The following is a 288,358-nucleotide window of genomic DNA, read 5'->3' as shown; positions in this document are numbered from 1 at the left end:
CACTCAGACCACATCTCATCCAGACAGAGAGAAAATATAGCATCAATCAGAGAAGGGCCTTCTACAGGCCAAGCTGAGACTGTAAAAATGGCAGAATGATTAAGAAATGCATGCATCCGTTTCCCCAGTGGTGTGCCTCATTTTACAATGATACTATATTCTCCATGCTGGGTCCGAGCATGGAACACAGTACACACACGCACGCAAACACACACAATACTTCTTCTGCTGTGGCGGCTGGCTCTCTTAGTATGGCGTCAGGTTGGAGCCTTTTATATGGCTGATGATTTATGACTATTATCGCCCCAGCGACACCAGAGTTACGACATGTCTGAGGCAGCAGGACTTATGGCAGCTGGCAGGGGTCAATCCACGGGTCAATTGATGGACAGTAGACGCAAATAATATGGAACAATCCTGTATGCTTAAAGCTCTCTGGACATAAATATCTGGTGACACGTCATAATTCTTCTTTGTCAGTATTGACAGACGGAACCGGGGGATGAGATTGGTTGGCTCGCCCTGACGACCGTCACTGGGCGCTCAGACAACACGACTGATAGGTTACAACGCCAGACAGAGACATTTTGAAGGAAAGATTCTACTCGATTCTTGAGGTTTTATTTGACGTACCTGAGAGGTAAAAAATTGGATTCTTTGGCACAGATTCACCAAGGGAATTCTAAACTGAGTCAAATAAAAGCAATATTTTTCTGTATTTGGTTGTGAGGTTTTCCTCCGTCTTCTCTATTAAAAGCCTTCATATTCTCTGTAATCTAATCAAGAGGGAGGAGTGTCTCCCAGTCTCTTTTCATAACTTGCAAATCATTTGCATGAGAGAGCGACCAATTTACATTCCTAATTTGTGTGTGTGTGTGTTTGTGTGTGAAAAAACATTTTCTCCTGGTTCTACTTGATAGTGGTATAAGAAACAAAGGACTGTCTCTCTCCTCTCTCCAACTACTACCCGAGGTGAGTACACCCTCTTCTATGTATTGCTGGCTTCCTACTACAACTGTGTGCTGAGATCTAATGTCGTTCTATGGCACCAGATGTGCCATGACTTAATTGAGCTCTCCTTCTACAGGTCAAAGGTCAGAGGGAGAGGCAGCCCAAATGGCACCATATTCCCTACAAAGTGCACTACTTTTGGTCCTGGTCAAAAGTAATGCAATACAGTGTGTTCGGAAAGTATTCAGACCCCTTCCCTTTTTCCACATTTTGTTATGTTACAGACTTACTTAAAAATAAATGTGTTTTGTCATTAATGTACACACAATACCCAATAATGACAAATCAAAAACAGGTTTTTAAAAATGTTTACAAATGTATGAAACATAAAAAACATAAATACCTTATTTACATAAGTATTCAGACCCTTTGCTATGAGAATCGAAAATTGAGCTCAGGTGCATCCAGTTTCCATTGATCATCCTTGAGATGTTTCTACAACTTGATTGGGGTTCACCTGTGGTAAATTAAATTGATTGGACATGATTTTGAAAGGCACACACCTCTCTATATAAGGTCCCACAGTTGACAGTGCATGTCAGATCAAAAACCAAGCCATGAGGTTGAAGGAATTGTCCGTAGAGCTCCGAGACAGGATTGTGTCGAGGCACAGATCTGCTGCATTGAAGGTCCCCAAGAATACAGTGACCTCCATCATTCTTAAATGGAAGAAGTTTGGAACCCCCAAGACTCTTCCCCCAAGACTCTTCCTAGAGCTGGCTGCCCGGCCAAACTGAGGAGTCAGGGAGGTGACCAAGAACCCAATGACCCAAAAACCCTCTGACAGAGCTCCAGAGTTCCTCTGTGGAGATAAGAGAACCTTCCAGAAGGACAACCATCTCTGCAGCACTCCACCAATCAGGTCTTTATGGTAGAGTGGCCAGACGGAAGCCACTCCTCAGTAAAAGGCATATGACAGCCCGCTTGGAGTTTGCCAAAAGGCACCTAAAGGCCTCTCAGACCATGAGAAACAAGATTCTCTGGTCTGATGAAACCAAGATTTAACTCTTTGGCCTGAATGCCAAGCGTCACATCTGGAGGAAACCAGGCACTGCTCCTCACCTGGCCAACACCATCCCTACGGTGAAGCATGGTGTTGGCAGCATCATGCTGTGGGGATGTTTTTCAGCAGCAGGGACTGGGAGACTAGTCAGGATCGAGGGAAAGAAGAACAGAGCAACGTACAGAGAGATCCTTGATGAAAACCTGCTCCAGAGCACTCAGGACCTCAGACTGGGGCAAAGGTTCATCTTCCAACAGGACAACGACCCTTAGCACACAGCCAAGACTACGCAGGAATGGCTTCGGGACAAGTCTCTGAATGTCCTTGAGTGGCGAAGCCAGAGCCCTGACTTGAACCCGATCAAACATCTCTGGAGAGACCTGAAAGTAGCTGTGCAGCGACGCTCTCCATCCAACCTGACAGAGCTTGAGAGGATCTGCAGAGAAGAATGGGAGAAACTCCCCAAATACAGGTGTGCCAAGCTTGTAGCATCGTACCCAAGAAGACTCAAGGCTGTAATCACTGCCAAAGTATCTTCAACAAAGTACTGGGTCTGAATACTTCTGTAAATGTGATATTTCAGTTATAAAACCCTGTTATTGCTTTGTCATTATAGGGTATTGTGTTTGATGAGGGAAATTGTGTTTGATGAGGAAACAAACAATTGAATCCATTTTAGAATAAGGCTGTAATGTAACAAAATCTGGAAAAAATGAAGGGGTCTGAATACTTTCTGAATGCACCGTATATAGGGAATAGGGTGCCATTTGGGATGCGCAATAGAATGCAGTGCAGAGTGTGTTGATGTTGCTATGCAGGATATTACCATACCCAGTGTTTTGTTGTCATGAGGCTTTTTCACTGGTATCTGTGGGGTAATATCATCTAGGCCTATCTGTCTAGTGTGTTATCATACCCACTACCTACTGCAGGCTGAATATTCACCTGCTGCATTGGTAAATGTTCTAAGTGTCTGTTTTCAAATGTGTGCATTTTCTCTTGTTTATTATTGCCTCTCCCCTCAGCCATCGCCTGAGGCGTTCTTTCTCTCTCTTTAATAATGCAATGGAATGAATGTAAGGCCATTATGTTGCAGCTGCATTGTGTTTAGCCTTTGCGGCATAGTCTTCTCATCTCTCTATCCCTTGTGTCCGTTTAAATATGTGGAGCGAAGGCTATGTACCGGACCTGCAATGGTTTGTGTGTGTGTGTGTGTGTGTGTGTGTGTGTGTGTGTGTGTGTGTGTGTGTGTGTGTGTGTGTGTGTGTGTGTGTGTGTGTGTGTGTGTGTGTGTGTGTTTAACTATACATGTGGGGACCAGAAGTCCCCACAAGACTAGTAAAAAAAAAAACATTTGACTAACTGTGTGTGTGTCTGTGTGTGGGCCTGGGTGTGTGTGCCTGGGTGTGTGTGGTGTTTGTATGTGTCCTTTGTAAGTAATTTCAAACCGTTTATCTGTGTCGATACGCATTGGTAGCATTTGTGCTCATGTTGGGTGTTAAATCAAAACACTGCCAAGTCCCTACAGTATGCTTTGCATGAGTAGTGGCAGCCCAGCATCCTTGCATCTAGCATGATCCATGAGGTGAATTAATTGAGTGAATCAAATTTGAATATATAATTTCTAGTCAGGGGATCTGTACAGGTGCTAAAAGTGGTAATGTTAGCTGTAAATACAGGTAATCTAGTAATATGTATTATTAATAATAGTAAATAGAGATGGACTGACTAGTTGTGATAGTAGATGTTGTTGCCTAATGACCGGTGATGTAGTGGTAAAACAAATAGGTGGGTAAACTCTGATCACCATTCCTAACTACACTCTTAGAAAAAAAAGGGTTCTAAAAGGGTTATTTTGGCTGTCCCCATAGGAGAACCACTTTTGGGTTCAATGTAGAACGCTCTGTGGGAAGAGTTCTACATGGAACTCAAAAGGGTTCTTCTACCTGGAACCAAAAAGTGTTCTTCAAAGGGTTGTACTACAGGGACAGCCGAAGAGCCCTTTTAGGTTTTATATAACACCTAACGTTAGTATATATTTTCAAAGTAATTTTTCAGCAAAAGGTGGGTCAAAAGGTGGGTCAAAAGGTGGGCCCCCTCCACAAAAAAGTTGGTTAGCTGTGTTTACTTGCATTTACCCTTCACTACACCACTGCTTATGACAGTCACTAAATGACCCCCTACATTCCAATCTCAGGGTGTACACTCTAAACACGAGGCCACTGAGTTGGTATGCAAAGTGGTATTTCTGAACAGTATAGGCTGTGTATGAAAATACACCAAGGTCCTGCAGACTTACCTGTTGTATTGCATTATATAAGTATCTTCCTAATCGATGAAGAACAGTCAATTTCAATTACCTCAACTAGAGCAAACAAGGGGTTCAGTACAACAACAGAGAGCAGGATTTAACCCCTTACATTCCCCCAGTATACCCATGCACACTCACATTAATTGAGGCCATGTTTTTTTTTTTTAAGTGCCTTATGGATTTTTTGTGTGGACGTGAGGCGACACATTGTGCGGAGAAGAGACTTGGCCTTGCAGCACTTCAAATCTGAATGATTATGTGACTCGCTCATTCCACCATGAACCATCTCAAAAGTCACTCTTACCTCAAACCTTCTCCTTCCTTCTGTCTATGCCCTCACCATCTCTCTCCTTCCCTCTCTCTCGCTCTCTGCACCTCTCATTCTCTCTCTCTATCTATCTGCCCCTCCTCTCTCCTTTCCACTCCTTACTTTTCCAGTAGGAGAGAGAGCTTTCTGCATGCCTTTTCTTTGTTTCATTTGTGTGCTGTTTGTTTGTCTCCCTGAATGACTTTGCCTCATAAAGAATTATTTGTTATTCAGCTCTGTGTCATTCTGAATGCCTTCAGAATGAAACATCCTTTCATATAACAACGAGCAGAGCCTGGTGCTGCTGGGTCTGTGATGCGAGACCCACAGGGATCAATAGGGGGCAGTAAAGAGCTGTGCTCTGAGTGGAACTCTGCCCATTTCATTCTTTTGTCTGCTTTGTATGAGAATCATACTAGAAGATAATGCTTATATAATTTTTCCAGGTATCTTTAAGATTGGTGAACATTTTTTAGCCTCACACAAATAGTTTTTGTAGAGTTAGGCTGAAGCTTGCGTGTTTGTGTGTGACATTTACTTAAGGGGAATTCATCGAAATTAAGTCCCCAGATCTTGATTTTTTTATTTACTCACCTAAGACTAAAGGGTCGGTGTATAATGTAACAATCATTTATATGTGCTACTGATTTTCAAAACAGTGAATATTACACTGAAAATTATTAGATCATTTAAATCAATGGGAAAGCTTTAAGTACATGAAAAGTTGTCTTTGAGAGAAGATTTAGAACAGTGCCACATCAAAAGTACTTTTCCATTGATCAGCTTGAGTGTTTACAGATCTTATCTTCGATCACCAGGGAATCATCTCTGATCAGACAATTACCAAGAAAAAAAATCCCTCTTCAAATCATTTTAGGCCCTCGTAATTGAAATTCAAAAGGCAGCGCCATTGCGGGAAGTTAAAAGGATTGTTGGCGTTAAGACAACCTTACATCAGTCTGAAAGAAATGAGGTGTGTTTGTTTTTTCTCTCTTTTATTCCAGGGAAATGCATTGGCCTTGCGGTCCGTCTCTTTCTCGTTTTCTCTCTGTCTTTTCTCCCCTGTCTCTCTCTCTCTCTCTCTCTCTCTCTCATAAGATCGAACGACTCGTCATCACACTGAGGACGTCTCTAATACTTTCCTTTCCTCTTCAGCTGATGACAGTAACACACATTTGACTTATCTACCCAGAAGGAAATGAAATTAGAATCTTTACAACTCAAAGAGAAATGACCTTCTTTTCATCCCTCTCTTTTTTTAAATTTCAAACAACACATGCTGGTGATCAGGGATGGAGAAGGAAAGAACACAGTACATAGAACCATTTTCATGGTGGTATTTTTTCAGCTCATTGTACTAACAGCGGTCCCCAGGGGGTTACATGGCCCCTCGTGCACCCCCTACCCCCGTTTGGGAACCAGTCAACGTGGGGCCCATAGAGCGTGCAGCATGTCAGATGTCCCTCAATTAATCCACCATTAGGTGCCTGAGATCCGCGACCCACCACGACTTACTGCCTGCCTCCTGGAACCATATGTGAAGCTCAAATCTAATTATTCTCTCCTTTCCCTTCCTCTGAGCAGGAGAGAGGATCCAATGTCAATCCACAGACTTGTAGCTGTGGGTTTGCTGCGATTTCTCCCCTCTCTCTATCTCCCTCCTCCTTTCTCTCCCTCTCTAACCCCACCTCTCCTTCCACTCCCTCCTCTTTCTACCTCTCTCTCCTCCTTTCTCTCTCACACACACATCACACCACTCGCACACTCTCTCAGTCTCTCCTCTCTCTGTCACTCTCTCTCCCATCCCTCTCTCTTTCCCATCTCTCTGTCTCTCTCTGTCTCTCTCTGCCTCTCGCTCTCTAGCTGTAAGTTCATTCGCTGTGGCGAGCAACAACTGTGCAAAGAGGAGGTTTGATCCTGTTGTTGAGCATCGTCCCTCCCTGAGAGGCTGCTGCTGCTGATGCTGCTGCTACTGCAGCATCATCCACCTGCACAACCCCATGGCTGGCTGGCTGGCTGGCTGACTGGCTGGCTGACACGTTAGGCGCTACTGCTACACGCTGGGACTGCGAGGGGGCTGCCTGCGCATGGGGAACACCTGCCTGTGAACAAACGCTGCTGGTCGACGCGCAGGCTACTAACCCCATTGCAATCCACCGCTCTCCACTGTGGACAACACAAAAACAAGGTGATATACCTTACAATCACGGCATGTCTTCTCTGAGGCAGGGGATCAGACACCAGCCTGGCTAGTATCTCTGTGGAAGGCTGTGCCTGGACCAACACTCACAGGGTAAGAGCTTCAACACAAGTGGATATGCCACAATTCCCTCTTCTTCTTTTTTCATCCCAAAAAGAAGTAAAAATTGTGATCAATTTTTATTTTCTTGTTTTTTTTTGGTGCAGAAATGTTTTTTTTCTCTGCTGTATACTGACCAACAGTGTACAAAATTGATGTACATACAAAAGGAGTTTGGTGTTCATTTTTCTTGGTGTTTGTTTTTTTTGTGATTTGTCGTCCCGTTGTGTGTATTGGTGTGTTTGACTGTCTGGTGCCTTTCTTTTTTTCATTGGATTCGTCTCGTGTGGTGTGAGGTATTACCATATTCATGGGACTCCCGCAATTAAATTGCAATCAGAAAAAGGGTCCAGCAAGTAAGGGGGGTTTCATCTGGCGGAGGCGCGAGGCAAGAGCCTCTCAGACCGAAGAGGACAAGGAGGAGGGAGGTGTGGAGGAGTGAGGAAGAGAATACAGATTCATCCAGAGATACTCCGGCCGACCACAGCAGAAAAAAATCATCTGCACAGATTTTCACTCTTCTTCTCCCTCTGTTCCTCCTACTCATCTTTTCATCTCTGCCTCCAACGTATGGTGGTCTAAGTACAGTGGTATAAATCTGTGAGTATTGAAATAAATCAGCTGAAAAATGTGATTCAAGCCAAAGATACCTGGCAGAACTTTGAATAATGTGTGAAAAAAAGCACAGAATATCCATCTGTTAGTGAAAATGTATCTTAGAACTATTCATTGATGAGCATCATTTCTACGTAAAGACACTCTTGGTTCGAGTTTCTATAGGTGAATCAATGATCCTGGTAAGTTTATTCTGTGTATATCTAAGATGGGTGGAAACACCCATAGGGCTGGAGGGTGGATTGATGGGGGTGGATGGATGGGGTTATCCACCCGGATATGGGCTTGTGTGTGGGGGGAGGGGGGGTACAAAGGCTAGTGTGTGGGGGTATGTCCCAGCTCTCAACAGCACGGGGGGGGTCTTTCAGGCTGCTTTAGAGACCAGAGAGAAGTGGTCCAGCCTAAGAGGAGAGAGGAGAAGCTGGAGAGCTGCTATTGTTGTGCCCCGTGCCTCAGCTTCCTAGTCTAACTGCTGGGTAGAAGAGAGAATGAGAGACACTGAAGGATATGCACCTCTTTCCCCCTCTTTCTTATTTTTGTTTTGTCTTTTATTTTTTCTTTCATTCTTTCTTTCTCTGTCTGTTTGTCTCCATCACCCTGTTTTCCTCAGTGTGGGGGCGAAATTGTGGTTTAGGTAAGCTGAACAAATTGCTGCATGGTTTTCCCTGTGTCATCCTGTTAGTTTTGTCCAGGATTTATTTTGTCTTGGAATAGTAGCTATAGCTGTAGGATGATTTAGCTAAGTACTGTAGGGTGATTTCCCAATTTCAGTTTTTTTGTATCTTTTTAGGGCGTTTTCTTTCAGGTCCAACCAAGAGTGTATTGTAAAATATCTATTTTTTTTATCTTCAAATTGGTTGCTTTGATTATTTCAGTGGTTAACTGTCTAAATGCTTTCCTTTTTCCATCGTTAGTTCTGGTATGACATCCAGGCAGTCATGCATAATGTAATTCACAGACATACACATTTTTTAAGGTTTGAACGGTGAAGTCGGGAATAACAGTTTCTTAATATGTATCTGGAGGTTGTGGAGATGCAGATGAAGTCTTTTTCTTTTACAAAACGATTAATGAAGTAATTGTAGATCTTGATTCAAAAAGATTTTTTTTTTACATCGAATCAATGGAATGATTTTGGATAGGCTTAGTTGGAGCCTGCTATTTGCATTCATGTGAGCAAATCAATTAGTCGGTTGGAATGAAATTGCTTTGACTTATCATACATTATTTATGTCTTCATAGCGGCATTTAATTATTACTTTAATTTGGAAAATGATCTTCAAAAATTCAGGGCCTTTGGTGAATTAACATTTCACAATAACACACCTCACATTTTATATCAACAACACATTTCAAAATGTATTTTATTCAGAATATTTTAAAGAATGATATTATTTCGATTCTGGTAAATTTGTGCAGATTACATTTTCCAATACAAAGATTTAATTTAATTTATTATATTAAATATAGGAATAGTTGGTGTATGTTTTGGAATAAAATCTCAAGTGACCCCTGTTGTCTCTGACATTCAGGACAAAATAATCTTCAAATAGTCCATGTTTTATACCTGCCTCCTGGCATTCTCTCAGTTTGTTTGATTTGACCAGATTCTTTAGGAGGAGGGGGTTGGGTTGACCGTGGGATGTTAATGGGATGTACTAGGGCTATGGTATTTTGGATGGTTTAAAAGGCCATGGGTGGTTGTGGGTGTGACCCTTAACCTCTACATCTCTGTGTTTCCAGGAGGTTTCATTATGTGTGGATATGCTGGTGTGGAGTGAGAGCGAAAGAGAGAGAGCAGGACAGGGCTAAAATGGGCATCTCTTCCTCCTTATGGATCGCTCCTGGAGGACAGGACCACCAGGACTTCCAAGGAGGGCAGGGCTTCAGACCACCTCTGGCCCAGGTAAGAGCATGCTGAGGGGGCAAACGTCCCCACATACCACCCCTTTACCTCTCCTCTCTTATGGAACTCCATTTATTTGACCACTGGCGTGTGTGAGAGAGAGAGATGCAGACTCTTGGAAGAGAAGATTGTTTACACCACTTTGTTCTTTTGGCTTTGGATTGAAAAATGCACTGTTAATTTCTATTTGCAGAAAAACCTTTGATGGGGCCTTGTGTTGTGCTTCAAGGCGTCTTCAATCAATTATGTTGATACAGTGTCTTTCTCTGTGTTGCTTGCCATTGGGACCGACTGAGGAATTTGATGCGGTCACGCTTGCTTGTGATTCCCATTATTGCCTCTCTGTGTTTAAGATTCTCTTCGGTGACGGGTATTCTTGGGTGTATAATACGGATCACGTTGTTATTGCTTAAGAATACGCGTAGTCGAGGAGAGTCCTCTTCTTCTTCTTCGTCTGTCTTCGTCTGCAGCTGAGGACTATTGATCAGATCGAAGCAGCTCAAAGTACCCCCCTACCTGTTTCCTTTTAATACTGAGGAGTTGGCACACAGAAACACAAACCGTAGAGACTGACTGACATCCAGGCCCATTTATCAAGCAAGGAGACAGAGCACTGCCGGCTGCCTATCTGTTTCAGTGATGATTGTGCTGTCCAGTCTTGAGATAGCGTCGACCAACCACTCTCGTCTGCAGGTTTTTTTTTTTAAACCGTCCCCCCCCCACCCTTTTTCATAATATATATACTGTGCTGTTGTCGTTTTGTCACAGATGTTTCAGATTTCACATGTTTATTTGACCATTATCATGTCCAGAATATGAAAGTGTATTTGCATATATTCATGCTGCATTATGTATTTGTATTGTGTGGTAGATATGCTACAGTGAGTGTATATTTCATAGGCTTCTGATACAACAGGATAGTGTTGTTGTGCAGTTATAGCAGAGGTTAGACAGCATGGCCCTGGTCCTCTCTCATGCAAATCTCTCGAGTCTATTTATTATCAGTCGTCCAGACCAAGCATTCTTTTCCTCCTTCTCCTTTTTTATGCAAATTGATTTTGAAATGACATTTATCGCGTTGGGTTTTCCACACGAAAGAGCTGCCACACCGGAGCCCAGACAACAAAATGTCCACCGCTCTAGCGAGAGCTCAATTTATGCATTGGAGGAGAGTGGGTCTCGATAACAATTACCACAGGCTCAAATGGACCATAACCGGGTTTTCCGTGTTATCATATGTATAGTATATGCCATGAATATGTATCAGAAAGTCCCCCTGGTTGGATGCAGGGTGCATTCTGAACCCTAACACCCATGTCAAATCCATTTAAACACCATATAGGAACAACTTAACTTATAGAGCCACACTCAAGATTCCCCTCCCCCCCAAAAAAAGTATATTAAATGTCATAAAAAACAAAATGTATGGTATTTATATTTTTTTTACAAGCATTCTTTGTCTTTTAAGAATAATGAAAAAATCTAGCTATACTAATACCATTTCAGATATTTAAAAGAACACAATTATATGTTAACTGCTTGGCTCGCTTGATAAGTATTACTCTATTTATAATGATAGAAATCCCACTGAATCTGTGTTTGAATGGGTAGGAAAATGAAAGAAACACCAGAAGCTTGGTTGGCCCCATATTTCACCACTATGGAAAGTACAGAGCTGATAAAGATCATATCAGAATGTACTTTGTACATCACCTTCTGTAGTGGATCTAAATTATTTCAGAAAATACATCTACATGGAGAAAGAGAGGGGGTTAGACATATGTCTGATATGTGCTTCAATGAATCTCTGTATTTTCTGTTTTGAAACAAACCAGGCCCTTGCTGCTGACACAATCTTTACCTAACCATGATCACGTGGTGTGGTCCTGATCTCTTCAGCTGCTGAACCATTCTTTACCTATGCCTGCTTTTTGGATTTTCTCTTGTCACGTTTACATTATATTACTAGTAGACAATGTCTATTATCCTGATAGACAGTAAGAATGTCATAGCCAACAGTCAAATGTATAGATTCAGTGAATTGAGCATGACCTTTATTGAACACATCTTCATTTACAAGAATAGTATTATAAATTGATCCATTTTATTTTTCATATATTCTAGCAATGTTCTGCTTTCCTACAAAGTATACTTGCATACATATATGACGTTATACATTTTTTAGAATTACTGCATTCGTTATTATAACAAATTATGAACATCTTTTAAATTCACTAAATATGTCACAGTAATATACATTGGAAATCCAATGACATTAAACCCGATATCTATCTGATAGTTGACATTATTTCCTTTTTAATTTAGGTGTGTTTAATTCATAGCATATCATTATTTTAGTGATAATGTATTACACAAACACAGCTGCAATGTAAACTACAATGCCAATGACCCATGTATTGTAAAAGTGCCTTATTTTATAAATAAAATTTCACAAAAGATACACAACATTGTTCATGTACATTCTTGACATCACATCAACCCAGGGCTGTCTTGCAGTCCTTCAGACAGAGCCTATCTCTGCTCCCTGTTCAGTGATAGCTGATCTACTGTTGGCTGCTATTCTGTTTAGATCCTCTTATCATCCTTCACCAGATTACCTTATTACATCCTATTTCATTTCTGCACCCAGCCGCAGGGCATCTTAGTATGTTTTATCTGTTGTAATCCTGTTAAAGCAGGGTAATTGGAGTACACACCTTACATTAGAGCCAAACGCGTAATGCTTTCTAGGGCCCTAACCAGTATACACCTCACATTAGAGCCAAACGCTTAATACTTTCTAGGGCCTTAACCAGTACACACCTTACACTAGGGCCAAATGCTTAATGCTTTCTAGGGCCCAACCAGTACACACCTTACACCAGAAAGGGAAAGGGGCCAAACGCTTAATTCTTTCTAGGGCCCTAACCATTAGAACCCTTCCTTTATGGTCTTACATGCAAAATACCCAAAGATAGATTTGAAGGTATGATCAGGGATGTATTATATTATGATCAGGGATTTATTATATTATGAACAGGGATGTATTGTATTATGGTCAGGGATGTATTATATTATGATCAGGGATGTATTATATTATGATCAGGGATGTATTATATTATGAACAGGGATGTATTGTATTATGATCAGGGATGTATTATATTATGAACAGGGATGTATTATATTATGAACAGGGATGTATTATATTATGATCAGGGATGTATTGTATTATGGTCAGGGATATATTATATTATGATCAGGGATGTATTATATTATGAACAGGGATGTATTATATTATGATCAGGGATGTATTATATTATGATCAGGGATTTATTATATTATGATCAGGGATGTATTATATTATGATCAGGGATGTATTATATTATGAACAGGGATGTATTATATTATGAACAGGGATGTATTATATTATGATCAGGGATGTATTGTATTATGGTCAGGGATATATTATATTATGATCAGGGATGTATTATATTATGAACAGGGATGTATTATATTATGATCAGGGATGTATTGTATTATGGTCAGGGATATATTATATTATGATCAGGGATGTATTATATTATGAACAGGGATGTATTATATTATGATCAGGGATGTATTGTATTATGGTCAGGGATATATTATATTATGAACAGGGATGTATTATATTATGAACAGGGATGTATTATATTATGAACAGGGATGTATTATATTATGAACAGGGATGCATTATATTATGGTCAGGGATGTATTATATTATGAACAGGGATGGATTATATTATGAACAGGGATGTATTATATTATGAACAGGGATGTATTATATTATGGTCAGGGATGTATTATATTATGATCAGGGATGTATTATATTATGAACAGGGATGTATTATATTATGATCAGGGATGTATTATATTATGAACAGGGATGTATTGTATTATGAACAGGGATGTCTTGTATTATGAACAGGGATGTTATTGTATTATGAACAGGGATGTATTATATTATGAACAGGGATGCATTGTATTATGGTAAGGGATGTATTGTACAGGGATATATTATATTACCATTGCACATTAACTATTGGAATTGCGTTGTCAGATACATATGTACAGAACATGATTAAATTCATGGAACAAACATTAGTGTTTTAGGTAAGTATGAGATCTAGTTCATTTGGATGCTAAATAATGGGAACTGTATTGATTTTCTCTGTCTCTAAAAGTCCTGTCCATACTATTTCTGCAGAGTTGGCGGTTTGACGATGGGACCCACCTAGGTATTAGTCAGGCCTGTTTTCAGCCAGGCCTCCCTCTCTCTCTCTCTCTCTCTCTCTCTCTCTCTCTCTCTCTCTCTCTCTCTCTCTCTCTCTCTCTCTCTCTCTCTCACTCATTATTTATTTAACACGCTATTAAGGATATGGACTTTAATGACAGGAAACAGTGGTGGTTCATCTGAACAAGGGTTCCCTCTAATTAAATATGCATTTTCATTACAGGTGGATATACTGTATAAGACTGAGGACCTCTAGTCATTTCATTGGATTGTCTAAAATTGGTATGGCTCTAAAGGCAGAGGCAATACTTAATGGATTATATAAGATACGAAAATAATGATGGTCATTGTATAATCATATCCTGAAAAGGATCTTTAGACATCTTTTTCTTCTTTCCTTTTTTCTCCCTCCGGTCTAGTGCATTATGGTAACGACTCCCCATCCTCTTTCCTCCCCTCCCTTCCTCCAGGAACATAATGTGGTTTCCTCAAACAAGATCTGCAGTATTAATCAATTAGAAATGTGCTGCAATAGGAAATGTGCTGCATTTCCGTTTGCCTGCCTGTGCCTCTCACAGAGATGGAGACAGCGAGTACAGGCATATATTCAGATATTATCCTGAGGTCTATTTACTCTAATAAAATACAGAGCTGAGCTTATAGACCAAATACCATTAGATTAATAACTCATACTCTTCTCAGACACACTTTTCTCTCTGAACATTTTGAAGTGTATTTTATTTTATTTTATTTACGTGACGGTAATATTCCCCCTTTTATTTCATGGGGATTCATTTCAGGTGTCAAGAGGAGCAACAGAACAAGTAGTCTTACTTACCAGTATCTTTAATAATGGGGCACTATCAAATTCACTGCAGCTCGTTTAAATACAAGCGACATGAAATGTATCCACATCAGTGGCTCCCCGATAGGAGCTAAGCAATCTATTTAAAAAGCAATTTATTTCTCAGTGTAGCCTATTGGAGATTGCACAGATTGAATGGGGGAGTCCGATCCTCAGTGGACACCCCTTCATCCCATTCCTGAAACGCAATTGCGCTCTCTCAAGTTCTTTATCGCACCCCACTTCACAAACTCTTGTGACTAATATTCTTCGGAGAGCAGCTCAAATAAAAAACCTTTCTCGCCGCATTCAATTCAAATAAATAATCCAAAAGACGATTAAAAACAAAGGCAATAACTCTCATAAACCCAACATTAATAATGCTTCAATCTTGTATAAGATGTCATTAATATACATTTACGGTTAATGCATTCGTCCGTTTATTACAATTTCAATCTTTTAAAAAAGGAAGAAAGATATATTAGTTACATATAAAATGTGTAAACCCAGGGCCCGTAGGTCAAATGCTGAGATGCTTGGCTACTCTGTGGAAGAGGTGGAGTAGACCAGTGGGTGTTAATTGCCAGTTTCAGCAATCATCTCCCGTGATGACAACAGAGCGGGGAGAACCTGCATCACTCTGGACGCATGGCTAACAAGGAGGAGGTGGTCTAATGTCTAGCATCAACCCCCACTCTTCTAACACAGTGGAGCGAAGGAAGGCGCAGAAGAGAGGAGGAGGGGAAGAGGGGAGGACCAGCGGCATGACGGGGTTGTCTCAGGGAAAGTAGAGGGAGGTAGAAAAGATGGAAGCAGTTGATGGCGAATTTGATATTCAACACGCCACTTTTTTTCTCCTGAGAGAATCTTTCAGTGTAGAGCAAAGTTCTTAGCCCTTGTTCCCAATTGGTTCAGAGTGCTCCATCATGGTAAAACCACCGTTGTCACTAAAAACAAACATTCTGTGGTAGCTACATGGGGTTACACTTAGCTACACATAGCCCTCCTTGCTTGGTGACACATTTGTATCTGAAGTGGCAATTTTGGTATCTGATTAGTGTAATGTTTTGCATCTCATAACAAGTCATCATCTTACCACTCACACTACCTGTGGTGTTGCTGAGATGTTTTCCCCAATCATTTCTATTTGAATTAGGTTGTATCATTTTGCACTCTTTTTCCATCACAATAAATTATGTCATGGGGTGAACATAGTCATTCCTATTAATCCTGTGAAAAGAAGGAAATATTTTTAAGCTGGTCTGCTAGAGTGTGTTAACTGGTCTGGTCGAAGTACATACATTTGCATGTGTGCCTCAAATCTGATAGTTGAAATTAGATATTACTTGGTGTTGATCTAACGTTAGATTAATGAACAGAGTTGGTGAGTCAATGTAGGTTGGCTTGTGCATCAGCTTTGGTGCTTTGTTTTGTTAGGTTTGCTTTAAGTTGGTTCCTTTTGCAACGGGACTTGGCCTTAGAGAAGCCATCTGTAAAGTCCCTAGACACCAGCCAGGCCACTTGGCCTTAGAGAAGCCATCTGTAAAGTCCCTAGACACCAGCCAGGCCACTTGGCCTTAGAGAAGCCATCTGTAAAGTCCCTAGACACCAGCCAGGCCACTTGGCCTTAGAGAAGCCATCTGTAAAGTCCCTAGACACCAGCCAGGCCACTTGGCCTTAGAGAAGCCATCTGTAAAGTCCCTAGACACCAGCCAGGCCACTTGGCCTTAGAGAAGCCATCTGTAAAGTCCCTAGACACCAGCCAGGCCACTTGGCCTTAGAGAAGCCATCTGTAAAGTCCCTAGACACCAGCCAGGCCACTTGGCCTTAGAGAAGCCACATACACTCTTAGAAAAAAGACACCATCTAGAACCATAGGAGAACTCTTCGAAAAGCCCTTTTATGTTTCATGTAGACCCCTTTCCACAGATTGTTCTACAAGGAACACAAAAAGGTTCTACCTGGAACCAAAAGGGGTTTTCCTATGGGGACAGCCAAATATTATTTTTTTTCTAAGAGTGTATAGAATCCCTAGACACAACGCCAGGCCACTCACTGGAGGTGTGAACATACACTACATTACCAAAAGTTGCTCGTCGAACATCTCATTCTAAAATCATGGGCATTAATATGAAATTGGTCCCTCCTTTGCTGCTATAACAGCCTCCACGCTTCTGGGAAGGCTTTCCACGAGATGTTGGAACCTTCTTCCTGCGGGGACTTTCTTGCATTCAGCCACAAGAGCATTAGTGAGGTTGGGCACTGATGTTGGGCGATTTGGTCTGGCTCACAGTCGGCGTTCCAATTCATCCCAAAGGTGTTCGATGGGGTTGAGGTCAGGGCCCTGTGCAAGCCTGTCAAGTTCTTCCAAATCGATCTTGACAACCATTTCTGTATGGCCCTCGCTTTGTGCACAGGGGCATTGTCATGCTGAAACAGTAAAGGGCCTTCCCCAAACGGTTGCCACAAAGTTGGAAGCACAGAATCGTTTAGAATGTCATTGTTTGCAGTAACGTTAAGATTTCCTTTCACTGGAATTAAGGGGCCTAGCCTGAACAATGAAAATCAGCCCTAGACCATTTTTTCTCATCCACCAAACTTTACAGTTGGCTCTGTGCATTGGGGCAGGTAGCATTCTCCTGGCGTCCGCCAAACCCAGATTAGTCCGTCGGACTGCCAGATGGTGAAGCGTGATTTGTCACTCCAGAGAACGCGTTTCCCCTGCTCCAGAGTCTAATGGTGGCGAGCTTTACACCACTACAGTAGTTGCTTGGCATTGCACATGGTGATCTTAAGCTTTTGTGAGGCTGCTTGACCATGGAAACCCATTTCATGAAGATCCCGACTAACAATTCTTGTGCTGATGTTGCTTCCAGAGGCAGTTTGGAACTCGGTAGTGAGTGTTGCTTTTCAGTCAGGCCATTCTACTGATCATTTTGCCAATGGAGATTGCATGGCTGTGTGCTCGATTTTATACACCTGTCAGCGATGGGTATGGCTGAAATAGCCGAATCCACTAATTTGAAGGGGTGTCCACATACTTTTGTGTATATAGTGTAACTGTCATCTGCTACCACCAAACCCCTCACTGAATTTTGTGTTCAGAAATCACGCTAATCATTTAAGGAAATGTCAGCATTAATATTGCATTTTTGTACGGAAAGCATGACAAATATGTTGATGGATGAGACTCTTGTATCCTCTTCACTTGGTGTGTTTTTGTTTTGTTCAGTTGGTGTTTGTTTTCTATCTGTTAATGAATTGTACTGTGTTAGTTTTGCGTGGTCTGATTGAAATGTTTCTGTAAAATTATTATTTTTATTATTACATTTGTTGAGTCTATTACTGTATTTGGAACATTAAACGTTATTAATAAACATGTCATTCAAAGAATACCGCAGCAACCTATGTTTATATTTTTTTGCTGGGTGTGAGCTCTGCTGAAGCATAAATCAGACATTGACATTCTGCTCCATTTCTGATACACAGAGTTCTGATATAGTGCATACTTAGAATGTATGCGTTTTTTATTTTATTTGACAGAATTTATTTGACAGAGGTTATTCTCCTGTGTATCGCCTGCACCACTCAGACATAATGATTATCTCTGTAATTCAACCAACCCACTCTCTGGACACATGGCACATTAGCTATATGACTCAAGTGTAGCTTGTCCCTTTGACCCTACTCATGTATTGAGTAGGGTGAGCTACTCTCCTGTAGTGGATGGACTGGTCTACTGTACTTCCTAAGCACCGGGAGTCACCAACAACCCTCTAAACACTACTAGTGTGTAAACTTACACACTGCACCTCCCCACTGCAGTCTACAGTACAGCACCACTCAGACTCTCGTGGCTATGGCTACGTCTCAATTGGTGTCCTATTCCCTATGGGCCCTGGTAAAAAAAAAAAGGAGTGCACTACATAGGGAATAGGGTGCACATTTGGGATGCAGCCTGTCTTTGAATGGGGTTTCACTGCAGTACCGAGTGCTCCGGGTGTCATGTAATGTGTGAGCATTTTCTGGATCAAGGAGTGACTCATTGAGCTGACCTGGAGGAGGAATTCAGTGGGAGGGATTTAATGAGACGTCTCCTCTGATGGCGCGTGCATTGACAAGGAGAGGGATGATCTATTCTACAAACATATCAGATTGGTTTGAGTCCCTGTTGACACAGTCACTAATACTGATACGACTGTCCAGGCAGGTATTAGAGGGAACATATGCCCACTCCAATCAATCGTAGGTAAAGAAAAACTGCTATTTGTTAGTCATGAACGTGATCGTGCGAAAGATCCGCCTGCACTGTTGGTTGAGGGACGAGCCTCGTGCACGAGTGACGCCACCTGTCGGAAGACAATGGTTCACACCTGTTAACAAGTGCCTACTCGTCATCCTGCTGGTGGCTACAGAAAAAGAACTGAGTATTGTTCTTTATCAAATCTATCAAAAGAAAAAGGATAACGCCTCACATCGACATAAAGGTTTCTGCTTCCCTCTTGTTGCATACATAAGTGTTAATTAAAGCCACACACCGTCGGTCATAATGGGACCGCAGCCGAGCAGCACAGCTCTCACTAGCAGGTTAAATACAAACAGATGGAGTGTGTGTGTGTGTGTGTGTGTGTGTGTGTGTGTGTGTGTGTGTGTGTGTGTGTGTGTGTGTGACCACACGCTTTTTTCCCAAGCTGGCAAATGAATAAGCAGTTATGGCAGCTGACACACGTTTCACACTGACCTGCAATTAACAATAATACTTCATTTTGGAGTAGGTACAGGAGCTAGGCTGGGCTATACCCTTCTTCGCAGGCGCAGCGGAGCTACAGTTGAGCTACTTGTGTTTAATGAATATTATCTTGGTCAGTGTTTTGGAGGTGTTGTGTGGTCTGCCAGTCCAGTGTGCACGTGGAATCTGAGAAGCTTGTGAAATGATGGAGATGGAAGACAGATTGAGCAAAGGGTTGTTACTTCTAACATGTATGTGACACATACTCTGTGATGTCAGAGGACAATATCGCTAACATGAAGATGGCTTTCCTATATTCAACTACGACAGTGGAGAAAAGGGCAAAAGACATGTTTGACATACACACACACACACACACACACACACACACACACACACACACACACACACACACACACACACACACACACACACACACACACACACACACACACACACACACACACACACACACACACAGAGAGAGAGAGAGAGAGACTCACACACACAGTGTCCTAATGTGCAATGTTGCAGGTTATTTCTGTAATGTTTCATCATGGCACTTGAGTGTGTGTAGATCTGTTATGGCGGATTGCTTCTGTTTGCACAGGGAACACTTCCAAAATTGAACATTGAAATCCCACACTGTAAGGTTTGGTGTTTCCACAAGTGGTATTTCTGTTTGTCTTTACTTTCCAGCAATGAATTGAATTTTTTATTTTTTTCCCATTGCTTATACCAGCAATTTAGCCTAGATTTAGGCTTACAATTCTTTCATAGTTTTCATATGTACTTTTGTTAAAACCCGCAACACTGCTCTCGTTCTCCCAAGGCACTCCAACCGTCACATGGCAAAGGGGATCCCAGAAAAGTAACCTTTTATACACTGGGCAACATCAAGCCACACCCTTAATGATCAATTATCGGAACCTCGACAGAGGCACAAGGCTGCAATCACAAAACAGCAAAAGTCCCCCCCACCCCCTTTATATGCTAATGTATTAATAAATGCAACATGCTATATATATATAAGCTTAATTAAAAGAACATCAAACAGACATTTCCTTCTCTTTATTATTTAGAATAAAGCAACTTGAGTGTCCAGTTGCATGTTTCATGGCTATGCAAAGCACTGCAACATATTATTATTGTATGTGATTTTATAGGTGTATACGTAACGTACTGCACAGTATATTCAAGTTGAGATATATCTATCCCTAGCTGTAATAACACTGATTTGATTTGAGGTTGGGGCTCATTTGTATAGACAGTTATTAACTATTCACTGGTGGGAAACAATATGGTGGGGATATTACATTTCTACACCACACAATTATAGTGCGTTTGTTAAATTGATCTGCCAAAAAATCTTGTTTAGCCATGTGCTGAAAGTGATCCTTCTTCAAATAGTATGACAGACTGTTGCCTAAAACTGTCATTGAATGGTTATCATATTTGAATCTAAATAGGAAAAAAAACAGATTATTGAGGTGATTGTGTGTGATTTCAGTTGAATGTAAAGAAATAAAGAAATATTAGGTTTATACTTTCGAATACTATTTATCTATTAGAAATAAAGTCGTAGAAAGCTACTATGGACCTAGCCTATGTGTTCCTTCACTGTAATCTAAAATTCACAACACAACTTTCCTGAAATTCCAGCAATTATCTTTAGTAGGCTATATGTAGATTACATCCTACAGTACATCCTGTTGTTCATCAGGAGAGGCTGAAATGAAAAAAGAAGTGCATTTTATTAACTATGTAGTTAGCAAGCGAGTAATGTGACACTTCTTTCTAAGTATATACAGTACCAGTCAAAAGTTTGGACACACCTACACTTTATTTTTACTATGTTCTAAATTATAGAATAATAGTTAAGACATCAAAACTATTAAATAACACAAAAAAAGTGTTAACAAATCAAAATATATTTTAGATTTTAGATTCTTCAAAGTAGCCACCCTTTGCATTGATGACAGCTTTGCACACTCTTGGTATTCTCTCAACCAGCTTCACCTGGAATGCTTTTCCAACAGTCTTGAAGGAGTTCCCGCATATGCTGAGCACTTGTTGGCTGCTTTTCCTTCCATCTGCGGTCCAACTCATCCCAAACCATTTCAATTGAGTTGAGATCAGGCAATTGTGGAGGCCAGGTCATCTGATGCAGCACTCCATCACTCTCCTTCTTGGTCAATAGCCCTTACACAGCCTGGAGGTGTGTTGGGTCATTGTCCTGTTGAAAAACAAACGATAGTCCCACTAAGCGCAAACCAGATGGCATGGTGTATCGCTGCAGAATGCTGTGGTAGCCATGCTGGTTAAGTGTGCCTTGAATTCCAAATAAATCACAGACAGTGTCACCAGCAAAGCACCCCCACAACATCACACATCCTCCTCCATGCTTCACGGTGGGAACCACACATGCAGAGATCATCCGTTCACCTACTCTGTGTCTCACAAAGACATGGTGGTTGGAACCAAAAATCTCAAATTTGGACTCTTCTTATTGGTGTCCTTTAGTAGGGGTTTATTTGCAGCAAGTTGACCATGAAGGCCTGATTCACTCAGTCTCCTCTGAACAGTTGATGTTGAAATGTGTCTGTAACTTTTATTTGGGCTGTAATATCTGAGGCTGGTAACTCTAATGAGGTAACGCTGGGTCTTCCTTTCCTGTGGCGGTGCTTATGAGAGCCAGTTTAATCTTTCATCTTAGCGCTTGATGGACCTTCATGTCTTAAAGTAATGATGGACTGTTGTTTCTCTTCGCTTATTTGAGCTGTTCTTGCCATAATATAGACTTGGTCTTTTACCAAATAGGGCTATGTTCTGTATAACACCCCTTCACAACACAACTGATTGGTTCAAACACATTAAGAAGGAAAGAAATTCCACAAATTAACTTTTAACAATTAATTAACTTTTAACAGTTAATTGAAATGCATTCCAGGTGACCATCTCACGGAGCTTGTTGAGAGAATGCCAAGAGTGTGCAAAGCTGTCATCAAGGCAAAGGGTGGCTACTTTTTTGGTTACTGCATGATTCCATATGTGTTATTTCATAGTTTTGATGTCGTCACTATTATTCTACAATGTAGAAAATAGTAAAAATAAAGAAAAACCCTTGAATGAGTAGGTGTGTCCAAACTTTTGACTGGTACTGTATGTGTACTGTGCTTCCCTTTGACACTATAATGAGCATAAGAATCTAAACATCTCATACATTGTGGACCACCACCAACCATTACATGACAATGTAAATGATGACAGTATGCTACACAAAATTGAGGCATCAGTGATTTACTAGTAGCCTCTCTCATCCCAGACCAGGCCAGTACCTGATCATAGGTATTGACGAGGCTCCTATATGAAACACCAGCCACCATGGAGGTGAGTATTGATCCATACAGTCGGATCCAGGACCCAGCAGTGGTACATAGAAGACATATAGCTCTGGGTCTCAGAGTAGGTGCTGATATATGATCAGTTTAGCATTTTAGATCATAATGAATAAGATTACATGGACAAGCACGGACCTGAACCTTGATCAGCACACCTACTCTGAGACGCTTTGTGGCTACAGGGCCCTGGCCTATAGAAATCCAGGTAATTGTGATTGACTGAGGGACAGGGAGGGTCGATGAGTGATTACTTTCTGAGACCCAACATCTGTTCCGTGGCAGGCAGAGGGGAGATCGCTGTGATAACATTTAATCTTGTAAAGGGTCGCACAACCAATTATATTATGTCTCAGTAACCACAGAGCAAGAGATGGATAAGTTAGGATAAAAAAAATATTGATTTGTGAGGAAGAAAATCACAATGTTAGTGGTAACGATGAGGATTAAAAAAATAAACCAAACAAGCTAATTGGAGTTTCTTTATTAGCATATCAGATTTTTTTTATTGTATGCAATATTTTGGATATTAATATATTTGGCTTTGCTCCATGATTACAGTATGTTTACTTTGTAAACACTATAAGACATAGCCATGGTCTGTGATTTATCTTGGAAATATATTAGATAATACAGTCAAAGCTCCAAGGACAACTAATTACAAAATCAATGAAGGAACTGGTGCATGTATCAGCAATTCAAACATTGTATCAAGAAACTGTTAGGTTATATTACAAAGATCAAATTAATTCCTTAAGTAAAGTCAATATCAAGACACTATTGGGTAAAACGCTTTGAGGCACTGTATGACCTCCTCTCCATACTCTATCACTGGGCTATAGTGTATGCAACTACATATTCTATTATATTGCTATATATTCAATCTGTTTCAAGAATGATTCTCTTCTTCAAGGTCACCATGTGCCTTTAGGCTTCTGTTTAGACACACAGATATGTACTTGAGAGGAAGAACAAAAGTATGTGTGTGTGTGTGTGTGTGTGTGTGTGTGTGTGTGTGTGTGTGTGTGCGTGTGCGTATGCGTGTGTGTGTTCATGCATGGGCGTGCTCTGTGTGTGTGTGTGTGTGCGTGTGTGTGTGTGTGTGTGTGTGTGTGCGCGTGCGTGCGTGCGTGCGTGCGTGCGTGCGTGCGTGTGTGCGTGTGTGTGTGTGTGCGTGTGTGTGTATGTGTGAGGTAAGGTGTCTCTTCTCTTTGTGTTCTGAACAGGGAACGGAGGGGGGAGAGCAGTGAACTGAGCTGAGAGGGCCCAGAAGGACCCAGGGCCTGGGGCTAAGACACCACCCAGGTGGCCTAGGATAAAGCATGTCGTGGAGGAGCCGAGGAAGGGGTCTGGGGCCGAGCCTTAGAGCCCCTCACCTGCTGGGCTGAGAGCCAGGAAATGAGCTTCTGAGATGGGCAGAGATCTGATAGACCTGACCAGAGTGTCAGGAAACCACATGACGGACAGAAAGGAGAGAGGAACAAAAAGAGGGAGAGTAAGTTGATGATGACAGTTCCCTGTAGAGATGAAACTTCTGAAAAGTGTCTGGAAGAGAGATGACACTTCATCCCACATCGCTTGATGGTTTTCAGGGCAGGTTATGGATCCTGTCACACACACACAGGCTGTGTGTGTGTGTGTGTGTGTGTGTGTGTGTGTGTGTGTGTGTGTGTGTGCGTGTGTGTGTGTGTGTGTGTGATGAAGTGGGAAGACAGACAACTCCCTGAACACGTTTCTACCCCTCTAGACTCTACCCCTCACCAACCAGTAAATACCATCTATTATTGATTAGACTTATGTTCACTGCTATTAGTAGGCCTATCTCAGATTTTCTAAAGAACCGTAGACATTCAGATGGCTTCAGTGACATGTCTTTGAACTCCTAATGTTCTTTACACCAGCCAAATTAATTTCAGAATGAGATCAAACAGTCAATCAAATGTATTTATTAAGCCCATTTTACATACAGTAAATTGTTGTCAAATGTGCCTTCCAGTAATAAGATGACCCAGCCTGATCCCAAAGAGCAAGCAGTGGTAATTCAGACGGAACTGTTGAAAGGCATTTGCCATGGATTATCATCAATACCTTTCACCTATCGACCAATCAGTATCCAGGACCTAAACTACCCATTTTATAAATGGAGTGGCTGTGGTTCCCTCTTCCTGATAGCTAAAGATCTGAAGCTTCTGCGTATGTGCCAGATTCTCTACTTTACACACAGTCTCTGTTCAACTCCTTCGGCTGCCCAGAGAACAGGCTACTCCTGCGAATTTCACTGGTGAATGGAGAATGGTGCTTTTTAATTAAGTTTGATTAAAGCTGAATCAATGTCTGCAAGATCACATAGATAGTATTGTACATAACAGAACCAAATATAATAGCATAGTATATCTAACATTATAAACTAGGTGGTTCGAGCCCTGAATGCTGATTGGCTGACAGCTGTGGTATAGCAGACCGTATACCATGGGTATGATAAACATTTATTTTTACTGCTCTAATTACGTTGGTAACTAGTTTATAATAGCAAGGAGGTACCTCGGGGGTTTGTGGTATATGGCCAATATACCAAAGCTAAGGGCTGTGTCCAGTCACTCTGTGTCCAGTCACTCTGTGTCCAGTCACTCTGTGTCCAGTCGCATCGTGCATAAGAACAGACCTTAGCCGTGGTATATTGGCCATATACCACACCTCCCCGGGCCTTATTGCTTAATTACTACAAGACAAAAAACACCACCACATTTCTGATGAGATTTTAGGATGATTGTTTGACTGGTTGCATTTTTTTCTCATGTGGCCAAAACTCAACAGCGCGCGCCACTCAGTGGTGGAAAAAGTACCCAATTGTTATACTTGAGTAAAAGTAAAGATACCTTACTAGAAAATTAAGGGAAAGTTACCCAGTAAAATACTACTTGAGTAAAAGTCTAAAAGTATTTGGTTTTAAATATACTTAAGTATCAGAAGTAAATGTAATTGCTAAAATATACTTAAGTATCAAAAGTAAAAGTAATTTCAAATTCCTTATATTAAGCAAACCAGACAGCACAATTTTCTTGTTTTTTTAAATGTATGGATAGCCAGGGGCACACTCCAACACTCAGACATAATTTACAAACAAAACATTTGTGTTTAGTGAGTCCGCCAGATAAGAGGCAGTAGGGATGACCAGGGATTCTTATCTTGATAAGTCTGTGAATTGGACCATTTTCTGTCCTGCTAAGCACTTAAAATGTAATAAGTACTTTTGGGTGTAAGGGAAAATGTGGAATAAAAGTAAAAGTTTTCAAAAATAGAAATAGTAAAGTACAGATACCCCCAAAAAACTACTTAAATAGTACTTTAAAGTATTTTTATTGAGTACTTTACACCACTGGCATCACTAGGCAAAACATGTGCTTTGATTGAAACAAAACACAGGTATCCGGAAAAAATATATATAATTAAGGCTTGACACTGAGAAATGTGAAGGGAGGGTTACCACAAAAATGTGTGCGTAATGTCGAGGTAAAGAAACAAGCGCACAGAACACAGATTTTTTGCTCTGGGGAAGAACTTCCAGGGGGTTGAAGGGGGCTGTTACCTTCAGAACCGCAGCTTCTGCCTTTTATAAATTACAATATGTACCATGAAACAAAATGCTATGCAGCCTAGGGGAGGCCAAGAACATCACATCCCATCCCAGTACATTCAACAGCTACAGCTTCTGTTAGGCTTCAATCACCCATTTCAAAGACATATGGAAGACCTTGTTGTGCTTTCACAGCCTAGTTCAAAGACACTGTTCCCTCTCTGTACACTTCTACTGCACAGTTTACCCCCTAACAAGCACTGACACCTCCAACAACCAGCAGAACAACCACCATGGGCATAATGACTGAGAAAAAATGCTTTGTGTCAGCACGGGGCACACAGACTCTAATCTGGCTGCTTGTGATGATGATGATGTGTGTGTGTGTGTAGTCTGCTTGTAAGACTAGTGTCCCGATCCCCCATCCTACAGATTTATGCTTATTTCTAGTTTCTACCCTTTGATGGAAGACATTTATCATCTAGAGAGGGTGGTGCACTCCCTCTCTCGCTGCTCTAACTATGGAGTTCCACTTCCTGCACTGCATTAACCATTCAAACAGGGTATTTGCCCAGCGTGCTTTATTGTAGTTTGCAGATGTATCACTACCCATATGGAAAGAAAATACATTTAAAAATGTCCTGTTATACAAAATGTATTCCAAATAGATTGACTTCTTTTTCCAAATGTATATCAGGCATTAATCTTTTCAAATCAAATAAAATTAAATTGTATTGGTCACATACATGTTAATGCGAGTGTAGCGAAATGGTGGTGCTTCTAGTTCTGACAGTGCAGTAATATCTAACAAGTAATCTAACAATTACCCAACAACTACCTAATACACACAAATCTTAAGGGGTGAATGAGAATATGTACATACAAATATATAGATGAGTGATGGCAGAGCGGCATAGGCAAGGTGCAATAGATGGTATAAAATACTGTATATACACTACCGTTCAAAAGTTTGGGGTCACTTAGAAATGTCCTTGTATTTCAAAGAATAGCAAATGTTTTGTCCATTCAAATAACATCAAATTGATCTGAAATACAGTGTGCACATAGTTCATGTTGTAAAGGACTATTGTAGCTGGAAACGGCAGATTTTTTATGGAATATCTACATAGGCGTACAGAGGCCCATTATCAGCAACCATCACTCCGGTGTTCCAATGGCATGTTGTGTTAGCTAATCCAAGTTCATCATTTTAAAAGGCTAATTGATCATTAGAAAACCCTTTTGCAATTATGTTAGCACAGCTGAAAACTGTTTTTCTGATTAAAGAAGCAATAAAACTGGCCTTCATTAGACTAGTTGACTATCTGGAGCATCAGCATTTGTGGCTTCGATTACAGGCTCAAAATGTCCGGAAACAAATAACTTTCTTCTGAAACTCGTCAGTCTATTCTTGTTCTGAGAAATTAAGGCTATTCCATGCGAGAAATTGCCAAGAAACTGAAGATCTCGTACAACGCTGTGTACTACTTCCTTCACAGAACAGCGCAAACTGGCTCTAACCAGAATAGAAAGAGGACAACTGAGCAAGAGGACAAGTACATTAGAGTGTCTAGTTTGAGAAACAAATGCCTCACAAGTCCTCAACTGGCAGCTTCCTTAAATAGTACCCGCAAAACACCATCGTCAACAGTGAAGAGGTGACTCCGGGATGCTGGCCTTCTGTCACGCCCTGACCTGAGAGAGCCATTTTTCTCTGTTTGGTTAGGTCAGGGTGTGACATAGGGTGGGCATTCTATGTGTGATATTTCTATGCATCAGGCCTCCAGTGCGCCTTCCCAGTCCAGAGCTTCTGGCGACAGTTCCCATCCAGAGCCCCCGGCAATGTCCCCCAGTCCGGAGCCTCCAGCGATGTTCCCCAGTCCGATGAGACCTGTTCCAGCTCCACGTAAAAAGCTTCCAGTGATGACCCATGGTCCGAAGCCTCCAGTGATGATCCATGGCACGAAGCCTCCAGTGATGATCCATGGCCCGGAGCCTGTAGTGATGATCCATGGCCCAGAGCCTGTAGTGATGATCCATGGCCCGGAGCCTGTAGTGATGATCCATGGCCCGGAGCCTGTAGGGATGATCCATGGCACGAAGCCTCCAGTGATAATCCATGGTCCGGAGCCTCCAGTGATGATCCATGGCAAAAAGCCTCCAGTGGTGATCCATGGCGCGGAGCCTGTAATGATGATCCATGGCATGAAGCCTGTAGCGACAGTCCCCAGTCCGGAACCTCCTGAGACGGCCTACAGTCCGGAACCTCCTGAGACGGCCTACAGTCCGGAACCTCCTGAGACGGCCCACAGTCCGGAACCTCCTGAGACAGTCCGCAGTCCGGAACCTTCAACGGCGGTCTGCAGTCCAGAGTCTTCAGCCACGGTCTGCAGTCCAGAGTCTTCAGCGACGGTCTGCAGTCCAGAGTCTTCAGCGGCAGTCTGCAGTCCAGAGTCTTCAGCGGCAGTCTGCAGTCCAGAGTCTTCAGCGGCGGTCTGCAGTCCAGAGTCTCCAGCGGCGGTCTGCAGTCCAGAGTCTCCAGCGGCGGTCTGCAGTCCAGAACCTCTGGCGATGATCTACAGTCCGGTTCATCCGGCGATGATCCACGGTTTGGAGCTTCTGGCGATGATCCACGGTTTGGTTCCTCTGGCGACACAAGAGCGAAGGGATCAGCGGGCGGAGTGGGGGCTACGCCCCGTAGAGGAGCCGCCACCATGAGTAGATGCCCACCCGGACCCTCCCCTATAGGTTCAGGTTTGCGGTCGGGAGTCCGCACCTTTTGGGGGGGGGTACTGTCACGCCCTGACCTGAGAGAGCCGTTTTTCTCTGTTTGGTTAGGTCGGGGTGTGACATGGGGTGGGCATTCTATGTGTGATATTTCTATGTTGTTTTTTCCGTTGATTGGCCTAGTATGGTTTCCAATCAGAGGCAGCTGTCTATCGTTGTCTCTGATTGGGAATCATACTTAGGCAGCTCTTTTTCACTCTTTCTGTGTGGGATCTTGTTTTTGTACAGGTCAGTATAGCCTGCAGAACGTGACGTTCGTTTTCCGTTGTTTATTGTTTTGTTTTAGTGTTCTGAGTTAAAATAAAGAAATATCATGAGCACTTACCACGCTGCACCTTGGTCTCCTCATTACGACGGTCGTCACACCTTCTGTTTCTCAAACAGCTAGCTGGTAATGTGTTGCATTCACGTGCTATCAATTGAGCAACCCTCCAAGTCAGAATTAGAAGAGGGAAACTCTGAGATAATGTTGTTGCCCGAGTTGCTTAGTTGTGACGTTTCACAACTGACCTTTTACCTTTTCAACCAAAAGATGACAACACATCCATTTTTGACAACTACAATATGGGTAATGAAGCTTGTTTGACCATATTGTCAATGTTAAGCAAGCTAGCTAACTTTATTATTATAAACAACTTTATTTATTATAAGCAATGTTAGCTAGCTTATCAAGCTAAAATCTTAGAGGTTGAAGAATTGTTACAACCAAAAAGTACATTAATGAAACAAAGTTGTATTTCTGACATCACAACTAGGAAATAGGAAGCTCCGACGAGCATGTGAACGCAGCAATAGTCAAAGTGAAAACATCAAGGATTTTGTCTTGAGGTTGGACAGCGGACACTACTGGGGTGTTCACATGTTATCGGAGTTATCGGAAGTTCATAGTTCTGACTGTGAAGTTTCACTTGAACGACACTCCAAGTTGGAATTACAAGTGGGAAATGTTATTACCCAAGTTGCCGAGTTGTGACGTTTCACCCCTGACCTTTAACCTTTTAAACCAAACGATGACAATAAATCCGTATTTGACAATTATAAACGTAGCTGTCAATATGAATAATGTAGCTAGTTTGACCATATTGTCAAAGTTAATCAAGCTAGCTAACTTTATTATTAGCAATGTATGCTAGCTTATCAAGCTAACTAATATATTTCTCGTTGAATAATAGTTCTGACTTCAAAAGCACTTGAACACAATCATGTTGGATTTATAACTTCCCACTACACAGTTTCCCACTTCCCACGACCATGTGGATTCCCCATAATGGTATCTGGCTAGCTAGGTAAAAGTAGAGCCATTTAATGCACTCTATGGTAAACTAAGGTGACCAGATGTCCCCGATTTTGGTGGCCTGTCGCTGGCTAGAGCTGTCTGCAAAAATGTCCCTGATTAGCCCTCAAAATGAAAAAAAGCTACTCTGAAGATAAATTGAGGCTGATATTTCAATAGTCAAATGCTGTGTCCAATTAGATGTGCATGTAAAAAATGTGTAAATCCCTGTACCAAACTCATTTATGAGAATGTTTGATCAGTGATAGCACCACATGAACAACCATGCCCATGGCCAGCAAGTGCATCCAACAGCATAGACTACCAAACTTCGGGGATCCTAAAATGACAAGATATGCTAAGATTAAGAACGCTGTGGAGCAGTGATCTATTTATGTGTTATAATTAATACAATTATTGAATTGGGGGCATCAACAATCATCAACCCTGGGCAAAGGGTACAAGTCCGACTTAGTAACGGCATTGAGTTTGTGAAGATCGGAACAAAACCCCAGAGACCCATCTGCCTTAAGTACTAATATACAGAGCAAACTCCACTGACTTTTGCCATGTTGTGCAATGCCGTGCTCAAGCATGAACTCCACCTCACTGCTGAGTTTCTCTCTCTTTTCATGATTCACTCGATAGGCATGTTGTTTGATTGGGGCAGAGTCACCAATGTCAATGTCATGCTCTAGTGCGTCTGAGTTGGCACATCTGAGGATAAACCCTGATATTCTAAAAGTAGCGCAACGATATCACCTTTTATCTCCGGAGGTAGGTGTGCCACAAAGACATCAAGGATTTTTTAAATCTCTGAGTTACTCAGCCGTCCCACAGACACAGGGTGTATTGGGCTTTCCTCGTGCTATTGAGGAAGATTATAGTCAACGGTGATGGCAGAGGCCACAGGAAGAACATCACTATCGGTTTCCACCGACTTCTCCACCCGTTCATAGCGGGTGAAGTATGGTTTCAACATGTTCCAGCCAGGGTTTTTTCCTACGCTCCGGTGTGGCTATGATGTAAGGGCCTGAAAAACAAGCTTGTGACCCCAGAACAGGCAACAAATCCAGTACGTGTGTCACCCACATCGAAAGTGCGACTTTGGGCCTGTTGATTGTACCAAACTTTCATTTGCGCCTTCTCCAGATTCTTTCTGGAAAACTCACAGGCTCCATGCAATCTGTATCGAAAAGCAGGAACTCTGGCATGATGTCCAAACACGAGCTCATTCGGACTAAATCCATTCCAGCTGACTACTGACTACCTCATGACTACCTATGGGCCCTGGTCAGGGAATGGCACCCTATGGGCCCTGGTCAGGAAATGGCACCCCATGGGCCCTGGTCAGGAAATGGCACCCTTTGGGCCCTGGTCAGGAAATGGCACCCTTTGGGCCCTGGTCAGGAAATGGCAACCTTTGGGCCCTGGTCAGGAAATGGCACCCTTTGGGCCCTGGTCAGGAAATGACACCCTATGGGCCCTGGTTAGGAAATGGCACCCTTTGGGCCCTGGTCAGGAAATGGCACCCTATGGGCCCTGGTCAGGAAATGACACCCTATGGGCCCTGGTTAGTAAATGGCACCCTTTGGGCCCTGGTCAGGAAATGGCACCCTATGGGCCCTGGTCAGGAAATGACACCCTATGGGCCCTGGTTAGGAAATGGCACCCTTTGGGCCCTGGTCAGGAAATGGCACCCTATGGGCCCTGGTCAGGAAATGGCACTCTATGGGCCCTGGTCAAAAGTAGTACACTATAGAGAGGGTGCCACTTGGATTGCACACCATGACCCTCTCATGAGAGGGTATAACATATAGACAGTAATATTTGTAATATAATATTCAGATCATTGTTCTCTAGCTTGTTGTGCGCTCACACACTGAGCCACCTCTCAACCTTATAGAAGGAGTGTCATCCCATCTCAAGCAGAACTTCAGCTGAGTCATCAGAAACAGCATGCCGTGATTGGAAAGCCATGTTGGTGAGTGGGTGGGTCAGAATCAGCAGAGGAGGTTGTGTGTGTGTGTGTGTGTGTGTGGTGTGTCTGTGTGTGTGTCTCTGTGTTTGTGTACGTGTGTTTGAGTGAGAGAGAGAGAGAGAGAGCATGTGTGAGTATGTGTGTGGGGATTAATAAATATGCATAATCAATTCCTGACCTTCCTTTTGAACTTGAATAGGAAAGAATACATGTTATTCTGGTCTTGCAGCTATCCTCTCAGAAGCAACTTACTACATGTTTCAGTCAAAATAAAACTGAGTGAACAGTAAGGCCGCTTACTGTATTGAAAATGCATTATTTTTCAACTGCAGACAGTATGCATCGCTGTCAGTCAGTGAGTAAGCCTAAGCAACGTATGCTATAAAGTCCTATACAAAAAGCTTTTTATCGATTCCTGTAATGAGAGAAAATAAACGCTTGCAAATGGTCAGCCTGAATTATCTGCCCAGTCGAATGGTCCCCCAAACAATCAGCTCAGATATAAGTGTAGGTTAACTGCTTCAATGACACCTCATCCATTATTTGTTCACTTTATACATGAGCAGGGTGATGGGTAGGCACGGAAATGAACAGCCTTAGCGGCTTGCATTAAAACATCGGCCTTACAAATAAAACAGTATTGGACTCAGGGATGTTTCTGTCACAAAGAGATCTATAAGCAATGTGTTTGGTGTGCTGGACCATACACACACTGCCATGTTCCATCTAATGTGTTCTGCATTGTGTTTGTCAAAGAAACATGAGTTTGCAAAAAACAGGTTATCACTTCAGTGTGTGTGTGTTTCCTTCCAATGCAGTTTTGCAGAGAGGATATACTGTAGCTACAGTACATGGTCAACATAACTGCATGTTGAAAGTAAAGGTACATTTATTTAACATTTATAACGGACACACCACTGGAGGAACACAATGCAGCTGAATGTGAACTCAACATACAGTAGAAGTACAGTAGGTGATACTCCCTCCAATGTAGTAGCACTGGTTATTAAACACATAACATCATGATATAAATTATTTGCAAAGATTACACTGCAGTATTACATTTGCTACATTGATGTCAGAAGTTGGATGGTGCCCAATGGGTGCCATTCTACTACTTCTGACCACAATGTAGCAAATATTATATGCATAGTGGGGAAACAAATACAAACAGAAAGCATTTAAATGGACCCTGCTGACCAATATTATGAGCTTTGAATTTGACAGTTAGGCCTATTGACCTGATATAGCACTTCTAGTCCAGCACTGCAACAAGTGAGCATCCTGAAATGCTTTACATATTGTACCAGAGGAAAAAAGGAGACAGACGGGTTTGCACCTCTTTAAAATCCATTGGGTTGGTGCCTCCCAAGTGGCACAGCGGTCTAAGGCACTGCAATGCTTGAGGCATCTCTACGGATCCAGGTTTGATCCCGGGCTGTGTCACTGCTGGCCGTGACCAGGAGACCGATGAGGAGACACACAATTGGCCCAGCGTCGTCCGGGTTAGGGGAGGGTTTGGCTGGCCGGGAGGTCCTTGTATCATCGTGCTCTAGCAACTCCTGTGGCGGGCCAGGCACATGCACGCTGACACAGTCACCAGATGCACAGTGTTTTCTCTGACACATTGGTACGGCTGGCTTCCGGGTTAAGCAAGCAGTGTGTCAAGAAGCAGTTCGGCTTGGCAGAGTCGTGTTTTGGAGGACGCATGGCTTTCGACCTTCGCCTCTCCCGAGTCCGTACGGGAGATGGGACAAGACTGTAACTACCAATTGGATATCACGAAATTGGGTAGAAAAAGGAACTATATTTTATGACTTCTATTTTAGCATCGTACTCTTCTCATAGAAGGCATAACAACAGCCCAACATCAATGTAGATAATGTCTAAAATAAAATATATGATGAAGAGCATCTGGCTGGACATAAACTAATACTAACATATAAAATAATAGTTCTCAATTTCACTCTAATGCATCTATGTGTTAGTAGGCTAAGGTACAGTCAAGCGCTTTGCTACAATGTAACTTATACACTGTCAAATGCCTGACTACAATGTAACTGACCCTGCCTTGACTTGTTCATCACTTGCTGCACCCCTCCCCTAGTCAAATATCAACCATGCACTAGTCGAGTGTCACACCCTCTCTTCCATCCTCACCCCTCCCCTAGTCAAATATCAATCCTGCACTAGTCGAGTGTCACACCCTCTCCTCCATCCTCACCCCTCCCCTAGTCAAATATCAACCCTGCACTAGTCAAGTGTCACACCCTCTCCTCAAGCCTCACCCCTCCCCTAGTCAAGTATCAACCTTGCACTAGTCAAGTGTCACCCTCTCCTCCACCCTCACCCCTCCCCTAGTCAAGTATCAATCTTGCACTAGTCGAGTGTCACACCCTCTCCTCAAGCCTCACCCCTCCCCTAGTCAAGTATGAACCCTGCACTAGTCAAGTGTCACACCCTCTCCTCAACCCTCACCCCCCCAGTCAAGTATCAACCCTGCACTAGCCAAGTGTCACACCCTCTCCTCAACCCTCACCCCCCCCCAGTCAAGTATCAACCCTGCACTAGCCAAGTGTCACACCTCCTCCTCATACCTCACTCCTCACCCCTCCCCTAGTCAAATATCAAAACTGCATTAATCAAGAGGCACCTTCTCCTCAACACCCAAAATCTACAAAGAAATGGTTCATTTACCAAAAAAAAACTACTTTTTGCAATGGCAATCTCAGTCTCTGGACTTAACCCCATTGAAACCCTGTGATTTGAATTGAAGAAGGCAGTCCATAATTGCAGATGAAGGATATCAAGGATCTAGAAAGATTCTGTATGGAGGAATGGTTTAACATCCCTCCCAAAGTGTTCTCCAACCACATAAAACATTTAATAAAAATGCTCAGTGTCGAACAGGTGATCCAATACTTTTGACCCCTAACTTTTAGAGAATTTTTGTTATTACTTGTGAAACGAAATCTCTTTCTCTGAGTAAGTTTATTTGTGTATAGCTTAATATAGCTAAGTATTTGTCATATTTTTTTATAGTATTTTTTGGTCATCTTTATCAAGGGATCCAATTATTCTGGACCCCGCAAGCTCCTTGCATTTGTAGTTACCAGCCATGGAAGGGGGTGAAAAGACTGCATCTACAGCTGTCAGAAAAGGGAGACAGTAGGCTACAGGATAGGACAGGTCATTTTGTGGGAGGACTTTATGAAAAGATTATCCAGTTGTCTCTAATAAAGACAACTATTAGGACAGAGAGATAATAGCAACATCATTTTCAGTGTGTCACGTTCTGACCAGTATGAGGGTTATTTTGTTAGTGTAGGCTGGTCAGGACGTGGCAGAGGGTATTTGGTTTATGTGGTTCGGGGTGTGTGTATTATGTAGAGGGTAGTTGATTTATGTATTCCGGGGTTTTTTGGTCACTGCTCTATGTTAGTCTATTTCTATGTTCTTTCTAGTTAGTCTGTTTCTATGTTTAGTTAATTGGGGTGTGGACTCTCAACTGAAGGCAGGTGTTGTCTAGTTGCCTTTGATTGAGAGTCCTATATATTAGGGTGTGTTTGTAAATTGTGGGAGGTTGTCTCTTGAATTGCTGTCTTTAGCCTTCAAGTCTGTATTCGTCATCCATCATTTTGTTTTGTTTGTATAAGTGTTTTCATTAAAGTTAATTATGAGCACTCAACCCGCTGCGCCTTGGTCCATTCCAGACGACAACCGTTACAGAACCTCCCACCAAATCCGGACCAAGCAGCGGAGGAAGGAGCAACAGGTGGACTTTGAGGAGCAAAGGGAATTTGAGTTGGACCAACGGGAGAAATGGACATGGGAACAGATTATGGCCGGAGAGGGCCCATGGAGAAAATGGAGCGAAGACCGGGAACACTACAGGGGAACACGACTGGCATTTAAGCTGGAGAGGCAGCCCCAATAATTTTTTGGGGGGCACACGGGTAGTTTGGCAGGGCCAGGATTGAGCCGCAAGCCAAATCCCTGTGCTTATTGGGGGCAGCCTATTTTTAGTCAGGTCCCGTGCGTTGGAGTGCTGTGCACGGCGTCGAGGCCTAGTATTCACAGGCCGGTGTGCGCAGTACCTGCGCCCCGCATTTGTCAGGGGAAAGCGGGTATCCAGCCAGGAAGGGTGGAGCCAGTGCGCCTTCACGGTCCAATATATCCTGTTCCCGCTCCTCGCACTAGCCGTGAGGTGTGTGTGTTTCCAGGCTGGCATATCCAGTACCAGCACCAGGCTTCCAGTGCGTCAGCCCAGTCCAACCCGTCCTGTTCCCGCTCCACGCACTAGCCCTAAGGTGTGTGTTTCCAGTCTGGCATATCCAGCACCACGCACCAGGCTTCCAGTGCGTCAGCCCAGTCCGACTCGTCCTGTTCCCGCTCCCCGCACTAGCCCTGAGGTGCGTGTCCCCAGGCTGATACCTCCAGTACCAGCACCACGCATCAGGCTTCCAGTGCGTCAACCCAGTCCGACTCGGCCTGTTCCCGCTCCCCGCACTAGCCCTGAGGTGCGTGTCCCCAGGCTGATACCTCCAGTACCAGCACAACGCATCAGGCTTCCAGTGCGTCAACCCAGTCCGACTCGGCCTGTTCCCGCTCCCCGCACTAGCCCTGAGGTGCGTGTCCCCAGACTGGCAAATCCAGTACCAGTACCACGCATCAGGCTTCCAGTGCGTCAGCCCAGCCTCGAGAGTTCGGCAACAGTATGCAGTCCAGAGTATCCGGCAACAGTATGCAGTCCAGAGTATCCGGCAACAGTGTGCAGTCCAGAGTATCCGGCAACAGTGTGCAGTCCAGAGTATCCGGCAACAGTGTGCAGTCCAGAGTATCCGGCAACAGTGTGCAGTCCAGAGTATCCGGCACCAGTGTGCAGTCCAGAGTATCCGGCACCAGTGTGCAGTCCAGAGTATCCGGCACCAGTGTGCAGTCCAGAGTATCCGGCACCAGTGTGCAGTCCAGAGTATCCGGCACCAGTGTGCAGTCCAGAGTATCCGGCACCAGTGTGCAGTCCAGAGTATCCGGCACCAGTGTGCAGTCCGGAACCGAGGGGGTCTGCCTGCGACCCGGAACCGAGGGGGTCTGCCTGCGACCCGGAACTGAGTAAGCCTGACGATTTGGAATTAAATATGATTAACTGTATAACGAATGAGTCTGCCTTCAGCATGGAACGGAAGAGGTCTGCCGATGATCCGGAACGAGGGGAGTCTGCCTACGCCCCGAAACTGATCAAGTTCTGCATTCTGGAGGACAGTAGGCCGGAGCCAAAGCCACCTCCAGTATAGGTGGGTTGGGGAGGGGGGGTGTAGCACAGGTGCCGTCGTTGACGCCAGCCACCCTCCCTTCCCTCCCTTTTAGTATAGGGGTAATTTTCTTTTGTTGTTTTTTTGTGTGTGAGGTGCATCCGGGGTCTGCACCTTTTGGGGGGGGGGTAGTAATGTCACGTTCTGACCAGTATGAGGGTTATTTTGTTAGTGTAGGCTGGTCAGGATGTGGCAGAGGGTATTTGGTTTATGTGGTTCGGGGTGTGTGTATTATGTAGAGGGTAGTTGATTTATGTATTCCAGGGTTTTTTGGTCACTGCTCTGTTAGTCTATTTCTATGTTCTTTCTAGTTAGTCTGTTACTATGTTTAGTTAATTGGGGTGTGGACTCTCAATTGAAGGCAGGTGTTGTCTAGTTGCCTTTGATTGAGAGTCCTATATATTAGGCTGTTCGTGTTTGTAAATTGTGGGAGGTTGTCTCTTGAATTGCTGTCTTTAGCCTTCAAGTCTGTATTTGTCGTCCATTGTTTTGTTTTGTTTGTATAAGTGTTTTCATTAAAGTTAATTATGAGCACTCAACCCGCTGCGCCTTGGTCCATTCCTGACGACCGCCGTTACACAGTGCTGTCAAATGTTTATATAATGTAGCCTGTTTCTTTGATGTTTTCTGTCCTCAGACACAGTGGGCCGTAAAAGCCTGTCCAGAGACAAAAAGGTCCCAATGAGTGTCCCAAGATAATATTTTAATTTTATTTATTTAACTAGGCAAGTCAGTTAAGAACAAACTATTATTTACAATGACAGCCTCGGAACAGTGGGATAACTGCCTTGTTCAGGGGCAGAACAACAGATTTTTACTTTGTCAGCTCAGGGATTTGCACTCAAGCAACCTTTTGGTTACTGGCCCAGCACTCTAACCACTAGGCTACGGATTATATGTGTACCTATGTTAGCAAATGTTGTATACAGCTAAAAGTCACACACAATGTATAACCCTATCACAATTGTAGCAGGCCAACCCTGCTGCTGGAGGTCTGTAGGCTTCTGTTCAAGCCCTGCACTGACACATCTGATTCAACGTATCAAACCTAATGAGTTGACAATCAAGTGTGCTATTACTGGGCTGGAATAGAACATTTTGAAATGTTATGAAATAAAGTGTTGATTCTTTGAAGTGAAGTGTTTAAACTTGTTTTAATTGTTGAATCACAGATCACAATCCTGCAATGAAGAGGGGAAGGGGATCTGTCCCTAATTTTGTCTGTGTTGTATTCTAAAATGAGCATTGCCTTATTGTCCAGTTATATGCTCTCCAATCTGTTTTATCAAAACATCAGCCATGTGTACCCATTTTGCAGCTTGTCACATGGCATGCAACGCCAACGCAGCCATAGGCTTACAGCATGTCGGCATTACTGGCCTTATGGGCATGTGCAATGCACCCCTTATCATTGTACATCTGAAGCAGAGAAAAGCTAAACTCACACGTTTACACATACTTGAGTATATGTTGTCAATTTAAAATGATACAGGTAGAAAATATTTATGAGGCTAACCATACCAGATTCTTTCTGGTAATCATGTGGTCCTAGCAGTACCACAGGTTTTTTGACTGAGACTATGGTCCTGTGTTAACTGAAACAATGAAAATGAGTTTAAACCAATAAAACCTATTGACATACAGTACTGTCATTAAAAATACGATGGGAAAAAAACATGACTGTAAAGAATGAATTGTAATAACAAAGGAATTATATTTATATTATTTATTCAAATGTGCTTTTTCCCTGCCAACCAGTTTTGTTTTCTTTGAAAGTTTGTCTATGGCAGCTAGCCTCCCTCAAGGTCTTCCCCTCCACCCCGCGATGCAGACACATTACTTTCTCAGAAAAATATAAGTAAAGGGAGTATATAGATATGGGTTCATACACAGATGGAATTTCATGACTTTTCCATGACTTCTCCATTACATTTAACCAAATTTCCATGACCAAGTATACATGAAAAAGTAAGAATGAATGTGCTGCTCTCTGATTTCATGTACCATCTCCTGCAATTGTACCCTTGAGCAAGGTACTTAACCCTCCACAAAGTAGAATAACTGCACTGTAAGGTTACTGTATAAAGCACATGTAGTCAACCCTCCATCTGGAGAGCTACTGGGTGTGCAGGCTTTTGATAAAGCCCTGAAACACTCCCGAGTCTGCTTACCAAGGTCCTTGTGAGCAGCTAAGTTTTAGAATGTGTTGTGCTAGAATGATGCTGGAACAAAAGCCTGCACACCTAGTAGCTCTCCTGGAGGATGGTTGGCCACCCTTGATATAAAACATTGCAACATTACAACCAATACGACAACAGATCATCGAGTAGTAACAAAGGTTATTATTACTAAAGCATCATTTCAGGTTAAAAAAAATCCATACCAGCATTTGCCAACCTTGATACACTGATCCCTGATCTACTGGGTGAGCAGACTTCCATTCCAGCCCAGCTATCGCACACTTGATTATCAAGTGTTCTATTTGAAACATTGAATCAGGTGTGTTAGTGCTGGTCTGGAACAGAAGCCTGCACACCCAACAGACCACCAGGAGCAGGGTTGGCCTGCCCAGTTGTAATAGGGTCATACATTGTCTGTGACTTTTAACTGTATACAACATTTGCTAACATAGGTACACATATAACTCAAGGTATACAGGATATACCCTCAGTCTGAAGCGATATTCATTGGGACCACTTCATCTGCGGACAGGCTTTCACAGCTCTCCATATCTGTGGACAGAGAACATCACATAGAAGCAGGCTTCATTATAAAAAAAATTGACAGCACTAAATATTATGTTGCTATTATCTCTCTGTTCTATTAGTTTTCCTTACTAGGGACTGGAACTGGAGAATCTTTTCATAATGTCCTCCCACAAAAGGATGGAAGCAAAAGTAATTCCGCTACCTAAGAATAGTAAAGCCCCCTTTACTGGCTCAAATAGCTGACCAACCAGCCTGTTACCAACCCTTAGTAAAGCTTTGGAAAAAATGGTGATTGACATGATACAATGCTATTTTACAGTAAACAAATAGACAACAGACTTTCAGCACGCTTATAGGGAAGGACATTCAACAAACACAGCACTTACACAAATGACTGATGATTGGCTGAGAGAAATTGATGATAAAAATATTGTGGGAGCTGTTTTGTTAGACTTCAGTGCGGCTTTTGACATCATTGATCATAGTCTGCTGCTGGAAAAACATATATGTTATGGCTTTACATCCCCTGCTATATTGTGGATAAAGAGTTACCTGACTAACAGAACACAGAGGGTGTTCTTTAATGGAAGCCTCGCCAAAATAATCCAGGTAAAATCAGGAATTCCCCAGAGCAGATGTCTAGGCCCCTTACTTTTTCAATCTTTACTAACTGTCACACCCTGATCTGTTTCAGGTTTCCACCAGGTGTTTCCTATTTCCCCCCCATTATCCCCTGTGATATTTATATCTGCCTTTTCTGATTTTCTGTTGCCAGTTCATCTTGTTATGTCAGGTCTTACCAGCATTTTTCCCATTTCTCCCATTCTCAAGTTTTGTTTTCTAGTCTTCCCGGTTTTGACCATTCTGCCCAGTTTTTGAACCTGAGTCCGCCTGCTGCTTTGTCCCTGATTGACTTTGCCTTGGATTACGAACCTTTGCCTGCCCTTGACCTGCCCTTTGCCCACTCCTTTGTAATAGTAAAAATCCAGAGAATCGTACTATCCGCCTCCTGTGTCTGCATCTGGGACATATCCTGAGTTGTGATGCTAACGACATGCCTTTGAGTATAGCCAGTGTGTCTATGTATGCGGATGACTCAACACTATACACGTCAGCTACTACTGCGACTGAAATGACTGCAACACTTAAGAGGTGCAGTTCGTTTCAGAATGGGTGGCAAGGAGTAAGTTAGTCCTAAATATTTCAAAAACTAAAAGAATTGTATTTGGGACAAATAATTCAAATAACACTAATAATGTGGAAATTGAGCACGTTGGGGTGACTAAACTGCTTGGAGTAACCCTGGATTGTAAACTGTCATTTTCAAAACATATTGATTCAATAGTAGCTAAGATGGGGAGAAGTATGCACTATCAACAAGCCTGGTCCTACGGGCTTTAGTTTTGTCACACCTGGACTACTGTGCAGTCGTGTGGTCAGGTGCCACAAAGACGGACTCAGGAAAATTGCAATTGGCTCAGAACGGGGCAGTACGGCTGGTCCTTGAATGTACACAGAGAGCAAACAACAATAATATGCATGTCAATCTCTCCTGGCTCAAAGTGGAGGAGAGATTGAATTCATCAGTACTTGTATTTGTGAGAGGTATTGACATGTTGAAAGCACTGAGCTGTCTGTTTAAACGTCTAGCACTCAGCTTAAACACCCATGCAGAGGGGGCATGTCTTTTGGCGCCGGAGGGGATGGCTGACCTTTTACGTGCTCCTAACCAACTGTGGTATTTTGTTCGTTTTTTTGCATTGTTTGTAACTTTTTTTTTTTACTTATTTTGTAAATAATGTTGCTGCTAACGTGCCTTACGACCAAAAATAACTTCTGGATATCAGAACAGCGATTACTCACCTCGAACTGGAAGAATAATTAGCTAGCGTAGGCTAATGCGATTAGCATTAGGTTGTAAGTAGCAAGAACATTTCCCAGGCCATAGACATATCTGATACTGGCAGAAAGCTTAAATTCTTGTTAATCTAACTGCACTATCCAATTTACTATTAACTATTACAGTGAAAGGATACCATGCTATTGTTTGAGGAGAGTGCACAGTTATTAATAAACAAATTAGGCACATTTTGGCAGTCTTGATACAACATTTTGAACGGAAGAATTTCTCTCCCCATGTTCAAGAATGGCCTTTTTCCCTTTATTCAGATTACAATCGCTCACTTTTGGTTATTTGAAATGAAATCAACTCCAAAATATAGTTATTTTTTAAACAAGCCATAGAAAGTTGGTAGTCATTTCTGTAAATAAAAAAAACTTCTCTGTCGGCCCTGCGTTAAAAAACAATATTGGTTTTAAAGAAAATTGTGATAAATAAAAATATAAACCACCATCTCTTGCGCATGTCATTTTCCTTTCCTAATGCAACCTTATTTACAAAGCGATTATTATTGAGTTTATGTTGTTCCAGCTTGGCACAGAAACGTAGATTCTGCTTACGTTAAGTTTTTACATGTCTAACAGTTAGCCTTATATTGGTCCAGCTTTATACATTCACATGCATCCAGCCTACGTTATGCTTACACATATCTGATGATTAACCCCATATTGATAATGCTCTCTACTTCTGTGAAAACAATATAGATACTGGAAAATCCCCATTATGTCATAGATTTTCTCCTACATCAACAGCCATCACTCCTGTGTTCCAACCAATGGCATGTTGTGTTAGCTAATCCAAGTTTATAATTTTAAAATTGATAATTAGAAAACCCTTTTGCAATTATGGAAGCACAGCTGAAACTGTTGTTCTGATTAAAGAAGCAATAAAACTGGCCTTCTTTAAACTAGTTGAGTATCTGGAGCATCAGCATTTGTGGGTTCGATTACAGGCTCAAAATGGCCAGAAACAAATAACTTTCTTCTGAAACTCATCAGTCTATTCTTGTTCTGAGAAATGAAAGCTATTCCATGTGAGAAATTGCCAAGAAACTGAAGGTCTCGTACAATGCTGTGTACTACTCCCTTCACAGAACAGCACAAACTGTCTCTAACCAGAATAGAAAGAGGAGTGGGAGGCCCCCGGTGCACAACTGAGCAAGAGGACAAGTACATTAGAGTGTCTAGTTTGAGAAACAGACGCCTCACAAGTCCTCAACTGGCAGCTTCATTAAATAGTACCCGCAAAACACCAGTCTCAATGTCGACAGTGAAGAGGCGACTCCTGGATGCTGGCCTTCTTGGCAGAATTGCAAAGAAAAGCCATATCTCAGACTGGCCAATAAAAATAAAAGATTAAGATGGGCAAAAGAACACAGACACTGGACAGGGGAACTCTGCCTAGAAGTCCAACATCGCCTCTTCACTGTTGACGTTGAGACTGGTGTTTTGCGGGTACTATTTAATAAAGCTGCCAGTATATCTAAAAATATTTTTTTTATTATTGTGCCTGCATCTCGTTCCTCGCCCTCTTCAACTCCGCAAATGCTGCCTGACTCCACGCCAATGACGTGACTCTCCGACAATAATTACATTTAGAGGATTGGAGGATTCTAAATTAATATCCAAGGGGCATTTTTCGTTAGTGCAAATCTGGTCTGTGAGACTATCTAAGGGGCTTTTATATAATTATAATGCAGTCCTGCCTCAGCAATAGAAGCACCAAGTCGGTCTCTCCAAATTTGAAACAAACTAAAAGATATTGGGAGCTTTTGAATTCAATAAATGCATGCATGAATGTTAAGGAAAAAGCTTTGGGGGTTACAATAGTTAAAGACTAAGTAAAAATATTTGTGTGGGCATTGTGGATTGGGAGTCGTTTGCTTCATTGGTGTCGGGTTGCTCAGTTGGGTGGGGCCGTTCACTTGCTCTGTTCAAGTGGTTCATTTGACCCGCATGATTGGCATGTTTGAGTCGGGATTGTTTTGTCTGATTCTGTTCTGCCGGATTTTTCTGTTCAGAATCTGTCTGCGTTTGTGCGCAAACACGGCCCATTCAGCTTGATCAGTCAGTCCGAGTTAGGTGTGTCATTCAGTTCATCCTGCTCGCCGGACCGCTCATGTGGAGAAATTGTTCAATCTGGTTCGGTGCATCTGTTTGCCCTGGCTGGCTGGTTTGTTTGGTTCGGTTTGGGGTGGCAACTGTCTGTCCGCATGGTCAAACACAAATTAATAGGAAAATCCTATGATAACGCTCTGACTCGATTTAGTGGAGGTCTGAATGGGTAGGTCACTCGCGATACTGCTTCGACTCGATTTAACCTTTTAGGGCTAGGGGGCAGTATTTACACGGCCGGATAAAAAACGTACCCGATTTAATCTGGTTATTACTACTGCCCAAAAACTAGAATATGCATATAATTATTTTTCCCGGGTTCTGAGAGCCTATGGGAGCCGTAGGAAGTGTCACGTTACAGCAAAGATCCTCAGTTTTCAATAAACAGAGCCAAGAAGCTCAAGGAATGGTCAGAGAGGGCACTTCCTGTATAGAATCTTCTCAGGTTTTGGCCTGCCATATGAGTTCTGTTATACTCACAGACACCATTCAAACAGTTTTAGAAACTTTAGGGTGTTTTCTATCCAAATCAAAAAAGTATATGCATATTCTCGTTTCTGGGCAGGAGTAATAACCACATTAAATCGGGTACATTTTTTATCCGGCCGTGAAAATACTGCCCCCTATCCTAAACAGGTTAAAAGCATATGTGAAACAACTAACTGAGATACACTAAGCTCCAGGAACCGAAGCAGGTGCCTGAACCAGGACCGGAGGGTCCTTGTCCAGTGATACCAGGGGATTTGGTCTACATCCGAGTGTTCCAGAGGAAGTGGAACCAGCCGAGGAGAGAAGGTCCCTATGAGGTGGCCCGAGCAACGCCAACAACCGTCCAGGTGAAAGGAAGCAACACGTGGTACCATCTAAACCACTGCACCAGAGTCCCGGTGAGGAGAAGGGGGCAACCACCAGGCCATGAGGAAGCAGAGGATGCTGATACACCAGACGGGTGTCCAGAGGGAATGGGGGCAGATGATGTCGATATGCCAGGCAGGGGCCAAGACATCGATGCGCCAGGCAGGAGCCAAGACGTCCATGCGCCAGGCAGGAGCCAGGATGCTGATGCGCCCAGCGGGAACCAGAAGGAAGCAGAGGACGAAGCAGGTGCAAAAACCTGCAGACAATGGATATTCTCTTCTGAGGGGCCAGTGAGTCCAGGGATGGGGGGGTGACATGCCTGTTACTCCTGTTTTTATACCTACTATGGCAGATACCCCTGACGGAAGCCCTTTCCAATGGGACAGAGAAATGCCAGCAGAAGAATGGGAAATACTCTTCCCTGAAATCGATGCTTTCTCTGACAGAAGCCCGTTCCAATTGGAGGGAAGAATACCGCCGGAAGAAGGGGAAGGAGATTTCCCTGCAATCGACTTCTCAGCCCTTGAATGGACCTCTGCACAGACAAGTGAAACCAGACCAGCTGAATGACAAAGGAATGCCCTGGACAGCAACATTGACGAACTTAGAAGAAACGGTAACTGACCCACCTACAGCCATACAGCATGCCAAACGTAGAATAAGAAAGCAGGTTTCCTCTGAATCTCCTTTGGAAAAGAGTAGGATTAGTGTTCTCATCTCAGCCCAAATAATGACAGGAATTGGAATTAGGAAATTGTTTACAATCAGGAGAAGCAAACCTTTACCAGAAAGAGCACTATGTGGATGGAACCATCATCCAGTGGTAGGTGACATAATTTGAAGTATTGAAGGGTGTAACTTCAAAAGTAAATAGAGGAATAGATTGACTGATAAATTACTATGAATGACATTAATCAACAGGAAGGGGAAGAATGCGTTATGAGAATAATTAATGAGAGACCAGAAGGAAACAATGTAATGATTATTCTGATAAACCCTAACCCAGAGCCCCTGACAAGACCAAAAAGAGCTACAGCATCAGTAAAACTAATGATAACTATCCAAACAACCCTTACTAGTGTTAGTATAACAACTAGGACAATGGCAGTGCCACAAGAAAGGGACACAAAGAAATTGGACTTCTGTTACCAAAAAGAATGGTCAAAATGAAAAAATCACCTTAGAATTAACCTTTTCACACTTACCAACACACAGGTGTGATCATTCTACAGTGGTCCCTGTAGCATACGATCAAACCGGTGTGATTAGAACGCTTATTTAGAAGGCTTATTTAGAACACTTATTTAAACGGCCAGTTTCGAATGACGCAACAATCAGCATTTGAGCTGGCCACACTTTTTTCAGAAACATTTTGCACAAACACAGTGCTTACAAAGTTATGTCCAAAATGTGAGCAATTTATTTTTGGATGCAAAGTACAGACATTCACAGAAGTGTCTACAGCATAACACAATCATCCAAACCTGAAAAATGTAGGCTACATTTGTCCTAGCACTAACTGAGGAAAGATTGACATAACACAAGCGGTCATTTTTGTATAACTCTCTGTGACAAACTACAATATGAATTAGCTAATATAAATTACTGTTTATAATTAATCACATCACGGGTGAGCTCACCATTGATCAAAATAATTGCGTAAAACACTCTAGAAATCGAAAGTAATCCGACGATGGGTAGTTTCTGCACGCTGCCATGCTTTTATTCCCTCACAGAAACCAAAGATTATGAAAGGAGAAAAGATGAGTTTGGTCTCTTAATAGTATGCATGTTCAAGGCAGGGTGTCGTCCACCATCGTTCACATCCCACCATTCATTTCCGGACGTCCTCAAAAAATGAGTGAACCCTTACTCACCTCATTTTGTTATAACATCTTTGGTCCAACAGATGATTACGTGAAACCCAGAATGCATTGTATGTCAACAAACATGGCTACACACAGCTGGAATTAGCTTAGCTCATCATAATCAGTACAACCTTCAAAAAAGTATTTTACACACATAATATGTGCCCATTACAATCTATGCAAGAATCGGAATGCATGAAAACAATTGGGAAGTGCTTGGGGAATTTTGTCCGGGTCAGAAATGTCCCAAAAATGTATTGTCCGCAAAAGTAAAAATGCCTATTTTTATGTGAATGAATGAGGAGGCGTAACACACCTCAATTCAAACTGTTCTTAGAAAATAAAACTTGTTAGAAAATCATTTGAAATTGAAGTTGAAACAGCCTATAAATAAAAACAGGCTAAGTGCCTTGGTTTGAGGGCAGCGCGGATTAAATGTACTGTTGAGTAACAATCACATTCTGGAACGGAGAGAACGTTCTAACATCACGTGCATAAGAAAACTCACGCTGGGGCGACCGTTACATGGAACCCCCACATCAAAGGCGATCACGACACGCAGGTTAAAATATTTTAGCAAGCTTGCTGTTGCTAGCTAATTTGTCCTGGGATATAAACATTGAGTTGTTATTTTACCTGAAATGCACAAGGTCCTCTGGTCCGCCAATTAATCCACACATAAAACGGTCAACCGAATCATTTCTGGTCATCTCCCTTCCTTCCAGGCTTTTTCTTCTCTTGACTTTATCCTGTTGGGGCTAGGGGACAGTATTTTCACGGCTGGATGAAAAACGTACCCAATTTGAACAGGTTACTACTCTGGCGCAGAAACTAGAATATGCATATTATGTAGATTTGGATAGAAAACACTCTGAAGTTTCTAAAACTGTTTGAATGGTGTCTGTGAGTATAACAGAATTCATAGGGCAGGCAAAAACCTGAGAAAAAGTCAAGCAGGAAGTGAAAAATCTGAGGTTGTAGTTTTTTGACTGTATACAGTGACTTAGGGTTCATTTTGCACTTCCTAAAGCTTCCACTAGATGTCAACAGTCTTTAGAATGGTGTTTGAAGATTCTATGGTGAATTTGATGGGAATAACAGCACAAGGAAGTAGGTGTCCCATTATAAGGCATGGGCTCAGTCACACGCAAGGACTTGGGAGCGAGCTGAGTTCATATTCACTCTTAAAGAGAACGGATAGGTCCGGTTGGAATTTTATTCAAGATATATGATAAAAACAACCTAAAGATTGATTCTATTCATCGTTTGACATGTTTCTACAAACTGTAGTATAACTTTTTTGACTTTTCGTCTGGACTAAGTAAGCATGCGTGTTGTGGATTTGGATAGTGAACCTAATGCGCGAACAAAATTGATTATTTGGACATAAATATGAACTTTATCGAACATTTATTGTGGAGCTGGGGTTCCTGGGAGTGCCTTCTGATGAAGATAATCAAAGGTAAGTGAATATTTATAATGTCATTTCTTAGTTTTATTGACTCCAAGATGGTGGGTTTCTGTTTGCTTGTTATTGGTGTCTTCTGGGCTGTACTCAGATTATTGCAAATTGTCCTTTCGCCGTGAACCTTTTTTGAAATCTGACAACGCGGTTACATTTAGGAGAAGTGTATCTATAATTCTGTGCATAACACTTCTATATTGATCATTGTGCTCGTTCACCGGCTGTTTTGGAGGGAAAACATTTCTCAACATTACGCGCCAATGTAAAATGCTGTTTTTGGATATAAATATGAACTTTATCGAGCAAAACATACATGTATTGTGTAACATAATGTCCTAGGAGTGTCATCTGATGAAGATCGTCAAAGGTTAGTGCATAATTCTAGCTGAATTTCTGGTATTTGTGACGCCTGTCCTTGCTAGGAAAATGGCTGTGTGGTTTTTCTTGTGTTGGAACTGTCCTAACATAATCTAATTTTATGCTTTCACCCTAAAGCCTTTTTGAAATCGAACAATGTGGTTGGATTAACGAGAAGTTTATCTTTAAAATGGTGTAAAATAGTTCATTGTTTGAGAAAATGGAATTATGAGATTTTAGCTGTTTTGAATTTGGCGCTCTGATTTTCCACTGGCTGTAGTCAAAATCAATCCCGTTAACGGGATAAGAACGGGAAGAGGTCCCCTAGAGGTTCATTTGCGATTGGCCACTTTCATAAATTAGGTGCATTACCGCCACTGACCTCGTTCGTCTTTCAGTCAATAACCAGGAATAACCAATGAGGAGACGGCACGTGGGTACCTGCTTCTATAAACCAATGAGGAGATGGGAGAGGCAGGACTTGCAGCGCGATCTGCGTCAGAAATAGAACGGATTTCTATTTTATCCCTTGGCAACGCAGACGCTTGTTGGTGCGTGCGAGCAGTGTGGGTGCAATAATTGAATAACATAGATTTCTACATTTATTTCGCAACGCTCGTGTACGCGACGTGAGCGGTGTAGTCAGCCTGTTAGAGATATTTGGAACTCACGCATGAAAGGGTTAAACATTGACCCAGAGTTTAGGAAAGCATCACAAAATGACTGGTATGAGTGGGCTCAGTACACGGCACAGAAACATAGAATGGATAATTGCATCATATGTAGCAAATCTCCTATGTCAGATCTACTAATAGTACCTGAACCTGCGGCGTTTGAAGAATGTAAAATGTTTTAAAATTATCGATGTAATAACAGAAAATACTACAATCCTTGGTGTAATACAGAATGCAGAAAAGCACTAGGTAGCGCTAAAGGAAATATGGTAATAAATAAAACTTGTGAGGGAGAAAGTGAATGTGCTGTTTACGACATCAGAACAAAATGGGATGGACCTCAAAATGATAGACATACTGTGGTAAATGGAAAATATGAATGCTTCTACAGTTCTCAAGATAAAGGGATAGATTTAGGGAATACAACAGTAGAGTGTCACACCATTTGGGTATTAGAAACCGCAGGGGTTCGAAAATTTGGTGAGAAAGGCTTAATCACATATGTGAGAGGGTCATGCGGAAGAATAACTAATGTAAGTCCATCTTTATCAATGCTAAAAAAACAAGACATAGGCATAGCGGATAGTTTTTGGATGTGTGGGAAAAATAAACTGTTGAATGTTTTACCAGCAAAATGGACAGGACTTTGTACATTTGTTAGCGCAATACAGCAGGTTACCATTACTGATTCACAACAACAGAACAGTCCAGAACAGACTATGAGAGGCACACAGTACTACATTGAGCCATGACTACATGGAACTCTACTCCACATCAGGTAACTGATGCAAGCAGTAAATAAATAAAAAACAGATAAAAATGCACCTTATGGAACAGCGGGGACTGTGAAGCAACACAATCATAGGCACAGACACATGCATACGCACATGATAACATACGCACTATGCACACACGTACACATGGATTTTGTGTTGTAGATATGTGGTAGTGGAGTAGGGGCCTTAGGGCACACAGTGTGTTGTGAAATCTGTTATGAATGTATTGTAATGTCTTTCAAATTGTATAACTGCCTTAATTTTGCTGGACCCCAGTAAGAGTAGCTGCTGCCTTGGAAGCAGCTAATGGGGTCCATAATAAATACAAATATCTGTCCTATCCAGTTGTCTACTCTCTCACTTCTCCGTCAACTGGAGCTGCAGTCCTTTCACCCCCTTCTATGGCTACAAATGTATGGGGCCTGTGCTTTTAATTTGCAATGATACATACATCAAGTAAGCTAGCTAATAGGAAGTTATATCTAGCTAATGATATTTGATTCACTTAGCTATAGAGTAAAGTTATCTAGCAAGCATCTTATACACAGTGGCCTACTAAGTGTAGGTAGCTAGTTAATGTATTTACATGAATAGGTTCTCCCACTGCCTCAGTTTTTTGGGGTCCTTAGAAAAATGAAATAATCTGCTTTTAGCTTGTATTTCGGCCAATTGTGAATAAAAGAGTGCAAGGGTGAGGGGTAAGGAGAACTGTGGCTTGACTAGAACAGTGGTGATAAGTGACCAATGCTAGGGTGAGGGTTGAAGAGGAGGGGTTGACTTTGACTAGTCTCTAGTGTGTTGATATTTGATTAAGGGAGGCTTGAGGAGGGAGAGTGACACTTGACTTGCGCAGGATGAGACGTTTGAGAAGGAGGAATGAGAGTTCCTAATATGTATTCCATACATCAACTTCCGCACGCTGCACGTGGTGGAACTTCGAACGTAGGCAAAAACTGCTTCTCCAATATAAATCCCCGATCACACTTGAGGTGATGTCATGGTGACGTTGGCTTATGCCGCGTTCAAAACAACTTGGAACTCGGAAATCTCCGACTTCAGTACATTCAAGACATCTGGGAACCGTTTTGAAAGGTCATCCAACTCGGAATTCGAACTCGGGCCTCTTTCTAAAGGTCGACTTTCTGACCTAGATTACTGAAGTCATGATTTCAAAGTTCCCGGTTGTCTTGAACACAACATAGCTAAACGCACGTCGTCAAATCAAAGGCAGATATAAAATGTTTTTTTAACGAAAATTAAAACGTGTCCGTTTTTGACTTTCACGGGGTTCGAGTAATAACATGTTCAACTACTTAAGACATTGGCTCGAATCTAAGTTGTGCCTTTAGATTTCTAGAAAACTAATAACAAAGGAAGATTGTTCACTTCTCTCATTGACTTCTCAAAAAACGGCCTAGTCAGTTTGGTCTGTTTCGCAAGCGTTCCCAGAAGTCTCCCCTCTGGTTTAGAAACCAGTGGAAACTCCGTGTTCCAAGTTTCGCTTCTGATTTTTTTTGATTCCTCAATTCCGTATGGTCCTAAACGAAGCAAGAATAACAACAACCAGTCAGTATCATTTCGAAACTAACGTTATCCATATCAAGCTTAGGCTATACATCGCCAAAAGAAACGCCAATGACTTGGTAACACATACTTTAGAAAATATAGAATTAAGACAGATACTAGTCAGGTAGGAGATCCCTAGATAACGTTAGCTGCGCTCGGCTGTTCTGCTCCAAACTATTGTGGCGTTTGTAAATATTGTATCAAGAAATCAAACAGGTCACTGATAGCATACAACATAGTTTGCGTTTCGCACGCCCTTTTTTATTTTGACAACTCACATTTCTTCGAAAGGCAATGTCTAGAATGCTGAGCAAGGATCTTCCGGATATCGAGGTATAAGGCTACTGTAAATGCATTATTATTCTGCTCTATCAAATACTGCTGTATCAGAAACGTTAATTCGCATTTTTGTTGCTGTGTCACTTATCACATGTTGCATGTATTCGATATCGAAACAAGTGTCATTATTGACAGTATAAATGACATTATTGTCATGTATTTATAATTCAGGTGCTTTACCAATACAAAGGGCTTGTTTTGGTATGCTTGTATGAGGAATAGATCTTTATGTTTCCCACTAAAACAATGGTTGAAAAAAATCTGCTTTATCACAGCAACTACCCTATCATACTTGCAAGACAGTTAGAAATAATGGTAAGTTAACGTTGAATAATGGTGTATTGATATTTTGTTGTGGCAGAGATTTTCAGAAGTTTTTTCACTGTGGACAAGAGGGATGCCTTGAAGTTATTGGGGCAAGTTTATCCTGTGGGTGCTGGTTTGTTTTGAGTCAGAGTGTATGCAGTTTGTTTTTGTTATGTGTTTTGGAAATAATATAATAGAATATAATACAATGGGATATAATATAATATTCACATAGACCTTATTGTTTTGCAAAGCAAACAAATGGCATATCATCTGTTGCTTTCTTGAGTCAAACCCAGGCAATGGATGTCTATTGTTGTATTGTTGGTTTTATGCTGCACCTGGTATTGAATCAAAACTAAATTATTTATCATGTTTCCATTATACATGCCCATTTTTCTTCCATTTTATGAAATCCATTACTACTGTGTATGGAATTACTTAATCAATTAAATGATATACTTTATAATAAATACAATAACCACCAACACGCTTGTATATACGAGGAAGGGATCAGTCTAGGAAATCCTATTTTACCAGGAGTATTTCTTATTCATTATGGACGGAATGTACAGTCTATTGAGATAATACCATCCACAAGTGTTCTGTTCTGCTAACTAACACACCATAGAGATCATGTGGACATCACATGGTCATTTTCACTGTTCCCTTCTGCTGCCTGTTCCAGTGGAATGTGCAGGCTATAGGCAAGGGTCAACTTATCACTTCCTGAGACATTGGAGAAAACTTGCTGTTGTCTAATCCGTTGCTGTGTGTGTTGGGACTTGTGCATGCTTCTCTACAAGTGTAAACAAACATTACTTTGCAGCATGTAGTACATAAGAATGTTTGTGAATGACCTGTGCTCCCCAAAGAGCAATTCATTTAAGCAAGTAAGTCATTGAGTACTCAAACTCACATGTTTAAGCATAGTAATTGTAGCGTCTACAATTTGACCAAAAGCACAAAGGGTATGATGATGATTGAGAAATCTAATGACTTTAACTACTTGGCTAGTAGATAATTGAAAATGGGTTAACCATTAGCAAAGAAAATGCATCTGAGGTGCAAAGGTTTTATCCCTGAGTGAACTCGGATTAATGTTTTGCTCTTGAGACTGAGAGCCAATAAGTCAATGGGGTTTTCTGCTGAGGAAGGAGAGGGCCCCAAGAGGTGGGGGTTATCCTGGAACACTAAACACTGTACATTTCTTGGAAGAAAGGTTTTAAGTTTCACATTGCAACTGTCTCTGTCTTTCCACATGCTATTTTTCCCAGGCTAGTGAGAGATGGGTGTGTTCGATCAATTTCATACAACAAGATGACAATGAACTATCAATGATTTTGTGGTTTCAATAGCCTCCACATCTATTAAACTGGTTACTTGTTCTTAGAGACAAAGTTAAGTAAAAATGTGGGTCTGGTTTAGCCATGACTTGTAAGGTTAATGTTTTCCTATTGCTCAACACCCACTGTTCCCACTTCCCTGTAGCTCAGTAGGTAGAGCATGGTGTTTGCAACGCCAGGGTTGTGGGTTCGATTCCCACGGGGGGCCAGCACAGAAAAACAAAGATGTATGAAATGTATGCATTCACTACTGTAAGTCGCTCTGGATAAGAGCGTCTGCTAAATGACTAAAATGTAAATGTAAAATGGGTGGAATAAGTTGAGGAATCCTGAGTAGGCTACATAACTGAAGCTGTTCCATAGGTCTGTGTGCAGTTGTTAAGCAGAATATCAGGGTTTCTGTTGCAGTTCTATATTTATTTCCATGAATCCATTTGGAGTAGTCTACTATAAGATGTCATCCTTTGTATTATGGGGTGGCAGGTAGCCTTGAGGTTGGGCAAATAACCAAAAGGTTGCTAGATCGAATCCCCGAGCTGACAAGGTAAAAATCTGTTGTTCTGCCCCTGAACAAGGCAGTTAACCCACTGTTCCTAGGCTGTCATTGTAAATAAGAATTTGTTCTTCACTGACTTGCTTAGTTAAATAAAAAATATTCTAATGAGCTCTGCCCCTAAAACAGGAGCAAATTTGGTTGGATGGACCAAATCTGTACCAATCGTAGATGTCTATGTTTCCCAAGTTTGGACATCACAGCAAAATACTGTGGAGTTTAGTACAGTACTGTTAGGTTCTGAATAAACAGATTAAAAACTCACAGACAAGAAAATGCTCAAACCAAGTTTATTCACTCACTGGGTTATACAGCTGCAAAGACATGATTACATATATGTATACCCTCTTACTAGGCGGAGTCAACTCCTTGCACAACTAGAAAGCCAAGGCATCTCTGTTGCTAATCAGGAACTTTAATTGGTTCCTCTCACTGGTGTTGTCATGGCCCTGCCTGATGCTAGAACCTCCGAGGGCATGGAAGTCTGTGTGTGTAATAGGACTGTTCCTTCTCACTTCATATGACTTGACCTCGGGACGAATTCCTCACCCCTCTCTAGCTGTCCTAACTTGTCAGTGACTGAAACCAGACTGTTGCCCTTTGCCTCCCTCTTTAGGAGCCATGATATTTACAGTAACAATAACATGTTTAACAGAATGTAAACTTTCTGCACTCCCCCTTGTCTCACTCAGTAACTTTCCATACACCTAGTTCTCATCCACCCTCCATTGACTCCAACACATACATTCCTTATATATGTAAAGTAATCAATAAGGTCTGGTATGGTAACATGAATACGTATATTTCAAGCTAGAATCCAACGTTACAGTAAAGAAAAGTATAGTAGAATAATGTAAAATCGCCAACCCTAGCCTCTGTGAAGTGAATAGCAAAGCATCTTCCCCTAGAGCCAGTTCAATTTCGACATTATAGTGTTGTTTACCTGAAAATATCTGATATTATTTAGCTTTTTAGCACACTTTAGTCACTTGGATCTAGCTGGCTTAAAAAGCCTTGGTTCAACGCTGGACTGAGGGAATCTAATGGAACCTTTTATGAAGGCAGTAGCCACAGTGGAGTGCAGTAAGTCAAACCCTTCATTAGCATCTTTATTCAGGGACTAATGGCAACAGTGACGTGACCTTCTTCCTGCCTCTGCACTTAAAACCATCACTAAACTACTCCTGCCTGCCATTGAAAATGGCTTTTTAAATCTCATTATAATTGCCATCTCTGGTGCAATTAAATACTAAACATTTTTTCTCCTGCCAGCCATCCCGTCCTCCTGTCAGATGTCTTATTTTAATATCCACGGACGGCACCCAGGCACTCATATCAGTTAAATGTGTAGCATGTCTTTTGTGTGCGTGTGCATGTAAATTATTAAAACCTTCCTGGATTTCTATTAGTGTTGATTTTATAAAACCCAGAGTGTGTGTTCCTGTATGGCTCAGTCGGTAGTAGATTAACACGGGTAATCGGGATCCCGAGAGTTTCCCGGGAACACTCTTTGTTTACATTTCCCGAAAAAATAAAATGACAAGACCCAGGAAATACATTTTAAAAATGCCCCAATGTCGCACTAATGCAATTCCACAAAATACACAACATGCTCAGCAGCAGATTAGAAAACATTTAATGGCACGTTATCCAAATAGGTTGTCGCGTGGAAGCTTTTAGCCTACCGTATTTACTTCACACAAAGTCGGCATAATTTAAAAAGCACACACATAATTGATACTGCCGGACTGTACAACCGACCCGAATGCAGTTAATAAACCATACAGGAAACCCCTACAGTATAGCCTACAAAACAACATGTGCCTATTTGAGCTGTCATTGTGACTCTTCAGAAACTCCCAAATTTAATAGGCCTATGCACAATTCACTACATAGGCATCCCTGTCGCATACACGGCATCTGTTAACAATTCAGACAGGCATGAGGGAAACTTCTATCTTCTCCTGTCCCACTGAAACCCAACATCCTGACTCCTGTCTTTCATGAAAATTCCTAACTTCATTCTGTAATCCATAGGCTGCATTATCAAAGCACGTCGCTTGCTTATGCATGTCAAAATAACGCTATAAAATGTTTACCTCTTCTCTGCACTGTCTGGTATTGCTGCCCATTTGAGAGCTTCGGTAGAGAATGTGCCCAACAAACAGTATGAGAGTAGATATGGATATTTTTAAAACCGAGTTGGTCCCGCTTAAGATATTTAAACTATTCCCACTGTTTATTTCCCGTTATCCATGAGCTGATCTGCTATCTGTATAATCATCAACTCGATTTAGCCAAGTATAGGAGATATTCTGTCATTCGTTGAAGGAGGTTATCTAGCAAGCTTACAACTTTGGTCATTTGACTTTTTTGTTTGACTGCTGTTACAAAGTTTGTGTCCTATACTCATTTTATGTGATGTCGGAGCTCCTGTCTGCCCACACTAGTCGCCGCTCAACTCCATCATCAATTGTGAAGTTGAGTTTAGTCGGTTATGTCGAGATCGCTACTGCTGAAATGCGCTGAATTAATTTAGGAACATGATAACGCTCTGAATTCATGAATGGCCTGTTTCCCAATTCACAACATTGTCATTGGCAATCAAAGATAGTTACTCTATCATTACTAAATATCTGTTTAATTTGCTCTAGAATATTTACATTGTGGCGCAGCCAAGCCGACATGGTGGCGCAGCACCCCTCTTATTTGGGGAGAACCCTGGCATAGTGACCATATCTTGGTTTTGAATAGCTTTAAATGGGCATTTTTTTTTGCTATTTCTTGGGACTCTTGGGATAAATATGAATTATTCCCGGTATTGAAACTTGCTAGATTTTCGGGAAAATCTGAATCCATAGTGTGTAGAGCATGGTGCTTGCAGGGTTGTGGGTTAGATTCCCGGGGCCACCCATACGTAAAATGTATGCACGCATGACTGTAAGTCTCTTTGGATAAAAGCATCTCAAAATGGCATTTAATATTATTATTATAGAAATGGGTATGATTCTTGTGGTAGCAGAGCAGACCCTATGTCTTTCCATAACCTGGTTGTCTGGGAACACTGACTTGCAAATGATGGGTCCAGGCTAGCTATGAAGTGTTACTGAAATGATTTAGGCTGCCTTGGAAGATCCTCGTATTAGTTGGGTTTTTGTCTGAGTGCTGTGGTTGCTTATGAGTTGCTTACATGGTGTAGGAAATGGACATTTTCATTATTTATTGTTTTACATTTAATCCATGGCATCCTCAAGGGCCAATTGGGGCCAACAAAGATAATCTGCCCAGATCTTTAAAAATGCTATATGAGGGTGTGTATTGAAAAACTATTATTGAATGAGGCAGTTTCAGTCCCAGTAAAAGAAGCATATTGTGGTGAGATAAACAGCTAGAGGGAGTTTATGTAAGGCATTTGCTGTGATAATCTTCAACATCTTGCTGAGTGTACTAGGTACGTGGAGGCACTGGTATCATTTCAAACATACACACCCAGACAAGCACATCTCAGAAGTGACACCCAAACCGGTGGACCGGTAATTGCACTCCTGGCCAGGTTTGCTCAGATTGCGCTTTTAATCAATCAACAAAGCAGAGATGATCCTTGGGCTTGTCAGAGAGGCAGAGAGAGAGAGGCAGAGAGAAGGGGGGAGAGAGAGGGGGGGGGACTTGAGAACAGCCAGCCGAGACTGTGTCCTCTCCTTTTCCTCCACTGCACAATTTACTGCCACCTCTGTACCCTAGGGGAGGAGAGCAGTCTCACCTGATCACATGTGACCCCTCTGTCTGCTGCAATCTCCGTCTGCAAACTCAATCCCCTCTGTGGAGTTCATACCCTAGCCCAGAGCCCCCCCCCCAAGACACCAGGCAAGGCAAGGCAGGGCTGGCTTGGCTTGTCTTGGCTTGGCTTGGCTTGCTTACACACCCAGATAGCATGTGGCATATTGAACTTTTTTTCTTTCCTTCTCCTCTCCTCATTACCCCTCCCTCCCTCTGCTTCCATCCTTTCCTCAGAGAGCCTCAGATAAGACCTGAGACTAGACTCACTCGGTCATCAAGCCCTGATTTCTTTTACACTTCATTTACCTTCTGCTTCTGTGCTAATTGTTTTCCGAGCCTCAACATGGCCAGGGACACTTTTCAAAGGCCATGTAATGAGCCTTTGGCACATAGTGCCCATTACCAAAATTAAAGCCTGTTACCGTAGCGAGCGCATGGTTTGTTTCAGGCGTCCACAGTATTCGTCTGTCTGTCTGTCTGTCTGTCTGTCTGTCTGTCTGTCTGTCTGTCTCTTTCTCGCTCTTGCACAGACACACACATGCACACGTACAAACACACAAAATGCACACATAAAACACTATCAACAATCACACGGTAAATGGCAGGAGCCTTTACCAGGGGATGCCTATGCTTTATGAACTATTGTCGTTGGTTGCCTGGTTCGTTTAACTTGGTGCTGCAATGCCGGGAAGTGAGTGCAACTGATCTGTACTCTGGGACTAGCTTCTTTCACTGTAGCTGGCTCAGTCTGTAGGGGCTAGCAGATGGCCTGTGATAGTCTATTTCATCTCTTTTGATTCAGTGTCTTTTAAGTCTGGGAAGAGAATACATGCTGAGTTTGGTGGGAAAGACTGTTACTCTTATGTCAAGAGAGAATGTAAATGCACTATGTACAGTTGAAGTCAGAAGTTTACATACACCTTAGTCAAATGCATTTAAACTCAGTTTTCACAATTCCTGACATTTAATCCTAGTAAAAAATCCCTATCTTAGGTCAGTTAGGATCACCACTTTATTTTAAGAATGTGAAATGTCAGAATAATAGTAGAGAAAATGATTTATTTCAGCTTTTATTTCTTTCATCACATTCCCAGTGAGTCAGAAGTTTACATACACTCAATTAGTATTCGGTAGCATTGCCTTTAAATTGTTTAACTTGGGTCAAACGTTTCGGGTAGCCTTCCACAAGCTTCCCACATTAAGTTGGTTGAATTTCGGGCCCATTCCTCCTGACAGAGCTGGTGTAACTGAGTCAGGTTTGTAGGATCATTGCTCGCACATGCATTTTTTTTTGGGGGGGGGGGGTTGTTGAGGTCAGGGCTTTGTGACGGCCACTCCAATACCTTGACTTTGTTGTCCTTAAGCCATTTTGCCACAACTTTGGAAGTATGCTTGGGGTCATTGTCCATTTGGAAGACCCATTTATGACCAAGCTTTAACTTCCTGACTGATGTCTTGAGATGTTGCTTCAATATATCCACATAATTTTTCCTCCTCATGAAGCCATCTATTTTGTGAAGTGCACCAGACCCTCCTGCAGCAAAGCACCCCCACAACATGATGCTGCCACCCCGTGCTTCACGGTTGGGATGGTGTTCTTCAGCTTGCAAGCTTCCCCCTTTTCCTCCAAACATAACGATGGCCATTATGGCCAAACAGTTCTATTTTTGTTTCATCAGACCAGAGGACATTTCTCCAAAAAGTACGATCTTTGTCCCCATGTGCAGTTGCAAACTGTAGTCTGGCTTTTTTATGGCGGTTTTGGAGATGTGGCTTCTTCCTTGCTGAGCGGCCTTTCAGGTTATGTCGATATAGGACTCGTTTTACAGTGGATATAGATACTTTTGTACCTCTTGCCTCCAGCATCTTCACAAGATCCTTTGCTGTTGCAATTGGGTTTGATTTGCACTTTTCGCACCAAAGTACGTTCATCTCTAGGAGACAGAACCCGTCACATTCCTGAGCGGTATGACGGCTGCGTTGTCCCATGGTGTTTATACTTGAGTACTATTGTTTGTACAGATGAACATGTTACCTTCAGGCGTTTGGAATTGCTCCCAAGGATGAACCAGACTTTTTTGTGTCTACAATTGTTTTTCTGAGGTCTTGGCTGATTTCTTTTGATTTTCCCATGATGTCAAGCAAAGCGGCATTGAGTTTGAAGGTAGGCCTTGATATACATCCACGGGTATACCTCCAATTGACTCAAATGATGTCAATTAGCCTATCAGAAGCTTCTAAAGCCATGACATAATTTTCTGGAATTTTCCAAGCTGTTTAAAGGCACAATCAACTTAGCGTATTTAAACTTCTGACCCACTGGAATTGTGATACAGTGAATTATAAGTGAAATAATCTGTCTGTAAACAATTGTTGGAAAAATTACTTGTGTCATGCACAAAGTAGATGTCCTAACCGACTTGCCAAAACTATAGTTTGTTAACAAGAAATTTGTGGAGTGGTTGAAAAACAAGTTTTAATGACTCCAACCTAAGTGTATGTAAACTTCCGACTTCAACTGTATTTATGTGTAATTATTTGGGGTACAGTCATTGTATTGAATTTGAGGGCCAGCAAGGCCAACAGGGAAAAAAGACAGGTCGCAGAAGCCTTAACGTTGATAGACAGGACAGGAGCTGTGTAACTCCTGAATGTAGGAGTGGGTGGATAAAGTGAGTGAGTGGATACATTTAAAGCTATCGTAACATTTTTGCATGCTAGAGCGAAAACCCAAAAGCAGTAGACTGGTCCCAGATAAGTTTGTGCTATCTTATCAACTCCAATGTTTGTGCCGAACAGCTCAAACAGATTTTGGACCAGGCTACAACAGCAGACTTAACTTAAAGGAGAGACACGACACAACCATGTTGGCTGGAAATAGAAATGGTTGGTGTTCTTGGTGTTCTGCTCTGTTGGGTGACATGAATACATGCATGACTTAGTGAGTGGACATTATGGCACAACACCACCACTGCTCTTATGTCTCCACACAGACTGGCCAGGCTGTGCTGTGTGGGAGGTCACACTGGGATCCCACTGCTTTATCTCTCTGTCTCAAGGAGAAAGCTTTATGTCTTTAACCCCAAGTCTACAGCAAGCAGCTTGTCACCTACTCACATTTTGGGAATGGTATGGATAATCTTTATGTGGCTGTTTTGTGTTGAAACTGTATTGAAATGGCGTGCTGTGTCGTGACCGGCTCGTCAGTGCAAAGGAACGAGAGTTCATGTGTGAGATGGTACCTTTTAGATAGGATAGGACTGTTTGCCCTGCAATACAGACAGTACACAAATTCCATAGCTGAATAGATTCATATTTCTGTTGAACGTGCCATTTTTTTTTGTTGCACTGTTTCTCCTCATAAAGGAGAACAAATTATATCCTTGGCCTATATTTAATATTGCTGACCCAAAGGCTGTTGCTCTCTCTCTCTAACGGCAGATCAATATGTGGAAATTCCTTTATTGATTCCAGCAGAAGAGTAAGGATTACAAGCTAGCTAGTTACCTTGGAGGTTCCTCGGACAACCTGATGCTGTAACTTGTCACTCTGATCTTAAAAGCGAGTCTCGGCGCACATTTTTTTTAAACTTTTTTTTTCAGTGTCGTCCACGATTTATCAGCATTTCTCTGTTTCTCTCGTCTATCATCCTTGAAATCCAACTTCTCCCACATGGTGACCTCTGACATCACCTACTAAGGAAATTACCTCAAACAGCATTTTGGCAATTAAACGCAACTACAAAACATTATTTAAAAAAGCTATCTATTAATATGCTTTTTGAACACTATAATTTGTTTACAAGCCTGATAGCCGTACTTTTAGTTTATGGTTGACAGCTTGTTGGCCATTAGCCAATCGGGCGTTTCTCAACTTTTTCAAAGCACGTGAATGCATCCAACTGGTATTTATGACTTCACAACTGGTAAATTCCGACCTCCTACTTGGAGTTCAAGGATGATAGACCCGTTTCCCACCAGTAATTACCAGTTGGAGGGCCATTCAAATAGATTTTTCCTAGTCGTATGTGTTAAAAATAGACAACGATAGAGAGATCATCTTCATACCTGTATATATCCCATTATGGCATCTGTGAGTGCACTGGCAGCGCCATTGAGGCCATCTCCATTTTAAAGTAGTCCATTTTATTCTTCTATTACTTCTATGAGTTGGCAAACAAACTGAAAGCGTGTATACTGCCATCTAGAGTGTGTTGTTTGAACATGTATAATGCCAAGTATGGCAATTTACTGCCACCTACAGTTATGGAATGTTTGCTTATGAGTATAATTCATTGGCACCACTCTATGGTGGTAAATTCCCACTTCCCTCTTGGTTACGGACACAGCATTATTAGCGGAGCAGTTGTGCCTGCCCTTTTCTTTCCTAATCAATAGTTGCTTCATTTTGTGCAATAAATTACTTTGACCTTCATGTTGTTGCTATAACAGACCTCCTAGGACTTGTCATGCAAGACATACACCCGAGCTGGAGCTCCTGGGTATGCAAAGCAGTGTGTGTGTGTGAGTGAACCCTATTAATTCTATTAGTATCAACTCTATTGTTTAATTCAGAAAGTAGGCTTCACCTCCGAGTTAAATCTGGAGGCATTAGCTAGCTAGCGCTAGCTCAGTAGTTTACCATGTTTTTGTGACCAACTCAACAGTCTTTACTCCAATCTCAGCTGACTCCTTCTTGCCTACTCTGTCTTTCTCTCTCCTTCTAGGTTCAAAACTATATGGCTGTAGTCCGGTGAGTCATTGTCAAAAGAAACAAACTCGCACACAGCCATCTGGTGCAGTCAAGTGGCTCAGCATTCCAAAAGTATTCACCTGTTTCTACGTCAAGCTAGGACAATGTTCTATTTCATGTTTTTATGGCCCACGTTCAGCCCAGCAGTATATATAATCAATTACATCTCCAATTTACAATGACATATCAGATTGATACATATATGCACTACTTATTATATATACAGTGGGCTCCAAAATTACTGGCACCCCTGACTGGCAATGTACAAACAATACTTAACAATAATATAAACAATATAATTATAGAGAGAAACTCAAAATACCAAACATGTGAGAAATACTGTACTTCATTAATGTTTCAATGGAACCCACCAAAATAATTTATTGATTTAATAAAAAATCACTGTCCTCCAAATCAAGGTTTCACAATTAATGGCACCAGTAAAGATTATTGTAAATAACATCTACCAAAATTAAACCAGGAATGAAATGAGGTAACATGCATGCAATATCCCTTTGTCATCCAACACCATGATGAAAACAAAAGAACTGGCAGTTCAAAAGAGACAGATGGTCGTAGACCTTTATAAATCTGGTAATGGCTGCAAGAAGATCCACAAACGATTGAATATACCACTGAGCACTGTCAGGGCAATTATAAAAAAATTCAAAAGATATGGAACAGTTGAAAACCTCACGGGCAGAGGACGCAAATGCATTTTTCCCCCCAGGATAGGGAGGAGGATGGTGAGAGAAGCAACAAAATCCCCAAGAATCACTGTGAAAGAATTGTAGGCCTTGGTGGCGTCTTGGGGTCACCAGGTTTCAAAAAGCACCACCAGACGTTACAACCACAGGCTCTTTGGAAGTGTTGCCAGAAGAAAGCCCTTTCTGACCCCAAGACACAGACGAGAGCCCTTGGAGTTTGCCAAACATAATTTAAATTATGACTGGAAGAAGGTGCTCTGGCCAGATGAGACCAAAATTGAACGTTTTGGTCAGATACAGCATCGGCATGTATGGCGTCGAAACAAAGATGCTTGCAAGGAGAGGCACCTCGTACCCACGGTGAAATATGGTGGTGGGTCAGTGATGTTTTGGGGCTGTTTTAATACCAGAGGTCCAGGGGTACTGGTTAAGATTGATGACATAATGAATTCCACAAAGCATCAGGCAATTTTGGCTGACAATCTGGTTGCCTCTGCCAGAAGGCTGGTACTTGGCCATAGGTGGACTTTCCAACAAGACAATGACCCAAAACATACCTCAAGATCCACACAGAAATGGTTCTGTGACAACAAAATCAATAATCTGCCATAGCCATCTCAGTCGCCGGACCTCAATCCAATCAAAAACCTGTGGGCTGACTTGAAGAGGGAAGTTGATAAGCGCAAACCCAAGAATGTGAAGGATCTTGAAAGTATCTGCTTAAAGGAATGGTCCAAAATCCCTCCAAATGTTTTCCTTAACCTTGATCAAACATTACAGGAAAAGACTCCCGTGTTGTTATCCTTGCCAGAGGTGGTTGCACTAAGTACTAAATGAGGAGTGCCAATAATTATGAGACCTTGATTTTGGTGAAATGTATTTTGTATTAAATAATTGTATGATTTTGGTTGGTTCCATTGAAACATTAATGAAGTACAGTATTTCTCACATGTTGGTATTTTGAGTTTATCTCTATAATTATATTGTTTATATTTTTTTAAGTATTGTTTGTACATTGCCAGTCAAGGGTTCCAGTAATTTTGGAGCCCGCTGTATATATATTTTTTATGAAACATGGCCTTTTAAAGATTTTTAAAGCAGTTTTATGACGATGCAAGCTAGATCTACTCAGGGTTTTCTAAAGATAGCTAGCTTCAGTTAGCTTTCCATTCCAGTTCAGACTTGATCCGTACTACGACGGTGGATATTGCTGGTCCGCCTGTCGCTAACTCTAGCAGGTTTTTAACTGTGCAAGCATGTCACACGTGGCTAGTCGAATGCCGAACTCTTCATTGAGACAATGCTAAAACATCAATCCATTGCTAAGTCAGTGCCACATTTTCACCTGTGCCTAAATCAAAATGGAAGACATGGTATCTTGCAAATTCAGTTTAGAAGTGCAGTCTTTATTTTGTTAGTTTGATGTGCTTATTAATGCACAGACACCTGTTGTTACTGAATGTGTAATGTGGTAGGTATTTTATAATTTCAATATATATATATATATATATATATATATATATATATATATATACACAAAAACACATTTGAATAATACAATATTTAATCAGTTGTCAAATGAAGGGGATGATGATGCAGTCTTTCAAGATTGAGGGAATCATTTCATTGGTCGTCAACTCGCAGATCAGACACTTCATCCAGGACAAATGTAGTGAGCCCTGAGTTAGCCTAACCCGTAGCTGGTTAGATCTGAAGGATTCGTTGCCATAGCAATTTACCAGCCTAAAAGCTGAGCCACATTTGTGGTACCGGTTATCCAAAGTTGAACTTAGAGTTGACCAAAGTTACCTCGCTAACTCCTCTAACTACATTCATAGTATAGGGCTCATGTCTCATGACTCCAAGTCTTAACTTGCGCTTCTCAGGTCCTCACTCAGCCCACCATGTTAATCACTGCTTCCAGTTTAATGTGATTTGCCCATTCCCTGCGTCCATCATATACCCCCCCCCTCCTTCCTCACCTCCCTCACACCCTGGTTGATTTCCTCTGAGGGCTCAGGGCTCGGTCTGCGTTTGCATACCACCGGCCGTTCTGCCTGGCCCGGGCACTTATTGATCTTCCATCTGTTTGGGGCCCAGTGTGATCAGTGTAGAGTGTGAAAGCCAGACACACGCAGGCAGGCAGGCCAGGCAGCCTTCCCTCCCTCTTCCTCCCCAGCGGACACATGCATACTGACGCAGCCAACACTCACAGATGGGCCTTGGTTCCTTGGTTTAGACAAGGCCTTCTGTGCAGAGCGCGTTGAGCGCGGAAGCAGGTCCCCAGTAACTACCCTGCAGTGAGAAAGGTCGCACAAACAGTAGGGGAGGTGTTCTCTTGTATTGTGTAGACACCGGGTGTTTGGGTGACACACATGGCGCATGCGTGCACACATTCTAACACACACTTGACGTGATCATGAGTCTTTTAGGATGTGATCTTAATGGATACAAGTACTGAGCAGCATTGGCAGTTTACTTTAAACAGTAGTGGTATGCTCTGTCTGACTGTTTTAGTTACATGTAGAACCACTGTGAATAAGAGGACGTGTAAAAACACCAGATATCTTAGGGACTATCTCTGGTGTATTGGCCTAGTAGGTATTGATCTAAGTGTAGCGTATGGATGAATGCCTAGTCCTCTTGTAAGCGTTATTGATCCCACTGGCCCAGATGTGTAACATTTGACTTCGCAGAGAAAATCCTATAGCAGCATACTAATAGCATCAACTGTGTATTTATAGAGGGATGATACATATGTTAAACCTTGCTGCGGGTCCATTTACAGGGATGCATGTTGTTAACCTAGTTTTTGCTAAGGTCAGCTATGACAATGAGAACTCTCTGCTCTTCTATGGTGCAGGCCAGGGCATCTCGGTTGTGTGCAGTAGGGAAAACTATTTAAAACGGGGAGATGCTACACTGAACCAGTAAGAACACCCAGTTTTTGTTTATGTTGCAGAACATTTTGCTACGGTGTGCCTTACTGAACACTACCCTGTTTCACTCAATCTAGATTTAAACACCATAGGATTAACCCTGCCTGGTATCCATTTCCCTGTTATTATTCTTCATTTAACCATTTAGCAACTACAGTAGATTAGCCGCTGTCAAACATGGTTAATGTTTCCTGCAACCCTGCCTGGATCTGACCGCCATGGATCTGTTTCTCTTGTACATTTTCCACTTGAGGAGGCCAGGTCAATACAGGGCTGTAAATGGGCTTCTCTGCTGGAGATACAAACACTAAGACAGGTCTATATGCAGTGAGGGAGGGTCTATTTAACATTGAAGACATGGTAATACGATATGTTGTTTTTGTTAATCCTGATATTTCTTTCTGTCGCTCTGTTTAATACATCATGTTGGAGACAAACCGTTTAGGCATGTAAACGTTTCTGGTGATACGAGAGTCACAGTTGTTGAATCTAGTATGTTGTGTTTTAATGTGGAAGCATCATCAGGATTTCACAATGTTTTACATTGACCTTTATAACTAGAAGAAAAAAAAACGTAATCTTTAATAGTTTTCTCTCTAATGCATGTTTGGTAGTGCAGTGTTTCTGGCTAATCAGATTCTTGCTAATCTGGTTAGGTTATTGTTCACAAGAACGTTTGTTAATTCATTCTATGGCAGTTACTCTCCCACCTTTTTGTCCTGCTTCTCCTCTGGGTGTTAAGCACTAATTATGTGTGTTTGTTCCAAATCTTTTGGAACCACTTCAAACCAACTGCCATGCGTTCTAAGTTATGGCCGATGTAATGCTTCTAGATCAAAGCAGCCCCTGCAGTTCTGACAAATTATAGTTGTAAAGGGTGGATATAATATAAACATAGCTATTTTAATAAGATACAGACAGTTAAATCATATGTTTATTGTTATGTTCGTGCTGTCAAAACATCATTGTTCCTAACGGATCCCAAGAGACTTGTCTCCGCTGTCAGAATATTTGTAACTTTCAGTCCTTATTGGTTTACCTTGAGCATGTACCGCTGTCATGTTGCTTTATCTAGACCACACAATGAAAAAATAGTCCCACAGGCCTTAACAGACAATAAAACAAGAAACGCAGCAGTGTAACTACACTTTATTAGGTGTGAAATGAAAGAATTAATAGGAAGATTTTTGGTGTTGCATAAAGTGTGACATTTCATTTAGCGTGGCTAACACAGTAGGGAAAGAGACACAGGTTATGTTAGGCCCAGGCCTGGCCTTTTACAATAACACCCCCATAACACCCCCATATGAAACGGTCTTCTCCCTTCCACCTACTGTGAAAATATGAAAAGAAAAAGCTTAATGTCTTGTCACATAGCTTGTGGGACACTAATTGAGGCTGGATGCTGCTACTTTTGTTGAAAACAAAGGGGGGGGAGGAATGCTTCCATGGTGGATAGGGTATAGACAAAGTGCTACTCAGAGATGCACTTTGAATGTTTTATGCTCAGCATAAACAGAGGGGAGAAATAATATGTTCTCCAAACCATCTGCACAGTACCTAGAGAAATAGACTCCCAAATCTGCTCCCAAAACTCAGCATTTAAACGTTCAGTGGTGGCGAGCTAGCTGCTAGGTCTGGGGGATACACCTGACATAAGACAGCAGAAGCATTTGATAACCAGTAGACTGAATGTGTACCTTCAGATTTTACAAGGCATATTCTTGCCCCCCAAAGCAAACACTGGCTGCCAACATACTCAATTGATTTATCAATATGTCCCAAGGAAAAGGTGTAGACCCATACACTGTCGAAAAAGGGGAATAAATCCAAAACTGAGGCTTAAATGCAAAAATAAAGACATTGTATTGTACTTTAATCATGCTATTGTACTATTTACTTGTTTGCATGTATAGATTTCCTCACTAGATCATGTGACATACTGTATACAATTAACCTCAAATAGAAGCCTTGTTTGTGAGTTCACGATTCACTCTTGATGATGGCTTGATGCCGAAACGTTTGTGTTTTGTTTTTCACCTTTCACTTTTCTGCACAATCAACATTTTGGGCATCACGATGTCCCAATAAAACACCTCTATTTTTGTATTTAAGCCTCAATTTCTAGATGTATTTCTCTTTTTCGACAGTGTGCAGATCTCCATCTTTTCCAGTATTCCCATTTTAATACTTGTGCACCTGGAACAGACATTATTTGGTTTAAAGGACATTTATAGAGCGCAGACAACCTCATATCACACAATATGTATCAACTCTGTAGTTACTGTGAAAACAGTTTGCAGTAATATGAATCCCTAGAGCTGCTTTACATCCTCATATTCACACACAGTGTTTAGAATCCAAGTCCCTGCGGTCTTCGCAGTTTCCCGATCTTTATGAATGATGTTTCATGAATGCGCTATGCTCTACTGTGCACTGCTTAAACTGGAGTGTGTGTTGCATTCATAATGAATATAGTGAAGAGGCTCATGATTGCTGATCAGTGGTAATGCAGGGTGGGGGGGGGGGGCAGATTTGATTGTAATGGAAGGTTACACGACTGACGCTTTTGTTGCCACGTGTGAAGATGGTGTTTTGGAAATTTGGTAACAGAATGGCACCAACAGCACAAACCGGCAGGTAGTCTAGCGTTAAGAGTGTTGGGCCAGTTAAAGGTCGCTGGTTCGAATCCCTGAGTCATCTAGGTGAGAAATCTGTCAATGTGCCCTTGAGCAAGGCACTTAACCCTAATTGCTCCTGAAAGTCGTTCTGGATAAGAGCATCTGCTAAATGACTAAAATGTAAAACCGTCATTCTATTACCAGACTTTGCATCTCTACGGTTCGTCAAGGACATTTGTTTTTGTATCATTTTCTGTGGAAATTGTTAAAAGTAGTCCTTGTGCCTATAGTTATATGGTTTATTTAACTTTGCAGTCATTGGTTTTTGTTTGACATACATCTTAAAGTAAAAATCTGAGTCTCAGCATCACTCTGTTACCGTGGAAATGCCCATGGGAAATGCCCATGCTACACTGAATGTAGAACAATGAAACCTCATTACGCAACATATGCAATGCACATTTAATGATTTTCTTTGGAAGACGTTCATGTTGCTGGTCAAATAATATACTCTTAGTGAATTGATTGGTATTTATTGCTACTGGAAAAAGGGAATACCTGAAAAATAGAGTCATTAGACCTTAAGGACTATTTCAACCTCTTAACAGGGATCTTAGCTAACCGTTTTCTAGGATAACCATCTAAGTTTCCGACAATATCTTTTGTGATATAACTGACATAAATATTTTACTTTTGAGGTATAAATCGTTTTTTTCCCCCCTACTTTGTTTGGGGGAAAAGTTAACTTTTTCTCTCACCACCCCCGCCTCCCCCTCTCTCTCCCTCTGTTATCAGAATATCCTGGCCCTGAACCCCCGGGTGAAGAGCCATGCTGATATCTGCTCCACCTCTGCTAAGAAAGCAGAGAAGAAGCACTGGAAAAGAAACCCAGAGAAAGGCTGTGATGTGAGTAGAGCACCCTGAGCTCCCTAACTCTGAACCCCCCCCCCCCATCACACACACACACCTACGCACGCACACCAAACAAGACATATGACTGTCGTAGACGTTGTACTGGTTCCAAATTTAGAGAAGCGTGTTTTTCTTGGATCCCCACCTCGTCTGACGAGGTTATCTCAGGTAGCTGTTTTTTAACCTTTGCTTGGACTTATGTCAATGTCCACAGCTGTGTCCCGGACACCCTGATAAGATAACAAACACACACACACATGCATGCTCACTCACACACTCACACACTCACACACACAAGCACACTTCACTGTCACGTCCCTGTCGCACACAAGCAAACACAAAACACACACACAAACACAATTATCTTAGGATTCCAGGCACATGCTGTCAAAGTCTCAGAGAATATCTCCTAAGACCAGCCTCACCGTTTGTTTTTTGGCAGGTGGCTGCAGTCCCTCGTCTGTCCTTGAAGGGAACTGATACGACACTCTGTTTGTCTGTGTATGTATCTGTGTGTATGTGTTTGAGAGTGAGTGTACGTGTGCTTGGAACAGTGGTGTGTGTGTGTGTGTGTGTGTGTGTGTGTGTGTGTGTGTGTGTGTGTGTGTGTGTGTGTGTGTGTGTGTGTGTGTGTGTGGTGCGCACATGCATGTGCGTGTCTTTGTTCGTGTGTCTGTGTCTGATGTATACACAAAATAAATTGGGAGATGTTTTGTAGGAGAGATTATTCTCTCTCCCTGCTGACTGCTCTGTGCCTAAGTACAACCAGCTAATTCATCACGCTAATCAATGGTGATGGATTCTCCACTTTATTTAATGTTGAAAAGCTTAATAGTTAGAACATATGGCGTATATGCGTATTTCCAGAACCTATGCACACATTTATGTTCATGGATTGGTGAAGTTCTTTATCTGAAATAACCAAGCATACAGTCTAGTGGTCTACTATAATCATGAGTAAATATGTGGATGAAGTATTTTAGGTTAATGTGATGAATGTTGTCATATCGTTATCAAAGTAACAAAGCAAGATGTCAGCCATGTAACTGAAAGTGTTTTGGCAACACACAGCATTCTCCCTGATCATTCTTCCATCGAAACACCCTTCTCCTGCTAAACCATTATACTCCATAGCTGTCTTTGATTTCTGTTAACGATAGGGTATTGATCGATCCTATGTAACAGATTTATCTGCTTGCGAAGGGCAAAAACAATGCTCATTTTAATTAAGAAGTTTGGTCAGAACCTGGAGCATCCTTATAAGTGTTCTGGGGGTCAGGACGGATGCTATAGCGGTCACAAACATTATGTGCATCCCAAATGTCACTCTATTCCCTATATCAGTGGTTCCCAAACTTTTTATAGTCCCGTACCCCTTCAAACATTCAACTTCCAGTTGCATACCACCTCTAGCACCAGGGTCAGCGCTCTCTCAAATGTTGTTTTTTTGCCATCATTGTAAGCCTGCCACACACACACACTAACGATACATTTATTAAACATAATAATGAGTGTGAGTTTGTCACAACCCGGCTCGTGGGAAGTGACAAAGAGCTCTTATAGGACCAGGGCACAAATAATAATATAATAATAATCAATCATTTTGCTCTGTACTTAGCCATCTTACATATAAAACCTTATTTGTTCATCAAAAATGGTGAATAACTCACCACAGGTTGATGAGAAGGGTGTGCTTGAAAAGAGGCACATTACTCTGCAATGTTGGGTTGTATTGGAGAGTCTGTCTTTTTGTGCCTGTATTTAGTTTTCATGCTAGTGAGGGCCGAGAATCCACTCTTACATAGGTCCGTGGTTGCAAAGGGCATCAGTGTCTTAACAGTGTGATTTGACAAGACAGGATACTCTGAGCGCAGCCCAATCCAGAAATCTCGCAATGGCTTCTGATTTAAATAACATTTTCACAGAACCGCTTGTTGCAGTTTCGATGAGGCTCTCTTGTTCAGATATCGGTAAGTGGACTGGAGGCAGGGCATGAAAGGGATAACGAATCCAGTTGTTTGTGTCATCCGTTTCGGGAAAGTACCTGCGTAATTGCGCACCCAACTCACTCAGGTGCTTCAGTATATCACATTTGACATGGTCTGTTAGCTTGAGTTCATTTGCACACAAAAAAATCATACAATGATGGAAAGACCTGTGTGTTGTCCTTGTTAATGCAGACAGAGAAGAGCTCCAACTTCTTAATCATAGCCTCAATTTTGTCCCGCACATTGAATATAGTTGCGGAGAGTCCCTGTAATCCTAGATTCAGATCATTCAGGTGAGAAAAAACATCACCCAGATAAGCGGTCGTGTGAGAAACTTGTCATCATGCAAGCAGTCAGACAAACAAAAATGATGGTCAGTAAAGAAAACTTTAAGCCCGTCTCTCAATTTAAAAAAACGTGTCAATACTTTGCCCCTTGTTAACCAGCGCACTTTTGTATGTTGTAAAAGCGTTACATGGTCGCTGTCCATATCATTGCATAGTGCAGAAAATACACGAGAGTTCAGGGGCCTTGCTTTAACAAAGTTAACCATTTTCACTGTAGTGTCCAAAACGTCTTTCAAGCTGTCTGGCATTCCCTTGGCAGCAAGAGCCTCTCAGTGGATGCTGCAGTGTACCCAAGTGGCGTCGGGAGCAACTGCTTGCACACACATTACCACTCCACCATGTCTTCCTGTCATGGCTTTTGTGCCATCAGTACAGATACCAGCACATCTTGACCACCAAAGTCACAACGCTGTCCAGTACTTTAAAAATATCCTCTCCTGTTGTCCTGGTTTCCAGTGGTTTGCAGAAGAGGACGTCTTCGTTAATTGACCCCCCATAAACGTAACGGACATATACCAGGAGCTGTGCCAGGCCCGCCATGTCTGTTGACTCATCCAGCTGTAATGCATAGAATTCACTGGCTTGTATGCAAGCAGTAATTGTTTCAAAACATCTCCTGTCAGGTCACTGATGCGTCGTGAAACAGTGTTGTTTGATGGAGAAATTGTCTGTATAGTTTTTTGGGCCTTTTCCCCCAGCATTGTCCCAGCCATATCCGCTGCAGCAGGAAGAATTAAGTCCTCCACAATAGTATGGGGCTTGCCTGTCATAGCCACTTGGTCGCTCACCATATAAGACGCTTCTAGCCCCTTCTTATTAATGCTATCTGTTGCTTATATACATGTCTGAATTCTCGCTCAAAAAGCTCCTGTGGCTTATTTTTCAAATTGCATGTTTTGTTTCTAAATGTCTGCGCAAGAGTGAAGGTTTCATCGAGTTGTGAGATAGTACTTTTGCACATATAACACACAGTGGCTGAGGAAAGGCACTACTGCCAATATAAGTGAACCCCAAATCAATGTAGTTCTCATCATATTTGCGCCTCTTCGATGGTCCAATGTCTCCCTGTCTGTTCGGTGCTTTCCCGGGTAATGAGGCAGTAGCTCTTCGGCTGCCCCAGATTCACAACTGTCTGTGTCCATGCTTGCTGGGCTAACAACAAATGTAGAATTACTGATGTTAGCATTGGATGTGCTTGTGGAAGTAGAACAACTTGTGTCGTCGACAGGTGCATGTGTAGTACTGCTGGTAGTAGCAGTACTACCAGTTGAGCTGTTATGTGTCTCAATGGACACAGGCCTTACTTTTTTTTAACCATTTATCAATTTTCGAGCAAACGGAATGAGCAGCAGCTACATTTGGCTACATACGGACTGTTAGTGGAATTCCCGTGGGAAAGTAACGGTTAATGTGATTGGATGTTAATTATTTGACTAGGCTACCTGTATTTGACATCGTGTTGTTATTTCGCTGAACTCTAGATGGTTTAATTTTATTTTTGGCAGTGAAACGAGGCTACTCAGGCGAGGAAAAAAAACCTCACCCAAATGTATAGCCCCGTTGGAAAATATAAATGGACTGTTTGAAAATGTGAAGAAAAAAAATATATGTAGATATTATTTTAATTTTTTAAATGTGAATAACATTTTCATTTGGCCTACCCCCGACGGCATTGCGCGTACCTCCCCTGTATGACTGTTATATAGCCTCGCTACTGTTATTTTTCACTGTCTTTTTACTGTTGTTTTTATTTCTTTACTTACCTATTGTTCACCTAATACCTTTTTTGCACTATTGGTTAGAGTGTGTAAGTAAGCATTTCACTGTAAGGTATACACCTGTTGTATTCGGTGACAAATAAACTTTGATTTGATGCACTTCTTTTGACCAGAGCCCGATGGGCCCTGGTCAAAAGTAATGCACTATACAGGGAATAGGGTGTAATTTGAGATGCACCCATTATTTAGAGGTGGATCTATGAAGAGCCTTCATCCATATAACGTCCTAATGTATGGCTAGGATATTGAGGGATGCAGTTTATGCCAGTAAAGGGGATCTTTGAAGGGGTTCCCTACCTATTTGCGGTGTAATAGCCCCCTTACTAATCCACGGAGCGATACTGCAGGGCAGTCTTCCATGATATCTGGGCATTAAGCACTCAGAAACTCAGACCGATCCAGACTCACTACTATTTTTCTGCTTTGTGATACCAGTGAGTTAGAGCACATTTACTCTCTCTCTGCCCATCCTCCTATCCTCTTAATGCTCCTCTGTGTTCTCTCTCTGATCTGAAGACTGTGCTTTGGTGCCTCTCTCTCTTTCTTCCTCTACCTTTACCTCTCTCTCTCTCTCTCTCTCTCTCTCTCTGGCTTTATCTTTAGCTGACTTTCTCTCTCTCCCCCTCTCTCTCTTTCTCACTCTCCAATTCTTTCTTCACCTCTCAGTTTTTTTTTTTTTTCTCTTTCTATCTTTTTGTATTGCCTCTCTTTCTTTCTCTTCTGTCGCTGTCTCCTCCCTCCTCTCTCTCCATCTTGGTCTGTCTGTCTGTCTCTCTGCTTTGGTGTCTTAGAAGGCCTCTCTGTCTCTACTCCACACCCCTCTCTCTCTCTCTCTCTCTCTGTCCTCTCTCCTCTCTCTCTCTTCTCTCTCTCTCTCTCTCTCTCTCTCTCTCTCTCTCTCTCTCTCTTTCTCTTTCTCTTTCTCTTTCTCTCTCTCTCTCTCTCTCTCTCTCTCTCTCTCTCTCTCTCTGCTTTGGTGTCAGAAAAGGCTTCTGGGAGGTTTATTAGGCATCTGAAGGTAATTGCTTTAATGAGACACGATGAAAGCGAAGAGGGCAAAAAATCTACCATAAGTGAATCCTGTCTGGAATTCGTTAAATGTCTTAAATTGCCTTTCATAATCATCACTCAGTACCCCGGTCACAGTCAAGGTCCAATAAAAACAAGGAAAGAAAAAAAAACCAGCATATTTTTAAACGGTTATTTTCATTCCGATCGCAATCAAAGTCTTAAGGAAAGAAATGTAATCTTGCCTTCGTTTTTATATATATATATATATATATATATATATATATTGGTTTTGTTGTGATATGCATAAATTAAAGGGTGATGGTTTCTCTCAGACATTTTTCCAAAATGGAATAACATTTTAGAATTAAATTAAGGTTTCTCTTAGTCTGAAAGTTAAGTAGTATTTATGTACACCAACAACAACAAAAAACAACACTTAAAGATACTGAGGATGTTCTGCAATACAGACAACACATGAGGCTGTCGAACGCATTTATATTGCATTGGAAACTGTCTCCTCCGTAACAGAACTGAAACTTAATTTGTATCAAACTGTTGAGTCCATATAATATCCAACAACATTGATCATGTACATAAGAATGGCTGAAATTGGAAACGCATCTTTGTTTGAGAATTTGAAGCATTCAAGTTTTTGTTCAGTAACAATGATATCCAATGTCTCACCTCTTCAGCGCTAAAGCATCATAATCATAATCTGTGGTCTTTTTGGCCAGGTGTAATCTTTAACAGCAGGTCTTCTCTGCCAGGAGATGTATTGTATTCTAATCTTTACATGTGAAATAATTGTCTTCTCACACAATATTATGGATGAGACCACATTAGTGCTTTTGCCAGGTTTATTTGTCACTATTGAAGGGATTTAAATTGAGTAAAACGAGGAGCAAATGCTCCACTCCATCACATTGTGATAAAAGTAAATGGGTCATGCCTCTAATAGTTCTGCAGTGTGAAGACAGATTGTTCATTAAATGCATTGCATGTCGGAGAAAAAAAGGAGATTCATTTATTTTAAGAAATATATGAAGATATCAAATCAAAAGAAATGGACTCCAAAACTGTTTATCATGCTGCCTCACCTATTGTTCAGCTAATTACTATTTACAACTGTGTGGCTATCTTGTCGTTTTCGTTCAAATAATGTGACGTTTTATTTTGAGAGAACAGAAGAGTATACTTCATCATTGGAGCGGAAGGATTCCATATGTGGCCCCAAGATTTTTGTTGATGGCCTAATGTTGATTTTGGTGTTAGTGAGAGATTAGCTGAGATGAGAGCTGAACATGACATTTTTCGACTTTTTGCGAGTGGAAATTCATCACTCATTTATCTTTTACAGATAAATCTATAAGACAGTCTCTGGTAAATGTGGACACATATTTACTGGAGCATATTTTCCATCATCACTTTACTGATTTAATCCCTGATCTCTTCATCCTCTCAGTCCCTGGTAAGACATGCACCAGCAAGGGGTGATCGACAGGGGGCACTGGGATGGAATATTGACACAGTGGACTGAGTTAAAGTGTGTGTGTGTGTGTATGTGTGTCTTGGCTGGGTTAAAGCAGGTCATTGTGTTGTGAGCAGAGTGGAGCCAGTGAGTCAGATACTGTGTAAACGACTGGTTCGTTATCTCTGACTACCTCTGGATAATTACACGACACTGATCAACCTAGACATTGATTCTCTCTGCCTGATCAAATGTCAGCAGGCTGCAGCACCACATTAGGGTGGAGCACACTTGTGTATGTGTGAGAGAGACAGAGAGAGAGAACACAAAGAGGTGTGTGTGTGTGTGTTTGTGTTAGTCGGGGAGCTGTAGAGTGATATGTATGGGGGTGGTTGTGATCGATGGGCTTTATCAGTTGAAACACACAGACCCCCCTGGTAATCCCAGCAGTGGCCCTCTCTCCCTCCCCACTTCCATCGTAGGATTAACCAGCAGATACATGGAGTATTACAACACAAGCACTACCCTGCCTAAGCCGCTCCTACCGAGGGGTGGGGGAGATTAAATGAATTATGTTAAGATTTGATGTTAATAGAAGCTCCTCGTAATTCTCTTCTCTCTTCCCTCCAAGGACCTTTTCATTCTTCTGAATGTATAATAGAACACTAAGCTTATGGCGTAAATACATTGGCCGTGACATAATTGGAATATAATATTCTCCCCTCCTAACATTTTGGAATGTGTTTTATTAGGTATATAATGGTAGGTACTGTAGGTGTGTCTGACATTGCATTTGAATATTTGTTGTTTAGATAGCTCTGCCTGTCTGTTTTAGTGCAACTTTGAGGGGGCTGGTAGGTAGGTAGGTAGGTATGTATGTTATGGGGTTTAAAATCTTATGGTAGACATAAAGAGAGGTGGGCTATATCTCTCCTAATGGCCTGAGATTAATCACCGTTATCTGATATGAAAATTCATAAATCTCACAAGACAAGCTAATAGCTGTGTTCCGCTCCGTATGGGAATCCCCCGAGGTCTCATAGCTAACTGGCACGTGCTGCTGCTAGAGTGGAATGAATATTTGACAAAGTTGTGGTGTGAAGTGTGCCATACAATATGTCAGATTCAATGCCCTTTATGTATTCCACTATTGTGCTCTTATGTTGGTAGCTTGACGGTTAACATGAGGAAAATCAATCATTATTTCCAAAAAGGAACGATAGCTTAACTACCCTTAATATACTAAACTTTTGTTAGTTCTTCACTCAGCTCTACAATTTTTTTACAGTTTCGATATTAGTACCCTCATAATGGTATGACGTTCTGATATGTTTGTGACACATTCACAACACTTTAGAATGAATATGGCTTATTAATGCAATATTCCATCCCTTGCCCAGAGGACAGATAAAAAAATATATAGTTTACACAAATTGTTTTTGAAACATTTCCTTGGCATTCACACACGCTCAAACAATGCAAATAATGACACATTTCCATATCATTTAATTTTTATTGTTTGAACAACGAAATGAAAGAAAACATTTGTTAATCCCATTGAATTATTGAAATACTTCAGTGTAGACATTACGAGAATTCAATTGGGAAAATCACTGACTTGCACTTTGGTTTTCAATCATGTAAATTAGGTGTCAATAAGAATTGAAGAGCTTTCCTAATTATTAGGTGTAAAATGCAGGCCTTCCATATTTCGTTTTGTGCGAAGAACATTACCACCACAGGGCTCACGTTATAACCAATTCCAGTAGAAACACTTTAGTGAGATAATCATTATTTTTATGGATAAAATCCCTTCCCTTCCTCCCGGTATATGTGTGTTAGTTTCACACATTTTGTGGAAGCTCTAAGATAATATCGATCTTGTAATGCAGCAATAGTTTTAATAACCAACCTAGCTACAAGTCAATGGGTATTTGAATTGGATATCCTCAGGCTTTGCCTTGCAAGTAGTTTGCTGAACAAACGTAATTGCCGTAAACGGCCATGCCATCATCCACCATTGTACATAATTGATATACAAAATAAACATCACTCCATTTATGTAGTAAAGGCTGTCGCTCATAGAGGAGTGATGGTACTGTGTACAGTCATGGTGCAAATCAGGTATACATAGACACTACACAGTATGATGATGTTATGTCATCTAGAGGACAATTTAGCACTGCAAGGTCTGCGGCTACCTGACTTTCTTTGCTTTGTTGTGGTACTGAATGGCAGTAGGCAGGGTTGGAGAGTTGATTGTGATGTTAAGAATGTGTTATTAAAGACAAACATCCGGGCCTGTATGATCCAGCTCTTGAGTATGAGTAAGGGATTAGACCCTGTGGCCTGTGGTCACTGAGTGGGGTCTGAACACACACACACACACACACACACACACACACACACACACACACACACACACACACACTTCTTGAGAAGGGAGGGAGATTAGGCTGAGCTGAGTGGTTATCTGGCCGGTGGCGGCAGGAGGGCAGAGGTTCCTTCCTCGCTAATTGTCAGCATGTCAATAACGTCCAGGCTTCTCTCTCTCTCCTTGGCTCAGTCTGTCCCCTACCCCAGGCTCATCTCCGCTCCGGAGGGGTCCCGGGGATTTGATAGGGCCGATGCCATGACAACGGCTCACCCCAACCCCAAGAGAGGAGGGTGATGACGTGCGGTGGTTTAAATGATGTGCTGGACCAATAACATTGCAATGTCAGTATTTGATGATTCATTCACAACAAAGTCAGGGTTTTGGAGATAAAGTGCAATTTGCATAAAGAATACATTTTATTCTCTTTTCCTAAAAGCTTGGTGTGCTGCGATGGTATTGAAGTGGATTAAGACAGAATCCAGGGTATTAGCCCTACGATCAATGAAACGCATCAGACACCAAACAGACAAACAAACAAACACTCATCCTTCGCTCCCTCTCTCTCTCTCTTTCACACACATGTAGAGCTGCGTGACGCTGGAGAACAATTTTGATGACATCAAACACACAACTCTGAGCGAGCGCGGAGCACTTCGGGAAGCAATGAGGTAAGGCTTCAGCCGCCGGGTCACCATGGCAACAGTCACAGATGTGGCAACGATGCAGGGGGAGGAGGGGATTAAAAGTCATTCTTCATTATTGGACGAATGAGTTTATTGCCACCATTCAGCTTTGTACTCTCTGAGGTATTAATTTGTCAGTGGGAGAAACCTCTTCCCTCAGATGCTAAACTAGTGGCCGGTGGTTATTACACACACACACACACACACTGGTCACACGATACCCAATTCATATATACAGGGCCTTCAGAAAGTATTGATACACCTTTACTTATTCCACATGTTGTTGTTTTACAGTCTGAATTGAACTTTTTTTTAATTCACCCATCTACACACAATAATACCCCATAATGACAAAGTGAAAATATGCTTTTAGACATTTTTTGCTAATTTATTGAAAATTAACTATAGAAATATCTCTTACATAAGTATTCACACCACTGAGTCAATACTTTGAAGAAGCATCTTTGGCAGTGATTACAGCTGTGAGTCTTTCTGGGTATGTCTCTAAGAGCTTTCCACACATGGATTGTGCAACATTTATCCATTATTCTTTTCAAATTTCTTCAATCTCTGTCTAATTGGTTGTTGATCATTGGTATACAACATTTTCAGGTCTTGCCATAGATTTTCAAGTAGATTTAAGTCAAAACTGTAACTCTGGAACATTCACAGTCTTCTTGGTAAGTAACTCCAGTGTAGATTTAGCCTTGTGTTTAGGTTATTGTCCTGCTGAAAGGTGAATTATTCTCCCGTGTCTTGGTGGAAAGCAGACTGAACCAGGTTTTCGTCTAGGATTTTGCCTGGCCTTAGCTCCATTCGATTTATTTTTTATCCTGAAAAACTCCCCACTCCACAACGATTACAATCATACCAATAACATGATGCAGCCACCACTATGCTTGAAAATATGGAAAGTGGAACTCAGTAATACGTTTTATTGGATTTGACAAAAATTGCTTTGCCACGTTTTATTTAGTGCCTTGTTGCAAACTGGATGTATGTTTTGGAATATTTTTATTCTGTACAGGCCTCCTTCTTTTCACTTTGTCAATTAGGTTTGTTTTGTGGAGTAACTACAATGTTGTTGATCCATCCTCAGTTTTCTCCTATCATAGCCATTAAACTCTGTAACTGTTTTAAAGTCACCATTGACTGGTGAAATCCCTGAGCGGTTTCCTTCCTCTCCGGCAACTGAGTTAGGAAGAACGCCTGTGTCTTTGAAGTGACTGGGTGTAATGATACAACATCCAAAGTGTAATTAATAACTTCACTATGCTCAAGGATTTTCAATGTTTGCTTTGTTTTTTGTTTTTTATCTACTAATAGGTGCCCTTCTTTGCGAGGTATTGCGAGGCACTGGTCTATCTGGTTGAATCTGTGTTTGAAACTCACTGCTCGACTTAGGGACCTTACAGATAATTGTATGTGTGGGGTACAGAGATGAGGTAGTCATTCAAAAATAATGTTAAACACTATTATTGCACACACAGTGAGTTCATGCAACTTATTATGTGACTTGTCAATTACATTTTTACTCCTGAACTTATTTAGGCTTGCCATAACCTGAACTTATTTAGGCTTGCCATAACAAAGGGGTTGAATACTTATTGACTCAAGACATTTCAGCTTTACATTTTTAATTAATTTGTTTTAAAAAAAATTGAAAAACATAATTCTACTTTGACATTATGGGGTATTGTGTGTAGGCCAGTGACAGAAAAATCTAACTTTAATACATTTTAAATAAAGCGTGTAACACAACAAAATGTGAAAAAAGTCAAGGGGTGTGAATACACTGTATGTATGTATTCTAAAGGCTTATCCTATATAACTACTGCTGTACACACCTTTTCTATTCATATAATGTCCATACTCTTTATACACACCATCACAATCATATATATATATATATATATTCTGGACTTTGACATTGCTCATTCAGATTTTTCTTAATTTCTTAATTTTTATTTTGGGGATTTGTGTGTTTTGTTGTATTACTGCACTGTTGGAGCTAGAAACATAAGCAAAACATTTGCTAGATATGTGTACGCGAACAATAAAATGTGATTTGATACACACACACACAACGAACACACACAACGAACACACTGTCAATGTTTAATTTGTCCCACCAAAGCGCATATCCTGCGATGATATTCAAAGACTTAAAGATGTCTAGCATAAACTCAGCAAAAAAAGAAACATTCCTTTTTCAGGACCCTGTCTTTCAAAGATCATTTGTAAAAATCCAAATCATTTCTCAGATCTTCATTGTAAAGTGTTTAAACACTGTTTCCCATGCTTGTTCAATGAACCAAAAACAATTAATGAACATGCACCTGTGGAACTGTCATTAAGACACTAACAGCTTACAGATGGTAGGCAATTAAGGTCACAGTTATGAAAACTTAGGACACTAAAGAGGCCTTTCTACTGATTCTGGAAAAACACCAAAAGAAAGATGCCCAGGATCCCTGCTCATCTGCGTGAATGTGCCTTAGGCATTCTGCAAGGAGGCATGAGGACTACAGAAGTGGCCAGGGCAATAAATGGCAATGTCCATACTGTGAGACGCCTAAGACAGCGCTACAGGGAGACAGGACGGACAGCTGATCATTATCGCAGTGGCAGGATCGGTACATCCGAACATCACACTTGCGGGACAGGTACAGGAGGGCAACAACAACTGCCAAAGTTACACCAGGAACACACAATCCCTCCATCAGTGCTCAGACTGTCCGCAATAGGCTGAGAGAAGCTGGACGGAGGGCTTGTAGGCCTGTTGTAAGGCAGGTCCTCACCAGACATCACTGGCAACAACGTCACCTATGGGCACAAACCCACCGTCGCTGGACCAGACAGGACTGGCAAAAAGTGCTGTTCACTGATGAGTTGCGGTTTTATCTCACCAGTGGTCATGGTCGGATTCGCGTTTATCGTCAAAGTAATGAGCGTTACACCGAGGCCTGTACTCTGGAGCGGGATCGATTTTGGAGGTGGAGGGTCCTTCATGGTCTGGGGCGGTGTGTCACAGCATAATCGGACTGAGCTTGTTGTCATTGCAGGCAATCTCAACGCTGTGCGTTACAGGGAAGACATCCTCCTCCCTCATGTGGTACCCTTCCTGCAGGCTCATCCTGACATGACCCTCCAGCATGACATGCCACCAGCCATACTGCTCGTTCTGTGAGTGATTTCCTGCAAGACAGGAATGTCAGTGTTCTGCCATGGCCAGCGAAAAGCCCAGATCTCAATCCCATTGAGCACCTCTGGGACCTGTTGGATCGTAGGGTGAGGGCTAGGCCCATTCCCCCCAGAAATGTCCAGGAACTTGCAGGTGCCTTGGTGGAAGAGTGGGGTAACATCTCACAGCAAGAACTGGCAAATTTGGTGCAGTCCATGAGGAGGAGATGCACTACAGTACTTAAATGCAGCTGGTGGCCACACCAGATACTGACTGTTACTTTTGATTTTGACCCCCCCTTTGTTCAGGGACACATTATTCAATTTCTGTTTGTCACATTTCTGTGGAACATGTTCAGTTTATGTCTCAGTTGTTGAATCTTATGTTCATACAAATATTTACACATGTCAAGTTTGCTGAAAATAAATGCAGTTGACAGTGAGAGGACGTTTCTTTTTTGCTGAGTTTAGATTGGCTGTTGTTGTTGCTCAGGATTGTTTGATGTGAGCTTGAATACAGCAATTTGTTCCATCAATACAGTGAGGTGAAAAAAGTATTTGATCCCCTGCTTATTTTGTACGTTTGCCCACTGAAAAATAAATGATCAGTCTATAAATGTAATGGTAGGTTTATTTGAACAGTGAGAGACAACAAAAAAATCCAGAAAAACACATTGCATTTTAATGAGGTAAATAAGTGTTTGACCCCCTCTCAATCAGTAAGATTTCTGGCTCCCAGGTGTCTTTTATACAGGTAACGAGCTGAGATTAGGAGCACACACTTAAAGGGAGTGCTCCTAATCTCAGCTTGTTACCTGTATAAAAGACACCTGTCCACAGAAGCAATCAATCAATCAGATTCCAAACTCTCCACCATGGCCAAGACCAAAGAACTTTCCAAGGATGTCAGGGGCAAGATTGTAGACCCACACAAGGCTGGAATGGGCTACAAGACCATCGCCAAGCAGCTTGGTGAGAAGGTGACAACAGTTGGTGCGATTATTCGCAAATGGAAGAAACACAAAAGAACTGTCAATCTCTCTCAGCCTGGGGCTCCATGCAAGATCTCACCTCGTGGAGTTGCAATGATCATGAGAACGGTGAGGAATCAGCCCAGAACTACACGGGAGGATCTTGTCAATGATCTCAAGGCAACTGGGACCATAGTCACCAAGAAAACAATTGGTAACACACTACGCAGTGAAGGACTGAAATCCTGCAGCACCCGCAAGGGCCCCCTGCTCAAGAAAGCACATATACATGCCCGTCTGAAGTTTGCCAATGAACATCTGAATGATTCAGAGGACAACTGGGTGAAAGTGTTGTGGTCAGATGAGACCAAAATGGAGCTCTTTGGCATCAACTCAACTCGATGTGTTTGGAGGAGGAGGAATGCTGCCAAGAACACCATCCCCACTGTCAAACATGGAGGTGGAAACATTATGCTTTGGGGATGTTTTTCTGCTAAGGGGACAGGACAACTTCACCGCATCAAAGGGACGATGGATGGGGCCATGTACCGTCAAATCTTGGGTGAGAACCTCCTTCCCTCAGCCAGGGCATTGAAAATGGGTCGTGGATGGGTATTCCAGCATGACAATGACCCAAAACACACGTCCAAGGCAACAAAGGAGAGGGAGCTGAAGGTCGAATTGCCAAACGTCAGCCTCGAAACCTTAATGACTTGGAGAAGATCTGCAAAGAGGAGTGGGACAAAATCCCTCCTGAGATGTGTGCAAACCTGGTGGCCAACTACAAGAAACATCTGACCTCTGTGATTGCCAACAAGGGTTTTGCCACCAAGTACTAAGTCATGTTTTGCAGAAGGGTCAAATACTTATTTCCCTCATTAAAATGCAAATCAATTTATAACATTTTTGACATGCGTTTTTCTGGATTTTTTTGTTGTTATTCTGTCTCTCACTGTTCAAATTAACCTACCATTAAAATTATAGACTGATCATTTCTTTGTCAGTGGGCAAACGTATAAAATCAGCAGGGGATCAAATACTTTTTTCCCTCACTGTATATGTTTTATTTAAAATGCACATGGAAGTGGGGGCATGCAATAATTACATTGTTCCAAGGATGATTGAATGAAGATTTAATTTTGTCTGCTTTAGATCACTTCAGATATGCATTGCTGTTTAGCTGCATTCATGTTAGACAATTTAACACGTTTAAACATATTTGAAATTGTAGAAAACTGGTTTTACTGATGGAAGACACTTAATATGATTATTGTAACAGTGTCTGTTTTCCATGATCTAGTTAACCCATACAGTCTGAGGGTTATGAATGCCGTTTTTATTTCTTGTGTGATCTATGCATTTTGATTTAATGTATGTTTCATTCCACACTGTAAAACCAAGTGTTTAGGATCTGAACACATAACTCAACACTTTTCTATAACACCTTTTAAATGCGTTAAGGTATTTAGAATTTCAATGGAAACGTGTCACAATGTTTAGATCGTAAACACCAGAATATGTTTATTCACTGTAACAATTTTTAAACACGGAGATGTTTATTCAGCACAAGGTGTTTAGGTTTTAAACACTAAACACTGGGGGTGTCGTTTTAACCCTGTAGGGTGTAAAGCTGTATTTGCATATTTCCCAGCATGCCTTTTGAGTGAATGTTATAGATTGTTAGTGATAGAAGGCCTTATGAAATGTATAATATGTGGTCATAAAGGGTTTACTTTTAATTGAAACGCATTCACGTAGGCAATCACTTGTTGACGGTTTCAGGAATAGAAGTTATTGAATGCAACAACCATGTCTTAGTTATAGTCTGGTTATCCTCAACATTGTGGTCTGAAAATCCTTGCTCATGGGCCACAGACCTGCAAGTCACAATAACCTGGTTTGTGAAGTGATTAGTAACTACTATTAGAATCCAGCCAGAGGGAAGATATCCAACAATTTGAATATTTTATCACCCACAACCTGCACTCAGAATGACTAAAAAGAAACACTTAACAAGAATACCTAAACCATCTAAACTGGTACAACCATTTCAGTACCGGGTGCAATAAGTCCAACCCCTTACAGATTGGATTAGTTTACAAAAATGTAAGTTATTTATCTTTGTTTAGTATAAGATCAATTAATCAATATGCATGAGGAAACATAGATATAAAAAAAACTATTCTAAAACTCAACAAAAAGCATGCTGGGAAATATGATAATGAGGCCTCTCCCACGTCCGTTTCACTCTGAGAGAGTTAACTGAAATTAACTCAAGACAGTCAACTAACAACAACACCACGCAATTGAAATTATTTCTTCAATTAAATGTCCTGTTCAATTGTGCTAAAATCCCATTTTATTGGTTGCATACACATTCTGTATTTAGCAGATGTTATTGCGGGTGTAGCGAAATGCTTGTCTTCTTAGCTCCAACAGTGCAGTAATATTTAACAATACACAACAATACACACAAATCTAAAAGTAACAGAATGGAATAGAGAAATGTAGAAAGATTAGTCTGGAGTATAAATATGTATATGTTTTTTTCCCCCTCATCAATCTACACACTATACACCATAATTTATTAAATATAAAAAACTGATATTACATTTACATAAGTATTCAGACCCTTTACTCAGTACTTTGTTGAAGCACCTTTGGCAGCAATTACAGCCTTGAGTCTTCTTGGGTATGATGCAAAACGCTTGGCACACCTGTATTTGGAGAGTTTCTCCCATTCTTCTCTGCAGATCAAGCTCTGTCAGATTGGATAAGGAGTGTTGCTGCACAGCTATTTTCAGATCTCTCCAGAGATGTTCGATCAGGTTTAAGTCCGGGCTCTGGCTGGGATACTCAAGGACATTCAGACTTGTCCCGAAGCCACTCCTGTGTTGTCTTGGCTGTGTGCTTAGGGTTGTTGTCCTGTTGGTAGGTGAACCTTCACTCCAGTCTGAGGTCCTGAGTGTTCTGGAGAAGGTTTTCATCAAGGATCTCTGTACTTTGCGCCGTTCATCTTTGCCTCGATCCTGAGTAGTCTCCCAGTCCCTGTCGCTGAAAAACATCCCCAAAGCATGATTCTTCCACCACCATGCTTCACCGTAGGAATGGTGCCAGGTTTCCTCCAGATGTGACGCTTGGCATTCAGGCCAAAGAGTTCAATCTTGGTTTCATCAGACTAGAGAATCTTGTTTTTCATGGTCTGAGCGTCTTTAGGTGCCTTTTGGCAAACACCAAGTGGGCTGTCATGTGCCTTTTTACTGAAGAGTGGCTTCAGTCTGGCCACTTTACCATAAAGGTCTGATTGGTGGAGTGCTGCAGAGAGGGTTGTCCTTCTGAAAGGTTCTCCCGTCTCCACAGAGGAACTCTGGACCTCTGTCATGGTGACCATCGGGTTCTTGGTCACCTCCTCTGACGAAGGCTCTTCTTCTCCACGATTGCACATTTTGGCCAGGCGGCCAGCCTAGGAAGAGTCTTTGTGGTTCCAAACATCTCCCATTTAAGAATAATGTGCTCTTGGGGACCTTTTAATACTGCAGAAATGTTTTGGTACCCTTCCCCAGATATGTGCCTTGACACAATCCTATCTCGGAGCTCTATGGACAATTCCTTTGACCTCATTAGGGTTGCACATTTTGGGGAATATTCAGAGGTGGAAACTTTCCGTGGCAATTAACAGGAATATATGGGAATTAACTGAAATATATGCAAATTAAAATGAATATAATTTAAATGTAGATGTTTTTTGCATTGGATATATTTACCATATCATATTACCTTATCATGAGTAGACATAATTGCAAATGATTAAATCCTTCCAATATAAATAAAAAAAACAATTTAATTATGAATTGAATTTTAATTAAATTAGTTGACTCTTCACATGGGATGATTTCACTGAACAACAAAAGAAAGGGAATAATGAATGATCCCCAATGATCCATCGCATCTCCCAAAAGCGTTTTCATCATCTGTAAAATGATAGTCTAGAAACTAAAGCTTTGGTCGTCTTCCTCATGCTTCCATGTCTTCTCCCTGGACCACCTCTTGACCATCAGACTCTGAGGCCTCATCTTCACTGTCACTTTCCAACCTTGTTGAGGATGGCTCGTTGGCAGTCTCAAATTTGCCCGGATCGCCACCAATTTTTCAACCCTTATATTGGTCAGCCTGTTGTGTGCTTTGGTGTGTGTGTGTTCCCAAACAAGGATCACCTGTACTGACCTCATCTTCTGGATGATAGCGGAGTGAACAGGCCGTAGCTGGGGTGGCTGAGGTCCTTGATGATCTTCTTGGCCTTCCTGTGACACCGGGTGCTGTAGATGTTGTGGAGGGCAGGCAGTGTGCCCCCAGTGATGCATTGGGCAGACTGCACCACCCTCTGGAGATCCCTGCAGTTGTGGACGGTGCAGTTGCCGTACCAGGCGGGGATATAGCCCAACAGGATGCTCTCAATGGTAAAAAGTTTGTGAGGGTCTTGGGGGCCAAGCAAAATTTCTTCAGCCTCCTGAGGTTGAAGAGGCGCTGTTGCGCCTTCTTCACCACGCTGTCTGTGTGGGTGGAGCATTTCAGATTTTCAGTCATGTGTACGCCGAGGAACTTGAAGCTTTCCAGCTTCTCCACTGCGGCCCTGTTGATGGGGGATGGGGGCGTGCTCCCTCTACTGTCTCCTGAAATCCACGATAAGCTCCCTCATTTTTTTGAAATTGAGGGAGAGGTTATTTTCCTGGCACTACTCCTCCAGGGCCCTTACCTCCTCCCTGTAGGCAGTCTCGTCGTTGTTGGTAATCAGGCCTACCACTGTTGTGTCGTCTGTAAACTTAATGATTGAGTTGGAGGCGTGCGTGGCCACGCTGTCATGGGTGAATAGGGAGTACAGACGGGGGCTGAGCACGCACCCTTGTGGGACCCCAGTGTTGAGGATCTGCGTAGTGGAGGTTTGTTGCCTACCTTCACCACCTGGGGACGGCCCATCAGGAAGTCTAGGACCCAGTTGCACAGGGTGAGGTTTAGACCCCCAAGCTTAATAATGAGCTTGGAGGGTTTAAAGCTGAGCTGTAGTCACTGAACAGAATTCTTACATAGGTATTCTTCTTGTCCAGATGGGATAGGGCAGTGTGCAGTGCAATGGTGATTGCATCATCCGTGGATCTATTGGGGCAGTATACAAATTGCAATGGGTTTAGTGTGGTGGGTGAGGTGGAGGTGATATGATCCTTAACTAGCCTCTCAAAGCACTTCATGATGACAGAAGTGAGTGCTACAGGGCGATAGGCATTTAGTTTAGTTACCTTCGCATTTTTGGGTGCAGGAAAAATGTTGGACATTTTGAAGCAAGTGGGGACAGGAGTAGGTATGGTGACAGACATTCCTAACACTGATCTGAATAAAAGGCATGTGAAAGTCACATCAATTTCTGATGACTAAATGCACTCCAAAGAGGACGATGGGAAAGTTAACACTAGTGTTTAAATTCGGAACACTTCGGAGATATAGGTGTTCTCCTGGTTGGAAACTGACTGGAAAAAAAGCTTACTTATGTTTAGTTTTGCATTATAAATGGCAGTGTTTAAGATGCGAACACTTTTTATGTTTTAAACACAGACATTTAGGTTATAAACGTGTCACATGTTTCATGGTTTTACAGTGTACTGTTCAGCATGCATTAGACTATAAGCTTTCACGCTATGATCAGATGGCATCAGAGTAGAAAGCAGTGTGTAGGGAGGAGACCATCTCAGTTAATCCCCTTAGCTTCATTAAAACCAGATAGAATAGGATTAGAGAGCTGCATGTAAATGAACATAATTCCTGGAGAAATTGAAACAGCTCCGAGATAAATGTATCATCAGGGAGACACAAACATAATCAAAATAGAAATGAATTAAATTCCCTTTATGAAGAATCGCCTGTTTATTAGCCAGAATTACAACTGAACGACAATGTACCAATTGGTTGTACCAATAGTTCGGATTATCATGTCTGTCTATGTTCTCTCTCTCTGTACATCCTTTTTCTTTATTTCTTTCTTACTTTCTTTCACCCTCTCTTCCTCTCTCCATTTATCTTTCTCTCAAACACACACAAAGCTGAGAAGTCATTTCAGCCAGGCAAAGCTGCCCTCCTATTTTGCATTCAGCTGATTGTGATTCCTCCTCAAAGGACCCCCTACTGAGCGTAGCAGCACAATTTGATGAAATATTCAGGTTTCCTAAAAGCTAATAATGTAGGACATCAAAGATCAATGCGGGAGCCTTCATCTGCTACTGATCAGAGGGATGTAAGGCTGTCTGTGCGGTGGTGTCCTGGTCCTTAGGACTGTGTGTGGTGTCTCTGTGCGCGCGTGTGAGGTAGACCGACTTCTGACATGTGCCTTCATTAGGCCTAGCTGAGAGAGGAGAGAAGGCCCCTTGCTCCCCTAACAAACAGGAATGCTATGAATACAACTACACAGGGACATGGCTTGCATATTAAATAAATAGGCCAACTTCTATTGTCACATGAAGTGTATACCAGAATCTCAGCTTGTAGCAATATATACAGGATAGTAATGCAGTAACTGCATAATAAGGTTGTACAAGCACAATAAGAACATGTAGCTGCATAATAAGGTTGTACAAGCACAATAAGAACATGTAGCTGCATAATAAGGTTGTACAAGCACAATAAGAACATGTAGCTGCATAGTAAGGTTGTACAAGCACAATAAGAACATGTAGCTGCCTAGTAAGGTTGTACAAGCACAATAAGAACATGTAGCTGCATAATAAGGTTGTACAAACACAATAAGAACATTTAGCTGCATAATACGGTTGTACAAACACAATAAGAACATGTAGCTGCATAATAAGGTTGTACAAGCACAATAAGAACATGTAGCTGCATAATAAGGTTGTACAAACACAAGAACATGTAGCTGCATAATAAGGTTGTACAAACACAATAAGAACATGTAGCTGCATAATAAGGTTGTACAAGCACAATAAGAACATGTAGCTGCATAATAAGGTTGTACAAACACAATAAGAACATGTAGCTGTATAATAAGGTTGTACAAACACAATCAGAACATGTAGCTGCATAATAAGGTTGTACAAACACAATCAGAACATGGCTAATTGCCAGTTACAGCATAGGCATATTCCATGGTTACTGCTCAGCTAACCTCTTGAAATAAATGTTATCAAATTGTATTGGTCACATACATGTGTTTAGCAGATGTAATTGCGGGTGTAGCGAAATGCTTGTACTTCTAGCTCCAACAGTACAGTAATATCTAACAATTTCACAACAATACACACAAATCTAACAAATCTCATTAAAGGAATGGGATTAAGAATATATAAATATTTGGACGAGCAATATAATGGCACAACACAGTATATTTATATTTTCTTTATAGTCATGTCATATACTCGTATTCAGGTTATTACCGCTTGAACAACCTGGAACAAATACAATTGGGAAAGAATATAACCTCCTACATTTTGCCATTATTGATTTATATCTGCTTTTGGTCAGTTGTACACTACAAATACATTCCATGATACTTATATTCGTTTTTTAATTTGACAATGGTACTGTAAACAGTTTGCTTAAGCAACTGTCCTTGTACTCAGTTAGATTCTGGTCTCTCAATGTCAATGAACAATATAGAGACTGCAGTGTAGTGTACAACCAACCAACAGCAGATATATAAGTCAATAATAGCAAAATGTTGGAGGTTATATTCTTTCTCAATTGTATTTGTTCCAGGTTGTTCCATCGGTAATAGCCTGAATACGAGTATATGGCACGACTTTAATTGCTTGAGTTAACAAGGTTAGCTCCACTCCACCACCTTTAAGGTGAAGCAAATCAGAGCTGGTATATTCACTGCCTATCCCCATAAACCTTTCACCCAAAGTCTAGTGCCAGAGTATACATCTAGGCAATAACAGCAATATTGGAGTGGATATAAATTGTAAATCCTTAAATTATGTTTTTTCAGTGTGCTGAGTGACTTTATAGGGGTCGGGAGACCCCGCTCTTCAAAGAGCATATTTCCCCCAAAATGTCAGAGAGAATGAGGGAAGTGTAGGACTAATGGATTACGATACAATACATCCCAGTTTGTGAGAGAAGATAGATATCTCATCACCTGTATCGCTGCCTGGCGGTGATAACAGAAAGAGCGACGTTCAAGCTACATATTGTGTGGGTGGCAGGTAGCCTAGCGGTTAAGAGCGTTGGGCCGGTAACCGAAAGGTTGCTGGTTCAAATCCTCCAAGCCGATTAGTTGAAAAATCTGTCTGCTAAATTACTAAAATGTTAAATGTGTGAGGGATATGCAGCCAGGAAGCAGTTCTAAAATGTTGATTCTTACTAAACTATACCTCATTGATTTGTAGAGGGTCCGCAATCCAAAAATATATATTTTTATGCTATTTAGTATTTATTCATTTATAGACAATACGAACAAAAACAAATGTGTCAGCTTTTAGGCCACCCCCGTCAGTGTGTATTTCCAGTGTGTATAATAAAACGCATATAGTCCTCCAGTCATTAATGGTGACACAGTGGCACACATGCAGTAGTGTCCTTATCTAGTAGTCCCTATGCCTTTAAAGGTTAAAGGTTGATTCTCTCTAGTCTATGCCCAAACTGAACAGAACACTGGCTCTTTTTCACTGGTTACTGGGGTTGTTCCGCATTCCACAAGAGAGTCCACCTGTTAGCTGTGTTCATAGTGCCTTTCATTCATTCCATTCTAACCCTTTACTGGTAACCCTAGTAGCACACAGTAGTCTGGGTGAGGTAAACCACCTCCACATCCTCCCCAGAGCTCCTGTGTCCCCTGGGATAGTGGGATAGAACGGAAGGTAGAGGGACAGAGGGTTTGTGTGGGTGTGCCCTTACAGAAAAAAACACATGAATTTCACGTGATAACATGTGAAAGCAACATGTGATAATGTGAAACTACACATGTGGAAACATGATCTCATGTGAAATAAACTCAGCAAAAAAAAGAAATGTCCCTTTTTCAGGACCCTGTCTTTCAAAGATAATTTGTAAAAATCCAAATAACGTCACAGATCTTCATTGTAAAGGGTTTAAACACTGTTTCCCATGCATGTTCAATGAACCATAAACAATTAATGAACATGCACCTGTGGAACGGTCGTTAAGACACTAACAGCTTACAGACAGTAGGCAATTAAGGTCACAGTTATGAAAACATAGGACACTAAAGAGGCATTTCTACTGACTCTGAAAAACACCAAAAGAAAGATGCCCAGGGTCCCTGCTCATCTGCATGAACGTGCCTTAGGTATGCTGCAAGGAGGCATGAGGACTGCAGATGTGGCGTTAACGGCAGGCACTGCGACTCACCGAAGCATACCTCAGCGTACCGCAGGCTATACTGCAGTATGATGCAACTTTTAAATGAGGAACCACTATGCGTGTGTGGGGCACGGGGTCTCGTAGGTCAATGTGAAGGTCAGAGTATGCCTCCGCATCCACTTGAATTGCAGAGATGCTGTATATTCACATTATACACTCCCAATACACATCACACACACGCATGCGCACACACACACACACACACTTTCTCTGATCAGTGTAAAGGGAAAAACTGTCGGTCATGGGGGGAGGAGGAGAGGGCAATATCATGCGGTGTCCCTACGCTGAAGGATGGCTGTCGCTGCCTTAAATGAAAGAGTGTGACTCTGAATCTGTGTATGTACTGCCGCCCATCGCTCATCTCCTTCCCTTTGATTTGCTCTTACTGTACTCCTTTCCTCTGCCTGCTAGTGTATGGCTATACTGTGCTATGAGTGATGAACTAGCCAGTGAGCACTATGCTGTGGATGCAGCCCGGGCCTTGTTGAATAGCTATATGAATTTCAATTGCAGTTCAAGAAAACACAGAGACCTTGGGTGGACTTTGAACGACCCGTGTCAATGCCCCATCGTCGGGAAATGATGGGTATTTCTTTATTTGATTTATTTCATTGTTGGAAACCTGGAAATCAAGGCTGAAACATTAGAGAAATTGAGAAGTGTCCCTATTCAGGTTTCTCATTTTCAAACAATGACAGAATAGAATGAAATTTGTATCATTTAAGAATAGGGCATATCTTTTTTTTCTTTTTTTTCTCTTACAATATTGAGACCATATTTGTTTTTGCTGCCATTTTTCAATTGATTAAATTCCTGTATCCATCCCCGTGGGGCATATTTGGATGGTATTTGAAAGGCCTTCTCAGCCGTGTGGTCATAACCATTATCTTGTCAAACGACTCTCTAAGATGAAAATCGTTGTCTTGTCTTTAGCTCTGTATTTCATTAAAACCCACTCTCTTTTTATTTAAATGTTTCGTTTTCCATCTGGGTGTTATTGCCTCACTCCCATTTCACCCTCTGGTATGTAGGCACTTAGGAAACTTAAAACAAAACATTTGCACATTTAAAAACACACACATCATGCCACACTCCCTCTGCAATCATTCTATCTGTAATGACATTCTTGCAAAGTGTGGGAGCTAGAAAAATATCCTCATCTTAAAGTTAAGCAACGTAAAAAGTGAACTGTTAAATAGTATGGGTCTAAATATATATATATTTTTTGAAAACGTACAATTTTCTTCATGCTGTGCTCCACTGCCATGCCATGGTTCTGTCCTACGCACAGGGCACTATCATCACTAAGGAATCAATATCATCCACAGGAGGCTGCTGAGGGGAGGACGGCTCATAATAATGTCTGGAACGTTGCGAATGGAATGGCGTCAAACACATGGAAACCATGTACGATGTATTTGATATCATTCCACTGATTCCGCTCCAGCCATTATCAGAAGCCCGTCCTCCCCAATAATGTGCCACCAACCTCAGTGCAGCAAATTTTGGGTCTTTTGAGTGGAAATTTGGTGAGAATTTTGTACAACTTCAGGCGCATGTTTACAATGAACACTGAAGCTGTACTCTTACAGTTTGACAGTAGCCAATAGGCTATTGTGGCTATTTGAGGACAATGTAGGCCAACCAACAAAACCAATGGAGTGAATCCCAGAACATTTTCACATGGAAATAGCTTTTGATTTCTATGATATAGCCTACAGTAGCCTATATGCGGTGTTCAATGCAGGGCTATTGCATGAAACGTTGAAAAATGTTTTTACATTATGAAGGGTTTGACATGAGTTCATGATTTTTTACTTAGTCTGTAACACCATGGGCAAAATAGGTGACTGTGCATTGTATTGTGTTGTATGATGCAATAAATAACTTTACAAAATAAAAGTTATTATTATTACCATACAGAGAATTAGACAATGTAGGCTAATCCTCTGCATATTGGTTTATTTGCATATTCAAGCCTGTCTCAAAATGAAACACTTACCTATTAATTAAGACTAAAGATTTTTACCTGACTGGCTTTTCAGACATCTTGAAATATAGCCTACAGGTGTTGTGCTCTTGTAGGAAGCAGAAACTCCACATTGCTGACCTATACTAATCTATAACTCGGCTAATAACTCGTTAACTAGCAAAGAATATCAACAAATCTGCACATGCTTGGCTCTGCGGTCTGATCTGATATGAAGAAAAAAAACGTGTTCACTCGCGGGTGATTGAAATACCGCTCGTGGGCTACCCCCGCAAATATTGCGCTGTGGCTCTGGCTTTGCCTACAACAAAATCACAGACTCAATCTTGCAAAGTTAGATTTGGTTTGGTTTGTTGCATTGAAAAGGGGTTATTTAATGTTGATTCGATCACAGGAAAAACGTTGAAAAATATAGTGCAAACTAATTGGGCGAACTCCGTGAAGTTCAATCTCTTGCGTTTCTGTGCAGTCCTGGAGTAGGTGCGCGGCTGCGCACGCGCGCAGTTTAGAGGGAACATTGCGCTGGACTCTGCCCACACACTCACACATACTTACACTGACATCCCAACACACACATACACACCCACTAAATACGCCCACACACATAGTACACGCACACATGCATACTGATTACACACATTCACACTCACCACATACACTGCTGCTACTGTCTATCCTGTTGCCTAGTCCCATTACCCCTACCTATACAGTATGTTCATAGCTACCTCAATTACCTCCATGCTTCTGTTACTTGTTATTCATTTTTCACTGTGTATTTATTCCTCATGTCTCTATTTCTATTTAATTTTACTTATTATTTTTATCTTAAACTGCATTGTTGGAAAGGACCCGTAAGTAAGCATTTCACTGTTAGTCTACACCTGTTGTTTACGAAGCATGTGACAAATACTATTTCATTCCTACTGTCTCTCCCTGCCTGTGATCTGACCTAGGGTCCGGAGTTAGTAGCCTGCCCACTGTGTTCAGTGGCTGCTGTAGCTCTCGTAACGCTGATCAGGTGTCAGGGCTATTGGGCTAGCTGTGGGATTATTACTGACCACATAGTCTGTGTAGTGTGGAGCTCACATCATCAAATCACTTACTGCTCTCTGCTGTCCTCTGCAGTTGGCAACTATTATCATCATTGGAGTCTAAATGATATTAAGTCTTTTCCTTCACATCATGAGGAAAGAAATATGTGTCGAAGATAGTGTGTTGGTGAAGTCAGTGAGAGAAGCAAGATTTGAATGATTTGATTTTGTTGAATGGTGACTTGCTTGATGATTGTGTGGCTTGGTTGATTTAGTGTTTCTGTTTTATTCTCACAAACACAAAGCATTACTGGGGCAGCAGGTAGCCTAGTGGTTAGAGTACTGGGCCAGTAACCAAAAGGTTGCTAGATCAAATCCCTGAGCTGTCAAGGTAAAAATCTGTCGTTCTGCCCCTGAACACGGCAGTTAACCCACTGTTCCTAGGCTGTCATTGTAAATAAGAATTTGTTCTTAACTGACTTGCCTAGTTAAAAAAAAAAAAAAAATTACTATTGTGTTTAATTTGGATAATGAATGTACTTTTAAAATTGTTTCTTTTAATTGTTGATTTGAATATTAAGTATATTTCTCTCATTCCCCCACCACCACTCCCCCGCCCCCGATAAAAAGCTAGACATTTAATTGCAAGAACACTTTGACAGTTAAAGCAATTAAGGTGACAGGTGAGTGTGTTAAAAGCAGGATGTTCATTATAACCCCATACCTGTCTGTCCTGACAGCTCCTTAAATGCCTGCTGCTCCCACCCCTACCACGGCTCCACCGTGGCTCCTTTCATTTAATTTAACTCCCAGTTTCCACCATTTAGGGGGGAAAATGTGTCAATGGAACCCACATCGGTCTGCCATTCTGTGTCAGGAAGTGCAAACAATGCCCTAAGCTTCCCAGTTCTTTGCATTCGGGTCAGCGGAATATGACTGCTGTGTCTTTCACTGAACGATTAATGGGGTTGAATTGTAGATATCCTGGTGAATTACATTACCTTGAAAACACAAGGTTTTCTACGTGATCTGTTTGCGCAAGTTTCTGTAGTTTATTTTGATTGGGCGACGTTTGTAGATTTGGGAAAACGTCACTTGTTTAACGATATAATTATAGTTATTGCTGACTAATAATAGGAAGGACGAATGTAATTATTTTTTAACATGATGGCATAATTCTCCCCTTCTCACTCCCTCTCTTCTCTCTCTCCATACACCCCTTCCTGCCACTCTTGATGGAGGTGACAGAACAGAAGTGGGGGGTGAAGAGCAGGCCTACACTCCTCCCTCCCTCCCTGTGTTATGCATTGTGGGGGTATTGTGTACAGCTGTTGTATATCCCCTGGCTGATCTGAGGCAGACCTCAGCAGGACAGCATTGACAGCTGTGACGGCTCGGCTGGTAACCGCTGGTACCCTGTGTGCGTGGCGTAACCTCACCTCACCTCACCTCACCTCACCTGGGTCTGGTTCTGATACATGCTGAGAAAGAGACAGAGAGAGACAGACAGAGAGAGAGAGACAGAGAGAGATTATGGGCTGCAGGCCTAGTTTCCTTGTGTCCTTGTGCAGCTAATAACAATAATTATGTACACAGCATATGTTAATATCTACTATACTAATGTTATACTGTACTGATACTTGTACTGAACTGTAAAAGCAGGCAGCGTTACTATAACTGCTGTCCATGGTGCTGATAGTGTGGCCTTGAATATGGTTATGAGCCTCCGATTATCTTGTGTTTTTTCAAATGGTTTTATCGAATACTTTATGGTTTTCTAAGGCTATAGGCAGTGCCTACAGGCAGTTGCAATATGTCAGATTTCACATAATATTACCAGGAGCTGCAGTTCGGTTCTGTGTAGTCTGTCAAAGGCTTCTATTGTCCACCTAATTGTCAGTTGACATTTCTCTTCCTGATTGTTATAGACATCAAATCAGTGGCGTGATAAGACTGGAAGGTATTATTTTCCGTATTACCTCCTCATCATGAATATGAATGCAAACGACTAATTTCACAAAGATAACGGTGAACAGCTCTGTGTGTAGTGACAAAATAATTCTTTGAGGGAAAAGCAATCATTTAAATTGCAAACCCCTTAGAGGTGTGTGGGGCTTTATTGAATTGCACATTTCTGTTGCTAGCTAATAATAATAGAAACAATGAATTAGGAGATTAGGTACCTGGCACATATTGACGATTCATAAAGTGCAGGAATCCACTCATCATACAGAGCATTCAAAGCACTGATTATTAGGAGAAGAACAAGGAAAGAAACAACACAAAGCTAATCAGCCCACGTTTTAATGGGGGTGAGAGGGAGTGATAGGTCTATGTTGTATTAAAACTGTGTAGTGACTGTGTTCTAGAGAGTGTAACGCAGGTGCGGCTGCCTGCTGTACCTCCTAGATAGAGGAGAGAGAAAAAGTCCTCCTTAGAGAAGCTGTGTGGTGTGTAGCTCTGTGTGCCCCAGTGTATTGCTGTGACCTAGAGCGATTCTTGAACAAATAAGATTGCCTTTGTGTGTGCATTATTTTCTGTTGACATTTGCTAAGCGCTAGCCAGGGCTGCTGCTGGCCGGGGGAGATAGATAGAGGAGGGTCTATAATGTGTCTGTATCGGCCCAGGCTCTTTAATGTTACCTTGAGAAGAGAGGATATATATATATATATATATATATATATCTAGAGAGAGAATATTTTACTTTGACTTTTTCTTGGTTTTTTTTCTTTCACACCAACAATAATCTATCGGAGAGGCGAGACAGTCGACTGAAGGTGCCCTCCCTCCCACAGATTTTCATTTATGTATCTGTTAGATCTCATCTTTATTAATGCCTTGATGCAATTTCACCTGGAGTGAAAACACAAAAGCTATAATGTATATTTTTACAGGAAATGTATGCTATATTAATATTTGAGAGGGTTGCACATTCAAATAGGTCAGAAATGTGAGTATTATGTATTCTGCATTGTTTTGACGTGTGTGTGTGTGTGTGTGTGTGTGTGTGTGTGTGTGTGTGTGTGTGTGTGTGTGGTGTGTGTGTTTGTCGATGCCAAACCCACCACTAGTGTGCGTGACCAAAGATTTCTATTTTCATGTGATCTGACCATAGCACCGCCTGGAGTTTGATAAACGCCATTGGCACTTGGTTTGGAACCGGTGCTATGAAAATAGAGCTCTTTGGCATTGAAAAACAGAAGCATATTCATTAAAGTACCTCATACCTAATTCTGGTGGTGGGTCTTTGATGTTATGGGGCTATTTTGCTTCCACTGGTCCTGGGGCCCTTGTCAAGGTCAATGGCATCATGAACATTACCAGGTACCAGGACATTTTATTGAAAAACCTGGTTACCTCTGCCAGGAGAATGGCACTTGGCTGCAAGTGGCTCTTCCAGCAAGACAATAACCCCAAGATCCACAAAGAAATTGTTAATTGTCCACAAAATCTACATCCGGACTTGAACCCCATTGAAAACATGGTTTGAATTGAATCTGTATGGAGGAATGTGTTCTTCAATCTTCTAAAATCTAGAAAAGGCTCAGTGTCATTATCCTTGCAAGGGTAAGGTTCTGAAAACAGGGGTGGCAATCATTTTTACCCCAATCTTTTCTTATTGAATTTTTTTACTTGTCAAACACAGTCTGTTTCTCTGAGTAATTGTATTGGTATAAATTAACACAATTCACACAAAATAATGCATACAATACAGCTCAGTATTTGTATTATTTATTTTATATGGTCTTTTTTGCTCATCTTTATCAAGGGTGCCAATAATTATGGACCCCACTGTATATATTTGTGTGTGTGTGTGTGTGTGTGTGTGTGTGGCTCTTCCTCTCTCCGAGACCCCTCAGTAGCCCGTCCTCCAGTATTAATCATTGACCTTCAGATTACAACATGATTCAAGCTAATTTCTCCAGAGCCTTTCAGCTCTTTGCATTTCGTGTATGTATGTCCTTCCCTCTACCCCATTCGGCCCCATTCATTGTGCTCCGTCTCCAGTTATTCTTTGGGCTGAGATACACTGCCGCAATTTCCATTATGCTATGGGCTAAAGCATCATTTATTGTCAAATGAAAAAAATGGGTCAACAGTGATGTCAGCTGATGATCAACCACCCAGGTTTAATAAAACATCTTGCTGTGGTGCGTCTGTGTGAGTGTATGTGTGCATTGCGTGTGTGTGTGTGCACGTTGCGAGTGTTCATGCACTGCGTGTGTGTGTGTTCAGGGCCGTGGCGGCCGTCTACCTGGCTACAGCCCCTCTATAATTGCCCTGCTGTCAGGGTGATAAGTGGTATTAATGGCGGACTGGTGCACTCTGCTCTGCACTGAGCTCAGGGAATTGCAAGTTGGGATTATTATAGGTGTCTAGCTGGAGTGGGGGGGGGGGGTTCTGTCTCTCTCCTCTCTCTCTTCTTCATCTCACTCTTTTTTCTCTTTTCTGACTTTCATTTTTCTTTTTTTCTCTTTCTCTCATTCTTCTTTCTCATTTTTTTTCTTCCTATTTATTTTATTTTATATCTTTCTCTCACTGTTATTATTACAGTTTCAACCACTCTGTTTTCAACCTCTCTCTCTCTCTCTCTCTCTCTCTCTCTCTCTCTCTCTCTCTCTCTCTCTCTCTCTCTGCCTAATCATCTTGAGAAAAAAATGGAAGACTCCCTTCATTATTTCATTACTCACACATTTAACAGCTCACTAACATAAACTTTTTTCTCATCCTGTTTTGTAGGTGCCTGAAATGTGCAGATGCCCCATGTCAGAAAAGTTGCCCTACCAACCTGGACATCAAGTCATTCATTACCAGTATTGCCAACAGGGTAAATGTTCACTTCCTTTCCATTCTAAATCACACAAATGTGTGGCTCAGTTGGTAGAGCATGGTGTTTGCAACACCAGGGTTGTGGGTTCGATTCCCACGGGGGCCAGTACGGGGGGGAAAATACAAAAAAAATGTATGAATTGAAATGTATGCATTCACTACTGTAAGTCGCTCTGGATAAGAGCGTCTGCTAAATGAGAAAAATGAAAATGTAAATGTAAACAAATGATTAATATGAAAGATTTGATATGCCAAATTGTTAATCAATTTATTAGTGTCTTATCATTACTATTTTTACTAAAACATCTGTAATATCACTTAGAAAATCTAAATATAACACAAAAGACTGTGATTGGTGTAGACATGGGCTTGGTATTTGATTGGTTGAGATATTGGCTTGGGATAATTAGATCCCCCAGCCCAGTAACAGACAGCTGTATTCAGAGAGAGAGAGAGAGAGCCCCAGACCTGAGCTCAGAGAGGAACAGCTCTAATTGATGTCTTCTGCCAGGGTAAAAGCAGTACATGGTATAAATATAGCCCTATATGTTGCCTCCATCCATATGATCAAGGAGAGACACTCACACACACAGCCTCACACTGGCATGCTGAATTGCTATTTAATGATGCTCTGTAAACAAACCTGCATTATATATGCTGTGTCTGATAAGAATAGTTGTTTACAGTGAAGTTATAGGACGTTGTGAATGGGATAAACCTTATAAAACAGATAAAATCTGTCATTTCAGTGTCCTTGTAGATGAAAGTGGTGAAATAAACAGTTAGGCTACCTCAGTGTTGTTATAGAGGGAAACAAATATGAAAGGGTTTTTAATCTAGGACTCCTCCTGTCATTTCATGATCTAATGTATACCTTAGACTAGCTAATATTATATGTGTGGGCAACATTATTTGCATGGCATAATAGGTGCATAGTACTGTTTTTACATTTCTGTTATTGTTTCTTGTTGGAAAACCCAAACGACCAGAGGGATTTGAACCAATATTGTCTCCTTGCCTCTAGCTACTTTTACTTCTATGACTGTTAATTTTCAATGGTAGGGAACTTTATAGGGATATTGAGGCTTTTACTTAAGCAGGAAACTCATTATCATTCAGATATGGCATATTTTTATTGATATAATATTTGACAAATAAAGGTGATTATTAGGTTTACACAGAGAAGGAAGCTTAAATCTTGAATATTTACTGCAATACAACAGTGTCTTCGATTTTGATTGGCTCCACATTTCCCTAATAAAATAACTTCATAATGGAGTTATGCTCTCTTTAATGAAATGTATTGTAGGGTTTCCTATATTATCCTTGCCAGTGAAAATTAAATTAATGATAAAGTGTTATAGAACTGTTATGAGTTCTATCAAGTCTGTTGCCATTCTAAATGAGAATTATTCTTACATTTCTGTTATTTAGTTTTTAAAATACTATTATTCTTCAGTTTCAATATAAACTACAATATACAGTACCAGTCAAAAGTTTGGACACACCTACTCATTCAAGGGTTTTTCTTTATTTTTACTATTTTCTACCATGTAGAATAATAGTGAAGACATGAAAACTATTAAAAAGCACATATGGAATCATGTAGTAACCAAAAAAGTGTTAAACAAGTCAAAATATATTTTAGATTTTAGATTCTTCAAAGAAGCCACCCTTTGCCTTGATGACAGCTTTGCACACTCTTGGCATTCTCTCAACCAGCTTCACCTGGAATGCATTTTTAACAGTCTTGAAGTAGTTCCCCCATATGCTGAGCACTTGTTTGCTGCTTTTCCGTCACTCTACTGTCCAACTCATCCCAAACCATCTCAATTGGGTTGAGGTCAGGTGACTGCAGAGGCCAGGTAATCTGACACAGCACTCCATCATTCTCCTTCTTGGTCAAATAGCCCTTACACAGCCTGGCGGTGTGTTGGGTCATTGTCTTGAAAAGCAAATGATAGTCCCACTAAACGCAAACCAGATAGGATGGTGTATCGCTGCAGAATGCTGTGGTAGCCATGCTGGTTAAGTGTCTACTTACCACCACACACCGATGCTGGCACTAAGATTGCACTCAACGAGCTGTATAAGGCCATAAGCAAACAAGAAAATAAAAATACAAAGCTCTCCCTAACCCTCCATTTGGCAAATCTGACCAGAATTCTATCCTCCTGATTCCTGCTTACAAGCAGAAACTAAAACAGAAATTACCAGTGACTCGCTCAATACGGAAGTGGTCAGATGACGCGAACGCTACGCTACAGGACTGTTTTGCTTGCGCAGACCAGAATAATAGTTCCGGGATTCATCCAATGACATTGAGGAGTATACCACCTCAGTCACCGGTTTTATCAATGTGCATCGACGATGTCGTCTCCACAGTGACCGTACTTACATATCCCAACCAAAAGCCATGGATTACAGGCAACATCCGCACCGAGCTAAAGGCTAGAGCTTCCGCTTTCAAGGAACGGGACACTAATCCGGACGCTTATACGAACCATCAAACAAACAAAGCGTCAATACAGGACTAAGATTGAATCGTACTACACTGGCTCTGACGCTCATCGGATGTGGCAGGGCTTGCAAATTATTACGGACTAGAAAGGGAAACCCAGCCGCAAGCTGCCCAGTGACGCGAGCCTACCAGACGACCTAAATGCCTTTTATGCTCACTTCTAAGCAAGCAAAACTGAAGCATGCATGAGAGCACCAGCTGTTCCAGACGACTGTGTGATAACGCTCTCGGTAGCCGAAGTGAGCAAGACCTTTAAACAGGTCAACATTCACAAAGCCGCGGGGCCAGACGCATTACCAGGATGTGTTCTCAAAGCATACGCGGACCAACTGGCAAGTGTCTTCACTGACATTTACAACCTCTCCCTGACAGAGTCTGTAATACACACATGTTTCAAGCAGACCACCATAGACCCTGTGCCCAAGGAAGCGAAGGTAACCTGCCTAAATGATTACCATGAAGTGCTTTGAAAGGCTGGTCATGGCTCACATCAACACCATCATCCCGGAAAACCTAGACACACTCCAATTTGCATACCACCCCAACAGATCCAAAGATGACGCAATCACACTCCACACTACCCTCCACACTACCCTTTCCCACCTAGACAAAAGGAACACCTATGTGAGAATTATGCTAATTGACTACAGCTCAGTTTTCAATACCATAGTGCCCACAAAGCTCATCACTAAGGTAAGGACCCTGGGACTAAACACCTCCCTCTGCAACTGGGTCATGGACTACCTGATGGGCTGCCCCATAGGTGGTAAGGGTAGGCAACAACACATCTGCCAAGCTGATCCTCAACACAGGGGACCCTCAGGGGTGCGTGCTTAGTCTCCTCCTGTACTCCCTGTTCACCCACGACTGCATGGCCAAGCACAACTCCAACACCATCATTAAGTTTGCTGAGGACACATCAGTGGTAAGCCTGATCAACGATGAGACAGCATATCGGGAGGAGGTCAGAGACCTGGCATTGTGGTGCCAGGACAACAACCTCTCTCTCAACGTGAGCAACACAAAGGAGCTGATCGTGGACTACAGGAAAATGAGGGCCAAACATGCCCCCATTCACATCAACGTGGCTGTAGTGGACGGGTCGAGAGTTTCAAGCTCCTTTGTGTCCACATCACCAAAAACTATCATGGTCCAAACATACAAAGACAGTCGTGAAGAGAGTACGTCAACACCTTTTCCCCCTCAGGAGACTTAAAGATTTGGAATGGGTCCCCAGATCCTCAAAAAGTTCTACAGCTGCACCATCGAGAGCACCTTGACCGGTTGCATCACCGCCTGGTATGGCAAGTGCTCGGCATCTGACTGTAAGGTGCTCCATTTGGCAGGCGTACGAATTTCCAAACGCCTGAAGGTACCACGTTCATCTGTACAAACAATAGTATGCAAGTATAAACACCATGGTACCACACAGCCATCATACCGCTCAGGAAGGAGACACATTCTGTCTCCTAGAGATGAACGTACTTTGGTGCGAAAAGTGCGAATCAATCCCAGAACAACAGCAAAGCACCTTGTGAAGATGCTGGAGGAAACAGGTACAAAAGTACCTATATCCACAGTAAAACGAGTCCTATATCGACATAACCTGAAAAGCCGCTCAGCAAGGAAGAAGCCACTGCTCCAAAACTGCCATAAAAAAGCCAGACTACGGTTTGCAACTGCACATGGGGACAAAGATCGTACTTTTTGGAGAAATGTCCTCTGGTCTGATGAAACAAAAATAAAACTGTCAGGAGGAATGACCCAAAATTTACCCAACTTATTGTGGGAAGCTTATGACCCACTGGGAATGTGATGAAAGAAATAAAAGCTGAAATAAATCATTCTCTCTACTATTATTCTGACATTTCACATTCTTAAAATAAAATGGTGATCCTAACTGACAGGTGTCATGGCTGTCAAAAGGAGAGGACCAAGGTGCAGCGTGTGTGTAGTTCCATATATTTATTTTCTCTGTGAAACTATGCAATACATCAGATAAACAACAAACCATGACGCAGAGGAGAAACAAACACTACTCAAAAATAATCACCCACAAAACCCAGGAAGAAAAACCCCTACTTAACTATGATCTCCAATTAGAGACAACAAGGACCAGCTTCCTCTAATTGGAGATCATCCAATACAAACCAACATAGAAATACAAAAACTAGAACCTAAGAACATAGAAATAGAACACATAGAATAAACCCCCCTGTCACACCCTGACCTACTCTACCATAGAAAATAACAGCTTACCATGGTCAGGACGTGACAACAGGGAATCTTTACTAGGATTAAATGTCAGGAATTGTGAAAAACTTAGTTTAAATGTATTTGGCTGTATGTTTTGATCCTTCGATGTCAGCTCTTCCTATCATTGTGAAGGTGTATGTAAACTTCCGACTTCAACTGTATATACTAGGCGGTGTCAGAGACTCCAGTCACCCAAGTCATAGTCTGTTCTCTCTGCTACCACACGGAAGGTTCAAAAGGCTCCTTAACAGCTTCTACCCCCAAGCCATAAGACTGCTGAACAATTAATCAAATGTCCACCCGGACTATTTACATTGACACCACCCACCCTTTCTTTTTACACTGCTGCTTCTCGCTGTTTATTACCTATGCATAGTCACTTTACCCCTACCTACATGTACAAATTACCTCGACTAACCTGTACCCTTGCACATTGACTCGGTACCAGTACCCCCTGTATATAGCCCTGTTATTGTTATGTAATTTTCTTGTTACTTTTTTAGTTGATATTTTCTTAACTTAATTTTTTTTCGAACTACATTGTTTGTTAAGGGCTTGTAAGTAAGCATTCCACGGTAAGGTCTACCTACACCTGTTGTATTCGGCGCATGTGACAAATAAAATTGTATTTTATTTGAGAGTTGTACTGGTGTGTATTCTCTGAAAGTAAGGCAAATCTATTGAAGTCTTTATATTCAATCCAGGTTTCTCTGAAAATTGAATATTAAGTTATTCATCACCAGAGGTGTAGAGGGGGACCTGAATCAGTGATTTTGACCAGATAGACAGATCACCTGCAGAGATAGAGCACCTTATGTATTCGCCTATGGTCATAACTGTTTATAACTATAATCAAAAGGACCTTAGATATATGCTTAGATCCAGTCAAAACAGTTCATAAAAGTCTGTCAGTACTATGAATACTTGGTAGAACTGTAATACAAAAACCAGATACCCTCTGAAAGTACACACAGTTGCTGTAGTACGTTTGTGTTATCCCCTAAATTATTATATGGAAAATGTTATATAAATACCAAAATTACTATAATATCATCCAATATTCTATATGTGCCACTTGTTTTTATATTTTGGGTGCTATACCATTGGTTTGAAGTGACAGAGGATTCGGTCAAGCTTTTTGAAGCAGTTGTTATTATCACATAAATATGACAAAATAAAAATTTCCTTCCAAATCCTGAAAACTGCCTGTGTGTTCTGGGTGTGTGCCTGTGTGTTCTGTGTGTGTTCCAGAACTACTATGGGGCGGCGAAGTCGATCTTGTCAGACAACCCCCTAGGCCTGACTTGTGGCATGGTGTGCCCGACCTCTGACCTCTGTGTGGGGGGCTGTAACCTCTACGCCTCTGAGGAAGGACCAATCAACATCGGAGGGCTGCAGCAGTTTGCCACTGAGGTATGAGTGTTGTAGTCCTCTTTAACCAGTTCTGTAGTCCTAATCAGACTCACTTGGACACATAACTTGAGCTGCTTGATTCACCTCGATACACACTGACAGGTATTCTGGACATTCATTTGCATCACATTATGAGATACGAATGCGTTATATGTTAGAAATGAGGCATACATAACACATTTTCTTTCACTTATGTGAAAGGATATACTTTTTCACATAATTTTAATTGGTCAATGTCTTTGCCAGAATGAAACAAGGTTGAGCTCAAGCCACCCCCTCACACACATCCAGTTTGAGAAGTCTGACAAGCTGCTACCTGTACAGTTAGTAGTGATGGTCTTTTTATACATTTTAGAAGGAGTGCCGAGGATAAGCAGTGTACACTATATGTTGAGACACATCAGGTGTATGGGTGGATGGATAGGGTGTTTGGCTGCAGGACTGTGTTAGGGCGAAGCCATTGAGTAGGTGTATTTCTGACTGGGTATCAAAACCAGCCAGCTGTTGGTAGTTAGCAGTGAGTGCCTTTAACAATGTGATTGTTACAGATACACGGTCTGGTTATAATTGATGTTTTAACATTTCTGCTGTAACGTTGTGTGTACGTTTACATCTATTTCACATGTAAATGTGTACATAGAATATATACAGCAACAGCATTATCTTAACACATGTTGCAACATTGTTATACCTCAGTGCAGTCTTAGGCATGTGTTTTGAGGTTTTTAACATACACATTATCCTGGATCTTCAGAACAGCTCAAGCAATTACCATATTTTCTTACTCACTACTGCACTGTTATCCACTGATATTGTATTTGTATATGTCATTATGTTAAACTGCTGCTTCTCTGCACTCTACTGTACTACCCAGGTCTTTATTCTGTACTGTACTACACTGCTCTTTACTCTGTACTCTACTGTACTACACTGCTCTTTACTCTGTACTCTACTGTACTACACTGCTCTTTACTCTGTACTCTACTGTACTATAGTGCTCTTTACTCCATACTCTACTGTACTACACTGCTCTTTACTCTGCACTCTACTGTACTACCCTGCTCTTTACTCCATACTCTACTGTACTACAGTGCTCTTTACTCTGTACTCTACTGTACCACACTGCTCTTTACTCTGTACTCTACTGTACCACACTCCTCTTTACTCTGTACTCTACTGTACTACACTGCTCTTTACTTTGCACTCTACTGTACTACCCTGCTCTTTACTCTGCACTCTACTGTACTACACTGCTCTTTACTTTGCACTCTACTGTACTACACTGCTCTTTACTCTGCACTCTACTGTACTACACTGCTCTTTACTCTGCACTCTACTGTACTACACTGCTCTTTACTCTGCACTCTACTGTACTACACTGCTCTTTACTCTGTACTGTACTACACTGCTCTTTATTCTGTACTCTACTGCACTACATGGCTCTTTACTTTGCACTCTACTGTACTACACTGCTCTTTACTCTGTACTGTACTGTACTACCCTGCTCTTTACTTTGTACTCTACCGTACTACCCTGCTCTTTACACTAGAGGTCGACCGATTAATCAGAATGGCCGATTTAATTAGGGCCGATTTCAAGTTTTCATATCAATCGGTAATCGTTATTTTTGGCCACCGATTTGCCGATTTTTAAAAACAATTGTTTTATTTATTTTTTATAATATTTTTTAACTAGGCAAGTCAGTTAAGAACACATTCTTATTTTCAATGACGGCCTAGGAATGGTGGGTTAACTGCCTTGTTCAGGAGCAGATTTTTACCTTGTCAGCTTGGGGATTCAATCTTGCAACCTTACGGTTAACTAGTCCAACGCTCTAACCACCTGCTCTACATTGCACTCCACGAGGAGCCTGCCTGTTACGCGAATGCAGTAAGAAGCCAAGGTAAGTTGCTAGCTAGCATTAAACTTATAAAAAACAATCAATCAATCATAATCACTAGTTAACTACACACGGTTGATGATAGTACTAGTTTATCTAGTCTGTCCTGCGTTGCATATAATCGATGCGGTGCGCATTCGTCATAAAGGACTGTCGTTGCTCCAATGTGTACCTAACCATAAACGTCAATGTCTTTCTTAAAATCAATACACAAGTATATATTTTTAAACCTGCATATTTAGTTAATATTGCCTGCTAACATGAATTTATTTTAACTAGGGAAAATGTGTCACCTCTGCAACAGAGTCAGGGTATATGCAGCAGTTTGGGCCGCCTGGCTCGTTGCGAACTGTGTGAATACTATTTCTTCCTAACAAAGACAGCCAACTTCTCCAAACGGGGGATGATTTAACAAAAGCGCATTTGCGAAAAAAGCACAATCGTTTCACGACTGTACCTAACCATAAACATCAATGCCTTTCTTAAAATCAATACACAGAAGTATACATTTTTAAACCTGCATATTTAGCTAAAAGAAATCCAGGTTAGCAGGCAATATTAACCAGGTGAAATTGTGTCAGTTCTCTTGCGTTCATTGCACACAGAGTCAGGGTATATGCAACAGTTTGGGCCGCCTGGCTCGTTGCGAACTAATTTGCCAGAATTTTACGTAATTATGATATAAAATTGACGGTTGTGCAATGTAACAGGAATATTTAGACTTAGGGATGCCACCCGTTAGATAAAATACGGAACGGTTCCGTATTTCACTGAAAAAATAAACGTTTTGTTTTCGAGATGATAGTTTCTGGATTCGACCATATTAATTACCTAAGGCTCGTATTTCTGTGTGTTTATTATATTATAATTAAGTCTACGATTTGATATTTGATAGAGCAGTCTGACTGAGCGGTGGTAGGCACCAGCAGGCTTGTAAGCATTCATTCAAACAGCACTTTCGTGCGTTTTGCCAGCAGCCCTTTGCAATTCTTCAAGCATTGTGCTGTTTATGACTCCAAGCCTATCAACTCCCAAGATTAGGCTGGTGTAACCGATGTGAAATGGCTAGCTAGTTAGCCGGGTGCGCGCTAATAGCGTTTCAAACGTCACTCGCTCTGAGACTTGGAGTAGTTGTTCCCCTTGCTCTGCATGGGTAACGCTGCTTCGAGGGTGGCTGTTGTCGTTGTGTTCCTAGTTCGAGCCCAGGTAGGAGCGAGGAGAGGGACAGAAGCTTTACTGTTACACTGGCAATACTAAAGTGCCTATAAGAACATCCAATAGTCAAAGGTATATGAAATACAAATCGTATAGAGAGAAATAGTCCTATTATTCCTATTATAACTACAACCTAAAACTTCTTACCTGGGAATATTGAAGGCTCATGTTAAAAGGAACCACCAGCTTTCATATGTTCTCATGTTCTGAGCAAGGAACTTAAACGTTAGCTTTTTTACATGGCACATGTAGTGTAGTACAGTACAGTACAGCGTACTTTTACTTTCTTCTCCAACACTTTGTTTTTGCATTATTTAAACCAATTGAATATGTTTAATTGTTTATTTGAGGCTAAATTGATAGTATTTATGTATTATATTAAGTTAAAATAAGTTAATTCAGTATTGTTGTAATTGTCATTATTACAAATAAATTAAAAAAATTTGGCGGATTAATCGGCATCGGCTTTTTTGGCCCGCCAATAATCGGTATCGGTATCGGGGTCGAAAAATCATAATCGGTCGACCTCTACTTTACACTGCACTACACTGCTCTTTACTCTGTACTCTACTGTACTACCCTGCTATTTACGCTGAACTCAACTGTACTACACTGCTCTTTACTCTGCACTCTACTGTACTACCCTGGTCTTCACTCTGTACTGTACTGCACTGCTCTTTACTCTGCACTCTACTCTACTACCTTGCTCTTTACTCTGTACTCTACTGTACTACACTGCTCTTTACTCTGTATTGTACTGTACTACCCTGCTCTTTACTCTGCACTCTACTGTACTACCCTGCTCTTTACTCTGTACTGTACTACACTGCTCTTTACTCTGTACTCTACTGTACTACCTTGCTCTTTACGCTGTACTCTACTGTACTACACTGCTCTTTACGCTGTACTCAACTGTACTACACTGCTCTTTACTCTGCACTCTACTGTACTACCCTGCTCTTTACTCTGTACTGTACTGCACTGCTCTTTACTCTGCACTCTACTGTACTACCTTGCTCTTTACTCTGCACTCTACTGTACTACCTTGCTCTTTACTCTATACTCTACTGTACTACCCTGCTCTTTACTCTGCACTCTACTGTACTACCCTGCTCTTTACTCTGTACTGTACTACACTGCTCTTTACTCTGTACTCTACTGTACTACCTTGCTCTTTACGCTGTACTCTACTGTACTACACTGCTCTTTACGCTGTACTCAACTGTACTACACTGCTCTTTACTCTACACTCTACTGTACTACCCTGCTCTTTACTCTGTACTGTACTGCACTGCTCTTTACTCTGCACTCTACTGTACTACCTTGCTCTTTACTCTGCACTCTACTGTACTACCTTGCTCTTTACTCTATACTCTACTGTACTACCCTGCTATTTACTTTGTACTCTACTGTACTACCCTGCTGTTTACTCTCTACTGTACTCCCCTGCTCTTTACTCTGTACTGTCCTACACTGCTCTTTACTCTGTGCTGTACTGTACTACACTGCTCTTTACTCAGCACTCTACTTTACTACCCTGCTCATTACTCTGCACTCTACTGTACTACCCTGCTCTTTACTCTGTACTGTACTACACTGCTCTTTACTCTGTACTGTACTACACTGCTCTTTACTCTGCACTCTACTGTACTACACTGCTCTTTACTCTTCACTCTACTGTTCTACACTGCTCTTTACTCCGTACTCTACTGTACTACACTGCTCTTTACTCTGTACTCTACTGTACTACATTGCTCTTTACTCCGTACTCTACTGTACTACACTGCTCTTTACTCTGCACTCTACTGTACTACACTGCTCTTTACTCTGCACTCTACTGTACTACACTGCTCTTTACTCTGCACTCTACTGTACTACACTGCTCTTTACTTTGCACTCTACTTTACTACACTGCTCTTTACTCCATACTCTACTGTATTAAACTGCTCTTTACTTTGCACTCTACTGTACTACCCTGCTATTTACTCTGTACTCTGCTGTACTACACTGTTCTTTACTCTGCACTCTACTGTACTACACTGCTCTTTACTTTGCACTCTACTTTACTACACTGCTCTTTACTTTGTACTCTACTGTACTACACTGCTCTTTACTCTGTACTGTACTACACTGCTCTTTACTCTGTACTGTACTACACTGTTATTTACTCTGTACTCTACTGTACTACCCTGCTGTTTACGCTGTACTCTACTGTACTACCCTGCTCTTTACTCTCCTGTACTACCCTGCTCTTTACTCTGTACTGTACTACACTGCTCTTTACTCTGTACTGTACTGTACTACACTGCTCTTTACTCTGCACTCTACTTTACTACCCTGCTCTTTAGTCTGCACTCTACTTTACCACACTGCTCTTTACTCCGTACTCTACTGTACTACACTGTTCTTTACTCTGTACTGTACTACACTGCTCTTTACTCTGCACTCTACTGTACTACACTGGTCTTTACTCTGCACTCTACTGTACTACACTGCTCTTTACTCCATACTCTACTGTACTACACTGCACTTTACTCTGTACTCTACTGTACTACACTGCTCTTTACTCCGTACTCTACTGTACTACACTGCTCTTTACTCTGTACTGTACTACTCTGCACTCTACTGTACTACACTGGTCTTTACTCTGCACTCTACTGTACTACACTGCTCTTTACTCCATACTCTACTGTACTACACTGCACTTTACTCTGTACTCTACTGTACTACACTGCTCTTTCCTCCATACTCTACTGTACTACACTGCGCTTTACTCTGTACTGTACTACACTGCTCTTTACTCTGTACTGTACGACACTGCTCTTTACTCTGTACTGTACTACACTGATCTTTACTCTGCACTCTACTGTACTACACTGCTCTTTACTCCGTACTCTACTGTACTACACTGCTCTTTACTTTGCAGTCTACTCTACTACACTGCTCTTTACTCTGTACTCTACTACACTGCTCTTTACTCTGTACTCTACTGTACTACACTGCTCTTTACTCTGTACTCTACTGTACTACACTGCTCTTTACTCCGTACTCTACTGTACTATACTGCTCTTTACTCTGTACTGTACTACACTGCTCTTTACTCTGTACTGTACGACACTGCTCTTTACTCTGTACTGTACTACACTAATCTTTACTCTGCACTCTACTGTACTACACTGCTCTTTACTCTGTACTGTACTACACTGCTCTTTACTCTGTACTGTACGACACTGCTCTTTACTCTGTACTGTACTACACTGATCTTTACTCTGCACTCTACTGTACTACACTGCTCTTTACGCCGTACTGTGCTGTACTACACTGCTCTTTCCTCTGCACTCTACTGTACTACACTGCTCTTTACTCTGCACTCTACTGTACTACACTGCTCTTTCCTCTGCACTCTACTGTACTACACTGCTCTTTACTCTGCACTCTACTCTACTACACTGCTCTTTACTCTGCACTCTCCTGTACTACCCTGCTCTTTACTCTGTACTGTACTACACTGCTCTTTACTCTGTACTGTACTGTACTACACTGCTCTTTACTCTGCACTCTACTTTACTACCCTGCTCTTTAGTCTGCACTCTACTTTACCACACTGCTCTTTACTCCGTACTCTACTGTACTACACTGTTCTTTACTCTGTACTGTACTACACTGCTCTTTACTCTGCACTCTACTGTACTACACTGGTCTTTACTCTGCACTCTACTGTACTACACTGCTCTTTACTCCATACTCTACTGTACTACACTGCACTTTACTCTGTACTCTACTGTACTACACTGCTCTTTCCTCCGTACTCTACTGTACTACACTGCGCTTTACTCTGTACTGTACTACACTGCTCTTTACTCTGTACTGTACGACACTGCTCTTTACTCTGTACTGTACTACACTGATCTTTACTCTGCACTCTACTGTACTACACTGCTCTTTACTCCGTACTCTACTGTACTACACTGCTCTTTACTTTGCACTCTACTGTACTACACTGCTCTTTACTCTGTACTCTACTACACTGCTCTTTACTCTGTACTCTACTGTACTACACTGCTCTTTACTCTGTACTCTACTGTACTACACTGCTCTTTACTCTGTACTCTACTGTACTACACTGCTCTTTACTCCGTACTCTACTGTACTATACTGCTCTTTACTCTGTACTGTACTACACTGCTCTTTACTCTGTACTGTACGACACTGCTCTTTACTCTGTACTGTACGACACTGCTCTTTACTCTGTACTGTACTACACTAATCTTTACTCTGCACTCTACTGTACTACACTGCTCTTTACTCTGTACTGTACTACACTGCTCTTTACTCAGCACTCTACTTTACTACCCTGCTCATTACTCTGCACTCTACTGTACTACCCTGCTCTTTACTCTGTACTGTACTACACTGCTCTTTACTCTGTACTGTACTACACTGCTCTTTACTCTGCACTCTACTGTACTACACTGCTCTTTACTCTTCACTCTACTGTTCTACACTGCTCTTTACTCCGTACTCTACTGTACTACACTGCTCTTTACTCTGTACTCTACTGTACTACACTGCTCTTTACTCCGTACTCTACTGTACTACCCTGCTCTTTACTCCGTACTCTACTGTACTACACTGCTCTTTACTCTGCACTCTACTGTACTACACTGCTCTTTACTCTGCACTCTACTGTACTACACTGCTCTTTACTCTGCACTCTACTGTACTACACTGCTCTTTACTTTGCACTCTACTTTACTACACTGCTCTTTACTCCATACTCTACTGTATTAAACTGCTCTTTACTCTGCACTCTACTGTACTACCCTGCTATTTACTCTGTACTCTGCTGTACTACACTGTTCTTTACTCTGCACTCTACTGTACTACACTGCTCTTTACTTTGCACTCTACTTTACTACACTGCTCTTTACTTTGTACTCTACTGTACTACACTGCTCTTTACTCTGTACTGTACTACACTGCTCTTTACTCTGTACTGTACTACACTGTTATTTACTCTGTACTCTACTGTACTACCCTGCTGTTTACGCTGTACTCTACTGTACTACCCTGCTCTTTACTCTCCTGTACTACCCTGCTCTTTACTCTGTACTGTACTACACTGCTCTTTACTCTGTACTGTACTGTACTACACTGCTCTTTACTCTGCACTCTACTTTACTACCCTGCTCTTTAGTCTGCACTCTACTTTACCACACTGCTCTTTACTCCGTACTCTACTGTACTACACTGTTCTTTACTCTGTACTGTACTACACTGCTCTTTACTCTGCACTCTACTGTACTACACTGGTCTTTACTCTGCACTCTACTGTACTACACTGCTCTTTACTCCATACTCTACTGTACTTCACTGCACTTTACTCTGTACTCTACTGTACTACACTGCTCTTTACTCCGTACTCTACTGTACTACACTGCTCTTTACTCTGTACTGTACTACTCTGCACTCTACTGTACTACACTGGTCTTTACTCTGCACTCTACTGTACTACACTGCTCTTTACTCCATACTCTACTGTACTACACTGCACTTTACTCTGTACTCTACTGTACTACACTGCTCTTTCCTCCGTACTCTACTGTACTACACTGCGCTTTACTCTGTACTGTACTACACTGCTCTTTACTCTGTACTGTACGACACTGCTCTTTACTCTGTACTGTACTACACTGATCTTTACTCTGCACTCTACTGTACTACACTGCTCTTTACTCCGTACTCTACTGTACTACACTGCTCTTTACTTTGCACTCTACTGTACTACACTGCTCTTTACTCTGTACTCTACTACACTGCTCTTTACTCTGTACTCTACTGTACTACACTGCTCTTTACTCTGTACTCTACTGTACTACACTGCTCTTTACTCCGTACTCTACTGTACTATACTGCTCTTTACTCTGTACTGTACTACACTGCTCTTTACTCTGTACTGTACGACACTGCTCTTTACTCTGTACTGTACGACACTGCTCTTTACTCTGTACTGTACTACACTAATCTTTACTCTGCACTCTACTGTACTACACTGCTCTTTACTCTGTACTGTACTACACTGCTCTTTACTCTGCCTACTGTACGACACTGCTCTTTACTCTGCCTCTACTGTACTACGCTGATCTTTACTCTGCACTCTACTCTACTACACTGCTCTTTACGCCGTACTGTGCTGTACTACACTGCTCTTTACTCTGCACTCTACTGTACTACACTGCTCTTTACTCTGCACTCTACTGTACTACACTGCTCTTTCCTCTGCACTCTACCTTACTACGCTGCTCTTTACTCTGCACTCTACTCTACTACCCTGCTCTTTCCTCTGCACTCTACTGTACTACACTGCTCTTTACTCTGCACTCTACTGTACTACACTGCTCTTTACTTTGCACTCTACTTTACTACACTGCTCTTTACTCCATACTCTACTGTATTAAACTGCTCTTTACTCTGCACTCTACTGTACTACCCTGCTCTTTACTCTGTACTCTGCTGTACTACACTGTTCTTTACTCTGCACTCTACTGTACTACACTGCTCTTTACTTTGCACTCTACTTTACTACACTGCTCTTTACTCTGCACTCTACTGTACTACACTGCTCTTTCCTCTGCACTGTACTGTACTACCCTGCTCTTTCCTCTGCACTCTACTGTACTACACTGCTCTTTACTCTGTACTCTACTGTACTACACTGCTCTTTACTCTGTACTCTAGTCTGTACAGCATTGTACTCTACTGTGCTGCTCAGTGCTGTTTTTCCCTTCATTGTACATTACATGATTCTGTCTCTACTAAGTCCCCATAACGGGTGAGGGAGTGGTGGGCTGCAGCATCAAGCTCAGTATTAATGGTACCTCTCAACCCGTTGTTATGGCGTCGGTACAGCCCTCTGCCAATAAAGTCAAAATTCTCCCCTTGTTTATCATCCAAGCCTAACCTTCTGGTACGATAAACATCAGATTCACCATTAGAAACCGGCTGGTGGAAAGAGATGGGGGGAGGAAATAGAAGTAAAAACCAGGGAAAAGACAACAGAACAGAGAATTATGCAAGATGTCAAAGTCAACACAAATGACTTAGTTATGACCCAGTGTAAAGCAGACATAAGGAATGGGAGAGTCTTTCTTTCATGTCTAAAACATATAGGCTGCAGGAGTCAATGCCAACTGAAATTCATTTTACTGTATGTTCTAAAGAAAAAGGACTAACAAAGAAGGGAAATGGAAGAAATACACAGTGCCAAGAAGTCCTTTAAAGGAATACTGTACATATCGATTTTAGTGGTAAATAGATATGAGAGATGTGTTGATGTTCTTCATGTGCCATGACTGTTATCACTGATGACAGGAGTCTGTGTAATGCTACATGTTTTGAACTGCTATACGCTACATTTGTTTCATCATGTGTACTCCTATCTTTTTCCCCTAATTCTTCCTCATGTTGAATAATGATTAGAACATCAAGTGTGTGTGTGTGTGCGTGCGTGGGTGTGTGGGTGTGTGTGTGCGTGTGGGCCTGCGTGTGTGTGTGTGTGATTATGTGTGTGTGTGTTCATGGTGTAGCTCCGAGATAATCAGCATATCTGTTCCCGTCATTGTCGTGGTGAGCTTTATTTAGTTCCATGGTAACAGCTAATTAAAGTGAAATGTCAGAGATAGTGTGTGGGCTTGAATTGCTGCCTTTGACCCACACATCGTCTTGTAGGGCTGCCTGCTGCTAAGGATGCATTTCCTCTACAGTAACGAACTCTTTCATTCTGGAGAGAGTTCAACAAGACGAGTACATTCTGAGGAATGGATGTAAATGTTCTTACTTATTCTACGTACTGTAGATGGAAGGAATCTTATGGAAGGAATGGTTCTGCAGGTATATGAAAGGAAAATAATTGTGAGCATGTCACTTTACCTACGTCACCATTATGTAACTGTAACCAACTGTACTGTAGATGTGCTCAGCCCAATTAAATTGTACTATTCCGTAGTTCAAGGTAGAGTACATTCATAGACAACACAGAGCTACTGAATGAAGAACGGCATAACGAGATCACTTTGTATGAGAGGAAGTCAAGATGACAAAACATGTGCCTGTATACACCTTCAGCAGAATCTGTTGTGACGTGGATGATTATCTTTGCATGTTAGTCTGTTCATTTCCCTCTATTGCTGTAGAACAATGAGACAAACACACATAACGAGAGGAAGGTTGGCACGCGGCATTGCCAGGGGTTGGATTCTTTAATCAGTGCGTTTATAATCCTCTCAGGTACTGTATATGCCATGCGTTTAGATCCTGTTCTTTAGCTACAGGAACGGAGTACAACAGTACAACAAAACAGTTCATTTCTAGCCATCTCGTACACCTTCCGCCTCCTGCCTTCTTCCTATCAAGACTAATCTAGTAACACATCTCAGAAAGCAAGAGAAGCTCACGGTAAAGTTTCATTACTTCCTGAAGGATAAAAGGCACAATTACAAAAGCCTTCCGTCCTCTCCCTTCTCTTCTCTCTCTCTCTCTCGCTGCCTGCCACATCTGCTGTGACTACTATACATCTCTATCATGTGGCAGCTCTCCTCTCTCCTTAAATGTGAAAGGTCAGGGCGGTTATCTAGCAGATAATTAGATAAGCTCAGGAAGAAGAGAAAGAGAAGGGGGCTATCTGGGCGATCGCTGCTCAGCTTCTATCAGCTCCATTCAGCCTGCGCTCCATGCTCCTAGCTCTAGTCCTCTCAACATTACTGATAAAGTCAAAGCCACCTTTCATTTAGGCTTTATTCTTCTCCTAATCTTATAGTGGATATAAGCGTATTAGTGTCTACCAAGAGTCTGGCACTGAGGTGTATAATATGGCCTGAATGACAGTGTTACTGTTAACTCTCAGTAGTTCAGACAGACCAGAGGGGAGTTGTCTTGTGAAAGCAGTATTGATGTGTCCAGTTTGTTATGATGATAAGCACTGGGCAGGGGAGTCATGTTTCATCCATTGATGCTGGATGATGCTTTTGATTGATGCTTCTGTATGCGTGTGCTGTGTGCTTATTGTACCCAGTGCTACCCACACATATAAGATGTGAAGCAAAGCTAGCGTCGCAGCAGTTTGTCACAAGTAGTTTGGTGTTCAATTAGTGTTCAATTAGAGTGTGAGAAGAATTAGAAAAACAGAGATGGGTGTTTTGAATAACAAGGCCTCGGAACTGCTCTTAAGCACTATTAAAAATGCATTGTCATGCAGCAATTTGGGCTTCACAGTTCATGAAACACATGAATAACTAAATGAATATCACCTATAGCTCAGGCATAATATTGCAGTAACAATTCGAGGCTTCATGTATTGATCTAGATCATCTTATTAAGGAGACAAAGTATCCTCACTCTCATTTCACCCCTAATTATGGATATGTTGCTGCTACAACATTCTCTTTCAACTGTTTGTGTTGCAGTAGTCTATATTTGTCTTGAAAATCATCAGTGAACATGGTGCGCTACAGAAGCTATCTGATTAATGTTGTTTTCTCTCCATATTATTTTAGTAGATGACTCTAGGGCTAGTTATTTAACAGCCAGTGTGGTGTAGTCCCAGAGATGGCTTTTAGTTGGGCAGACCATGTTCTAATTTGATTGGAGTTTTGAACCGTTTTGTATGTGCAATCGAACACTTTGCCTGATTTTAGCATGGCCAGGATAAAGGAACACGCCTGCCATACAGTCAGTCAGTCTAGACAGGCATTGGCAGACATTGCTAGTACTGGATGGGGATAAACCAAGCATGAATGAGTAGAACAAATGACACAGGACGAAAGGATTTGGAACTGGTTGTGGTTCATTAATGATGACCTACAGTACATTCGGAAAGTATTTAGACCCCTTGGCTTTTTCCACATTTTGTTACGTTCCAGTCTTATTCTAAAATTAATTAAATTGTGTTTTTTTCAATCTACACACGATACCCCATAATGACAAAGCAAAAGCCATTTTTTTTTATTTTAAATATACATTTACAGAAGTATTCAGACCCTTTACTCAGTACTTTGGTGAAGAATATTTTGCAGAGATTACAGCCTCAAGTCTTTTTGGGTATGACGTTACAAGCTTGGCACACCTGAATTTGGGGAGTTTGTCCCGTACTTCTTGGCAGATCCACTCAAGCTCTGTCAAGTTGGATGGGGAACATTGCTGCACAGCTACTTTCATTCACGTCTCTCTAGAGATGTTAGATCGGGTTCAAGTCCGTGCTCTGGCTGGGCCACTCAAGGACATTCAGAGACTTGTCCCAAAGCCACCTTCGCCCCAGTCTGAGGTCCTGAGTGCTCTGGAGCAGGTTTTCATCAAGGATCGCTCTGTACTTTGGTCCATTTATCTTTCCCTTGATGCTGACTAGTCTCCTAGTCCATGCCACTAAAAAACATCCCCACAGCATGATGCTGCCACCACCATGCTTCACCATACGGATGGTACCAGGCTTCTTCCAGACGTGACGCTTGGCATTCAGGCCAAACAATTCAATCTTGGTTTCATCAAATCATAATCAAATCCAATTTTATTTGTCACATGCCAAGAATACAACAGGTGTAGACTTTATGGTGAAATGTTTACTTACAAGCCCTTAACCAACAATGCAGTTCAAGAAATAGAGTTAAGAAAATATTTACTAAGTAAACTAAAGTGAAAAAAAGAAAATCTAAAAGTAACACAAGAAAATTACATAACAATAACGAGGCTACATACAGGGGGTACCGGTACAGAGTTATCAAACCACTGAATCTTGTTTCTCATGGTCTGAGAGTCCTTTAGGTGACTTTTGGAAAACTCCAAGCGGGTTGTCATGTGCCTTTTATTGAGGAGTGGCTTCCGTCTGGCCACTCTACCATAAAGGCCTGATTGGTGGAGTGCTGCATTGATGGTTGTCCTTCTAGAAGGTTTTCCCATATCCACAGAGGAACTCTGGAGCTCTGTCAGAGTGACCATGGATTCTTGGTCACCTCTCTGACAAAGGCCCTTCTCCCCTGATTGCTCAGTTTGGTTTGGAGGCCAGCTCCAGGAAGAGTCTTGGTGGTTCCAAACTTCTTCCATTTAAAAATGATGGAGACCACAGTGTTCTTGGGGACCTTCAATGCAGCAGTTTTGGTACCCTTCCCCAGATCTGTGCCTCGACACAGTCCTGTCTCGGAGCTCTACGGACAATTCCTTCAACCTCATGGTTTGGTTTTTGATCTGACATGCACTGTCAACTCTGGGACCTTATATAGAGAGGTGTGTGCCTTTTAAAATCATGTCCAATCAATTTAATTTACCACAGGTGGACTCCAATCAAGTTGTAGAAACATCTCAAGGATGATCAATGGAAACAGGATGCACCTGAGCTCAAGTAACTGTTTCATAGCAAAGGGTCTGAATACTTATGTAAATACGTTTTTTGTTCGTTCTAAATTTGCTAAAATTTCAAGATACCTGTTTTCGCTTTGTCATTATGGGGTATTCTGTGTAGATTGACGAGGAAAATAGTAAATTTAATCAATTTTAGAGTAAGGTTGTAACGTCACAAAATGTGGAAAAAGTCAAGGGGTCTGAATACTTTCTGAATGCCCTGTATATTCCACAAGGAATTGAATGGTCTAAGTAAGCAAGCAATCAAGCAAGTACGTAAACCAAACTCCCTCATGTGTCTGTTATCACCTCAGATCTTTAGTAAGATGGGCATTCCTCAAGTGAGGAACCCAGCTCTCCCTCCTCCAGACCAGATGCCTAACAGCTTCCACTCCAAGATCGCTCTGATTGGCTGTGGCCCGGCCAGCATCAGCTGTGCTTCCTTCCTGGCTCGCCTTGGCTACGATGACATCACCATATTCGAAAAACAGAAGTGGATCGGCGGACTGAGGTAAAACTTCAACATCTTTTTTTTTTTTTCAATGGCTAGTAACATAACAAAATAACAAAAATGTAATCCAATAATGCTCCCAAAGTGTTTGTTTAATAGGACTAGGACTTTGACCCCAACCTGGGCCTTCATAAGGGCAAATTAGGAACTCAATATTAGGAACGTGTTCTTAATGTTTGGTATACTCAGTATATATTGTCACAATATACCGTGTGTTAGTGAGGGTTTTCAGTGAATTTATGTAAATGACAATGCTCATCTTCAATTCAAATTCTCAGCAACAAAAGAGTGATCAAATTAAGATCCTACTTTTGTATTCATTCGCTTCCTGGGCAGCAATTAGTCAGTGGTGTAACTTAAAGCCAGATCTGTGGCTCCTTGTCAACGCTTGCGGATATGCATCTGTAATTCATCTAAATTCATGTCCTTTTGTGTGGGGCATTTACCACTAAAGGGCATTGTTGATCATGGGTCTGCTGGATCAATATAAAGAACATTGTATAAGGTCACAGCTGCTAATGAGAGTTTTGGTAATTGTGAATATTCATCTTTCAAATGCCTGAGTTTGGATTGGGTTACCAATTACCTACCCAGGCCTTTAGTACATTTTACATTTTAGTCATTTAGCAGACGTTTTTTGACTTCTCCTAGGAGTCCTGCAAATGTCCACAGTGGGTTTCACGTACTTCGAGGGACAACAGGGAATAAAATTAATAATTTGAGGTTGGTTCAGGGAGAGGTTGGACATAGAAGCAGGATAATTCTGATCCAGAGAAAGTAGAAAAAGTGAATACAAACCCAAATCATCAAATGAAAATAAGAAAAAGGAGTTGGTGTTGCAACAGTATAGAGAATCCTCTTCCCTGTGTCTATCTATTTTTTCTTCCTCACGCCTAACTTTTCATATTCCTCTGAGAGTCCTTTCTCTGTCATCCCTCTTCTTCATCCTCCTCCTCATCCGCCTCATCCTCCTCCTTTTAGTCCTGCTCCTCCTTCCCCTTCTCCATCTCCCAGTCACGTTCATTCTTCCTCTCTCTCTCTCTCTCTCTCTCTCTCTCTCACAGCTCTGCGGAGATCCCTCAGTTCAGGCTGCCATATGAGGTAGTGCACTTCGAGGTGGAGCTGATGATGGATTTGGGCATCAAGGTAATGAGTCCCCCACCTCCCCTCCCACTCTCTCTCCATCTCCCCCTGTCCCCTCTCTCCTCTCTCTCTCTCTCCCTCCATTCCCCTGTCCCCTTCCTCGTTTACATCAGAGACTAGCACAGGCGACAGGTCTGGGAGAAGATCAGCAGCCCAAATGTCAGGCACATTAATAAAGAACAATTAAAAGCTGCATCAGGCCGGGCAGGCTCCAGGCTGCTGAGACCGTGTGTCTCCGGCACCGGCTGCAACTTGGGGCGATGCTCTAGCTTGTCTGTCTGTCTGTTGCTTGAATGCCACAGTGGTGAGAAAGGGCAATCGATAGTCCTTACCACGGCGAGCTAGCCAGCCACTGCAGACCAGACCAGACCAGACCAGACAGCACCTGCTCATGATTCATTTTAAACCAGGAAACAGATTTGGTTGCTGAAAAGATTGGAGGGAGTGGAGTGAGGGGAGTAGTTAGAGGTGAGGCATTTACATGTCTATGTGATTCGTCCTGCTCTGTTCTGTTCTGTGAAAAGATAAATAGTAGAAGTGAAGAATTTGAAGAAGACTTATAATCACATAAAGAGTGAATAGCGTCCCAAGTTAGGTCATTTTGATTGTTGGTACAACTCATTAACAGAGATGCTCATCCAACCGGAGTGTTAAGCCAAGTGTTAGAACTTAGGGTTTTTGATCATCAAGCATTTTACGTACAACATTTATTATAATTATACAATAGATTATCCGTTGAAATGTTCTTAGAGCTGGTGCTCCCATTATAACTAATGAGTTGTGTTGTATATTGTTTCAGGTGGTGTGTGAGAAAGCCCTGGGCCAGGACGGGATGACTCTGCTCTCTCTGAGAGATGAAGGTTACAAAGCTGTCTTCATCGGCATTGGTTGGTTATTCATTTATTCCTTTTCTTCTTGTCTTTTCCACCCTCTCTCTGTACATATGTACTCTCATACCAATATGTTTGAGCAAATGTAAAGATGATGTGGGTTGTATTCATTGGCCACCAAATAGAAGAAAACTGACTGATGCATGGAGTGACTACATGAACTTGTCCAATAAGAATAGCTTATTTCTGTTTTCCGTCGCAAAACGTTTTGTGGTACCGGGTGCACTAATGAAGTCAACCGGGGGGGAGAGCCTTTGGTACCACAGCAGTCAATTTCTGTAATAATGTGACACTCAGTGGCCCGTAGGGATCTGGTAATAAGTAGTGCAATATATAAGAAATACGGTGCCATTTGGGATGCGTCCTCTGTGAGCTGGCTGCTCTTTCAGAGGTCCTGCTTTAACCCGCCTCACAGCGTCAGCCTCATTCACTTGTCATTTGTTATTTCTGTGTGCGATACTGTGTCCCAGCATGGTAAACTAACAGTGCCCGTTGTGAGGCCCGCTGGGGCGCCACCGAGCATGCCACGTGCCCCCATCAAATATCTACCCAGAGTCCCCCCTGCTGGGTTATCCCAGAGCTCTGATTCGCTGACCCGGAATACTCTTTAGCGATACACCTCACCACTGGCACGGAATGCTAACCTGATGTCAACCCTCACACGCACACAGACACACTCAAGCCCGCACACACGCCCCGACACGCACGCATAAATGTGCGCAGGTACGCACACACACACACACTCCCTCGTCAGGGTCCGAGGGCTTTTTACAGTCTGTGCTCTCCCTCTTTTACCCACTCATATATCTGCAAATGAAATCCATCGTGACCCGTGACCTGTAGAATCAATTGAATATCTGCTACAACCTTTCAAAATAGACGGTCTGGTCTCCTTTTGCTATTTCAGTCTCATTTGCTTGTCTATTTGTACCTTTCAGAGTCTAGCTGGTCCATTAGTTTATGGAATGTTGAAACAATTGGTGGAGGATTTACTTTCTTCTGTGGCTGTACGTCAGTTGTTGCAGTGTTTGAGAAAGACAGAGAGTTTAACATTAAATGTTAACTCTCTCTGTCTTTCTCAAACACTTAATACCTCTATGAACCTGTTATCTTTCTGGCTGAGCTTCATTCAAATGCTCCCGTTTCTCATTAGAATCAAAGAAGCACTCCGTTACATAGTGATGACTTGCCTTAACTGAAGACTTCTTCTGCAGAAACAAATATATGCCAAAATGAAAGAAACGCGTTAAGGGAGTAATAATATTGTTTTTATTTTTTCTATAGCAGGCAAATAAATGTAGCTATCTTGTAGCTGTGTGGATCTGGGGAACTCAAACGTTCCTTGAAGCTGTCTGTCTGTCTGTCTGTTTGTTTGGTTTTACTGAACTAAGACAGAATAAAAAAGACTCCTATAATTCATTGTTTCAAAATGCTCAGAGTCATTTGATAGTGGACTCCCTAATTACGGAGAGTCGTTTATTTAAAACCATTTTTTTTTCTCCTTTTCCTCACAAAGGGATGTAAAGGAATTTCAATTCCCTATGAAAAATTCAAGCGGAAGTGTGTTTGCAATTAATTTCTGTGATTTCATACTAGTCCTTTACAGGCTTTTTAAATGTCATCCTCCGACATGATTGACATGCTAATTTTTCGCTGGCAGTATGCTGAACGGAAGGCAGGTTGAGGGAGAGAGATAAGGGCATTGTTTCTGAGCTATAAGCTTAGGAAGCCAGCTCAAAGGTTCATTTGGTTTAAACAGTGGATTAACCCTTTATCCTCCGCTCTACAATGTGATCTGTGGTGGTGAGGCTCAATTGTCTTGGTTCTCCTTTGATTTCTGTGGTGTACGGAAAATTCCATCCCTTCTTTGGTGTTTTTAAAGACAGCAGCTGTTTCCGCATATTTCTGAAAGGCTGGAAGGACAGATGAACGGACCGTCCATTGATTGGATTGGCACATCTTGAAAAGAGGGGTGGAAGAAATAAGTTGATGTAAAGCAAAGAACAAGCAGGGAAAGTGATAGAAGTAGTTTTGAATGGTTTAAAAGGGTTCTGATCATTTTTAAAGACAGCTTTTGATTTTAAAACATTGGAAAATCAATAGCTGATGTTGTTGGATAGTAGACAGGACGATGCCGATCGGGGCTGATTTTCGATCAGAAAGTCAACGTCAAGTTGTGTCAATGAATTCGCACCAGAAGGAAAACTTGACATAATTAATAACAATTGATTGAATGTATATATTTATATAGAAACTCATCTCTTCCACAACAAATGTGTAGCACTACCAATTTATCTTTTGAAATGGTACCCTTTACTGCGTGTGAATTATTATGTCTCACTATGAGTCCAGCATAAGGCTTATCTATGTGAGTACCAGTGGCTTCCATAAGGTGTGGCGGAGGTGTCCATATTCTCCCTCTGGATGTGTCCCTTTCTCCCAGTGACAAGGTTAATGGATCCCAGTACAGAGGGCAGTTATGGCTTCAGAGGTCTTGATTTATGTTAAATCTTAATGTACTTAGTGTGCCGCTGCATTATTTAACAATCTGTCCTCGGTGCTTGATCATCATAAGGGTGAACGAGGTCAGGGAGTGAATGTGCACTCCCCTCCTCCTACTCCTCCTTCTCCCCCTTGTCCCTTCCTTTTTTGTATTTTTCTTTCTCTCCATCTCCCTCTCTATCTCTCTCTCCACCTCCCTCTCACTTTCTGTCTCATGCTCTCTCTCTCCCTCTGTGTCCCCCTCTCTCTGTCCCTCTTTTTCTCTTTCTCTAGTCGGATGGCAACTGATAAGGTTTGATTAATGAGAGGAGGCCCCGGCGGCGAATGAAAAACATCTGCAACAGAGGATGTATTCTATATCATATTCTTAATATGAAAAAAGGGGTAGGGTTCACTCCACTGTACATGGATGGCCTGCCGAGGGAGTGAGAGAGTAAGAGAGAAACCGATAGAGGAGAAGGGAAATTAGATGAAATACATGGCAAATGGAGCCACATTACTTACAATCCACTTTGTCATGATCGTCTACTGCAAGGGTTTTTTGTTCACGTGCTTTGATTTGGTATTGAATACTAATGATGACTATACAGTGCATTTGAAAAGTATTCAGATCATCAATCTACACACAAACCCCATAATGACAAAGTGAAAATAGGTTTTTAGAAATTTTAGCAAATGTATACTGCTCAAAAAAATAAAGGGAACACTTAAACAACACAATGTAACTCCAAGTCAATCACACTTCTGTGAAATCAAACTGTCCACTTAGGAAGCAACACTGATTGACAATAAATTTCACATGCTGTTGTGCAAATGGAATAGACAACAGGTGGAAATTATAGGCAATTAGCAAGACACCCCCAATAAAGCAGTGGTTCTGCAGGTGGGGACCACAGACCACGGCTGATGTTTTGGTCACTTTTGAATGCTGGCAGTGCTTTCACTCTAGTGGTAGCATGAGACGGAGTCTACAACCCACACAAGTGGCTCAGGTAGTGCAGCTCATCCAGGATGGCACATCAATGCGAGCTGTGGCAAGAAGGTTTGCTGTGTCTGTCAGCGTAGTGTCCAGAGCATGGAGGCGCTACCAGGAGACAGGCCAGTACATCAGGAGACGTGGAGGAGGCCGTAGGAGGGCAACAACGCAGCAGCAGGACCGCTACCTCCGCCTTTGTGCAAGGAGGAGCAGGAGGAGCACTGCCAGAGCCCTGCAAAATGACCTCCAGCAGGCCACAAATGTGCATGTGTCTGCTCAAACGGTCAGAAACAGACTCCATGAGGGTGGTATGAGGGCCCGACATCCACAGGTGGGGGTTGTGCTTACAGCCCAACACCGTGCAGGACGTTTGGCATTTGCCAGAGAACACCAAGATTGGCAAATTCGCCACTGGCGCCCTGTGCTCTTCACAGATGAAAGCAGGTTCACACTGAGCACATGTGACAGAGTCTGGAGACGCCGTGGAGAACGTTCTGCTGCCTGCAAGATCCTCCAGCATGACCGGTTTGGCGGTGGGTCAGTCATGTCCGTAGAGCCCCGAGACAGGATTGTGTTGAGGCACAGATCTGGGGAAGGGTGCCAAAACATTTTTGCAGCGTTGAAGGTCCCCAAGGAAACGGTGGCCTCCATCATACTTCAATAGAAGAAGTTTGGAACCACCAAGACTCTCCCTAACTGAGCAAATGGGGGAGAAGGGCCAGGGAGGTGACCAAGAACCCGATGGTCACTCTTTCAGTGGAGATGGGAGAATCTTCCAGAAGGGCAACCATCTCTGTAGCACTCCAGCACTCCTCAGAGAAGGCACATGACAGCTTGCTTGAAGTTTGACAAAAGGCACCTGAAGGACTCTCTGACCATGAGAAACAACTCTTTGGCCTTAATACCAAGCGTCACATCTGGAGGAATTTGGGCACCATCCCTACGGTGAAGCATGGTGGTGGCAGCATCATGCTGTGGGCATGTTTTTCAGCGGCATGGACTGGGAGACTAGTCAGGATTAGAGGTCGACCGATTAATCGGAATGGCCGATTAATTAGGGCAGATTTCAAGTTTTCATAACAATCGGTAATCAGTATTTTTGGCCACCGATTTTTTTGATTTTTTAGTTATTTTTTGGGGGGGGGCATTTTTTTTTTTTTTTTTTTTTACACCTTTATTTAACTAGGCATGTCAGATTAAGAACACATTCTTATTTTCAATGACGGCCTAGGAACGGGGGTTAACTGCCTTGTTTAGGGGGGATTCGGGGATTTGTTTTTGCAACCTTCCGGTTACTAATCCAACCCAACACACGATGAGCCTGCATGGCAGGCTGACTACCTGTTACGCAAGGGCAGCAAGAAGCCAAGGTAAGTTGCTAGCTAGCATTAAACTTATCTTATAAAAAAACTATCAATCTTAACATAATCACTAATTAACTACACATGGTTGATGATATTACTAGTTTATCTAACGTGTCCTGCGTTGCATATAATCGATGCGGTGCCTGTTAATTTATCATTGAATCATAGCCTCTTTCGCCAAACGGGTGTTGATTTAACAAGCGCATTTGCGAAAATAGCACTGTCGTTGCACCAATGTACCTAACCATAAACATCAATGCCTTTCTTTAAAATCAATAAACAAGTATATATTTTTAAACCTGCATATTTAGTTAATATTGCCTGCTAACATGAAATTGTCACATCTCTAGCGTTCATTGCACGCAGAGTCAGGGTATATGCAACAGTTTGGGCCGCCTGGCTCGTTGCGAACTAATTTGCCAGAATTTTACGTAATTATGACATAACATTGACATAACATTGACATAACATAACTCGTAAGCATTCATTCAGACAGCACTTTCCTGTGTTTTGCCAGCAGCAGTGTTAAAAGCTGTTTATGACTTCAAACCGGGTGGGTATAATTTGTGGAACGTTCCAACAGGAATCTATTCCAAAAACTTCGTAAATAACAAGGTTGCCAAAAAACAACGCATACAAAGTTGTATAGCGGCAGAATAAGATACCGGGTAGTGAGTGGTCTATTTCATTGCGTTTTTCACTCATCACGTTTATTCCGAAAAATGTCTGTCCTCACTCTGGTTGCCTATAGACAAACATTAAGAATAAGCTACGTGGTGAGTTGATGCCTATTCGGCAGCTAGTTAGCTAGGTTTGTATGCGTTGCTACTTTGTATGCGTTGTTGGTTGGCAACCTTTTACTTTACGTTTTTTGGAACAGATTCCTGTTGGAACATTCCACAAATTATACCCACCCCTTCAAGCCTGTCAACTCCCAAGATTAGGCTGGTGTAACCGATGTGAAATGGCTAGCTAGTTAGCCGGGTGCGCGCTAATAGCGTTTCAAACGTCACACGCTCTGAGACTTGGAGTAGTGGTTCCCCTTGCTCTACATGGGTAACGGTGCTTCGAGGGTGGCTGTTGTCGATGTGTTCCTGGTTCAAGCCCAGGTAGGAGCGAGGAGAGGGACGGAAGCTATACTGTTACACTGGCAATACTAAAGTGCCTATAAGAACATCCAATAGTCAAAGGTATATGAAATACAAATCGTATAGAGAGAAATAGTCCTATAATTCCTATAATAACTACAACCTAAAATTTACCTGGGAATATTGAAGACTCATGTTAAAAGGAACCACCAGCTTTCATATGTTCCCATGTTCTGAGCAAGGAACTTAAACCTTAGCTTTTTTACATGGCACATATTGCACTTTTACTTTCTTCTCCAACATTTTGTTTTGCATTATTTAAACCAAATTGAACCTGTTTCATTATTTATTTCAGGCTAAATTGATTTTATTGATGTATTATATTAAGTTAAAATAAGTGTTCATTCTGTATTGTTGCAATTATCATTATTATAAATACATATAAAAAAAAAAATATATATATTTTTTTTAAATCGGCCGATTAATCGGTAGCAGGGTTTTTGGTCCTCCAATAATCGGTATCGGCATTGAAAAATCATAATCGGTCGACCTCTAGTCAGGATCGAGGGAAAGATGAACGTAGCAATGTACAGAGAGATCCTTGATGAAAGCATGCTCCAGAGCACTCAGGACCTCAGACTGGGGCGAAGGTTCACCTTCCAATAGGACAACGACCCTAAGCAGACAGCCAAGTCAATGCAGGAGTGGTTTCGGGACAAGTCTCTGAATTTCTATTGAGTGGCCCAGCCAGAGTCCGGACTTGAACCCGATCTAACATTTCTGGAGAGACCTAAAAATAGCTGTCAGCGACTGATCCCCATCCAACCTGACGGAGCTTGAGAGGATCTGCAGAGAAGAATGGGAGAAACTCCCCAAATACAGGTGTGCCCAAGAAGACTTGAGGCTGTAATCGCTGCCAAAGTTGCTTCAACAAAGTACTGAGTTAAGGTCTGAATACTTATGTAAATGTTCTACAAACCTGTTTTTAATTTGTCCTTATGGGGTATTGTGTATAGATTGCTGAGAATTATTATTTTTTGAAATACATTTTAGAATATGGCTGTTAAGTATTGGAAAACGTCAAGGGGTCTGAATACTTACAAAAAGGACTGTATAGTCAGGTAGAGTAACACTGCAGGGAGGGGTTTGGAGAGGGTCAGTTTAAACCCAGATGAATAGGTTTAAAGGTAATGTCCTGTAACTTCACGTCCCTGTTGTTGTTTAGCTGCATATAGTGGTTTCAATAATGGTGCTATAGTATTTTGTTTGTGTTGATCACAAATGCTATTTTGTTTGTTTGCCACATATACTGTTAATCCAAATATGTTTTATTTCTGTAGTTTAACTTTTTATAGAGATACTGTATGTTTGTAGTATTCGAGCAGTTCCCAGAGTCTAATTTCTTTGGATTACTACTGCTGCAGAATTGGCTGCCCCAAATGTTTTAACATAAAAGCCTTCTCCTAGAAATGAGGGACACTACTCACTTGTCTTTCTTAGTGGAATGTGCCCATTGTTTCATATACTGTAACCTTACATTTTTAAACACTGTTATAAAACTACTCTGCTATGTGTCACAATTTACCCTCCCAGTCACCATTACTCAGCAATTCATATCCATATTTAATGAGCCCTCAGCCGTGATATACAGTAATATCCCCATTAGGAGCCATGCATTTTAACAAGTTGGTTAATATAAATATATACCAACATACTGATATAGTTAATGTTACAATATTGCACCAAAAAGGTTATTGCTATATTATTTCAGAGTGTGTAACTTTCCAATTCTTCTCAGTGGCTGCATTTACACAAGCAGCCCAATTCTGTTATTTTGCCCAATTTTGGACAAAAGAGCTGATCTGATTCGTCAAAAGACCAATTAGTGGGAAAATATATGTTTAAACGCAGCCAGCAAGTCTCAGTTTCTACTATTGTGTTAGATCTGAGCCTTGTTCATATCAATGTGACAAGATTGCTTGTGGTAAAATAGAGGCTTTGTCAGGTATTTCTAAGGCATAGATTAAAGTATTGTCCCTGTAAAATATATCACAGTGATAATTGTAGGTCAAGGTTTAGAACTCAGTACTCAACACAATGGAACCAATACAAAACCATTTCAGTCCAGTGTAGTTTTTCACTGGATTGACATGACAGTAGCGGGGCTCCCATGTGGCGCAGCGGTCTACGGCACTGCCTCTCAATACAGACACCCTGGTTCAAGTCCAGGCTGTATCACAATCGGCCGTGATTGGGAGTCCCACAGGGCGGAGACAATTGGCCCAGCGTCGCCCGTGTTTGGCCGGTGTAGGCCGTCATTGTAAATAAGAATTTGTTCTTAACTAAAGTTTAAAATAAAAAATAAATAAATAGAGAGCTCTGTCTTCCATAGGATTGTAGAAAGTGTCACCAGTAGACGAGGAGTGAGAGAAAAGAATAGTTGGACTTAAGTAAAGTAAATATCAACTTTGTTAAAAATACACATGTATATTCATCACAGTGATTCAGGGGTAACATTAAAACAGAATAATATTCCCCACCAACATTCGACAACTACACAGAAAACCCTCAAATTGCGGAAATAAGTAAAGGAAATCAATGATGACAGTATAGTCAGAACAGCAGAAAGATGAGCGGTTGAGTTCAAATCCCAGCTGGGGTCATTTTGAAAAGTCCGTGCTAAGTGACAATGTCAAATGGAATCATATTGTCATTGGTTAAAGATTTGTTTGACACAATTTTATCGGAACAGCGTACCACTTACTTTAAAACCCCCATATAATTTCATTCCCAAAAAAGTGTTACATTTAGAGTTCATTATGTTGAGGAGAATAACATATTTTCACCTCGCATATGGAATTGCAGATTCACATGTGAAAGTTTTTCGTATGTGAAAATCTAACTCTCACATGTGTAATTGCGTTTTCACGTGAAAAATGTTGACATTTTCCATCCCCATGTTGTCACATTTATTTCGAATGAGATCATGTTTTCACATGTGTAGTTTCATGTTATCACATGTTGCTTTTACATGCTGTCACATGTTATCACATTAACTTCACATAATATCATATGTGATCACATTAAAGTCATGTGTTTTTTCTGTAAGGGCTTTAAACTTTCAGGAATTTACATAATTCTGTCTGTGCCAATTTTTAATTTGTTGCTATAAAACTATTCTCAACTACGTTGCTTTACTTCTGTGTCGTTTTGTCACCAGGTCTTCCACAGGCTAACAGACATAAAATATTTGAGGAGCTGTCGATCGACCAAGGCTTTTACACCTCAAAGGATTTCCTACCTTTGGTCTCCAAAGCCAGCAAAACAGGTAAACACTGCAGCCAATAGAACAAGCAGTGACAGCTCCAACTAAATTGTTTCTTTTTTTAAAGATTTCATTTATACTGAAAAATATATGTAAAGGCATGTTTCCTAAGCTAAAATAAAAGATCCCCAAATTTTTCATACACACAAAAAGCTTATTTCTCACAAATGTTGTGCACACATTTGTTGCATTTCTCCTTTACCAAGATAATCCATCAACCTGACAGGTCTGGCATATCAAGAAGCTGATTAAACAGCATGGTCATTACACAGGTGCACCTTGTGCTGGGGAAAATAAAAGGCCACTCTAAAATGTGCAGTTTTGTCACAACACAGTGCCACAGATGTCTCAAGTTTTGAGGGGATGTGCAATAGGCATGCTGACTGCAGGAATCTCCACCAGAGTTGTTGTCATAGAATTTAATGTTAATTTCTCTACCATAAGCCATCTCCAACGATGTTTTAGAGAGTATGGCAGTACTTCCAACCGATCTCACAACCGCAGACCATGTGTAACCGCGCTAGCCCAGGAACTCCACATCTGGCTTCTTCGTCTGCGGGATCATCTGAGACCAGCCACCAGCCTCCTCACATGGGTCTTGACCTGACTGCAGTTTAGCATCGTAACAAACTTCAGTGGGCAAATGATTACCTTCGATGGCCACTGGCACACTGGATGAATACCAGTTTGAATTGTACAGAGCAGATGGCAGACAGCATGTATGGCGTAGTATGGGCGAGCGTTTTACTGATGTTGTGAACATAGTACCCCATGTTGGCGGTGGGGTTATGGTATGGGCTGAAATAAGCTACGGACAACAAACACAATTGCGATGGCAATTTGAGTGCACAGAGTTACCATAACAGGATCATGAGGCCCATTGTCGTGTCATTCATCCGCCGCCATCACCTCATGTTTCAGCATGATAATGCACAGCCCCATGTCGCAAGGATACTCACCAGACATGTCACCCATTGAGTGTGTTCCAGTTCTCGCCAATATTCAGCAACTTCTCACAGCCATTGAAGAGGAGTGGGATAACATTCCACAGGCCACAATCAACAGCCTGATCAACTCTATGCGAAGGAGATGTGTTGTGCTGCATGATACACAAAAAACAGATACTGACTGGTTTTTGATCCACCCCCTACCTTTTTTTTACTTACAGTATCTGTGACCAGCAGATGTATATCTGTATTCAGAGTCAATTAATGTATTTCAATTGACTGATTTCCTTTTATGATCTGTAACTCAGTAAAATCTTAATAACAAGTGCATTTTATGTTTTTGTTCAGTGTAGTTTTCCCACAATGAATTAAACACTTAGACATACAGTACTAGTCAAAAGTTTGGACACACCTACTCATTCAAGGGTTTTTCTTTATTTTTACTATGTTCTACATTATAGAATACTAGTTAAGACATCAAACTGTGAAATAAGACATATGGAATAATGTAGTAACCAAAAAAGTATTAAACAAATCAAAATATATTTACTCTTGGCCTTGATGACAGCTTTGCACACTCTTGGCATTCTCTCAAACAGCTTCACCTGAGTGCTTTTTTAACAGTCTTGAAGTAGTTCCCCCATAGGCTGACCACTTGTTTGCTGCTTTTCCTTCACTATGCTGTCCAATTTATCCCAAACCATCTCAATTGGGTTGAGGTCGGGTGATTGTGGAGGCCAGGTCACCTGATGCAGCACTCCATCACTCTCCTTCTTGGTCAAATAGCCCTTACACAGCCTGGAAGTGTGTTGGGTCATTGTCCTGTTGAAAAACAAATGATAGTCCTACTAAGCGCAAACCAGATCGGATGGCGTATCGCTGCAGAATGCTGTGGTAGCCATGCTGGTTAAGTGTGCCCTGAATTCTAAATAAATCACAGACAGTGTCACCAGCAAAGCACTCCGATGCCATCACACCTCCTCATCACACCCATGCTTCACGGTGGTAACCACACATGTGGAGATCATCCATTCACCTACTCTGCGTCTCACAAAGACACGTCTGTTGGAACCAAAGATTAACTTCACATAATCTAAAATTTGGACTCATCAGACCAAAGGACAGATTTCCACTGATCTAATGTCCATTGGTCGTGTTTCTTGGCCCAAGCAAGTCTCTTCTTTTTATTGGTGTCCTTTAGTAGTGGTTTCTTTGCAGCAATTCGACCATGAAAGCCTGATTCACAGTCTTCTCTGAACAGTTGATGTTGAGATGTGTCTGTTACTTGAACTCTGTGAAGCATTTATTTGGGCTATTTCTGAGGCTGGTAACTCTAATGAACTTACCCTCTGCAGCAGAGGTAACTCTGGGTCTTCCTTTCCTTTGGCGGTCCTCATGAGAGCCAGTTTCATCATTGCGCTTGATGGTTTTTGCGACTGCTCTTGAAGAAACTTTCAAAGTTCTTGAAATTCTCCGGATTGACTGACCTTCATGTCTAAAGGTAATGGACTGTCGTTTCTCTTTGCTTATTTGCTTGCCATAATATGGACTTGGTCTTTTACCAAATAGGGCTATCTTCTGTATACCACCCCTACCTTGTCACAACACTACTGAATGTCTCAAACGAAGGAAGAAGGAAAGAAATTCCACAAATTAACTTTTAACAAGGCACACCTGTTAATTGAAATGCATTCCAGGTGACTACCTCATGAAGCTGTTTGAGAGAATGCCAAGAGTCTGCAAAGCTGTCATCAAGGCAAAGGGCGGCTACTTTGAAGAATCTCAAATATAAAATATATATTTTGATTTGTTTAACCCTTTTTTGGTTATTAGATGATTCCGTATGTGTTATTTAATAGTTATGTTGTTTTCGCTATAATTCTACATTGTAGAATGAGTAGATATGTCCAAACTTTTGACTGGTACTGTATATATAATCTCAAAATCAACACAATAAATGATCAGATTGTAACTCCTTTTCTCTTCTCCCGCTTTTAGGAATGTGTAGCTGCAAGTCTTCCCTGCCAGAGCTGCGTGGCACGGTGATTGTTCTGGGTTCAGGAGACACAGCTTTCGACTGTGCCACTTCTTCCCTGCGCTGCGGTGCCAAGCGGGTCTACGTGGTGTTTAGGAAAGGTTTCACCAACATCAGGGCTGTCCCCGAGGAGGTAGAGACAAACAAGAAGAAAGGAGAGCAAAGGAACGAAAGGATAAAAGAAAAGACGTTGACAGAGAGAGATCGCTAAATGTTACCAGTGTACCAGATGCTTAACTTGTTTGAGAAAGATGGAGAGAGAGAGAATGACTGAGGGAGAAAGATAGACAGAGAGTTAGTGTTAGGGAGAAGGCTAGTGAAGAGGAGAGAGGACGCTGTCTTTATTAAGCTGTCTGTGTGAGTGTCCTCTCCTTGGCCCTGCTGACATGTTTTTTAAGCCGCTTTTTTTCTGGTTTATTACAAAGGCCTGTCTTAGGTTCTGGAGGGCGATAACTGTCAAAAGCTCTCCGCCTGCACACACACACTGCCGTGAGCCCCAGACGGACTCACTGGGATCTGTCCCTTTCTAGTAGCGCTGCCACAAAGGCGAGAGGAAGGATATCATAGGCAGTGCTGTTGCTATTTTCACTGTTCCTTCAAAAGATATCCCTGCATTTGAAGCATGACATTGACTCGTATACTCCCTTCAGTCTTGATTCTTATCAACTTTTGATGTGTTAGACCATCAGTAAAAGTAGCACTTGAAGTTAAGATGCATTCTTCAACTACCGTATATTAGTTATGATTGCGAGTGTGATGAAAAGTTCAAGGTGTCTTTCTGTCAATGCTATTCTAGTTGAGAGTTGAGCTTGACAGCACAGTTCATTCTAGAATCATCGTCCAACGGCATCTTTAGTCATGCGTCGTGTCAGAGCACACCTCTTGCTGCCATAGTAACGCCAAAAATAACCCTAACGAAATGAGAAAAGTAAGGTGATTATCAACAGCTGTTTGCTTTTCCCCGCAGAAGCAGACAGTTAAGCTGCTAGCATCGCCTCACACTAATTAAGTTTGTTTATAAGGTATATTAAGTTTAGGCCTCTTGTAGGCGTCAGTAACCTTCACATCACATTGAAAAAAGTTCAATATTGTGTGAAGCATGAGCATTGATGTCAACTGAGACAATTTCTGAAAACTGTGGGAGAAAGGGAAGCTATTATAGAAGCAACCCACCCCCCTTCCCTTTTGTGCACATCTCAGGACTGGAAACGTAATTTCAATGACTTTGTTGTAGATGGGGCTTTTTTTCATTAATCCGTATGAAATTGAAGGTCTTTGAACAAAGCAGGAAAACTTCCTAGTGTCTTCTATTGTGTGCCGTTGTAATGTGTGAGACTACAAAATATATTTTCCAGTCCTGACAAACCAAGGGAATAAAAAAGTTGTACCTTGGGCTTGATAATTAAACATATTTTTGTCCAGTTTTAGATTAAAATGACTTTGCATTTGACGAGAAATATTGTGATAAAAAAATTATAATCTTTGATACATAAAATAATTCAACACAATTCAAGCCACAATTTCAAGATGTAACCTGTCGATGACCCATCACCATTGACCCCTGAGCTCTATATTTCCCATACATATAGATGGAGCTGGCCAAGGAAGAGAAGTGTGAGTTCATGCCCTTCCTGTCCCCTCGTGAGGTCATCATGAAGGCAGGTCGCGTGGCAGGAATGGAGTTCTGTCGTACGGAGCTGACAGACGAAGGTGATTGGATGGAGGACGAGGATCAGATCATACGCCTCAAGGCCGATTACATCATCAGTGCCTTCGGATCCATGCTGAGCGACCCCAAAGGTATCAATCATAGTCAAACTTTATTGAAAGTGCATTGAACATCACAACAATGTGTTGGGTGTGCTTTACAAACATGTTCTACAGTAAGTAAAGGTGCCATGTGACCATTGACTAACCGCCATCCCAGTAGTCTTGCTATTGATACACAATAATAATACCTTTACTCTGAATGGAACCAGAGTTTTGCCATATGAGTAGACTCTTTGACAGCACAGTCCACTGTTATAGTTTTTATCAACTCTTACAAATATCCTCAAATTGACTGTTTCTCTGAAGAGTTTGTGTTGAATGTTGTCTACATTATTGCTTTAACAACAGCGTGAGGATGTTATCCTTGAGCTGCATTAAACAGAGTCAGACAGACAGACAGAAAGCCTGGCGAACAATCACAAACCATTACGTTGATGGTACACCTGGATCTCCCCTTTCTCCTGGAGATTTCTCATTATACGAGCGAAGACAGTGGTCCTGTTTGGATAGGACTGTCTTACTTATCATTGTTTAGCACATTTGGAGTAGGACTTAAGACGACACTCATCACATTGTTTTGCTCATCATCATCTACACAAAATATGCCTTGTGTGAGGCTCTAATTTAGATGAGTGCCGGTGATGAGAACTCAATGTACTTGGGTTTTGAGGGTCTTGTGTGTGTGTGCGTGTCTGTGCATGTTAGCGTGCCTGTGTGTCTGCCTGTATGTGAGTGTTTACAGAACCTTGTCAGGGGGTTGGAACATAATTAGAAATAATGTGTAGACTGAAAATTGACCTCAAGAAGCAAAAACAGATATAATATTTGACTAAAACATAATTTCAAACCTTGCTTACATTTGAATTCGATCACTTGTCTCTCTATTATTGGGAATACTTGGGAACAGATTAAAAAAAATGTAAATCACTTGATGCTGATTTCCTGGTGTTGTTAGTCTTTTATGTCCAACTATATATATACACAGTACCAGTCAAAAGTTTGGACACACCTACTCATTCAAGGGTTTTTCATTATTTTTACTATTTTCTACATTATAGAATAATAGTGAAGACATCACAACTATGAAATAACACATATAGAATCATGTAGTAACGAAAAATGTGTTAAACAAATCAAAATATATTTTAGATGTTAGATTCTTCAAAGTAGCCACTCTTGGCCTTGATGACAGCTTTGCACACTCTTGGCATTCTCTCAACCAGCATCACCTGGAATGCTTTTCTAACAGTCTTGAAGGAGTTCCCACATATGCTGAGCACTTGTTGGCTGCTTTTCCTTCACTCTACGGTCCAACTTATCCCAAACCATCTCAATTGGGTTGAGGTTGGGTGATTGTGGAGGCCAGGTCATCTGATGCAGCACTCCATCACTCTCCTTCTTGGTCAAATAGCCCTTACACAGCCTGGAGGTGTGTTTTGGGTCATTGTCCTGTTGAAAAACAAATGATAGTTCCACTAAGCGCAAACCAGATGGGATGGCATGTCACTGCAGAAGGCTGTGGTAGCCATGCTGGTTAAGTGTGCCATGAAATCCAAATAAATCACAGACAGTGTCACCAGCAAAGCACCCCACAACAGCACACATCCTCCTCCATGCTTCACGGTGGGAACCACACATGCAGAGATCATCCGTTCACCTACCCTGTGTCTCACAAAGACACGTCTGTTGGAACCAGAAATCTCAAATTTGGATTTCCACCGGTCTAAACTTATCCTCTGCAGCGGAGGTAACTCTGGGTCTTCCTTTCCTTTGGCGGTCCTCATGAGAGGCAGTTTCATCATAGCACTTGATGATTTTTGCGACTGCTCTTGAAGAAACTTTCAAAGTTCTTGAAATTCTCCGGATTGACTGACCTTCATGTCTAAAGGTAATGGACGGTCGTTTCTCTTTGCTTATTTGCCGTAATATGGACTTCGTCTTTTACCAAATAGGGCTATCTTCTGTATACCACCCCTACCTTGTCACAACACTACTGAATGTCTCAAACGAAGGAAGAAGGAAAGAAATTCCACAAATTAACTTTTAACAAAGCACACCTGTTAATTGAAATGCATTCCAGGTGACTACCTCATGAAGCTGTTTGAGAGAATGCCAAGAGTCTGCAAATCTGTCATCAAGGCAAAGGAAGAATCTCAAATATAAAATATACGTTGATATGTTTAACACTTTTTTTGGTTACCATATGCGCTTTTTCATAGTTTTGATGTCTTCACTATTATTCTACAATATAGAAAATAGTAAAAATAAAGAAAAACCCTGGAATGAGTAGGTGTGTCCAAACGTTTGACTGTGTATAATAATATATTATTATTATAATAATATTATAATAATATACACTGCTCAAAAAAATAAAGGGAACACTTAAACAACACAATGTAACTCCAAGTCAATCACACTTCTGTGAAATCAAACTGTCCACTTAGGAAGCAACACTGATTGACAATAAATTTCACATGCTGTTGTGCAAATGGAATAGACAACAGGTGGAAATTATAGGCAATTAGCAAGACACCCCCAATAAAGGAGTGGTTCTGCAGGTGGGGACCACAGACCACTTCTCAGTTCCTATGCTTCCTGGCTGATGTTTTGGTCACTTTTGAATGCTGGCGGTGCTTTCACTCTAGTGGTAGCATGAGACGGAGTCTACAACCCACACAAGTGACTCAGGTAGTGCAGCTCATCCAGGATGGCACATCAATGCGAGCTGTGGCAAGAAGGTTTGCTGTGTCTGTCAGCGTAGTGTCCCGAGCATGGAGGCGCTACCAGGAGACAGGCCAGTACATCAGGAGACGTGGAGGAGGCCGTAGGAGGGCAACAACCCAGCAGCTGGACCGCTACCTCTGCCTTTGTGCAAGGAGGAGCAGGAGAAGCACTGCCAGAGCCCTGCTAAATGACCTCCAGCAGGCCATAAATGTGCATGTGTCTGCTCAAACGGTCAGAAACAGACTCCATGAGGGTGCTATGAGGGCCCGACGTCCACAGGTGGGGGTTGTGCTTACAGCCCAACACCGTGCAGGACGTTTGGCATTTGCCAGAGAACACCAAGATTGGCAAATTCGCCACTGGCGCCCTGTGCTCTTCACAGATGAAAGCAGGTTCACACTGAGCACATGTGACAGAGTCTGGAGACGCCGCGGAGAACGTTCTGCTGCCTGCAACATCCTCCAGCATGACCGGTTTGGCGGTGGGTCAGTCATGGTGTGGGGTGGCATTTCTTTGGGGGGCCGCACAGCCCTCCATGTGCCCGCCAGAGGTAGCCTGATTGCCATTAGGTACCGAGATGAGATCCTCAGACCCCTTGTGAGACCATATGCTGGTGCGGTTGGCCCTGGGTTCCTCCTAATGCAAGACAATGCTAGACCTCATGTGGCTGGAGTGTGTCAGCAGTTCCTGCAAGGGGAAGGCATTGATGCTATGGACTGGCCCGCCCGTTCCCCAGACCTGAATCCAATTGAGCACATCTGGGACATCATGTCTTGCTCCATCCACCAACGCCACGTTGCACCACAGATTGTCCAGGAGTTGGCGGATGCTTTAGTCCAGGTCTGGGAGGAGATCCCTCAGGAGGCTATCCGCCACTTCATCAGGAGCATGCCCAGGCGTTGTAGGGAGGTCATACAGGCACGTGGAGGCCACACACACTACTGAGCCTCATTTTGACTTGTTTTAAGGACATTACATCAAAGTTGGATCAGCCTGTAGTGTGGTTTTCCACTTTAATTTTGAGTGTGACTCCAAATCCAGACCTCCATGGGTTGGATTACCATTGGATTTCCATTGATTATTTTTGTGTGATTTTGTTGTCAGCACATTCAACTATGTAAAGAAAAAAGTATTTAATAAGATTATTTCTTTCATTCAGATCTAGGATGTGTTGTTTAAGTGTTCCCTTTATTTTTTTGAGCAGTATATAATATGTATATATATTAGTATTATTTTTCTATAAATTTTTTTGTTCAGAAAATATGTGGGGGCCAAACCTGGAGGGCACCAGTAGGGGAGCCCTCGTCTAGGATATTTTTTTTTGAACCCACTTGCTTACAAGACAACGCCTGTCTTTTTGTGTGACACTGTCGCCAGGGCAGGTAATTAGATTGCGTTGAGAAAAGGCCATACCTGCTATGATTTTCAATTAGGCTGCTATTGAATAAACAGAGGTGGGTATCGCAGGAGGGCCACAAACGCCACACACTGTCCAGAGTCACCCAACAATGACATGAAATCACTGTAATGAGTTTCAAGCTCAGACGACCACCCAGTGTGGTCCACACGTGCGCACTCACACACACACACACACACACACACACACACACACACACACACACACACACACACACACACACAAGTACTCGGCGATAGAGCGACAGAGCTTTACAACTGGTTACCCAGCTAGCGCTGCCATTAGCCAACCTTGCGATGCAGCACAGATGCACAAATACATAGTTGGGGCTACCTAAGCAGGCAGAAACTGAACATGTTTTACACGCATTCATAATCGGTCGTGATGGTGAAATACACATCTACTCAACCAAGTAATTAAGATAAAGAGAGAGTGTGAGAGACTCGGTGTAGACCGAGTTCCGCTGATGTTCTTGCCTGACTGTGTCTATCTGACTGTGTCTTATTGATTTTATAGATGGGGTAAAGGCTTGATTGACTGATTGTTATCGTAATCTGCTCCACTGATTCGGTCTACCCACTTCCACCTCTTCACAGCTCAAATGGATTTTATTATCCATTTTGTTACTCTTTTTGCGTGTCAAAAGGCACTCTATTCTTTCATAGTGCACTACTTTTGACCAGGGTCCATCAAGCTCTGGTGAAAAGGAGTGCACAGTAAAGGATGGCATTTGGGACGCGGACTCTCTCTCTTCCTCCCCCCTGGTACTATGGTTGACCTGTTGCTAAAGAAACATCCTTAGAACCTGCTCCACATCCCCAAAGGTGTCGTCGAGTGCTAAGGAGGGTATTGTTATGATTAGCAATTAATCACCAAGGTTAATTAAAACATGAGGAATTACTGATAAGAGCCTGAATTAAATGGGGTGCATGACTCCGAGCAAACTAGTTTAATTTGATAGGATGATATTTCTGCCAAACCTGATTGCCTGCATATTTAGGAAGGAATTGATCCGTGCCTTGGCATGCGAGTTTGTGTGTGTATGTGTGTCAAGCGTGCTTGCAAGCGTGTGTGTGTTTTGAGTGTGTGATTTCATCGTACAGAAACAACAAATGCTGAGAAAAGAATCCCCAGAGTAGTACAGTCAGAATGATCCTTATTCTTGAACTATAAATCACTTATCCACTTAAGTATGTTGTCAGATCCACAGAGGATGTTCCGCTTGGCAGTGAACACAGCTGTAGGATGAGTTAGCAGTTAAAACCTGGCCTGTATAGTCTGGTGGGCTGGACCCAGTGTGCGTCGCAAATGGCACCAATTTCCCTATGTAGTCAACTGCTTTTGACCAGAGCCCTATGGGTCCTGGTTAAAAGTAGCGCACTTTAAAGGGAATAGGGTGTAATTTGGGAAGCAGACTCAGTTCTGGGAGGGAGGGAGGGAGGGAGGGAGGGAGGGAGGGAGGGAGGGAGGGAGGGAGGGAGGGAGGGAGGCAGCCATTATTGCACCCATGCATCCTTCCTGCATTGGTCTCCTTCCTGTTGTGTTTCATGGAGGGTGGGTGGGGAACTGGAAACATGATGCACCCACCTCCTCTGTTACGAAAAGTGTGTGTGTGTGTGTGTGTGTGTGTGTGTGTGTGTGTGTGTGTGTGTGTGTGTGTGTGTGTGTGTGTGTGTGTGTGTGTGTGTGTGTGTGTGTGTGTGTGTGTGTGTGTGTGTGTGTGTGTGTTTCTGTGTTTCTGTGTTTCTGTGTGTGTTTCTGTGTTTCTGTGTGTGTTTCTGTGTTTCTGTGTGTGGGAGTTTGCATGGTGTGCATTCATGCCAAAGATGTATATAAACCCTGGATTGCTGATGCTATGTGTTAGCCAATGAGAAGCTTTGAAGCCACTGGTCGGCGATATAAGCACTTCCCCATTAGTACTTTCTAAAAAATTATACTTTATTTTTTATTTGTATGTTTAGCTCATTGTGTAGGCCCTAGCTACAGCAGTTATACCTAGCTGTTATTAGGAGGGATGCAGGTGTTGTGTAGGCTCTAGCTACAGCAGTTATACAGTGAGGGAAAAAAGTATTTGATCCCCTGCTGATTTTGTACGTTTGCCCACTGACAAAGAAATGATCAGTCTATAATTTTAATGGTAGGTTTATTTGAACAGTGAGAGACAGAATAAGAACAAAAAAATCCAGAAAAACGCATGTCAGAAATTTTATAAAATGATTTGCATTTTAATGAGGGAAATAAGTATTTGACCCCTCTGCAAAACATGACTTAGTACTTGGTGGCAAAACCCTTGTTGGCAATCACAGAGGTCAGATGTTTCTTGTAGTTGGCCACCAGGTTTGCTCACACCTCAGGAGGGATTTTGTCCCACTCCTCTTTGCAGATCTTCTCCAAGTCATTAAGGTTTCGAGGGTGACGTTTGGCAACTCGAACCTTCAGCTCCCTCCACAGATTTTCTATGGGATTAAGGTCTGGAGACTGGCTAGGCCACTCCAGGACCTTAATGTGCTTCTTCTTGAGCAACTCCTTTGTTACCTTGGCCATGTGTTTTGGGTCATTGTCATGCTGGAATACCCATCCACGACCCATTTTCAATGCCCTGGCTGAGGGAAGGAGGTTCTCACCCAAGATTTGACGGTACATGGCCCCGTCCATCGTCCCTTTGATGCGGTGAAGTTGTCCTGTCCCCTTAGCAGAAAAACACCCCCAAAGCATAATGTTTCCACCTCCATGTTTGATGGTGGGGATGGTGTTCTTGGGGTCATAGGCAGCATTCCTCCTCCTCCAAACACGGCGAGTTGAGTTGATGCCAAAGAGCTCCATTTTGGTCTCATCTGACCACAACACTTTCACCCAGTTGTCCTCTGAATCATTCAGATGTTCATTGGCAAACTTCAGACGGGCATGTATATGTGCTTTCTTGAGCAGGGGGACCTTGCGGGTGCTGCAGGATTTCAGTCCTTCATAGTGTAGTGTGTTACCAATTTTTTTCTTGGTGACTATGGTCCCAGCTGCCTTGAGATCATTGACAAGATCCTCCCGTGTAGTTCTGGGCAGATTCCTCACCATTCTCATGATCATTGCAACTCCACGAGGTGAGGTCTTGCATGGAGCCCCAGGCCGAGGGAGATTGACAATGTCACGCCCTGACCTGAGAGAGCCTTTTTATGTCTCTATTTAGGTTTGGTCAGGGTGTGATTTGGGTGGGCATTCTATGTCCTTTTTTCTATGTTTTTGTATTTCTTTGTTTTGGCCTGGTATGGCTCTCAATCAGGGACAGATGTACATCGTTGTCACTGATTCGGAGCCATATTTAGGCAGCCTGTTTTCCTTTGGGGTTTTGTGGGTAGTTGTTTTCTGTCTTGTGTGTTCACCTGGCAGAACTGTTGGCTTTCATTTTCTTGTTTTATTTAAAGTGTTTCATTATAATAAGTTATGACCACTTACCACGCTGCATCTTGGTCCCCTCTTTCAGATGATCATTACAGACACTTCTTTTGTGTTTCTTCCATTTGCGAATAATCGCACCAACTGTTGTCACCTTCTCACCAAGCTGCTTGGCGATGGTCTTGTAGCCCATTCCAGCCTTGTGTAGGTCTACAATCTTGTCTCTGACATCCTTGGAGAGCTCTTTGGTCTTGGCCATGGTGGAGATTTGGAATCTGATTGATTGATTGCTTCTGTGGACAGGTGTCTTTTATACAGGTAACAAGCTGAGATTAGGAGCACTCCCTTTAAGAGTGTGCTCCTCATCTCAGCTCGTTACCTGTACAAAAGACACCTGGGAGCCAGAAATCTTTCTGATTGAGAGGGGGTCAAATACTTATTTCCCTCATTAACCCCTGTGCGGCCTCGACATCCAGCGAAAAATCATATCGCCATTAGCATTACAAAATGTTATACTTTTTTTTTCAATTTTTTGTTCAAATTATATCGTTTTATAGATACACCTCTCCTGAATCGAACCACGTTGTCCGATTTCAAAAAGGCTTTACAGCAAAAGCAAAACATTAGATTATGTTAGAGGAGTATATCGTAAAAGTAGCCACATAGCCATTTTCCGACCAACCACATGCATCACAAATAACCAAAAAACAGCTAAATGTAGCACTAACCTTTGACAATCTTCATCAGATGACACACCTAGGACATCATGTTTCACAATAGATGCAATCTTTTGTTCGATAAAGTTCATATTTATATATAAAAACAGCATTTTACATCGGTGCGTAACGTTGACTAACTATTTTCCCTCAAATGCATCCAATGAAACAGCGCTACAATTTACTAAATTACTATTCGAAAACATTTTGAAAATGTAATATTGTCATTCTAAGATTTATAGATGAATATCTCTTGAAAGCACCTGTAATGCCAGATTTAAAAATAACTTTACTGGGTAATCACACTTTGCGATAAAAGGGGATGCGATACTCAGAACAATAGGCTAGCAATAGCAATAGGCTAGCCATCTTGGAACAATCGCATATCAAATCTAGTCTTGTATACTATTGTCAATAATCCCTTACCTTTGATTATCTTCATCCTTAGGCACTTCCAGGAATCCCTGGTCCACAACAAATGTATTTTCGTTCGAAAAAGTTAATCCTTTATGTTCCATTAGCTTGTTCTTGTTAGCGCGTTCTGAAGGCTGAACCAAAAGTTCCGACGTGCGCGGGGCTACTCTTTCAACAAAATGCATTTTTTTCTTATTTAGGTTCGTTCAAACATGTCAAACGTTGTATAACAAAAATCTGTAGGGCCTTTTTCAACGAGAGCTCCAATAAGATTCGAGGGGGACGATTGCATTGTGTTTCAAAATGTTTCGAAAGGGGAGGGTAACCAGGGGCGCCGGCGTCATAATGGTGATGGCCCTCTCCATGTGACCACGTTCCACAGCGTGTCATTCTGTCAGTATTCACAGTAGGAGACTCAAATCACTTTGTAAAGACTGGGGACATCTAGTGGAAGCAATAGGAAGTGCTCAATGAACCATAGCTCACGGTGTGATTAATAGGCAACGTGATGAAGTTGAGTTCGCAATTCAGAATTCCACTTCCTGTTTCGATCTGTCTTGGGGTTTTGACTGCCATATGAGTTCTGTTATACTCACAGACACCATTCAAACAGTTTTAGAAACTTTAGGGTGTTTTCTATCCACAAGTATTAATTATATGCATATCCTAGCTTCTGAGTTTGAGTAGTAGGCCGTTTAAAATGGGCACACATTTTTTTCGAAAATCGCTGTAGCGCCCCCTATCCTAGGGGAACGCCAAGAGGTTAAAATGCAAATCATTTTATAACATTTTTGACATGCGCTTTTCTGGATTCTTTTGTTGTTATTCTGTCTCTCACTGTTCAAATAAACCTACCATTAAAATTATAGACTGATCATTTCTTTGTCAGTGGGCAAACGTACAAAATCAGCAGGGGATCAAATACTTTTTTCCCTCACTATAGCTTGCTGTTATTTTGAGGAATATATATGTTGTGTAGGCTCTAGCTACAGCAGTTATATCTAGCTGTTATTATGAGGGATATAAACTCAGCAAAAAAAGAAACGTCCTCTCACTATCAACTGCGTTTGTTTTCAGCAATCTTAACATGTGTAAATATTTGTATGAACATAACAAGATTCAACAACTGAGACATAAACTGAACAATTTCCACAGACATGTGACTAACAGAAATTGAATAATGTGTCCCTGAACAAAGGGGGGGTCAAAATCAAAAGAAACAGTCAGTATCTGGTGTGGCCACCAGCTGCATTTAAGTACTGCAGTGCATCTCCTCCTCATGGACTGCACCAGATTTGCCCGTTCTTGCTGTGAGATGTTACCCCGCTCTTCCACCAAGGCACCTGCAAGTTCCCGGACATTTCTGGGGGGAATGGCTCTAGCCCTCACCCTCCAATCCAACAGGTCCCAGACGTGCTCAATGGGATTGAGATCCGGGCTTTTCGCTGGCCATGGTAGAACACTGACATTCCTGTCTTGAAGGAAATCACGCACAGAACGAGAAGTATGACTGGTGGCATTGTCATGCTGGAGGGTCATGTCAGGATGAGCCTGCAGGAATGGTACCACATGAGGGAGGAGGATGTCTTCCCTGTAACGCATTGCCTGCAATGACAACAAGCTCAGTCCGATGATGCTGTGACACACCGCCCCAGACCATGACGGACCCTCCACCTCCAAATCGATCTCGCTCCAGAGTACAGGCCTCAGTGTAACGCTCATTCCTTCGACAATAAACGCGAATCCGACCATCACCCCTGGTGAGACAAAACCTTGACTCATCAGTGAAGAGCACTTTTTGCCAGTCCTGTCTGGTCCAGCGATGGTGGGGTTTTGCCCATAGGTGACGTTGTTGCCGGTGATGTCTGGTGAGGACCTGCCTTACAACAGGCCTACAAGCCTTCCGTCCAGCTTCTCTCAGCCTATTACGTACAGTCTGAGCACTGATGGAGGGATTGTGCATTCCTGGTGTAACTTGGGCAGTTGTTGTTGCCATCCTGTACCTGTCCCGCAGGTGTGATGTTCGGATGTACTGATCCTGTGCAGGTGTTGTTACACGTGGTCTGCCACTGCGAGGACGATCAGCTGTCCGTCCTGTCTCCCTGTAGCGCTGTCTTAGGCGTCTCACAGTACGGACATTGCAATTTTTTGCCCCGGCCACATCTGCAGTCCTCATGCCACCTTGCAGCATGCCTAAGGCACGTTCACACAGATGAGCAGGGACCCTGGACATCTTTCTTTTGGTGTTTTTCAGAGTCAGTAGAAAGGCCTCTTTAGTGTCCTAAGTTTTCATATCTGTGACCTTAATTGCCTACCGTCTGTAAGCTGTTAGTGTCTTAACGACTGTTCCACAGGTGCATGTTCATTAATTGTTTATGGTTCATTGAACAAACATGGGAAACATTGTTTAAACCCTTAACAATAAAGATCTGTGATGGTATTTGGATTTTTACGAATTATCTCTGAAAGACAAGGTCCTGAAAAAGGGTTGTTTCTTTTTTTTTTTTTTATGTGTTGTGTAGGTCTTGCCCTAGCTGTTATAGCATACCAGGATATGCTAATAATTGCTCAGAATGGATGATTAAACATATGGATTATATGGAAATATATGGTAACACAACATGCCATATTAAATATTCTGCTGAATATACCAATACACATTTTTGTACAGTATAATGAGGTATGTGTCTTCTTCTACTGAGTGAATGGGCAAAAGCCCAGAATTTCTACTGCAATCATCTTGACACCATTTTGTTTCCTCAATTTCTTTTAAGTGAGTCTGTTCATCACTATGGCAGGACGATGGTGCTGTGTTTATCCCCCATCAGTGTGTATGATAACATTCACCGCATCATATATTGTCATGTGTGTGTAACACTGCAGCAAGACGGCCGTTACATGACAGCCGGTGTTCCGCTCTGAGGAGTTTGACACGCCAAACACACGGCAACTCTCTACACATTTTCTACTGTCCTCCCCTTATGGAGGAATTCAACTTCAATAGTATGGTTGCAATAAAAAATAGCCGGCTCTCTCTGTATTCTTATTTGTGTACTTTTCCTTGTATTTTGGGCGTCAAATGAAATCCTTTCCCCATTGAATAGGCTGGGAAGGTGAAACTTTCCCCCCTCCCTCTAGTAATTCTAATAGAGTGTAATAAATCTTGTCCAACTCGCAGATCTGTATTTAAAAATGTCCCTTCTGATAGATGCAGGCCATCTTCCATGCTGAAAAGCATTTAGTCTGAAAGATGAATTGTATAGGTGAGGTAGAAGAAAATGAGCTTTTTTTATAATGTAGATCAGTTTGACAGAGGATCTCTGGGCTAACATTCAGCTAACGTTGAATGAATGCCTCAGGAGATGTTACATTAACCTAGCCGAGAGTGAGGGAGAGACAGAGAGCGTGAATCCCCTGCTGTCATCGGTCTTGTCACAGACTTCATATTGCTCTCTGTATGGTTTGTAGTCCATCACGGTCACTCACTCTCACTCCAATTTTTTTTTCTCTCGTTCTCTTCCTCTCTCTCCGTTCTCTCTTTTTCTCTCTATCTCTATCACTTTCTGTCGTCTCTCGCCTCTTTCTCTCCCTTTCTCTCTCTGTCGTTCTTTCTTTCTTTCATTCTCTCTTTCTATCTCTGTCACACAAACACGCACACACACACAAACACACACACCCCACACCCAGTGGTGGAAAAAGTACCAAATCGTCATATTTGAGTAAAAGTAAAGATCCCTTAATAGAAAATGACTCAAGTAAAAGTTGAATGTCACTCAGTAAAATTCTACTTGAGTAAAAGTCTTAAAGTATTTGATTTTAAATATACTTAAGTATCAAAAGTAAATTAAACATATATTCTTATATAGTGTCAAAAGTCTAATTTAAAATTCCTTATATTAAGCAAACCAGATGCCACCATTCTTGTATTTTAAATGTATGGATAGCCGGGGCACACTCCAACACTCAGACATAATTAACAAACAAAGCATGTGTGCTATGAGTCCACCAGATCAGAGGCAATAGGTTTGACCAGGAACGTTCTCTTGACAAGTGCGTGAATTGGACCATTTTCCTGTCCTGTGACGCATTCAAAATGTAAGAGTACTTTTGGGTGTCAGGGAAAATGTATGGAGTAAAAATAACATTATTTTCTTTTGGAATGTAGTGAAGTAAAAGTAAAAGTTGTCAAAATTATAAATAGTGAAGTAAAGTACAGATACCCCCAAAAAACGACTTAAGTAGTACTTTCAAGTATTTTTACTTAAGTACTGCCCGCACCATCACTAACTGTGGATCCTCTCTCCCCTCTCCTCCAGTGAAAGAGGCCATGGCTCCGGTGCGGTTGAACCGCTGGGGTCTCCCAGAGCTGGACCCAGAGAGCATGCAGAGCAGTGAGTCCTGGGTGTTTGCTGGGGGCGACGTGGCAGGACAGGCAAACACCACCGTGGAGTCAGTCAACGATGGCAAACAGGCATCCTGGCACATGCACAAGTACCTACAGGTGTGTCCCCAGCCCCAGGGCTGTGTTCTACACACACACACACACACACACACACACACACACACACACACACACACATACAGAATGTCACAACGCTTTCAACATACACACACTAGGGAGGAGGAGAAGGAACTAGAAAAGGAAAGATGGAGGCTTTAGAGAAAGCTAACGTTTCACTGACGATCAACTAAACCCTCACTTTTTGAGAGTGACTATAAACATTTACACAGTATCAATGTTCAGTACTTCATCTTCTAGACTTTCATTTGTTTCCTTTTCTTTTCCTCAATAACAGCATCCCCGTGTGTAGATTCATGAATGAACCAAGGCAATTACATCACTTCTCAATTAGCAGAATATGTCAATATTGAAATAGTCCCGATACAATATTAGCTCTTTCCGTTGTGGATTAATTCATGTCTTCTGTGGGTTTGGAAAGGAAGCCAAATGATACATCATCATCATTACTACATTCACCTCGAACACTCAGCATGTACACTCCGTACTGTACTGCACGCAGCACTTACTGTGGTGAACACTAAGTGAATGAGTCAAAGTGCAGTACAGATGGGTGTGTGGTGCACTAGTCTGTGTAAAGGCAGGATCAGAGAGGACTCTTTACTGCTCCTGCATGTAATAACAGAGACAGTGGTTGATTCCCAGCCTCCAATTCTCCCAGCGTGCCGGCTTGTCTTCCTGAGGTGCCTGACCTCTTCTACATCCCTCCATCCTCCTCCCCATCCCTCCATTTCCCCTCAGATTATACTGCAAAGTGCAGCGCTTGGCAGACCGGGGCCCGGTTCAGATGCAGGTTAATTGTAGTAATGTAGCCGTGTTCAGTGCAAAGCATAGACAAGTGTTTATTTGCAGATTAAATGCCACTTGTAACTAGAAAGGAAGCAACAGTAGATTGCTTGGTTTTGTACAGTAATCGACCAAGGAAGAGGAAATGAATTCAGGCAATTTGCTGGAAAGGGTCAGCAATTAATATCTGAGCCATTCAGGGATTCCTTGAACTGTGTGTTCCACGTTCAGGATAATAGTGTGTTTTATATCAGAATGTGATATTACTGTGTCATAGGTCTCCCTTTCGATCAGTGCATTTAGGCTGTTTTCAGTGTATTTTTGCTATCATATCATGTGCATGGTTGAATTTAGACCTTATTTATGCAAGGAATTCTGGGAACTTAGTGCTGCATGGGACACCTGGGTGAGAGGTTGTTTTTTACTCTAAAATATTATCTATATACTTATATGAATGAGGTCAAGCGTATATTCGTTCACTACCATATGAGAGAAACCAGTTTCAAAGTAGAAAAGGACTCGTCCCAAATAGCACTCTTCCCTATGTAGTGCACTACTTTTAACCAGGGACTATATAGGGCAGGGCACTCCAACCCTGTTTCTGGAGAGCTACCCTTCTGTAGGTTTTCACTTCAACCCCAGTAGTAACTAACCCGATTTAGCTTATCAACCAGCTAATTATTAGAATCAGGTGTGCTAGATTAGGGTTGGTGTGAAAACCTATAGGACAGTAGCTCTCCAGGTACAGGGTTGGAGAGCCCTGATATCGGGAATATGGTGCCATTTGGGATTCAGATAAGGAGACATGTTGTGGGGAAGACGACGATCCAGAACATGTCAACATCTTGACAGCTAAAGCTGTTGTTGGTTGGAACTCTGGAACCCCCCAGTATTCCTAATAATCACCATCTTTTGTATTTACATGTTCCCCGCTGCTGTTTTCCCCCGTGTTGCTTGGCGTGTGTTTGGCGTGTATTCCTCCACATGCCAAACCCCTCAAAGGGGAACACCGGCTGTCATGTAACAGCCGCCTTGCCGCAGCATGACACACACACACACAAATACATACACACACAGCGTGACACCTCCTCATTCATTATGCGGCGGTGACATCATTACAAAAGCAATCAGAGACTGTGATAAACGCTGGGCTAATTAGGAGGAGGAGAGGAAGAGACTGCTGGATGGATGGATGACTGTTGTAGGTTTCACTTTAGGGATGCGTCCCAAATGGCACCCTATTCCCTATATAGTGCATTACTTTATAGGATACCATTTGGGACATTGGGTGCCTAGGGAGGATGAGGAGGCTGCTGGGTATATGACTGCTGTATGTTGACTTTTGTCATAATACCAGTGGTTATTTTCGTTATCTCACAGCTCTGTCAAATCAAACTTTATTTGCCACATACGCCGAATACAACAAGTGTAGACTTTACCGTGAAATGCTTACTTACAAGCCCTTAACCAACAGTGCAGTTCAAGAAGAAGAAACTATTCACCAAGTAGGTTAACCTCTCTGGGCCAGTGGGACGTTTGCGTCCCACCCTAGTCAACAGCCAGTGGAATCGCGTGGCGCGAAATACAAATACCTCAAAAATGCTATAACTTCAATTTCTCAAACATATGACTATTTTACACCATTTTAAAGATAAGACTCTCGATAATCTAACCACGTTGTCCGATTTCAAAAAGGCTTTACAGCGAAAGCAAAACATTAGATTATGTCAGGAGAGTACCCTGCCAAAAATAATCACACAGCCATTTTCAAAGCAAGCATATATGTCACAAAAACCAAAACCACAGCTAAATGCAGCACTAACCTTTGATGATCTTCATCAGATGACACTCCTAGGACATTATGTTATACAATACATGCATGTTTTGTTCAATCAAGTTTATATTTATATCAAAAAACTGCTTTTTACATTAGCATGTGATGTTCAGAACTAGCATACACACCGAAAACTTCCGGTGAATTTACTAAATTACTCATGATAAACGTTGACAAAATACATAACAATTATTTTAAGAGTTATAGATACAGAACTCCTTTATGCAAACGCTATGTCAGATTTTAAAATAGCTTTTCGGCGAAAGCACATTTTGCAATATTCTGAGTACATAGCTCGGCCATCACAGGCTAGCTAATTTGACACCCACCAAGTTTGGGGCAACCTAAACTCAGAATTACTATTAGAAAAATTGGATTACCTTTGCTGTTCTTCATCTAAATGTACTCCCAGGACTTCTACTTCAATAACATAGGTTGGTTTGGTTAGGGTTGGTGTGTCAACTACCTCCGTTTTGTATGTGCGTTCAGATCTCAGTATCCGAAGGGTAACCCGCGAGCGCATTTCGTGACAAAAAAATTCGAGCATGTCAAACGCTGTTTAAAATCATTTTTTATGCTATTTTTCTCGTAAAAATAGCGATAATATTCCAACCGGACAATGTTGTATTCATTCAAAGACTGAAAGAAAAAAAATGGAGAAGTCTCGTGAATACGCATCTCAGTCTCACTGTCCCCAGGCATGCCACTTACAAACTCTGCTGCTGTACTTTGCCCAGAGACAGGAGACACGTCATTCCGCTTTCTGAATGCTTTAGAGAGCCAATGGAAGCCTTAGAAAGTGTCACGTAACAGAACAGATGCTGTATTTTCGATAGAGATGCAACAGAAGGATAACAAATTGTCAGACAGGGCACTTCCTGCATGGAATCTCCTCAGGTTTTGGCCTGCCATATCAGTTCTGTTATACTCACAGACACCATTCAAACAGTTTTAGAAACTTTAGAGTGTTTTCTATCCAAATCTAGTAATTATATGCATATTCTCGTTTCTAGGCAAGAGTAGTAACCAGTTTAATTCGGGTACGTTTTTTATCCGGCCGTGAAAATACTGCCCCCTAGCCCCAACAGATTATCCTCTCTAGGGTATGTGGGATGAAATCGTCCCACCTACTCAACAGCCAGTGGAATCCCGTGGCGCGATATTCAAATACCTTAGAAATGCTATTACTTCAATTTCTCAAACATATGACTATTTTACACCATTTTAAAGACAAGACTCTCGTTAATCTAACCACACTGTCCGATTTCAAAAAGGCTTTACAACGAAAGCAAAACATTAGATTATGTCAGCAGAGTAACCAGCCAGAAATAATCAGACACCCATTTTTCAAGCTAGCATATAATGTCACATAAACCCAAACCACAGCTAAATGCAGCACTAACCTATGATGATCTTCATCAGATAACACTCCTAGGACATTATGTTATACAATACATGCATGTTTTGTTCAATGAAGTTCATATTTATATAAAAAAACAGCTTTTTACATTAGCATGTGACGTTCAGAACTAGCATACCCACCGCAAACTTCTGGTGAATTTACTAAATTACTCACGATAAACGTTCACAAAAAAACATAACAATTATTTTAAGAATTATAGATACAGAACTCCTTTATGCAATCGCTATGTCCGATTTTAAAATAGCTTTTCGGCAAAAGCACATTTTGCAATATTCTGAGTAGATAGCTCGCCATCACGGGCTAGCTATTTTGACACCCACCAAGTTTGGCCCTCACCAAACTCCAATTTACTATAAGAAAAATTGGATTACCTTTGCTGTTCTTCATCTAAATGTACTCCCAGGACTTCTACTTCAATAACATAGGTTGGTTTGGTTCAAAATAATCCATAGTTATGTTCAAATATCCTCTGTTTTGTTCGTGCGTTCAAGACACTATCCGAAGGGTGACGAAGGGTGACGAAGGGTGACGCGCCCGACGCGTTTCGTGACAAAAAAAATCTAAATATTCCATTACCATACTTCGAAGCATGTCTCGTAAAAAAGCGATAATATTCCGACCGGGAAACCCTGTTTTCGTTCAAAGACGAAAAAATTAAAACATGGTGTCGGCTCGTGCACGCGCCCCAGTCTCATTGTTCTCTGATCGACCACTATCCAAATGCGCTACTGTTTTTCAGCCATGGCCTGCAAAGGCATCATTCAACGTTTTGCCGCCTTCTGAGAGCCTATGGGAGCCGTAGGAAGTGTCATGTTACAGCAGAGATCCTCAGTTTTCAATAAAGAGAGTGTAGAAGGCCAAGAAATGGTCAGAGAGGGCACTTCCTGTAAGGAATCTTCTCAGGTTTTTGCCTGCCATATGAGTTCTGTTATACTCCCAGACACCATTCAAACAGTTTTAGAAACTTTAGGGTGTTTTCTATCCAAATCAAACAATTATATGCATATTCTAGTTTCTGGGCAGTAGTAATAACCAGATTAAATCGGGTACGTTTTTTATCCGGCCGTGCAAATACTGCCCCCTACCCTAGAGAGGTTAAACAACACAATGTAACTCCAAGTCAATCACACTTCTGTGAAATCAAACTGTCCAGTTAGGAAGCAACACTGATTGACAATAAATTTAACATTCTGTTGTGTAAATGGAATAGACAACAGGTGGAAATTATAGGCAATAAGCAAGACACCCCCAATAAAGGAGTGGTTCTGCAGGTGGAGACCACAGACCACTTCTCAGTTCCTATGCTTCCTGGCTGATGTTTTGGTCACGTTTGAATGCTGGTGGTGCTTTCACTCTAGTGGTAGCATGAGACAGAGTCTACAACCCACACAAGTGGCTCAGGTAGTGCAGCTCATCCAGGATGGCACATCAATGTGAGCTGTGGTAAGAAGGTTTGCTGTGTCTGTCAGCGTAGTGTCCAGAGCATGGAGGCGCTACCAGGAGACAGGCCAGTACATCAGAAGATGTGGAGGAGGCCGTAGGAGGGCAACAACCCAGCAGCAGGACCGTTACCTCCGCCTTTGTGCAAGGAGGAGCACTGCCAGAGCCCTGCAAAATGACCTCCAGCAGGCCACAAATGTGAATGTGTCTGCTCAATCGGTCAGAAACAGACTCCATAAGAGTGGTATGAGGGCCCGACGTCCACAGGTGGGGGTTGTGCTTACAGCCCAACACCGTGCAGGACATTTGGCATTTGCCAGAGAACACCAAGATTGGCAAATTCGCCACTGGCGCCCTGTGCTCTTCACAGATGAAAGCAGGTTCACACTGAGCACATGTGACAGAGTCTGGAGACGCCGCGGAGAACGTTCTGCTGCCTGCAACATCCTCCAGCATGACCGGTTTGGCGGTGGGTCAGTCATGGTGTGGGGTGGCATTTCTTTGGGGGGCCGCACAGCCCTCCATGTGCCCGCCAGAGGTAGCCTGATTGCCATTAGGTACCGAGATGAGATCCTCAGACCCCTTGTGAGACCATATGCTGGTGCGGTTGGCCCTGGGTTCCTCCTAATGCAAGACAATGCTAGACCTCATGTGGCTGGAGTGTGTCAGCAGTTCCTGCAAGGGGAAGGCATTGATGCTATGGACTGGCCCGCCCGTTCCCCAGACCTGAATCCAATTGAGCACATCTGGGACATCATGTCTTGCTCCATCCACCAACGCCACGTTGCACCACAGATTGTCCAGGAGTTGGCGGATGCTTTAGTCCAGGTCTGGGAGGAGATCCCTCAGGAGGCTATCCGCCACTTCATCAGGAGCATGCCCAGGCGTTGTAGGGAGGTCATACAGGCACGTGGAGGCCACACACACTACTGAGCCTCATTTTGACTTGTTTTAAGGACATTACATCAAAGTTGGATCAGCCTGTAGTGTGGTTTTCCACTTTAATTTTGAGTGTGACTCCAAATCCAGACCTCCATGGGTTGATAAATTGGATTTCCATTGATTATTTTTGTGTGATTTTGTTGTCAGCACATTCAACTATGTAAAGAAAAAAGTATTTAATAAGATTATTTATTTCATTCAGATCTAGGATGTGTTGTTTAAGTGTTCCCTTTATTTTTTGAGCAGTGTATAAATCGGCTGATTAATCGGTAGTGGCTTTTTTTTGGGTCCTCCAATAATCGGTATCGGCGTTCTAAAAGCATAATCGGTCGACCTCTTGTTTGTACCATGATAGTTTGTTGGTGATGTGGACACAAATGAGCTTGAAACTCTCGACCCGCTCCACTACAGCCCCGTCGATGTTAATGGCCTGTTCGGCCCGCCTTTTCCTGTAGTCCACGATCAGCTCCTTTGTCTTGCTCACAGTGAGGGAGAGGTTGTTGTACTGGCACCACACTGCCAGTTCTCTGACCTCCTCCCTATAGGCCGTCTCATCATTGTCGGTGATCAGGCCTACCACTGTAGACACACACCCCCACCCCTCGCCTTACCAGAGGTAGCGTCTCTGTTCTGCCGGTGCATGGAAAATTCCCACCAGCTCTATATTGTCCGTTTCTTCGTTCAACCACGTCTCGGTGAAACATAAGATGTTACAGTTTTTAATGTCCCGTTGGTAGGATAATCTTCATAGTAGGTCATCAATTTTATTTTTTAACGATTGCACATTGGTAAAGAGAATGGAAGTCATAGGGAGTTTACTCTCTCGCCTCTGGCTTCTCAGAAGGATCCCCGATCTGCGTCCCCTTTTCCGCCGTCTTTTCTTCACACAAAAGGCGTGGATCTGGGCCTGTTCCAGTGAAAGCAGGATGTTCTTCTCGTCAGACTTGTTAAAGGAAAACGTTTCTTCCAGTCCGCGGCGAGTAATCGCTTTTCTGATGTCCAGAAGTTATTTTCGGTCATAAGAGACAGTAGCAGCAACATTATGTACACAATAAGTTAAAAAGTAAGTTACAGAAAACGCAAAAAAAAAATGCACAATTGGTTGGGAGAATGTAAAACGTCAGCCATGTTCTTCGGCGTCATCTTTACGATCTGTCGATCTGTTACTAGGATTGCAAAATTCTGTTCAATTCTGTTCCTGGAACTTTCAACCCTATTCCTGTCGTTATCTCATGGTACTGTAACTAGATGTTTTGTCCTTTCAGTCTCTCCACGGTCAGATGGTGTCCAGCGTCCCCCAGCTCCCTCTCTTCCACTGTGCCATCGACTCTGTGGACATCAGTGTGGAGATGTGTGGGATCAGGTTCCCCAACCCCTTTGGCCTGGCCTCCGCTCCCCCCACCACCAGTACAGCCATGATCCGCAGGGCCTTCCTGGAAGGATGGGGCTTCGCTCTCACCAAGACCTTCTCTCTGGACAAGGTACTTACGTCTACTCAGCTTTATATTAGTGTGTTGGTGTCTATTGGGCATTAACCAGGGATACGCTGCATCTTTGTTCTGTAGCTGGTACCATTTCATTACAGGAGCTGTATATAGATATTAAATTCAAGTGAATAAAAGAAAGTAGAAAAAGTAAATGTAAAACAAATCACAAACTTCACCAGATGATGCTTTCACTTGCCATTTATTTTCAATATAGCTGATTCATGTAATTTCACTGACATTCTTTATATCTTGCCCTACCGACGACATCAGCCACGCAGCTAATTTGTGACTGGAAACCCACATTGCCTCACTGAGTTTGTAAATGATACCTGATGAGAAAGCATGAGGCGAGCGTGGCTGTCCCTGTTTTGATGAAAACATATCACTGCCTCCATCACTTGTTTTCTGGACTGCCCCTTTGTCATTTTGAAAAGGTAAACTTTCGGTTTCTTTTTAGAGAGAGAGAGAGAGAAAGATTTAGAGAGCAGAAAGTGAGAGAAGCAGAGCGAGAGAAGGAGCCTGGATATATGGGCTTGCTACTGTTGCTACTAGAAGTTCACCTCTGCTGGCTTTTGAATAAGCTTAATGTACCATGCCTGGACTTACCAAGGGAGTTCAGAGAGAAATCATGGTCAACCTGGGTATAGGATTGTTGTATTATACTCTTTTCCTAGGCACTTTGCTCTCAGCTGAAGCATCAAGATTGACAGCTGCACATATGATAATGATTCAGCCTCAGAATATGTTTATGTAAACCCTTGTTTTTTTAAAGAATTTTACACATATGTGTTATGCCCCCCCACCCATCCCCTTCACCACATCCTCCCTCTTTCGCATTCTCTTGACATTTGTAGATGCCAGATTGGGGTCTAATATACTGTTGCAGCTATTGGCTGTCAGTGTAGTGCCAAAATACCAGCTGATATCTCAGTAAACAGAAATCATATTATTCCTTATTGTGTGCTTTGCTGGTTTAGATTGTTCGGGGAGCTTTCTTTAGGGAGAGTGATAAAGAAGTTCTTAATGTCAATATGAATGAAACAGGCGGCTCTCCTTCAGTATCGTTTCAACTTAAACACAGATTACCTATTTTTTTTAATATCCTGTTTCTTTGCTCGATGGTGCTGTTCACTGCTGGCTGCTCCTATCATAACATTACAATGTGTTGCCATTGATAGCGCTTTGAGATGCACAGTGGATTGCTGGGTGAATATGAGGATCGTCATCCTGGCTGTTTCTAGGGCTTGTGTAAAAAGGAAAAGAATGTGATGTGAATTAACCAGATATTATAAGGCCCAGCATAAGGAAGAGAAGGGAGAGAATAGAACAAAGCTAGGGAATCTACCGTTAATCTGAATTAATTAACTGTGTTGCATATGAAAAAAATGCCACGAGGCCAGTGTTTTGGCCTCCTCTTCCTCTCTGTGAACTGTGAGAGCTCTGTCTGAAACAGGGGGAGCACGGGGGCCAGTGGGCCACTGTCTCTGTCACCCCAAGCCTCTGATCTATAGCCCCGTTTCCCTCCTCAGGAGTGACGAGTACATTTTTCCTTACGTTGTACCAATTACCCAGCTGTTAAATCCCTGTGAGTGATACATGGTGCTATGTTTCAGAGTCTAATTACCACATCTCTAGATGGATGTCAGTAATACGCACACACACACACATTTACGTATATATGCGCGTGCATACACACACACATTGCCGAGGTCGTTACAGCAGGATAGTTTACCTGTAATAGCTAGGGACCATACTGTCTCAGTTAATCATTTGACTGTCTCAGGGTGGTAGAAATCACACCTGTAATTGGCTGAGCCCTGATGGGTACAGTTTCTGCCTGGTCCTAGAAGCTCCCGCATTGAAGTTTAACTTGTGCCAAAGTACAGAGTCACAGGTCAAGAAGATAGTGATGATGTTTCAAAGAGAAGTTGCAGGTGTTGTGTACTTTTTCACAAGTATTTTTTTTTAAAGTGTTTCATAGAACTTATCTAGTGCATCCAACAAACATAAGCAACTTCCTCTCAACAACAATGGAATAATGCTTTGCATTTACTTCAAAAGCAATTAAAGGGAGAGATAATAGCAGACCTCCCTACTCCACATTTACAACATTACACAAACGTGTCCTTGATGAGGTGGCAAACAGTAACTACATCTCCATGGTAACCCTAACATTGTTAACACATGTTATGGCCCGACATTGACGCACGCACGCACGCACGCACGCACGCACGCACGCACGCACGCACGCACGCACGCACGCACGCACGCACACACACACACACACACACACACACACACACACACACACACACACACACAGTTCCACAGGCCTCTGCTTCATGCACTCTGTGAATCTAACTCTACAAATTAACAACACAGTTTAATCAACTGCTCCAGCATCTTTATTAAGAGTAAGAGGTGAGGAGGTTGTGTTCTGCCGATGCCACACAGATTCTCTGATGGTTTTAACCACTATTAAATAGCATGGAGCCGTGCGTGCGTCATGGTAATTAGCATGTTATTCATCCTGTAGGAAGTGGACTGGCTTTTGACTCATATAATAAGCTTTACTGCACGATTCAGACTGTTTGAACCATCAGTTGTAGGAAAAGTGCATGATGCATTCTTTGAAGGCCAATAAAACTATAATAATTGATGTATGTTTTCTTGGAATATACTGTAAATCAGGATTTCTCTGCTTACTTAGAATCAAGAAGGTCCTTAAAGGCACCATAACATGCTTTAATTTCAAAACCAGCTCTTGTTTTCTATATTCATGCAAAGTCTCAGCTTAATCAAAACGTTTTTACCAAACAAACACTGAGAGAATACATTTTCCAGTTTTCCAATACAAACAAAATGATGTGCTGATGCATGGTATCACGCCAAGTAACACTCAGATAAACTCACAGCGAGCTGTAGCTAGGCATCGGAAGGAAGGATGAGTTTGATGAGATTAGGAGACGAAGCTGATCTCTGGCACATACACTACATGACCAAAAGTATGTGGACACCTGGTCGTCAAACATCTCATTTCAAAATCATGGGCATTAATATGGAGTTGGTCCCCACTTTGCTGCTATAACAGCCTCCACCCTTCTGGGAAGGCTTTCCACTAGATATTGGAACATTGCTGCAGGGACTTGCTTCCATTCAGCCATGAGCATTAATGAGGTCGGGCACTGATGTTGGGCGATTAGACCTGGCTCACATTCGCCGTTCCAATTCATCCCAAAGGTGTTTGATGAGGTTGAGGTCAGAGCTCTGTGCAGGCCAGTCAAGTTCCTCCACAAGGATCTCGACAAACCATTTCTGTATGGACCTCCCTTTGTGCACGGGGGCATTGAATCTGGAAAGGGCCTTCCCCAAGCTGTTTCCACAAAATTGGAAGCAGAGAATTATCTAGAATGTCATTGTATGCTTTTGCGTTAAGATTTCCCTTCACTGGAACTAAGGGGCCTAGCCTGATCCATTATTCCTCTACCACCAAACTTTTCTGTTGCCACTGCATCGGGGCAGGTAGCGTTCTCCTGGTGTCCGCCAAACCCAGATTCGTCCGTCGGACTGCCAGATGGTAAAGCGTGATTCATCACTCCAGAGAACGCATTTCCATTGCTCCAGAGTCCAATGGCGGCTAGCTTTACACTTCAGCCAACACTTGACATTGCGCATGGTGATCTTAGGCTTGTGTGTGGCTGCGCAGCCATGGAAACCCATTTCATGAAACTCCCAACGAACAGTTCTTGTGCTGACGTTTGGCAGTTTGGAACTCGGTAGTGAGTGTTGCAAACAAGGACAGATGATTTTTACGCACTATGCGCTTCAGCACTTGGCGGTCCCGTTCTGTGAGCTTGTGTGGTCTACGGCTGATCGGTGTTGCTCCTAGACTTTTCCTCTTCACAATAACAGCACTTACTGTTGACCGGGGAAGCTCTAACAGGGTAGAAATTTCATGAACTGACTTGTTGGAAAGGTGGCATCCCATGACGGTACTGTGTTGAAAGTCAATGAGCTCTTCGGTAAGGCCATTCTACTACAAATGTTTGTCTATGGAGATTACATGGCTATGTGCTTGATTTTATACACCTGTCAGCAGACGGGTATGGCTGAAATAACTGAATCCACTCATTTGAAGGGGTGTCCACATACTTTTGTATATATAGTGTAGTTTCTCTGCCCTCTGAGCCATGCAAGAGGTAGTCACCACTCCTTTGATCTCCCAATTAAATTAGATATTATAACCGGTAAACATGTAACTAACTGTAGCTAATGAGGCTGTAGTCATCTGTATTTTCCTCTTCATCTACACTCATACAGGCACTATACAAACTCCACTTCCTCTCTAATTTGCTTGTTAAATGAATACAAACTGCTGGAGTGTGACTGCATAGTGCGTTCCGATGCCAGGTCTTTTTTGCTGCTTTCTATTCCACATCATAGATTTTCAGATCGGTAGTAAAATAAACAGGTCCTAAGGCAAACAAAGGATAATGGCGCTTCACTGCAGAGCGGGAGGGAGGTTGGGGAGGTAATGTCTAGAGCTCTTATTATTATTATTCACATTTAAGCTTCACAAGTGGTTCAGCTGTATGATGTTGCATTGGCTACAGGCTGTGGATGGTTAGATGTTACTGTATATGTCTGGAGGAGTTCTTCATGAACTTCAACCCTTTGTCTCTCTCTCGCTCACTCTCTCTCGATCTCTCACTCTTTAGCAGGCTCACGATCTCTCTTTATCTCATTTACTGACACACGCGCACACACACACACACACACACACACACACACACACACACACACACACATCTACACACAAATCCACACCTACACCTAACCAAAAAAGACTTGCAAGCTGCGCAAGCTTACCCTAATTAACCGTCGGCTTAATTAGACGATTCACTGTGTAATTATCAAGCAATTAGTCAACACCTCTCAGATCTCACGACTGCTTTGACAGCCATGTTTCTCTACCACCGATTCTTGTCAAAATCACCTACGTTTGATTTAACTTGTTTTCATTTTAATGTGAAACTACATGTGCACTAGCATGAAGCAATCATTACTGATGAGGGAGGACACATGTTAGATATAATGACACATGGAAGATAGCGGATTTGGTGTGTGTGGGGTTCATCTTCCCTGGAACAACAGGAAAGTTGGAAGTCAGTGTGTAGCAGGTCTCTATCGGGTTAGACAGAATGGGGAGATTTTCTGCTTAACAATACATGTGATACTTTCTACGTAAGTCACTCCTTCAATGTCAGTGTCTGTGGCAAACACAATGTACAGAGTTGCTTTTTGATTCAGACCTTGAAAGCTCATTACTACTGTGACTGCGTTATCATAGTTAATGGTTAGCTAGATATTACCTATGGTTGTTATTAGTGTAAGATATGTAGCAGTAGCGATGTCTGTGTGTATTAGCCTTTGAGGGACTATAGGGGAGGAGGGAGATAGCAGAGAAGGAGTGAATGGTGAAAGAGACTAATGACCAAACTGACAGACAATATCCTTCTTCATTTATCACAGCCGACTAATATCCTTTGGCTTTGACATTCATTTATTTAGTCCCTGACAGGGCCATTCTGTCACCTACACAGTAGCATCAGTATGATGCTGCTAGCGGGTGTAAAAAATTATGTGTCCAGTCCAGTTAAAGCACTAATATACATTTTGATACTTTAACAGGTTACAGAGTACGCTGACTCTCTGTACTGCTCTGTTTTATTCTTATTTCTTCAGTTTGCACCGTCCTCACAAAGGGAAAGTCAAGGTCTTGCTGTATCTTGGAATGTGTTTTTGTCAATGCATCAGGGTCGTTGGAATGAAAGACTTACTGAAGCTGCTAGGGAGAGAATGATAATTGTGAGAGATTATACAGTTTATCAAAGTTCCTAGGGTGTACATTTGTTAGTTAGATGTTGTAATGGATTCAAGGTTTCTGAGTTTTATAATTGACAGGTTACAGATAGGAGATAATTACTGCGGAGGAGGCTATCTCTGTCAGGTATCTGAACTGGCATCAACAAGGATAAATGTACGTACCGTGAATACACACACAACATTACACTGAATGCTTTGCTACCAAGGCCCATCTCGTGTAGGAGAATAGTGTATGCCCACTTGCTGACAAGCCCCTTTCCCCCCACCTCCAGTATTTGTGTGTGTGTTTGTGTGTGTTTGCTACCATGGCCCATCTCGTGTTGGAGAATAGCGTAGGCCCACTTGCTGACAAAGCCCTTTCCCCCACCTCCAGTGTTTGTGTGTGTGTTTGTGTGTGTGTGTGTGTGTGTGTGTGTGTGTGTGTGTGTGTGTGTGTGTGTGTGTGTGTGTGTGTGTGTGTGTGTGTGTGTGTGTGTGTGTGTGTGTGTGTGTGTGTGTGTGTGTGTTTGTGTGTGTGTGTGTGTGTCTAACACAGTAGGCACAGTAAACACCAGCAATAAATGATGGCTTAGCAAGTGTTCCATCTGCACTTGGGGGATGAAGATGAATGATGATCACAACTCCTCAGAACTGCTACATGGCCTTTTTTATTTCCCTCTCTTTCATTTTCATTTTTTTCTCTCTCTCGTTCCCTTGTTTATGAAGTTTCCTGTTGATGGGTCAGTGGCTGGCTGCAGAGGGGGAGAAGGGAGAAGTGAGCGGGCAGCCCTTTGATTTTGCCTTCATGACTGTTTATAATGATTCATGTGTGGACTCCCAAATGGCACCCTATTTCTTTTAGTGTACTACCACTGACCAGAGTCCTATTGGAATAGAGTGTCATTTGGGATGCAGTTTTGGTAATAATGGAATCAAGAGGCTCTGGTTCTGCTACATAACATCATGCTAGCATAGCGATACACACAGTCTACCCAAAGAGCTTCTATCCATATTATGCTTATAGATGTTTTATATCCAAAAAGACCGATGCTATGTTTACACTTTTACTAACTGAGAATTCTCAACTCCACAATATGTACATCACATCTTAATGGAGTTGAGTGGCGATGAGTTTTGGGAGAGTGTACATCTGACTACATCGAGTTGGTATCAATCGATACTTGTGAAAATGTCCATTCTTTAATGTGTACCTTGTGCCTATGTTTGTCCTGTGTAAAGATGTTATTTTATTTTGGTGGTGAAATGAGTTTTTTATAAAAACTTAATTCTATGTTACCTCTGTAAAATTGTGCCGTATAATGCACTGTTTTCCAATGGAGTATGAAGTTTATGACTGCAAACATGCACTACCATTCGATACTTTTATAAATATCAATTGTTTAACACTTACTGTGTACCAGTGCTCGTCCTTGATTCTTATAGATTTGCCAGTGGGAGTTGGAGTCCATTGTTTTGGGGAAAAAATGACATTCCAATCTGCCATGCAATGACGGGGCTCCTTCGATAACAAACAACGACTCCCTTGGCGGAGGTTGCGTAAAATGCTATTATATTAAAAACAACAGATTGCAGCAACCAAGGAAAAGAAAGCCTTTACACAGGACATACATGGGTGCGCATTTAAGAATGGACTGATACCGACTCGATGTAGTTGGAAGTAAATTCATCGCCACTCAACTCCATTGTATCGTGGAGTTGAGAATTCTGAGCGACACTTTTACAACGCATTTCATTTTGGTTTTATCTCACTTTATCTCACTTTATTTGGATAGTTTGGATATTCCATCTGTAGATGATCTACAGGCGTCTTACTATCAACAAACTATCTATTTATAAACAACCACTTGCTAAGGTTACAGTTAGGTTCAGAATAACACTGGAATGTCTGAGAATGCCGCTGGAATATATAGCGACCGTTTTACGGGCTCCTGACCAATTCTGCAATTTATTATATTAGCTGATCTTAACTACATAATGTTTCCGCCATCATTTCCTATGACTGAAAAGAGCTCCTGGACATCAGAACAGCGATCACTAACCTCGATTTGGATGAAGATTCATACTTCAATCAGTTGGCGGCGCAGGACATACTGCTCAGCCCGGACAAGGCCCTAATCCCAGACACTCGGAAGAGAAAGAGACGACGATACAGAGGCTGACGTGCAGGCACCATGATGAAACTACAGTACAGCGGCGAGTAAATAAAACCACCTCTACCCTCTGCTCTATTGGCAAATGTAGAATCACTGGAGAACAAACTGGAAGAGCTCCTTTCGAGACCATCCTATCAATGGGACCTGAAGAACTGTAATCCTATGTTTCTCAGATACTTGGCCATGTAGGACATGGATAATATTGTAGCTGGTTTTGCTATGCTTCGGCAGGAGAGAACGGCAGCGTTGGGTAATCTTTAAGGGGTGGTGGTCTGTGTCACTTTGTTAACAACAGCTGGTGCATAATCTTTAATATTAAGGAAGTCTCGATGTTCTGCTCACCTGAGTTAGAATACCTCATGATAAGCTTTAGACCATACTATTTACCAAGAGTGTTTTAATCCATCTTTTTCATAGCTGTCTATTTACCACCACTCATCAAGCTGTATAGGGCCATAAGCAAGCAAGAAAATACTCATCCAGAGGTGGCGCTTCTAGTGGCCTGTGATTTTAATGCAGGAAAACTGTAATACGTTTTACCTAATTTCTACCAGCATATCACCTGTGCAACTAGAGGCGAAAAAACATTAGATTACCTTTACTCCACACACAGGGACGCATACAAAACTCTCCCTCGCCTTCCATTTGGCAAATCTGACCATAACTATATCCTCCTGATTCCTGCTTACTAGCAAAAACTCAAAAAGGAAGTGCCAGTGACACGCTCAATATGGAAGTGGTCTGATGATGCGGATACTAAGTTACATGACTGCAAAGCTACAGACTGGAATATGTTCCAGGACTCATCCGATGGCATTAAGGAGTTTACCATATCAGTCACCACAGTGACCATACGTACATATCCCAACCAGAAGCTATGGATTACAGACAACATCTGCACTGAGCTACGCCCTCTGACAAACCATCAAACAGGCAAAGTATCAATACAGGACTAAGATTGAATCATGCTACACTGGCTCTGACGCTCATCGAACGTGGCAGGGCTTGCAAGCTAATTCGGATTACAAAGGTAAATCCATCTGCGAGCTCCCAGTGACGCGAGCCTACCAAGCGAGCTAAATACCTTCTATGCTCTCTTTTATGCAAGCAACACTTAACCATGCGTGAAAGCACTAGCTGTTCAAGACGACTGTGGGATCACACTCCCTGTAGCCGATGTGAGTAAGACCTTTAAACAGGTTCATATTCACAAGGTCGCAGGGCCAGACAGTTTACTCAGAGCATGCGCTGACCAGCTGGCAAGTGTCTTAACTGACATTTTCAAACTCTCCCTGACCCAGTCTGTAATACCTACATGTTTCAAGCAGACCACCATTGTCCCTGTGCCCAAGAATGCCAAGGTAAGCTGTCTAATTGACTATCACCTGTAGCCATCATCTGTAGCCATGAAATGCTTTGAATGGCTGGTCATGCCTCACATCAACACCATCATCCCAGACATCCTGGACCCACTCCAATTTGCATAACGCCCCAACAGATCCACAGATGATGCAATCTCTATTGCACTCCACTCTGCCTTTTCCCACTTGTACAAAAGGAACACCTATATGAGAATGTTTTTCATTGACTACAGTTCAGCGTTCAATGCCATAGTGCCATCCAAGCGCATCACTAAGCTAAGGACCCTGCGACTGAACACCTCCCTCTGCAACTGGATCCTGGACTTCCTGACGGAATGCCCTCAGATGTTGATGGTAAGCAACAACAATGCTGACCCTCAACATGGGGGCCCCTCAGGGGTGCATACTTAGTCCCCTCCTGTATTCCCTGTTCTCCCACGACTGCGTGGCTGTCTCATCGTCATCGGTGATCAGGCCTACCACCATCGTGTTGTCGGCAAACAACACCATCATATTGTTTGCCGACAACACGATGGTGGTAGGCCTGATCACCGATGACGATGAGACAGCCTATAAGGAGAAGGTCAGAGACCTGACAGTGTGGTGTCAGGACAACAACCTCTCCCTAAACGTCAGCAAGACAAAGGAGCTGATCGTGAACTACAGGAAACGAAGGGCTGACCACGCCCCTAGTCATATTGACAGGGCTGTAATGGAGCGGGTCGAGAGCTTCGATTTCCTCGGTGTCCACATCACTAAGGATATATCATGGTCCAAACACACCCACAGCATGATGCTGCCACCGCCATACTTCACCATAGGAATGGTGCCAGGTTTCCTCCAGACCTTCATGCTTGGCATTCAGGCCAAAGAGTTCAATCTTCCATCAGACCAGAGGATCTTGTTTCGCATGGTCTAAGAGTCCATGAGGTCCCTTTTGGCAAACCCCATGCGGGCTGTCATGTGCCTTTTACTGAGGAGTGGCATCTGTTTGGCCACTCTACCATAAAGGCCTAATTGGTGGAGTGCTGCAGACATGGTTGTCCTTCTGGAAGGTTCTCCCATCTCCACAGAGGAACTCTGGAGCTCTATCAAAGTGACCATCGGGTTCTTGGTCACCTCCCTGACCAAGGCCTTTGTCCCCCAATTGCTCAGTTTAGCCGGGTGGCCAGCTCCAGGAAGAGTCTTGATGGTTCCAAACTTGTGTTCTTTGGGACCTTCAATGCTGCAGACATTTTTTGGTACCCTTCCCCAGATCTGTGCCTTGACACAATCTTGTCTCGGAGCTCTACGGACAATTCCTTCGACCTCATAGCTTGGTTTTTGCTCTGACATGCACTGTCAACTGTGGGACCTTATATAGACAGGTGTGTGCCTTTGCAAATCATGTTCAATCAATTGAATTTACCACAGGTGGACTCCAAACAAGTTGTAGGAACATCTCAAGGATGATCAATGGAAACAGGATGCACCTGAGCTCAATTAACAGTCTCATAGCAAAGGGTCTAAATACTTAAGTAAATAAATAATTTTTGTATTAATATTTTATAAATGTGCAAAAAAATTCTTAACCTGTTTTCGCTTTGTCATTATGGGGTATTGTTTGTAGCTTGATGAGAAAAAAATATTTAATCAATTTTAGAATAAGGCTGTAACGTAACAACATGTGGAAAAGGGGATGGGGACTGAATACTTTCCGAATGCACTGTATCTACCTCAGTTACCTAACACCGCTTCACATCGACTTGGTACCGGTACCTCATGTACATAGTCAAGTTATCATTACTCATTGTGTATATGTTATAACTTTTATTATTACATGTTTTACTGTTCTATTATTTCTCTATTGTCTTTCTCTCTGCATTGTTGGGAAGTAAGCATTTCACTGTTAGTCCACAGCTGTTGTTTCCGAAACATGTGACATACATTTTGATTTGGTAAGGGTTAAGGTTAGGGTTAGACTAGGGATCGGGTTGGTAGATATTGAAATGTTTCTGATATTCTGTAGAGCATCTACAGATGGACTATCCAAATAAAGTGTTACCCAGTTTTTTTCTATCCAATACCAATGACATAATTTAACGTCTACATGTTATTTTTAGCACTAATATTGCACAGAGAGGTTTTACTTCAAATTCCAACATCAAATACTTACAGTACCAGTCAAAAGTTTGGACACACCTACTCATTCCAGGGTTTTTCTTTATTTTCACCATGTTCTACATTGTAGAAAAATTGTGAAGACATCAAAACTATGAAATAACACATGCAATCATGTAGTAACAAAAAAAGTGTTTAACAAATCAAAATATATATTATATGAGATTCTTCAAAGTAGCCACCCTTTGCCTTGATGACAGCTTTGCTTCTTCTAGTGCAGTCGGAAAAACCATCAAGGCTATGAGTTACCAGCCTCAGAAATTGCAGCCCAAATAAATGCTTCACAGAGTTCAAGTAATAAACACATCTCAACATAAACTGTTCAGAGGAGACTGCATGAATCAGGCTTTCATGGTCGAATTGCTGAAAAAAAAAACTACTAAAGGACACCAAAAAGATGAAGAGACTTGCTTGGACCAAGAAAAATGAGCAAATTACATTTGACCGGTGGAAACATGTCCTTTGGTCTGATAAATCCAAATTTGAGATTATTGGTCCAACCACAGTGTGTTTGGGAGATGCAGAGTAGGTGAACGGGTAATCTCCATATGTGTGGTTCCCACCTTGAAGTGTGGAGGAGGAGGTGTGATGGTGTAGGGCTGCTCTGCTGATGACACTGTCTGTGATTTATTTAGAATTCAAGGCACACTTAACCAGCATGGCTACCACAGCATTCTGCAGCGATACGCCATCCCATCTGGTTTGCGCTTAGTGGGACTATCATTTGTTTTTCAACAGGACAATGACCCAAAAGACATCTCCAGGCTGTGTAAGGGCTATTTGACCAAGAAGGAGAGTGATGCAATGCTGCATCAGATGACCTGGCCTCCACAATCACCCGACCTCAACCCAATGAGATGGTTTGGGATGAGTTGGACCACAGAGTGAAGGAAAAGCAGGCAACAAGTGCATTATGTGGGAACTCCTTCAAGACTGCTGGAAAAGCATTCCAGGTGGAGCTGGTTGAGAGAATGCCAAGAGTGTTCAAAGCTGTCATCAAGGCGAAGGGTAGCTACTTTGAAGATTCTCAAATATAACATATATTTTGATTTGTGTAACAATTTTTTGGTTACTGCATGATTCTGTATGTGTTATTTCATAGTTTTGATGTCTTCACTATTATTCTAGGGTTGAAAAACCCTTCAATGAGTAGGTGTGTCCAAACTTTTGACTGGTACTGTAAAAACTAGCTGTTCTTTTTGAGCACATTGTATTAGTTCTTGCTGTTCTATATCACGCTTAAGAAGTTCCCATGCATTTTACCCTCAGTCCGATGTCGATCTTTACTGGCAGACATGCCACTCTGCCTCTGAATGGTAAAATATTTGACTTGGTATTAGCTCTAGTCTGTGGTCTAATGTGGAGGATTATCTCCTTTAAGTCTGTATGTACTGCTCTTGACCTCAGAGAGAGAGAGAGAGAGACTTACTTCCTTCCTTCCCCAGGGCATCAAAACATATGTTGTAAAATAGACAATAATTTAATATCACAGGAAAAAAGAAAGAGGACATTAAGAAAAAGAAGAATGTATTCACTTAACAATTATGGCCATTACCCCCAACCTCTCTTAGCAGTAATGACAGTCCCAATGTGGTTCAAATGATTTCTGTCTCTCTCAAATATTCAACACATACAAATACATGGCTAAAAATGGAATATGATACAATGAAAAAACTGTAAATGTGTCGTGATGCAGGTGTTTAGATGTTGTACACATTAAATGTTGTCTCTCTCTTTCTCTCTATCGTTCTTTCTCTCTTCTCACGTTCTTTTTCTCTGTCGCTCTCCCTCTCTCTCTCTCTTGAATTCCAACTGTGGAAAGGATTTACCATGATAAGGCCATTGAAGCAATGACCGTATAGCTGCTTGTGTTCATAATCACAGAATATAGCTAAAAATCACAAGAGGGGCTTTGTTGGTGTGTATGTGTGTGTGTGTATGTATGTATGTCTCTGTGTGCGTGCGTGCATCTGTGTCTGTGTGCACGTGCGTGTGTGCGTGTGTGTCACAGACGGTGCAGTCCACTGCATTTGATTAGTATTTCTCGCATGTGTTCCTTTCTCAAAAGGCTGCTTGCTGTACTGGGGGGATTAGAGACCTGTGTAGACGTGATAAAGCCAAGTCGGCCCCTAAACATAAACAGACCTGTTAACCAATCACATGAGAGAAAGGGAAGTCAGCTCGCCTCGCTACCGTTGTCCATTTCGACACGATCCTTCTTGTCAGGGGACAGCAAGGTAGCCCTGTTTCCCAACCAGGCAAGGAGTCCTTGAAATTAAAGAAGTAGTCACAGACTGCTCAGCAGACATTTTAATCCATTCACTCAATAACAAGTAAAGGCCTTCCGGTCACACCTGGACCGGACTTACTATTTTCTACATGGTCTAGCTAGCTGGACAATTCTGTTCAAATGAAATGTATTTTGTTATGTAACACGGAGAGAGTGAGAGAGAAAGGTGGAAGAGGAGAGAGAGAGAGTTGGAGGAGAGAGAGAAAGAAAGGTGGAGGAGGAGAAGTAGGGGAATAGCCTTATCTCTTGCCACTGTATGTGGCACCTGTGTCTCGGTGGCATGCTGTTGCTCTCCCTTTGGGCAATTTTCATGGTTTCCAGTAGTTTAATATTAAAACTCATGTTCCGCCCTGTCTTGATAATAAATAAGCCCAGCAGCGTAATGTTCCCTGGTCACAGTCTTCATTAAATAGCAACTTGTAGATCCGCCCCAAGCCCTGGGGATGGCTGCCTCAATTCTCCACACTCGTCCGCCCCCCCCCCCCCCCTTTTTTCTTATTTCTTTGTCACCTGAGGGTACCACCACACTTCTATGATAAAATGGGGAGAGGAAAAACACTATTTATTTTCAATGTTTCTGTACAAATTAGGAGCAACTTCTTCAAGCTTCTATAAGACAAATATTATATTACTCCTGGATAGACATAGACAAATCTGTGATTACCTATATCCCTAAGTAGATTTGACTCTACAAACAACTGTCCAAGCTAACGGTTGAGGGGAATGTAGAATATGTGAAATCCTATAGAACCAGCTATAGTGTGATTCGTTATAGTGTGGAACACTTGAACCGACAGCACCGTTTGGCAGATAAAGTGTTAAAAAGGGAACTCAGATTGTGGCCATGCTGCGTCTTATTACAGACATGCAAATTAGTACTAATTACAGCTAATTAATGTTTTTTGTCTATGTAGTTCGAAAAATGTCCAAATGTTATGAAATTAAGTTACCATGCTATTATCTTAATTGTTTGCATTAAGGTTGTTCCCTAAATATATATGTAAATGAATTCAGCTTCGTTAATGGTTACTTTCTAATAGGCATTAGTTAATTAGGAAAATAATATGTGTAATATTAAATATAATGTAAATTCAACTTTAGATATGGTAAAAAAAAAATGGAATCATCTCTATTTAGATTTAATCAAGCTATTAATTACAATTGTACCCAGTTTATTCTGCACAGTATTAAACATAATAAGTTATGTCCTCAAAAGGCCAAATATGAGGTCAATATACAGTGCAAGTTGCAACACAATGCAAACCAAACAAGCTAGCTACTGTACAGGATCTGCACTGTACCTTTTCCCCTAATACTGTACACTGAAGGCCAATTGTTTGTTGTTCTACACATAGTGACCTTCTATTTGTAGTACTTGTATGTGTTTTGAGATGTGCCAAAGCCATCAGCAGGTTGGTCAAAGCATTAGCTTGGTGTAAGCTGCCAGCTGCCTCCCCTGGCCTGGACTGGCCCAGGCTTGGATGTGATGTGTACTGTACTCTGATTACACTTCCAGGGGAGGACTTCACAAAAATGCTGTTCCTTTTCTCTTCCCTTGTTCCCCTTCACAGGAATGTAATTACTGCTGGACATTATGGCCGTTTGGCAGATTTTTTTTCCATGAACCATTGCCAGGTTTGGTGTGTGTGTGTGTGTGTGTGTGTGTGTGTGTGTGTGTGTGTGTGTGTGTGTGTGTGTGTGTGTGTGTGTGTGTGTGTGTGTGTGTGTGTGTGTGTGTGTGTGTGTGTGTGTGTGTGTGTGTGTGTGTGTGTGTGTGTGTGTGTGTGTGTGTGTGTGTGTTTGTGCGAGCGAGAGGCTTCTGAAGGGGTGAGGGATCTCAAAGTGCTCATTCAGCAAAAAAAGACAACCTTATGCTACATAAAACACAGAGAGAGACAGAGCTGCCTACTGAGATATATTATTAAATCATTTCAAGCTGATGAATTAATTCCTTTATTTTGTAATGTAAAAGCTTTTCTTTCAGTGTTGAATGCACTTCATCATCTGGGTTGTATTTCTAAAGAGTTGCTCCGGTCAGTATCTGATTAAATATGAAGTTAGTTCAGACTACAAAGCCCCCTGGGATGAAAAAAAACAACAAAAAAACATTATTGAGTTTGTGTCATGTATTTTTATAAAATATTACTGTAATTGTCTTTTTTTATGGTGTTTTACAAAAAACAAATATGAATTTAGAACGTATGACTGGTTACAGGACTTCCAACTCCTTGGAAGAGATCCATTGAACAACTGAAGTAAAAGCTAGGACTGCTCGGATATTTACTCCTACCGCTGTAGATTTATGAAACTGTACGTGTAGGTAATTACATATATTTAACAGAGCCACTTTGAAATGGCCTGCAGAAATAGAAAAGGTCTCATCTGAAGAGTACACGTGTAAGTGTGCTACTGAATAAAATGAGTTTACTATAACATTACAACCACTTTAACATCATTGTCTTGCTTTCTTGTTCCCTAGGTTTTAGTCACTTGGAGGTGCACTAAAAAGGGTTTACTTTATAACATTGTTGTGTTGCTTTCTTGTTCCCTAGGTTTTGTTCACTTTTGAAGTGCACTTAATGGTTTTACTCTATATAACCACTATAACATTGTTTTGTTGCTCTCTTGTTCCGTATAGGACTTGGTGACCAACGTGTCTCCTCGTATCGTGCGTGGGACGACCTCAGGCCCCATGTTCGGTCCAGGACAGAGCTCCTTCCTCAATATCGAGCTGATCAGTGAGAAGACTGCTGCCTACTGGTGCCAGAGTGTTACCGAGCTCAAAGCTGACTTCCCCAACAAGGTAAGTTACTGCCCTATGGGCCTTGATCAAAAGAAGTAGACTATAGGGACTAGGATGCCATTTGGGACACACTCCCACAGTATATCTGTCTAATGAGCTTGTATTGAAACAGCAGAAGGGAGTGCCATTCGTTCAAGGGGCTGCAATGTATTGCTTTGTTTATGCTGGATACTGCAATGACAATGACAACATGCTTTTACCCTGCAAACAAAAATTGGTCATTAGGAAGTCCCCGGAACGTCACGAAATGGTTGGCTTAAGTCATGAGGACGTTGTGTCATGGTCCTGTGAACATTTTTAGGATGTTCTTGGGATGTTGTGTCATTGTAACCTGGAGGTTCTGTTTAGTTCCCGGTTTGTTCTGGGGACGTCCCCATTTCGGAACTTTGTTTCATGGTCCTCCATGGGATCATGACACCACATCCCGAAAACATCCTGAAAACATCCTTGGGGACATCCCCAGAACAAACCGGGAACTAGACAAAACCTCCAGGGGACCACGACACAACGTCCTGACCACTTTAGGCAACCATTTTGTGACGTTTCCGGGGACGTCCATATGACTCATTTTTGTTTGCAGGGACGTTTCCTCGGGACCATCACGCAATGTCCTGAAGACCAGTAAAATGACAGCCCTGAAAACGTCCTTAAAAGATCCTGACATGGTCCTCAGTGATGTGCTGGTAACTTACAGTGATTTACACAAATGTCCCCCAGGGAATGTTCCCTTGGGACCATCATGTGACGTCCTCTTGACCATAATGAAACGTCCCCTTGTGGTCATTGAATGTCCCATATATAACTTCCTATCAGGACCAAATAGGAACATTTTCATAAAATACCTTATAATAACATTATACTGTGACCAAACCGGGACCTGTACTGAACATCCTCTTATGGTCCCGAGGTTAACGTCATGTGTTAATGTTCCAATTAACAGAACATCAGAGGGATAACTTCTCGCCAAAACCCTTAAAGGGACCTAATGGGAACGTTGCCTAATGTCATGAGTACGTTCCGTGTTTGCTGGGTAATTTGTTAATTTCTAAGAGTTTATTGTTCTCCAACTTTTGGAAACTCCAGATGTACAGTATCAAAGGATTCATTGATGTTCCCCTGACCATTGTTAATGAAAGTCTGAGAGGAATAATGTCACTGATGCCCTGCATTCACTTCAACAGCTATTGTTAGGTGGATGAAAAAAGATAGTGTGAAATGCCTCTTGTGGTTTTTAGATCAGTCATAGTGTGTTTCTCCTCCCTAGCCCTTTCACAGATCCAGAATGAAGCAGGACAAAGCACTGAGCTCCGTGTTTCCCTGTAAATTAGCGCTTCTGGGATATGTTTCATTGGAACACAAAGGAGCACGTGGGGTGCTATGCCTGTGTGTGTGCGTGACCAGACTGAGCTCTCTCTCAAACTGTACCATGACCTGTAAAGCACACAGACAGAGTACGTTTTTTTTTACCTGACAAACAGTGCACCAAAGGAAATACTGGCCTATTTGCCCTTCCAATTACCCCAATAGCACCTAGCTTTTTAGGTCAGAGCAGTCTGGACAAATAGCCCCGATTGAGGTGCCGTCCACCAAGTGCCAAATGTGTTCTCATTATCCCTAGTGGTGCTAATGGAGTGGAGTTAAGGAGAGGGGGAGGGAGCGAAAATTGTCGCACATTTTCCCGTGGGCTATCGGCTGATTCGGCTCTAGGTGACAGTTTCCAGGTGATGTCCGGTATCTCCATGGATACCATGGTGTTGTTAGCGGTAATGGGGAAGAAGAAGTCATTTCTGTAGTGTATAGCTCAGGGCTCCGTGGCTCTGTGGTTGAGCTGATAATAACAAGATGATCCTCTCACACACACAAAGATGCGCATGGACACGTGCATGCACGCCCATATTCAAGCACACACATTCACACACACACACACACACACACACCACCAGTGCCATAGCCGTTGAGATACCAAACAACATCAAGGACAACTATTCAGTATAATGGTACATTTTGTGTGCTTCATCTGTAGTTACAGTTTCTCTAGCCACACGAGGAGAAACTAGCTAAGCAGAGACATCGTACCCTCTCATAACATCACCTATGAAAGTCTAATATTCCTGTATACAGAAAGCTCCAATATGACTAATATGTCAAGCAGGGCCTGCATATTGGCCATGGTAAATGTCATGGAGTCAAGGGGAGCTTTCACTTTATTTGCACAGTTAAATCTAGGTCTATTTAAACCTTCATTAAACCACAGCAGGGCTGGAGTTGCGTCTTGGTGTGTGTCTGTCTGGTATGGTGGATTGAGGAACCTTCATGCTGTACCTGGCTAGAAGGAGATTTATATCTACTGGATATTTGTCGCTGGAGGGGGCTCAGCCTTTCTTTTTAATGTCCTCCCCTGGATCCTAACTCTGTTTTTAGAAGGCCTGCTGTTGGAACGAGTAACATTAACTGTCTTTTACAACTTTAATACGTAGTACAATAATATAGTTTAACAGTTAATATCATGGCAAGAAGAGAGGAAGCTGTACAAGGCGGTCACAGTACTTGATTAATAGCTACTTAGCATCAGCGTTTACTTTTAATTCCTTATAATGTTGATACAGAAGGAAAGTTGTAGTGTGATCTAATTCAACAGAGATGTGACCTTTTTTCTGTGATTTTCTCTGTATAGACATACAATAAACTGACCATGAACACACACACACTCACACAGTTTCCAGGCAGTTATAACACAAAGCAGGCACATCAGATATATGTGGTCAGAAATAATGTTCCTCGATATCTCCAGAAGACGCCCCTCTGCCTCCCAGCCAATGGGGGTAGTAGCTCTTACCTCTTTGTGGATTGGACCCATCGGGTATCCTCAGCATCATGCCTATACATCATGGTCCTTTTTATTTCTGTGATTACTTAAAACCGGGAGGCAATATTAAGAAGCAGGGGCCTATATAACCTGTTTTATAGAGGGCTTATTGTATGTCTGGAGGAGAGAGACCTAGTCTAATCCACTCAGAGCCTCCTGCAAATACATGTGTAGGATCTTAATTTGATCTCCCTGTTGCAAGAGAACTTTCCTGAAATGCAGGACATTTTAAACTTGTAGCGTATCTAAGGTTTAAAAAGGCTTCTGAAGTTTGTAATTTCCACTTTTAAATTTCAGACTTGATTTTCCCTAGCAAAAATGTATCATAATAATCCATATCTCCTTTTCCTGCAGGATAATTTTCCTGCTGTAGCAAACTGACTCAAATTAAGATCCTACATCTGTACCTCTCTCTGGTGTTTTTATTGTTTTAATAACACTGGCAAGCACACTGGATTTGTCCTGATCTTATAAAATTATAAATATTGATTTTGTGACTGAGGGAGGACAATGCCGGTGCTTCTTAAAGATAGGATAATGGCTGCTCCTCTCAGATCTGTTTTCTAATGTGTTGAAATGAAACTTTTAGTTTGAGCCGCAATGGATTTATCACTCAGTTTTATATTATTCTTCTCTTCTTTTCTCTTTGTTCTTCTCTCTTTCTCTAGGTCATTATCTCCAGTATAATGTGCAGCTATAACAAAGCTGACTGGACAGAGCTTGCCAAGATGGCAGAGGTAGGTCTTAGCAATATTGATTTCTTTCTTCAAATGTAAAATCCTAAATGCTGGCCAGGAATGGTTATAACATTATTTCCGGTACTGACATGTTTATAATTGTCACGACTAGCATAGCTTCTTTCTCTGTGTCCCTCACTTGGGTTATATTTGTGGAATTTGATTTAGATCTTCAGACCAGGCAGAAAGCCACATCCACTGCAAGTGTTTAAACACCCCAAATATTGAATGAGAGGGATGTAATCCTGGATTTGGAGTGGGTGCAACATTTAGTTAAATGTTTATCTGCCCTAAACCTGTGGTAGGCTGCCAAGTGGCTGTAAGCAAGGAGACAGATGACACTGTGGGAGTGAAACAATGAGGGAGGGAGGGAGGGAGGGTGGGAAAGGAGGGAGGGAAAGGAGGGAGGGAAAGGAGGGAGGGGATGTGGATATGGAAGCTTTTACAGGCCAGACATCTTCAGGCTCACCCATATGTGAGGTTGGAGTGCTCCAACTCTCCCCCCTTCCCCTCTACCCTCCCTCTTCCCCCATTCCCCTCCCAAAGCTTCTTAAACACGTCCCTGATCGCATCAAACACTGACACTGACAAGGACAAGGTGTTTCAAACATGTGCTACATGGCTGTGGGGTTTCTTTTTTTTAACCAACAGAGAACTGATCTAGCAGTGTTCTCTTTTGTGTTTCAGGGCGTTGTCACACATCGTTCTGAGCTATAGTTCCAATCACAGTTTGATTATTTGTTTGTTACAGTGTATTTTTTTGCCAAATGTTAAACGAACTGAAATGCCTAAAGAAATTGATGTGCTCATGCAACCATTAGTTTCATACATCTATGATCATCATGGAGCATCACATGCGGGAAGAAAACAGTGAAACAGCCGCTCTAACTGAAACGTGCATTGAATATTAATTAGCCTACATGTATATCCCTGGTCTCCGCTAATATGCATAGGATGCGCTCAGAAATGAGCTGCTACTCACAAAATGTTTCAGAGATATCAAGTTATGATAATGCGTGCATTTTTATCAAATGCTCACATTCAAACAACCAACAATTCTGCTCGCCTCTGGTTCCTTTCCTGTGTTTGGTCCGGACTGCGTTCACACCTGCAGCGAACCGTACCACGGTATGAATGATAACGGACTGAGACCACCCTTTTTCAGCGAACCACAGTGCATTGTTTGGTGCGTGCCTGAGTGTACATGGAGTGTTCACACCAGTCTAAATGAACCAAACTAAGGGGGCAAACACACCAGAGTTTGGAGAAACCGCTCCAAAACAATTTGGTGTGAAAGACCCCTGAGATAAACTGAGGCACTGTAGGCATACCGTGGTTACGTCAAGTTTAGCAACTGCTCAACTAATCAGAGTTGACTCGCATATCTCAACCGCTTAATTGTGCTAAAGGAAAATGTCAGAATGCAAACAGGTTTAACAGCTCAATGTGTTAATGCCGCTATTGATTTCATTGATGCGCCACTCTCTCTCCTACCTCATTTAAAACAACCTGTCAGGCTTCCCCCTCCATCCCCACCTCCCCAACCATCATCATCACCATCAGATCTCCTAGAATATATTTGATTTAAAGTATGTGGTATGCAATTGTATTTTCCTTCCCTTCTCCCTCCCTTAATAAACCCTCCCTCCCTCCTCGTCTCACTTTAAGAATATTATTATCATAGTTATTCACTTAGCATGCCTCCTTATCCATGAAGAATTTATACAGTCATAAAATAGGATTGAGGATAACCCAGTGAAACCAGCTATGCAGGATAAGTACCTTGGCTAGGACTATGTCTGTGATATTGCACTTAGTATTTGAACCCTCCTCCACCCATTGTACCAAGGCCAGATCCCTATACACGTCTCCGCAGAAGAACCCAGAGAGGTCCGAAGGGTTTAAAGATGCCCTCTAGCCATGACTTTACATGGGGAATATTTCATTTTATTTTCCTTCTGTGAAAACCCCTTGTTGCAACACCAGCACAGATGGGAGCAGTAGGGGGATATAGTCTAAATCGGGAGGTTGGAAAGAGAAGGGGTTCGGTTTGGTGAATGGTCCAGGTTCGGCAGCAATACACCTCAGGAGGAAGAACCGTTAGAACCGCTCTTTTATTCTTCTTCATCACATCTATTGTGCGTCTATTTAACTACCTGTAGCAGTGGAAATATGAAATAAAAGCTGTGTTGCTATGGCAACTCCGTTTTCAAGGAAAGTCAACCATTCATTTCCACTTTGAAATCTGTAAGAGAACACTTAACACTGTTCCTTGCCTAAGGGTACTACTTAAAAGTCGTTTTTTTTTCTTCCTCGCCCTCCTCCTTACTGAAGTGTCAATCTGAAGTGAAACATTTCCCTACTTTCAACTGTCACTCCAGTTCAGTCAACTTTCCTCTTTTTCCCCCCTTTCATTTCTCGGTTAGAAATTCCCAGCTTTGGAGAGGAAAGGTTGCATCATAGCCATGTGCTAGAGGCTACAATTCCTAATGTAAAATTCTTACTGTGAGACATTCCTATTTTATTCAATACAAAACAGATAAGAGAAGAAAAAATGGAAACATTGGATGGTGGTGGTCTATGAACGCCTTAACATTAGAACTGCCAAAGCCGACGCCCACTGCCGTTGGATTTTGTAATTAAAATAGATCTGTCATTTTGAAGGCGACGTCCTGCTCCATCCCTGACCTTTCCTAAATATTTGTATTTTACATAGCTCAGTTGTCAGAATTTTTAAATCCCTAAAGGAAAATTATTTAGGGGCTGCTTATCAATTATTATTATATATACACTACCGGTCAAAAGTTTTAGAAGGGTTTTTCTTTATTTTTACTATTTTCTACATTGTAGAATAATAGTGAAGACATCAAAACTATAACATTTCACATATGGAATCATGTAGTAACCAAAAAAGTATTTTATATTTGAGATTCTTCAAATAGCCACTCTTTGCCTTGATGACAGCTTTGCACACTCTTGGCATGCTTTCAACCTGCTTCACCTGGAATGAAGCTTCAGTCTTTCCAACAGTCTTGAAGGAGTTCTCACACATGCTGAGCACTTGTTGGCTGCTTTTCCTTCACTTATCCCAAACCATCTCAATTTGGTTGAGGTCGGGGGATTGTGGCCAGGTCATCTGATGCAGCACTCCATCACTCTCCTTTTTATTTTTTTTATTTTTAAGAGGGTGGATCAGCTTTAATATTGAGGATAGATTGTTGCTTCCATCAATGTAATTGTCTGCATCATTTCCAATCCCCCATATATTTTTGGGGCAAATATCTACATACATACATGCATACATACATACATACATACATACATACATACATACATACATACATACATACATACATACATACATACATACATACATACAGTTGAAGTCGGACGTTTACATACACTTAGGCTGGAGTCATGAAAACTCGTTTTTCAACCACTCCACAAATTTCTTGTTAACAAACTATAGTGTTGGCAAGTTGATTAGGACATCTACTTTGTGCATGACACAAGTAATTGTTTACAGACAGATTATTTCACTTATAATTCCCTGTATCCCAATTCCAGTGGGTCAGAAGTTTACGAACACTTTAGTTGACTGTGCCTGTAAACAGCTTTAGAAGCTTCTGTTAGGCTAATTGACATCATTTGAGTCAATTGGAGGTATACCTGTGGATGTATTTCAAGGCCTTCCTTCAAACTCAGTGCCTCGTTGCTTGACATCATGGTAAAATCAAAAGAAATCAGCCAAGACCTCAGAAAAAAAAGTCTGGTTAATCCTTGGGAGCAATTTCCAAATGCCTGGAGGTACCGCGTTCATCTGTACAAACAATAGTACGCAAGTATAAACACCATGGGACCACACAGCCGTCATACCGCTCAGGAAGGAGATGCGTTCTGTCTCCTAGAGATGAACGTACTTTGGTGCAAATCAATCCCAGAACAACAGCAAAGGACCTTGTGAATATGCTGGAGGAAACCGGTACAAAAGTATCTATATCCACAGTAAAACGAGTCCTATATCGACATAACCTGAATGACCGCTCAGCAAGGAAGAAGCCACTGCTCTAAAACCGCCATAAAAAAGCCAGACTATGATTTGCAACTGCACATGGGGACAAAGTTTGTACTTTTTGGAGAAATGTCCTCTGGTCTAATGAAACAAAAATAGAACTGTTTGGCCATAATGACCATCATTATGTTTGGAGTAAAAAGGGGGAGGCTTGCAAGCCGAAGAACACCATCCCAACTGTGAAGCATAGGGGTGGCAGCATCATGTTGTGGGGGTGCTTTGCTGCAGGAGGGACTGATGCACTTCACAAAATAGATGTCATCATGAGGGAGGAAAATTATGTGGATATATTGTAGCAACATCTCAAGACATCAGTCAGGAAGTTAAAGCTTGGTCGGAAATGGTTCTTCCAAATGGACTATGACCCCAAGCATACTTCCAAAGTTGTGGCAAAATGGCTTAAGGACAACAAAGTCAAGGTATTGGAGTGGCCATCACAAAGCCCTGACCTCAATCCTATAGAAAATGTGTGGGCAGAACTGAAAAAGCATGTGCGAGCAAGGAGGCCTACAAACCTGACTCAGTTACACCAGCTCTGTCAGGAGGAATGGGCCAAAATTCACCTAACTTATTGTGGGAAGCTTGTGGAAGGCTACCTGAAACGTTTGACCCAAGTTAAACAATTTAAATGCAATGCTACCTAATACTAATTGAGTGTATGTAAACTTCTGACCCACTGGGAATGTGATGAAAGAAATAAAAGCTGAAATAAATCATTCTCTCTACTATTATTCTGGCATTTCACATTCTTAAAATAAGGTGGTGATCCTAACTGACCTAAAACAGGGAATATTTACTAGGTTTAAACGTCACAAATTATGAAAAACTGAGTTTAAATGTATTTGGCTAAGGTGTATGTAAACTTCCGGCTTCAACTGTTTATATATATTTACATAAATGTTCATACATATACCCACTTTTTTTTAATATACCTTTACTATTCCCTGCAAACCCTACCACCCCCTCCCAAATTGGAGTAAACTAATAAACAATAACACTTATGCTTCTACCTTCAGTTTATACATATTTTACACATTTTACAGACACAATCTATTTTACAATAGTTATATATTTTTGGTTTTTAGTCCTGGCCTTCCTCTGTTTCTGATGCCCATCTAGTTTGATTTCCACTTTTAACTGTGCTAGTTCACAAAAGCTCCAGACCTATACACATTTTACAGACCCCGTGTGTTTTACATTTGGTATCTTGTTGTTATTAGTCCCACCCTTGAGCTCCATTCAACCCCTCCCATCTATCTCTTAACACCATCCATTTTGGATTTCTATTTGCCATATATTTTTTAACTGTCCTGTGATGCTTCACAAAAGTACTGAACCTTTCTATTCTCATAGTTTCTACAGATTGTAAATTAAAGATGAAAATGTTTGCTAAAATATTTATTATGTTATTGATCGATTGACTATGACTTCAAATCACCCAGTATTTCTATCTTCAGTGTTAGTTCTAGGTAAATGTTGCGATTCTTCAGCCATTCCTGGACCTGTGACCAAAAACGAGCTACATATGGACAGTACCAAAATAAATGATCTAATGACTCTGCCTCCTCACAGTAAAATCTGCAGAGCTGGGAAGATTGTATCCCCCATATTTCTAGCATTATTTTGGTTGCAAGATTTTTGTATTATAATTTAAATTGAAAAATGCGAAGTTTTGAATCCTGTGTCATGGAATCGGTACGTCGAAAATCTCTTCCCAACTATTTTGCAATTTATATGGCACAGCTGTCAATTTTCTGATCCTTAAATGAAACTGGTATATATTTAAATTTATCACAATTTTCTTTAACCATTTTTGGCCTTTAATGCAGGGCCGACAGACAAGTTCCTTACTTTTACCCCTTCCACTTGCCTCTTCCATTTTTGTGGTAATGCTTTAATTAGTTGGTTGTAATTTTTGGGTAGAGCAGACTGTTACCTGCATGTGTGACATAACTCCACCAGTCCTATTTATGAAGATTATATATATAAAACAATAATAATATCAAGTAGTATATTTGAGTTTAACCACAATATTTGTTGTATTATTTGTTCTGTCTTTTCTGGTGGATTAAACTGAAATTGCAACCAACTTTCTAAGGCTTGTTTAAAAAAATTACGATATTTTGGAGAAGATTTCATTTTCATATACCCGACAGTGAGCAGTTGTAATCTGAATAAAGGGAAAAAGGCCATTCTTGAACATGGGGTGAGAGATTCTTACTAGTTTACTAGAGAACCATTTCGGATTTAAGTATAACTTTTGTGTGACTGATGCCTTTAGTGAGAGGTCTAATGCTTTAATATTTAATTATTTCTGCCCTCCAAATTCATATTCATTATATAAATAGGCCCTTTTAATTTTGTCTGGCTTGCCATTCCAAATAAAATTGAATATTTTTTTGTTCATATAATTTAAAAAGCAGGTCACTAGCTGTAGGCAAAACCATAAGCCAATAGATAAACTGATATGACTAAGGAGTTAATCAGGGTGATTTTTCCACAAATAGACAGGTATTTTCCTTTCCATGGTAGCAAGATCTTATCTATTTTTGCTAACTTTCTATTAGAATTTATTGGAGTGAGATCATTTCTTTCTTTCTGGATATGTATACTGAATGAATCATCAGCGCACAATGACACCTTTGTTTTTAAGCCATGGATTTCTAATCCTTTAATATTATTATTGGATCTAATTTTGACAGCTAACTTTTTGATGGCAATTCATAGATATGCCGATAGTGGACAATCTTGTCTTACTCCTCTTGACAGTTTAAAACTTTCTGAGATGTAGCCATTATTTACTATTTTACACCTAGGGTTACTATACATAACTTTAACCCATTTTATAAGAGATTCTCCAAAATTGAAATATTCCAGGTATTAACTCCAGTCATACTTTATCAAAAGCCTTTTCAAAGTCAGCTATGAAAACCAGGCCTGGTTTCCCAGATATTTCATAGTGTTCTATTGTTTCCAGTACTTGTTTTATATTATCTCCAATGTATCGTCCATGTAAAAAACCTGTCTGATTAGGATGAATAATATCTGACAAAACATTTTTAATTCTATGTGCCAAGCATTTAGCTAGAATTTTTGCATCACAACACTGAAGTGGAAGAGCCCTCCAATTTTTAAATGAACTGGATCTTTATGAATACTACTTGGATCCTGTTTCAGTAATAATGATATCAGACCTTCTTGTTGAGTGTCTGATAATCTACCATTTATATAGGAGTGGTTAAAACATGCTAATAATGGTCCTCTGTGTATATCAAAACAAGTTTGGTATAACTCCACTGGTATGCCATCCAGCCCTGGAGTTTTCACGGACTTAAAGGCTTTAATTGAATCAAGAAGTTCCTCCTCTAATTTAGCCTTCACATGAGTCTTTCTGTACAGATGTTAATTTTACATTATTAATAGGAAAAAAATCCATAACATTAGCTTTGGTTAGTGGAGATGGAGGAGACTGAAACGAAAACATATTCTTAAAATACTTTACTTCCATGAGTGACTTCATCATTTGTAACAAGTTTCAATAAAAAATATTTGGTAGCATTTCTATGTTGAAAAAGAATTTGGGGCATTTTCCCCCATATTCCATCCAGTTCGCTTTATTTTTATAATATAATCACTCTCCTTGGTCAAATAGCCCTTATACAGCCTGGAGGTGTGTTGGGTAATGACCCTGTTGAAAAACAAATGATAGTCCCACTAAGCCCAAAACAGATGGGATGGCGTATCGCTGCAGAATGTTGTGGTAGCCATGCTGGTTAAGTGTGCCTTGAATTCTAAATAAATCACAGACAGTGTCACCAGCAAGGCACCCGCACACCATAACACCTCCTCAGTGCTTCATGGTGCGAAATACACATGCGTACATCATCCGTTCACCCACACCACGTCTCACGAAGACACGGCGGTTAGAACCAAAAATCTCCAATGTCCATTGCTCGTGTTTCTTGGCCCAAGCAAGTCTCTTCTTTTTATTGGTGTCCTTTAGTAGTGGTTTCTTTGCAGCAATTCGACCATGAAGGCCTGATTCACACAGTCTCCTCTGAACAGTTGATGTTGAGATGTGTCTGTTACTTGAACTCTGTGAAGCATTTATTTGGGCTGCAATTTCTGAGGCTCGTAACTCTAATGAATTTATTCTCTGCAGCAGAGGTAACTCTGGGTCTTCCATTCCTGTGGCGGTTCTCGTGAGAGCCAGTTTCATCATTGCGCTTGATGGTTTTTGCCACTGCACTTGAAGAAACTTTCAAAGTTCTTTTTCCAGATTGACTGACCTTCATGTCCTAAAGTAATGATGGACCGTCGTTTCTCTTTGCTTATTTGAGCTGTTCTTGCCATAGTATGGGCTTGGCCTTTTACCAAATAGGGCTATCTTCTGTATATGTGTATATGTCATCAAGGCGAAGGGTGGTTATTTGAAATATAAAATATACTTTTTGGATTACTGCTTGATTCCATATGTGTTATTTCATAGTTTTGATGTCTTCACTATTATTTTGCAATGTAGAAAATAGTCAAATAAAGAAAAACCCCTGAATGAGGAGGTGTTCTAAAACTTTTGACCGGTAGTGTATATATTTTCTACAACTATTACTTCATTAAAATTAAGGGGGCCACGAGCAATGCATTTTTTTTGTCTGCTTGTCCCTTTGTGGTGACAGAAAGACAGACAGACAGGACAGACAGATAGACTGTATCTGTCCTTAAGGCACTTTTATGGCTCATATCTTGTTCCTAATACCCGTGGAGATCACACCAACATTGATGCTCTAGAGTCTGTGACGGTGCTAGGTTATGTTTCCCTTATCAAGTTGTGGGTTGATAATCCATGTCAAAGGCAGTGTCAAGTTGCATAAATATCTGCTTGGGGCCTCTGGCTTGGTTATGGAGTGTATCCGTCCAACCTCTAGAAGCTCTCCTCTCTGCTTCTTGGTCTCTCCTGGATCATGATCCCTATGTACAGTATCTGTCCCATATGGCACCCAATTCCCTTAATAGTGCACTACTTTTGACCAGAGCCTTATCGCCCCTGGGACAAAGTGTATAAATATTAATGCAATGCTTGGCCTTTATTTCCTATGCACATGGCCTGCTTCATAAATTGCGCATTTACAATTTATACAGCAGGAGTAGAGCCTAATTCATAATTGGGTTAAAGTGTATCTATACTTCAGTCTGTGCTTCAGTCTCTCTCTCTCTCTCTCTCTCTTGTGTGTGTGTGTGTGTGTGTGTGTGTGTGTGTGTGTGTGTGTGTGTGTGTGTGTGTGTGTGTGTGTGTGTGTGTGTGTGTGTGATTTGACGGGTTTAAGATGCTTACAGCTTTGACAGTGTCGTCCCTTTTCTCCAATGTTCATTCTCCTTTGTTATTTCATGTTTTACCTCAATGATTCTGGTGTTTTTTATGCTAAAAAAATATCAACATTTGCTAAAACTGCATCCAAATCTCAGGAAAGGCGTCTGGGTATTCAAATCATTCAAATCATTGACTCACGTTCCTGACTCCAGTCACTGTTAATGGACAGGGTCAGCATATGCCTCGCTGCTTTGCCTAGCTTTGTTCGTTGCATTGAGCTGATTTCATATTTTGCACATGCGCATTGCCTAAACATGTTGTGTGGATAAGCCTGGGGTAAGCTCTGCACATTTGGGCGTGTCTACATAATTTGGTGCTCGCATCCCTCGAACTGAACAAAGCTAACTAGGTCCATGTTAGATTTCCATGGAAAACTTGGTATAATTCAGAGGGAGACCAACACCTACACTTCCTGATATTCATGAGGGGAAGGTTACAGAAAACTATCCGATCGAATGCATCACACTCGGCCTGACAGACACAGCAACCTGGAGCAGACAGCCGATCAGAGATGAGAGGAGAGGAATGTCTCTCTCTCATTCTTTCTCTGTCTCTCCCTCTCTGTCTCTCTCTCTCTCAATTTAATTTAAATTCAATTCAAATTGATTTATTGGCATGGGAAACATATGTTTACATTGTCAAAGCAAGTGAAATAGATAATTAACAAAACTGTCTCTGTCTAGCTGTTTCTCTCTCTGTCTCTCTCTCTCTCTCTCTCTCTCTCTCTCTCTCTCTCTCTCTCTCTCTCTCTCTCTCTCTCTCTGTCTCTCTCTGAGCTGGGGGGATGGGATGAAGACATGTCTAACAAACAGTCTCTGCTCTGTGTTCTCTGTTGTGTACATGATACACTCCCCTCATCCTTGGCTCTCTAAACTGAGCCCACAATATCAAACACCTCCCCCAACCATCTTCCTTCACATATCATCGCAAAGTTTATTATGATCTGAAATGAGAGAGAGCGAGACAAAAAGACTATAGAACAAAATAAATCCTCCGGCCACCCCCTCCCTTTTCTCCATGAAGGGCTTAAGGAAGAAGGGTGAAATTAAACATGATTGATAATTGGCTTTGGGGATCCCGATGCATTATGACCATGTTGTGACTGCGTTTGGGCCTCAATTGACCATGAAATGTGCACTTTGTAAGGCTAAAATGTTTATTATTCTTTTCTCTCTCTCTAATGGTTGTCAGTCTGAGGCCAAATCATAAATCCGCAGCTGGAGACTCTCTGGCAGGTTTGTGGAGCTGTTTGTAATTGTTTAAATCCCTCTTGTGATGTGTTTTAAAGCCCCCACGGAAACGTAATTGCCTGTCAGATGCCTTTCCGGCTCAGCCGTTGCTTCTCTCGCCGCTCTTCTCTCGATGCGTTTGCTCGACGCCCCAGTCTCTCTCTCTCTCTCTCTCTCTCTCTCTCTCTCTCTCTCCATCAGTCCATGTTACAGTGTCATCTGATGCCGATCCATGCGGAACAGTTATAATTTGTCTCATCTATTTTAGGGCCCTTTTTTTCCAGTCTCCATTGTTTTGCATTGAATTGCATTTCGGTAAATGTACAGTGTGTGTGCATCTTCAGTACATCTGCAAATCCGCATCCACTTCATGCTGTGGTGTTGGTGCGTGATAAATGGAATATCAATCCGACATGGTGTAACACTGAAATGCACGCAAGTGAATGAATTGTTAAAAGATCCATCCCTTAACCGAATTCATGGGAGAACATTTTGGGGTATGAAATCTGCCCAGGTTTTTGACATGAACAAGAAATCAAATGCACGTGAATAATATTGTAGCTCTTGGTTTTTCCAAAAAAAGGAAAGGTGATGGCATCTTCCATTTTAAAAAATGTGTTCATGGTGATCATTTGTATAAAAAAAATATTTCAAAAATTGTGATAATGATCTGGTTCTGCGTGTGTTATTCCTTCAACAGGCCTCAGGAGCTGATGCCTTGGAGTTGAATCTGTCTTGCCCACATGGTATGGGGGAGAGGGGCATGGGACTGGCCTGTGGACAGGTAAGCCCTCAGCTCAACTACTGTGTGCCTCTGTGAACAAACACCTTTTTGACTGACTGACTGAAGACTCAACTCTACTACTGGCGTTACCATAGTGCACGCCTCACTGACTTCTCAACTGCTGTAAGCCTCAGTGCAGACTCAAAGACCGCACTTGACTACAAGTTGAAGTATCGACTACACACCTATTTTTGTGAACATCTGGTTAGATACAGCTCTTATAAAATTGAATGATCACACTGTTGAATGATCACCAGACAGTCTGCTTTCTAATGGACTCTGCTCTGTCACAGAGAAACACTATTCTACCACTACAGCTGAGCGGAGTCAACAACTCCTCTCTGTTGCTCTGCTACTGACTACTTCTGTACAATGCCATGGTGGTGACTGATAAATAGCATTCATCATATCAGTAGTTCATTACATCAGCAGTGTGGAGGTAGTTCAACATGGCTGATTTTAGAAGATTTTCTGATCGACTAGCTGTAACTCGGACTGTCTGAATATCTCAGTGTGAGAGTGATTATATTCAGGGTGTGTAGAATCAGACTCGAAGGTGGAGCTATCCACTTGGGTGCTTTTCCCAGTGTAGGAGGAGTGAAAGGGGGTGCGTGATCTGGTACGAGGTGGGACGCAGGCAATGAAAACCACTGAAGGAGTGGGTTGGAGCGTTTATTCTGGTTTAATGGAGGCTGACTCCACTCCAATGGAGCGTTGATTTCTCATCAGCGCCCTCCTAAAATACACATCTTTCTATAATTTCACATTTAGTTGAAACATTTAATGATTGTAATAATCCATACGGGACAATCCTTCTCTATCTGACTTGGCTTCTCTCAAATGAGATGCTGCATTGTCTGAGTTTAATGTAGCGTTTGGTTAAACGGTTTGAGTATGTGACTGTAGTCAACACTTCTATTTGTTCGCTTGATGCATGTCATCAGTATGGAATATGAGATGGGATGGGCAGATCAGTCACCAGGGAATATAATGTACGTTTAAATTAGCCTTTGGCTGTTTGACACGTTACTGCTCTTTTATTTGTATCTTTTATTTTTTTAAGGACATTGCTTCTTTTATTATTTTTCTTCTGCTCTTAACACCAACCGTACACCATGTTGTCCTCCGGTAGACGACCACACACATCACCTCACACTGTCTAAACTCACCGTTTAATGTCAGAGACGTTATGTGAGAACCTTCTTTTGCTAGCAGCATATCTAAATGTTTACACATTAGCCTGTCTCTCTGTGAGGGTCAGTTGTGCTTTTGACTTGAACACGTGTGACACGGCCTGTCATCTAACTGCTCGTAGCCCGGCGGTGCGGTGGTCAAGTCAGTAACAGGACTCTCTAGTCTACCTACCTGACTCTCTAACACCACCGTGTCTTAACGTTAAAACAAGGTCATTAAAACGCAGAGTAGTGCTGCTCTGGAAGAGGATGAAAGGGGCCTTTTAAAAGCCTGGCTATCACAGAGTATGACACCTCTCCGCTCAGGAGGTTAATACTAACCCTCATCAGTTTACAGCATGGCAGGCAGGCTGTTCTGACTTTTAACGGGGGGAAGAATATGTCAAAGAGTTTGAGTATACAATACTATCTGAAGACTGATATTCCGTACGCTGATGGTATTGGGATATTGCAGCTTTACAGCTGTAGTATGCTGTAGTGTAGCTTGTATATCAATCCTGCCTAGAGTTGATCTCAAGATGCTCTGAGCCTCCGCATTTTGGATGGGAGCAATACAATGTATCCTTAGGCACAGGATACCATGCCCTCTCAGTGTATGTGGATGTACAGTACAGTACGCATGTATATTGAGTGGGAGAGGAAGGTTTAGCTTGTAGCTCAACATCACTAATGATGAAACAAGTCTGCTATAAACAACACAGTGACTAAAGCAGTGTGTGATATACAGTACAGTAAGTGATGAGTGCTGTTACTGTATGTGCCTGAAACAGCACACAGCAGGTTCCTATGCCACAACCTAACGGCCTTAGTTATCTGGATACGGATAAAGGCAAAGAAAGGAAAGCTGTGATTTTCAATCTTACCATCTTGACTTGAGTCCCACCCCAGGCCCGCGGTGGAGAGGGGAATGAATGAAACGAACGTACGAACGAACGAGTTCCCGTCTATAACCGGGGAAGGAGACAAAGCTATTTTCTCTCACAGTAGCCGTAAATTTCCAGAGTTATATCCCCTCTGCCGTTAGATTTCCTGCTGTAAGACAAAAAGCTAATCAAAGCCATGTGCCCGCAGGCAGGTAACCTCGGAGTGAACTAAAGAGAGAGAGGCAATATCATTCCATCACACCCCGCCGCGCCGCGTGCGTGGCGGCCGTGCCACCTCTCAACGCAACAGCGGGAAAAACATTTGTTCTGACGCTATGGAAATGGTAGGGAAATCTCATTTGAATGTCTTATTAATATGCAATTTCAATCAGTCATTCACAACGGCTCACTCGAATTGTATAACTAACGGTAGCTACTGTACTATTATATTTTTGAAGATGAGTAGTTTAACATTTTGTTGTAAAAAAAAAAAATAATAATCTAATTCAGAAAGGAAACACCACGTGTACGTTTAACCCTTTATTAGAAAATATTACAACGCATAGTCTTGGCATTAGGGCTCCGCTCCTTCAGGGTAGTTCCAGAGCTAAGCATCATTTAAAGATGCTAAAATAACTACAGGAGGTGAGCACGATATGCTATATAGAATGTTGTGCATTTCAGACTGAAGAACCCATAAACGCCATCAAACAGACAGCCTATAGGAAGCGTAATGTCAACCCAGCGCTGTTGCCTTAAGTTAACTCAAACTTGTGCTACTGAGAGAGGAGAGATACTCTTGATATGCACGGTGGTCGCTTCTCCGTAGGCCATGAAGAGTAGGCGGAAAGATGGATCCCTGAGCAGACTACCCACCAAAGGGTCCTGACAGCCGAGATTAATTGAATCCCTGCTATTGGACCATAATAAAGAAAGGCTTCCTTTCCAAACGGAAATTTGGAATAGAAAAGACATATATGGTTATATAACAGAAGACATCATATGGAGGGAAGACCAGACAATGACTGCTGCAGTGGCCATGACATAACATTAAATTGCATAACACGAACAAACCCCCAGAACTGAAAACTAAAATGCTAGCTACATATAACCACCTGTGCTATCCAAATAGCCTAATGTCACTACTGATACATGCACAGCGTGCACAGTGAAAGTGACGTGATAATCTAAAACCTAGGCCTACAATATAGAGTATCTGAGCTGAAGCTTACGCCTAATAGTATACGCCGGTAAGTCATGAGAGAAGAATAGATGACGACCTGGTAACGAGAAGAAATGGGCCCCATAGATTACTAGAATAAGCCTGCATATTATTGTGTCTGAAATAAGCTCTCTGACAGAATGTTTACATTAGAGGTGATTGACGCTTGATCGTCAACAGCGGATCGCCATGTGGGTGTTTAGCAGGCCCACAGGATCTAGGTAATGCTAGAATCAGGAGCCAATCCGCATGGCTGGAAGCTGAAGCAAGCCTTGGTTGTTCATCGCACCGCGATACAGCGTCAGCTTCCCCACTAAGGAATGAAGGAATGTAGACTTTGGTTCCGTTATCTCATATCTCTTATTCACGTTTGACTCAGCAACCACAGGGAAGTAATTTCTCCCTCCTTCCCTTCCATAACACTCCTCTATACATCCTCTTTTCCCTCCTTCCCTTCCATAACCTCCTCTAGACATCCTCTTTTCCCTCCTTCCCTTCCATAACCTCCTCTAGACATCCTCTTTTCCCTCCTTCCCTTCCATAACGCTTCTCTATACATCCTCTTTTCCCTCCTTCTCTTCCATAATGCTCCTCTATACATCCTCTTTTCCCTCCTTCTCTTCCATAATGCTCCTCTATACATCCTCTTTTCCCTCCTTCTCTTCCATAATGCTCCTCTATACATCCTCTTTTCCCTCCTTCCCTTTGATACCGCTCTTCCACTCCTCCGATTCACAAATTAAAACCGAAGCCTCCTCCCCGAGCTATATTCAGCCCCCTTTGAACATGCAGCCTGGTGACAAGTAGCTTCCATCCTACCTACACACACACACACACACACACACACACACACACACACACACACACACACACACACACACACACACACACACACACACACACACACACTCACCCGCTCTCCCGTTGAGAGTCTGGGGTTGTTAACGAGAGAGCTGACCTCTCGTGACCTTGCTCTGTAAAATTAAAATTTCAGGTGTAAGCCTGTGGTAACCCACCCTCCTCTCTGGCGGGCAGGGCTGTCTCAACAGCCCTCACCCCCTCCGCAACCCTGCCTGGGGGTGATACACCTCCCCTTCTCCTCCCCCTCTACACACACACGCTCCTCCGCTGGGGCCGCCCGTCGTGCTGAAACTAATCCGCATGCCAGCTTGCCCCGCGGAAACAGCTCACCGGGAGAAAGGAAAAGAAAGAAATACATAAAAAATGTCCGTCAAGTACCCTTTCCACCAACTCTTTTCATTTCATACTAGACCTCCCCTCCTTAACGGCTAGTGCCCCTTATTTGATTTTCATCATCATGGACCCTTCTGTACTGTTACAATCAGTCAGTCAGTCAAGAGGGATTAGTGTTTTGGAATGTGTTCATTCCGTTCTGATGGAACCTGGAATGATACAATCCTTGGTGTGTCCCATCACTGGTGGTCCTGCTCTCTTCTGGGAATCATGCCCGTTGTAGAATCCACAGTATGACGCCTGCGTGTTTTTCATGTTGACAGCATGTTTGTAGCTCGTCACACCCTCCGCTCCCTCTCGTCACACCCTCCGCTCCTTTCAGGTAATGGTCTCAGAGCGCAGAGGTACAACAGGGTCTGCTCTAAGACCTGCTCTCATAGAGGAGAGACACAGAATGTCTCCTTTGCCAGAACCAGTAACAGGCCTGTCAAACAGGTGCTTCGTCTCTCCAGCCAAGCAGAATATGCTGTACAGCCAAACTGCAGTAGGAGGGGGCTTAGGTTTTGCCACCTCTGCCCCTCCCTCCTCCCTCTGCCCTCCACCCTTATGCTCCCCCCACGGCCTATGTCCCCCACAGACTGGAGTGCTAGCTGGCCTGGCCCCCATCTGCTGTGTAATAAGCTGTCTGTCAGGGGCCCAGGCATGCCTGGCAGGGAGAGCTCCACCTCTGTGAGAGCAGGGTTCTTACAAGCAGCATCTGGTTGGGCAATGGTGCTTGGCTGGAGGCCATGACCCAGCCTCTTGTGCTGAAGTAGCCATAATGCAATTTCCCATGACCCTCTGGGAGGATTGGTATTAGTCCCTCTTCTTCCTGTGTGGCGGCCGGGGCTGCCTGGTTCGAGAATATTAGAGAGAGTATCTCAGTCTCTGCTCTCGCTCTTTCTCAAAGAGAAATATTATCATACACATCAAGCTAATTAGTATTTTATTTTTATCCCAAAATAATCAGCTATTCTATGACTACAGCCAATGCCAATTGCATCCATGACACGAATACATGTAGAATCCACTGAAGGTCCTCTTCATCGAAGGTTTAGCTAGTAATTACATCATTGTAGCACAGTCTGCATATCCACTCATTCCCCTCTTTAAACACTGATACTTACTCAACCTACAAATCAACCTAGAAATACATCCACTGCTTCAAGTATTTCTGATACATTGGCTGGGTGCAGGATCAGAAATATCTATCCAATGAATCTCCCCAGGAAAGCAGCCAGCGCTATCAACCATCTCTAGGGAGCCCAGATATAAGGCCTCTCTCTCTTTCTCTCTCTGTCTCTCTCTATCTGTCTTTGGCAGGCAGGCAGGTAGATGGGAGTGGACTGGTTGAACCCTCCTCTCCACTCTTGTTTATACACTGTTTGTAAGTCTTGAATAAATCAAGGCAAATTGCTATGGATGGTACTTGCTAGAGACACAAGTGCATAAATCTAATATCTTATCCAAATCCTGGAAGTGAATTGTATTGTCTCCTATGGAGTAACCTTCCCTATACCCTCTTGTCCACCCTTAGAATACATTTGGCATATTTTTAGGCACCAATGTGATTATATTCACCCCTATTCCCCTCCCCCACACCTCACCCCTATCCCTATCCCCATCCCCGACACCTCAACCCTCCCCCACACCTCACCCCTATCCCCTCCCCCCACACCTCACCCCTATCCCCCCACAACTCACCCCTATTCCCCTCCCACACACCTCACCCCTATCCTCCCTCCCCCACACCTCACCCCAATCCCCCATCCCCGACACCTCAACCCTCCCCCACACCTCACCCCTATCCCCTCCCCCCACACCGCACCCCTATCCCCCCACACCTCACCCTTATCCCCCCACAACACACCCCTATTCCCCTCCCACACAACTCACCCCTAGTCCCCTCCCCCACACCTCACCCTTATTCCTGACACCTCACCCCTATTCCCCCCTCCCCACACCTCACCCCTATCCCCTCCCCCCACACCGCACCCCTATCCCCCTACACCTCAACCCTATCCCCCCACACCTCACCCCTATCCCCCCTCCCCCACACCTCACCCCTATCTCCATCCCCATCCCCGACACCTCAACCCTCCCCCACACCTCACCCCTATCCCCTCCCCCCACACCGCACCCCTATCCCCCCACACCTCAACCCTATCCCCCCACACCTCACCCCTATCCCCCCACAACTCACCCCTAATCCCCCTCCCCCACACCTCACCCCTATCCCCCATCCCTGACACCTCACCCCATTCCCCCTCCCCACACCTCACCCCTACCCCTCCCCCCACACCGCACCCCTATCCCCTTACACCTCAACCCTATCCCCCCACACCTCACCCCTATCCTCCTACACCTCACCCCTAGTCCTCACCCCTCCCCCACACCGCACCCCTTCTTCCCCTCCCCCACACCTCACCCCTATCCCCCCCTCCCCCACACCTCACCCCTTCTCCTCCCTCCCCCACACCCCACACCTCACCCCTAGTCTTCTACCCAACACCTCACCCCTATCCCCACATCTCACCCCTTCTCCCCCCTCCCCCACACCTCACCCCTCAGTGCCACTCTTATAGTATATGTTCAGACGCAGGCCAAATATCATTCTACAAATAGCTGTTATTTTTGATGTGCTACTGAATCACACAGCATGACCTGGAAATAGAAAGGAAATATTCAGTCAGAGGGAAATGTATTTTCTTTCTTTCAGGACCCTCCATTTTTTTATATTTTTTTACAAATCTATTTATTGCTAATGGTTTAAAAAATAAAACGCTAACCTTTTGTCCGTATGAGAGACTGACCTCAGTGCTCAATCTACTTTGCACACAGACCTTGTAAATATCACTTCTTTATACAGTAGAGTAAAACCCTTTGCTCAAGGCTGTATATACCAACAGTTATTGGATATGTCAAAAAATAAGCCCATTTCCTCTGAAATAAAGAGATGATGGAGAGAGGATCAGAGAGAGAGAGATGACTGCGTGAGAAGAGGGCTGAGAGAGAGAGAGAAAGAGAGAAGAACGGGGAAACAAAATGAGGTGAGAGAAGAAAGGCACATACAGACAGATGAAGAGAGGAGGGAGGGCTGACTAACAGTGAAGTACAGAAGCAACGGGAGGTACAAGAGCCTCTGTAATAATAACATGCTCTATAGAGCTATGGTCAAAAGTAGTGCTCAATATAAGGAACCGGGTTCAATAGGGGGCTCCAAACAACAAATGATTAACGGATTTGAAGTTGGGTTTAGATATCTGTAAAACAGAGAAATACTGACTAAGCTTTATAATAAGCTTCACCATTACAGGCATGTTGAAAGGGATGATGCTGATACATTTGATTTTGTATTAGATTTTCTGGGGGGAAAAACCCTAAACAGATCCTCTGCCCATTGGTAATGCCACCTCATCAGCCAACCGGTTTTAGATGAGACGTGCTAATGATTTAACAGTGTGACATCCATGTGAAAACCGAGTCGGCATCCCAAATGGCGAATTACTACTTTTCACCAGGGCTCATATACAGAATAGGGTGACATTTGGGGCAAACCCTAACCTGAATAACTTACCGTAGAGGGGCTTGTTCAGAAACCATGACTATTTTCTACCCATCCACTCCCAAGTTCCAACAGATAACAGACCGGTAGCATTATGCAACTCCAACCCCTTCTCTCACCTCACTCAGTCGGCTACACTCGTTTACCACCATCGCCATCCCTCTCTTATTGTCATTTATTTGTCTGTTTGTTCCTCAGGATACAGAGTTGGTGCGTAACATCTGTCGCTGGGTGAGACAAGCTGTCAAGATCCCCTTCTTCGCCAAACTGACCCCCAACGTCACCAACATTGTGGATATAGCCATGGCAGCCCACGAAGGTACGCCAACTAGCCCCACTTACTTAGGGTAAGTCCCAAATGGTACCCTATTCCCTATGTAGTGCACTACTTTTGACCAAACCCCTATAGGGCTCTTGTCAAAAGTAGTGCACTAAGTAAGGGCATAAGATGCCATTTAGGATCAACCTAAAGTCACTGTTCATTGAATATACTGTACTCAAATGATCTGTTGTTGTTGTTGTTTTGTGTCTTTTTGATGTTCATTTAGTTTTTTTAGAGATGGACTTACATGAACTGTGCATAATAGTTTTGTCCTGACCACCCTAGAATGGAACTGGTAGTTTACAGTCAGCTAGCTTCATGTAGTGACCGTAGCAGCCTCATATGAACGTGTTCTCTTTCTCCCACAAAACACTTCTGCATCATTTTCGTTTGAAAGCCAAGTGATCGACACAACCCCAAACAACATAGAGACACTAATGGAATTACTTGGCACATTGAAAGTCCACAGGCATCTAAACAGACGCCCTGCTGTGCTCCACAGTGCACTGCAGGACCCTTTAAGGTGCTGGTTGATTTGGCCCTGGGTTTGGCTGGCGTAGCCGAGCCCTATGCCCGTTCCCCCACAGCTAATGACTAAACGTGTCCCTGCAGGTGGTGCAGATGGCATCACTGCAACCAACACGGTATCTGGGCTGATGGGGCTCAAGGCAGACGGCACTCCTTGGCCTGGCATTGGCCGTGGCAAGAGAACCACATATGGTGGCGTGTCTGGTAAGTGTTGTCTGACTTGCTGCTTTTCCCTCTGCTCCCCCCAACCACTCCCTCAGGGCCGGAACAGCCAGAATGTGTGTGTGTGTGTGTGTGTGCGCATGTGCGCGTGTGTGTGCGTGCGTGCGTGTGTGCATTTTTGCTTGCGTGTGTGTGTGCCAATATGTGGGGGTTTAAAGGGGTGTGCTGTAGTTTAAATGCTGTAGTCTTGGTCCACTCCACTGCTGTTTTTATGGGGCTGTGCTTTGCGAGACACTGAGGCTCTGAGGCTGGACACTGTCTCTAATAGCAGTGACAGATGGACCAGAATGAGTCTGAAAGTGCTTCTAATGCTTCCTCTGCTCTGCTCTACTGGGATGAAATGGGAGAGGCTGAATAAAGAAGGACTGCAACAACCTGCCACAATCATTCTGAGAGGGACTGAGAGCACCCACTTTTCTTTTTACAGTTTGAAATATTGTTTTAGACAGAGTGAGATATTTGGAAGGTGTGTGTACAAGCAAATGTTGATTATTTGATGTGGAAACTTGATGTGTAATTACCAGAAAAACTTTTTGTTTTGTTTTGGTTAAATGTTTTTCTGTGCACTGGAATATTCTGGTGGTGTACTGGATATTGTATTAGGATCTTATGTTTTAATGTGTTTTACAGTGTTACTGTCAGTCTCATGTAAGCATCTCTTTCTCTCAGTAGGATGGAAGTTTCACCGTCAATCAGGTTTCCTTTATTGTAAAGAAACCTTGAAATCACAGCCAATGAGGAAAAGCCTGGCTTATAATAGTTTTTTGCTCATTGTGCAGTATGTCAAGCATTAACTTGGTTCTCAGTCTCCATCTGTGGTAATTACACACATTCTATGGAGATAAAAGCAGTATTTAGGCAGACTATGACAGGTATGGTCAATCTCTGAAATGCCGCTCTCTCTTGAAGATCTGTTTCCTGATATCGTATTCTTCTTCTCCCATAGCGTAACCGTTTGATTATCGTATCCTGTAAAGAAGGAAAGTGTTCTTACTTGCAAAGCCTTTTGGGTAAAACACGCTCATTCTCATTTTCAGTCTGTTTGAGTGATGTGACACATGTATTGCACAGGGACTTGAAACAAAGGAGCCAGAGGTTGCTATGAGATATTGACTTTGTCTGTGAAAGGGAAATCTCTTTTATGAAGCCGTTATAAAGGGAAAGAGATCTACTGCCTTCGAAAAAGAACACACTGCCCCTCCTAATCTTCTCAGATTTGATGTATTTCAGATGAACATGCCTTTTGGAGTTAGTCACTCTGTGTCATGTGGAAGGTGTGGCCTATAAAGAGGCCACATCAAATCGCATTATACTGTCATTGTAATGATCTTATATGATGGACAAATACAACTATATGAGAATTACTGTACTGTAAATGTGCATTACTGTTTGTCTTCGAAAAGTGTTCTTTAGTTTTCCTTGTTTCCTTAATTTAGACCGATCCCCACTCTCATATCACCTCACTTACCTATTCTCCTCATATCACCTCACTTCCAACCAATCCTGGTTTGAGAGAACAACAGAATGTAACCCTCCTATTGGTGGAGACATAGTACACTGACTGACTCAATAATGCATGGAGATACTGTTTCTTACCTTGGCCCTCCGTGTACCTCACTGTTCCACAACCCTACTGCTGGCCTGTTGGCTGTTGCATTGTTATTGTCATTTATGAGATAGCAGCATTATCTTATGACACTGCCCTTCAGTGTGACTAGGGTCACTATTGTGTCCATAAGAAAGTCTTGTGTGAACTGCTGTGACCACGGCTCTCTGATGTTGGACCCCCCCTTTCTTCCCCCCTCTTTTCCTGCCTTTCGCCTTCCTCCTTTCTCTTCACTCCAGTCTCACTCTCTCTCTCTCTCTCTTTCTCTCTCTCTCTCTCTCTCTCTCTCTCTCTCTCTCTGTCTTTTTCTATCTCTATCTCTCTGCCCTCATCCCTATTTTCTCTCAGCTCGATTTCAGTCCCTAGCCTCAGCCACCGTATCAACGTCAGTGAGAGGAGAAAAAAGAGCCTTAGGAAGGCAATGTACATTAACAATTTATAGGGAAACTATTGCAGCAGTATTTTATATATATATATATATATTTTTTTTTTATGACTCAATGTCATCTTTTTCCCATTTAAGCCATGGCTGCCGGCTCCTGTGAGAATCCCCCAGGAGTTGGGTGGTGGTGCAGGGGCACCAGTGGAGAGGCAGGCAGGCATATATCACCTACCAACACCGCTGCAGGGACACTGGGCCCACCTTCTCCCCTCCTCCCTAATTCTGTTCAACCAGAGAGCAAAGCAAGGCCAAGTGAACAGACTGTTAGATAATGTACAGTAGGCTACTACCTTTTACAATACCCTAGTAAAGTACTTCAATAGAGCCTACTATACAGTATTTTTTATACTTTATGCTCAGTGTAAATGAGTGGGTGTGTGTGTGTGTGTGTGTGTGTGTGTGTGTGTGTGTGTGTGTGTGTGTGTGTGTGTGTTCGGTGTGTGTGTTCGGTGTGTGTGTGTTCGGTGTGTATGTGTGTGTTCACTGTGCGTGTGTCAGATCAGATGCTGTTTAGACTCACAGTTGATCCAGTGTGTGTCAGATCAGATGCTGTTTAAAGGCTTATCTGTCAGGTTTTCCCTGACGTTCTGTTATACCCCCCCCCACCCACCCCCACCTCATATTTACTACACCCAACGCAGAGCCAAACAGACACAAATGTCAACTGCTCGGTTTGAAGTCTAGCTCCACGTAAAGCTTGACATTTCACCAGGAAAACACAATTTTTCCTAGACGTACATGTTTCATTTTTCACGTTGTGTTTTGTTTGGGTTTTTTGCACCTAGATGTTTTTCACCTGCCACAAAGCAAGTCAATAAAGGGACTTTGATCTATACAGTATATGATAGGTTCTGCTTTCAACTAAACATTATAGCCACTGCCTTCAGTTGGTAATGGTGTTTTCCAGGTAAGCTATGTTTGTTTTTGTTGATACATTTATATAAATGGACGTTTGGCAAGTGCATTTGTTCCATGCAGTCGATTTATCAAAAAGGATATGTGATGCCCTTGCACTGCTTTGTAGAACTTTCAGAGATTACAGCATGAAAAAGATTTTGCCCTGGGCGGGTACTAACACTGGGATCCATAATCACTTTCCCTTTCTCAATGGCTTAAAAGTCTGTATGTTCCTCATCTTCTCCATCTACTACACCTGCATTGATCTGAAAGAACTGACCAGGTGAAAGCCAGCCTAATGATGAGCTTCTACCATATTGTTTTCACCTGTCAAGTATTTTCCAATTAGTCCAGATGAAGGCTTGTCGGCGAAGAGAGGAGAGGAGATACTTTTTTAGAGAATTGAGAAGAAGGCAGTATCTTGAAGTGAACCAGGCCACTCCAAGGGTTAGCTAGCAGAATGGGAGGTATGCTCAGGCATAACCACAGCTCATTTCAGAGGGATTATTTGAAGTGGGTTGGGAGGACGAGAGAGCGAGAGACAGAGAGAAGAGAGAAATAAAGAGGAAGAGAGAGAGACCCCACAGAGCACCAGGACAGCAACACAATTAGACCCAACCAAATCATGAGAAAACAAAAAGATAATTACTTGACACATTGGAAATTATGAATAAAAAACTGAGCAAACTAAAATGCTATTTGTCCCTAAACAGAGTGTACACAGTGGCAGAATACCTGACCACTGTGACTGACCCAAAATTAAGGAAAGCTTTGACTATGTACAGACTCAATGAGCATAGCCTTGTAATTGAGAAAGGCCGCCGTAGGCAGAAATGGCTCTTAAGAGAAGACCGGCTATATGCACACTGCCCACAAAATGAGGTGGAAACTGAGCTGCACTTCCTAACCTCCTGCCAAATATATGACCATATTAGAGACACATATTTCCCTCAGATTACACAGACCCACAAAGAATTCGAAAACAAATCCAATTTCGATAAACTCCGATACTGTGTCTATTGGGTGAAATACAACAGTGTGCCATCACAGCAGCAAGATGTGTGACCTGTTGCCACAAGAAAAGGTCAACCAGTGAAGAACAAACACCATTGTAAATACAACATATATTTATGTTTATTTAGTTTCCCTTTTGTACTTTAACAATTTGCACATCGTTACAACACTGTATATAGCCATACAATGACATTTGAAATGTCTCTATTCCTTTGGAACTTTTGTGAGTGTGATGTTTACTGTTATTTTTTTTATTCTATTTCACTTGCTTTGGCAATGTAAACATATGATTCCCATGCCAATAATGCCCTTTGAATTGAATTGAATTGAGAGAGATGCGGAGAGAGAGTAACAAAGAGGAGAGAGACAGAGAGAAGGAGAGAGACAGAGAGAAGGAGAGAGACAGAGAGAAGGAGAGAGACAGAGAGAAGGAGAGAGACAGAGAGAAGGAGAGAGACAGACAGAGAAGGAGAGAGACAGACAGAGAAGGAGAGAGACAGACAGAGAAGGAGAGAGAGACAGAGAAGGAGAGAGAGACAGAGAAGGAGAGAGAGACAGACAGAGAGAGACAGAGAGAGAAGGAGAGAGACAGACAGAGAAGGAGAGAGACAGACAGAGAAGGAGAGAGACAGACAGAGAAGGAGAGAGACAGACAGAGAAGGAGAGAGACAGACAGAGAAGGAGAGACGGAGACAGAGAAGGAGAGACGGAGACAGAGAAGGAGAGACGGAGACAGAGAAGGAGAGACGGAGACAGACAGAGAGAAGGAGAGAGACAGAGAGAAGGAGAGAGACAGAGAGAAGGAGAGAGACAGAGAGAAGGAGAGAGACAGAGAGAAGGAGAGAGACAGAGAGAAGGAGAGAGACAGAGAGAAGGAGAGAGACAGAGAGAAGGAGAGACCGAGAGAAGGAGAGACCGAGAGAAGGAGAGACCGAGAGAAGGAGAGAGAGACCAAGAGAGAGACCAAGAGAAGGAGAGAGACCAAGAGAAGGAGAGAGACCGAGAGGAGAGAGACCGAGAGAAGGAGAGAGACCGAGAGAAGGAGAGAGACCGAGAGAGACCGAGAAGGAGAGACAAAGAGGAGAGAGATAGAGAAATTCTTACTTGCAAGCTCTCTTCAACAGTGCAGTAGACATCAGAAATGTTCACAAATAAGTAACAAAAACTAAAATAATAGTTTGGAAATATATACACAGTAAGAATAGTACAGTACACTATTTTTTATTTATAACACATTACTCACAGTTTACAGAACATAAAGTAAACAAAATAAATATACCCCAGCCTCCTCCTTTTTCCCCATTATTTGTCTGGCTACGTGATGTAACTACCTAGAAGGTGAGAGAAAGACAGAGGTTGGTGGTTGTGTTTCTGCTCCGCTACAGTCTTTCTGTAATCTAGCGCTAAGTACAGTACACCTCTGTCTCTGTGTCAGTGTGTCCTTGGTAATAAGAGGTCTTGGTGTTTCGCTCCATGGCTGCAGCATTCTACGGAGGAGAGAGAGAAACAAAGAGAGAGAGAGTGAAAGGGAGAGAGAGAGTGAGAGAGAGAAGCGGGTGGGGGAGAGGAGTAGTGATTGTCATTCTGGAGGGCTCTGCTGCTCTGCAGACGTGAGCGCTGGGTAATGATGGCGGGGGAACGGGGCTGTGCCGGCTGAGAGAAGAACAGGTTTTGGCTGAGGGGATTGGTTCCTAAGCCAATGCCTAATTCACAGATCCTATGTTAAGCCACATTATCTCTGCCTGTATGAACTAATGTGCCGAGATGCCCCCTAAACATTTTCCCTGGGATGAGATGGGAATCATGGGATGGAAACCGGGAGAGGAGTTAGCTAGCGTTAGACACATGTCGGTGTTTGAGGCATTAATGCCCAACTCCCTCCCCCTCATCCTGCCTTTGTAGTCAATGGCATCCATTTGCAGGTCATAACACATAACGTTAATGTTGGAAGGCCTCGGAATAGCCGAACAAGTTCTTTATATTTACATTTTTATTCATCTCCAGGAGAGAGGAGACACACACACACACACACACACACACACACACACACACACACACTGACATACACTCTCAAACACACACAGAGCCACAATACATAAACACACTCACTCACTCACTCACTCCCTCACTCATACACACTCACACACCCACACACAGAGCCACGGCACACACACAGCCAGCCACAGTACAGTAAGTCTGATTAATTAAAAATGCAGTGCTGGTCAGCGCCGTGACTACCTGATTGACTTCTCAGCCGCTGTCAAGATTTCAATATCATGTTAAATATTTTCTAAAGGCCAGAGCCTTAAATCTCAGGGGCCGGCACTAGACAGCGAGCTGTGAACGTAACCATAGGCTAACTGCTAATGATAAGAATAGAGGGTGTGATGAGGCGTCTGTAATACAGTCATTGGATTAGGCCATCAATCACCCGGCATCTCCGGGGACAACGGTGAGGAGGAGACCAAATGGTGACAAGAGAAATTAGGAACAGAGCATGACTGGAATATTTGTTTTCCCTCCTATTTCTTTCTTCTCTATCTCTCTTACACTTTATCTTTCTCTCTCTCACACACTCTTTCGGTGAGCTCTCTCTTCCTCTCCCTCCCTCGCTCTCTCTCTCTCCCTCTTTCTCTCCCTCTCTCTCTTGCTCTCACTCTCTCTTCCTCTCTCTCCCGCCAACCTCTCTCTCTCTCTCTCTCCACCTCTCTCTCTCTCTCATTCCGTTATCTGCTGGTCAAGCTGTATTTCTCTTGAGATGCACAGGAAGCCGTTCTACCCGCCAGCCCCTGGAAACAGAATGCATTCTCTCCTCATGATTGGATTGTGAAGGCTCTACCCATAATCCCTTTGGCTTTTATTTAAGCAAAATATGTTCACAAGGCAAGGAAACACTGTATAGTATGTGCACTATGAATATTATCCCTAGATTTTTCCTTTAGAACCAAAGCTCCATTATAAGCTATTAACCAATGACTGCTATTTCCATGCAGTTTCTGAGGAAAACATATTTTGGAGTATCTGTTCAGAGAAACCCCAGTGTGTCCTGAAGCCCTGGGTTAAGGTGAGGTGGATGGAGCTCTCTGATTGCTCACAGAAAATGTATTATTGACTAGCATGCACTTTGCAAACATAACAGTTAGATTACCACAGCTCACTGTCTACTTCTGTGACTATCTAAATACTGTGTCTATCTTGGCTTTCATCACAAAATATTTATATTGACCATTCAAGCTGCTCTGAGTACAGCCCTTATATAGAAAGTAAACGCTTGTATAGAAAGTGTTTTTTATTCCATAAACATATGTATTTATAATGCCCATTATATACAGGAGATTACATACGGTATTGTATTTTCCTGATGTTCCCTAGTAGAGGTCCATAATTGTCTGGTCTCTGTTTCCGTACCTCTTCTTCCTTATCTTCTTTCTCTCCATTTTTTTTGTACAGCAGGACCATTGTCTTTTTTTAAATCTGCAATATGTTACTTTTTGGGCTACCTGACCAAATTCACATAGAAATGTGAGTTGTAGATCTGTCATTCTCATCGAAAGCAGTTCTAAGAAGCTATTTCTATGCTTCCCGTTCTTAAGTTTTGTTTTTGCGTCTTTTACTTTTGGTTTTGTACACCAGTTTCAAACAGCTGAAAATACAATATTTTTGGTTATGGAAAATATATTTCGCAGCAGTTTAGATGGTGCAATGATTCTCTACACTGGACTTGCTTGTTTTGTCACATAAAATGAAAGTAGGCAAACTATTAGAATTTTACTAACCAGGAAATTGCGGAGTGATTTCTGCATAGTGCATCTCTAATGTAATCTGACATTTACTGTTAGCAACTCAGTATTTTTCCCACTGGCGTATTTTTACCTCTGTGGTACACTAAGTCTTAATTTCCCACTGATAAGTTCTATATTATTGAGTGTAAGAACAATAAAACAGTAATTTGATTAATGTTATTTCCAGACTACACATCTAGATCTGTGATAATTGAGCTGGTTAGGCGTTCATTGTCTGCTGTGAGAACTACTTTTCTTCCCTCTCTCTCTTTCTCTCATTTTACCTCAGTTGCAGCAAATTCATTGCCACAATGAAAAAAAAAGAGCAGTAAAAGAAATGCATTTATTCACAGAGTATGCAAGGAGCACCAAAGGGGACTAACTCAGGGTAACAAGTGCTATTCAATAATCCTAAATATTCATTGCTATCAGTTTGCTATATTTTAAGTTTCATGCTTATTCTACCATAACATGTCTCTTACAATGCTGTGCACAGCGCTGTAAGCACACACCACATCATTTATTGATGCCATACAGCCTTGCAGCCTCTTCACGTGTCCTAACATTGTTTACCATACTGCTGTATGTCTATGGAGGGGAGAGATGGAGGGAGAGAAGACATGCCTGTTGTGAACTTGCTCTGAAAGAATGAGGATGTTCTGTTACTGTTCACAGAGTTCTCTGTAATATTTTGAGGCAGATGATGCTTCAACTGTTATTTCCACATAATATTTTTCCTAGGTGTGGGCAAATATTTTTGATTCACTGTTCATTTTTCTTTGTGCATTATAAGAGCAGTTATTGTTCACCAGATTCTACAAAGTTACAAAGACCTCCTGCCCCCCCCCCCCCATCCAAATATTGAATAGCTAGCCCTCTGCCTTATCTTAACCACCCAAGCCATGGCCTGTTCACCCCGCTACCATCTAGAAGGGGGAGACAGTACAGGTGCATCAAAGTTGGGACCGAGAGACTGAAAAACAGCTTACATCTCCAGGCCATCAGACTGTTAAATTGTCACCACTAGCCAGCCTCCACCCAGTACCCTGCCCTGAACTTAGTCACTGTTTCTAGCTGGCTACCACCCGGTACCCTGCCCTGCACCTTAGAGACTGCTGCCCTATGTCAATAGTCATTGAACACTGGGTACTTTAATAATGTTCGCATACTGTTTTACCCACTTCACATGTACAGTGCATTCAGAAAGTATTCAGACCCCTTGACTTTTTCCACATTTTGTTATGTTATAGCCTTATTTTAAGATGGATTCAATAATTTTTTCCCACAAACAATCTACACACAATACCCCATAATGACAAAGCAAGAATTAGATTTTTGCAAATGTATAAAAAAAAAACTGAAATATCACATTTACATAAGTATTCAGACCCTTTACTCAAGCACCTTTGGCAGCGATTACAGCCTTGAGTCTTCTTGGGTATGATGCTACAAGCTTGGCATGCCTGTATTTGGGGAGTTTCTCCCATTCTTCTCTGCAGATCCTCTCAAGCTCTGTCAGGTTGGATACCAGCTATTTTCAGGTCTCTCCAGAGATGTTTGATCGGGTTCAACTCCGGACTCTGGCTGGGCCAATCAAAGACATTCAGAGACTTGCCCCGAAGCCATTCTTGCGTTGTCTTGGCTGTGTGCATAGGGTCATTGTCCTGTTGGAAGGTGAACCTTCGCCCCAGTCTGAGGTCCTGAAAGGTCTAGAGCAGGTTTTCATCAAGTATCTATCTGTACGTTGCTTCGTTCATCTTTCCCTCAAGCCTGACTAGTCTCCCAGTCCCTGCCGCTGAACAACATCCCCTCACAATGATGCTGCCACCACCATGCTTCACCGTAGGGATGGTGCCAAGTTTCCTTCAGGCGTGACACTTGGCATTCAGGCCAAAGAGTTCAATCTTGGTTTCATCAGACCAGAGAATCTTGTTTTTCATTGTCTTAGTCCTTTAGGTGCCTTTTGGCAAACTCAAAGCAGGCTATCATGTGCCTTTTACTGAGGAGTGGCTTCCGTCTGGCCATTCTACCATAAAGGCCTGATTGGTGGAGTGCTGCAGAGATGGTTGTCCTTCTGGAAGGTTCTCCCATCTCCACAGAGGAACTATGGAGCTCTTTCTGAGTGACCATCGGGTTCTTGGTCACCTCTCTGGCCAAGGCCCTTCTCCCCCGATTGCTCAGTTTGGCTGGGCAGACAGATCTTGGAAGAGTCTTGGTGCTTCCAAACTACTTCCATTTAAGAATGATGGGGGTCTCTGTGTTCTTTGGGGCCTTCAATGCTCCAAATCAATTTAATTTACCAAAGGTGGACTCCAATCAAGTAGAAACATCTCAAGGATGATCAATGGAAACAGGATGCACCTGAGCTCAATTTCGAGTCTCATATCAAAGGGTCCGAATACTTATGTAAATAAGGTATTTCATTTGTATTTTTCATACATTGCAAAAAATTCTAAAAACCTGTTTTCGCTTTGTCATTATGGGGTATTGTGTGTAGAATGAGAGGGGAAAACATTTTAATCCATTTTAGAATAATGCTGTAACGTAAAAAAATGTGGAAAAAGTCAAGGGGTCTGAATACTTTCCGAATGCACTGTGTATACACTCATAGAAAAAAAGGTGCTATCTAGAACTAAAAATGGTTCTTCGGCTGTCCCCTTTTGGTTCCAGGTAGAACCCTTTTTGGTTCCATGTAGAACCCTTTCCACAGAGGTTTCTATATGGAACCAAAAAGTGTTGGGGACAGCCACTGAACCCTTTTGGAACCCTTTTTTCTAAGAATGTACTGTATTATATTCAGGGCTCGTCCTATCTACTGCTACACACACCTTTTCTATTCACATACTGTCCATCCTGTCTATACACACCATCATATACAAAAATATAGACCCTATATGCAACAATTTCTAACATTTTACTGAGTTACAGTTCATATTAGCAAATCAATTAGGCCCTAAACTATGGATTTCACATGACTTGGAATACAGATATGAATCTGTGGTCACAGATACCTTCAAAAAGGTTGTGGTGTAGATCAGAAAACCAGTCGGTATCTGGTGTGCAGTGGGACATCTCCTTCGCATAGAGTTGATCAGGCTGTTGATTGTGGCCTGTGGAATGTTGTTCCACTCCTCTTCCATGAATGTGCAAAGTTGCTGGATATTGGCGGGAACCGGAACACGTTGTCGTACACTTCGATCCAGAGCATCCCAGACATGCTCAATGCGTGACGTCTGGTGAGTATGCAGGCCATGGAAGAACTGGGACATTTTCAGCTTCCAGGAATTGTGTACAGATCCTTGCGACATGGGCTGTGCATTATCATGCTGAAACATGAGGTGATGGTAGCGGATGAATGGCACGACAATGGGCCTCAGGATCTGATCATGGTATCTCTGTGCATTCAAATTGCCAATAAAATGCAATTGGGTTCGTTGTCCGTAGCTTATTCCTGACCATACTATAACCCCACCTACACCATGGGGCACTCTGTTCACAACGTTGACATCAATGAAACGCTCACCCACACGACGCCATAAACATACGTGGTCTGCAGTTGTGAGGCCGGTTGGATGTTGGAGGCGGCTTATGGTAGAAAAATTTACATTAAATTATCTGGAAAAAGTTCTGGTGGATATTCCTGCAGTCAGCATGCCTATTGCACGATCCCTCAAAACTTGAGATATCTGTGGCATTGTGTTGTGTGACAAAACTCCACATTTTAGAGTGGCCTTTTATTGTCCCCAGTTCAAGGTGCACCTGTGTAATGATCATGCTGTTTAATCAGCTTCTTGACATGCCAGACCTGTCAGGTGGATGGATTATCTTGGCAAAGGAGAAATGCCCACTAACAGGGATGTAAACAAATTTGTGGACAAAATTTAAGAGAAATAAGCTTTTTGTGCGTATAGAAAATGTCTACTCTGGGATATTTTATTTCAGCTCATGAAACATAAGACCAACACTTTACATGTTGCCTTTATATTTTTGTTCAGTATATATCTAAGGGATAATCCATGAGGGGCTATGCGTTGTATGGATAATAATGAACGACATGGAAGGTGTGTTACACGAATCGCTAGCAGAGTGGAACTGACCTTCCACAGAGTTTTGTTATTTTCCAGAGAACGCCAGGAACCCCGAGTTGATTATCCCTTTTATGCCATGGCTATAATTTAACACATTTGCCAAATAGAAATGTGTTCATTTTCTGTTAGAAAAGTGTTCAACATCCACTGAAATAGCGAGCAAGTTTACTAGATACTGTAGCTACAGTAGTTGGCGTGGTAACCAAACAAACAGACTTGATAGTTTAGCTAACTAAACCATCAGTATAATTGAATTCAACAATGCCAGTACTGTTTTGATTTCAACTTTTGCTTTCAAAAGCAGCTCAAACATAGAACATGTAAGAATGAATTATAGCCATTGAATTCTACTTATTAAGCAATAAGGCCTAAGGTGGTGTGGTATATGGCCAATATACCACGGCTAAGGGCTGAACTTTTGCACGACGCAGCGGGGAGTGCCTGGACACAGCCCTTAACCGTGGTATATTGGCCATATGATATTTCTTAATTCCTTTATTTAAATTTGAGGGATTGGTGTATATTGTTTTGTATTATTAAGTATTACTGCACTGTTGGAGCTAGAAACATAAGCATTTCGATGCACCTGTGATAACATCTTCAACTTATGTGTACGCGACCAATACATTTTTATTTGACCTTGCTTACTCTTTAGCCATTATAATCAAGCCAGAGAGGAGACAGAGGTCTTTGCCTAGCATTGGGTCCTCTCTTGGTCCTGTGTGTGTTATGAGTGTCAGACAGGATAGGAGCAAGTTTGTGTGTGTGTGTGTGTGTGTGTGTGTGTGTGTGTGTGTGTGTGTGTGTGTGTGTGTGTGTGTGTGTGTGTGTGTGTGTGTGTGTGTGAGAGGGGATAGATCCAGAGGCAGTGGCCGGTGGCCTTTGCAGACCCTGAATACCAAATGCTGGTATCAAACTTCTGCATTATGCATCTTTAAAGCCCCACACAAAGATAGCCATCGCTGCTATCTATCGGACTGAAACCCACCCAGTTGCTTTGTAGCCTACCGCCCAGACAAAAAGGCCACACAGTCAATGAAGAGGCTTCCATTATTATTCCATACAAATGTAAAGTTCTAATAAATGGATTAATGTGAAAGGAAGGAAAGAAGGTCTAGTATTTGATGGGGGTTGTGTAGTCAGTTCCAATCATGCCCTTCAGTTCACCTTCTCATATTCACTGTTATTACTTATCCATCCATCTCTCACATTATACTGTATGTCACATGTCCAGATATTTGATGATCTGGTTTGGGAAATTATCTGAGACATGTTTGAACCACAACAAATACTGAAACACATGAATATTGTATGCAATTCCAAACGAATGGCAATATTGTATATCTTATGAAGCACAATTGATGTTTCTACTCACTCTGCTCCAAACAAGCTTGCACTATGCAGGCCTCTAGCTCCTATTAATATACTGTAGATCTAGACTCAATAGCCATGAACTTAATTGCTCCTTTGGATGTGTATTTTCTCCCTCTAGTTGGATGAAAAGCAGCCGATTCTGAGAAGCAGCAGATACTCCTGCCTGATTCCTACACATCTGTCTGTCTGTCGGTCTGTCTAGAATTATTCATCAAAAGTAGCAGGTGTATCGTGAGCCGCATGTGTAAGCAGCCATCGTGTATCACTAGAGAGAGAAGATATTTATATACAGTGAGGGGGAAAAAGTATTTGATCCCCTGCTGATTTTGTACGTTTGCCCACTGACAAAGAAATGATCAGTCTATAATTTTAATGGTAGGTTTATTTGAACAGTGAGAGACAGAATAACAAAAATATCCAGAAAAACGCATGTGAAAAATGTTATAAATTGATTTGCATTTTAATGAGGGAAATAAGTATTTGAACCCCTCTCAATCAGAAAGATTTCTGGCTCCCAGGTGTCTTTTATACAGGTAACTAACTGAGATTAGGAGCACACTCTTAAAGGGAGTGCTCCTAATCTCACCTTGTTACCTGTATAAAAGACTCCTGTCCACAGAAGCAATCAATCAATCAGATTCCAAACTCTCCACCATGACAGGGGATCAAATATTATTTTCCCTCACTGTATATATACTACCGTTCAAAGGTTTGGGGTCACTTAGATATGTCCTTGTTTTTGAAAGAAAAGCACATTTGTTGTCCATTAAAATAACATCAAATTGATCAGAAATGCAGTGTAGACATTGTTAATGTTGTAAATGACTATTGTAGCTGGAAACGGCTGATTTTGAATGGAATATTTACAAAGGCGTACAGCGGCCCATTATCAGCGACCATCACTCCTGTGTTCCAATGGCACATTGTGTTAGCTAATCCAAGTAAAAATGCTAATTGATCATTAGAAAACCCTTTTGCAATTATGTTAGCACAGCTGAAAACTGTTGTTCTGATTAAAGAAGCAATACAACTGGCCATCTTTAGACTAGTTGAGTATCTGGAGCATCAGCATTCACAGAACAGCTCCCTTCACAGAACAGCGCAAACTGGCTCTAAACAGAGTAGAAAGAGGAGTGGGAGGCCCGGTGCACAACAGCAAGAGGACAAGTACATTAGAGTGTCTAGTTTGAGAAACAGACGCCTCACAAGTCCTCAACTAGCAGCTTCATTAAATAGTATCCTCAAAACACCAGTCTCAACGTCAACAGTGAAAAGGCGACTCCGGGATGCTGGCCTTCTAGGCAGAGTTGCAAAGAAAAAGCCATATCTCACACTGGCCAATAAAAATAAAATATTAAGATGGGCAAAAGAACACAGACACTGGACAGAGGAACTCTGCCTATAAGGCCAGCATAGAAGGCCAGCAACATCTGGAATCATGTAGTAACCGTAAAAGTGTAGTAACCAAAAACCATGTAGTAACCAAAGAAAAATAAATCTAAATATACACTGCTCAAAAAAATAAAGGGAACACTTAAACAACACATCCTAGATCTGAATGAAAGAAATAATCTTATTAAATACTTTTTTCTTTACATAGTTGAATGTGCTGACAACAAAATCACACGAAAATAATCAATGGAAATCCAATTTATCAACACATGGAGGTCTGGATTTGGAGTCACACTCAAAATTAAAGTGGAAAACCACACTACAGGCTGATCCAACTTTGATGTAATGTCCTTAAAACAAGTCAAAATGAGGCTCAGTAGTGTGTGTGGCCTCCACGTGCCTGTATGACCTCCCTACAACGCCTGGGCATGCTCCTGATGAGGTGGCGGATGGTCTCCTGAGGGATCTCCTCCCAGACCTGGACTAAAGCATCCGACAACTCCTAGATAGTCTGTGGTGCAACGTGGCGTTGGTGGCTGGAGCGAGACATGATGTCCCAGATGTGCTCAATTGGATTCAGGTCTGGGGAACGGGCGGGCCAGTCCATAGCATCAATGCCTTCCTCTTGCAGGAACTGCTGACACACTCCAGCCACATGAGGTCTAGCATTGTCTTGCATTAGGAGGAACCCAGGGCCAACCGCACCAGCATATGGTCTCACAAGGGGTCTGAGGATCTCATCTCGGTACCTAATGGCAGTCAGGCTACCTCTGGCGAGCACATGGAGGGCTGTGCGGCCCCCCAAAGAAATGCCACCCACACCATGACTGACCCACCGCCAAACCGGTCATCTTGGAGGATGTTGCATGCAGCAGAACGTTCTCCACGGCGTCTCCAGACTCTGTCACGTCTGTCACATGTGCTCAGTGTGAACCTGCTTTCATCTGTGAAGAGCACAGGGCGCCAGTGGCGAATTTGCCAATCTTGGTGTTCTCGGGCAAATGCCAAACGTCCTGCACGGTGTTGGGCTGTAAGCACAACCCCCACCTGTGGACGTCGGGCCCTCATACCACCCTCATGGAGTCTGTTTCTGACCGTTTGAGCAGACACATGCACATTTGTGGCCTGCTGGAGGTTATTTTGCAGGGCTCTGGCAGTGCTCCTCCTGCTCCTCCTTGCACAAAGGTGGAGGTAGCGGTCCTGCTGCTGGGTTGTTGCCCTCCTACGGCCTCCTCCACGTCTCCTGATGTACTGGCCTGTCTCCTGGTAGCGCCTCCATGCTCTGGACACTACGCTGACAGACACAGCAAACCTTCTTGCCACAGCTCGCATTGATGTGCCATCCTGGATGAGCTGCACTACCTGAGCCACTTGTGTGGGTTGTAGACTCCGTCTCATGCTACCACTAGAGTGAAAGCACCGCCAGCATTCAAAAGTGACCAAAACATCAGCCAGGAAGCATAGGAACTGAGAAGTGGTCTGTGGTCTCCACCTGCAGAACCACTCCTTTATTGGGGGTGTCTTGCTTATTGCCTATAATTTCCACCTGTTGTCTATTCCATTTGCACAACAACATGTGAAATTTATTGTCAATCAGTGTTGCTTCCTAAGTGGACAGTTTGATTTCACAGAAGTGTGATTGACTTGGAGTTACATTGTGTTGTTTAAGTGTTCCCTTTATTTTTTTGAGCAGTATATTTTATATTTGAGATTCTTCAAATAGCCAACCTTTGCCTTGATGACAGCTTTGCAGACTCTTGGTATTCTCTCAACCAGCTTCACCTGGAATGCTTTTCAACAGTCTTGAAGAAGTTCCCACATATGCTGAGCACTTGTTGGCTGCTTTTCCTTCACTGCGGTCTGACTCATCCCAAACCATCTCAATTTGGTTGAGGTCAGGGGATTGTTGTGGCCAGGTCATCTGATGCAGCACTCCACCACTCTCCTTTTTGGTAAAATAGCCCTTACACAGCCTGTTGGTGTGTTGGGTCATTGTCCTGTTGAAAAACAAATGATAGTCCCACTAAGCCCAAACCAGATGGGATGGTGTATCGCTGCAGAATGCTGTGGTAGCCATGCTGGTTAAGTGTGCCTTGAATTCTAAATGAATCACAGACAGTGTCACCAGCAAAGCACCCCCACACCATAACACCTCCTCCTCCATGCTTTACGGTGGGAAATACACATGTGGAGATCATCCGTTCACCCACATCGCGTCTCACAAAGACACGGCGGTTGGAAACAAAACTCTCAAATTTGGACTCCAGACCAAAGGACAGATTTCCACCGGTCAAATGTCCATTGCTTGTGTTTCTTGGCCCAAGCAAGTCTCTTCTTCTTATTGGTGTCCTTTAGTAGTGGTTTCTTTGCAGCAATTCAACCATGAAGGCCTGACACACACAGTCTCCTCTGAACAGTTGATGTTGAGATGTGAAGCATTTATTTCTGTGAAGCAATTATGTGGGCTGCAATTTCTAAGGCTGGTAACTCTAATGAACTTATCCTCTGCAGCAGAGGTAACTCTGGGTGTTCCATTCCTGTGGCGGTCCTCATGAGAGCCTGTTTCATCATAGCTCTTGATGGATTTTGCGACTGCACTTGAAGAAACTTGAAATGTTCCGAATTGACTGACCTTCATGTCTTAAAGTAATGATGGACTGTCATTTGTCTTTGCTTTTTAGAGTTGTTCTTGCCATAATATGGACTTGGTCTTTTACCAAATAGGGCTATCGTCAGTATACCCCCATACTTTGTCACAACACAACTGATTGTCTCAAACGCATTAAGAAGGAAAGAAATTCCACAAATTAACTTTTAAGAAGGCACACCAGTTAATTGAAATGCATTCCAGGTGACTTCCTCATGAAGCTGGTTGAGAGAATGCCAAGCGTGTGCAAAGTTGTCAAGGCAAAGGTTAGCTATTTGAATAATCTCAAATATAAAATATATTTAGATTTGGTTAGTACATGATTCCATATCTGTTATTTCATAGTTTTGATGTCTTTACTATTCTTCTACAATGTAGAAAATAGTAAAAATAAAGAAAAATGAATAGGTAATCTAATACTTTTGACCGGTAGTGTATATATAGAGGGAGGGAGAGAGTAGATAGATAGATAGTAGAATATGTAGAGGGAGAGTGAAAGAATATTTAGAGAGAAAGAGTAGATAGAGAGAGAAAGAAAGAATTGATATAGAGAGATAAGGCTCAGCTTGCTGCAGTAACTGTGTATCACGGATTCCCTCTAGCTCTCCCTACTGGAAAACATGCATGTGGCTATGGCTGTATCTGAGCTGATGCAAAAGGCTGTGTTGAACAGATGTTTGTGTGTTTGTGTCTGTGTGTATGGCTGACACACCATACCCTGATGTTGGATAGACAGACGGGTTGTCAGAAGCCCAATGATGAGGAGGATGACCCAGAGAAAGATGTGTTGTTCAGAGACAACAGGACCTGTCGCTTCACTGGAGAGAGATGAGGAGGGGAGGAGAGGAGGGCTATGACAACAGGAGCTGTGCGTTGTGAAGGACAAGCAATAAGGTGTGAAACAATAGGAACAATGTTCAGGATGCTGGTCTTTTGTCAGATTGGAAAAGCAGTGAGAGACCAGGCTTTAAGTCTTGGCAAAACACACATGCACGTAAAGACGCACAAACACACACATTCACATACACACACACACCAGGGTATCAGAGAAGCTGGACCTGTGGAGTGAATAGTGTGAGTGTTGAATCCTCCAGCCCCTTTCTGCTCATCCATTACTAATACAATGAAAGGCTCCACTAACCCCACAGACAAAGACCAGGCGTCTCATCTGGAAAGTGATTTGCGCTGGCAAATAAATTCCAGAGGCGTATGTTGTTGTGAGTGTCACCCAACATAATACTCACAGCAGTGTGCGGTGCTGCTCTCCCTCCCTGACTCACTCCCCCTAGGCTAAGTTGACTGTGATTTGCCTGAGTAGATTAGGTGGCTTTAGGTGGCGTCAGATTGCATTTTGATGGGATACAGTGTTGAATGGTGTTCAGGGAGATAAAGATGTCGCTCCGCCGAGGTGAGATGGTCTGAGAGCGGAGGAGAGAGGGGGGAGGGAGAGAAAGGGGGAGGGAGAGAGGAAAGGACCGAGAAAGACAGGGATGGTGGGGTAGAGAGCTGATTAGAGAGAGAGAGAGATGGAGAGAGAGAGACTAAGAGAGGAAGAGGAGCGGACAAGCTTTTTGTAATCCATAACGCTCATATGGTCCAGGCAGCTGGCTGGATTAGCCTGAAAAGCATGTCATATTGGCGCTGACAACAGTCTCTTTCACAACAGTCTCTTTGACTTGGCTGAAGCCAAGCTGACGCTCTCCAGCCACCATGTCTATAGCAGCGTCCCAAATAGCACCATCCCAGCTAACAATTCTACAGAGAGAACGTTTTTGTAATGTTACACATAATGTTCCCCTAATGTTTGAGTGTCCAGTTTCCTGTTAGTTAGGGGAACATTCTAATTTAGAAAAAAACATCTGAGAACCTTTTTAGCATGTTTTGGTGTTAAAGTTAGGAGAAGATTACCTTAATGTCAAACAGAACTTATCTAGAATATAAGAATATCAGAATATACAACATTAATGTTCTAGGTGCGTTTTATGGGATGTTGCAAGAACATTCCTGTGTCCAGTTTTTTTTTAGGGTTAGGAGAATATTCCATCAACGTCCTACCAAACATACACAGAATGTGGTTACAATGTTCTCAGAATATAAGAAATTAATGTTCTAGACAAGTTTCATGAGAATGTTGCAATAACATTCCTATGTCCTGTTTAAGGGTTAGGAGAATATTCCATCAATGTCCCACCAAACATACACAGGAAATGGTTGCCATGTTCTCAGAATATAAGATATGAATGTTGTAGACACATTTCATTTGACGACATAGGGACAGGGTTGGGTAGGTACTTTCTAAACTTAATCTTTTACAGTTACTAGTTACCTGTCCACATTTTATCAGTAACATAACTTTTGTATTATCCATATGCAGTAATGTAATCTAATCTGATTACTTTCAGTTACTTTTAGATTACTGTCCCTTTAAGAGGCGTTAGGAATATTACCAATTGAACAACATCCATTGCAGGATAAATCAATGTTAGAGTTTACATAGTTGGCCATAAATGGATGTTGCATTTTACTTTAAGGTTTGGTTATATAGGCTTCTTCTAACCCATTGCTTTCTACTACAGATAATAATATGATTAGGCTATATATTTCCAGTTATTTCAATTAATTTAATAATCATTGATCTTCAAGAAGAGGACTTGGAAATATGAAAATATAGATTAGTCAAATTGTATTACCTTAGCATAACCCAAAAACGAAGTACTTATTTAGCCTACCCTGTTTTTTATGATTTTGTTGTCATGGAGGACTGATTGGGCTCATTGCTTCAAGTTGGAAAAAGAATGCTGCTCTCATGGAATGGCATGCTTTGAGCACTACTGAGAAGTGTTATTAGCATGTGCGAAAATGAATGCCATATGCTGCATTTGCTGTAGGCCTATTGTTTACGTTTTTGTTGGTGACACTTTGATATCGCGATAATTTGCAGCTCTTTAAGTGTGAGAGTTTGAGCATGTGTCCGTTAGGGGAAGAAAAATCTATCAGCACGAAGACAGTTTGGAGCACAATACCATGGAGGAGTTTAGAAGAGAGGTACTCCCTCAAACTTGTATTTCATAGACTGGGATTCAAACTATGCAGCTTTTGCAAGAGCGCATTTTTCTCAGGTTGACGTTTATTGTCATGAGTCTTGCCCTGGAGGCAGAACTGAGCGGTTTCCGCTAGATGGGCCAGCTGCAAAGTCAAGATTGGCTATTTCTTAAAAATTCATGAAAACAAACATTTGCTTTTTGGTCTTAAGGTTAATGTTAGGCATTAGAGTTAACAGTTTGGTTAAGGTTAGGGTTAGCTTCAAAATGACTTTGTGGCTGTGCCAGCTAGTGACCACTCTGCAGAGCTGCCTCCAGAACATGAGTTGTCTCAATAAATGCAAGCTTGCACATTTTCACTGACTGTTCACTGGTCGCAAAAACAATGATGAATAGGCAGCTTAAACTTCTTCAAATAATTTGACATTTTTGTCATTTAGAAGACACTCTTATCCAGAGAAACGTACAATTAGTGCATTCATCTTAAGATAGCTAGGTGGGACAACCACATATCAAAGGCAAGTGTTGGTTCTGGAACGTTTGTATTTATGGATTATTTAAGATACTCTTTGAAGAGGTAGGGTTTCAGGTGCCAGGACAGAGAAGCGTTTGGACTGGGCTGAGCGGGAGCTGAGAGACCAGGGGGCCAAGAGACCAGAGGTGGTTTGAGCATAGCCTGAAGGTAGGGAAGGGCAGTACCTCTTGCTGCTCTGTAGGCAAGCGCCATGGTCTTGTTGTGGATGTGAGCTTCGACTGGAAGCCAGTGTATTGTACGGAGGAGTGGGGTGAGATGGGATAAGCGGGGAGCCCAGCCAACAGCAAATTGCAGTAGTCCAGATGGGAGATGACAAGTGCCTGGATTAGGACCTGTGCTACTTCCTGTGTGAGGTGAGGTCGTACTCTACGGATGTTGTAGAGCATAAACCTGCAGGAGCGAGTCAGTGATTTTATGTTTGCAGAGAAAGACAGGGAGTTCTTCCAGGGTCACGCCAAGGTTCTTTGCACTCTGGGAGGGCAACACTGTGGAGTTGTCAACCCTGATGGAGAGACCTTTGAGTGGGCAGGCCTTTCCCGGGAGGAAGAGCAGCTCCTTCTTGTCGAGGTTGAGATTGATGTGGTGGGCCAACATCCAAGCTTAGATGTCTGCCAGGCACGGAGAGATGCATGTCGCCACCTGGGTGTCAGAAGGGAGGAAGGAAGTAGTTGAATGGAATTATAGACGTGACCATGTGAGGATATGACGGAGCTGAGTGACTTTCTCTATAGAAGGAAGAGGAGAGGGCCTAGAACCGAGTCCTGGGGGACACAAGTAGTGACAGTACGTGGTGCAGACACAGATCCTCTCCACGTCAACTGGTAGGAGCGGATGCAATCCAAGAGTGTGCAGAGCCTGAGACGCCCAGCCCTGAGAGGGTGGAGAAGAGGATATGATGGTTCACTGAGTCGAAGGCAACAGATAGATCTAGGAGGATGAGGAAATAGGAGGGAGAGTTAGTTTGGCAGTGCGGAGAGCCTCCGTGACACAGAGAAGAGCAGTCTCGGTTGAGTGACCCGTCTTGAAGCCTCTAGTTAGGGTCAAGAAGATATTTCTGAGAGAGATAACGAGAGTTGATCAGAGCCAGCACGCTCAAGTGTTTTGGAAAGAAAAGAAAGAAGCGATACAAGTCTATAGTTTCTGACATCAGATGAGTCGAGTGTTGGTTTTCTTGAGAAGGGGAGCGACTCTACCCATTCTGAAGTCAGAGGGGACACAACCAGTGGTCAAGGATGAGTTGATGAGGGAAGTGAAGAATGGGAAAAGGTCAGGGTCGAGTGGGCAGGTTGTCGAGCGGCCAGACCTCACTAGTCGCTGGATTTCATCTGGAGAGGGGAGAAAGAGGTCAAGGCATAGGGTAGTTCTGTGTGAGTGGGACCAGTGGTCTCAATAGGCTGAGTGAATGAGAAGCGAATGTCGTCAACTTTCTTTTCAAAGTGGTTGACACAGTCGTCCGCAGAGAGGAGGGGTGGGGTGGAGGATTAAGGAGGGAGGAGAAGGTGGAAAAAGATTTCCTAGGGTTAGAGGCAGAAGTGGAAAAGGGTTTCCTAGGGTTAGAGTCAGAAGGTGGAAAAGACTTTCCTAGGGTTAGAGGCAGAAGGTGGAAAAGAGTTTCCTAGGGTTGGAGGCAGAAGCTTGACACTTACAGTGATAATAAGTGGCTACAGATGAAGAGAAGGCAGAAAGTAGGGAGTGAAAGGATGATAGGTCCTCCGAAAGTTTAGTTTTCCTCCATTTTCGCTCAGCTGCAAGCAGCTCTCGATGAGTCGCTCAGCCAACGAGCAGGAGGGGAGGGTCGAGCCGGACGGGAACAAACCGGACAGTGTGAGTCATAGGATGCGGAAAGGAAGGAGAGTAGGGTCGAAAAGGCAGAGACAGGAGGGAGAAGGATTTAGCAGAAGGGAGAGATGATAGGATATAAGAGGAGTAGTGGGAGGGAGAGCGAAGATTGTGACTGCGCATGACCATCTGGGTAGGGGTTGAGTGACTAGGGTAGGAGGAAAGGAAGACAGAAAATTAAACAAAGTAGTGATCAGAGACCTGGAGGGGGGTTGCAGAGAGATTAGTAGGGGAACAGCCTCTAGTAAAGATGAGGTAAAGCATATTGCCTGCCTTGTGAGTTGTAGGGAATTGGGAAATGGTGATGAGGGTAAAGAGAGAGTTGGAAAGAAATGAATGAAAGACAGACATCGGGAGGTTGAAGTTGTCAAGTACGAAGAGTGGTGAGCCATCGTCAGGAAATTAGCTAATCAGGGTGTGGAGCTCATTGAGGAACTTTCCAAGGGCACCTGATAGGCGATAGATGACAACAATGTTAAGCTTGAGTGGAGAAGTGACAGTGACAGCATGGAATTCGACCATTATTGGGTTAAAACACACATCTTAATTTGTCCACAACAACCACAATTCATAAGGCGCAAATAGCTGTACTGAACAAAAATATAAACGCAACCTCTAAATTGTTGGTCCCATGTTTCATGAGCTGAAATAAAATATCCCAGAATTTTTCCATACGCACAAAACATATTTATCTTTTGTGCACAAAAGAGTGAACATTTCTCCTTTGCGAAGATAAACCATCCACCTGACAGGTGTGGCATATCAAGAAGCTGATTAAACAGCATGGTCATTACACAGGTGCACCTTGTGCTTGGGGCAATAAAAGGCCACTCTAAAATGTGCAGTTTTGCCACACAACACAATGCCACAGATGTCTCAAGTTTTGAGGGTGTGTGCAATTGGCATGTTGACTGCAGGAATGTCCACCAGAACTGTTGCCAGATAATTTAATGTTAATTTCTCTACCATAACCGCAACGTTGTTTTAGAGAATTTGGCAGTACATCCAACCGGCCTCACAACCGCAGACCACGTGTAACCATACCAACCCAGGACCTCCACGTCCGGCTTCTTCACCTGTGGGATCATCTGAGACCAGCCACCCGGACAGCTGATGAAACTAAGGAGTATTTCTGTCTGTAATAACACCCTTTTGTGGGGGAAAACTCATTCTGATTGGCTGGGCCTGGCTCCAAAGTGGGTGGGCCTATGCTGTCCCAGGTCCACCCATGGCTGCACCCCTGCCCAGTCATGTAAAATCATTAAATTAGGGCCTAATGAATTTAATTAAATTGACTGATTTCCTTATATGAACTGTAACTCGGTAAAATTGTTGAAATTGCTGCATGTTGCATTTATATTTTTGTTCAGTACAAATGAAAGGAAAGGTGAAAGGGATAAGTACCTAAGAGAGCAGCAGTGTGATATCCATATCGCCCGTAGGCTACACCACTGCTGTCGTTCTTACCTCCAAGCCTTTATTGAAGTTGGATAATCTTTGGATTCCAACAGCATTTGCACCATTGGAAGACAGCTTGGACTGTAGCCTAAAAAAGCCTATTCTTGCTCTTTTGCCGCAATAAGCTTTGGTGTCATCATATTGGTCTCTAATTTGTAGTCAGACTCGCTCAGGTGGAACAAACTTAAACTTTCGCCTTTTTTCAGTGCTGATTTGAATGTTTTTGAGAAAGCAGAAAGGTGACAAATAATTTTTTATTTAAAAAGTGTATGTAATCTGATTACAATATTTCTGATGGTAACGTAACGGATTCAAGTTAGTTTTTTTGTAATCAGTTACATCTAACGGATTGCATGTAACCCTTTGCTCCCCAACCCTGTATAGGGAATAGGGTGCAATTTGGGACACGGCCCATAGCAACAACTCATTACAGAGTCACAGGAACAGCCTTCCAAACCAAATATACGCCAAACATGAGCTGATTTGGCTGTTACAATTGATTTGCCATGCAATGTTGTGGTGAAAGTATGGGGGTGGTATTGAAGGGATAGGGGGTAGTGGGTTAGCTATGGTTTGTTGTGGAAATGAGCAGGAGGAAGATACTACAGTACAAGAGGACAGAAGTATTTGGTGGATGTTACCAGTGGAGACTTGATGGAAAGACAGAGGTCTCAGAAACCATAAATACAGTCATAGAAACATATAGGAACATGCAGGCTGTGTTAACGTGCACAACTTGAGATATGAAGTTCTCTCTTGAACTTCTGCTATTTACAGATGCCTGCACACGTTAAAGGGCATCAGTCAGCCACACATGGAAGACAGCAACACAACCATATCCATGAATTACCCCATACTGTCATTAAGAAGTCTGACTAAAAGAAAAAACAAGAAGTGTCTTCTTTTCCCAGCATGTCAAAGCCCTAGAAAGCTCCGCTCTTCATGAATCTTCTAATGTTACACCCCTTATTTATTTACCTGTCTCTCCCACCTCCTGAATGAATTAAAGCCTCCAGTCCAATCCCACTGACAGATGGAGCAGTTTATCACATTAGATTTAACCTCATTTAGCAGGCAGGCTTTTCTTCCCATTGATCAGACACAGACATTGTCTACACTTATTTAGATCCAGAGACTGGAAGTCCCGCGCTATGGTAGGCCACGGGGAGAGTGAGCGATAGAGTGAGAGATGGAGAGGGGAGACTGGAACATCCCGTGCAATGCTAGGCCACAGGGAGAGAGGCAGAGAGACAGAGAGAGCGATAGAGAGTGAGGGATGGAGAGGTGGGGAGTGACATACAGAGCGAGAGACATACAGTGAGGGAAAGATTGCGACTGCACCCTGTAGTAGCCTTAACAGTCTGTATTAATGTAATACCCTGGGAAGATAAATGACAAGATATTCACTTCCCTCCATATTTCAAAAGACAGTTGGTGCAATACAGGCCTTTCTGATTCCCTATCCTCACTCTTATTTTCCCTCTTGCTTGTAGTCTTCTTATCACTTACGGTGAACTAATCTCATTTTTCCAAGATGGCGTAGCTGTCAGACGTCTGTTTTTGTTTTGTCCCGTCCCGTGTATGTATTGTTTTCTTCGTATATATTTCGCATAGATTTTTTATATTTTTAATCTCAATTTCCATCTACGGACTGAACATACTCTTCTGCAACCCGACTCACCCAATGTGGTATGGATCTGCTATTTTTTTATACTTTAGAACAGGAACCCCCATCAGTAGCTAGCCAGCTAACTAGCGACTAGCTAGTAGTCAGTTAGCCACTGCTAGTGGTCATCACCGTTAACTCGGACATCAGCCAGCCTCAGCCTGGTCAACTCCTGCCAGCCTGCACAGCACGATATCTACCCAGAGCATATCGGACTGCTTTACTCTACCACATCTCCGGATTTCTAACGCAAGCTCTGAACCTTTACACCGGATCATCGCAGCTAGCTAGCTGCTATCCGAGTGGCTACTCCTGGCTAACGTCTCTGTCCCAAAGCGAGCACCAGTTAGCCTGGAGCTAGCCTCAAGCTAGGCCCATCTCCCGGCTAGCCGAAAAGATTCCATCAGCCAATTCCTGGGCTGCAATACCTCTTTTGCCAATTGGCCTGGACCCCTTTACTGCCGACACGGTGCCCCGCCGATCCACGCCGACGTAACCGTCTGAGGGGGTTTCTACAGGCTCTTCCATTGCGATGTCCCCTGCAGGCCCATCTGCTAGCCTGCCAGCCCCGGCCTGCTAGCTGTTTGAATCGCCGTGTCTCCAGCTCGCCTAGCTACTCACTGGACCCTATGATCACTCTAGATGGCATGTGTGATCACTCTATGATCAGGCTACACATGCCTCTCCCTAATGTCAATATGCCTTATCTACTGCTGTTTTGGTTAGTGATTATTGTCTTATTTCACTGTAGAGCCTCCAGCCCTGCTCATTATGCCATAGCTAGCCCTTTTGTTCCACCCCCCACACATGCGGTGACCTCACCTGGCTTAAATGATGCCTCTAGAGACCAAACCTCTCTCATCGTCACTCAATGCCTAGGTATACCTCCACTGTACTCACATCCTACCATACCCTTGTCTGTACATTATGCATTGAATCTATTATTCCGCGCCCAGAAACCTGCTCCTTTTACTCTCTGTTCCGAACGCACTAGATAACCAGTTCTTATAGCCTTTAGCCATACCCTTATTCTACTCCTCCTCTGTTCCTCTGGTGATGTAGAGGTTAAGCCAGGCCCTGCAGCCCCCAGCATCACTCCCATTCCTCAGGCACTGTCATTTGTTGACTTCTGTAACTGTAAAAGCCTTGGTTTTATGCATGTTAACATTAGAAGCCTCCTCCCTAAGTTTGTTTTGTTCACTGCTTTAGCACACTCCGCCAACCCGGATGTCCTAGCCGTGTCTGAATCCTGGCTTAGGAAGGCCACCAAAAATCCTGAAATTTCCATCCCTAACTATACAATTTTCGGAACAAGATAGAACTGCCAAAGGGGGCGGAGTTGCAATCTACTGCCGAGTTAGCCTGCAGAGTTCTGTCATACTATCCAGGTCTGTGCCCAAACAATTTGAGCATCTACTTTTTAAAAATCCACCTTTCCAGAAACAAGTCTCTCACCGTTGTCGCTTGTTATAGACCCCCTTCAGCCCCCAGCAGTGCCCTGGACACCATATGTGAAATGATCGCCCCCCCCCCCCCATCTATCTTCAGAGTTCGTACTGTTAGGTGACCTAAACTGGGACATGCTTAACACCCCGACCATCCTACAATCTAAACTAGATGCCCTCAATCTCACACAAATTATCAAGGAACCTACCAGGTACAACCCTGAAACCAACTTGCCCTCTAAATACACCTCTGCTGTCTTCACTGCCTCATTGCCTGTGTGCGTAATGGGTCAGCGGTCAAACGACCACCCCTCATCACTGTCAAACGCTCCCTAAAACACTTCAGCGAGCAGGCCTTTCTAATCGACTTGGCCTGGGTATCCTGGAAGGATATTGACCTCATCTCATCAGTAGAAGATGCCTGGTTGCTCTGAACTGGATGTAGTCTATCACAGTGCCATCCGTTTTGTCACCAAAGCCCCATATACTATCCACCACTGCGACCTGTATGCTCTCGTTGGCTGGGCTTCACTACATATTCGTCGCTAAACCCACTGGCTCCAGGTCATCTATAAGTCTTTGCTAGGTAAAGCCCCACCTTATCTCAGCTCACTGGTCATCATAGCAACACCCACCCGTAGCAGGTATATTCCACTGGTCATCCCCAAAGCCAACACTTACTTTGACCGCCTTTCCTTCCAGTTCTCTGCTGCCAATGACTGGAACGAATTGCAAAAATCTCTGAAGCTGGAGTCTTATATCTCCCTCTCTAACTTTAAGCATCAGCTGTCAGAGCAGCTTACCGATCACTGTACCTGTACACAGCCAATCTGTAAATAGCACATCCAACTACCTCATCCCCATATTATTACTTACCCTCTTGCTCTTTTGCACCCCAGTTTCTCTACTTGCACATCATCATCTACACATCTACAACTCCAGTGTTAATGCTAAATTTTAATTATTTTGCCTCTATGGCCTATTTATTGCCTTACCTCCCTACTCTCCTACATTTGTACACAATGTACATAGATTTCTATATGGTGTTATTGACTGTACATTTGTTTATGTGTATCTCTGTGTTGTTGTTTTTGTCGCACTGCTTTGCTTTATCTCGGCCAGGTCGCAGTTGTAAATGAGAACTTGTTCTCAACTGGCCTACCTGGTTAAATAAAGGTGAAATAAAAAAATACAAATACCGGTACGCGTTAGCCAAGTCCATCAACAAAAACAATTGGACCCGTCCCTAGCTAGCCCCTACACATCCGCAGGTATACATGTATGTAAATGGTGATTTCTGCCACTGTTTCTGTATTTATGTTTCTGTCTACAGGAAACGCCATCCGGCCCATCGCCCTGCGTGCTGTATCCGCCATCGCCAAAACCCTGCCTGGCTTTCCCATCCTGGCCACTGGGGGCATCGACTCAGCAGAGTCTGGTCTGCAGTTCCTTCATGCTGGAGCTTCTGTCCTGCAGGTAACGGCTCTGCAACCATCTACCTCTCTCTCTACCTCTCTTTCTGTCTCTTCACTTCTCCCTCACCGCTCTCTGTTTCTCTCTCGTCTCTACCTCTGCAGGTAACAGCACTGCAACCATCTCGCTCTCTCTCTCTCTACCCCTCTCTCTCTCTCTCTTTCTCTCTCTACCCCTCTTTCTCGTTCTCTCTCTCTCTCTACCCCTCTTTCTCGCTCTCTCTTTCTCTCTTTACCCCTATCTTTCTCTATCTCTCTCTATCTCACTCTCTCTACCCCTCTCTTTCGCTCTCTCTCTACCCCTCTCTATCTCTCGCGCTCTCTCTCTATCTCTCTCTCTTATCTCTCTCCCTCTCCAGCTCTCTCCCTGTTCAGTGCTTCTATGCTGCTAATACAGAGATCGCACTGCCATCTGGCCTCCACCATCTCACCATATACCATTTATACTAGGGGCGGCAGGTAGCCTAGCGGTTAGAAAGGTCACTGGTTGGAATACCTAAGCCGACAAGGTGAAAAATCTTTTGATGTGACCTTGATCAAAGTACTGGTCCCTAATTTGCTCCAGGTGTGTTGTATTACTATGACTGACCCTGTAAAACAACACATTTCACTGAACCTACAGTTGAAGTCGGAAGTTTACATACACCTTAGCCAAATACATTTAAACTCAGTTTTTCTCAATTCCTGACATTTAATCCTAGTAAAAATTCCCTGTCTTAGGTCAGTTAGGATCACCACTTTATTTTAAGAATGTGAAATGTCAGAATAATAGTAGAGAGAATTATTTATTTAAGCTTATTTCTTTCATCACATTCCCAGTGGGTCAGAGGTTTACATACACTCATTTAGTATTTGGTAGCATTGCCTTTAAAATTGTTTAACTTGGGTCAAACATTTCGGGCAGCCTTCCACAAGCTTCCCACAATAAGTTGTGAATTTTGGCCCATTCCTCCAGACAGAGCTGGTGTAACTGAGTCAGGTTTGTAGGCCTCCTTGCTCGCACACGCTTTTTCAGTTCTGCCCACAAATGTTCTATAGGATTGAGGTCAGGGCTTGGTGATGGCCACTCCAATACCTTGACTATGTTGTCCTTAAGCCATTTTGCTACAACTTTGGAAGTATGCTTGTGGTCATTGTCCATTTGGAAGACCCATTTGCGATCAAGCTTTAACTTCCTGACTGATGTCTTGAGATGTTGCTTCAATATATCCACATAATTTTCCTATTTTGTGAAGTGCACCAGTCCCTCCTGCAGCAAAGCACCCCCACAACATGATGCTGCCACCCCCGTGCTTCACGGTTGGGATGGTGTTCTTCGGCTTGCAAGCCTCCCCCTTTTTCCTCCAAACATAATGATGGTCATTATAGCCAAACAGTTCTATTTTTGCTTCATCAGACCAGAGGACATTTCTCCAAAAAGTATGATCTTTGTCCCCATGTGCAGTTGCAAATCATCGTCTGGCTTTTTTATGGCGGTTTTGGAGATGTGGCTTCTTCCTTGCTGAGTGACCTTTCAGTTATTGTCAATATAGGAATCGTTTTACTTTGGATATAGATACTTTTGTACCTGTTTCCTCCAGCATATTCACAAGGTCCTTTGCTGTTGTTCTGGGATTGATTTGCACTTTTCGCACCAAAGTACGTTCATCTCTAGGAGACAGAACCCGTCTCCTTCCTGAGCGGTATGATGGCTGCATGGTCCGATGGTGTTTGTACAGATGAACGTGGTACCTTCAGGCAACCAGACTTTTGTTTCTGAGGTCTTGGTTGATTTCTTTTGATTTTTCCATGATGTCAAGCAAATAGGCACTGAGTTTGAAGGTAGACCTTGAAATACATCCACAGGTTCACCTCCAATTGACTCAAATTATGTCAAATTATGTCAATTAGCCTATCAGAAGCTTCTAAAGCCATGACATCATTTTCTGGAATTTTCCAGGCTGTTTATAGGCACAGTCAACTTAGTGTATGTAAACATCTGACCCACTGGAATTGTGATACAGTGAAATAATCTGTCAGTAAACAATTGTTGGAAAAATTATTTGTGTCATGCACAAAGTAGATGTCCTAACCGACTTGCCAAAACTATAGTTTGTTAACTAGAAATTTGTGGAGTGTTTGAAAAACAAGTTTTAATGACTCCAACCTAAGTGTATGTAAACTGTATCTGGTGTATATGACAATAAAACATATAGCTGTATTGTTTTTTACTAGTTAGCAGATTCAGACTTGACAAACTGTACTGTTAAGTATACTTTACCTCAAGCTGGGCCGCTGGCTGTGAAAATCATTGGTTGCGTTCAATACTCCATCTGCTGTGTGTATTTACATGTGTTACACTGGTTTGGTTTGTGTTGTCGTGTAGCTGTTATATTGGTCTGTTTGATCATGTTATCAAGCCTCAAACACACTGCTAGGCAGGCACCACATTGTGTTGCTATGGCAGTATACAGACCAAGGCCAAGAATTCCTTTCTTCAACTTTATTACTTGAATATTCCCTCAACTTTTGATATTTAAATTGGGAAAGTGGGTTTTTAACTTCACTGTTCATTTAACTTCCCTCAGTGGTTCGTGCCTAGGGAGTAATCAGCAACAGAATCAGCATGCAAATTGAATCACAATCTGTGAATAAATGCATCCACTCTTTATGGTTTTCTCTTTCTAGATGATTTAATATTTTGGTAATACCACCCCTCCACCTGCGCTGTCAAATCTTAACACAAGGGATCTGAGGAGTCTCAGCACATGCAACCAGAGATTCCTCCCACTGAATTAATGGGAAAAGTTAATTACAGAATTAAAAAAATAACGCTCTCGATGAAATCAGAATGCCATCTATTTAGGGAGAAGTGTTCTGTCTTTTGAAAAGCCTTCATTTGTATTCCATTGAGCGCGATTCAATCATCATTTGAAATTTCATTCATTTGTATGCTTTTTACCTTGATAAAAGAGAATACAAGTTTGTCGTTGTAATTATACAGTTTAATGGATGGATTATAAGTTAGCTTCAGATAAGTTTGGGTAACTTTCTGTGGTTAAGAGATGCTTGTTTTTTTTTCGTGTGAGGGGGATAGCACAGAGGTGTTTGTAATTTTGGTCTAAATGGAATCATACACATACAGACATATTTTAGTCCAAAAGTAATTCCGATGACGTCTTTCCCATGGCCTGAACACATTTATCAAAAGGCTGTGTGGATCTGTATTTGTCTGGTTTTGTCAGACATACAACAGTAAGATGGTGACTGCACACACGGTAGAAAATTAATATGAATTGCCAAGGAAATTAGCAGTGAAAAGGCATTGAATGCAGAATGGGTCTAAAACAATATGTTGTAATACCTGGCGGTTACAATCAGCACGTCTTGTCACTCTGAAGTTGAAAACTGAAGAACGATGGTGGGTGTTGAATATGAGAATCACTGCTATGGGCTCTGTGGATTCTACTGTATGTAGTACAGGAAGAGAGACATACTGTGTTGTCTGAAATAGACCATGATTGGTTCTGAGATGCATCAGACACATTCTTCTCAGAACAAACAATGTGATGAAGTCCATTCAGGAACTACCCATCTCTCATAGACCCATCATTGCTTCTTGGTCTTGAAGATTTTATAAAGAGGTTGTTGCAAAGGGAAGCCTTGAAAGTATGCTTGTCATTTACAACACATGATGAGAGCAGTGCTTCAAGGTCAGGCTTTTGTTATGGAGACTTAGACACATCGTTTTGATTGATTTCTAGACTGATAGTATAATAATGTTTCTTATGAAAACCTTAACTGAAAAGCCAGGTCAGTGAAAACCCAGTGAATCTACTTAAAAAAAAGTTTTGTAAACCATTATTTGACAGACATTATAGCTTTGAGAAGGAAACATCCAAAAATGTTGCATAGCTAAAATATATCCTTGTGAATTCACATACTGTAGTCAGGGGTTGATGAGATCCACTTGTAAATCGATACTTCTTAGTTAATTCATTCACAAAAATATTAATTTGCAATGACCCTGGAGGGGTTCTCGCTCCCCTTCTCTCTTTTCTTCTTGCTCTCCTTCGCCATGTAACTATCAACTACTACATGTGTGCAATATTCGTTTTCTCATATGCCCTTTACTGCACCAGTACGATGAGAATAAGATCCATAACGTGCATCTTATAATCACTTTCTTGTATTCAATGCAATAATTGATTACCTTGGTCTTTAATAAAAGCCCAATTTAAATCTGATCAATGTTATAAAGTAGCAATGTGCTATCCCAGTTATCTCAGTTATTTTTTGTGTGCTATCCCAGTTATCTCAGTTATTTTTTGTGTGCTATCCCAGTTATCCCAGTAATTTTTTTGCTATCCCAGTTATCCCAGTTATTTTTTTGCTATCCCAGTTATCCCAGTTATTTTTCATCATTTCGATTGCATTATGAAGTTGCTGCTTTGTTATGGTGATTTGGCCAGTGATGGAGATTCAGACAGTTATTTTATTGACATGTCTTTTAGAAGGAAATGGAGCTATATTTCACTGATGACCAACCAGTTCGATTTTAATGACCCAGGGTGACCATTCCCCTTGTCCTTGGTGCACGTCAACAGTTCTGAACTGCCATGAAAGACCCATTGTCAAGTAGCTAACATGACTTGTTGTGTGAGCCCAGTAAACATCAGGAATTTGTAATAGTACCTTTTGAAAACATCCAAACGTTGCCAGCATGAGTGAAAGGAATAGCAGTCCATTCAACATGCAAACTATTCAACTCTTCAGAGGAAAGGTTACGTTTCTGTCCACCTCACCACAACCCCTAACTGAACTCTACTGGAAATTGCTCATATTCATTGACTTGTAAAAATGTATTTACTTTCCCCCCCAGACTTGGTTTCTCTTTTACCTGAAGATCAAGACTAAATATCAGTGGTTAGGATCTAAGTATCAGGCATAGGAGCTGAAATCAAAAGCACTGAGGTTGGTTCATCCATAGTCATTGTAGCATTTGAAAGCTGAATGAATCGATCTTTCTTTTGGCGAAGACGCTGTTGTACTAAATGCCAGGATTCTATCATCGGGAATAAAAGAGCTGACAGAGTCAGAGAGAAAGAGAGGGACAAAAAGAAAAAGAGGGAGAGGTCGAGAGGGAGAGCAGGGAATCTAAAAGCATTTCAGATCTCAGAAGGAGTTGAAATCAATGCGTAGCCCCAGTTTTCAGAGCAGATAAAAAGGACCTGCTGTCTCAATTGCCTGAAAACTACTTAGAAATTCTCACTTCGATTTATTTCAGCAGTCGGCTACATTAACGCTAAATGCAGCACGCGAAGACATCACATACTTTGATGTTCTGAGCAAAATGAAAAGCACTAATGGACATTCTCCTACACACACACACACACACACACACACACACACACACACACACACACACACACACACACACACTGTAAGGCCCAGATTCAGCAGTAGGACTCTGAAGATATAACATAATTTCTTTCAAAAAGCAAGCTCACTGTCAATTTACTTATTATAGAACATATTCTGTGATAATGTAATGTGCAGTGTGTGTGTTTGGTGTGCGCTTGCTCATGTGTACATTAATGTATTTTCCGACCATATTCGACCAATAAGCCTTTACAGGTGGACTGATAAGAGAATACTTGCTACAGTACATCACAGTACGGTAAACTGCTGTACCTAGCCATTTAATAGAATGTGATTCATATTTACTCTCTAATGGCTCTCATAAAGAAGACTGTCCTCAGATTTCTGCTGACGGCTCTCTCCTCCGTGGGTGGACGGACAGTATTTAACGCATGTTTTTCTCAGGAGAGACCTGCTCTATTTCCCGCTGATGTAATGTAAGGTGGTGGAAGAGCACACAACAACACATTTCCAGCCCCATGTTTTAGTTTTCCTTCACCACCACTCTCCTCCAACAACAAGCATTTGCATATTTTTTGCAGATATATACAGTGCATTCGGGAAAGTAATCACACCCCTTGACTTTCTCCACATTTTGTTGTGTTTCAAAGTGGGATTAAAATCGTAATTGTTGGGTAACGATCTGCACAAAATACTGTGTATTTTCAAAGTGTAAGATCAATGCTAACATTTGTAAAAGATTATGAAAAGTAAAACACTAATATATCTTGATTCCATAAGTATTCAACCCCCTGAGTCAATACATGTTAGAATCAGCTTTGGCAGCGATTTCAGCTGAGTCTTTCTGGGTCTCTAAGAGCATTCCACACCTCGTTCAAAATTCTTCAAGCATTTGTGGTCACTTTTGATAATGGTGTTTTCCGCTAATGGAACATTTGCCCTTATAGCCTACTACCATGTGCACATTGCCGCGTTTATAATGTGAAGAAATAGCCTAAGACTTTATCAACATTTTAAGCTAAAAGTTATAATCTGTTGCGTCAGCCACATTGCATAAAAACGTTTTTTTGATGCTAGTGGTTGTATTAGTTTGGGATCTATATCGCATCCCACAACTGTTCCAAACTGTTTGGAATATATATTTGTCGCACAGAATAGAATAGGTTGACTTTTGTACTATGGGGGATAGTAGATTGACATTGGCTAGTGCTTTTGCTGTTCTTTATGTCTACTCATCTTGTTGGCTGACGAAAAGTAAATGTGGACAGTTCATCCAATATCTTCAATATGCACCTCGGAATTGGATAAGGACACGCACAGTTGCGTCCCCAATGTGTCGGTCTTAACTTGTAGCCTGTGAGAAAGACCCAATCATGTGACGAAGAGCCGTGTGAGTGAGAGACTCTTCGGAATGCGCAGCACACTCAGGGAGAAGGGCACAACGCAACACTCCGGGCCGCAAAAGGCATGGATTTTTTTAAGGGTGCATTACGGCCACAAAGGGGATGCCGTTGTGAAATTCGAGGCATTATCAAGTGCTTGTCAAATTGTGAATGAGAGACTATTGGAGTGTGAACATCCTGCAAAAAAAAAAAAGCAGAGCTCATGCCTGTTCAAGCGACTTTTTCAAATCATCATTAGAGTCTCAGCCTTACAATGTATTCAAAATCAAAACATGTAGCCCAACATTTGTAGAACAACTAAAGTTACATTAATAACTTAATATATGATGTATATAGAAGTACCTTTTTCCTTGTTAACCACTCAACACAGAATAGCCTCGTGAGCACTCCCTCAAATCGTTTGGAGAAAATGTTTATATTTTATTTAGCTTTGTTCAATTGTATTCGTCATACTATAAAATAATATAAAGTAATGCCACAGAATTATAAGCAAATCTTGTCTGCTAAATGAACTAGTGTAGCCCACGGCCATTTGGCATAGCCACTTCAGGACCTAACATAAGGACAACTCAGAGTATGCTTTTCTGTTCTTCTGAAATATTCTACATTTTCATCATATCATGCTTCTTTAGACCTGTCTAAAATACATAATGGATTTATTGTGAAGGTGTAGGCTATATTACATGGATTTATTAGACTTTTTTAAATGGCTTGTAGGCTATGTGTGAAAGCCAGGAGATGCTAAATGTGTTTGTTAATTAACGGTCAATTACCGTGAGACCGACAGTTATTTGCTTGACACTCACCGGCTGATGAAATTTGGTGACCGCCACAGCCCTAGTTGATCCATCCTAAAAAAAAAAAATTCACAGCCGTTAATTAAACTCTAACTATTTTAGTTACCATTGGCCTCATGGTGAAATCCCTGAGCGGTTTCCTTCCTCTCCTTCAACGGATATGGAAAGGACACCTTTATCTTTGTAGTGACTGGGTGTATTGATACACCATCCAAAGTGTAATTAATAACTTCACCTTGCTCAAAGGGATATTCATGTCTGCTTTTTTTTTGTTGTTCATCTACCAGGTGCCTTTCTTTGCGAGGCATTAGAAAACCTTCCTGGTCTTTGTGGTTGAATCTGTGTTTGAAATTCACTGCTCGACTGTTGGACCTTATAGATAATTGTACGTGTTGGGTACAGAGATGAGGTAGTCATTCAAAAATCATGTTAAACACTATTATTGCACACAGAGTGAGTCCATGCAACTTATTATGTAACTTGTTAAAAACATCTTAACTCCTGAACCTATTTAGAATTGCCATAACAAATTGGTTGAATATTTATTGACTCAAGAAATGTCAACCTTTCATTTTTTTTTAGGAATTTGTAAAAATGTCTGAAACCATTATTCCATTATTTTACATTATGGGGTATTGTTTATAGGCCAGTGACAATAAATCTCAATTTAATCAACAAAATGTGGAAAAAGTCAAGGGTTGTGAATACTTTCTGAAGGCACTGTACATGTTGTGTCTTTACCTTCTAGAATGAGTAGTGTATAGTCCTAATAACTGACATATTTTCCCTGTGAATCACTGAAATGTAATGCATGTCCACAGTTGTTTCCCCCTCCCCCCTACTATTTGTTGTAACGATGTAGACATCTTTATCAGAAATGTATTCTGTGTTATTTAGTTGGAGCACGGCATATAGGGGCAGGCAACAAGCATCTTTTTTCTTTTAACAAGCAGCGCTATGCAAATCAGAATCCTAATGAAAGCATATCTCTGAGCCAAAGCTTGAGAGAATAAATGCCTTAATTTTCACAACATGGGGCCAGTCGCTGGTGAATTTACTTTCTGAAATACACAAATGACACAGCAGAACAGATTCACGTTCATTCCCCCTCTAGAAATAATTTGTTATGACTATCTCAGAGCAATGTAAAACAACATTGACAAAACCTCACCCCACTAACCTAACTCAAGCATCTCAAGTAGTAGTGCTGATCTAGGATCAGTTTTGTCTTTTCGATCATGATGATTAAGAGTATATGGACAAGAAGGACCTGATCCTAATCAGCACTGATACTCTGAGACGCTTTGTGAAAACAGGCCCCAACCTCAGTCTGGTCTGTTTGATGTGGTGTTCCCCTAGGTTCAGTACTCGGCCTCGTTTTAATCCTGGAGTCAGATCAGTGCAGGGCGATGTCAGCTCAGCTCAGCTCATAGATGGCGGTGTCTGATAAGCACGTCGTCTTATCTCTCCGGCTGCTCTAAGACTCACCGTGGCACCGTGGCTTCTGTCAAAATGAAGTAGTGGAGACAGACAGACGCACAAAGACAAGGTTTCCCAGTGTGTGATGCAGATCAGATAGTCTCTCTCTTTGCTGAAGGAAGGAAAGAGAGGATAAACCATGTGAATGGGGCTCACCCAGGAGTTTTACTACACGCCTGCCTTTCACCACTCTGCTCTAACTGACTGCTGCCGTGATCAGCCTTATTCCATCTGACTAACCTTTAATTAAATAGATGGATTTCATTGTAAATGAGTGGAAACTGTAAGCAGTGTGTAGGTAGTGTGGTATCTGAGACCTATAAAATGCTGGCTTGGACCCATACTCGGTCCTGGGCCTCCCCTGTGTGCACGTTTAGTTTTTTGCTCTAGCACTACACAGCTGATTCAAATAGCCAACTCATCATCAAGCTTGAATGATTTGAATCAGCCGTGTAGTGCGAGGGCCCCAAGACCAAGTTTGGGAAACCCTGTACTAGTGTATGGGGGAATTCAATACTCTGTGTTATGTAATTCCGAATGACATATTTATGTACTTTGCACTGTGCGCCCAAGTTAGTGTAACGGTTGCCGAAACGTTGGTTATGGAGTTTATCTAGAGCATATATAGTGTGCAACTTTCTTTGTATATTTTCATACAGTTGATTCTCCACTAGTCAGCACCACTACGAACATTTATAGGGTGTGCGTCAGCTCATGCTTTTCACTGGACCAAGTTATTGTAATAACATCATTAGTGTGTGTGTGTGTGTGTGTGTGTGTGTGTGTGTGTGTGTGTGTGTGTGTGTGTGTGTGTGTGTGTGTGTGTGTGTGTGTGTGTGTGTATTTGTTTGTGTGTTTGTGTGTGTGAGCGTGCATGTGTGTGTGCGTGCATGTGTGATTTTCCGCCACTAGGTGTGCAGCGCGGTGCAGAACCAGGACTTCACTCTGATCGAGGACTACTGCCTGGGTCTAAAGACCCTGCTCTACCTGAAGAGCATCGAGGAGCTACAGGACTGGGATGGCCAATCACCTCCCACATTGCGCCACCAGAAGGGGAAACCTGTCCCGCGACTGGAGGAACTGGTGGGCAAGGTGAGTGATTGACAGCTAATCCAACCATTAGCTCAATCTACCTGTACACATTAGCATTGCACTGTGACTGCACTTCCCCTTCGCTACTCCTACACCCCTCCATTTACTTGGTCCTATTATCAGCTTGGTCCTCTTGGTCTTGGTCCCTTTACCCATCCATTGTAAACCAGACATCATCATTTCAACAGCAGACGACATGCAGGCTTTTAGTTACTGCATTACTAGTATTACTGCGACACATCTGTACCTGTGTATTTACATCACACTATTGGTGGCAGCCTGGACTTTATCACATTGCAATTACTGTATTGTCCACACTGAATGTTAAGTGCTCTGTTCTATTCAGAGCTACAGCTGATTTCAAGGCTGCTGTTTTGTCTTCCAGCTACCAGAATCTGACTCACTGAAGGAGCTCACAGATCAACCTTCTGAGGGATGGTTTAATATCAGATTTGAATCAAAAGAGGCGGCTTTGTCTGAAATCCCCTCCTATAATAACTTGGCTAAGAGCAGGTGCTTTAGTCACTGGTTCTGGCACTAATATAAATGGCCAGACATGCCTATGATGAATAGCTTAGATACTATAAATTCAAATTCAAAAAGCACAGGCGGTGAGGAAAAGTCCTAATGGTTTATTATTGTTAGTTTACTTTGAAATAGAACATCAATCATTCTCGGAAAACGATTTGTACAAGCGCCGTCTTAATCCAATGCCAGTCGTTCATAACACAATACAAAATAAAAAAAATCTCAAATCAAATTTGACAAAAGGCAATTGTCAAAACATTCCCTCTATTAGGTTTTACAGTCCACAATTCTGCATTTCTACAATCTCTGTCATATTTATGAGAAAAAGAGAAAATAAATGTGAAGTGGCCAGAATGAATGTAAATGAGGGAAAATACAACTTCAGTAAACTCTTTTCAACGTTCCAAATTAGAGGTGGTTATCAGATCACAGGCGTGTGGGTTCTACACCAACCGAGGGAAGGCTTTAAAGCTCCCAAACGCTCCAGATTTACTACAGTCCTGACGACGGGACATCTCACCGCATCGCAAATGCAACAGTTTAAATGCTAATGCTAAATGAGTGGAGGAGTGGAGGATGAGAGAGGAAGGAATAAATGTGTAGGAGGTGAGGAATATCAGAAAATTGGAAACAGTAATTCCCTCATCTGTTGCTGTATAGCTCTCCATTGTTGTGGGGAATTGTCAGCACAACAACAATTATAGCAGAAGAGGTAGTGGTGTTGTCTTGAAGCTGAGAGAGGAGAAGGTAGAGCGGGGTTGTGGAGTGTGTGTGTGTGTGTGTGTGTGTGTGTGTGTGTGTGTGTGTGTGTGATGCTGTGTGTGTGTGTGTGTGAAGCTGTGTGTGTGTGTGTGTGAAGCTGTGTGTGTGTGTGTGTGAAGCTGTGTGTTTGTGAAGCTGTGAGTGTGTGTTTGTGAAGCTGTGTGGTGTCATGTAGAAACATTGTCCCAGACATGGAGAAGCAGCCTGTAGCCCACATCTCCCTGGGGCAACGTGGTGCTGGATACACTGACTGATACTAGTGCACGGTGACACCAGGAAAGGACAAATCACTCACATCACCGGCTCTCAGCTCTCAGGCGACAACATTAACTAGAGTAGTTTTTATACAAAAGCTTTGTTCTGGCTTTTACTTAGAAGGAAATAAGGCTTTGTGGACTCTTTTGGACGTTGCTTTTTTTTAAGGTCAATTCTCAGCTCTCACATAAGTCTGTATTACATAGTATGAAATAGTTCTGGGCACGGTTTCCCAAAAGCATCTCAAGGCTAAGTTCATTGTTAGAGCCTTCGTTAGGAGCATCGTTAAATCTCCAAGGTGTTTTCCAAAACCAGAGTTATTAAAGTTGCACTTGAAAACGCTCGCAATCTAACTTCTGCCTCAGACCACTCGTAGAACAGCTGAGTAATATAACTTCTGCCTCAGACCACTAGAACAGCTGAGTAATCTAACTTCTGCCTCAGACCACTAGAACAGCTGAGTAATCTAACTTCTGCCTCAGACCACTCGTAGAACAGCTGAGTAATATAACTTCTGCCTCAGACCACTCGTAGAACAGCTGAGTAATCTAACTTCTGCCTCAGACCACTCGTAGAACAGCTGAGTAATCTAACTTCTGCCTCAGACCACTCGTAGAACAGCTGAGTAATATAACTTCTGCCTCAGACCACTAGAACAGCTGAGTAATATAACTTCTGCCTCAGACCACTCTTAGAACAGCTGAGTAATCTAACTTCTGCCTCAGACCACTAGAACAGCTGAGTAATCTAACTTCTGCCTCAGACCACTCTTAGAACAGCTGAGTAATCTAACTTCTGCCTCAGACCACTCTTAGAACAGCTGAGTAATATAACTTCTGCCTCAGACCACTCTTAGAACAGCTGAGTAATCTAACTTCTGCCTCAGACCACTCTTAGAACAGCTGAGTAATATAACTTCTGCCTCAGACCACTAGAACAGCTGAGTAATATAACTTCTGCCTCAGACCACTAGAACAGCTGAGTAATATAACTTCTGCCTCAGACCACTCGTAGAACAGCTGAGTAATCTAACTTCTGCCTCAGACCACTCGTAGAACAGCTGAGTAATCTAACTTCTGCCTCAGACCACTAGAACAGCTGAGTAATATAACTTCTGCCTCAGACCACTAGAACAGCTGAGTAATCTAACTTCTGCCTCAGACCACTAGAACAGCTGAGTAATATAACTTCTGCCTCAGACCACTCGTAGAACAGCTGAGTAATCTAACTTCTGCCTCAGACCACTAGAACAGCTGAGTAATCTAACTTCTGCCTCAGACCACTCTTAGAACAGCTGAGTAATCTAACTTCTGCCTCAGACCACTCTTAGAACAGCTGAGTAATCTAACTTCTGCCTCAGACCACTCTTAGAACAGCTGAGTAATATAACTTCTGCCTCAGACCACTCGTAGAACAGCTAAGTACTTCGTTAGATGCTTCTTTAACCTCCCACGTCACTTTATACACAGAAGATCACTGCTAAACATAGAATCACATGGTTTATCCGTCTCTATGTGACCACCGATAACCTCAGAATAAAGTTGACTATAACAAATACAATGTTGCTAATGTCTTTGCAATTGATACAAGCAAGTGAAATATAAAAAGATGCTTGAAATGAAAATAGAGATGACTGCACTCAAATATAAATACAGTAGGCCTATTTTAATCGTATTGAAATACATTTCATGTTCAATCAATTGAGTTCTATTTTTCTTCTTCTAGGCTACTGCCTGTAACTTGTTTCAATATATTTAATGTTGTGTATAATAACATGTGTGCAATGATGTGCCAAATCTGTGATTTTGTGCATTTTTGTTGGTAAGCATTAGAATAAGCCACCTCAGTATTTGCAGCCGTAGGTAGTAATACACTATATATACAAAAGTATGTGGACACCCCTTCAAATTAGTGGATTCGGCTATTTCAGCCACACCCATTGCTGGCAGGTGTATAAAATCGTGTACACAGCCATGCAATCTCTATAGACAAACATTGGCAGTAGAATGACCTTACTGAAGAGCTCAGTGACTTTCAACGTGGCACCATCATAGGATGCCACCTTTCCAACAAGTCAGTTCATCAGATTTCTGCCCTGGTCAACTCTAAGTGCTGTTATTGTGAAGTGGAAACATCTAGGAGCAACAACGGCTCAGCCGCAAAGTGGTAGGCCACACAAGCTCACAGAACGGGACCGCTGAGTGTGGAAGCGCTGAGCTCGTAAAAATTGTCTGTCCTCGGTTGCAACACTCAAACCAAATCAAATTTTATTACAACACATGCGCCGAATACAACCTTACAGTGAAATGCTTACTTACGAACCCCTAACCGACAGTGCAATTTAAAAAAAATGCGGATAAGAATAAGAGATAAAATAACAAGTAATTAAAGTGCAGCAGTAAAAAATAACAATACAGTTGAATTTGGAAGTTTACATACACGTGATGTCAAGCAAAGAGGCACTGAGTTTGAAGGTAGGCCTTGAAATACATCCACAGGTACACCTCCAATTTACTCAAATTATGTCAATTGGCCTATCAGAAGCTTCTAAAGCCACGACATCATTTTCTGGAATTTTCCAAGCTGTTTAAAGCCACAGTCAGCTTAGTGTATGTTAACTTCTGACCCACTGGAATTGTGATACAATGAATTATAAGTGAAATAATCTGTCTGTAAACAATTGTTTGAATAATTACTTGTGTCATGCACAAAGTAGATGTCCTAACCGACTTGCCAAAACTATAGTTTGTTACAATAAATTTGTGGAGTGTTAGAAAAACGAGTTTTAATGACTCCAACCTAAGTGTATGTAAACTTCTGATTTCAACTGTACATGTAGGTAGAGTTTATTAAAGTGACTATGCAGAGATTACAACAGAGAGTGACAGTGGTGTGTAGAGGGGAGGGGGGGGAGGCAATGTGAATAGTCTGGGTAGCCATTTGACTAGATGTTCAGGAGTCTTATGGCTTGGGGGTAGAAGCTGTTTAGAAGCCTCTTGGACCTAGACTTGGTGCTCCGGTACCGCTTGCCGTGTGGTAGCAGAGAGAACAGTCTATGACTAGGGTGGCTGGGGTCTTTGACAATTTTTAGGGCCTTCCTCTGACACTCCTGGTATAGAGGTCCTGGATGGCAGAAAGCTTGGCCCCAGTGATGTACTGGGCCGTTCGCACTACCCTCTGTAGTGCCTTGCGGTCGGAGGCTGAGTAGTTGCCATACCAGGCAGTGATACAACCAGTCAGGATGCTCTCGATGGTGCAGCTGTAGAAGCTTTTGAGGATCTGAGGACCCATGACAAATCTTTTCTGTCTCCTGAGGGTGAATAGGTTTTGTCGTACCCTCTTCACAACTGTCTTGGTGTGCTTGGATCATGTTAGTTTGTTGGTGATGTGGACACCAAGGAACTTGAAGCTCTCAACCTGCTCCACTGCAGCCCCCTCGATGAGAATGGTGGCGTGCTCGGTCCTCTTTTTCCTGTAGTCCACAGTCATCTCCTTTGTCTTGATCACGTTGAGGGAGAGGTTGTTGTCCTGGCACCACATGGCCAGGTCTCTGACCTCCTCCCTATAGGCTGTCTCGTTGTTGTCAGTGATCAGGCCTACCACTGTTGTGTCATCGGCAAATTTAATGATGGTGTTGGAGTCGTGCCTGGCCACGCAGTCATGAGTGAACAGGGAGTACAGGAGGGGGCTGAGCACGCACCCCTGAGGGGCCCCTGTGTTGAGGATCAGCGTGACGGATGTGTTGTTACCTACCCTTACCACCTATGGGGCGGCCCGTCAGGAAGTCCAGGATCCACTGTTTTCTAAACTGCCTCTGGAAGCAACGTCAGCACAATAAATGTTTCTTTGGGAGCTTCATGAAATGGGTTTCCATGGCCGAGCAGCCACACACAAGCTTAAGATCACCATGCACAATGCCAAGCGTCGGCTGGAGTGGTGTAAAGCTTGCCGGCATTGGACTTTGGAGCGGTGGAAATGCGTTCTCTGGAGTGATGAATCATGCTTCACCATCTGTCAGTTCGACTGACTAATCTGGGTTTGGCGGATGCCAGGAGAAGGCTACCTGCCCACTGTGCCAACTGTAAAGTTTGGTGGAGGAGAAATAATGGTCTGGGGCTGTTTTTCATGGTTCGGGCTAGGCCACTAAGTTCGAGTGAAGGGAAATCTTAACGCTACAGCATACAATGACATTCTAGACGATTCTGTGCTTCAGCTGTGTTGCAACAGATTGGTTAAGGCCCTTTCCTGATTCAGCATGACAATGCCCCTGTGCACAAAGCAAGGTCCGTACAGAAATGTTTTGTCAAGATCGGTGTGGATGAACTTGACTGGCCTGCACAGATCCCTGACCTCAACTCCATTGAACACCTTTGGGTTGAATTGGAACGCCGACTGCGAGCCAGGCCTAATTGCCCAAACATCAGTGCCCGACCTCACTAATGCTCTTGTGGCTGAATGGAAGCAAGTCCCCGCAGCAATGTTCCAACATCTAGTGAAAAGCTTTCCCAGAAGAGTGGAGGCTGTTGTAGCAGCAAAGGGGGGACCAACTCCATATTAATGCCCATGATTTTTGAATGAGATGTTCATCGAGCAGGTGTCCACATACTGTTGGTCATGCAGTGTATCTCTCTAGGAGCTCAGTATTGTGAAATAATTATAATGTTATGGTAATATTTGAATTGAGAAAGCTAATCCGAGAGCAGCACTGCCTTTCTTTCGATCCTATCAGTATGACACATGCTTCAACGGCGCGCTTAGCGACCGTTCTCTCTGCGTGGTGTTTTAGGAAACGCATGTTACATCTTCGGCTGTTGTAGGAAAGATGCATTGTTAAAACAGGAAAATATCGGTATCAGGAAACCGGGTCCAGGTCTTCTACTTTTAGTTGGGAGATTTCAGACGTTGCGTTACAGTCGGCCAAAAATATGAAGTTTTTTTTGTTTTGTTTTTGTATCGGTGGATAGGTACAGGTAACTGCCAAAGTAAAGGAAACGCTTGAGTAAATTAGGGATTTGAAGCATATTGTCTTCCACACAGGTGTGGTTCCTGAGTAAATTAAGCAACTAACATCCCATCATGTTTAGGGTCATGTATAAAAATGCCCAGTTGCCCATTATTTTGGCTACCATGTCTCGAAGAAGAGATCTCAGTGACTTTGAAAGAGGAGCATAGGGGGTTTGAAAAATGAGCATAGGGGGTTTAAGTGTGTGTGTGTGTGTGTGTGTGTGTGTGTGTGTGTGTGTGTGTGTGTGTGTGTGTGTGTGTGTGTGTGTGTGTGTGTGTGTGTGTGTGTGTCAAATCAAATGAAATTGTATTTGTCACATAAACAACTGGTTTAGACTAACAGTAAATTGCTTACTTACGGGTCCTTTTCCAACAATGCAGTTAAAGATAAGCAACATTTTTTTTAAATGGTGTGTGTGTCTCAGTCACCAGATCTCAACTCAATTGAACTCTTATGGGAGATTCTGTTGCAGCGCCTAAGACAGCATCTTCCAACACTATCAACAAAACACTAAATTATGGATTTTTTTTATGGAAGAATGGTGTCACATCCCTCCAACAGAGTTCCAGACACTTGTAGAATCTATGCCAAAACACATGGAATCTGTTTTGGCGGCTCGTGGTGGCCCAACGCCCTATTAAGACACTTTATGTTGGTGTTTCCTTTATTTTGGCAGTTACCTGTAGATAGGAATGCCTCATAGCGTTCATGGAGGCCTGGTGTACAGAGCCAGCCTGGGCCCTGTCTTTGACTTAGTGGACAGTATAGATAGAAAGTGACATCTCACCTGTGTTTGTGTGTAGGGCAGCTGTTGCCGCGAGGCAGAGGAACAGTGGCATTGACCCAATGAGACAAATACACCAAGCACATCATGGGGGGGGGGGCAGGATCACATTACTTACAGTACAGTCAAGACAATGGTTTGTGTTTGTGTATGTGTGTGTACGTGTTTAACTATAGTAAGCTGTACGAGAGTGTGGGTGGGTGTGTGTGGGTGGGTTTGTGGGTGATTGGGTGGGTGGATGTGTGCATGCTTCAGAAAGTCAGACTCAAAGGTAGAGTAGTCGGAGGGGGAAAAAAAGGTTTGGTAGAGAGACAGTGAGGCTGTGTGTGTCGGAGTGCACAAGACATTTGCGAGAAAGGTAGAGAAAGAAACCTCAAATGGGAAAAAAGAGAGGTAGTTAGCGAGAGACGGAGCTCATAAAAGAGAAAAAGAAAGTGAGAAGAGAAGTCACTGTCACTGCAATTCCCGGGAATGTCAGTTGATAAAAGGGGTAGGAGCGTTCAGCTAAAGACATCTTTTCTCTCTCTCTCTCACTGTTAGTATAAGTAGTGTGAGAGAATGCTGTCTCAAATAGTCTGCCTCGGTGGCAATCCATGCTCTCTCATGGGATGATCTATCCTTATTTCACCGTTTAGAGTGTGGAGTCCAATTTCAGTGAACTTCAGTCCTTCATAAGTAATTTAAGAAGTAGACTGAAATTACCTCAATGGTAAATCAAATAATTATTTTGGCTGTGCTTCAATAGTGGGTGGCTACATCAAACAAATTCATTTTTTGGGCTGTCAACACAGGTTCATGTACAGCTGTTTGCACACAGTCAACAGTCTTGGCTGGACTCTGGAACATGCATATAACATGCCAGACATAAAATCCCTGCTACTGCAAAAATAATACGGATCATTTATTCAACTTTTATAGCGCTTTTCAAAGAATAGCAAAGTGCTTTAAAACACAAAAAAAGACTTGAAGAACAACATCACAACATCATGAGATGGACAGTCATTATAAAGTTCATGTCTTGAGTGGTCATCTGAGGAAAAAATGAAAACATTTGTAATAAATAAATAAAGAGCATCATGTCCAGGGGGTGTACTTGTCCATCAAGCTGCCTCACGCTACAGAAACAGACTAGTCTTACTTTACTGCAATTAAGAATGCACTAAGCACACGCCTGATATGCAGTACATACTGGGTCACAGCATCAGCAGAAACATGGAGTGCATGGTGCAAACTGAAGTGCAGACCCATCACTCTACTGCATGGTGATTGCAACCCTGTGAGCTGACAGTAACAGTTAGGCTTCTGAGATGCTAGCTAACGTGTGAAGCTAACATGTGCTCCGTGTGGGACTGCTCATGCCCTAGACGGGAGGCTCAGCACCACAGGTATTTGTTAGGCAGCAGGCTGGCTGGAAAAGGCGATGAGACCCACTACTGGGCCGACACAGGGAGGGAGAGCTCCACAGTCCCCTAGAACTAGCCCAATGTTACCTCTTTGTGGTGTCTCTCCTGGTATCTCCACCCCCACACAGCCTCCCAATCCACACAGTCGCCTCCTCCTCTTTCTCCTCCACCTCCTCCTCTCTGCTGGTGCCAATGCCAAACAAGGGGTGGGAGTGAGAGAGGTGTTGCTGGCTAGGCTACCCCTGAGCTGCTGCACAGTTGGGGAGGGGGGTTTTAAATAGTGGTTTGGCCGTCTACACGGCACGGCAGAGTCTGGTTGAGCTTGGCAGGCCTGCAGGGGTAATGAAGCCTTGGACCAGCCTGACCTACCCCCTCTCTACTGGGGGCCTGCCTGGCAACACTCTGGCTCAGGTGAGGTGGTGATGGGCTGATATTGGGGGTGGTGGAAGGGTGCTGGCTGGGGAGGGGGGTGGTCCTGACTACTCTGATGTTCAATTACTTTATTGAGGGAAAGTTGATTGTTGAAGTATTTTCGTAGATATTTAATCCAATGGCAGGTAGTCTAGCGGTTAAGTGCATTGGGCCAGTAACCGAAAGGTTGCTGGTTTGAATCCCCGAGCCATCTAGGTGAAAAATCTGATGATGTGACCTTGAGCAGGGAGCTTAACCCTAATCGCTCTGGATAAGAGCATCTGCTAAATGACTCAAATGTAAAATGATGATAGTGCACCTTGCTGCCCTTTTGATTGTTGGCACTGATAGAGAAACCACAATATGCCTCTAAAAGGCACAAAATACAGCTATTTGAATTGTAGATTGTCAAAGTTACCCAGAGTAAGACTACCTTTACTTGACACATTTATTAGTCGTATGTACAGGATACACATGGTATACAGCGTCCAATGAAATGCTTACTTGCAGGTTCCTTCTCGACAATGCAACAACAATAATAAACAATCAAATATAAGAACATAAACATAAGGTAAATTACTTAGTAGAACAGAATACATTTTTTAGCATAATTATAATACAAGAAGGCACAATTTATTGTCCAATATTTACACGTGTTTTGGAGAAGGGGTGATTCTGGGGCAAGTGTTTCATTTAGCAATCACAATAAGAGTCTGAGCAGCAGTTGTGATGGGCGTGTGTGGATGAGTGTACGTCTGTGTGGGTGTGAGCTTGAGTGAGTGCATTTGTGCTAAGGTGCAGGTGGTCAGTCCAGTTCAAGTGTTCAGCAGTCTGATGGCTTGTAGATTGAAACTGTCTCTGAGCCTGTTGGTATCAGACCTCACGCTCCGATACCGTCTGACCAACAATAAGGGAGTGAACAGCTCGTGGATGGTATTTATGTGGTCCTTGATGATGCTGCAGACCTTCCTCAGGCACCGTTTCCACTAGATGTAAATGTCCTGACATTGTTGTCAATTAAAGGTAGGATCAGATTTAAATACAGATTAGGTATCCACTCACTAGCCTTTAAATCCCTCTCCCAACGTGTTCAGTACATCAATTACACCCACTGTTTATTCTGTTTGAACCTGATGTGAGTCCAGGTGTGGGCTGTGGAATCCAAACCATAATGTGGCTGCATCCAAAATGGGACCTAATCCGTAATCCTGGTCAAAAGTAGTGCACTATATATAGAATTGGGTGCCATTTGGGACACAGCCTGTGGTAAATGTTATGAGAAGTGAAGGGGGAGTCAGCCTGTCCTCCAGACCATTAGCCAGACCGTCCTCCCCAACCAGAGTATAGATGTACAGTTATTGCCACGGCTGTCTGCTTCCTCTTTGGGATCTTTCATTAGGCCGCCCTCATATTCGGCCCCTGAGACAGAGGCCAAATCATGTCTCTGAGCCGCTTGTGTGTTTGTTATTAGGGACCTCTGGTGGGCGGGCAGGCTGGCTGTCTGGCTGGCTGGCTGACTGTCTTTCTGACTGTTGGTGGGGTTGACAGTGAGAGAAGGAGAGAAACCATGCTGTTTACACCACGCTAGGAGAGGCAATGTCCGGACATGTTGGTCTGACCAAATATCAGCTACCATGTCTCAATGTTCAGTGCCTTCATTGTCACCCACAATGAAATCGGGGAGGGAACTGTGGATCTGTCTCCGTTCGTTCGTTCGTACATTAGTTTACCAATATCTCAGACAGCACTGGGCCGATTTTGACGAAATAGGCGGAAGCTATAGTAATTAACAGAAATTTGGACATTTGGAAACCAAGCTTACTCGTCTGTATTTTGTGGAACTTGTGTGGTATAATGCGGCCAAATCAGAATGAATTGGGACAAAATTGGTTTGCATATTGATAAATGTTAACGAACATGCAACACAAGTCAACAAGTCCTTTGCAGGAACTTTTTAATTGCCACTTTGGGGTTTTGGAGATGAGTTTCACCCACACAGTTTTTACATGGGAGGTGATTTTCCGACCTCTAAAACTGTGATCTGTACCGACACACAAGGCAACAGACTCCTCTCCACTCACAGCGTCATTTAGGAAGGCAGAATTGATGCACATACAATACAGCTTATTCATTCCTCCTGCTACACTGCTCTCTTGATTAACAGTTTAAAGAAACAGAACAAAATACAACACACAAACAAATCAAACTGATGACAAGTTATTGTGTTTGTTTGTTTACCTGTTAGGGGGAGGAACACACTGGCATCCAATTAAGGGTTGTTGTGTGATTGTTTTAAGACGTGGCTGGCGCTCGCTGCTTGGCAGTTTGGGTGAAAGACTACGGCACCCAACGTACCCAATCTCTCTCTCTCTCCCTCTCTCTCTCTCTTTGCTGTGGTTGGTGTGGTGGGCCTTCATCTCTGGTTGTGGTTTCCCCAGCCCCTTCCTTCCACTCTGTGGTTTATAGTCATGGACCTTAGAGGCTAAAATACATTTTAATGTTCTGTTATAGCAGGGGGAAAAGAAGAAGAAGAAGAAGAAGAGGAGGTAGGGAAAAAACAAGAACAGAATAACTGTTGGATTAGAACCTATCTGGTATTACTGTGCCTGGTTTAAATTAATGAGGGCTGAACACACAGATATATACATTTAGGTGTTCACGTTTAATTATGGCACATTGTAAGCAGTAGTTTAGTGAGGATGAATCACCCAGTTTTCATGCTGCCGGGGTTGTTGTTGCTTTTCTTTTCTTTCTTTAGACTTGTGGCCTGATCTCTTTTCTTAATGGCAGCGTGTATTTGAGGGAGCAATAAGCCTTAATGTTGTTAGCAGATACAGTAGAGAGGCCTAGCTCACAGAGGGTTGGAGGGCTTCTCCTTTGGAGTGTGGCCTGGCAGCACAATATGCATAAGGGAGTGCTTTCCAGTGTTATGACCTTGAAGTCTTTTCATGTGGATGGCCTTGTGTGGACGGACGAAAGAACAGGCAGACTGCCTTGAGATTCCTTTTGAAACTTAAGGGCACGATAGGGTAGCGGTGTATAATTCCTGTAAAAGTCAGACTGCACATACATCTAATGATTTGGACATAGGCTGTCCTTATGTGAAATGTCCTGGTGTGTCACGACGTATGGATGTTTAGAGGTGGTTCAAATTGAATGTGTGGTATTTCATGTACAATTAAAACCTTTGCTACTTTTTAATGTTATGCACACAATGTGGGCATATGATATTTATCGAGCTTAGAGATGATCTCATTACCATATGAAATTGAAGAAGAGAGAGAAAAAAATCTAATTAAAAACAAACTGCATTAATTTGAATAAATGGTTCAATGAAAAGCGGAAAAACATGTCACGCACACCTGTTTTTCCCGAGGATCTACTAATAAAAGTTGCAATGTGTTGCCTACTAACCATCTGTACTTTGGTTTACTTCGCTCACCGGTTTGGAGGTGATATTTGGAGAACAGCTGTGGATGAGAAGACAGAGAAAGACAGCAATACAATCTGTGATCTCTGTTTTGTTATGGTCTCTCAGAGCACAGAAACACATTGCTAGCACATTAAATATTAAGTATGTTTGAAACTGAGTCAGTGCAGGTGTAGTTTTTAAATCAATTTACTAATTTTAGCAACGACAGAACTAGTGGCAACACAAGTTAATTTTTATTTGCTTGCATGAATAAATGGAGTTACAATAGCTTGATATGCCAAGGAGACTAATCCTGAGCCTAACTTTCAGAGGAAGCACACCTGCTAGTATTCACAGATAGCTTCTCAGTAAAGTCTCTTATCTAATAGTCGTGCTGGATAATGCAGGAGGAGCTCCAGTAGAATTGCTTGTCTCATGATAACTTTTCTGATATATTTCAAAAATCTGCTTGTTAAAGGAGGCAAGTTGAAACTGAGACAGAAAAAAAGTGACATTTCAAAACCTGAATCAATGTTGATACTTTGAACAGCTTGGTCTTAGCTCATTTCCTCTGGTCAATTTGGAGATGTGCGGTTGAAATGAATTAGTGGCACCCTAGGTATGGGATTGGCTTTCCACACGGCCTCAGTGGCATGTTGTGTTGGAGCTTGCTTTGCCTGTCTGGCATCACTGCAATTTCCATACACACACACACACACACACACACACACACACACACACACACACACACACACACACGGCAGACAAACAGCCTGCCAGCCTGAGCTTAATCCCCTCCTATGTTGGGGCCATAAGTATGTGGGATTCTGCCTTCAAACCGTCATGAATATGGTAATCTAGAGGAATCACAACAAGCAGTTACTTCTCCACTTAAACACTTGCCAAGAGATCGCAAGGGGCCTGTGGTGGACGTCTTTCTACAAGCACACACAAACATATGTACACGTACACACACAATTGGGTAGGGCTATGGAGATGTATGGATAAAGACAGAGTGATCTCTCTCCCTTTCTCTCTCTAGCTATCGCGCGCTCTCTCTCTCTCTCTAGATATCTCTCTTTCTCTGTCTTTTTCTCTCTCTCTGTGTTTCTCCCCCTCTGTCTCTCTCTCTCTGTTTCCTCCCCCCTCTCTGTATCTCTCTATCTCAGTTGCACTCACACAAACTGTCCTTGTTAAGGATCAAAGACTCCTCTGGCTCAAGTAACATCTGAATATCAAAAGTGTACCTTTGGTCTTTGCTATAGGCAGGCACAGATTAAAGGGGACATGTGCTTAATAATAATAATAATTTATTCAACTTTTATAGCGCAATTCATTACATAAAGAAATCTCAAAGCGCTGTAAAGCAACAACAAAAAACAAGCCATTTAAAAAGAACATCAATAATCATCATGAGTAGATTGACGGTCAAGAGACTGAAGGTTGAGAAAGTTCATGGCTTGATTTATATTTTGTGTTTATTATGGATCCTCATTAGTTCCTTCCAAGGCAGCAGCTACACTTCCTGGGGTCCAGCAAAATTAAAGCATTTATATAACATTTTTAAAACATTACAATACATTTCATAACAGATTTCACAACACATTAAGTGATCAATGAGGTCACTGTAGTAGTAAGGGCCCCTAACTGTTGTCCGTTTTAATTAGAATGGAAAATATTGATTCATCAGGCAATTTTTATTTTAAAAAATTGTCTGTGCATGGTTTTTGGAAGATCAAGACTACTGTTTGTGTGAAAGTCCCAATTATCTATGAAATACAACATTGATGCTTGAAAATGAGACATGACTTGATGTTTGTAATGTGATATTAGTTATATCAGACAAACATGAATGACCATACTGTTCACAGAGAACTATGACTCCAAGTCCCACATCTATACAGCAGAAAGGCTGTACAAGGGCTGTAGCTGAATTTGGATGAAATTGTACACCCTTGGAAACTCATTTTCAAAGATTTTCTCAAAAAACAATCATAAATTTGTATTTTTTTCTTAGAGAATGTTATTGTGTTTCGGCTGTTATTCTTCTCTGAAACAAAATTGCCCATTTCAGACAAGCCTTTAAGTGCTTTAGGTAATGTTCTCCTGTAGCTGCATCACCTCCATCCTGCCAACACGTTGTTTTCAAGGGGAATAGCTCGCAGACAAGCAGCAACCATTTTGAGTGAGCAAGCAATTCCTGTTCATTGACACGGTAATGTCTTAAGCCAGGAAGGCGAATGAATATTTTTGCAAATATATTGCATGATTTTACAGTAGAGGGCCTACAGGAGATGCAAACGGGAGTAAACCCACAACAATAATCTCCCTGAAAACCACCCTCCATGACCGCCATCAGCTTGTATTTCACTTTTAAAAGCCAAACAATTTTTCAATATCACATCCGATGCACTGCACAGCAGATGGGGAAAGAGATGTAATTTCAAACGGGAACTGAAGCAAATGTGGTTTTATTGTACTTTTTAGTTTTTGACTATTTTTTTCTTGTTTTGGGGGAAAGTGGGTCATTCACTTGTAATCCTGTACACTTGCTGTGGTGTACAGGAGGAGAAGAAAAAAATCTAAACGCTGTACAACACTCAATAAGCCCAGGGGACACCTCCAGCTTGATACAGTTAATGTGTAAATGTTGGCCGAACGGATCTCATTAATTTCCCAGGATGAAAAACAGTGGCCACTACTCCAAAGCAAACAGTGTTCCTTTAATGCGGTCAGTCTGTGGGTCTTTGAGCTCCCATCCTCATCTCATCCTCATCTCATTCCTGTCTCATCCCTGTCTCGCTGTCTGTTTGTTCTCATCTGATGCTTCTAATGAGGCACATCAGTGATGCTTCAGTACTCTGTACTGGAGGTGCAGCTTAAAGACTCATCAGCACTAAGTAGACATACAACCTCTCTCTTAGGTAAAGAAACCTGTCAACATATGGTTGAAGAGGACACAAGACAATATTACCAAGAGATACAAAAGATTGATACAAGTGAAATGGCATTGGTAGACAATAGATGCATAAGACGTCATTGGTAAAACATTTAAATAAATTCACTCCTACAAATTGTAATTTATTACTTTGTTATTGCTAAGATAATTGGAGAGTTATGAATAAGTAAAATGCTCACATAGAACCATATTAAACTATCAAAAACCATCAATAACATGGTCACATCTATCTTTAAACACTTTTGATTAAAACCAAAATTACTTTTCTAAATGAAAAAAGGTGGTCAGTCATATTTTACCGGAGGAATAAACTAAAATTGATTTACTACAACGAGTTTCACACAAAAAAGCTATCCTGGAAAGCCAATCATTTTTCTGAATTTCACTACCTCCAATATTAAGTTACAACTGAAGCTGTTAGAATTTAACAACTAACCTTCAGCCTTCTATCAATCCTACTTTAAGAGTTTACCCAGCTTTGGACCCTATCTGCTTGAGAAGAAAAAGGTTTTGGCCGACTACAAGAAGGCAGTGAGAGACTACGTTGAGAAGACCACAGTAGTGGAGGCCAATGGCACCAGAACGTACACCCCCAAGAGACCAGTCCCAGCTGTCAAGGTAAGAGAGAGGAGAACACACCTTAGTTCTCCCATAAAACTTTGAAATATGTTTTTGAGGTACTGTAGAATGCATGCCCAATATATTGCTTCATTCTTAGTAGTATGCTAGTGTAGATATTGGAACAGATGCCTAGATTTAGCCATAATGTTTACAAGGCATGTAAGATACAGTACATGACTGAGACCGGGTCATTAGATCAATGTGTGTTGCCATAGAGATCCTATATATATCTATAATATGTTCTGTATGTAATTATTTTGTGTTGCCTTGTTCCCAGGATGTTATAGCCAGGGCTCTGAAGCACATCGGTGCATACGGGGAGCTGAACAACACAGAGCAGGTCGAGGCTGTTATAGATCAGGAAATGTGTATCAACTGTGGCAAGTGCTACATGACCTGCAATGACTCTGGGTACCAGGTACATACTGCACTGTACATCCCCTCCATTTGTTTGAAGCACACGCTCACTCAGAGACACACGTACTCGGGAACAAGTCTAATCAAAGCCTGTTTAAGGACCAGACTGGCCCTTACTATCTCCTGAAAAAGAGATGCCTTGTGACAAGGCCTAGTTTTCATTATAGTCACAGTGACGCACATTAGTCTCTCGCTCTCTCGCTCTCTGTGAAAGTACCTCTGTCGGAGGAAGGAACACTATGACAGTTTTATTAAAGAATGAATCTCCTCTTCTTCCCTGGTAAATAAATGTCCCCATTATCTATCAGCAGAAGTATTGATGAAGTAGCGCGGACTGTTCTATTAGAGCTCATTGTCTGTGAGTGGATCTCTGAGAGGGATTATATGTTATTAATGGTGTCTAATGAAGACCGGCATTCATCAGGATAATGTGTCTCCATCAAATAGGTGGCTCCACACAGACAGACACTTTTTATATATATACAGTACCAGTCAAAAGTTTGACACATCCTACTCATTCCAGGGTTTTTCTTTATTTTTACTGTTTTCTACATTGTAGAATAATAGTACAGACATCAAAACTATGAAATAACACACATGGAATCATGTGTTAAACAAATCAAAATATATTTTATATTTGAGATTCTTCAAAGTAGCCACCCTTTGTCTTGACATCTTTGCACACTCTTGGCATTCTCTCAACCACTTTCATGAGAAATGCATTTTAATTAACAGGTGTGCCTTGTTAATTTGTGGAATTTCTTTCCTTCTAAATGCGTTTGAGCCAATCAGTTGTGTTGTGACAAGGTAGGGTTGGTATACAGAAGATAGCTCTATTTGGTAAAAGACCATATTATTGCAAGAACAGCTCAAATAAGCAAAGAGAAACAACAGTCCATCCTTACTTTAAGACATGAAGGTCAGTCAATCTGGAGAATTTCAAGACCTTTGAAAGTTTCTTCAAGTGCAGTTGCAAAAACCATCTAGCGCTATGATGAAACTGTCTCTCATGAGGACCGCCACAGGAAAGGAAGACCCAGAGTTGCCTCTGCTGCAGAGGATAAGTTCATTAGAGTTACCAGCCAGAAATTGCAGCCCAAATAAATGCTTCACAGAGTTCAAGTAACAGACACATCTCAACATCAACTGTTCAGAGGAGACTGTGTGTGTCAGGCCTTCATGGTCGAATTTCTGCAAAGAAACAACTACTAAAGGACACCAATAAGAAGAAGAGACTTGCTTGGGCCAAGAAACACGAGCAATGACATTAGACCGGTGGAAATCTGTCCTTTGGTCTGATGAGTCTGTGTGGCATGTGTGGTTCCCACCGTGAAGCATGGAGGAGGAGGTGTTATGGTGTGGCGTGCTTTGCTGGTGACACTGTCAGTGATTTATTTTGAATTCAAGACACTCTTAACCAGCATGGCTACCACAGCATTCTGCAGCAATGCGCCATCCATTCTGGTTTGCGCTTAGTGGGACTATCATTTGTTTTTCAACAGGACAACCAAGACGGAGAGTGATAGAGTGCTGCATCAAATGACCTGGCATCCACAATCACCCGACCTCAACCCAATTGAGATGGTTTGGGATGAGTTGGACCGCAGAGTGAAGGAAGGCCAGCCAACAAAAGCTCAGCATAATATGGGAACTCCTTCAAGACTGTTGGAAAAATTTTCCAGGTGGAGCTGGTTGAGATAATTTCAAGAGTGTGCAAAGCTGTCATCAACGCAAAGGATGGCTACTTTGAAGAATCTAAAATACAAAATATATTTTGATTTGTTTAACACTTTTTTGCTTACTACATGATTCCATGTGTGTTATTACATAGTTTTGATGTCCTCGCTACATTTACATGTACGTCATTTAGCAGACGCTGTTATCCAGAGCGATGTAGAAAACAGTGAAAATAAAGAAAAACGGTTGTTTGAGTAGGTGTGTCCAAAATTTTGACTGGTACTGTATATATATATATATATATATATATATATATATATATTTATTTTTTTTCATTAATATTGCATACAGGGTTAGATGTAGATGTCCCTTGAATGATTTTCACAACAATATGTTGAAGACATCTGTTGTAAATATGTATGTATTTTATGATTGCGCATGAACGATAAACATAAAGGGGTAAATTATGTATCAGCATGATGAATTGGCGGCAATATGCAACACCATGCAGTTTCTATGAGGGCAATTTATACATTTTCAGAGCAAGATGATTTAAATAGAACTCAATATTATTACAAATCCCCACTGTGTAACATAGCTACCTGTGATAACAGAATACACAATATGCCTTGTTTGATGTAACAGTGCAGAACACATTGGTCTACTAGCTACATAACATGGATTCATTGCGGGGCTTCCTGTGCTAGCCTAGCACGCTAAAACCATGTCTATGATGGTCCATGGCAGCCATTCCAAACCTTATAGCCTTTGCTCTCTCTCTCTCCCCTCTCTCACGCTCTCTCTCTTTCCTCTCTCTCTCTATCTCTCTCTCTCTCTCTCTCTGCAGGCTATTTCGTTTGACCCTGAGACCCATTTCCCTATAGTTAACGACAGCTGCACCGGCTGCACTCTCTGTCTCAGTGTCTGCCCTATCATCGAGTGCATCAAAATGGTTACCAGGACAACACCGTATGTGCCCAAGAGAGGCCTGCCTCAAGCCGTCATGCCCGTATGCTGAAACTAAAGGATGGAGAGAAAGAAAGAAGAAACAAAAACGTCCACCAATGTCTGTTTGACAACATCGATTCCTCTGCTTTGTAATTGTGCTGTGAAAAATTACCTTGATTATATGAAAATAATTATTAGTGTGGAGAAATAATTGCCTTATATATTCCCAAGCCAATTATCTACAAATAATCATCCGGATGGCAAAACGTTGCATTATTTCTAAACAATGGTGGTGTGGTGATGTGTTGTTGTTTTGTCGTTGAGTTTTTTTTTCTCTTCCCCGTTGTGTCAAGGCTGTGATAATGAGAGTGAAGGTGGAAGAGAAAGGAGGGAGGGAGGAAGAGAAAGGAGGGAGGGAGGGAGGAAGAGAAAGGGGAAGGCAGAAAATAATGGATGTGTATGCGTCTGGGCTCTATCTGACAAACCGACGCACCAATGCTACATTTCCTAACAAGCATGCGTGGATTGCAGTCGAACCACAAGCCCAGAGCTATGAAATTAGACATGTTATATGTTGGGAGGGATAATCAGAAGGACAAGAAGTGGTAATGAACAAAGATGAATAGGTGATCGTGACAGCCTGAGGTATTCCGCCTGTGACTGTCCAGACAATCTCCTCTCTCTCACACCACATCAGAACTGGAGGTCATTGTTTCATTTTTATCAAGCACTGCATCTGTTTAGTTTGGTTCCTCCAAGTGTTAGCTACAAGCTAGCTTTACTTTTAGTTTAACTTGCCTTACACCAAAGCTTAGAATGTATTCTACTATTGCTACTAATACTATTTGCATCTGTCTGTGGTTATGTGGATTACACATTGATTGTGTTTACTGTTTTTTGTGTGTTTTTTGACCATTTCTCTTGATTTGGGTGTGTAATTGTGAAATCAAGGATCTTTGTTGTATTACGGGCCAGGGGTTGTTGTAACTAAAAGGTCAGATCTTCCTGTGGCTGTTTCCAGTTCAGTAGATATGAAGAATAGCTGTGATTCACTGGGAGCTCACTAAAGGTCAGCTGTGACTAGTCTCATCTCAATAAGTACCTGCTACTCACCCATGGTTAATGTATACCCACACTACCATTCAAAAGTTTGGGGTCACTTAGAAATGTCCTTGTTTTTGAAAGAAAAGCTAATTTTTGGTCCATTAAAATAACATAAAATTGGTCAGAAATACAATGTAAACATTGGTAATGTTGTAAATGGCTGAAAACGGCAGATCTTTTTTGAATGGAATATCTACATAGGCGTACAGAGGCCCATTATCAGCAACCATCACTCCTGTTTTCCAATGGCACGTTGTGTTAGCTAGTTTATCATTTTAAAAGGCTAATTGATCATTAGAAAACCCTTTTGCAATGATGTTAGCACAGCTGAAAACTGTTGTTCTGATTAAAGAAGCAATAAAACTGGCCTTCATTAGACTAGTTGAGTATCTGGAGCATCAGCATTTGTGGGTTCGATTAGAGGCTCAAAATGGCCAGAAACAAAGAACCTTCTTCTGAAACTCGTCAGTCTATTCTTGTTCTGAGAAATGAAGGCTATTCCAAGAAATTGCCAAGAAACTGAAGATCTCGTGCAACGCTGTGTACTACTTCCTTCACAGAACAGCGCAAACTGTCTCTAACCAGAATTGAAAGAGGAGTGGGAGGACCCAGTGCAAACCTGAGCAAGAGGACAAGCACATTAGAGTGTCTAGTTTGAGAGACAGGCGCCTCACAAGTCCTCAACTGGCAGCTTCATTAAATAGTACCCGCAAAACACCAGTCTCGACGTCAACAGTGAAGAGGCGACTCCGGAATGCTGGCCTTCTAGGCAGAGTTCCTCTGTCCAGTGTCTGTGTCATTTTGCCCATCTTAATCTTTTCTTTTTACTGGCCAGTCTGAGATATGGCTTTTTCTTTGCAAATCTGCCTAGAAGGCCAGCATGTTTTCAAACATTTTTAAAACTTGCATGCCATTTAAAACATCTACAGTATATTTACATGCAGTGACCTATTATTAAAAAATGTTTTTAAAAAAATTAAATAATACATACTAATACATACAGGAATACCTACCCAATACTTACCTGAATACTTACCTGAGATCCAAACCGCCGTGTAACCGGTGTGTCGCTGCTCTGGAGAAGAGCTGTGCGTAATATTCTTTGTCCGCTCCTGTTGGACGCTGGAAACAAACACAAGCAACATCCACAACAACTCAACCACCTACTCCTGAAGAGCGAGTTTCTATACCCTATTTTTTTCTAATATAGAAATAAATCCCCCCTCAAACCCTTACCCTAAACCGGGTCCATATCCTGTTTCCAATCCTACCCCTTAAACTGGGTTCGTATCCCTTACCCAATCCTACCCCCTAAACCGGGTTCGTTTCCCCTACCCAATCCTACCCCCTAAACCGGGTTCGTTTCCCCTACCCAATACTACCCCCTAAACCAGGTTTGTATCCCCTACCCATCCCTTCCCCCTAAACTGGGTTCGTATCCCTTACCCAATCCTACCCCCTAAACCAGGTTCGTATCGCCTACCCAACCCTACCCCCTAAACTGGGTTCGTATCCCCTACCCAACCCTAACCCGGGTTCATATCCCCAACCCTACTCCCTATACCGGGTTCGTATCCCCTACCCAACCCTAACCCGGGTTCATATCCCCAACCCTACCCCCTAAACCAGGTTCGTATCGCCTACCCAACCCTACCCCCTAAACCGGGTTCGTATCCCCTACCCAACCCTAACCCGGGTTCATATCCCCAACCCTACCCCGTAAACCGGGTTCGTATCCCCTACCCAACCCTAACCCGGGTTCATATCCCCAACCCTACCCCCTAAACCGGGTTCGTATCCCCAACCCTAACCCGGGTTCATATCCCCAACCCTACCCCCTAAACTGGGTTTGTATCCCCTACCCAACCCCTCCGTCCCTCCCTCCTGATTTTAGTTTGATCTTTTGTCTTTTTTCTTTACATTTAATTATCCAATAAAGCTTGTTTTAATAAAAATCAAGTCGCAGAAGACAAAAGGAGAACTGCAACACCCCTGAGAAGAGGGGTAGAAAAGGGTTACAAGCCCAAGTCTCTTACGTACTACAGTTTAAATAAAAGAGCTCTGTACTATCCGTTCAAACCCTAGTCCTACCTACCTACAGGTTATGGAACATTTGCTATTTTAGTATTTGTCCAGTAGGTTTCCTCAAGGGGGAAAAAAAACACTTCTATGTTAATGCTTAAACAAAAACACTATAGTAAGTGCTACAGTAATGTCCACAAAACACTATAGTCCACAAAACACTACAGTCCACAAAAACACTACAGTCCATTCCCTCTAGCAGTATTAACATTGTCATTAGACTTAAACACCATATTCACACTATTTCTTCAATCTAGCTAAAATCGAAATGTTTGCCGTTATTCAACCAGGCATGTCATTGAGAATTCTCTTTTACAATAACGACCTGTTAAGATCTAGATGAAGTTTCCAACGAGGCCTCTGAGTGGATGGGGCTGGGTGTGGTCATGTAGTTGAACCAATACTTACCTTCTATCTGATAACCACTATCTGTCTGAAAGTTAGAAGCTCCTAAAAGGTTTCATTAGGAATATTTACAGCAGATGATGAGGTCCCTACCTTTGTCTATTGCCATGTCCACTACCACGTCTAGACTTTTGAATGACGGAAACACCTCCTATGGGCCCTGGTCAAAAGTAGTGCACTACATAGTGAATAAGGTGCAATTTGAGATGCACTCCTAGTTAACAGTGGATGGATGTGGTACTAATATCCTCTAGCCTACACAAAATGGAGACTGAGTTTATCAAGCCTAACAGGCAAAACAAGACAGGGTTCACAGCCGGGGTCGGACATCAGCGAGCATCCAGCATCCCCTGAACACTGAACAGAGTTTGGGGGGTTATGGGGTTAGTGTAAACTGTGTAAATGTTTACTTCTGGCATTCAGCGTGCAGCAAGATAATTAGAATGGCATTTAGCACACCGCTGGAGCCGACCGCTGATGTCTAGCCTGGGTCCTCTCCTGCCTTCCTTTCAGCAGTACATCATTAAAAATCAACATGGTATCAATCCTGGGCCTGGGGCGTGAACTCCAGGGCAGCGTGAACCATCATCAGCAAACAGTACTGTGAGTGGAGTGGGTGGTGTGGCATAGTATGCGCTCAGTGAGATGACACACACACACAGTATCGCCTTGGCTGGATGACAAGTTTTCAGCTATAGGCTACTATATGTGAGTGACGTGACAACGGTTAACATCCCCTTCTGACCCCAACACATCCCACAGCAGGTCATCATATCTCCATCTCCATCTTGTTAAAACAAAATGGATGTCAAATGTTCTGTCCACAAATAAGGGTGAAATCTATCCATGCAATCAAGATCAACATGGTATGCCTAGCTATTAAATGATGATCAATGCAATGTAATATAATGTATGTCTGCCTGCCTATATAATGTACGGTCCGCCCGTTATCCAAGAAAGCAGAAAAAAAGACCTATTAGATTTAAGACGCGATTTCATCTGCACTTGAATTAAATACACAGGAGCCGAGAGGGAGAGCTGTTGGAGCATGGCATGTTATGTAAATTGGACCTGTGGTTATTTTAGCTGAGGTCAAACGTGGCAAGCCGGGGAAGGAGAGAGAAATGGCTGAAACATGGGTTTTAACATAAGACCAACACTATTTAAGTTTTCGCATTAATGCAGGCTGGGATATTGATCCATTTATACTGAATTTGGAATGCAGTCAAGAGTCAGAGGAATCCTCATTAGACCCTACAGTTCCCTATAGCGAGCTGGCTGACAGCCTCAGGAATACTAGAAGCATACTAGTAGCCTAATACTGCCACAGGAATACTAGAAACATACTAGTAATACTGCCTCAGGAATACTAGAAAAACACTAGTAATATTAGTAATACTACCTCAGGAATACTAGAAAAACACTAGTAATACTAGTAATACTGCCACAGGAATACTAGAAACATACCAGTAGCCTAATACTGCCACAGGAATAGTAGAAACATACCAATAATACTAGTAATACTGCCTCAGGAATACTAGAAACATACTAATAATACTAGTAATACTGCCTCAGGAATACTAGAAAAACACTAGTAATACTGCCACAGGAATACTAGAAACATACCAGTAGCCTAATACTGCCACAGGAATACTAGAAACATACTAATAATACTAGTAATACTGCCTTAGGAATACTAGAAACATACTAGTAATACTGCCTCAGGAATACTAGAAACATACTAATAATACTAGTAATACTGCCTCAGGAAAACTATAAACATACTAATAATACTAGTAATACTGCCTTAGGAATACTAGAAACATACTAGTAATACTGCCTCAGGAATATTAGAAACATACTAATAATACTAGTAACACTGCTTCAGGAATACAAGAAAAACGCTAGTAATACTGCCTCAGGGAGTGTGCACACATCTATCATTGACATTTGTAGTCATGATACCCTATGGTTCATATTTCCTGCAGAGTTACCTTGGACATCCGTCACATCAAATTTGACGTTTTCGCACACAATGACTCAAGGTTTTGGAACAAGTTGAGGGACGGGTTAGATTTTGACATTGGGGTGACGGACGTACGGATAAAACATCTAATGTGTTGTTTGATTCATGAGTTTGAGTTGACATTTACAATGCAGTTTCCCATCTTTTGTAAGGTGGGGGAAAAAGTGTGCTTTCAAAGTTTAGCTACATTTGAGTTTTGTTGAATTGAATTTTGTAGCTACTAGACCTTCCTATTTTTTATTGCTGCCTGTCGTGGCTCAGATGCCATAGCAACAAATAATTTACACTTTAAACACATCCGGCAAGAGCCCCCCCCAAAAAAATAATAACAATTGGGGCTGGAGTGACTGGAGTAATGGCTAGCATCCCTGCTAGTATCCCAAGTGGGGTGTCCAAAACTTTCCGTGCCAAACCTCCATTCATCAGGTTGCTGCAATGTAATGAACAAAAGCATTAGCTCAAAGCTGTTGTATTTGCTCCTCCTGCGCCGTTCGATACAATATCTCACACCTGTCCATATCTTGCAGAGGGGGATGGTGCTGAGAAATCACAATGTCTGACACTAAGGGACTTCTGGGCCACAGTGATGGATGAACGAGGGAGACCTCAGTAACCAAGTTCTAAATGGTCTGTATTGAAGAATGTCCCTTTTTCCCCCTCTGGCGTTAGACCATCAACCCCTTATTCTACAGTATGCCATATGATTAAGTCAACAGGCTGTCAGCGTCGTGTGGTTCTAAATACGCTGGGGGGAAACAACAGACTGAATAGTAAGGAGACACAAGGGCCTTCGTCTATCGCTGGCTCTTGTAGCAGTTTTCAATGTGAACTTCAGCACAAAGGCACGTTTTGCAGTGTTATTGTTAAAAACCATCCTTTGTTCTGTGCTTTGCTTTTGCCTCCATGGAGCGAGGAGGAGGTTGACGTGCATTGTGAATTTTCTCTGTGGCAGCGTACTCAGCGGTGCCTTTCAGAAGTGTCGTGGAGGGGGCAGACAGAGCAGCGCGGAGCAGCGCGGAGCAGAATACAGCAGCCCTTCTAAAGGATACGCTCCCTGAAACATGTATAGTAATAGACGATCCACTCTACTGTGTAATAATCAATTTGATTTTGGGGTGTGTGTACTGGTGTGTGTGTGTGTGTGCGTGGTCTGTGTGTGCCAGTGCAAACAGACACAATCTCCTCGCTGTCAAAAGGAAGAGGCAGAGATGGTGGCCCGGAGTAATCGTCAATGTGAAAGTTTGGCTGCTTCCATCAATGCCTCTCCTTTCTCCTCCCCTCCTCTCCCCATCAAATGTTTTAGGAAATATCAAGATTTTCTATTGGAAAATATTTTTGGGGAGTGTGTGCATGTATACGACCACCCTGACATCACATTGAGGTTGTGATACAAAGCCAAATGTATCCCACTCCTATACGTACAACATCCTTCTCTAGAATGATACATTGGACAATACATTATTTGATGATTCTGTATTTTCGAAAGATACAAGTTCAAGACAGAACTCATGTCTACTAAATATTTAGAGTGAGTATACAGTATGGATGCAATCACCTTGGAAGCGCACTATGCAAAACTGTAAGTGGAGAAACCAGAAATAGAGTGCCTTCAGGAAGTATTCATACCCCTTGACTTTTTCCACATTTTGTTGCGTTACAGCCTGAATTTAAAATGGATTAAGAAAAAAAATATGTTATGTCACTGGCCTACACACAATACCCCATAAAGTCAAGGTGGAATTAATTATGTTTAATTAAAAATGAAAAGCTAAAATGTCTTGAGTGAATATGTATTCAACCCCTTTGTTATGGTGAACTAAAATAAGTTCAGGAGTAAGAATTTGCTTAACAAGTCACATAAATTGCATGGCCTCACTCTGTGTGCAATAATAGCGTTTAACATAATTTTGAATGACTACCTCATCTCTGTACCCCACACATACAATTATCTGTAAGGTCCCTCAGTTGAGCAGTGAATTTCAAACACAGATTAAACCTCAAAGACCAGGGAGGTTTTCCAATGCCTCACAAAGAAAATAACCTATTGGTAGATGGGTAAAAAAAAGCAGGCATTGAATATCCCTTTGAGCATGGTGAAGTTATTAATTACACTTTGGATGATGTATCAATACACCCAGTCACTATAAAGGTACAGGCGTCTTTCCTAACTCAGTTGCCAGAGAGGAAGGAAACCTCTCAGGGATATCACCATAATGCCATATGGTGACTTTAAAACAGTTACAGAGTTTAATGACTATGATAGGAGAAAACTAATGATGGATCAACAACATTGTAGGTACTCCACAATACTAAACTAAATGACAGAGTGAAAAGAAGGAAGCCTGTACAGAATAACAAATAATCCAAAACATGCATCCTGTTTGCAATAAGGCACTAAAGTAAAACTTCAAAAAATGTGGCAAAGAAATGAACTTGATGTTCTGAATAGAAAGTGTTATGTTTAGGGAAAATCCAACACAACACACTACTCTTCATATTTTCAAGCATGGTGTTGGCTGCATCATGTTATGGGTATGCTTGTCATTGGCAAGGGAGTTTTTTAGGATACAAATAAACAGAAGAGAGCTAAGCACAGGCAAAATCCTAGAGGAAAACCTGGTTCAGTCTGCTTTCAACAGACACAGGAAGACAAATTCACCTTTCAGCAGGACAATAACCTAAAACACAAGGCCAAATATACACTGGAGTTGCTTACCAAGATGACATTGAATGTTCCTGAGTGGCCTAGTTACAGTTTTGACTTAAATCGGCATAAAAATATATAGCAAGACTTGAAAACGTCTTTCTAGCAATGATCAACAATCAACTTGACAGAGCTTGAAGAATTTAAACAAGAATAATTTGCTAATATTTTACATTCCAAGTGTGCAAATGTCTTGGAAACATACTCAGAAAGACTCACAGCTGTAATCACTGACAAATGTGATTCTAACATGTTTTGTCATTATGGGGTATTGTGCATAGATGGGTGTGAGAAAAAAAAATATTTAATACATTTCGAATTCAGGCTGAAACACAACAAAATGTGGAATAAGTCAAGAGGTATGAAAACTTTGAAGGTACTTTATGTATTCACATAATATACATCTTCATTCCCATTGCATATTTTGTATTAGCAGTTTCTGTATAACGCTTTTTACTCACATGGAGTTACACTGACAGTTATATTGTGTGGTGTGTATTCAAGACAACAATGAACCATTAAATATATATTCTGTTCGGCCTCCCCTGTTCGCTGGGGCAGTACGGACATGTTTAACATGCATGGTTGATATGTGCTATTCTCTCTTTGCATTCACAGCCAATTCCCTATCCAGCCCTGCATAGCATTTCCTTGCTATCCGGATCCAGCTCCAGACTACTTCCCTCTCCTCTCTAATTGCAATAAGAGAATTATGCACTTGGACTTTGGCCAGCCATGCAAGATTAAATTATTCATAAATGTTAATAGGCGTACCGTCCTCCTCGTAGCTTCCCCTTCCCCCCAATCTCCCATAGCCATGCTCTCTCTATCTCTAAACATGCTCAAAGGACAATATTGACCTTTCCATTCGAGCATGGTATCAGGAGGTGGACTGTATTAAAACCAATAATTATATATACGTCATCTCAGAAGTGTATTTTTCTCCTCTGAGACATGTATATCTGCCAACCAACACAAAGGCTCCCATACTATACATGGAGGAGGACAAGGATGTCCACAAATAATAGTAGCCCACATCAGAACTTTGATTGCAGATGGGACATTATTGGTAATTATCCAGCCTGCAATTATTACATGGAAGTGTGAATAATCCTCATTTGTCAAACATTTGTGTCATTAGAGGTCTTCACTTTGCCAAAGAGGAAGCACACAGGAGTGGGAACAAGGAAAAGCAGCTGAACAATGGAATAAAGGAGGCCAAAGGACAGACTGGAGCAACAATTCTCAACTAACGACTACTCGTCTGTCTGGAGAGAACTTCAAAAGATCACCAATTACAAACACAAAGCCCCCCATGCATCAGACGACCCCGTACTGCCGAATAAACGAAACCATTTCGACTGCAGATTCGAATCACAAAGGACCCTCAACTCTCAGGACACCGCCCCCCCCCACCCCACGGCACACCTTCCCAAGGTCCCCTCACCAACTCCATCTGCCAGTGGATCACTGACTTCCTGATCAACAGAGCACAACACAAGAAGTTAGGAAAACACCTCTCAGACTCTCTATCTCTCAGCATTGGAGCGCCGCAACGATGTGCTCCCCCCTCCTCTACTCACTCTACACCAACGACTGCACCTCCAAACAAGGCATCTGTCAAACTACTCAAGTTTGCTGATGACACTACCTTGGTTGGTCTCATCTCCTGACCTCTTCCATCACCGCCTGGTTCAGGAATGCGTCTGCCCGCCCCAAGGGCAATCTGCAACTCATTGTCCGGTCTGCCACCTACCCTCTATCGAGGACCTGCATGACTCCTGGGTAAGGAAACGTGCAGGAAAGACCATTGTTGATCTCTCCCACCCCGGACACCCTCTTTTCCAAAACCTCTCCTCTGGCAAACGGTTCAAGGCCTGGTTTCCCAAAAGCATCTTAAGGCTAAGCTTATCTTTAGAACCTTCATAGGACCATCATTAAATCTCCAAGCTGTTTCCCAAAACCACTACAACAGCTAAGTGCGTCATTAGATTTCTTTTCACAGAAGATCTCCGCTAAACATTGAATCAAGATTTTTATCTGTATGACTGTGAGCACCGATAACGAAGTTGATTACAAAGTTGCTGAAGTCTTTGACATTGTTATAGACAAGTGAAGGATAAAGTGATGCTTTAAATGAAAACTGAGATGACTGTATTGAAAGATAAATTGACTACATTAAAATGTAAATAGGCTACATGAGCCTATATACAGTGCATCCAGAAAGTATTCCGATCCGTTACATTACAGCCTTATTCTAAAATGGATTACATTGTTTTCCCCCCTCATAAATCTACACACAGTAGCCCACAATGACTTGCCTAGTTAAATAAAAAAATATGCCAATGTTAAAAAAAAAAAAAAAAGGAAATATCACATTTACATAAGTAAATTACCTTTTACTCAGTACTTTGTTGAAGCACCTTTGGCAACGATTACAGCCTTGAGTCTATTTTCAGGTCTCTCCAGAGATGTTCGATCAGGTTCATGTCCGGGCTCTGGCTGGGCCACTCAAGGACATTTAGAAACTTGTCCCAAAGCCACTTCTGCATTGTCTTGGCTGTGTGCTTAGGGTCGTTGCCCTGTTGGAAGGTGAACTTTCACCCTAGTCTGTGGTCCTCAGCGCTCTGGATCACGTTTTCATCAAGGATCTCTCTGTACTTTGCTCCGTTCATCTTTCCCTTGATCCTGACTAGTCTCCTAGTCTGAGCCTCTGAAAAACATCCCCACAGCATGATCCTGCCACCAACCTTGCTTCACTGTAGGGATGGTGCCAGGTTTCCTCCAGACGTGACGCTTGGCATTCAGGTGCCTTTTGGCAAACTCGAAGCAGGCTGTCATGTGCCTTTAACTTAGGAGTGGCTTCCGTCTGTCCACTCTACTATAACGTCCTGATTGGTGGAGAGCTGCAGAGATGGTTGTCCTTCTGGACGGTTCTCCCATCTCCACAGAGGAACTCTGGAGCTCTGTCAGAGTGACCATCTGGTTCTTGGTGACCTCCCTGACCAAGGCCTTTCTCCACCGATTGCTCAGTTTGGCCGGGCATGCCAGCTCTAGGAAGAGTCTTGGTGGTTCCAAACTTCGTCCATTTAAGAATGATGGAGGCCACTGTGTTCTTGGGGACCTTCAATGCTGCAGACATTTTTTGGTACTGTCACGGATCCCTCCGGAACTGTGTCATTATGCACACCTGGTCCCTATTCCCATTGATTAGTAATTGTATAAGTGTGCCCTTTGCTCACCATTGTCCTGTCGATTACAGAATAATCAAACTTAAAGGGAGACAGCGGGAATGGTCCGTCCGATGACGCCGGGACTGGTCCGTCCGGCGCCGCCGCAACTTCAGCAGCTGCAACTGGGCCGTCCGATGTTGCCACAACGGGTCCGTCCGACAACACAACTTCAGCAGCGGCAACTGGCCCGTCCGACAACTACGCAACTTCGGCAGCTGCATCGGGTCCTGATCGACCCGCACTGCGTTCCTGTGATCGTTCTCGAGGCCGGTGTTGTTGCGCTGCTAGTGCAGCATGTCGGAGGGGGGTACTGTCACGGATCCCTCCGGAACTGTGGCATTTCGCACACCTGGTACCTATTCCCATTGATTAGAAATTGTATAAGTGTGCCCTTGTTCACCATTGTCCTGTCGATTATTGTTACAATGTCCATTGGTCGTGTGAGTACCTGTGCTGTGTTGTTTTGGCTTTCGTGCCGCTTGTATTGCGCAGATGAATACGGGTCTCATCCCGTGTGGTATCATTGTGCGCGTGTGTTATTTATTTGAGGTACTCCTCATTCTTTTGTTTGGGTTTCAACCCTGTGTTTTGTACATGTGTTTGTTTGGTCTTCGTCCCCCACTGTAATTTGGGTAAATAAATAAAAACTATTACGCATTCCTGCGCCTGTCTCCCGATCCCTTTATACCAACGTGACAGGTACCCTTCCCCAGATGTGCTGTGCCTCAACACAATCTTGTCTCGGAGCTCTACGGACAATTCCTTCGACCTCATGGCTTGGTTTTTGCTCTGACATGCACTGTCAAATGTGGGACCTTATATAGACCGGTGTGTGCCTTTCCAATGTCCAATCAATTGAATGATTAAGATGATCAATGGAAACAGGATGCACCCCAGCTCAGTTTCGAGTCTCATAGCAAAGGGTCTGAATACTTATGTAAATAAATTTGCGAAATTATCTAAAAACCTGTTTTTTTGTCATTGTGGGGTCATTATGGGACGTCAGGTAGCCTAGTGGTTAGAGCATTGGACTAGTAACCGAAAGGTTGGTGGATCAAATCCCTGAGCTGACAAGGTAAAAATGTGTCATTCTGCCCCTGAATAAGGCAGTAAACCCACTGTTCCTAGGCTGTCATTGTAAATAAGAATTTATTCTTAACTGACTTGCCCAGTTAAATAAAGGTTTAAAAAATTGTGTGTCGATTGATGAGAAAAAAATATGTAATACATTTTAGGATAAGTTTTAACGTATCAAAATGTGGAAAAAATAGAGGTGTCTGAATACTTTCCGAATGCACTGTATATACCGTATATTCTTCAGGGATCTCCAGTGATCTTCAGAGATTCACTCACAGCAGCAGAAGAAGAACAAATGATAATTTAGGAAAGTATCTCTGAGGTAAAAGTGTTTTCACACATCTTGCTAATGATTGAATGGTTGGGGTTATCCTAATAGGGTGCTAGGTATGTGTCATACAAAACGTTACACTAATATGTCTGTCTCTGTCTCTCTTTCTCTCTCTCTGTATCTCTCGCTCTCTCTTTCTCTTTGTCAGTTGAGTCATCAGTTAATTGTGGTGTAGGATTCATTAGCTATGTTTAATTAGTAATCACGTAAAATTTCATAGCAGAATTTTGCGTCCATATAGAATATAGTCATCCTCGAACAGCCTGAAGCTGTACAAAGAATAGAGTGAAAAGTTGTCGCTTGAGACTCGAGTACTTGAACCCTTCGCTGTAGCATGCCTTTAAGCACTGACATTGCATGAATTCTCAATATAGTGAATTACATCAAACCAATACTCGCTCTCTGTAGTCAGATGCCATGCCTATTTCCCATGCCTATGTTTGACATTTCAAGAAAAAGGTAAATAGCAACGTAATATCCTCTGAAAATCCTTGACAGGGTAAACCCTCACACTAACTCTGTGGCTATGCATGCATAAAGCACAAAGCCAGTGGCCGACTACAGACGGCAGGCGGCTGACATTTTGATTATGATATTCTGTGTGTGATAACATGCTAATTCCAATGATGCTGCAGGAGCCGAGCCCATATGTATATTCTCTCTCTCTCTCTCTCGCTCCACTCTCTTCTAGCCAATGATGCATGATGCTATCTATTACACCGCTGTATGTATTAGCATTTTTGGTCCGAGGCAGGCATTTTAATAATGCCACAACAGATGATATCCTGTAGGGAGGGATGGTATGTGTGTGTGTGTGTCCGCGGGTGTGTATGTGTGTGTGGAGGTTGCTGGTGACAGAAAAAAGCACGTCAGAACACACAGATGTAACCGTTTCTTTCATTTAAAACAGGGACGGATTTGGAGAGAAGGGCAGTGAAGTGAATTTTAATGGTCTATTCACAACGGTCAATGGTGTGTTTCACAACACCTTGCATAACTAACCCTGCAATTGGATATAGTGGCAAATGAGTACATATAGGGTTTAAGAAAGACAGACTGTATTCCCTGCATCATTTTATAGGATGAAAGTGACAATGACCATGGAGTCTAATTAGCATACTAGCACAATGGCAAAATGCAGGCAATGGTGTGGAGCAGATATGATGCAGAATCTTGACCTCTGTAATTGCTACAGGCAGGATGTTCTCATGGATTTTTGAAACATTTTTTTTGCCGTCGCTATCCTTGAAAGAAAAGCATAAATGAATTGAGAAATAACAGTGTTATCATGTCTGGAAGTATGATGAAGGCCCCTTTGATGGCCAGAGCTTGACTAAATAATTGCACAAAAGCATGCAAGCATGCACACACACACACATACACACACACACACACACACACACACACACACACACACACACACACACACACACACACACACACACACACACACACACACGTATTCGCACACACACGGGCACATACACATGTACACATGCATACACACACACACGTATTAGCGCACACACACACACACACACACACTCTCTCTCCACATCAAGGGGAGTGGGATGGATTCGAGCGAATATACACTTCCCCAGGATGAATATGTTGAATAAATGTATAAATTATTAATTCTATTTTTCATGATCTATAATTTTTTATATGTCATTAGCTTACTTGCACATGAGGAAATTAATATTACGATAAGCAATTGATTCAAGATTTTACATTGAATTGAATTAGTTTAAAATGGTTACACAAAGATAATTGTCACCCTAAAAACTTTTAGAAAACCCTTTTTATCGGCCTAGCCTTAATCAAAGAAGAGTACCTATGTGTGTTCATTTCTATGCTTCAGCCTCACATCATTCAGAGAAAGAGTCAGGTCTGAGTTGAGGTGAGGGGGAGGCTGTGTGGGGTGTGGAGGTGAGGTGTGGGAGGGGGGGTTGATGGCTGCACTGGGGTTGAGATGGGATGAAGTGAGGGGTGGATGGGGGTGAAGTGAGGGGTGGGAGGATGTGTGTATGTGTGTATATGGAGGCTGGAGGCGGAGGTGAGGGGTGGGGCAGAGGCTGTGCAAGTCCGTCCATCAGTGTAATTGTCTCTTATTTTCAGCCTGGAAAAAAAGCTTGGTCCCTTTTGTTATTTCACAAAGGGCCCCATCCTCTTCCTCACAGCGAGTCCGCTTTGAAGAACACAGTACCTGGGAGAATTACCTTGACACTGGCATTCCAGGAGGCAAAGCTTTGATCAAAACATCTCTTCCCCCTCAAATGTCTCTTTAAGGCCATGTCTATCGCAGGTACGTGTGTGTGTGTGTGTGTGTGTGTGTGTGTGTGTGTGTGTGTGTGTGTGTGTGTGTGTGTGTGTGTGTGTGTGTGTGTGTGTGTGTGTCACCACAGACGTCTCCCTCCCAATGCACTACTAGCACAGCTGTCTTGTCAAGCACTTGTAATTGCTTTTCCTCCTTCACCTCTCTCTCTCTCTCTCTCTCTCTCTCTCTCTCTCTCTCTCTCTCTCTCTCTCTCTCTCTCTCTCTCTCTCTCTCTCCCTTTTTGTCTCTCTCTCTCTTTCTGTCTGTTTGTTGTTAACTTGGCCACCATGTTAATCCCCTTGACAAAGTCGATTCTTCACCGGATGACAGAGTTCCCAGAGTTTCCCTTAACACCGGCTTCTCTCGCTCCCCTTGTATTAGCTGTTGGCAGTCACTTCTGTGAATGAACCTCTTCCTTTCCTTGTCTCTGAGGCCATGGGGACGTGTTTGATAGCATTCCTAGTATACTAGCTACTACCTGTAGTTGAATGGAACACACTAAACAAAAAACAGTATTGTGTTTTTTGTTTAGAGACCTAAGACAACAACATAGCATGGCAGCAACACATGACAACACAGCATGGTAGCAACACAACATGGCAGCAGCAAAACATGGTACTGACATTATTGGGCACAGACAACAGCACAAAGGGCAAGAAGGTAGAGACAACAATACATCACGCAAGGCAGCCACAACTGTCAGTAAGAGTTTCCGTGATTGAGTCTTTAAATGAAGAGATAAAACTGTCCAGTTTGAGTGTTTTTTGCATCTTGTTCCAGTCGCTAGCTGCAGTGAACTGAAAAGAGGAGCGACCCAGGGATGTGTGTGCTTTGGGGACCTTTAACATAATGTGACTGGCAGAACAGGTGTTGTATGTGGAGGAGTAGGTATCTCAGATAGGGGGTAGTGAGGCCTAAGAGGGTTTTATAAATAAGCATCAACCAGTGAGTCTTTCGACGGGTATACAGAGATGACCAGTTTACAGAGGAATATAGAGTGCAGTGATGTGTCCTATAAGGAGCATTTGTAGCAAATCTGATGGCCGAATGGTAAAGAACATCTAGCCGCTCGAGAGCACCCTTACCTGTCGATCTATAAATTACGTCTCTGTAATCTAGCATGGTTAGGAGGGTCATCTGAATCAGGGTTAGTTTGGCAGCTGGGGTGAAAGAGGAGCAATTACGACAGAGGAAACCAAGTCTAGATTTAACCTTAGCCTGCAGCTTTGATATGTGCTGAGAAAAGGACAGTGTACCATCTAGCCATGCTCCTAAGTACTTGTATGAGGTGACTACCTCAAGCTCTAAACCCTCAGAGGTAGTAATCACGCCGGTGGGGAGAGGGGCATTCTTTTTACCAAACCACATGACCTTTGTTTTGGAGGTGTTCAGAACAAGGTTAAGGGTTGAGAAAGCTTGTTGGACACTAAGAAAGCTTTGTTGTAGAGCGTTTAACACAAAATCCGGGGAGGGGCCAGCTGAGTATATTAAACCTCATTCGACTAAAGCAATAGATTAACATCAATGGTGTTGAAGTAGGAGACACAATGTAGAATAGATAATGTGAGGGAAATATTTTGGCGCATGGAATGACGTCGTTGCTATGTGATGTGCATGAAAGATACAGACATGCCTGTGTTGGTGTTGGTAAATGTGCTCTGCCACACTCATAAGTAGATATTCACTCGGTATTGTATATTCAATAGGTATTGTATATTCAATAAGGTATCGGTCCTCGGCACAGTCCACACTCTAGTACCTCTGACCACCAACCCCTATTCAATCTCACTCGTCACAGGGAAGGCAGGATACTGTTGTTTTAGAAATCATGATTGAAATGGAGATGGAGTCTTTTTTCATTCGTTTCCCCCTGCCTAAGTTCTAACTGGGAAGCTTCCAAAACAGAACAATATACTGTATCTCTGTCTCGTGACTTCAGATAATTCCCCCAAAACCTGTTATATTGCGTACCGTAGATACACCCTTACAGAAATTAGCCCCAACTGCTGAATATATGTGGCTGAGGCAGTTAGGACTAAATCCAATAGCTGTATAAAAGTATAAAATCTTATTTGCTTCCTTAATAGAATCATCCTGTGGGAAGGAACTAGGATGTCTGTGGCATCATGTCTTCAATAATTACATTTCTCCATCTTCTCAACTGAGTCTGGCCCTCTGCCCGGTGGTGCCACCGAGCATCAGTTCAGGGTTCGCTGGGTGCCTGGCTACCAGCCTTCCCTGTCAAGGGTTTTGCCCAGGCACTGCATTATCCAAATCATCCAAACCTGCCGGAATTAAATGGCCATATTTTTTTGCAACACTAAATGAGGGTGATGTTCAGAGGAGTGTGTGTGTGTGTGTGTGTGTGTGTGTGTGTGTGTGTGTGTGTGTGTGTGTGTGTGTGTGTGTGTGTGTGTGTGTGTGTGTGTGTGTGTGTGTGTGTGTGAGAGAGAGAGAGGTTCAAATGAACCAAGGGCCCCATCATGGCTTGCATTTAGCAGGCAATGCCATTGTTTTTAGCAGATTTGTGGGGAAAAGCCTTTTAGCTGCAGCTAATACCACAGTGTGCCCAAAAAGCCATAAATGAATGAACCCTGGCTGGCGCTACCTTCCCTCTGCTCTGGAGCCGCCGGGGCCTGCAGGATGGAGCGTCCTCCCTTTTAGAGCACAGACAGGCAGCATAAAGCAGATGCTAGCAAAGTGGTCCCCTGATAGACGGTGCTGATAAATGCTAATGGAAGTGATTAGCTCACAAGGCAAATGGACCACTCTTTGGGGCTCTGGGAGGCTCTGGGAGGCGGTGTGGAATTATTGGCAGGCCCATTGACCACAGACACAACAGTTACAGGGACAGCAGGTGGAGTGATGCATTACACCCTGGTCTAATGTTTAGCTCAGGTGCTCCTGACATTAACGTTCCAACATCATCAACATCACTAAATATCATCACCATAGTCATCATTACCACCAGCATCATCATCGTCACCGTCATCATCACCACCACCATCATCATCATTACCATCCATCACCACCACTGTACAGTGGCTATAAAGAGACTCAATGTTTGTATGAAATCATGAAATTATCTTTGCTTTCTGTGAAATTGCAAGTTTGACTACCGTAACAAAACATATAAATCACTCCACCTGATGTCCCTGTGACTGTTCCAAGTAATGCTTCATCTGTGGAGTTCATATGAAAACAACCCAACAGCCCTGTGTCCTGTTTTTAGCAATAAGAACCACAAAACCCCCCAAAACAAATGTATCCATAGCGAACAATAACAATAGGTAAAAGAACTGGGCATGTGGTCAACAGTGTGTTCTAGAATCTTCCCGCCGAGCCCATCAATCCCCTTTAGAGCCCTGTGTGGTGTAAAGCTGTCTCTGTGGTGTTGGACTGTGGAGAAGCAGAGTGAAGCAGAGTGTCATTATGGTGTTGTGGACCACAGTGGGCCTGGGCCTAGCAGAGGGGACAGACTCAATGTACTGTGGGATGATGTACAGGCTGCAGCCTGGCAAACTGAGACACTATGCTGTGTAGTCAATGACCCTTAGACGTCTCAGTACTTGGAAACCAGAAGGATAAAAGGCCACACGACTGATCCCCCACCGCACCGCACCGCTGGAAGCTAGGGGAGAGAGATTGGGAGAGGGAGGGAGATAGGGACAGAGAAAAAGAGGGGAAAGGGTAGAGGGAGGGAGAAAGAAAGAAAGAAAGAAAGAAAGAAAGAAAGAAAGAAAGAAAGAAAGAAAGAAAGAAAGAAAGAAAGAAAGAAAGAAAGAAAGAAAGAAAGAAAGAAAGAAAGAAAGAAAGAGAAAGAAAGGATGAGGAGAGAGAGTGCAAGCATGGGATGTATGAAACATAAGTGAGAGATGGAGACATGAAGAGAGTGAAAGAGATAGAGACGGAGAGAAGGAAGGCAAAAGAGAGGACAGAGTGCAAACGGGAGATATGAGAAATAAGTGAGAGCTAGATTGAGAAAGGATAAGAGAGAGAGATATGGAAAGAGATAGCGAGAGGGAGAGAGAGAGGAAGAACGAGATTGAGCGATGAGGTAGAGGTAGGAGGGATAGTGTGCCCATGCTGTAGTGTGTGTACCCATGCTGGGGGATCCATCCCTCCCTGTGGGGATGAAGAATGCCCCTGGGATTATCCCCTAGGCTCACTGTTCAAACAGCCCTCGCAGCTCCACTGATTTAGCTGCGGACATGCACACACACATGCACGTACGCATACACACACATGGCTCTGGAGTGTCACACACTTGCCCTGCACTCCACGAATTCCCGCTCTGCTATGCCTCCCCGATGCAGGCTATACTGACAGAAATCTGCGCAATAACAGTGTGAGTTGAATGAGACTGTGTGTGTGTGTGTGTGTGTGTGTGTGTGTGTGTGTGTGTGTGTGTGTGTGTGTGTGTGTGTGTGTGTGTGTGTGTGTGTGTGTTGTGTGTGTGTGTTGGTTCCGTCTGTCTGTCTGTCTGTCTGTCTGTCTGTCTGTCTGTCTGTCTGTCTGTCTGTCTGTCTGTCTGTCTGTCTGTCTGTCTGTCTGTCTGTCTGTCTGTCTGTCTGTCTGTCTGTCTGTCTGTCTGTCTGTGTGTGTGTGTGTGTGTGTGTGTGTCACACATGCATGTCTGTGAGAAGAGAAAAAGAGAAAGAGAGGATATATCTGCATTGAACATGGTGTTTTGTCTTGATTTTGTTTTCGCTGATGTTGTCATAGCATCCCCACAGTCTGACTATGTTTCTCTTCATGCAGGAGACTAAAGCTTTGTCTAATTGCCATGGCAATTCCCCTTCAGTCTCTCACAAATCAATCAAACAGTCTGTCCACCAAGGAAGATAATAAAGATACAGTGACCAAATTAGGGTAAAAACAAATCTAGCCAAAATACAATATCCAGTGAGAAACATCATGTACTTTTTAAACCCTTCTATGCAGTCTCAAAATAGTGGAATTAATTGATAATTTTGATATCTGTTAGATTGTGACCCAGCTAGCACATAAAATTCGGAGAACCATATGCTTCTTACAGCTTATTGAGAGCGTGGTTGTCATATAGTTATTTTGCATACAACCTTTACACAATGTTCTGGGAATGGTACAGGATGCCCAGCTAGCACATAACATTCTGAGAACCATATGTTTGTTAGGTTTCCTTTTTTTCTTCTTTTTTTCTGTGAGGGGTTCAGATTACAGACAGGCAATAAAAATCTAAAAGCACATATATAAAGAAACAAAGGTTTCCTTATGGTTCTATTTAAAGTAATGTTCTCAAATTGTTCAGAGAACATTAAGAAACAACATTATTTTGTGGGAATGTCAGTACTTCAGCATAAAATGTTCAGCAGGTTTCCTCGTGGTTGTATTTAAAGTCATTTTCTCAGAACATTAAGAAAACGTTCCATAAAAAACACAAGAAAACATTGGTAACGTTCAAAGAACGTTCTAAGGATGTTATTTAAAAACATATACATTCTGTTTAAAGCAGGAACAAAACTCTCTATCCTCTATCTTGTTAAGTGTGTTCAGGTGTGCTGGCAGCACATACTAATTGTCCACACCTGATTGTTGCTTGTTTCCTTTGAAATGGGCTGTTTGAATAGACTAAAATGAATAGCTTTGTATGACAAAACAAATGGCATACTAGCTCCATCCTGGTGGCGCAGTGGACTATTTTGATTGATAGAGAACAGAATATTATAGGTTTGAATCTCACTGACCACAATAAAAAAAGATGAATGATTAATGTCTAAGCAAATTCATTTCCATGTGTCCTATCTGTGCTTGGATTTCAAAACAGTTAATGTAAGCTAGCAGTGTCATTAAAAGTCGTATTGGAACATGTTTTCTGAGTGTTATTGAATTACCTTATAATTACCTAAAATGTTACTTCTCAGAATGTTAATAAAACCTCCCAGGAAAACTTTCAGGAACCATAGTAAAATGTTCTCAGTACCTCCCTGCAACCTGGAAATAAAATGTTAATTTCTGTTAAAATAATGTTCCGTTTTACCAGTCAGGAAACGTATGATTTCGTTCCCAGAATCAATGTGAAACCAAAAACCCACATTCCCATAACTTCCAAGGAACCAAATGTGCTAGCTGGAGAATCTCACAAAGATAAATAATCAATTCAGTTTTGTTATGCTTTGAACACTCATCTCTCTCTATGACTAGATACTTGTGTGTGGAAGGCTCAAACTACTTTGTATTGTATTATTGTTGTGAACCCTTTCTGAGAACAAAACTTTGGTGGAAATGTTGGTGCTTAGCACTGTTCTGCTGACGTACATCATAGACACAATCCAAGCAAGAGACTATCAGCTAACAAAATTAGTGCTAAAAACTCACTTTACAGACACATTTTTAATTAGCTGAAAATCCTTTGCCACATTTTTTACAATGGGTCAAAGTTTATTTGCTTCTGCCGTGAACATTAAGCCAATATAAGGCGTTAATTGGGGTTATTTTAGGCTCATTACTTTTTTTTTTTTTATCTTGCTTGAGATCAGATGTTGTTTCACCCCAAAAAATTATGCAAATGCCTCGGTCACACACACACACACACGCACGCACGCACACACACACACACACACACACACACACACACACACACACACACACACACACACACACACACACACACACACACACACACACACACACACACACACACACACACACACACACACCATACAGTTAATTGTGATCCAGGCTCCACTGGTAAAGGTTTCCTCAGATTCACCTTTTCTCCTGTTCAGCTCCCAACTGCACATTACACATGGTTGCCGACATCCTCTAATGTGTTCGCTGAGAATAATCACAGACCAGGGAGGTTTCACAAAATGTGGCTTTTTTTATATTTAAAAAATGTTGTGGTGTTAGTGATTTTCTTGCTCAACTTTTTGACTGTTTGTGTCTTAAACAAGGCTTTTTATTTAATACATTTGTTTAATACATCAATGAAATGTTTCCTTCCTGATGGAGAAAAATTATATTTGAAAGCCTATCAGATATCAGATCCTTCATATGATAAAGAATTCATATTTTTTAAGCTTTCAAAATGTGGGAATACAACAATTGTTTTCAAGTGACCAGGATATGTGTTTGTGTGTTTTATTCTGAAAGAAGAAGACAAAACAGTGTTCAATGAGGCGATTGCATGGTTTCACACATCTTGAATGCGTGGTTTCACACATCTTGAATGCGTGGTTTCATACATCTTGAATGCGTGGTTTCACACATCTTGAATGCGTGGTTTCACACATCTTGAATGCGTGGTTTCATACATCTTGAATGCGTGGTTTCACACATCTTGAATGCGTGGTTTCACACATCTTGAATGCGTGGTTTCATACATCTTGAATGCGTGGTTTCACACATCTTGAATGCGTGGTTTCACACATCTTGAATGCGTGGTTTCATACATCTTGAATGCGTGGTTTCACACATCTTGAATGCGTGGTTTCATACATCTTGAATGCGTGGTTTCACACATCTTGAATGCGTGGTTTCATACATCTTGAAGAAGACTAACATGCAAACCTCACCGGCCACATTTGCGTGTGCGAGCGTTGCAAAATACATCTATACATACATGTTATTCAATAATTTCACCCACAACGCTTGAATGCGTGAATGAGCATCTGCGTAGCCAAGCGCTAAAATAAAACTTTGTTCTATTTGAGACGTGCCAACCACTCCCTCCTTATTGAATATCAGGAAGATACAAACCCATGTGGATGCTTGAAAGACAAACGAAGTGAGATTCATTGAAGATAACTAACTAAAAACGAACTAGGTTTCCCTTTTTATCTGTGAATTAATCGTCGGAGAAGAGAAACACACAATTTTGTATGACTTCAGGTCAAAATTCTACAAAGAACCAGCTAAAAAGAAGACCAAATGCATGTCAGGTAAAATAACAACCCAATGTTCATCTCCCAGGACAAACTAGCTACAAACAGCTAGCTAGCAAAATGTTCAGCAATGTTTCATGTGTTTTTTTGACCTGCCCCCAAATGAATATAGTTGGTTCACAGTTGGTTTTGATATTTGAACCTGAGTGTCATGAGCACGTCTGGTGAGGATGGACACAATCAACATTTGCACAATGGCACACACGGACGGACGCACGTGCTTGGCCGGTGTATTCAGCATGTAAGTCACGACACAAATGTAATCCTTTTTGGCCTGTTTCTTTGGGATTACTGACATGTAATATGCCAGAAATTCCACTCATTCAATTTACCCAATGAAATTCCTTTTATGTATTTTTGGCTGCTCTTCTCCCCCCTTTCTATAATATTTGCTCTTGTATGAGCCTGAATACACTGATTGCAAATGCCAGTCGCCAAACACATTGGAGTAATACAGATGCATGTATTACATCAATACATGCAAACGGCATGCCAGCCCTGTATTCTAGGTCAGCCTTGGTTCTGTCAAGATGTTATCAGCCCATCTGTTGGAGAAAAGCTCAGTGTCCTTCAAGGACAATTGGCATTCCATCTCCACAGTTATTCCTATGGATAGATTTATGAAAAGCTCCACCTCTAATAACAGTGATATTGGCATAGCTCAAGGCATTGCATGTACTGTATCTGCACATGGTCTCTCGCTCACACATACATAGAGAAAATAGATATGCAAGCTAGTATGTATGTATGCAGGCGCGCAAACACGCACATGTACACGCTAAGTCACAAAAACCTTGTGATGGTCAGGTCTTATATTTACAGTACTGATCCTACTGACCACACCTATTAAAGACATTCATATAGGAATGTGGTCTCTTTATAAATGAGGAAATGCTTTTCTCAAATCAAATTCTCCCAGTTAGTCACAGCACATAGACATTTCTCCTGAGAGTATGGTCTCACCGCAGGGGGTTAGATTAGATGACTCGATGAATTACTGTCTGACTGCGAAGCAACAGTTATGTTTAGAACGAAAAAACAGAACTGAACAAAAATAGAACATCATATCTTTCTTATCAACAGAGATCCGAAAATTACAGAAATTAAAAGCGTTAGTAAAACTGTTTAATAAAGGGAGGAAGGAAAGTTAATGGTTCCTTCTTTCCCTCTAGTCCAGAGAAAGAGGGGGGGGATAGAGAAGGAGATAGAGACAGAGAGAAGGGGGAGAGAGAAGGAGATAGAGACAGAGAGAAGGGGGAGAGAGAAGGAGATAGAGACAGAGAGAAGGGGGGAGAGAGAAGGAGATAGAGACAGAGAGAAGGGGAGAGAGAAGGAGATAGAGACAGAGAGAAGGGGGAGAGAGAGAAGGAGATAGAGACAGAGAGAAGGGGGAGAGAGAAGAAAATAGAGACAGAAAGAAGGGGGAGAGAGAATGAGATAGAGACAGAGAGGAGGGGGAGAGAGAGAAGGAGATAGAGACAGAGAGAAGGGGGAGAGAGAAGGAGATAGAGACAGAGAGAAGGGGAGAGAGAAGGAGATAGAGACAGAGAGAAGGGGGAGAGAGAAGGAGATAGAGACAGAGAGAAGGGGGAGAGAGAAGGAGATAGAGACAGAGAGAAGGGGGAGAGAGAAGGAGATAGAGACAGAGAGAAGGGGGAGAGAGAGAAGGAGATAGAGACAGAGAGAAGGGGGAGAGAGAATGAGATAGAGACAGAGAGGAGGGGGAGAGAGAAGGAGATAGAGACAGAGAGGAGGGGGAGAGAGAAGGAGATAGAGACAGAAAGAAGGAGGAGAGAGAAGGAGATAGAGACAGAAAGAAGGGGGAGAGAGAAGAAGATAGAGACAGAGAGAAGGGGGAGAGAGAGAAGGAGATAGAGACAGAGAGAAGGGGGAGGGAGAGAGGAACACATCATTTTTTATGCATTACACTGTATAGTGTATTTTTTATGAAAGGCTGTATTTTCTCAGTGTGGGTTTCTGAAGTGCGGCTCGTGTATTCTGTCCAGATTATTCGTTATTCTTTTGTCACTGATACTTCCCTAGAAGGACTAGGTGGAGATTGAAAACATCTCAATGAATTCTGCTAGTCTCACAATTAGAAATTTCCACAGGCAAAATCCACTTCGCTGCTTTACAGAGAATCCCCATTGATGCTATTTGATTCTCCTTTCTCTCCTCACTCTGACAGCCTCAGTGTGTTAATTCCAAGTTGAATGTTTGCTGTTAACAATGCCAGACTAATATTAAGTAACTCTTCAAGTCCTAACCCCACCACAGTGGGGGACGCAGCCATAAGTAAGGCTCAGTAATTGTGTTCCCATTGATCCTTTTAAGCCAGAGACAGTAAATATGCGTGATATTCTTCCCCTCAAGTGTCACCAGATCCTTCCTGCACAGACAGACAGAGATGATTGTGTTGTTATGTATACATCCAGTATTCAATGTTTTGACCCTGGCTTGATGGTTAAGAGAACGTTTGTTCATACTGTAAACAAATAGATTGTTTATTATACAAATATTTGCTTCAGTCGTACTAGCTCTCCAAATGAGACCATATTACATCTACAGGTTTCTCATGGATCCAGCAAGCATTTCCTAGGCAACGATCAAATAGCACAGCGTCTAAAATATGCCTCCCAATCGAAGGCAAATAGCCACAAAGATGTGTGTCGTTCTTTTCAATGTCTTGTATTTAGTGTGATTATTCTCTCTCTCTCTCTCTGATATTCCCTGTGTAGTTCTTATCCCCCTCTTTCACAAATGCCCTTGGAGAGCAAGATCCTGTAAGCTACAATAAAGGCACCCAAGCATGTGCCTGAAATAAACCTATTAACGAACAACCAATTAGGCTGTTTTGTTTTGAAATCGGTAGCCACGGAGACCTTGTTTGAGACCGTGCCATACAAGACCTAACACAGGAAACCAGTCGAGATGCAACAGCAGCAGGTCCTAATGCCCACCAAACCACTTGTCACTGTGAATACACAGCATTATATTAGCTTACAATGATATACTTTCAAAAATAATATAGAGATGCTGCATCTCTGCCAGCATTTTGAGGGCGAAAAGACCTTTAGATTTTTTGTACCATCAATTTGATTATTACTTTGAGTTTGAGATTATTTCTTCCATATAGCTGAAATTAATTTTGAGGTAGTAAAGGTTAGATGACAGAATGTTGAGACACATATCCCCTCGTTCTGTCATATTGTCAGATCAGCTTCACATATGAGGAGAACCAGGATAAAGATCAAAGCAAACAGCACAAGACCAGAGCTGTGGATCAAATTATAAAGGATGAAAAATATTGAGATGTGATAATATCAGTAATGTCTTTCTGGATGGGGCTTTTACTCTGGCTCCGCCGTGGGGGATGAGGAGGAAGAGGAGGGCAAGCAGCAGGAAGAGAAGGAGCAGGAGGAGGAGAATAGGTCCCATCCTAAGAGCAGGATATTAAACGTGTTATTGTTCCCTAATATATCCTTCTGGGAGATAAGATCATCACTATGGTGACCTCACCTCACACACTGATGTCATCGCCCCATAACAGAACGATCCTCTGAGCACACTGGTGGGCCATTGGCCACATGTCATTCTGCCAAAATAGCGGAGAGAAAGAGATGATGTACATGTACAATCCTCAATTAGCGACCAGCGTTGAGATGAACCTTTGTCCAACCTTTAGAGCCGGTCGTATAAATCTCTCACTGTTACAGTGTCTATGTCTTAAACAGGCATTCAGAGGAGTAAGTGTAGCTGCTATGGTACATTGATATTAACTGAATGCATATAATTGATTACAAAAATGGGGTTTGTATGCCCCTGTTTTGAATGATAATAACATTAGAAGATATACAGAGAAGGTTTTTTGAAAGACAAACAACTTTGTTTAAGCTGAGGTGAATACGGGATGGACAAAGGGCATACTGTAACTTGGTGATGGTGTACAAAATGTGTACAAATGTGACCATTTCTATCCTTACTCTCCATTCATAACAGTACGCAATCGGAATGGTATGGATTGGAAAGACATCAGAGTGTTTGAAGTACATTTCCCTTTGGGAGTGAGTCTAAGACTATGGCTGTTCATTGCCCTTTGACCCCTTTGAGTAGATGAGATCATTCCCCAGTGGAGTTAGTGTTTTTTTTAGAACAAGTGGAAGATGTATATTCGTGTTTCATCAAATCAAATTATGAACAGACAGAGAGCTCTTAAAATAGATCAAATGTACAAACACACCCCAGTGGTATTGACACGCGGCCTACATATTCTGTACTGTAACAGTAGACTGTCACAAGCTAATTATATAACTAACAACTATGATTTGGTCATCTCAGTGTAGTGAAGGGAATAAAGATGGACTCTACAACAGTTCAGTAAATCAAATCAAATCAAATTGTATTTGTCACATGCGTCGAATACAGTGTAGTGCTTACTTACAAGCCCTTAACTAACAATGCAGTTTTAAGAAAATACCTAAAAAAAGGTAAGCGATAAGAATAATTAAAGAGCAGCAGTAAATAACAATAGCGGGGCTATCGGTGTCAAGGTAATATGTAGGTAGAGTTATTAAAGTGACTATGCAAAGATAATAACAGAAGCTTTGAAGAGGGGGGAGGGGCAATGCAAATAGTCTGGGTAGCCATTTTCTTTTATTTAACTAGGCAAGTCAGTTTTAAGAACAAATTCTTATTTTCAATGACAGCCTAGGAACAATGGGTTAACTGCCTTGTTAAGAGGCAGAACGACAGGTTTTTTTACCTTGTCAGCTCAGGGATTCGATGTTGCAATCTTTTGGTTACTAGTCGAACACTCTAACCACTAGGCTACCTGCCACCCCATTTGATTAGCTGTTCAGGAGTCTTATGGCTTGGGGGTAGAAGCTGTTTAGAAGCCTCTTGGACCTAGACTTGGCGCTCCGGTACCATTTGCCGTGCGGTAGCAGAGAGAACAGTCTATGACTAGGGTGGCTGGAGTATCCAGAACGCCGCAGCCCGTCTGGTGTTCAACCTTCCCAAGTTCTCTCACGTCACCCCGCTCCTCCGCTCTCTCCACTGGCTTCCAGTTGAAGCTCGCATCCGCTACAAGACCATGGTGATTGCCTACGGAGCTGTGAAGGGAACGGCACCTCCATACCTTCAGGCTCTGATCAGGCCCTACACCCAAACAAGGGCACTGCGTTCATCCACCTCTGGCCTGCTGGCCCCCCTACCTCTGAGGAAGCACAGTTCCCGCTCAGCCCAGTCAAAACTGTTCGCTGCTCTGGCACCCCAATGGTGGAACAAGCTCCCTCACGACGCCAGGACAGCGGAGTCAATCACCACCTTCCGGAGACACCTGAAACCCCACCTCTTTAAGGAATACCTAGGATAGGATAAAGTAATCCTTCTAACCCCCCCCTTAAAAGATTTAGATGCACTATTGTAAAGTGGTTGTTCCACTGGATATCATAAGGTGAATGCACCAATTTGTAAGTCGCTCTGGATAAGAGCGTCTGCTAAATGACTTAAATGTAAAATGTAAATGAGTATTAATAACAGCAGGAGAGAGAGTTCTCCTCATTGTAAGCATGATGGCAGAAGATACAAAGTGCAAGTCTTCTACCACCACTCATCAACATAAAAGTGTCTTTACTTTGAGGTGTCTCTCTCCCTGGACCGTCCCTGTGCCACTCTGGTCATGTGACAGACAGGAGAGTGATGCCTGGGCTATTGAAGGGAACAGGAGTCATAGCTAGTAAGAGCCGACACACGACAACAAACATCTTCGACGTGAGATGAAATTAACCATGTCCCCATGTCTGATAGGTGTGACGTCTTGATGTGTGACAAGAGGTTTGACTGAGGCTTGAGGAATGAGCCGAGCACCTGATATTGACATTACTCTACCCGGTGAAAGCCCCGCCGGCAAAATATTCACAGAGAAACAGTGCAATAACCATAACGTTGGCTCCCACAGCTCAACCCAGAGGAAAGCAATTGCTGTAATTGAAAGAAATAAACTCTGGTAAAAAAAAAAATTGTTAATAGTTTCCTTTATAGCCTAACTGGGTTATCTTTCGACGGCAAGAGACACCCACCTCACTTTCAAACCTTCACATAAATTATTCAAATCAGTGGAGGAGGGGAGTCATTTGCATATAGATAAAAGTCAGTTTAATATTGCAAATTACCTTTTTATACAGCAATCTAGAAGATTTGGCTTTAATCTCCCAATAAACGTCTCTTTGTGGATCTGTGTGAACCTGGAGAGTGTGAGAGGAGGAGTGGGGGAGAGGGGAGGATGGAAGGATGAAGATATCACAGGAAAAGGTTTCCTATTCATTCCACTCCTCCCTTTAATTAATAGATTATTTACACATGCACACCCCTGTCACTCTCTCTCAAAGCATCTCATTACCGCTCTGACCCCTCTGCCTGGCAACTGAGCTGAGCCTCCCTGACCACCCACACACACGGAGGGATATATGACAGAGAGAGAGAGAGTCTGTTTTGTGTTGTGTATATGTGCCTTCTAGGCAGAGAGAGTCTGTCTGTCTGTCTGTCTGTCTGTCTGTTAGAGCCAGTATGTGTGTATATTGTACGTGCAAATGTTGAGGAGGGGGAGGGGGGTTGTGCTTAGCATGTCTGACCGGTGACCACTCATCCAACAATACTCTCTCCATATTGGGAGAAAACCAAGACTAAAACAAACACATATGGGGTATAATATAATCTGTTTCAGTTTATTGGTAAAAAATACAGACTGTAAGTTAG

General features: G+C 42.2%; 1 protein-coding gene and 1 long non-coding RNA gene across 8 annotated transcripts; both read left to right on the top strand.

Annotated features, from left to right (window-relative positions):
* The first annotated feature begins 6,391 nt into the window (after positions 1–6,391).
* Positions 6,392–11,913, top strand: LOC106578503 (uncharacterized). 3 transcript variants are annotated; one of them, XR_001322471.2, is made up of 3 exons: positions 6,394–6,925; positions 9,290–9,452; positions 9,646–11,913. It is a non-coding gene; the product is annotated as an uncharacterized lncRNA (long non-coding RNA). The 3 variants fall into 3 exon arrangements; XR_001322470.2 differs by having other exon boundaries at positions 6,392–6,925; positions 9,290–11,913; XR_001322472.2 differs by having other exon boundaries at positions 6,392–7,531; positions 9,290–11,913.
* Positions 11,914–51,216: 39,303 nt separating this feature from the next.
* On the top strand, positions 51,217–259,293 carry LOC106578501 (dihydropyrimidine dehydrogenase [NADP(+)]). 5 transcript variants are annotated; one of them, XM_045702118.1, is made up of 23 exons: positions 51,217–51,282; positions 70,042–70,152; positions 79,713–79,795; positions 101,110–101,197; positions 107,228–107,389; positions 122,204–122,400; positions 123,465–123,546; positions 124,343–124,430; positions 133,584–133,691; positions 136,634–136,803; positions 138,260–138,470; positions 151,415–151,599; positions 159,308–159,523; positions 176,018–176,182; positions 179,717–179,785; positions 191,155–191,238; positions 199,513–199,633; positions 200,249–200,368; positions 228,946–229,088; positions 239,037–239,216; positions 255,201–255,353; positions 255,634–255,774; positions 258,298–259,293. In XM_045702118.1, exons 1-23 carry the CDS (start codon positions 51,217–51,219, stop codon positions 258,466–258,468), a joined length of 3,114 nt encoding a protein of 1,037 aa, XP_045558074.1. In that variant the 3' UTR covers positions 258,469–259,293. The 5 variants fall into 5 exon arrangements, 4 of the variants coding, with proteins under 4 accessions (XP_045558074.1, XP_014012850.1, XP_014012849.1 ...); XM_014157375.2 differs by lacking the exon at positions 51,217–51,282 and adding an exon at positions 51,547–52,239; XR_001322469.2 differs by lacking the exon at positions 51,217–51,282 and adding an exon at positions 61,192–61,356 and having other exon boundaries at positions 238,994–239,216; positions 258,298–258,495.
* Positions 259,294–288,358: the final 29,065 nt, after the last annotated feature.

This window comes from Salmo salar, chromosome ssa19 (assembly GCF_905237065.1).
Source record: "Salmo salar chromosome ssa19, Ssal_v3.1, whole genome shotgun sequence".
Classification (NCBI taxonomy): domain Eukaryota; kingdom Metazoa; phylum Chordata; class Actinopteri; order Salmoniformes; family Salmonidae; genus Salmo; species Salmo salar.
The sequence above is the reverse complement of the archived record's forward strand: the minus strand, read 5'-3'. Positions and strand labels throughout refer to the sequence as shown.

What these genes read in the sequence shown, in the direction of transcription:
- LOC106578501 (XM_014157374.2), top strand. Translation starts at nt 61,207, where the DNA reads ATGTCTCCACACAGACTGGCCAGGCTGTGCTGTGTGGGAGGTCACACT. An exon ending in CTACTCACATTTTGGGAATG is followed by an intron (nt 61,357 to 70,041) that starts GTATGGATAATC and finishes CTCTGTTATCAG; the next exon opens with AATATCCTGGCCCTGAACCC. An exon ending in TGATGGATTTGGGCATCAAG is followed by an intron (nt 123,547 to 124,342) that starts GTAATGAGTCCC and finishes ATATTGTTTCAG; the next exon opens with GTGGTGTGTGAGAAAGCCCT.